This window comes from Ictidomys tridecemlineatus, chromosome 10 (genome assembly GCF_052094955.1).
Source record: "Ictidomys tridecemlineatus isolate mIctTri1 chromosome 10, mIctTri1.hap1, whole genome shotgun sequence".
Classification (NCBI taxonomy): Eukaryota; Metazoa; Chordata; class Mammalia; order Rodentia; family Sciuridae; genus Ictidomys; species Ictidomys tridecemlineatus.
In genome coordinates this window covers 85,341,460-85,629,817 of record NC_135486.1, presented here as the reverse complement: position 1 = coordinate 85,629,817, position 288,358 = coordinate 85,341,460, and the positions used below count along the sequence as shown (strand labels likewise).

The following is a 288,358-nucleotide window of genomic DNA, read 5'->3' as shown; positions in this document are numbered from 1 at the left end:
CTCTTCCTTCATTCCAGAGTTAGCAAACTGTTGTGGTACTTAATTTGAAATGGAAGTAAAACTTCCTTAAGTTACTTCCTACACTACTTCACCAGATTACCTCAATATCAGGATTGTTTTTAATCTTGGACATATGGCCCTGTCTTAATGACTGTTGCCTAAATACTTCTAAACCTCTTCATTTAATATAAGAATGTGTCTACAGATCAATTGGTTTCTTGTTACCGCTCTGTACTAGGAAATACATGGTTGCACTTTAGTGTAATCATGAAATCTTCCCTTACACATAAATTCAAAATATACTTGCCATTCATTTTAATATGCCTTTATTGCTTTTAAGCTTTGCTGCATAGAGTTTTTATGGCATCCTTCAAAAACACAGGTTTTTGAAAAGTTTTCTTTTTGTATGTCATAAATTCCATGGATCGTTATTTTGCCTATAGATGACAGGCATTTTGTACATGTATCGGTCCCTCTATGCTGCAATTCTTACCATGTAGAATCAGTGCGACCTTCCAAAGGGCACAATAAATTATATATGTTTAATAAGATTTTTCTTTGCTGTGATTTATGGGATAATTTAAACTTTTGCATGTAGTATTATATTTGATTTGAGTTTTATTTATTTTTAACAGGTTATCAACGAAACTTCTCAGCATCATGATGACCTTGAATAAAAGCTGTACGTACTCAGTGCAGCAGTATATTACCAGCAAGAATAAAAAAAAAATCCATATCTTAAAGAAACAGCTTTCAAGTGCCTTTCTGCAGTTTTTCAGGAGCGCAAGATAGATTTGGAATAGGAACGAGCTCTAGATCTTAACAACCGACACTCCTAAAAGATTTAGAAAAAAAGTTTACAACATAATCTAGTTTACGAAGAAGTCTTGTGCTAGAATACTTTTTAAAAAGTATTTTTGAATACCATTAAAACTGCTTTTTTTCCAGCAAGTATCTGAGCAACTTGTTTCTGCTTCAATAAATCTTTAGAAAAACTTTTCTACTGTGTTATTTACTGTATAACATTAGAACAATTCTCTCTTTAATCCTGTTTGTTAATTTGCCACTAAAATAATATTTAGGTATTAAGTTAGTAAATTCTATTTCTTTATGCTCACTTCTTTTCAGTTGTTACTATTATCTTTTAAATTTAGGCTGGCAGTGTTCAGTGGTAGGATACATACTTAACATGCATGAGGCCCTAGGTTTAATCCTGTACACCAAAGAAAAAATTTACAATTAGATACGATATAGATATAGATGACCCGCCACTCAGGATGGTTCAATGAAGAATTTTTTTACTTCCTAATGAGCAAAAATCCCTGTGCATTCAGTAGAAATTGTACTTCTGGTCTTTTTCTAGGCTAGTGATATATGGTATGGTACTCTTATATGCAGTGAGCCACAGCTCCCAGTCTACCACACAAAAGAGACACTGCACTATACTGTGTTGCTGAGCTTGTTTGTAGGTTAAGTTTATTAAATGCATTTTCAACTTACAATGTTTTCAATTTCTGATGAGATTATTAGAATAATACCCAGATGTAAGTAGTTTGGAACCTGTGTAAGAAAATGACGTGTGCAAAAATGATAGACCTCTTTATAACATGAGTTCAGCTGGATCCATGTTCATGTGTAATTTCAAGTCCAGAGACTTCATAAAGTTAAAAAATGCAAACTTCTTTTTCTGTATGTGCAACACAAGATTAGTACAAATTCCACTATGGGATTTGAATCATTAAGCAATGACCAAAGTTGCAGGAAATGCAACTTCCACTTGCAGGATGTAGAGAAATGGGGCAAGTTCACCAAGTTTCAAGTTATGAGAAGTAGCGTGCTTTGGTGTATGCGGTTGTATGAGCATAAATAACATGTACACTTGTATTTACATCTATAGATTTAAACTTTTAAAATAGAATTCTTCCCTCAGGCCTGCCCTTTCAACCAGCTGATCTGTCATTAAAAGTGGGCACCTGCAGAGTTAATAGAATAGATATTTTTAATGACCTTTGTGTTTGGAAAATGGTATCAGATACAAAATGAAAATCCCTGCCTTTTCAACTGGGGAGATGAGATTATTACATGTACATCACATGGCCAGACAGTGCTAACTGTAAGTGTAATGAGGTTTTAAAAACTGGAGCAGTGAGAATAAGTAGTATAGCCATAAAAAGCTTCCTATAGACCTGCCATGGGGCAGACCTTAGAAAAGTTCATAGAATTTAGATAAATAGAAGAAGGAAGATATTGTCCAGAGGCAAGAGAGTTGTTATAATGGTTGACAGTGTGTATTTTGGAGTGAAACTCCTTTGGGTACATTCCTGGACTTCTCTAAACCACCATTTACTGTATCTTTATTATTATTATCCCCTCTCCTCCAGAAATAATACAGTAGACATATGTTGTAATTTTTTTCTGTGCTTGCTGTATCCCTCTCTGAAGTTGCTGAGGGGAATAGTAATAGTTCACGGGAAGTCTTGCTTATAGGCAGCTATGTTAGCTGTGATTTTTATCATTTTGTGACAACAGGCACAGCAGAAGTAAAGAAATGATTGGCCACTGAAGTGACTCCTAGCTAGGGTGACTTTGAATCCTGACTTGCCTAGAGTAGTCATAGTTCACACCTGTGTGTCAGCACAATTATTAGAACTGCCCCTTTCAGACTCACAAATGTACCGGTTCAGACAATAGGTTACCCCTGTCATCCTATCCTTAGAATAATCTAGTAAGAAGGCTATTCTGTTCATATTGGGACTTCTTGAGTGTGCTTGACCCCTATTGCAACAACTGCCATGGTATGATCTGCTTCACCAGTGTAAACTAGCAGATATTTAGGCCCTTAACCCATTAAGTCCCAAGTTCTCAATTCTGCAAATATTTTAATGCAGTTGACACAAGTGCATTAAAATAAGTTGGAAGTCATAACCAAGAACCTATATATGATTATTATATCAATATCATATTTAATAATTAAATTCTCATTTTATATTATATAATTATATATCAGATACTATATGTGAATTTTTATAAGTGTTCTACATCTGAGATAATGGGACAAAATGGATCAAGAAACCTTTTCTATTTGATTTTTGGTTTTTGTTCTCAGTCTTCTAGCCATGCTCACCATGTTCCCCCCTCAACATCCTGACCCTATTTCCTTTCTCACTTTTTATATGAATGTCATCCCAGGAAGCCTCAGATTCATGTTGGTTTTCTTCACACAAATGACCCTTTAGTACTTAAAAGGAATTAAGAAGTCAGTCACAATTTGTTTTGTTTTGTTTTAAGGGAAGAGAGAATTCATGACAAGGAGTTCGGCCCATACCCTTCGAGACTACTGGGGTCTCCATCCTTCAAAATTCCTTATAGCTCCTTCAAAAATCACATCCCAGAAATGAAAAACATGAGCTGGCCTCTCTTATCTGTGACTGTCAGAAATTAGACCTTAACGAAAAGCCTCACAGGAGCCCATGTCATAGGAATTAAAATCTCATTAAGTCTTCTTTTATTTTTGTCTTTAATTATGCTGTTAGCATTTTCCTTATCTTCCACTTTGAAAAACTCATAAAAAGAAACCATGTTCTCACCACCTAGGGTGAAGCAGAGATTAGTGCTGGGTTCTTTTATATATAACATTATTCCAAGATTAAAGGAGATAACAGAAAAACGTAGAGGGTGGAGAGAAGGAAATTAAGACATAAAGGATACTTCTGTATAAAGTTACCCAGGGGACTGTTAAATCCTGGAAACGACGTGACTATGAAGTCCAACTCAGTTTGCTCACAACCATGACAAATGGAAGAGACTGCTGGTGTATGAAACAAATGTCTTATTTTACCCTGAAATATAGAATAGTAATCTACCTTTCCACAACCAGACTTTTAACAAAGCCACTCAGAAAACAAAATCTCTTTTCTAAGACTATGAGATTAAGGGAGTAAAGAGGAGAGGAAGAAGGGGAGGGACACCAGCTTCTATTACAGCTATGGTCTGAATGTTTGTGTTCTCCCAAAATGCATATGGTGGAACCAAAGTCCCAATGGATGGTATTCAGAGGTGGGGCCTTTGAGGTACGAGGTCAAGAGGGCAGAGCTCTCATCAGTGAAATCAGTGCCTTATCAAAGAGGCCTGGCAAAGCTTATCTGGTCCTTCCACCAGCAGGACACGGCATGAAAGCACCATGTATGGACTAGGACTCGGGCCCTCACTAGAGGTGGAATTTGTTGGTGCCATGGTCATAGACTTCGCAGCCTCCTGAATCATGAGAATTTAGGTTTCTGTTATTCCTAATACACCAAATATAGGCATTTTGTTACAGCAGCTCAGACTAAGCCCTCATGGGCTTCTTAAAGGAAGCAAGAAAAGCAAACAGTATGTCCAAGAGAATGCTGTCTCTCCAACCTGCCCAGCCTCGACTAAATGAAGGGTCTGAATTGTTCTGCTCATGCTTCCATAATAAAATAGAGCACACATGGTGGTTTAAACAACAGGAGTTTAGTTTTTTATTGTTCTAGAGATCAGGAAGTCTGAGATCCAGGGGCTTGCAGAGAGATATAGAAAACCTGATAGTCTTTTTTGAAAAAAAAAAACAAAACAACAACAGATGGTCTAACACTTGAATTCTGCCAAACACTTAATTTGCAAAATTCAAATCATAAACACTTTCAGATCATAAAAATGAGGGAACATCTTCTAATTCATTATGTGAAGATAGTTGACTTAGTCATTGGTGATACTGCAAGAAAATACCTGAGAATAAATAATTTACCAAGAACATACATTTATTTCTTACTGTTCTTGGAGACTGAGAGTCCAAGATCAAGGATGCAACAGGTTTGGTGTCTGGCGAGAGCCTGGTCTCTGCTTCCAAGGTGCTGCATTTTCATAGCATCCTCTGGAAGAGATGAATGCTGTGTCCTCAAATGATGAAAGGGATAGAAGGGGTGGAAAGGGATGAATTTCTGGCAAGCCCTTTCATAAGGGCATTTAATCTCTTTCATGAGAATAGAGCTCTCATGACTCAGTCACCTCCTAACAGTCACACCATCCCTCCCAATACTTCATATTTCAACGTGAATGTTGGAAGGGACACAATTCCAAAACTAGACAAAGACACCAAAGCTGATAAACACTGGACGTCAACTTTATTCATGGAGACAGATACAAATATTCTCAAGACATATCAGCCAACAAAATTGTGTTGACCCAGGTTCTTTGAAAAAACAAAAGTTGGGACCATATGCAGAAGTGATCTATTTAGAAGGATAAATTGGAAGGAACATCAGTAGATAGGCAAGCCTTCAGGCTGTGACGCAGGCCTGACACTGAGAAAGGATACAGGGAAAGATGGAGCAACTGCAGTAGCCTCAGACTGCAGTGCAGAAAATGTCTCAACCAAGTCAATGAGGGATCCTCAAGTCAGTCTCACATCAGGGGAATCTCAAGGCCCAGAAGGAATGGGTCACTACCATTTTCACCATGTACAGTCCAGAGGAAATGTGTCTTGACCCAAATGTTGTAGCAAATCCAGAGAAGCAGCAGGGGGCGCTGTCAGTTAATTATGCCCCCTGAAGCACAGGATGTTACTGATGTATTTTCCTTGCCGCTACACAAACCTAGCAATATGTTTTTAAAATGTCTGTATGTATTATAAATATATAAAATCATAGATAAATTTGACATAGCTCAGAAATGCAACATTTTTAAATATTCAAAGCGATGAACAGAATTTAACATTTTAATAGATTGAAGAGAAGACCCTATGATCAACTTGATAGATACAGAAAAAAAAATCTATAAAATTCAACATCTAGTTAAATATAAAAATGCAAAGACCTTTTTAAACTTGATGACAGGTAACTATAAAACCAAGTGTATACACAGATACAACTGGAACAAAGAAACTTGCTATCCCCACTCCTACTCAATGTTATACTACAGGAAAAAGTAAAGAATTAAAAGACTAGAAAATAAAGAGGGGAGATTAACAGGCCATAAATTGTAAATGACAAGATTGATTATTTCGAAAACTCAAAACTATTTATAGACAAGTTATGTATGAAGAAAAAGCAAAGGGCCAAGAGAAGATGAGCCACTCCTTGATAAGACAAGAAGTAGAACATCGAGGTAGGAAAATGTCCTGATACACAGTGGTATCTTGTAGCAAAATATAGTGATGTAGATTGATAATAGAATAGACAGAAAGAGAATTTAATGGAGTATGCCAAAATCAGCACATGCATGAAAATTTTATTTATGAGTAAGGATTGTTCTAATAAGTATTAATTGAAAAATCATTTTACTATGGGCTTTTAACAAGGAAATGGCATCATTATATACTAGGTTTTTTCCACTGGCTTTCTGTACTATGGGCCCAATGCTCTCTTTCTGGCCACTTTCATCTTAAACTTGAAGCAAGTGCCTCCTTGGAGAAAAGAAATGATGACTAGGTAGTTTTAATGTCCCTTTCTCACTTTCTAAAGATTATTAAATACACAAATTTTATAACTAATTGTTCACTATGCATATATATGAGTGTATATATATATATAGTCTAAAGTTCACTTTAGGAAGCCAGCCTTATGTTTGACAATTTTTAAAGTCTTTCTTTTCCTGTTCATTGACTCTTTAACCTGTGCACAACACAATTCCAATTAAATACAGGTACTATAAGCTGCAGTTATGTCATGGAACACGTGCAGGGTTGGGAGTATAGTCAGATAATTGAACATTCTCCCCACCACCTCCAAATAAATTCTCTCTCCCTCCGTGATTCATCGATCATAAGTTGGTTTACTGTGAGAGAAAAGAAACGGATAGGTTGAAGCTGTCCCCAGGTGGTAGATAGGATGAACTGCCTATGAAACAATACAATCTGCTCCAGGCAAATTTCATTTCAAAATGTTTCTCCCTGTGGGATCTGACAGCAGCAGGCAGTTTTTGTTCCAATTGCCAGGAGCATTAGCAAATCATTCTGCCTGTTGTGTGTTGTCACCTATCAAGCCTATGAGTTACTGTTTGAGTTTGGTTTTCTTTTTTCTTCTTCTTCAAACCAACAGAGCAAAGTGGAAGCAGAATATGTCATCCACGCAGTTCCAGTCTGTTCTATTCAAGAATTCGACATGCTCAGGCCTATGCTTGGCTTTCAGAACCACATGCCTCCTCTCCAGCCCTCTTTATGTCCAATAGCCCAGTGCATTTATTTTTTACGTCTTTGACTAGCCAGACATTCTGTTGCTCTCAGCCCTGATATTTCTATATAGTTTCTTTTGGGCTACTTCTCCTTTCATGCCAAGTTTATTCATGTATCCTGTCACTGGGACATCTCCCCAACCATCTCCACCATCTTTTAAGACCATTTGTGAATGTGGCAGCAATGGTTGGCAGCAACCATTTCTAAATTTTCATCTTAGACCCACAAATTGAGCCAACCTATCTGTAAACCAAGCTCAAGTTATTTCTCTTTCACTTGGTTGGATGGCACCTCTGCCCAGATGACCACAGATGTGAACTGGGAAGGGAGACTTATGTGTGGAATATGTTGCTCCCATAGCCCAAAGGGATCTAGCCAGTGGTGTGCTGTTCTCTGAAGAAAAGAAACGCAGCTACAGCATTCTTTATCACTCTAGAGAGAATATTCAGGTATATCCCTGACTACTGAGTCTCTAATACTTTATTGAAGGGGCAGGTCCCTGACTCTTCCCAGGACCTTTATCTGACCCTCTGGAGCACATGTTTGTTACCAGGGGACACTAAACTTCACTTCCCGGTCCTGCTCAATCAGCATAGTGGCATTGATGGAGTGGATCAGTGGGATGCTCAGTGGGATGTCTAGATCTCTTTGGATTACATCACAACTGACAACGGAGAGTGAAAAGAAGGCTGAAGCAAAACTGTAAACTAATGTTTCTGTCTATTTTATGGGAATACAGATTGCTCTGAGACCAATAGAGTAAAATAAAAATACAAATGACATTTGCTAATTAATGGAGCACATCCTTTACCTGAGGAATTATTAGTCTGCTCTAACAACACTGCCACGTCCGGCACAGCAGCTGAAATTGGGGCTATTACTTGGCTGAATGTGCAGTAATCTCCACTCATGTTGCTGGATCTAGCCAGCTTCTGCAAGGCTCAGAGAGTCGTGGATTAAATAGATACGACAGAACCCCCCACCCCATCCCCACATTCTTTTGGGTTTTTTAATGGTGGAGTTTATTTTTGCTATTTCCCTGGGATGTGATATTGTGATTTATTATCCTGGATGAAGGGTGAAGAGAGAAAGATTCATAGACTTCTGTTTGGTCTTTCCTACTGTGGTAACTCTTACCTCATAGGCCAATGTCTGTCTCAATGTGGAGGCACCTAAACTTTCAAGTATGTTGCTTCAACAGTACACTCAGGGACTAGAAAAAGGACCAGTGGGCCCACTGTGAACTAGACTTTTTCTAGACTGCTTCCTGACCCCTATAATCCTCCAATTTAACACAGAGTTTGGTGCTCCTTTGGATCTCTGATACCATTGTCAGTTGTGACCATGTGTCTGAAAGTCCTCAAAAGGTCTAGGCATGCCCTCATTCCCCAGTGTGCAGTTACTCCAATAAATGGCTGCAGGACCCTGTCCCTTTGAAGGACTTGGGACATGTTACAGAAGTTACTATTGCAGCACTTGCAGGGTTCTTTCTCTTAAGCTACCCGATATCTCTTCAGTCAATGTGTCTAGATCTGAAAGTTGACTTAAGAAAACCGAGCAAGGGATCAAAACTTTTTTACTGGGTGACTGCCACCTGCCTCCGGCTCCTCCATTCTTTCTTTCCTCTGGTTGTTGAAGTTAAGAAGGCCCGTTGTTGATTAATTCTGTATTTTGCCCTGAAAGAAGCCAGGTTCTATGACCCATCTCCACAATGTCCTGAGAGTCAAGCCCCCTAGAAGGCCCTTTCATCCTTGCCAGTCTTTATCGTCATGGTGGCTCCCTGGCATCTGATAGCTAAGGGATGCCACATGGCCTCATCTTCACACTTATAACCAAGCCCAGCTCTGTGTCTGCCTTGCCTACTGTCAGCCTTGGCCAATGGAACTCATCTTACCATCTGCTTTCTCTGACCACTCCTGGTCCCAACTGTGTCTGTTCAGATCTTCTAAGAAGTAGAAGCCAAGGCAGCATTAGATGGACAAGATGCTTATTAGATGCAATATTTAGGGCAGATAAAAGGGCTTAGGGAAACTGTAGCCAGGGAGAGCCTTTAGAACTCAGTGCAAGTTTGCCCTCTGTGAAGGGTAGGGGGAAGAATGGATTACAGTCTCTTCTTACAGCGTTTCTCTAAGAAAATCGTTGACCAGAACAATGCAGTGGGGACAGGTGGTTTGAGCTAAAGTTGTCCATTAGAGGAATCTTGCCTGAGGCAAATGGTCCTAGTCTAGTAAACCCACCATGATCCGTCACTGGTGCAAACAGCCCAGAGGTAACCGTGGTTCAGAGCAGATGCAGAGGGACATACTGAGGTGACAGTTGGCTGTGTTCTACAGTGCCCTCTCTAGAAAGAGCATCCACAGTTACCTGTTTGTCACTAGAAACAATGATTCTTATTAAAGAAGAATATTTACTTAAATGAAGCATGATCTGTTAATATTCCTCCAATCCGCCATTGAGGGGAAAAATATGACATTGTTAGATAGGACATTGTTCCTTTTCCATCCTCTCATTTTTCAGACTGTGCTTTGGCTCTGTCTGTATTTGCGAACAGAAATCCTGTGTATCCGTTCATCTTCTCAGGGCCTTCTCTAATTATCAAAGGCCTCCTCGCTAAAGTTCTGAAATTATCATTTTCTTTTAATGTCACTTCCTCAAAGTAACTTCCCTTGATCTTTTTCACTTTTTTCCCACTTCATCTACCTTATTTTTCTCCTAAACACTTATTTTTTTTTTCCCTCCAACACACGGATTACTCTCCACCATTATATACTTACTCGTTTGCTTAATTGATGACTTTCTGGGACCCCTTTTAGAATGGAAGTCACATGAGCTCAAGGAGCCTTCTTTGTCTGTTCATTGGTGTTTCTTCACATTCATCAAATACTGCCTGGTATACAGTATGTACATTATAGATGATGGCTGAATAAATAAATCAAATCTAGGAAGGCCAACTTCCCTCTACATGTCTAAAACCAGCCCTTGGGGTGAGAAATGTGGAGAGAGAGAAAAGATGTTCTCCCACTTACATGATGAATACCTCACAATCATCCTATAAACCAAGCATTAAAATCCTCATTTTACCACCACTACCACCCAAACAAAACAAAACAAAACAAAAAAGCCAAAACCCTATTTTACAGCTGAGAAAGCTGAGGTTGATAGAAGTTAAGGAATATTGAAAAGGTCGCCCAGCTAGTAAACTGTAAAGCTGTAAATCCAGTTCCAAAATATGTGCTCTCAACCAATATAAAACACTAAACTCAAAAAAAAAAAATCTAGCTTATAAATACATTAGGTTCTCAGAAACACTAAAACTACTCAATTTTCAAACTTCTTGAACATAATGACTCTTAGCATCAATCTACATAATTGCCAAATTATAAAACAGGCATTGTGAATAATCCTAAAGCACTTTTGAATTTTCCAACCCAAAACTGATTGCTTCCTCTTTTTGCAAAGTGAAGTAAAACTGTTTGCTAATCAGGCCTCCATAGGGTTTAAATGTTCCACATAGAATATTAGAAATCTAGAGAACCATTAAGTCATTACCTAGTGCCAAATTGAGTGCTACAGTGTATTTTTCTGGTATTTTAACCTGTCTAGCATCTAATGATTCAGAAAGTGTTTCTTTTATTTAATCCCTCTCAGGATTTTTTTCACTCACTAGAAGCTACTAATAACCTCCCTTGTCAGGAAAGCAAGTTTCTTCAGATACCTGTAAGTAAGTCTCTTCAAATACCTGTCAAATGATTTCATGTGGTTAATCTAAAGCAAAGTTTCTTTTTTTTTTCAAGGAGCAGAATCATTCTGGAAAGAATACAAGAAGGCACTCAGCTGGGAAGAGTTTAATTATTATTAGCACATCCAGTGCTAGCAGGAGTGTGTCAAAGCCACAAATCAAACACCAGCATCTAAAATCAAATGCATTCCAACTTAAATTCTAGTCTTCAGTTAACCTGATTGCTTATTCAATTTTCTTATTTATTTAATGAAGCTCTGAAACAGGGCCCAGAAAATATTTGCATACAAAATATTATTTGAAAAATAAATAAAGCCTTGGTAGAAAGTTACAATCATACCCAGCTACCTCTGATGTTCCTCAAAGCATGCTGTTTGTCCTGCTGATTGCTGACCTTCTCTTTTCAAAGGATAATTCTTGTGGCTTGGCATTTAGCATGGTAGGATTGCTAAATTACTGAAAGGTGGGGTCTATCTGATTTATCAGCCAGGGATCCTGACAAAAGCTGGTTTTATTGTTCTCACATATCTTTTTTTCAACATCTGCACAGAAATATATTCGTAAGAGAAAATCATCTTTTCAATAAAGATGTGAGACTGGTTTATTTCATTTGATGTGATAATCTCTAGTTCCATCCATCTTCCTGCAAATGACATGATTTTGTTCTTCTTTATGACTGAATAATACTCCATTGTGTATATATACCACACTTGCTTTATCCATACCTCCGCTGACAGGCACTGAGGCTGATTACATAATTTAACCAATGTTAATTATGTCTCTAAACATGGGTAGACAGTTATTGCTATAGTGTGCTGATTTTAATTCCTTCTCATTTGTACTGAGGAGCAGTACAGCTGAATCACATGGTAGTTCCCGAGGACCCTCCACACTAATTTTCATAGCAGCTATACTAATGTACCTTCCCACCATCAGTGTAAAGGGTTCCTCAGAAAGACACATATTGCATTTTCTTTCATACGTAGAATATGGTGGAGGGAACAACATGACAACATGAAAGTAGAAGGGAGACTATTAGAGAAGAAAAAATGGGTGGAAGAAGAATGATGGGGGAGGGTGGATATGATCAAAGCATGTTATGCGCACGAATGAATATGCCACTGTGAAATCCATTATTCTGTGTAATAAATATGCATTAATTTAAAAAAAGTGAGTGTAGAGGTGGGGAGAAAGAGGAGGGAGAGGAAAAAAAAGAAGACAAAAAAAAAAAAAACAAACTGCTTTGGAGGCTGGGGATATAACTCAGTGATAGAGCACATGCTTACCATACACAGGTTTGAGGTCTATCTCCATCCCACCTCCAAAAAAAAAAAAAAAAATCCAAAATGCTTTGGGAGGTCACTAACACCTTTGAAGCTATTCACCTGAGAAGACTGTTTCAACTAAGAGAGAATGTAGAAGAAAGCCCAGGCCTCTTCCTCTTCAGACCCAAGAGCTCTTGTGATGAAGATGGGTAGGAAAAAAACTGCAACTGCTGTGGTGTCCAAAGAAACACCGCCATCTACTGGTGGGTCCAGAAGTCACAGGGCTTTTCCAAAGGCCATATTTATCTTCAGGGAATTGGAAGGATTAAAACGCAAAGGATATTCATCAGTGTTCCTAAAAACCTAATCTAAGTAAAATAATAATAATAATTGTGATTACTATACAATAATATTATTATTAACAATCATAATATTAATATACTTTATTATATTAATATAATATGATTAATATAATAAGTTAATATTATATTATTAATGATTATATATTATTAATAATAATCACAATTATGATTATTTATATAACCCTTAAGACTATCTACTGACTTCTGCATTATTTATTACAGTCCTTTAATTCACCAGGTAGATGGAAGATTATTGATTAAATCCTGTACCTGAAATGTATAGTTGGAGAAGTTCAGTCCAGGAAAGAGTGAAATGAGCAAAATTCTGTTTTTTTTTATGACCTCAGAACACACTGGCTTAGTCAGATTTTTGCCGCTGTGACCAAAAGACCTGAAAAGAACAATTTTAGAGGAGGGTAAGTTTATTTGGGGCCCACGGTTTTAGAGGTCTCAGGCCACAGGTGGCCAACTCCATTGCTCTGAATCCAAGGTGAGGCAAGACAGCATGGTTGGAAGGTGTGGCAGAAGAAAGCAGCCGACAACATGGCTACCAGGAAGCAGAGAGAGACTTCTTTCACCAAGGACAAATATGTACTTGACAGGCACATCCCAAATAACCCACCTACTTCAGTCATACCCTACATGCCCTAGTTACCCCCCAATTAATCCGTACCAGAGGATTAATGCACTGATTAGGTTAAATCTCTCATAACCCAATAATTTCACCTCTAAACCTTCTTATAATTGTCTCATGCACGAGTTTTGGGGGACACCTCATATCTAAACCATAACACATACCTTGTCAAAACAATACTTCAAAAATCAGTAAGAACATTGGGAAATTATACAGCTTCGTCAGAAGATGGACCTGTGTCCAAATTCAGGAACCTCCATTTATTGGCTTTGTCATTATAGCACTACTTAATCTCTCTGAGGCTCAGTCCTCTCAGCTGAAAAAGAGGATTAAAGATAGTTATCCTGACCGACTCTAGCAATAAGAAGACACAATTAACATGAAATGCTTGTTCACACTGAATACTCAGTAATGGGGTTATTACGTTTAATGAGTAGAAATATTCTGGGACCATTTGCTTCTTGCCTGACCCAACTGGGATTTGGAGAGTGCTTGTCCAACTTCAATTTGCACTTGAATCACCAGGGAATCTTGTTACAGTTACCTTCCCTCACCCTTTCCTCCCCTCTTCCTGATCTCCTTCTGTTTCCTCAATAGTATACCTGTTACATCTTTTTTTCTTTTTCTTTCCTAGATTCCACATATGAGGAAAAACATATAATTCTTCTCTTTTTGAGTTTGGCTTATTTTGTTTAATCTGATCTCCAGTGAGGGATTTTTTTTTTAATGAGGTTAAATGACTCTGAAAACTTCAGTCACGTCAAAGCATGGATAAAGAGTGCATAAGAAAGTGGTAGGGGAGATGAATCTGTCAGATGTAGCAAATCTGAAAACTCAATTCCCCTCTCTTTCCAATGGATGGATTCCACTTATCCTGAGAGGGTTGAGACAGACATTTAGGTTCAGACGTTTAGAATCAGAAATGCTTCTGTAAGAGGAGTTTGGTCAATTAAAACTCAGCAATTAATTTGTTCCAACTTTAGACTTTGCAGAATCTGGCCGGCTAGCAATGCAGGTCATGAGCTTTAGAGTCATAAGTGGGTTTGCATCCTAGTTTTGCAAGTCACTATCTGCATGATCATATGCAACTTCCTTAATTTTTTTAGGCCTTAGATTGCTGAGTATATTGTGCAAGTTACAAGAGATAATACCAGTGAGGTGTTAGCACACACACTGCTCAATAAATGATAGTATTATCCCGCTTTTTAAACAACATAACCCAGCTGTAATTTCCTTTATTTTTAAATATAGCACTACAGCTTTGGAGAAGGGGATGGTTAGAATGTTCAGGGGGAACATCAGAAAATGAAGCTGGAGGGAGTAAGCTGTAGTTTAAATCCCAGTTCCCTCACCAGCTGGATGGCTGGGGGCAAAGATATATAATATACGGGGCTTCGGGGTCCATCTGCACAACAGGGAAATTAAACTTCTTTGGGTAGTGTAAGAATTAGAAGACTCTGGCTCCTTATACAAAATCAGCCCACAAAATAAGCTGCTGTTAATATCAAATAGGGGTGTTAATATCAATAGTGTTTTCTGACTCAGGGAACTTAGGGCCTGGAGATCTTCATTCTTCTCTCTTCCTAAATACCCACTTTTCCAGTGAATCAATTAATAGCCTCAGTGTAGCAACCTACAAAATTAAGACAGGAATTGCAGTCCTATCTATTGGTAAGTGTGTGAGTCAGGTTTTAATTATTGTGAGTGGTTAAAGGGTACTTAAAAAGTATTTTTATACATGGTTGGTTTTTATCTGGTATGCAAAAGGTGTGCCTTAGGTATTATTATAATTATTTTGTAAAACAATGACATGAAGTAGGAAAGATAAGTCTATTTCAAGCTTGTAACAGGTAAAGAAAAAAATAGGTAAAGAAACAAAAGTTCAGAGAGATTAAGCAATTTAAGACTGTGGAGTTGGCAAATAATAAGTTGGGGTCTCCTTACTTCTCCAGAATTTAGGACAGAACCATGTGGACAGAAAGCTCTATTTAAGTGAGTGAGCACCAATGCTCTGCCTTTTCACCACTAACATGGCTCCCAGGCATGAGACAGGAGCAGGGCAACCGATTGGAGAAGTTATTGCTTATAGGCTTAGAAGGAAGACATGGGTTCAAGTCATGGTGCTATTTCTATTAGAGTGTTGGGCAACCCATGATTATCCAGAACCTTGCTGTATCTGTAAAAGAAAGACTTTGTTTGAACTAGATCATAGTCAAGATTCCTTTTCCTCCCTTTTAATTGGATGGTGGTCATTGCCAGAGGAAGACAGATAAGATAAAATATAAGAACATGTTCTAACTGGATGCAGTGGTGTATGCCTGTAATTCCAGCGGTTCTGGAGGCTGAGGCAGGAGGATTGTGAGTTCAAAGCCAGCCTCAGCAATTTAGTGAGGCCCTAAGCAACTTAGCGAGACTCTGTCTCTAAATAAAATATAAAAAGGGTTGGGAATGTGGCTTAATGGTTGAGTGCCCTTGGGTTCAATCCCCAGCACAAGAGAGAGAGAGAGAGAGAGAGAGAGAGAGAGAGAGAGAGAGAGAGAGAGAGAGAGAGAGAATATGTTCAATCCCCTGTTTTATTTTTTTTATTTTTAATTTTACCTATTTTAGATAAGCTTTTCCTTGAAAGTGGGTACATATGCTCTCGAAGGCACTGCCCAACATACAAACTAACCTTCCCTTTAGGAGAATCTCCTGTGGTGTGGAAATCTTTCTACAGAAGCCCAAGTAACTAGATCTTGCCTCTCTACCATGATGTAGTCAAGGATGGGGGCTCTTCCCAGACTTGAAATCTTTAGGGAGTGTTAGGAAAGTAAGGGGATGGCTGGAGGATCGTGTTCACGGCCTCATCTCTGATGATTTGTGGACTATACCACAGTGTAGGACTCCTACTGGCCTGCTTTCCCATGCTCCTTGACCATTTTCAGCCTGGTCCCCTGATTCCCATGGCATTCCACTAGAGTCCCTGCATGTGCAAGAGAGCCAGAGTTGGATTCTGCAGTTTGCCATGAAGACCCTAACCAACCAAGCTAGAGATGAGCAGCCCTTTTACATTTCCTTCCTGGCTAAAGCCACTGCCAATCTTCTTTTTAAAAATATTTTAATTTATCTATTTGTTCTAATCAGTTATACATGACAGCATAATGCTCTTTGATTCATTACACACAAATGGAGCACAGTTTTTTACTTCTCTGCTTGTACCCAAAGTAGGGTCACACCATTCATGCAATCATACTTGTACTAGAGTAATGATGTCCATCTCATTTCACCATCTTTCCTACCATCATGCCCCCTCCCCCCTCCCTTTTGCCCCATCCAAACTTCCTCAACTCATCCCATCCCCCCCCCCATCCCCATTATGGATTAGTATCCACTTACCAGAAAAAAAAACAAAACAAAACATTCAGCCTTCGTTTTGGGGGGGGATTGGCTTACTTTGCTTAGCATGATATTCTCTAACTCTATCCATTTACCTGCAAATGTCATAATTTTATTCTCTTTTGTTGCTGAGTAATACTCCATTGTTAATATGTACCACAGTTTCTTTATCCGTTCATCTAATGAGGGGCATCTAGGTTGGTTCCACAGTTGGGCTATGGTGAATTGTGCTGCTATGAACATTGATGTGGCTATGTTACTGTAATATGCTGTTTCTAAGTCCTTTGGGTCAAATGGTGGATCCATTCCAAGTTTTCTAAGGAATCTCCATACTGCTTTCCAGATTGGTTGCACCAATTTGTAGTCCCACCAGCAACGTATGAGTGTGGCTTTCCTCCCACATTCTTGCCAACACTTAGTGTTATTTATATTCTTGATAACTGCCATTCTGACTGGAGTGAGATGAAATCTTAGTTTTGATTTGCATTTCTCGAATAGAGATTTTTTTTCATGTATTTGTTGATCAATTGTATATCTTCTTCTGAGAAGAGTCTTTTCAGCTCCTTAGTCCATTTATTGATTAGGTTGTTTTTTTTTTGTTGTTGTTGTTGTTGTTTTTTGGTGTTAAGTTCTTTATAAACCTGGAGATTAGTGCTCTATCTAACGTGTGTGTGGCAAAAGTTTGCTCCCAAAATGTAGGCTCTCTATTCACCTCATTGTTTCTTTTGCTGAGAAGAAGGTTTTTAGTTTGAATCCATATCATTTATTGATTCTTGATTTTATTTCTTGCACTTTAGGAGTCTTGTTAAGGAAGTCGGGGCCTAATCCCACATGATGAATCTTTGGGCCTACTTTTTTTTCTATTAAGTGTAAAGTCTCTGGTATAATTCCTAGATTTTGATCCACTTTGAGTTGATTTTTGTGCATGTGAGAGATAAGAATTTAGTTTCATTTTGCTGCATATGGATTTCCAGTCCTCCCAGCACCATTTGTTAAAGAGGCTATCTTTCCTACAATGTTTTTTTTTGGCAACTTTGTCTAGTATGAGATAACTGTATTTAGTGGGTTTGTCTGTATTTATGTGGATTTGTCTCTGTGTCTTCTATTCTGTACCATTGGTCTACCAATACCATGCTGTTTTTGTTACTATAGCTTTGTAGTAGAGTTTAACGTCTGGTGTTGTGATGCTTCCTGCTTCACTCTTCTTGCTAAGGATTGCTTTGGCTGTGCTGGGTCTCTTGTTTTTCTAGATGAATTTCATGAATGCTTTTTCTATATCTATAAGGAATGACATTGGGATTTTAATTGGAATTATACTGAATCTCTATAGTGCTTTGGGTAGTATGGTCATTTTGACAATATTAATTTTGCCTATCCAGAAGCATGGGAGATCTTTCCATCTTCTAAGGTTGTCTTCTATTTCTTTCTTTAGTGTTCTGTAGTTTTTATTGTAGAGGTCTTTCACCTCTTTTGTTAAATTGATTCCCAAGTATTTTATTTATTTATTTTTTGAGACTACTTTGAATGGTGTAGTTTTCCAAATTTTTCTTTTAGAGGATTCATCTCTGATGTATAGAAATGCATTTGATTTATGGGTATTGATTTTATATCCTGCTACTTTGTTGAATTCATTTATTAATTCTAGAAGTTTTCTGGTGGACTTTTTTGGATCCTCTAAGTATAGAATCATGTTGTTAGCACGTAATGATAGTTTGAGTTCTTCTTTTCCTATTTGTATCCCTTTAATTTTTTTTTCATCTAATTTCTCTGGCTAGAGTTTCAAGAACTATGTTGAATAGAAGTGGTGAAAGAGGACATTCCTGTCTTGTTCCAGTTTTTAGTGGGAATGCTTCCAATTTTTCTCCATTTCAAATGATGTTGGTCTTGGGTTCAGCATAGATAGCTTTTACAGTGTTAAGGTATGTTCCTACTATCTGTAGTTTTACTAGGGTTTGAACATGAAAGGATGCTATATTTTGTCAAATGCTTTTTCTGCATCAATTGATACAATCATATGATTCTTATCTTGAAGTCTATTGATGTGATGAATTACATTTATTGATTTCTGAACATTGAACCAAACTTGCATCCATAGAATGAGTCCCACTTGATCATGGTGCACTATTTTTTTAAAATATGTTTTTGTATGCAATTTACCAGAATTTTATTGAGAAGTTTTGCATCTATATTCATCAGAAATATTGGTCTCTGTCTGGTTTTGGTATTAGGATGATACTAGCCTCATAAAATGAGTGTGGAAAGGTTCCCGCCTTTTCTATTTCGTGGAATAATTTAAGGAGTGTTGGTATTAATTCTTCTTTGTAGGTCTTGTAGAACTCAGCTGTGAATCTGTCTGGTCCTGGGATTTTTTTTTGGTTGGTAGGCTTTTGATGGCATCTTCTGTTTCCTTGCTTGAAATTGATCTGTTAAAATTGTGTATATCCTCTTGACTCTATTTGGGTTGATCATATGCCTCTAGAAATTTGTTGGTGTCTTCGAGGTTTTCTATTTTACTGGAGCATAAGTTTTCAAAATAGTTTCTAATTGTCTTCTGTATTTCAATAGTGTCTGCTGTGATATTTCCTTTTTTCATCATGAATCTTAGTAATTTGAGTTTTCTCTCTCTTTTCATCGGGGTGGCTAAGGGTTTGTCAATTTTATTTATTTATTTTCAAAGAACTAGCTTTTTTCTTTTGTCAATCTTTTGAATTGTTTCTTTTGTTTTGATTTCATCCCTGATTTTAATTATTTCCTGTCTTCTACTTCTGGTATTGGTTTGTTTTTCTTTTTCTAGGGTTTTGAGCTATAATGTCAGGTCGTTTATTTGTTGACTTTTTTCCTCTTTTAATGAATGAACTCCATGCAATAAACTTTCCTCTTAGCACTGCCTTCATAGTGTCCCAGAGATTTTGATATGTTGTATCAGAGTTCTCATTTACCTCTAATCTCCTCCCTGATGTCTTCTGTTATCCATGCATCATTCAGTAGCATATTATTTAGTCTCCAGGTGTTGGCGTAACTTCTGTTTTTTATTTTATCATTAATATCTAATTTCATTCTGTTATTATCTGATAGAATGCAGGGTAGTATCTCTATTTTTTTTTTGTATTTGCTAAGACTTGCTTTGTGGCATAGCATATGGTCTATTTTGGAGAAAGATCCATGTGTTGCTGAGAAGAAAGTGTATTCGTTTGTTGATGGATAGAATGTTCTATACATGTCTGTTAAGTCTAAATTATTGATTGTTTTATTGTGTTCTATAGTTTTTATGCTTAGCTTTTGTTTGGAAGATCTGTCCATTGGTGAAGGACATGTGTTAAAGTCACCCAGTATTCCTGTGTTGTGGTCTATTTGGTTTTTGTATTTGAAAAGGCTTTGTTTGACATACATAGATGTCCCATTGTTTGGGGAATAAATATTTATGATTTTTATGACTTGTTTTATGATTCCCTTAAGCAGTATGAAATGTCCTTTTTTATCCCTTTTCACTAGCTTTGGTTTGAAGTCCACTTTATCTGATGCTTGTTTACAAGGTCCATGTGAGTGGTATGCTTTTTCCCACCCTTTCACCTTCAGTCTGTGGATGTCTTTTCCTGTGAGATGAGTCTCTTGAAGGCAGCATATTGTTGGACCTTGTTTCTGAGCCAATCTGCTAGTGTATATCTTTTAATTGATGAGTTTAGACCATTTATATTCAGGGCTATTATTGAAATAAGTTTTGTATTCCCAGTCATTTTGGTTTAATTTTGGTTTTTAGTTGACTTGGTTTCTCTTTGATTGGCCTTTCCTTTAGGGTAGCTCCTCCATTTGCAGATTTGCATTGTTGTTTTTCATTTCCTCCTCATGGAATATCTTGCTGAAAATGCTCTGTACTACAAGCTTTCTTGCTGTAAATTCTTTTAACTTTTGTTTATCATGGAAGGTTTTTATTTCATCATCAAATCTGAAGCTTAATTTTGCTGGATGTAAGAATCTTGGCATTCATTTTCTTTCAGAGGTTGGTATTTGTTGTTCCTTGATGTTCTGGTCTTGAGGGTCTGGGGTGAAAAATCTGCTGAGTTCTGAATTGGTCTCCTCCTATATGTAATCTGATTCTTCTATCTTGCAGCGTTTAATACTCTATGCTTTTTCTGTGTGCTAGGCATTTTCATTACAATGTACTTTGGTGTAGACCTGTTGTAATTTTGTATGTTTGGTGTCCTATAAGCCTCTTATATTTGATTTTCCAATTCATTCTTCATGTTTGGGAAATTTTCTGATATTATTTCATTTAAGAGATTGTGCATTCATTTGGTTTGAAGTTCTATGCCTTCCTCTATCCTGATAAATCTTAGATTTGGTCTTTTCAGAATATTATTATTATTATTATTATTTTGGGTGGTGGTGCTGGGGTTTGAACCCATGGCCTTGTGCATGCAAGGCAAATACTCTACCAACTAAGCTAAATCCCCAGCTAGATTTGGTCTTTTGATGTTATCCCATTATTCTTGGATATTCTTTTCATGGTTTCTTACCATCTTTACTGTGTGGTCAACTTTGTTTTCTAGATTGTATATTTTGTCTTTATTGTCTGAGGTTCTGTCTTAGAAGTAATCTAGTCTATTCGTGATGCTTTCTATTTAGTTTTTTATTCGATTTTTTTGTTTTCTTCATTCAAGGATTTCTGTTTGTTTGTTTTCCCACAATTTCTACCTCTTTCTCAAAGCAATCTTTTGCTACCTGTATTTGCTCTTTTATCTCTTTGTTGGAGTGATCAATTTTTGCCTGTATTTGTTCTCTTAGGTCATTCTTTAATTTGTAGATCATTTTAATTATGTATATTCTGATCTCCTTTTCTGACATTTCATCAACTTCACTGTCAATGAATTCTATTTTTATAGATCTTGCTTTGTTTGGGGCATTTTCCTCCCTTGTTTTTTTCATGTTGTCTGTGTGTCTTCCTCTCTTGCAGTGCAGATCTGAGGTATTGAAGTTTCCACCCTATAATCTTGTAGTGTCCCGCAGGTTAGGAATACCTCCTCTTTAAGGGAGAGATCAATGTTTATAGCACCCAATGCAACTAATATGCAGCCATAAATCAATTAGCTTCTATTTAGACACAGTTTTGCTGCTATAAACAGAAATGACAAGTACAGTTATCATCTACCATATAGCCAGTAGGTTTGCATAAGGGATTACAGTTTCTAGTGGTGGACAGAGAGAGGACGGGGGGGTGTAGGTGAGAAGGTAGGATATAAAAATATAGAGATATTAGATTGTAGATTGAATGAAAGGGGAATCAATAGAAGTTGGCCGTTAGCAGGAGTAAGAAGAGAGAGGTGACCCCATGCAAGGCTCCCTGTTGCCTCTGCATCAGGGTGGTGACTATTAGCACACCTAGTAAGAATACTTCTTATGCAACTGGGCTCACAGGGACCTTGGTGACAGTCTTCCAGATACTAGTTGTTGTCCCCATATGGGAGGGGCCACGCCCCTAATTGGTGGCAGCAGCAGCGTCAAGCCTTTAGGTACCTTGCTGTTGGGCTTCCAGGCCTCAGTCAGTAATCCAAGATGGAATCTACCCCAACTAAAGGTGGTGGAGGTGGCAGCAGAGGTAACCAAAAATGGCAGTGGAGGTGTCCCAAGATGGAGGTGATCACTTTCAGAGATGGGGCTGAAAGGATGGGCTGTGCATTGCGTTGGGTGGTCCATTCAGTGATGGCAAATTGTGGCATGCAGTGCCTGCAAGGGGCAGTTGCCTCTTGTCCCTGTCCATTGTCCCACAGTGGAAATTACCACATGGGAAGGGCTATGGAGGTGGCTGCTGGGTCCCAAGATGGTACTGGTTTAGGTGCAGTCACACGTGGGTGGATAGGGAAACGCCTTGCGGTGTTTGTATCCACAAGGGTGCTGTGGTTCCTGGCTCCGTGTGGGTGGCATGTGGTGGGTTCTGGTCCTGCCAATCTTCTTGTTCATTATTGTGTAAGGCCCATGCAACACCAAGAAATACAGCATAAGGGATTAAAAAGTAGTTCTTCCTTTAAAAATTTTAATTTGATTATCATTTTATTCTCTGTGAGTCAGGCAATAATCTTCCTTTTCCAAAAAGCTACCTACAAAAGCCTGTGTGATAAATGTATGCATGTGACTGGCACCTTCCAACACTGTGAGTGTAGTTGAAAAACGCTGTGTGCTTTATAAATTTAGAACTGCATTTCCTAAATGTCAAGTGTTTATTACCTGGAAAAAAGAAAAGAAAAACTACTCTACATTTTAAAAAACGTTCTGCAGCTTCCTTGATGAGACATTTGGAGGATCATTAGTTGTCTAAGTAAAAATTGTAACTTAGAGAGGGGAACAGTATGAAAGATTGTCCTCTAGTTGAAGGTTCTCTCCTTTACCTTGTGACAGAGATGGTGTAAACTCAAGCCGTCATTTGGCACCCTGATTAGTCTAAGTTATCTTATCTTTCTTTGCTCTCCCTCTTTAAGTATCCTTTTCCATCTTATAAACAAATACATTTGAAAGCAACCAGCCTGTTCAAGTGAGGGCTTAATAGATGTTGGTTTGCTTTCCATATTTTTTCCTTAATAGGCAGAGTAAATTCTATGACTATAATTACGGATTTAAAATAATCCCTCTCAGGACTGGGGTTGTGGCTCAGGGATAGAGTGATGGCCTGATATGTGTGAGACCCTGGGTTCGATCCTCAGCACCACATATAAATAAAACAAATAAAGTGAAACATCCATTGGCAATTCAAAAATATTTTTTAAAAACATCCATCACCAGCTGGGGTTGTTGCTCAGTGTTAGAGCACTTGCCTAGCATGTGTGAGACACGGGGTTCGATTCTCAGCACCACATAAATAAAGGACTAAAATAAAGGTCCATCAACAACTAAAAAAAAAAAAAATTAAATTCATCTCTGGATTTCATGAACTTGCTGGATCTTATGTTGTAGTTTCCATATATGTATTTTGTCACAATAGACTTATAATTTTGAAAGAAAATTCTGCTCAAGATTTTCAGAAAATACAATAGTAATAATAATAATTATAGACATGTTTCTGCCTGGCAAAATACCAAAAATATTCTCATCTGCATTTCTTTCCATACCTTCTGCCTTTAACTAGGAGTGTAAAGAATATAAACATCGAATTGTCTGGAGGTCAACCTCAGAGTGTTCAGACCTCAAAGAAGTTGAGTTCAGTTTTATGATATGGCATATGCTATAGGTTATTCAAGGAACTCTTTCCTCCACTGGCTTCTTGTTTTGACTTTTGCTTCATTTTGTAGAGTCTGGGATATAGCTAGGCTCTAAGGTGATATTTCATAGAAATTGATGTCAAGATAGTAATTCTGTGTGATATGCTTTTGGAAGTTAAAAACATCAAGAAGAGTCATTTCTAACGGATGCATGCTTTCTAGGAAAAACACCAGTGGATAAGTAAACAAAATAATTGTTTTGAAAGAAGGAAAAGTCTTTACTGGCTTCTCTTGACCTGAACTTGTGCAGACTGCAGAGCTAATTCCAGAGAGGTCATTTCCCACTATCTTATACTCTATAATTTCATAAGTCAGTGCTTGCCACAGGAGCTGGGAAGTCTTGGGTTAATCATTACTCCCTCAGCCAACATTAATTATGCATCCTTTATGTGAAGAAGAACAGACGAGGGCTAGGTGCTTTACAATAGCAAGACTATTTTTTCTTCAGAAATTCACACTTCAACACAGGAAATGTGTGCATTTCTCACAAAAATATAGGTATTAGGCACTCCTTAAGAAAAGAGGTGCTTTGGTGGAAAGAAACGGGAATCCCTTTTAGAGGATAGGCAAGCACAAAAGGCTCCAGAACTTGATGATCAATGGTAGACAGCTACTACATTCCCAGAAAGGAAATGGTCCACCTCTGCATTGGGAGAAATGCAGACTCAGCAGAAGAATGGAAATCTTGGCAGACCCTGACCTTCAGTGGCACAACATGGTGCTGGGGTCCTCATTAGCTTGACATTTGGCTTGCCAATGTACCAGTTTAATGTGTGTGTGTGTGTGTGTGTGTGTGTGTTGACTGAACCCAGGGCCTTGTGAAGGCTAGGCAAATGCTCTACCACTGAGCTACATCCCAACTCCTATGTGCTAGTTTAAAAGTCAGCAAACTGTGCCATTAACCTTCCACATTAAACTCATCTCTCAAGTGGGTTGTTGGATCACCTTAGTAAGCTTTTCTAGAATTTAGAGTTTTCTGGTGACTCACTATTATGAAGACTTTGAGTTCTAGGGGTACACAGAAAGATGAACTAGAACCCTCCTCTGTGATCAAACAAACCTACTTTAAAGGCAATGATTCTAAGCCGTTAAACTTAAGCCCAACATCTATGATGACTACCACAGATTATCACTGTGGCCTTTCATGGTGGACATCCCAGAAGGTCCACTTGTGGAATGAGATAGCTCTGAAGTCTCAAGGTCAGAAATCTAACATTGGTCCTGGCTCTGCCAGTCATCAACTGTGGGGTCTACATAGATGTCGCTGAACCTCACTGAGTGTGGCTTCTCCTCCTGCACAATGGAGACAGACAACTGGTTAGGCTATGTGGATGATGACATGTGTAAAGTCACTGTGAAAATTACCAAGTTCCACCTGTCTATCAATGCTCATTATTATTGATGACTAATAAACTACAAAGAACAAGACGCTGATTTATAATTCATGGAACAGCAAAACAGAAGGAAATTAATGAGTAATGACAGTTCAAATCATCAAGGATGGTGAGATTTGCCAGCACAGCAAACTTTTATTCCCCTTTCAAGTTCTATGTCACCATGGTATATAAAGCATCCCAGAAATGGGATAAAATTCATTGAGTCAAGGTGACATGCAGGGAGAGCAATTATTTCTTATCAAATGCAAATGACCAAGCTGACCAGTCACATTTCCAATCAGAACACACAGGTGCTGTATCAGCTGGATAATTAAAAGGAATTTTACATGAAAACACTACTAATAAGGGACTAGAATGTAGATCAGTGGCAGATTATTTGCCTAACCTATATGCTTAGGTTTGATCCTCAGCACCAAAAACAAACCAACCAACCCACACAAATAATGTAAAAAAAAAAAAAAATGGAGAATGCATGTTTTACTGTGATGATTCAGGGTTTATAGTATGAGTAAAAGATCAATATGATTAATTTTTCTTTCCTTACAAATAACAATTTCATTTTAACTGGAGAAATAAAACCATGGAACCATGATGTAATCCATCGTTAGCCCATCAAGAACTCCATAAAACTATTTAATATTATCAGAAAGCCTTAAAGCAGCTGCCTAACAGATTGCAATACCAGAAAATTAAATACAAATTATGGCATTATTCAGAAAGAAAGTCATTCAGTCAAAATAGCTATTTGCCAATTCACCCTCAAACTTTCTAATTGCTTTTCCTTAACCTTGAGCGCCATTTCAATTTATAGTGACGTTTAATTTGAAGTTTACATGAAATTATTTCAAAGTTTGAATGAGATAAACTTTGATTCTTTTTATCTCTTCATTTTTTAGACAGCGAAAGCCCAGCATCTCCACAGGGCTCAGTTTCCATTTTATTTTTAATATTCCACAAAGGAATGAGTTGGAGATAATCAAATAGAAAAAAAACTATAAGTAAAATAACAAGATAATCTTGTTTTATTTAAAAGCATAATCATTTTATGACTGCTCCATTAAAGGAGATTAAAATTTTTATTATGTTCCCTAAAATTCATCCTGTGGTCTCTAAGTTAACATTAAAATAATATCAGTCTTAGTTTTGGTTATTTTCTAGTCTGAGATCTTAACCACTCATTGGCTTAAGAGTAAGAAAAATATCATCCAATACTATTCTCCATTCTTTTATGATTCTTGATTCTTCCAGCTATTTTAAACAGTAAATAAGAAAAAAAATCTCAGGTTGAGGTCTATCTGAAATTTCGAGGTACATTAACACTACATATAACTACAAAAGAATTGTCCTTTTGCTTGGTTAACCACAGGGCACAACCTTCCTCCTACAAAACCCTAAAATATCTACACGTGTAGTAGATCAATGTTATAAAACTCATTTTCATTCCTTCAATCACTTCAAATCTTTTAGAAATAACTTTTTTTAAAAAGAGAGAGGTGAGAGAGAGAAAGAGAGAATTTTTGATATTTATTTTTCAGTTTTTTTTTTTTTTTTTTTTTTTTTGCGGACACAACATCTTTGTTTGTATGTGGTGCTGAGGATTAAACCAGGCCACACGCATGCCAGGTGAGCATGCTACCGCTTGAGCCACATCCCCAGTCCCAAGAAATAACTTTTAAAATGTGAAAATTTGTACTATTTCTCTTTCACCAAATGGATAAGGTCATGATGCTCCAAAAATACAAACCTCATCATAGATGGTACTTTTATGTATTTATCTTGTGAAAGAGAGGAAATCGGGGTATAAGGGAAGATTTTAGGAAGCCTGGGAAAATCGTTTTTTTTTTCAATTTATTCATAACTTATATACATGCCCATTCTTTATCCCAGATCCTTGGAGTATGTAACGTGGCACCCCCTTTCTCCACTGAAAAGTCTTAACTGGGCCTCGCCAGAAATCTCCAACATGGCTGATTTTAGGGCTGTCAGCAAAAGAATCTCTGCAAAAGATTTCAATGTAGATAAACTTCCTATTTCATGTCGCCCTGTTTACTTGGCCACTGACCACTGAGATACCAGATTCCAGGTGCTGTACACCCCCTTACTAGATTTTCACAAACATGTCCAGTATAGTACTTTGAAGAAATGTGCAAACAAGGCCTTTGGCCTTGAGCTGGGCTTCACAGAGATGTCTACATTTTTAAGATAAGTTACAAATGGGCTCCATGGTAACGGCTGGTAGGGGGAGGAAAGAAGGGGAGAAGTAGCTCTCCCTTCCTCAGGTGTTGTCCTTGAAGAGTTAACTTGCCCAGAACAGTGAAAGAAAAAGCTGCTTTTATGTGAACTTCTGTAGACTGTGAACTTCTGAGCCCCTCCCCTTACATGCTGGGTATAAAATTCTGAAACTCCCTGAACTTGGGGTTCAGGGGATTGATTGATTACAGCAAAAGCTGTGCCCTCTGAACCTGGCTGCAGCAAAGTAAAAGTGTTTCCTGCTATCTTCGGTGCCTTGCCTCGTTTGTCCCTACAACGTATGGTGGAGTTGACATTGCTTGTTTTCTCCTAAATAAACATTAGCTACCCAAACTCTATGAAAATTAACACTGGAAATGATACCTTTGAATTGATAAAGAAAATGAAAAAAAAATAAATGAAGATATAATAAAGTGAGGGAAGTAAGTGAAAGGTTTATTGAGAAATCAAATAGCTATAAAGTCTTCTTTATTTTTGTTTCATTAGCATCGACAATTAGATAGGAACACGTATTGCTGTCTAGTAAACAGTTCTCTGTGGTGGAAGAAAGGTGTTTGAAAATCCAAATGCTTGACTGAAAAAGTAAAGCTACAGCAATAAGAGAAAAACATCCATCAGAGTAAAATTTAACAAATATTTAACCCCTACTGTGTAGTATTTTAAGTGCTGAGGATTCACAGTGAACAAGACAAAGACTCGGCCATCCAGGGGCTTAGACAGTAAAAACGAAACTTAAAATATGTCTAAACACACACACACACACACACACACACACACACACACACACACAGTGAATTCTTACTTTTTCCTTTGTGAGACAATGAATCTAAGGGGAAATTTGGAACAATACATTTATGTAGTCAGACAACAAAAACTCTTCCAGTTCTCACAAATAAAGTACTAACCTCCCTCCCCTCCAGGAAGGAAATCCCTGCTGTATTTAAACACCTGGATGAACATTGCAAATCCGAGTTAAATGACCATGTGTGAAGCACCTATCATTAATACAATTAACTAATTCATTGAGTGCCATATGAAAGAGGTTGTCAAGTGCTAGAGTGGAGGCATTTAATATAAAATAGAACAGAATCATAGACTCTAAGGCACTTGGAATTTACATCTGTGATGAGAAAAAATAGACTACTATAATCAAGACAAACTCAAGTATCTAAGTCATATAAGAGTGTCTGCTTTGCAAGTAAAGGACCTTGTTGGGTTAGGCCCAAGATGGCTCTAGGTAGGCTCCCTTGCTGAGACTTCTAGTGGGCTATGTTATATTTTTAGTGTGTAGTCAAGGCTGTTATGGTTAGTCAAGGCCAGAAACACTGTGATTCAGTGTACATACTCAAGGTCATAAACATTAACTTGTGAGCATGCGCGCCCCCAACCATGTAACCTGTTGGCAATGTGCCTGCTTTGTTTGGCCTGCATATAAAAAGGGCCTATGGAAAAGATTCAGTGGCAAAAGGGGCTCCTGGGGACAAATGAGGACTAAAATGGAACTGGCTGGGAGCTGAAGCTGAAGCTGGGGGCTAGAGACTGTAGCCACCACTGAATTAAGCATTTCTCCAATCCTCACTGCATCTTGCATCTTCTCCCACCTGCCAAACCCTGAACCTCATTTCCAGAGTCAGAGCTCCTACATGAAAGACCTATTTTGACATAAAGCTTGTGTTTGTCCTATTGGAAGTGAATAGGGCCAGTGGTTTATAAAATTGTTATCTTCAACATTTCTCTCCCTGAATCAGGTCTCTCTGCCTTCAACACTTTGCCATTTCTACCTTGGGAAAATGTCTCGATACTTTACTTTTCAGGTACCCATTAGGCTGATGCTCATTTTACTTCCTCCCACTACCAGACTGGGAAGCATCTAAGTAGAGACTCTGACAGAAATCAAAGTGCTCTAAAGTGTTTGTCTTCCTTGAACCACACATTGTATTTAAATCTCTAATCCTAGGTCCCAAACCCCTACCTTCATGTCCCCACCATACTTTCCACTCTAAAGCCCCAACAAAGAGGAGAGGACAATTTCAGGAGATGAGGACACCTGAATAGGCTTTTTAAACTTAATAGAGGACTGGGGATATGGCTCAAGTGGTAGTGCGCTCACCTGGCATGTGTGCGGCCCGGGTTCGATCCTCAGCACCACATACAAACAAAGATGCTGTGTCCACCGAAAACTGAAAAATAAATATTAAAAAATTCTCTCTCTCTCTCTCTTTAAAAAAATGCCTGTCCAAGCAGCAATTCATATATGCAAGATCTATATTTCCATTTTAAAAAATTAAATAAACTTAATAGAAGGAAAACCTTAATTTGAACTTTTGATGGCTTGTCAGGCAAAAAAGGGAATCCAACAATCTCAGAGTATCCTGTATCTGATCTGAAGGAAAGGAGACTGCTGGAGGCTTAGTCCAGGTTGTATTGCAAAAGGAGAAAGGGCCCCTGGGTCTCTTCATGACTGATACCTTTAAAACACACACACACACACACACACACACACACACACCTTCTCCAAATCCTTAACACAGGCTTCTCTAGGGAAGCAGTTTTCAACTTTGTATTTTTAGCAGCTATTCATGACAAATGTGAGTTCTGTCTATCACCATAACTTGCTCTCAGCGTTACCCAGGAAACATGCAATTTGGTCTGTAATGCTTTCTTTCCCAAAGAGAATATACCTGAGCTGTTCTTAGGGCTAATTCCGAATACACTCTGTTTTACTTCTTGAAATCGTAGAGGCCTTCCCCTCACCAAGAGGTCAGCAAACCTCTTCTGCAAAGGGCCAGATTATAAATATTTCACCTATGTGGGTCATATAGTCTTTGTGGCAAATATTCAGCTCTGCCACGGTTGCAAAAAAGTAGCTATTGATGATAATACTGTCAAGTTTGGCCTATAGCTGCCTCTATATATAATTTAAGTTTGACCTAAATTTTTCTCTTTACATAATGAACTGTAATTTGATGTGTAGAAGACTAACCTAGGGTTGTAGTGAGTTTCTGAGTTTTATCCAATCATAAGCTGCCAATTGTTTAAGATCAAGTAAGACAGACAGAAGCTACAACCAATCAGGCTATCTCTGTGCCTCACCTCTATTTTCCTTATGTCATTTCCTTTTTTCCTGGCCATAAACATAACCTGTGCATGGATGGGGTAGAGTATTGTGGGCCATTTTTGGTCCCAACTTATTTGGAATTCACATGAAAAATTAAGATCTACAAAACTAGATTTTTTAAAATTTTCTTTTATTAGATACCTAAACCAATGAATGTGGCTATATTCCAATAAAACTTTATTCGCAATGATGAATAGACTGGATTAGCATCATGGGCTGTAATTTGCTGACTCTGAACTAACTACCTCTGGCTCCTTCTCAGATTCAAAATCTCCCCAGTTCACCTCTGGTAGTCTCTCTAGAGCAATCCACCATTCTTTCCCCTCTGCAAAAACTCGTTCTTCCCCAAGCACTTGATGTTATTTGACTTCATTTGATGAAGGGCTATTTTCCTTCAATCTGATATCCCAAAATATATTCCTATGCTTCTACCTATTTCTGTTCATGGTAATACAGATTTGATAGAGAAGCGTGTTTGAGAGTGAATTTTCTTCATTAAAAAGAATACTACTGCATATGTACATTTTCTAGTCAGCAGTAATTATTGCTAAATAGAGCAAGGCTTCTAATCAACAAACAAATTCTAAATGGTGTACCAGACTACTTAATTTGATTTGTTGCTTTTTAAATTTCTCAACTGAAAGTCTCAGGCATGGCTATAATTCCCATCAGTTCAGTTCTTTTTTTACCAGCCTAATCTTGGTTGTACTGGAGGTCATGTTATTCCCACTAATTTGTTTGTTTACTTCAGGTAGAGGCTCTTGTAACTTCAGTTGAGGAAAGCAAAATATATCTAACCCAGTTTTACTTTTACCTCCTGGACAATAAAAACAATATCTGACAATGGTTTTGTTTTCAAATCTAGTTCTTTCCCCAATTTTCTTTTTCTTACAATCCGTGCATTTATAACATAATTGGACGCTAAAATTTAAAAAATACAAAAGAGTATTCAATAGCCCAGTTATACTAGGGAAACAATTCTAGGGCTAAAGGGAAGTGTTCAGAGTAAGAATTGGCAAGAGAAAAGGCTGAAGAAGTAAGGGAAGAAGATTTTAGCAAATGATACGCAGAGTGCTTGTTGACTATCATTCCCTTGACTTCACGTTCTGGCTATTTCTCCACAGTCTGGCACCTGCTAGCCTTTAGAAGACTAGGGAATGGACATAAGTGAACCCTCTGGCTAGTCCAATGGGAAGAAGCGTAGGCAGGGGTTTTTCATCTTGATGCCAGAATGACTACATTAAATTCCTATTGCTGCTGTCACAAATAGTCACAAACATAGTGGCTTAAAACAAAATGTATTATCTTATAGTTCTTGAGGCCAGATGTCCAAAATAGGTCTCATCCATAAAGTGGGTGTTAGCAGGACTGAATTCCTTCAGGTGGCTTTAGAGGAAAATCATTTTCTTTACCTTTTCCAAATTCTAGTGGCTTCCTACACTCCTTCAGCTTTGAGCCCTTCCTCCACCTCAAAGCCAGCAGAGCAGCATCTTCAAATGTCTGTAGGACTCTGCATTTCCTGCCTCTGTCACTCACTTGTAAGCCTCCTTGGGTAATCTTCCCATCTCAAGGGCATCTGATTAGCAACTGAATTCCATCCCCCACTTTATTTCCCCTTGTAAGATAACATGAGTTTCTTGAGATTAGAGTATCTTTAGGGGAACATTATTTTACTTGCCATATTATCTGAGTCTAGGATTCAACAATTAAGAGTTCTAGAAGCATCCCTATGCATATCTTGTCAACATTACTGAATTGCAAAATAAATAATATTTTTTTTGGTACTGGGGTTGAACCCAGAGGTGCTTAATCACCAAGCCACATCCTCAGCCCTTTTAAATATTTTATTTAGAGACAAGCTCTCACTAAGTTGCGTAGGGCCTTGCTCAGGCGCAGAGGCTTGCTTTGAACTCCTAATCCTCCTACCTCAGTCTCTTGAGCCTCTGGGATCACAGGCATGCACCACCATGCCCAGCAAATAAATACATTTTTACAACATTCTGGATGGAAAATTTAATTCACAAACACATATCCGACTAGCATTAAATTTAACTATAGGATGAACATGGAAGATGGTAGACTTCTAAAACTAAATTTCAAACAACATGTATTTATCTTTCATTCATTCATCAAGGAAAACAAGAATATTTATTAACATATGAGGATTCCTAAAACATACAGTTCATGAAACTCAATCAAGAAAAAATATTAAAGAAAAATCCTTAAGCCAAATGATAAAATATCCTGAATAGAGACCAGAAGACAGAGAAAAATGAAAATGGTACTCAGTAATGAGCCTTGAAATAGACACACTATTAAATATAAATGAAGAATAGTAGCATATGAAGATTGGTAAATTAGAGATTTAATGCACTGACTTATTTCAGTCATAGAAATCTAATTTACAATTTTATTTGATAAGAAGCCTTATGAGGAAATTAATATTGGCGACCTAGGTCAAGGGCTGTGTTGATGTTGCTTTTCTTAGCAAAAGAAGAAAAAGAAGGGTGAAAAACATTTACAACTTGCACCGCCTAAACAAAGCAACAAAAATATTGCTGGAAACTACCTAGAGGGGTCCATACTCTTTGAGATTAAATCACATACTAACTCAAATAGAGACGTTATCCTTCTATTTACTGATAATTATGAGGAGGGAAAAAGCAAGACTTCCTGAGAAATACAAGTCATACAACCAGGCTGTAAATATAATGGTTTCACCACAACACTTTAAAATGTTTGTTATAGAAAATTGATTTTCTTCACTTCAGCTGTAAATTAACTCATCAGCCATGTGATAAATAACCTACCACTCAGCAGGTGAACTTTCTGGCCCTGCGATAATGAATCCACCACACTGTGCTTATTCTTCTGTTTTTTAGAAAGCTTTTTCCTAGTTCTTTTCCAATAGCTATCGAGGCCATCCAAGCTGCCCCTGTCAGATCTGATCCACCTACAAGACGAAGCCTCTCCACACACTGTGAGTAAAATGTCAATAGTAGTCTTATACTTAAAGTTACAAATTCAGCAAGAACCTAGGACCTGAGTGGGTGAGAGGGAGTTTAGTAAATTAAAAGCATTCTAAATTTATCTCCTTTCTGGTGTAGAGGGAGAGCAGTGGAGAATAGTGTCTGAAATACACAGGAACTGTATTTTGTGCTCACATAATAGTAAAGAAATAGTTTGGGATTTTGAAAGTACTTGCTCACAATGATAGAAAAATTAACACATTTTCAAAAGTCAAGATTTTAAGAAACTGCATTCTCTGATCATAATCCAACAATATTTGATAAAGAAAAAATATGTGGCTCCTTTTGAAAATGAGAAATCTAATTCTAAATAACCAGCAATGACAGGAAGACCATTGTTATCTAGCACCTCTGGGACACAGTGAAAGTTGTACTCAGTGGAAGATTATAGCCTCAAAAAGCTGTGGTTGGAGATCCCTAGGACTGTCTAGGACTAGGACTGTCTGAAGGCTTGACAATTCACTAGAAGGAGCCAGAAAAGCCATTTTACTCACAATTATGGTCTATTGCAAGAAAAGAACATGTATTTAAACCAGTAAAGGTCCACAGGTAAAGTCTAGAAGGAACCAGGTGCAGTCTTTTAGGGGTTCTATGAAGTCACATGGATGCATTTAATACACCCAGGAGTGATATGAGACAACACATTCAAAACATTGTCAACCAGGGAAGCCCACCTGAGCCTTGGCATCCAGGTAACTCATTGGGACCCAGTAACGTAGGCATGCAGTGCCTGCATGGCTGACCTCAGCTACTCAGAGCAATAGCAGACATTCACTATACATCTTGTTAGCATAACTATCTCGTTAAACTGGTGCCATGTAACCCAAGGGTTCAGTCACTGAAGACACTCTAATTGGGCAGAATATTTCAACAACTCAGAGCTTAACTCCCAAGAGTCAGCTAGCGGCCATTCCTGAAGTCAGACCTCCCTTGAAAACAAGCAAGGGTTAGTGGTAGCCAGACCTGCAGAGTTAAAACTTCCGGCTCAAATACCATCATGAAGCCTGAAGAAGAGAGAGAAGGATACACAGTGGCTCATTACTCTAGGTACCAGCTGGTGTGGAGGACAAAGATGATAGCAATATAAATGTTTGGGAGGGAGGGGAAAGAGACAGAGATAAAGAGGGAAAGAAAGTGAGAGAGGAGAGGTCAAAATTAAATAATGTGCATGATATTCCTAATATATATATATATATATATACATATGTATATATATATATATATATAGAGAGAGAGAGAGAGTAAAGATATAAAGAGATAAAGAGATATCTCAAAGGCAGGTCGCCTGTATTATATGGCATAGACTGATGGGATTTGATGAGATGTTGGAGGTGATTTTAACTCTCTGTTCCTTATATTTTTGAGAATTAATGTTTTAATTAACACATGTTAGCTTATGGTTATAATAAAATAAAACTGTGAAGTAAAAGAAAAACAAATACATGTATGTGTATGTTTGTGTGCGTGCATATATGAAATATAGCACATGCAGTAAATTTTACCTTCTCTAAGTCACAATTGGTCAAAGAAGACTAATATTATGAGACAGTTATTAGTATAGATGAATCAAGAACTACTTTCTCTTTGGAACTTTCAGAACCTCCCGTGTGCTAGCGTGCATGGTAAGTATACAGTACGGCACAAAATGCTTCATGATTTTATTTAACCATAGAATTCCTTACCTCCTGTCTCTTTTGGGGATGGGGAGGACTTTGAGATCCAAGTAGTTCTCGGGCCCTTCTCTAGTGGAGGGAAAGTCACTGAAGTTTTTTGAGCGAGTAAATGCTTTAGGAAAATTAATGTGGAAATGAGGTGCTAGACACTAATGGTTTGTCTTCCCACAGGCATGAGTCCCAGCCTGACAGCTGAGTATTTCAAGGCTGAGATCATTAGGGGAGCATTTTTTCTTTACTGTCATTGGTCTGCCCCTAGTGATTTATGCAACTTCACAGCTTTCCAGTTTCCTCATCTACAGAATAAAGAAGGAGAGAAGAGGTTATGTAAACTACCTCACAAAATCCCAGTGATGAATTTGTTATCATTGTGTTCAAACAAATCAAGTATCCCCACGGCTGTCTCGAAGAATGGTATTATGATTCTTTATCATAAACAATTCCATATTTAGTTTTAAATATGTTAAACACTTTGTTTTACAGAGAGAGGCCCATCTCAAATATTCCCTTATTTCAGTCATCTTTCCTAATCCCTACGAATGAAGGAACCCATCACTCTTCTAAATCTTCAAGTTACTTTCGTTTTGAGCAGCAGTTCAGGGTGTCCAGGGAAGAGACATCAAGAAAGAATTAGATTTGTAAGAGATCCAGTAGGGGAATCACCCAGGAAAGGTGTGAGGGCTCAGGAGCCTACAGACCATGATTCAAGTCTGATACTTGTGAGAGGAGACAGGAAGAAGGAGGGGGCTAGATAAAAAAAACCCCGCGTTCTCCAGTGCAACCATGATAGTCTCACCAGGCCCCCAGAGAGCCCTAGAGCAAGATTGCCTGGTACAGTCTAGCACTGGGCAGGAATGGCTGTGCTCTGGTGTGCCTCATTGACCAGGAGCAGCCCAGGGAGGGCATGGCCCAGGTGAAATCTCTGCAGTGGGTCTTGAACTCCATAACTAACTACACCCTTCATATGGGCCTCCTCTAGGAGAAAAAAATTGTAGAAAGATCTGTACAGCACACCATGGCTGTCCCACCTCCTCTCTGACATGCCACGTCTTACTTTCAGGCTTTATTACTATTAGTTATTACATATCATTCTTTGCTAACTAGCTTGTCAGGTTCTTGAGTGCAAGAGCCATGTCTGATTTATTCCTGGAAATGTGCCAAGCTGTGACATATTTAGAGAAACCTGGAGATTTTTAACACAAAACAAATAATCAGAAATCCATTTCTATGGTAATAATCTTTCCTGGGATGCCTCCTGATGTACAATCAAGGGTTTTCTCAGGCTTCTGCCGTTGCCCTTAGCACCCTGCTGAGTGCAGTAGTCGACTGTGCCATGGCCCTCTCGTATTGATTCAGGAAGCAGGTGGACACTTGCTTCCTAAATAATTTGGCTTCCTTGAAAGTGGCATGAGGTTGGGCTAGCCTAGCATCTGTTGAAGTGTGTACTTGCTCTCTATCATGTTTCCCAGTCCTCTTAGTACAACCATGCGAACCAAACCTTAATTTTATACATTTAGCAAAACTGTACCATATACCAAGTAAGGATTCAAGTTACATATATAAGTGACAGGTTACAGAAGGCACTTGACAAATAGTTTCAGTTGGAATAAATCAAATTCAATTTTCCCTTTTACTTACATAATAGATATATAATACAGATACACAAAAACACCCTTTTGCTACTCACACCAGGGCTGGTGCCTATGGTATCCCTTCTTAATGGTCTCATTTTGTAATATTGAGTCAGTATTATAAAAGTTGCTCTTCCAAACTATCGATTAAGAGCAACCACCCTGAAAGTCTCTTGGAGAAAATTAAAGGTAAGATGTCACAATTCTTTTTTTAAAAAAACAATTGGTTTAAATTTTACTCATATTTGTCAAATAGCTACTTGTGGCACTATTATTGCTGCTTTTCTAGTAAACAGATCAGTTAAAGCAAATATACCACATCAATGCAATATGTTAATAGTAGTGTTATGGGCCAAATTACATGTGCCTTGACCAGACAAACTCCATTTTACCCTTAGACTCCATTTCATTTAAGAAATGCTTCTCCTGAGAAAACCCTGCCTCTGCCACCTCCTTCTAAGCATATCCTGTTTGGCAATTCAGGGTGGTTGAAAGTGTTTCTGTTGTTCTTATACAATGTATTATTAAAAAATGCATTTGTAAAATGTTGTCATTTTAATTCCCATTTTTCTTAGGCAGTGTACTGTATCTTGAACTGGGTCATTCTGACCCACTTCCTATATTGCTATGGTTTTGACTTGTAGTTTTGGGCTATAAAAGAGATACCCCACCTCTGGCAAGGGGTTGAAGGTTGCAGAGGCAACTTGCCTACTGCCATTCTGATCCACATCTGTGAATAAAGTCCCATGTCTTGCTTCAAAAAAAAAATCACAGAAGGTGGCTTACATGCATTCAGACCTACATAGATGCATAGAAAGGAAGAGATATTTCCTTGGAACTACTGTATTTCAGAATGCTAGGAACAGTAGAGGATTAATATCTAGCCTAAGAAAGGACTCAAGGAGAACAAACTTTTTCCTGAGCATTATTTTATTTTAAAAGAAACACTATTTTTCCCCCAGTCGCTTGCAACACATTTATGAACATATGAATCAATAAATATTTTCGAGTTCTCATGAAATCATTTAGAACACTGAAAATTCACTTGATAAAAGAGATCTGGGCAAAAATTTTAAAAATTGTCTTTATCAAGATCATGTGGGCTGAAATTAATGAATACCAAAGGCTTTACAAGCTGAATTCTGAGCAAGAGAATTGGAGAATCTTCTCTACTGCACTTTTTTTTTTAAATTTGAGGGTGAAAAATTGTCCCCACACCCAGGAAGTAAGAATTTTATTTTCCTATGAAACAAAAAGAAGAGGAACGTTGACCTTTCAACAACTCATAGCATCCTCAGAAAGTCACAAATAGAACCTTAGTAGAACCTTTGAAAATCACAAGTAGAAGACAACTATTGCCCCAAGTCAAGACTTAATAATCTGGAGAGATTGGTTGAATCCTATTGAATCCTGTGATTGCAATCTATAATTTTGGACACTTCAAAGTTTAGAGCCTGCTTGAAGAAGTTGGTGTATAATCAGGAAGAATCAGTGTATAATAAGTAATGAACATTAAAACGTCCATTAAAACGAACACCTTTCCACTGGGTTGTTACATTGCGTTCTCCTGGGTGTCTCTGTGCCTTACAGTGCCAACGACTCCCACCTCTTTTAAATTGCAGAAAATAGAAGGTACATCAAATTGCTATCCAAGCACCTGCAACTCCATATTTCAGTAAAGAATAGATCTGCTTTTGCCACAGTGCAAGTTATTAGGAGATAGTGGTGATCATGGAACTTCTGTCCTGTGATAGCTACTATCAGCTAAAAAGTAATAATCCTTTAAGAAAATATGACAGTGCTGCCTTTCTTCATCCCTCAAATATTAGTTTTTCAACTAGTGAATGAAGTCAAATAATATGCTGGGGAAAATCTCTTGACGGGAAGATTAAGCTGAAGCGTGCTTGGCTTGAGCATTATGCTTTCATCTCTTGTTTCTGGGTCTGATTGAAATGAGTTTGGGAGATTGCTGTTCAGTCCCTAGAGGGCCCTACAGGACAGTAAATCCACATCAGAAAGGCATTGTATGTACAAATTCGTGCTGATTTTATGTGACAGCCTGTTTCCATTTAGACAGGTTCAAGTGCCACAGAATGGAATCACTTCTCTCCTTATAAGATTAAAACAGGAATAGATTCTTCCACCTGGTATTACTCTTATTATTTTTGTCTTTTTAGAATCATGAAATTTTTGCTCCCAAATGACAGCAAACATTCACCATCCATTCACTTTCACTTCTCCTTGCAGACCAGATGTATCATACCTAGGAAAACAGCTGGGTCAAAGCAGCTTCCTTCATTTGGGTTATATGGGAGAATTACAGAGCTCCCACCATAACCAATAACCACCCTGAGAACTGAGGAGTCACATTAACTCTCAAAGAGTTTCACATGTCTGTTTATCAACAACTTAAACATTTTTTCCCTGTATTAAATTTCTGGGACATCCATGGGATTTACTGGGAAAATAAATCAACTGAAAAGCTTTTAAATCTTACTTATTTCTTCACTGTGTATTAGTGCTGAAGAAATCTTAAAGGAGAAGAACAGTTAACTGAAAATTTATTAAAATCTCAACTTGTTAACAATTATGATGAGAATGGGTTTTCTATTTATTTAGGATTTATACAAACCTAACTGCAGACAGTGAAGACAAAAGACAGTGAGTCAAAGAACTGCTAACACTCCAGTGAGCTGAGTGGCAAAGTTGAAGGATTTGGGCTTTGGATTTACATAGGCGCAGGTTGAAATCCTACAGGGTTCTCCTCTTGTTAGCAGCTGTGTTTAAATCATTTACTTTGTCTCTGTTTCCTTATTTGCTTAAATGGCAGTTGTAGTACAACAGTTTATGACCTCTGCTTAGGCCAGATGGTGTCCCTTCTCTGAGCACAGCCCCCTCTTCTCGCCGGGGTGTTGGCAGCCATGCCTTTTCCCTGCAACTTCATTGAGACAAATAAAAAGTTATTGACTGACAAATCAAAATTACATATATTTCAGGTGTGCAATGTGACATCTTGGTATATGTATACATTATGAAATGATAACCACAATCAAGTGAAGGAGCATATCCATCACCTACACAGTAACCACTTGGTGAACACTTGAGATACATTTTCTTAGCAAACTTCAAGGATATAATACATAATTATAAAGTATGGTATTATGCTGTACATAAGGTCTTCAAATCATAGTTTTCTTAAAATTGAAAATTTTTATCCTCTGATCCACATGTCCCCATTTCCCCACCCTCACCCCTCCCCCCATTCCCAGGCAACCATCACTCTACTCTCCTATGGATTTGATTATTTTTGATTCCACATATAAGTGAGATATTGAGGTATTTACCTTTGTGTGCTTGGCCAGTTTCACTTAACATAATGTTATACAAGTTTCTACTGTGTTGTAGCAAATGGCTGGATTTTCTTCTTTTTAAAGGCTGAATCATATTCCATTGTGTGGCTATGACATGTTTTGAAATCCATTTAGGTTGTTTCCATATCTGTGCTGAGATCAAAATTCCTGATAAGAACCATGTAGAAGAGGAAAAGTTTATTTTGGCTCATGGTTTCCAAGGTTCAGTTTGTGGTCAGCAGACTCTATTGCCCTGGACCGAGATGAGGCAGAACATCATGGTGGAAGGGAGTGGTAGAAGAAAGATGCTCAGCTCCCAGCAGCCAGGAAGCCAAGGAAGGGAGGGCGCAGTGGAGACAGCAGGCACTAGGAACCAGGGATAAAATATAAATGCCAAAGGCACACTTCCAGTAATGTAACCTCCTCTAACCATGCTCCATGTGCCTGCAGTTACCACCTACTTAATCTATTTAATAAATTATTAGCCCATCAAATGTATCAATCCACTAATTAGGTTATAGCTCTCATAATGTAACCATTTCACCTCTTGCATTAGCACAGGAGCTTTGGGGGGACACCTCAAAGCAAATCATAACATTTGTCAGCATTATTTTGCCCTCTGTGACTACTACCTGGAGTCAATGCTTGAATCGAGCCATCAGATTTCCTCTCATGAGAAATGTATTTAAGATTAAGTATTTTATCAAATCTCTCCTTGCAACTGAAGCCAGAGAATGATGGAGTAGTATGTGCAAAGGAAGCAGAGAAAGTCAGACATCAAACAGAAAAGAAACTAGAAGGGAGACATAGAAATAAAAGTCACTATGGCTCTGGAAAGACTAGGCATGACAAAAGAAGAGCTGTCTTGATCTCTGATGCTTCCAGGTCTTGACTTAATTCACACGGGGGACAAATTGGTCTTGAATGAGAGAGTAACTTTCAGTAAAAATTCTTTATGTGAGTGTGTGTGTGTGTGTGTTTATAAAATATTCAAAGTGAATTTTCTGCTAAAATAGTCATGCCTGCTGCAAGGATAATAGTACCTATATGTGAGGGCAATTGTCAAAGTTAAATTATATATCTATATATCTATACATCTCTATCTATATATATTTAGAGAGAGAGATAGCAAGTACATCCAAAAAATAGTAGTTATTGTTATTATGTCCCTTGTTCTATGAAATACACTTGCAATAAAGACAATTATTAGTATTCTAAAACATGTTCAGTTAATAGGCAAATAGTACAATGGCAGAAAATATAATAGTTTGAAGTTATGCTAACATACTTTCTTAAAAAATGCAGATATGAGGGCTGGGGTCATGGCTCAGTGGTAGAGTGCTCACCTAGTGTGTGTGAGGCACTGGGTTTGATTCTCAGCACCACATATAAATAAATTAAATAAAGGTCCAATGACAACTAAAAAAAATATTTAAATAGATTTTTTAAAAATACAGATATGAACTTTCTATAATCTGTTTTTCTCAGTGGCACTTATAATGCGCTATAGGTCTCTTATTTAGGGATGTGTGTGTGTGTGTGTGTGTGTGTGTGTGTGTGTGTGTATCTGCATGTGAATATGTATGTGTAATGGGAGTGTGTGTGTTTCGTAGAAAAAAATAATGCATTTCCATCTTCTATTGAATTCAGCTTATAATTATAATGAGGCAATTGTATAGCATCTAATGAAGATTACATTAGATTTTATTACATGTCTTTTTTCATTTATGCAATTACTAAACAAGCTGGAAATTACTAGATATCTATGAGTGTTAAAAGTTTTAAGTATAATTTTACTACTTAACTACTTAATTTTATAGTTAGCAGCAGCAGAGAATACTTTGAAATAATGATGTTTGGTCAGTGAAAACCTCAGGGGGAAAAATGTTCTAGTCTTATTTTGTGGGGAAAGAGAGTATGTTAGGTGTGGAAGGAAAGCAGAAAAAAAAAAAGATTTTGGATTTCTAGCAACTTCTAGCTATTCACTCAGACCTGCCATTTCCTTCCTAGGCACAGAGGTGACACTTCAGTCATCTGTGCAGCTAGTTCTACCTTCACAACTAGGTCCATGTCGTGTGTGTTGCTGTGCAATCATTCCCATAAAAAACACTCAAACCTGTATCCTTACATGTTTGTTCTTCCACTGGATGGAGGATGAGTAAATTTCAGAATCATGTGCTAAAGACAGCAAAGTCATAAGATGAAGGGACTCAGAGTCCTAGAATTGCTGCTTGGGAGTTAGCAGCTAACCCCTCAGAAACACTATTGTCAAGTTCTCAGAGTTGGTAGTAAACATTATTGGAATCATTATACATCTTGAGATTTGTGGGATATGATGGTTGGCCTGGCTCTAAGTCAAACTTTTAATATTTTTAATTATTTGCCTTCTTAATATAATTATCAAGGTTTTTCGGATAATTTTCTGATTATGCTATATTTCAGAAACGTTCTGAAATGCAAATGGCAAGAGTGAGAATAATTTCACCTCATCATATGTCATTAAATTAAATACCTGGAAAAATCTGTCAGATAAACACTCTATTTTGTTATTTGCATCAGTGAAAGCACAAAAATAGGTCCACCACATCTTTATTATTATGAACATAAATTGTTAAAAACCAATAATAGTTAAATACCAATAATTGGTATAGAGATCTAAGGAAATGACCAATAGTGTCAATGTATCTTTAAACTCTTTCAAGGATTTAAGCACAAGGTTACTACATTTATATATTACATAATATATATTACATAAATGTTATAGTTACTACAATATTTTGGAAACTATAAATACTTGAGTTATACTTTAAAAGCAAACACAAAATCATTAATTTTGCTTCTCTCAAATATTAACTAACATTTAAAAAAAAATCCCTGCATTATATTTTGGAAACCAGTTACTATTAATTTATTTTTTAAAAAAACTTCACTGAATTACAAATTTGTAAAACCTATAGGAAGCTCCATTACACTGGAACAAAAATAAGGCAGGGAAAACTCAAAGTAACAACAAAACTTTCCTCCACTAGGCATCAAAAGAAAATGGTATAGATACTTTGTGATGTGGACTTGATTAATTAAACCATAATTTCAGCTACATTTGCATATCATCAAGTTTAAGATTTTCTCATTGACAAATCTCTAGTCTACATTTTAAGAGTACAAAATAGTGTGTGTGAGATAATAAAAATAAAAGCAACGACTCCATATACTGAGATCTGTATATTCTAGTTTCAATGGCTCATTTAATCCTTCCACACAATGCTACAGCTAGAGACCGTTAATAATAGATGCCTAACTCCAGGGGGCGAGCTCCTATGTATGTTGGTCTGTGTAAATGGTACTTCCCAGAGTTGTGCAAAGCTCAGAGCTTAGCCTATACAGCTGTATGTGGTGGACCTGATTATTGTTATTCTCTCTTGACAGATGAGGAACAGGGTCAAAGAGAAGGGACAAAAAAAGGAACAATTTCAAGTGAAACTTAAGCCAGAGGACATGGAATTAAAATACGTTCATTTTAAAAAGAACAATAACACCTATGATGCTAATATGCATTAAAGTAATGAAACTAAATTTGTTGAGTCTAGAATCCCTGTCTATTCCTGGGTATCTGCCTTACTTATTCATTTTTATTTTTTATATTTTTATCTTGTTGGGTATCTGCCTTTAAATAAGGATGGCACATCTTCCTCTACCTACCAGCAATCAGGCAGAGTTAAGAGCATCTCTTTTGAGTATATATGTATAAATTCTTTAACAAATTAGTCCTATACCTAGAATCTGAGTTTCTCATGAACAAACTGTGTCATGTTTGTAAATCTAGTAACTAGTAATGGGACCTCAGTTTTCATACAAAAGTACATGCTAGATTTAAAAACTGGTTTTCTATAAATTCATATTTGAGAACCTAAACCTCAACATATTTAAGAAGTTGAACTGAACAGAAAATGTTATTTGACAGAAAAATGGCACATTTTACAATAACTTTATTATCATGAACTTCCAGGAGATGAACTATATATGATCATTTGGTGAAAATATCACATATCTCACATTAAGAAAAATGAAATGGTAAAAAAAAAACCCACATTGTGTTTTCTTATTATTGTTATTTCCTCAAATTTGTTTGTTTATTTCCTCAAATTTGGACTAATTAGAGCTTTTAGATTATTTAATGTTGAAGAAAAACTATTTGTTTACAGTTTAGAGCCAATTGCTTCCAAAAGTTTTTAAAGCAATTTAATAAGTATCTGTGGCCAGAATTCTTCCCAAGAGCCATCTGCTTCTAAAATGTCCATTTTTCAAAAATAGACTCTGCTAGTTTTTTGAACTGGAGGAATGAAGAAGAAAACTTCAGAGGTGAGAACAGCAAAACCGGTAAGATCAAGTGTTTCTGTGACCTGAAAGGTTACCAAGCAGGCACATTTGAATGAAGGGCAGGAAGTTAGATTCATCAATTTAAGGATCTGATACATAGCTGAAACTTCAAGAATATGAAAACTTTGGGGTTGGGGATATAGCTCAGTGGTAGAGCACTTGCCTAGCATGTGCAAGGCCCTGGGGTCAATCCCCAGCACCAAAAAAAAAAAAAAATGAATATTGTAGCTTTAAGCTCTAAATCTGTAGGTATATGAAAAACAGAATGAGATCTTTGTCTCCTCTGGAGTCTGCCTTGTATGAAGTGTCTGGGGAAACACAGATGCTATGGTTAGTGTCAGAAGTGCCATTTCAAACTGCTGATTGTGAACCAAGGTGCTTTACAACTTCATGTGTCATAGGTTGGGAAGTCATACCTCCATGTACTCTATATTATAGATCCATATATCTATTTTTACTGTATATTTATTGAGGAAATTGGACTAAAAATCAAATTTGTCCTGTGGGATGCAAAACACAAGGGCTTGACTTATTTTCAGATCTCACCTGGCAACGGTACTAATGATGAGCGTTCATAAAACACTAGTTGGGGTTTAAGCGCTCATAAAACACTAGTAGAGGTGTAACTGGACCAGGAAATGTTATAAAATAATAAAGGCTGGTTCCAACAGATGTTATGGAGAAGAAAGGAAAACATCCTTAAAATATGTGTCACAGGCAGGCTGCCAAGTTCTCTGCCTGAGTGTGAAGCGGGGCTCACCCACACTGCCAGAAGTGGAGTGAAGGCCGAGGAAGCATGGCAGCTAATGGTCTTTAGTAATAACCTCAGAAAGTCCCGTGACAAAAGTGAATGACTCTCACCTCCTCTCCAGGCACACAGAAGAAGTCAGCGGTTTTTGAAGACCCAAGGAGTCTGTGTGGTTGGATTTACTGCAGAAAATTTATTGGATGATAGTGTGGAAGAGGAAATGTGCTGACTCCCACCACAATGGATTTCCTCATTTGCATCCAGAGGCCATATAGGCTGTTTAAAAATTGGCTAAACATGAGTTATAATAAGGAGAATTTTGTGAAGTGTCTTCAGACTGCATTTCCTGACCGCTGAAAATAGCCCCCGATGGTTTGGCTACACATATGCCAAAGCACAGGGAAAACTCTAGAAAAATTAGTCCTAGAATCTGTGACTGAATTGAGGGGTATGTGCGTAAGTAACACTTGTTCCTCATTAGATTGAGGAGTCCATCCAGCCTGTTGGTTCAGAAGGGAGAGTGTTTCCCGAAATTCCTTACTAATTCTGTTGGGGCCCTGTAAGAGAATGACTCCATTCTTAGAAAACACTCGCCCTTTGCAGGTGAAGGATCATGGTCTCATCCACTTCCCTTAAATCAATCAGCGATTCCTTGTGGAGAGGTACATAGGGAATTTATTGTGAAGGGGTACATAGGGAATTTATTAGGTCATCTGGAAAATATATTCTGTAGATAGGAACTATTTCAAAATAAAAATTTTCTGAAATGTCGTTTTTTTACTTACCAACTCTATAATCTGGTTCAAGTCACTTGCTCTTTTGAAGCCTCAAATTCTTCATCTGTATAATGAGGATAAAATATTGGTGACAACTTCAAAGAAGTCAATGAAAATCAATAATTCAAGAGAAGTCAGTACTAGTTTGGGACAAGGCTTAAAAATTATTTTCTACTTATGCCTGATTTTAGTCAACTACAAGCAGCTGATTTTTTCACATGCTATCCCCTATCCTGATACCATCTTTAATCAGTGACTATTAGCACTAATATTCAATTTCTGTAAATGCAAACTTTGTCAGGCAGGTTGTGTTTTGAGAAAACTATTTAATTATAAAACAAATGTGTATACCCAATAATGTTTATTAACTGAAATTGAATGGCTTGAGAATCAATCAAATATTAACATTTATTTAGAAATTGGAGAATGTTTAGCAGCTTTTTTTTTAAAAAAAGGTAAGACAAACAAAAAAACAAGAAAAGAGATATTTCCCTAGACGCAGGTAAAGGTTAAAAATTATTTTTGGCATGAATACATGATGAAGATTCTTAAAATTGTGTCATGAAGCATGGAGAAATATTTTATCTATAGGGAAGTATTGGCACCACTTCTTGAGCAGGCTGACACTCATTAAGACCAGTGCTATTTTTCATGTAATAGTTTATTTTTCTGATACTTATGAGAATTATATTTACTCAAGAAAATTTAATATCTAACTTTATATATGTGTGTGTGTGTGTGTGTGTGTGTGTGTGTGTGTGTATGTATATATATGGTTGTAGTTGAACACAATTCCTTTATTTTTTCTTTATTTTTTTTTTATGTAGTACTGAGGATTGAATCCAGTGCCTTACACATGCTAGGCGAGCGCTCTACCACTGAGCCACAATCCCAGCCCCTTTAATATCTAATTTTAATTCCACCTAGAAATATTTTGACAAACTGACAATAGTTAAATATGTTAAAATAGTTGAATAATAGGTTGCTTTTACCTTTAAAACACTGAAAATATTAATTTATGAAGATCATATGTGGAGCCAGTACCTGCAACCATATTCCTTAGCATAACATAAAGGAAAAGAAGAAAGATAATTAAATATATTTTAAGCCCCCAAAGCAACTTGGTATTTGAGTGGACCAGAAAATTCTCTTGAGGAGATTTACATTCCCATATGACTGAGTAATACTGCCCTTTTGAAACTCAAAGAGGTGGAAATATTACATCTCTGGTCAACAGATTTTACAATCTGAACTTTAAATGTTTGACTAAGTTGTATGGAGCACCCCATTGAATCCTGTTAATAAAATTCGAATTTGAAATTACCTGAGTAACTAAATACATTGTCATTCAAACTGATGAAATAGGTCATTTGGGTAAACCAGGACATGGGATTACCCTCTTCAGAATAAAGTTTCCCTAATCTATTGACTTAGTGATGCAAAATGGAAGAATACATTCTCTTCAGTGATATTTATTACCAGGAGACCAACCACTCCCTAGAATTACAAAGGTGATGGTAATTTAGAACGAATTTCATGATGCTTCAGAGAACAACATGGGTAAATACCTAATAAAAAGGCTACTTTGACCTGTTGGGGCAAAGTTGTTAAAGTACCAAAGGTCAATAGGCCCAGAAAGTCTATCATAAGGTAAAGTCTTAATAGATATTTCTAAGATTTGCACTTGAACTGACATTTCATTTCAAATATTTGATGAAAAATTAGTCAAAGTATTGTCTTATAAGAAAGGCAACTAAGAAGACCAGGTAAGTACACATTTTGATTTAATACATAGGAGGGATCAATACCCCAAAATAATTTTTAAAAGGTACCATTGAAAAAAAAGAATAACTTCTGAAATGAATGTATTCCATATATAGTAACAAATTTTGTGGAAAATACTTTCAATGTTACTTATGGCATATTTTTTCAGTAAACAGTTGGGTGATATACTAAGAAGCTTCAGGGTGTGAAAGAAGGACTGTGAAATTTGAAGTTAGAAACACCTGGTTCAAATTCAGATTTGATCACTTAATAGATGAGAGACACAAAGAGGTTTACTTGTAGCAAATATGGTTAGGTACCCATTTGGCGTCTATTCCTTCCTTCCTCCACCCCATCAGAAACTTAGAAATCTTCAGGTGCACACTTGTCCCCCTGGAAGACCCTGTGTACCTGTGATAGGACACAATACAAAGGTTATATCCATATCCCTTTCTTAACCATTGGTTCAGGAACAGGCACGTGGCTCGTTTCAATAAGTAAAGGTTTCAATAAGTAAAGGTTTGCTGGGCTTTGAGGTAAGTTGTTCTTCCTTCTGGGATGGTCCAGAAGTGGCCCTCTCCTCCTCTCTGGATATATATAGATATACAGATTTGAAGTCAATATGTGTAGAATTTGTTCAATAACTCACTCATGGATGAACTTGACATACTTCATCTAAGTTAGATTGAGATACTCACAGGAAAGGGGAGCCAGGAACAGTTTAAGGCAACGACTAAAATGGCCTGTCTCTGGACCTCTGACTGTGTGCCAATATTTCCAAATAGTTTAAGCCATATACTGAAGGAGCTTTTGGGTATTTATGATTGAAACCACTCTAATAATTCTTAGGTTTTTTTCACCTGTGGCAATAAGATGGATTACTACCTTACAATCTTTTAAGAATTCCTTCTGTTATAAAGTAGTACATATTTTGCTTGGCACAGTATAAATTTTAGTCAATGAAATCAGACATGGGGTGTTGGTTGTCTGCACACTGTGTGCTTGCTATTAACTTTGTTAACAAGGAACACAGGCAAATCTGTAACAATCTGGTATTGTATGTTTTTCTGATGCAGGGGATTAAAACCAGAGCTTGGTGCATGTGAGGTAAGCCTTCTGTCACTGAGCTGTATCCACAATACAAGCCTGGTTTTTGATTGTTTGCATTTCCATGTCAGATGAGACTGATAGTGTTGGTTTTCAAAGATCTCTTTAAGATCTTCAAAAGACAAGGAATAGGATAATAATTCAATGATATTTTACTGGATATCACATACTCCTTCTCATGCACACACACATACAAGTCCAGAAGTCCAGAAGATATATATATATATATATATATATATATCATATTAAATGTTAATTTTAAAGAGAATTCAGAAAGATGAAAAACATTGGATACTTCCAAAACTAAAATGAATCCAGTGAAATACAATAAAAATTTATAGTGTAAACTCAAAATGGTAATTCCTTATCAGCAATCTGGCAATGAAGGAAATGGTAAAGGAACTCCTTCAGAGAAATAATAATGTGAAGAACATTGGAAATGGTACATATGTTGGTAAATACAGTTTTTAAAAAATATTTTAAAAGATAACAGTTTGAACAAAAAAACAATGTTTTGTAAGGATTATAATATATGGAAATAAAACGTATGGTATTAAATATAAATTGTATAAACATACCAAATAAAAGGAAGATTTTCAGATGGCATAAAAACCAAAAATACAACTATATGCTCTCTATAAGAGAACCACATTAAATATAAAGAAGTAACAAAAGTAAAACAATGGGAAAAGAGAAGCAAACACTAATATAAAAAAAAAAAAGTTAGCATGGCTGCAATAAAATTAGACAAAGCAGATTCGGAGATAAAGAATATTACTAGGCAGAGTAGAGCCGCCTCCCGCGCCCGGAACAGGCCCAGTGACCCGCCGGCGTGGTAGTCACGTCACCCCAATTGGAGTAGGGGCAGAGCAGAGCTGCCACCCACATCGAAACAGGCCCAACGAGCCGCTGGCATGGTAGACACGTCACCCCAACTGGAGTAAGGGCAGAGCAGAGCCACCGCCCGCACCTACAAGGTAGGAAGACCTGCGACCGGCCGGCAGAACAGGCCCAGAGGCCCATCAGGGTGGTAGACAGATCACCCCAATTGGAGGAGGAGCACAGCCGCTGCCCACCCCTGCAAGGGAGACTTTTCAACTATACAAGAGCAATATAAATATATAGGGGGAAAATTCAATAACACAACAGTTTCACCAAGCAGAAAGAAACTCGAGCAGTATGAAAAGACAAGGAAAGAAAGGACCACAAGCAATGTAGGTCAACTCAACTTTAGAAGAGGTAATAGCTGCAGCAGACGGAATGTCAGATAAAGAATTCAGGATATACATGCTTCAGATAATCTGGAGTCTCAAGGAAGACATTAGACAGCAAAATCAGACAATGAAAGATCACTTTGACAATGAATTACATAAACAAATCCAAGAAACAAAAGATCAACTATACAGGGAGTTAGAGATTATAAAAAACAAACAAAGAGAAATCCTAGAAATGCAGGAAGCAATAAACCAACTTAAAAACTCAATTGAAAATACTACCAGCAGAATAGAACACTTAGAAGATAGAATATCAGACAATGAAGACAAAGTATTTCAACTTGAAAAGAACATAGACAGCTCAGCAAGTCTGTTAAGAAACCATGAGCAATATCCAAGAAATATGGGATAACATAAAGAGACCAAACTTAAGAGTCATTGGGATACAGGAAGGTATAGAGGTCCAAACTAAAGGAATGAGCAATCTATTTAATGAAATAATACAAGAAAACTTCCCAGACTTGAAGAATGAGACAGAATCCCAAATCCTAGAAGCCTACAGGACACCGAATGTGCAAAATCATAACAGATCCACACCTAGACACATAATAATGAAGATGCCCAACATACAGAATAAGGAGAGAATTTTAAAAGCTATAAGAGAAAAGAAGCAGATTACATTTAGGGGTAAACCAATCAGGATAACAGCTGATCTTACAACACAGAAAGCTAGAAGATCCTGGAATAACATATTTCAAACACTGAAAGAAAATGGGTTCCAACCAAGAATTGTGTATCCATCGAAATTAAGCTTCAGGATGAATGATGAAATTAAAACCTTTCACAATTAACAAAAGTTAAAAGAATTTGCAGTTAGAAAACCATCTCTTCAAAACATCCTGGGCAAAATATTACAGGAAGAGGAAATGGAAAATAACAATGAAAACCAACAGCGAGAGGTAGTACAGTAAAGGGGGGGGGAAATAATCAAAGAGGAAAACAACTCTGTTTAGTAACATAAATAAACAAATATGGCTGGAAGAACAACCCATATCTCAATAATAACCCTAAATGTTAATGGCTTAAACTCACCAATTAAGAGACACAAGCTAGTAGAATGGATCACAAAACAAGACCCAACAATATGCTGCCTACAGGAGACACATTTGATAGGAAAAGACATACATAGACTGAAGGTGAAACGTTGGGAAAAATCATATCACTCATATGGACTTCAGAAACAAGCAGGAGTGTCCATACTCATATCAAATAAAATAGATTTCGAGCCAAAGTTAATCAAAAGGGATAAAGAGGGACACTACAAACTGCTCAAGGGAACCATACACCAATAAGACATAACAATCATAAATATATATGCCCCAAACAATGGTGCAGCTATGTTCATCAAGCAAACTCTTCTCAAGTTCAAGAGTCTAATAAACCACCATACAATAATTATGGGAGACTTCAACACACCTCTTTCACCACTGGAAATATCTTCCAAACAAAAGTTGAATAAGGAAACTATTGAACTCAATAACAGAATTAATAACCTAGACTTAATTGACATATATAGAATATACCACCCAACATCAAGCAGTTACACTTTTTTCTCAGCAGCACATGGATCCTTCTCAAAAATAGATCACATATTATGCCACAGGGCAACTCTTAGACAATATAAAGGAGTAGAGATAATACCATGCATCTTATCTGATCATAATGGAATGAAACTGAAAATCAACAATAAAAGAAGTAAGGAAAAATCATGCATCACTTGGAGAATGAACAATAGGTTACTGAATTATCAATGGGTTATAGAAGACATCAAGGAGGAAATTAAAAAATTCTTAGAGATAAATGAAAACACAGACACAACATATTGGAATCTATGGGACATATTTAAAGCAGTTCTAGGAGCAAAATTCATTGCTTGGAGTTCATCCCTTAAAAAATGAAAAAACCAACAAATAAATGATCTCATACTTCATCTCAAAATCCTAGAAAAAGAAGAGAAAAACAACAGCAAAAGAAGTAGAAGGCAAGAAATAATTAAAATCAGAGCTGAAATTAATGCAATCGAAACAAAAGAAACAATTGAAAAAATTGACAAAACTAAAAGTTGGTTCTTTGAAAAAATAAATAAAATCGACAGTCTCTTAGCCATGCTAACAAAGAGAAGAAGAGAGAGAACTCAAATTACTAGCATACGGGATGAAAAAGGCAATATCACAACAGACACTTCAGAAATACAGAAGATAATCAGAAATTATTTTGAATCCTTATACTCCAATAAAACAGAAGATAGTGAAGGCATCGATAAATTTCTTAAGTCATATGATCTGCCCAGATTGAGTCAGGAGGATATAGACAACCTAAACAGACTAAGATCAATGGAGGAAATAGAAGAAACTATCAAAAGACTACCAACTAAGAAAAGCCCAGGACCGGATGGGTATACAGCAGAGTTTTACAAAACCTTTAAAGAGGAACTAATACCAATACTTTTCAAGCTATTTCAGGAAATAGAAAAAGAGGGAGAACTTCCAAATTCATTCTACAAGGCCAACATAACCCTGATTCCTAAACCAGACAAAGACACTTCAAAGAAAGAAAACTACAGACCAATATCTCTAATAAACCTAGATGCAAAAATCCTCAATAAAATTCTGGCGAATTGGATACAAAAACATATCAAAAAAATTGTGCACCATGATCAAGTAGGATTCATCCCTAGGATGCAAGGCTGGTTCAATATACGGAAATCAATAAATGTTATTCACCACATCAATAGACTTAAAAATAAGAACGATATGATCATCTTGATAGATGCAGAAAAAGCATTCGACAAAGTACAGCATCCCTTTATGTTCAAAACTCTAGAAAACTAGGGATAACAAGAACATACCTCAATATTGTAAAAGCAATCTATGCTAAGCCTCAGGCTAACATCATTCTGAATGAAGAAAAATTGAAGGCATTCCCTCTAAAATCTGGAACAAGACAGGGATGCCCTCTCTCACCACTTCTGTTCAACATAGTTCTTGGAACACTGGCCAGAGCAATTAGACAGACGAAAGAAATTAAAGGCATAAAAATAGGAAAAGAAGAACTCAAATTATCACTATTTGGAGATGACATAATTTTATACCTAGCAGACCCAAAAGGGTATACAAAGAAACTATTAGAGCTAATAAATGAATTCAATAAAGTGGCAGGATATAAAATCAACATACATAAATCAAAGGCATTCCTGTATATCAGCGACAAATTCTCTGAAATGGAAATGAGGACAACCACTCCATTCACAATATCCTCAAAAAAATAAAATACTTGGGAATAAACCTAATAAAAGAGGTGAAAGACTTATACAATGAAAACTACAGAACCCTAAAGAGAGAAATAGAAGAAGATCTAGATGGAAAAATATACCCTGTTCATGGACAGGCAGAACTAACATCATCAAAATGGCAATATTACCAAAAGTTCTCTATAGGTTTAATGCAATGCCAATCAAAATCCCAACGGCATTTCTTGTAGAAATAGAGAAAGCAATCATGAAATTCATATGGAAAAATAAAAGACCCAGAATAGCAAAAACAATGCTAAGCAGGAAGTGTGAATCAGGCAATATAGTGATACCAGACTTCAAACTATACTACAGAGCAATAGTAACAAAAACAGCATGGTACTGGTACCAAAACAGGTGGGTGGACCAATGGTACAGAATAGAGGACACAGAAACCAATCCACAAAACTACAACTATCTTAAGGGGCTAAAAGCATGCAATGGAGGGAGGATAGCATCTTCAACAAATGGTGCTGAGAAAACTGGAAATCCATATGCAACAAAATGAAACTGAATCCCCTTCTCTCGCCATGCACAAAAGTTAACTCAAAATGGATCAAGGAACTTGATATCAAATCAGAGACTCTGCGTCTGATAGAAGAAAAAGTTGGCTAAGATCTATATACTGAGGGGTCGGGCTCCAAATTCCTCAATAGGACATCCATAGCACAATAGTTAATAACTAGAATCAACAAATGGGACTTACTCAAACTAAAATTTTTTTCTCAGCAAAAGAAACAATAAAAGAGGTAAATAGGGAGCCTACATCCTGGGAACATATCTTTACTCCTCACACTTCAGATAGAGCCCTAATATCCAGAGCATACGAAGAACTCAAAAAAGTAGACAATAAGATACCAAATAACCCAATCAACAAATGGGCCAAGGACCTGAACAGACACTTCTCAGAGGAGGACATACAATCAATCTACAAGTACATGAAAAAATGCTCACCATCTCTAGCAGTCAGAGAAATGCAAGTCAAAACCACCCTAAGATACCATCTCACTCCAGTAAGATTAGCAGCCATTAGGAAGTCAAACAACAAGTGTTGGCAAGGATGTGGGGAAAAGGGTACACTTGTACATTGCTGGTGGGACTGCAAATTGGTGCAGCCAATTTGGAAAGCAGTATGGATATTTCTTGGAAAGCTGGGAATGGAACCACCATTTGACCCAGCTATTCCCCTTCTCGGTCTATTCCCTAAAGGCCTAAAAAGAGCATACTACAGGGACACTGCTACATCCATGTTCGTAGCAGCACAATTCACAATAGCAAGACTGTGGAACTAACCTAGATGCCCTTCAATAGAGGAGTGGATAAAAAAAATGTGGCACTTATACACAATGGAGTATTACTCTGCATTAAAAAATGACAAAATCATAGAATTTGCAGGGAAATGGATGGCATTAGAGCAGATTATGCTAAGTGAAGCTAGCCAATCCCTAAAAAACAAATGCCAAATGTCTTCTTTGATATAAGGAGAGTAACTAAGAACAGAGTAGGGATGAAGAGCATGAGAAGAAGATTAACATTAAACAGGGATGAGACACCAATCACATAACATTAACTCCATAGGGCTGGGATTGTGGCTCAGCAGTAGAGCACTCACCTAGTACGGGCACGTCCCGAGTTCTCTCAGCACCACATAAAAATAAAGGCATTGTGTTGTGTCCATCTATAAAAAAGATTCTCTCTCTCTCTCTCTTTAAAAAAATGATCAAGAATACACACAATAAATGCTGGCAAGGTTGGAGAGAAGGTACACTTGTATGTTATTGGTGAGACTTCCAGACTAGAACATCCACTCTAGAAAGCAGAATGGCTTTTCCTCAAAAAACTAGGTATGAAACCACCATATGAATCAGCTATCCCACTTCTTGGTATTTTCCCCAAAGATCTGAAATCAGCATACTACAGTGATACAGCCACTTCAATGTTTATAGCAGCACAATTCACAATAGCTAAATTATAGAGTAAACAAATGATTAGATTAGGAAATTGTGAGATATACACACACACGCACACACACACACAATGGAGATCTATGCAGCCATAAAAAGAATGAAATTATGACATTTTCCAGTAAAATGGAAAGAAATGGAGAATATCATTCTAAGTGAAATAAGTGAAACTCAGAAACTCAAAGGTTAAATGTTTTCTCTCATATGTGAAAACTATAGTAAAATTAAAAAATGGGGGAGGGAAGTATAGGATAACATTAAGATGAAGGTTATATTAACAGTGTAGAAGAAGAAGATCCAGAGGCAGAGTGGAGGGATGGGTAAGGGATGGATATGCAGAATGAATTCTTTAAAAATCATGTTATGTCCATATATAAATATATGACAGAGAACTTCACCTTTATGCATAGGTAGAAAGAACCAATCAAGTACAAATTAATAGACAAGAGAAAGTCAGTCTAGTAGAGTACAGGAAGGAGAATGGGAGAGGGGAAGGAGGATGGAGGGGTTGAGACAGGCATATCATGAACTGAAATTGAATTTTGAGCATGTGTTTGTTGGGATCAACCCAAATTCTATATTTAACTATAAACCTATAATAAAAATTTTTAAATAAATTCAACTTCTAAGAAAAAATGTTCACTGATCACACTGAAACTGTTGAAGTGATCCAGAGTAATGTATCTGGAAAATTTCAGAATCATTTGGAATCAAACAGGCTTCTTAAATGATGCATTATACAAAGGCGATATCAAAAGGCAGAAAGTATTTTGAAGTGTTTTATGAAAATAAAACATGACATCAACATTTGTGAAAAATATATAAAAGAAATTTCCATGATAAAACATCTACAAAAATAAAAGCAAATGAAACTGAAAGAAGAAAAGGAAAAAGAATATATATGAGAGATCCAACTGGAGACACAAAAACTGGTTCCAGGAAGTGGTAAAAATAATCGATATACCTCTAGCCAGATACATAAGGGGGACAAGACACAAATTACCAATGTGAGAAACAATTCTAACACAAGAAACGAAGGGGAGGGTGGATCATAGACGTCGATTAAATCAAAGAAAAAGAAAATGTTGTGAACAACTTTGTGATAATGATTCCCACACCTTAGATGAAGAGAATAAATCCTTGAAAGGACACCAACTACCAAATCTACTCAAGAAGAAATAGTTAACCTGAATGGTATATATTTATTATTAAGAGAATTGCTCAAATTAAAATCTTCTCTTATGAAACACTATAGGTCAGATGACTTTGCTGGTGAATTTTGCCAAATGTGTAAGGGAAAAAATACCCAAATTATACAAACTCCTCCAAAATAACAAAAATAACACACACACACACACACTCACACACAATTTTGAAAAAGAATACTTGTTATAAAGCTACAGTAATCAAAATGATATACTGGCATAAAAATAGACAAATCAATAGAACCAAATGGAGTCTACAAATACATCCAAATATAAATCAATCTTCAACATAGGTGCCAAACAATTCAATGGGGGAAAAATCTCTTCATAAATTCTACTGTCACAATTGGATAGATGTATTAACTATTTAACTCTTATCCCACACCCAAACACACACACACACACACACACACACACACACACACACACACACACACACGTAAAATAATTAACAAAAATCACACATGGAACTAAATGTCAGAGCCAAACTATAAACTGCCAGGAAAAAACATTAAAGCTTAGTGATCTTGAATTTGATAAAGATTTCTTGAACTTGTCACTAAAGGCACAAACTATAAAAATTTTAAAAATCAATAAACTAGACGAATAAAATTTTTTAAAAATTGCTATTCTAAAGACATTATTAAGAAAATGCAAATGCAAACCACAGCCTGGGAGAATCCAGTTGAAAAATTACATCTGATAAAAGACATATCTAGAATCCACGAAGGTTTCTTTTAATTCAATTTTAAGAAGAGAACCCAATTAAAAATGGCCAAAACATTTTAACAGAGCCTTTACCAAAGAAGACCTCTGGAAGGCAAATAAACACATGAAAATATAATCATAAAGGAAATGCAGATTAAAATAACAATGAGATGCAACAATATATTCACTAGAATGTGTAAAATTAAAAATATTGACTGACTGTGGCTGGGCACACACTTATAATTGCAGTGGTTTGGGAGGCTGAGGCAAGAGGATCACAAATTCAAGGCCACTACTGAACTACTTATTGTTCAGTATTTAATCTCCAGTATTATTCAAGCAATTTAGTGAGGTCCTGTTTCAAAATAAAATGTAAAAAGGGCCAGAGATGTGGCTCAGTGGTTAAGTACTTCTGGGTCAAATCCCTGGTATCAAAATAATAATAATAATAAAGAATGAAAGAAAGAATTAAACATTTATTGAAGAAGGTATTCTGTGTGTATGATACTATACAAAGAAAAAAAAAAGATTGTACCAAGTATTGTCAAGAATTCGAGATAACTGCAACTGCCATACACTCCTCATAGGAACATGAACTGTTACCACTGCTTTTGAAAAGTTTGGTAATTTTTTTAAATGTTAGATATTGGCCACGTAACCAAGCCATTCCTATTCTAGATAATACATATTCACACGAAGACTTGTACATGATTGTTCATGATATCTTTATTTATAATAGCCCCAAACTGGAGACAATTAAAATGTACATAAATAATGAATGAATAAAGAAATTGCAGAGCATTCATATAACGGGATTTTAATCAGCAAATAAAGAAATGAACTATTGATACACAAAGGTCATGAATGAATCTCATTATTATGTGGAGTGAAAGAGTAAGACAAAAAATGAATGTACATAGTATAATTTCTTTTATAGAAAAGTCTAAAAAATGTAAACAGTCTGTAGAGTAAAAATGTAAACTAGAAAAGTAGATCAGGGATTTCTTGAGACTAGTGTGGAATGGATAGGAAGGAGCAACAAGGAACAATTTGATTACAAAGTAGCACAAGGAAACATTTGAGGTCAATGGATACACACATCATCTTGATTGTAGAGATGGCTTCATGGATATTACATAGGTCAAAACTTTCCAGATGGTACACTTTGAATATGTGCAGTTGATTATATGGCAGTTATATACAGATATTGCACTTTATCATTACATACTGGAAAAATTTTGGCTTCAGCATCAGATACGTGAGTTTGAATGTAACTCTGCTCTTATGATGCAAACTTACATAAGTTACTTCAGTTTTGAGTGTCAATTTCTGTTTGTTTATGTATTAGTAAAAATAATTCTATGTGAGGATAAGAATATGTCAATGGCTTGTTGTATGACAACGTATATTATATTATTCTTAAACCTACTTCCATTCCTCTATTCTATGGGCACCCTTCTTGTATTTGACATATGCCCTTGAATAGGTACGTATGTATTCATGTATATGCTTTAAGGTAATGAAAGGATGTTGTGTTATAACTCTTATTTTTCTGTTTATTCTAAATGTTAAGGATATATTCTTGTTTATCTATAGATATCCAATAAGCTGTTTCTAACTACTGTGTTATTTTCCACATTATGTATCCACCAAACTTGACTCATCAGTTTCCTAAGAGTTGAACGCTTCTATGTCCAACTGACTGCTTAAAGAATAAAATGAATATCATAGTACTTGTCTCCCTATGAACCTGCCCAAAAAGTTTCCTCGAATGTATATCCAAAGTGAGAGAGTTGGATCATAGGACTGACAGGATTCATATTATTCAGTACATCCAGATTTTTCCCCAAAAGTGTTGAATCAATTTAGTCTTCCACCAGCACTTGAAATTAAAGATGCTACTAATTTTTGCCAATACAATGGATATAGGATCTCACCTGAATTTGCATTTCTTGGGTTACTACTAAGTTTGAGCATCACTTTCTACTCTTACTAACTTCTCAGGTTTTCCCTTTGTAAATTACATTCTTATTGCCTGCTCATTTTTATATTGGGTTCATGTCTTTTACTTTTTGAAGTACCATGAAATGTCTGTTAATGTCATTAATTTTATGCATTGTAAAAGCTACTCCAGTCTGTCACCAGCCTGTAAGCTCTAAAGTGTTATTTACTGACTAGAAATCTTTCATTTTAATATAGACACAGGCACTATTTCTTAGCCCGGAACAGTTCTTTAGAACTTTTTGTATTTTATTTGAGGAAAACGTTTCCTCACCCATACCTCATGCATAACCCTCCTACATTATCTTCTAATAGTTTATGCTTTTGCCTTTTCATCCAACTTTAATCTTTCTGGAGTCCAACTTTTTGGCATTTATTTTTTTCCATACGATGGGACAATGTCTCAATACCATCTGCTAAAGTTTGTTCTGTCTCCGTTATGTAAGTGTTGCCTCTTTACTAAATATCACTCACATTATTTTTATGAAAGAGTAATGCTCCTGGAAGGGTAATGACCCAGACTAATGAGGGTTAAGAGAAATATCCCTGCCCATCCACCCTCAGGAGACCAGTGACACAGCTAATCGTGAGGTCAGCCTTCTGAAGCCACACACAAATAAAAAACCTTACACATACCTAGTGGTTCCAAACGATTTTTTTTTGAATCAACTATAAAGAAAGAAGTAGTCTTATTAGGTTAAGTGCAACAGATACATTAAATAAATTCCTGCAGTGTTTAGTAGCAGTTAATAGTTTCCATGTAATGTTACATAAATAACATGTTATGAGCATCATAATTGCATTACACATCGCAACAAAACTATACTTTAGCAATAGCTATTTAGGATGTGCCAATGATGTCCTTTGGTTCCAAAAGGACCAAAAGGTTTTGGAACCAAAGGACATCATTGACACATCATTTGCACTTCTATACTGTGCAAAAATTATGCAATTGTCCAGGGTGTGGGCCTGTTATCCACAAAGTTTTCCAGCTTTCCCAAAGCCTCCTAAAATTTGTGGAATGGTTTAGGGTACTTGATGTGATATACTTTCTAACTGGAAAATTTTCTGTAAGTAAGGAAAAAATCTAGGCAAAATATTTCTGACTTATGGCTTAATTCAATATTCTATACATAGAAGTCCTAACAACAACAACAAAAAGTCCTTGTCTACCTGCCTGAGTGCACACGGGTTTACTGGTTGGAATTTACACACAGAGGAAAATCTTCTTCCATGAAAGTCATGGTCTATTTTTCTTTGCTTTTTTTTTTTCAGAGGGAAATATACTGGAGGCTTCAAGGACTTCTATACTGTGCAAAACTTATGCAATTGTCCATGGAGTGCTTTTCTGAGACCATAGAGCACTGTGTACTTCAATGAGTATTTCTTCTTACCCTTGTGTTCGACTGGAAGCTACTTTGAAATTTTGTTGTATGGTTACATTGTCCAATGATGCTAAAGATGTACTTGAACTTTAAGAGCAGAAGATCGAATCGAATCCATCTAACAACACTTTCGCAATGCTTGTTACTCAGAGATAATTCTTGAGTGTTACAGTGAAGCTTGGTGGCAGTAAGGTCTCCAAGAAGGAGTTCTCAGTTTTTCTTTGTGTCCTGATCTTGGTGGAAAACTTGCAAAGATTTATCATGATGGAACAGAAAGAATTGCAACTTGTTTTACAATTTATATAGTTGATGTGCTATTTTGCCAAAATTTATGTTCTATCATATTTTAGAAAGTTCTACAAAATGTTCTGTTTTGGAACCAAAGGACATCATTGGCACATCAAAATGGAACACATGCTCTCCCAGGAAGGAAACGTTATGATGTGAAAGAGGCACATATACTTTCCCCTGCTTTTAGTTCTTTTCAACATATATAGACTAAGCTTTAAATAATGGCCAATAACTGAGCCGTGTTGAAATCACAGCTGCAGATTTGGGAAAGAGTTATAAAGGATGCATATGTTGTGTCATATATAGTTGGCGCATGATAACACAACACACAAAATATGATAGAGCACGAATTTTACCATAGAGTACACATCAGATATGTGAATTGCAGAACAGGTAACAGCTGTTTTGATTCTGTAATGGTGAATTACTGCAAGCTTTCACTGATATCGGAACAAAAGAAAACCTATGAACTCCATCTTGCAGACTTGTAGATTAATGACCACTACATCTCAAGATATCTCCTGATGTCTTTTTTGACTAAGGATGTTTGTCTAATGTGAATCTAAACAAAGTGGTAAAATTTCAAACATACTTTTAGGACAGTAACACAAAAGTTAAAAAAGAAATAAACTTCTGATAAGTGAGTGGGGAAAGATCTACATTTTCTCCACACACACAAAAAAATCTACACTTTTTTCCTACTGAACTTTTCCTAGGACATGGCACATGGTTATCATTATGTTCCTTGATCTCATACTTTTTTGAACATTTCCAAAATCCATATCAGTGACATTGGAAATTCCATTTTGACATTCTAGAGAAAATTTCCTAAGTTAAAATAACATATTATATGTGAAGAACTTAAGTAGGCACTACATGTCCAAATCATATGTAATTTTTTTATTAAGTAATATGTAAAGATCCCACATTGTGTATTTAATGATTTACTTCAATATATTCTTTTTTCTCAGCCATTATGTATTTCCAATATCATCAAAAATAGTTTATTTCTACTTGCCATAAAATATTCTGAGAAAAACATTTTACTAACTGTAAAATACTAGAGTGTTCTGATCTATTCTGAATCCATTGCTAGTAGCATGATTGAATCTTTACTGACGCCGCAAACAGGTTACTTAAAACCTGTTAATTAAATCTATTAGGAAAAATAGAAAAAAAAGCCACACGATCACCACAAAAGGAAAGAAACAAAAATAAATTAGAATTTACATAACAAAAAGTATTTTCCATTTGAAAAATATTTATATATGAAATTTTCATCAGTTTTATAAAGGTAACAAATTTTATTTACTATAGAGGGACGAATTTAAATATGAACTCAAAATAACCCAAACCGTCAAGTATAAAGATACAGCACAGTGTTCTTAAAAGTAGGCATTTAACCAAACAGTAATCTGGTTCATTTAATAATTCATAGATTATAATTATTTTGTCATTCTGACCTGGCCTATTTCCAGTCTTCTTGCAGAAGGTACAATGATGAGCAGGAGTGTACGCTTGTGATTCCTTAGTAAGTCAAATAACTTATTCAGTAGATGTAGGGATGACTGAGCTTAGCAGAAATCCTCATAATGGAATGGTGTGAAAATGCAAATATGCGATATCCACTTAAGCTTTATTTTTTTATCAATGGCTAAACTATTAGTCTCATTTCTTATGTAGGTATAACATCTTTCCATGTGAGCATTACAAGTTTTGGGTGTTGTAATCCTTATGCATTCCTGTGAAATTGGTCAGGTCTGACCACATTTTACGGATGTGAGCCCAAGCCATCCCCCTCCTGCACTGTACCTTCTCCTCATTTGGCATTTTTGGGGGAGGCAAAAACTATGATTTACATTCAAATAGTCTCATCATCTCATATTCCCTCTACCTAGAATCTTCTTCATTTGGTAAAAACTTATTCATTTTTACTTTTCATTCTGAAATCAACTCATCTCTGAAATAGATTCTACTGAAATAGATTTAATTATTCCTGACTATGATCCTTCTAGCACTTTACTTATAACTGTTGACATAACATTTATTGTATCAGGTCAGTTGATACACACATCTGCTTCCTCCTACTAGGGCAGACATCTTTATATCCCTCCCACAGATCCTGGTACAGGGCCTGGCATGAAACAGCTGTTTAATATTTTCTTCAAATTGAGTGACCCCCACAGACAACGGTAAGAAAGACTGGGTATTTTGACTATTTGTGTCCTTGAAATAGATCTTGTAGTGGAAGAGAAAAAGGCTTAAGAGTGAAGAAGGATATTAATATAAAATCACAAACAGTGATTAAACATGTCGATAAAGGAGGAAAAGAAAAGGCCCAAATCCAACCCCACCAGCACTGGTGATATCACAGGTGAATTTAATCATAAGCAGGCATACTGCTGGCCATTCAAAGAAAAGAATTTCATTCCTGATTAATGAATGATTTCTTGCTTAACTACATAATTGTGTTGTATGCACGCTTGAAGACAGAAAGAAAAATGGGAAGGATGTTATTAATAAAGAGAAGTCTATCATTAAGAAAGAGAAACCCAATGGATACTGGCAATTCGGCTGTCCTTTTCAGAAAGGACCTCCAAGAGAACATACCTTTCATAATCAGTCTGGTGAGGGGAGAAATGTACAGTAAATACAAACAAGAAAATAGTCCTAGAGTCCCTACCTCACACCAATTTGCCCTGCCGAGAATTTTTGCAGATTCACCCGATTCACTTGCATGAGCCATATACCATGACTCCTAATTAATAGGGAAGGAAATTTAAGATGGGAATGCTTGAATGACTTGTGGAGGTTGCAAAGTTAGTGGGGGAACTTTGGTTAATCCAGGTTTTGGAGATCTTCCTAGGATACTGGATATCGGCCTCCTTTCGCATTTGGAAACAGTTACTCACCTACTGCATTACATAAGAATTATTCTCATTTTAAGAAACTTTGTTTAAGCTAAGTTTCACATTTGCCAAATTGTAGTTTGATGATGCCTTTCATGTGAAGGTGGAGGAAATGGCTATATTCTTTGGGCATCTTATGGAAACCGAGCTTAGGCAACTGATTGTCATAGTAGTGATGGCTGACAGGTGTGTTCTCCACAGTCTTAGAGAAGGGCCAAAACCCATACAACTTCACATTTTCACACATTTCCACAGCGACACTTGCGATCATCAAGCCAGTGGACAAGCGGTATGCATCCACACCTTTAGTTCTCCAGAAAAGGCCAAGCTGTTTCAGGTACTTGGGATGGAAAAAGAGAACCTTCTGTCTTGCTTTGGACTCTCTGAGTGTGTGATACACTTTTAGGGAGGGGCCAGTGTTTGCCCTGTAGGAAAAGGCTGGCAGAAGAAGGAACGCATCTCCGTAGGTCGCAATATCCTGCAGAAATTCTGCTTTCTTCTTTAAGTTCTGGTATCTGCCAAATTTTTTAAAAATCATAGTTGTCAAAGTAATAATAACCAGAGTTAACTAGAGGATGAGTTTACCGGTAGTCAAAAACAGAACCATTTATTACCCCATGTATAAAAGAGCTAAACTATGAACTCTGAAAAATCATGCAAGCATTATGAAGATATCAAGAGTTATATCTCCCTTGGAATATCTAGGTTTTCAAGTTCTACCTTCTTACTGGACCATCCCCTACTGGATAGATATTTCTTGTATTATTTAATATTCCTCCTCAGTCATCTTATTTCTAACATTGCTTTCTGATGCTTTAACATCTTGCAAATGTACAACCACATTTTTTCAAGCATTCGAAAAATTTATTGAGCTATACATTTGTAATTTGTGCACTTATTGTAAATATTTAATTATAAAATAGAAATTTCCTTTAGAAAACCTGAAACACATATGGGCAAATATAAGTAGCCATTTATATTAGGTTAAAATTTTCTGTATGCATTATGCTATCACTATTATATATAATTTAGAGGATACCTTAGTAAGTGTTGCAGTGAAAATGATTTTTGAGTATTTACTAAAGTAAGCTTTTGGAAGGCAGGTACAATATAGTTTTATCTCAAGAGATTCTGGAATTGTTTGGAGGGGCATATTCTATTAATAATGCTCATCAGTCACTTTTGATGAAAACAATAGAGTAAACATATGGTTGGGATTTTTATGAGACAATCAACATTCTGCAGCAGCCACACTGCAGATATGAAACACAGGAATTATTTTTATGTAATTTTTAAAATTTATATATGACAGAAGAATGCATTACAATTCTTATTACATATATAGAGCACAGTTTTTCATATCTCTGGTATATTCACACCAATTTGTGTCTTCATACATGTACTTTGTATAGTAATGATCATCACATTCCACCATCATTAATTACCCCATGCCCCCTCTCTTCCCCTCCAACACCTCTGCCCTATCTAGAGTTCATCTATTCCTCCCATGCTCCCTCTCTCTATCCCATTATGAATCAGCCTCCTTATATCAAAGAAAACATTCGGCATTTGGTTTATTGGGATTGGCTAACTTCACTTAGCATTATCTTCTCTAACTCCATCCATTTACCTGCAAATGCCATGATTTTATTCTCTTTTATTGCTGAGTAATACTCCATTGTGTATATATGCCACATTTTTTTTTATCCATTCACCTATTGAAGGGCATCTAGGTTGGTTCCACAGTTTAGCTATTGTGAATTGTGCTGCTATAAACATTGATGTGGCTGTGTCCCTGTAGTATGCTGTTTTTAAGTCCTTTGGGTATAGACTGAGGAGAGGGACAGCTGGGTCAAATGATGGTTCCATTCCCAATTTTCCAAGGAATCTCCATACTGCTTTCCATATTGGCTGCACCAATTTGCAGTCCCACCAGCAATGTGAGTGTGCCTTTTTCCCCACATCCTCTCCAATCACAGGAATTATTTTGTCAAGATAAACTATTCAATGTGAAAACTGTATTTTGCCAGGCTGTCCTAAGGCTTACCCCCAAATGTCTAAATACAATAAATCTTATGAAGAAAGTGCCACAAAAATAAAAGAGTAATGCTAAAACTCTGAAAGAACATGGAATAAATTAACTTCACTAGTATTGAAAAAGGATGAAGAGATAAATAAGTTCTCGTTTGATCAAAAACATCTAGCTTATGACATTAGGCGCACAACTGAGTCATACCTTTGATGAACCACAACCTCTGTAGGATGTCAAAATTTGCTAATGTATTCTTTTGTATTTTCCCCCAAAACCATTCCAGCTGTATTGCAAGTCATCCTTAGCAAAGAGATTAGCACTTAGACTGAGAAACATGTTAAACAATGAAAAAGTATTCTTGAACAGTTATGTAACTTGGAGATACTTACTTTAGCATTATTATACTGGGATTTATAGTCACAAGATTGGTTTTACTGCCAACATCTTTACTAACATTTCCGTTGGTTGGAGGGATGTTACACCTGAAATATTTAAGAAAAACTATTTTCAAAATATAACTTGTAAGAAACAAGTATATACATATATATATATATCCAAACCTAGGATAAATGTTCCTATGTCAGAGAAAATCATTGCTTTTAAAAAAGAACCTCAGAATCCATTTGATTTCCATTTAAAACTATTTAATAAGTACTTAACTCGTAGCTGACATTTTAATGTATATAAAATAGACAAATTTGATAAGTACTTTCAATATTTTAGTACATTTTATGAGCATCAAAACCAGAAATGACAACTACACCTTGCCTAGCTTTTGAAGGGACTTTAATTCTTTTATTAAAATCATCACTTATATTGATTATATTTCCACAGTGGTATGATAACTAATTTACAGACTTAAAAATAAAATTTGAGGTGCTGCAATCAAGATCAAGCATCTTCCAGAAACAAAGACTATATAAAAACATCAAAATCTCCTAATTTCCATATGGATAGTTTTGCACCAAATTATGGCATTAATAAATAAAGCCTTAATGTTCTCATAGTGACAATGACATACTGATTTTCTCATCTTCCTTTGAGCACTAATTTGTTTTTACATTGAATTCTAATTTAGAGTATATTTTAATAACAAGAAAAGGAGGAAGATGGCTCTGACTCTCTAAATATATTTGAAATTTGAAGTGGCTCATCTCTTTAAAGCTAAGCAGAAAAAGAGAGCACCAAGTGCTTCCTAAGGAAGGCTAAAATAATGTGACTGAGGCTGAAATGTTCTGTTCCATGCCATATGAAACACAGGGAAAAATGAAACAAGCACTTTCCTCTTTGATACAAAAGATACACCAGAAAATAAATATGGCGCCTTGGGGAAGTAAATTAGTGGGCCTCCTGAATCAACCCACAGTCCCATTCTTTTGAAGAATCAAAAATGATCTCCAAGATGGTACCACAGGAAACTCCTAGGGGAAATATACATATTACATATCATATAGATACACAGTCACAATAGTATGGTCGTAGCATAGGAATAGTATAGTTATTGACTAATTTTCATTCCTTACACATTTAAGTTGTAGCTCCATTTTTTTTTGAAATGGAAGAAAAATAAGCAGCTTTCAAATTGTCTTATAAACTATCAACATGCAGAGGCAAAATAATTACTATCTGAAAAAATTAAATAAATTCTAATGACATCCACCACACCTAACCCTCATTTTGCCTTTCAGTTTTACTGCCCAACTTCAAAAGGAACTCTATGTTCAAAAAAACATCTGGCATCAGCAAAAGTAAAATCCAGAAGCAAAGGCATTTATTTTGGAGTTATAAATGAAATAGCTGCTGAGACTGTTTTGTTTGTTTGTGTTTTGAACCCAAATTTGTATTTCCTATACTTGCTATAAAGTAAAATCAATGTTTAGACATAATATTCAACACAGATGTTTGGGGAATTTTAAGTCTGTAAAAAGTCTATTGCAAGAAGAGTTATTTATCTTCATTATGGGTTTTTCCACACTGGGAATTTGACTGAAATGGCTAACTTAACATTGACCATGAAGAACACATTCAATAATTGTTGGTCTGTCATTTTCTTCAATGTAAAATTTTAAAATGAGATTCAAGTGAGGAGGAGCTATTTATTGAAAAAATCATAATCTTGTTTTCAAATGATAAAAGGGGTAATGTTAAAGCGCAAGGGATCAAAAGACCTCTGATATATAAAATCAATACTCGTAAAACTGAAATAACAGGTTTCTACCAACTCTTTAAAAAGGTGCATTTCAATTGAAAACCATCCTCAGATGGATGAATCACCTTTCTGTCATACTTTGAGAGTGGAAATGTTTTGTAGCATGTCTTATTAGTATGAGGCACACATAGAAACCGTTTTTATTTCTATTTTCGTAAACTAGGTAATATCAAGATAAAAATGACTTAAAACTAGAATTGAGGGAACCTGCAAAAAATATACATATTTTTTTAATTTCAAGAGAGAAAACTAAACAATGATGTTCATGGCTTAAAGTGTCAAGATCAGCATTTTTCTTAGCTACTGGAGAACAAAACTTCTGTGACATTCTCTGTAAGAAAAAAAAAAAGGACTTCAAGGTCAGATGAGACTGGGAATTACTCCTCCCTGGAGTCCTTCCCAGGGAGCAATGCTATCCATTTAACTGGTAATGGCCCTGATAAATCCTGTAATCCCAAACCCTCTTTCCCTATGATTTCTTTCTATCAACAGTAGATGAAGATGGCACGTTTTCATCTTTCTGGTATGAACCTTCTGAGGACCTCATGAGCCATGTAACAATTCAGGAAAGCCCACCTGTGGATTTTAGCATGCACAACAACTCAAAAGTCAAAATTGATACAGGGTATATTTTCATTACCCTCTTTATCCAAATGATCTTGGGTTTCCAAGAAAACATTGACAAGTCTTACCTAAAAACAAAGTCGAATTTATCTATTTCAGCTCCGCAGAGAGAATTATTCAGAATCCCCCCATTTCCAACCACGGCACACTGTTTATAAGGATACTCCACAAAGGGCTGGGACTAGAAGAAAATAGTGGAAAACTAGCATGAAATACCATTCATTTCAGAGCCACAAACACCATCAGCTTAATTCCAGTAACTTAACTCTTCATATATGCTAAGCAGAAGGAAAAAAAAACATAGCAAACTGATCAACTTATTATGGCTTCTAATAAAATATCATTACATAAACCTGTTTGATTTCTCTTAAGAGGAAAAGGCACCACAAAATATACAATAAAATGTAAGAGCACAAAGCATAATGTATTTGCATACGAAATATAATATATAGGGTACATCACGTAAGTAATAGAATGGAATGGCAAAATTTCATATCTTTCCAACCAAATGGACATTTTAGCACACAAAAAAGGAAAATATAAAGAAGTTAGAAAGTAGCATTAAATCTTTTATTCTAAGGCATAAAATTAATAGGTAATTTAGCAATAGTTTCCTGTGCATCTTAAATAGAGCTTCAGGCTCAGTAATGGTTTAGATTTATGCTTGCTGGTTCTGCAAATGACCAGCCGGGTGCTTCAGGAGGACCTACTAACTCTGGGCTGACATACTTCACATCAATTTCCGAGGCCTGAGTATTTTTCATTTCCTCCCAGAATCTACCCCGCTTATCCCACAAGGTTTCCCATTTTCCCAGAGTCCTCCACAGTATGAAATATAACTTTTCAATTCAACAGTGCACTTCACCTTTTCTGGTCACTCCCTTAAAGTCATAATGTGTACTTGAGCCTGCAGCAAGAGTGCCAGCTCACACCCCACGGTGATGACGTCCTGGTCCTTCTACTTTGTCTCTAATATTAGAATGTAAGTCTTCAAGGGCAGAGAGGGTGTTCCTTAGCTTTTCATTTCCCTCCAGTTTTCCCTCCATATCTAGCCTTGCACAATGTACACAGTGAGTACATACTTTATGTTTCCCCAGGGCAGACCCAGCGGTGTGCTGGAGCTGCCTCATTCCGATTGTAGGAGCCAACTGAGCAATATTCAAGAACTCCACGAGTTGCCAGCTAAACCACTAGTATCTTGAAATCAGCCATGATGTTGATGTTGAAACCATTGAAAATGGCAAAGGCTATAAAATCTAAGACAAAACCCCTCCCCCAAGCCATTTCACCAACACCACTGTCCACAGCCCAGGGCTGATGTGGTTCTGGGCAGCGCAGAGTGCTGGCAGAGACCCAAGTCACTAGCTACCACCTGCTCCCGATGCTGCATCTGGGAAATGCCCAACCAGCCAAGAGAATTTTGATCCAGTACTTCTCTCTCTGTAAGTTTGTTTGTAAAATTTAAATTAAACTTAACTGCATGAAAGGCACCATTCCAAGTGTATAACTTTTGAGCACATTTAATCCACACAACCATCTCATGAGCACTTCACAGATGGGAAAACAGAGATATGAATTTAAGCAACAGCTACAGAGAAGCATAGCACTCCTTGTATGAATCCAGGGAGTCTGCTCTGGAGAACCTGCTGGTGCAGTTTCTTACTAGTCAGTGAGTACAGGGTTAATATAACTGTGTGACTTATTCCTATTTATATCCACAATGCCTACCAAAGCTCCTGCCTTTTAAATGAATGGTTCTCTGATACCTCAGGCTACTTTATGTTACTGAACTTTCAGCTCAGGATGTCTTCAGACAGTGTTCACTCAATGGTACCACAATAAATTCTGAATTTTATAGATAGGGTAGAACACAAAAATGCAAATCTGCTTTTTATGGTACAATAGAAAAGATTACTGAGGGATATATATCTCAAATTAAGCACTCAAAATAACGACTGTGTTCTATGGTTTCTTGGTCAACTGGGGGAAAACATCCATATGTTTTGGGAATCTCATGTTCAGTAGGAGATGAAATAAATTACAAACCCTAAAATAAACCTCCTAAGAAAATGCAAATTTGCATGGCTCAACAGCCTGCTCATTGCTCACTCTGGTTGAAAATCAACTTTGTTGTTTTCCTTTTCAAGTAGCTTTACCAAGTTTTTGGAGAAAGTGACTTTGCACCATTAATCAAAAGCATTCCTTGCCATCTGCTGTGTGCCCAGCCATTCTACTGGGTTGTGGGTTGTGGAGGGGCAGAGTAGAATAGGGTGGACAAGCAGGCAGCAAGGTAGGAAAGTGGTCAATTACACCATGAGTCCCATCCAAAGAAGTTGAAAGTTGAAGTAACAAGGGGTTGCACTGGTTCTAGAATTCATTTCCCCACTAGTCCAAACTGGGAAAATGGATGCAGTTGTTCATCACATGCAGAATATCAATCTTATGCTTTTTCTTTTAAGATGCCAAGTGAGGGGCTGGGATGTAGTTCAGTTGGTAGAGTGCTTGCCTCGCATGCACAAGGCCCTGGGTTCAATCCCCAGCACCACAAAAAAAAAAAAAAAATAGGGGATCTGAGCACCCTCAGATTTCAGATCTGAAGGGGACTTAATCCCCCATTGATACCAAAGGATGACTGTGTTCAGAAATCACTCTGCAGCTGGGGTTGTGGCTCAGAGGTAGAGTGCTTGCCTAGCATGCATGAGGCACTGGGTTAGATCCTCAGCACCATATAAAATAAAAAATAAAGATATTGTGTCTACCTATAACTAAAAAATAAAAAAAATTATTGAAAAAAAAGATGCCAAGTGAGAGGCAGAAGATCTTGTGCTTCTTGCTGGTCAGCTGAAAGCAAGATAAACACCAGCAGAAGTTGCATGAGTAAAGAGTTGCCCACTGCAGTCCTCTCCAAGGCCTTCCTAATAAGGAACAGAAAATATTCTTTTGTTATTAAATTTTAAATTATAGGCTATTTCATTGCACCATGAGAAAGCTTTATGAGTTTCCTTCTTGAAGAAACATGGTCTGTACAACTATAGACCATGAATTGCATTAATTTTGTTGATTTCAAAAGACTATATTTTATCTTCATAAAAATTTTCTCTACTGCCAACTATTTCTTTATGAGTTAGTTTTTGTCCCCCTTCTTTTCCACAAAGCTTGTGGTATTTTTTTCCTTCGTCATTTTCTATTTATTTTTCATTCATTCTCAGGAAATTATCCTTTCTCTGAATTGTCATACAAAAAAAATCAAAGCAATTTACATGAGCAGCAATAAGTTAGTTAAAAGAAGTCAAAAGTCCAACAGAAGGGAATTAATTATAAGACTCTAATATCCCAAGGTTGGCAAACTGTGATTCCATATTGGACCATGTTGATTTGGCCTCGTAACTTTTATATGGATCATGAAAAGATGCCTGAGAGTATATGTTCGTACACAACCAGATTTTCATGACAAAAATTTCCCCAAATTTGGGTTTGTATTTAGTGATAAGTTTTTCCACATTTGTGTCCAGCAGTAGAAAACCATATCGTTACTAATTTGTTTTCGTAACAAGTATATGTAGTGGGGAATGTTCTAGGAACTTTGGCTACACAGGGCAGACAATAATCTCTATATTATGAATGTTTGTTTATTTTCCAAAAATTCTTATATATTTACTTCCCAAGATAAGCCACATCAACCTACAGTTTCTTTGTGAATGAATTGATGTAGTCACCAACGTTGACAACTAGAAGCATCTTATTCCAGCATTTAAAAAAAAATGTTATCTGCACAAGCCTCAGTAATTACAGTAATTATAATGAAGAAAGCCCAAGTGCCTCATCTCATTGAGAGACAGGAGGAGTCAGTAGATATAAATGACAAATGTCCTTCCCTTCAGAGCCACACCACATTCAGAATTGCCTTTCTGTGGATAGGGATGCAGCTCAGTGTGCACCACTTGACTAGAATACGTGAAGCCCCTGGATTAATCCCCAGCAGCATAAAAAAAAAATGCCATTTAAAAAGGTTTCACTATACATATTTTATACAACATAACAGAAAATGGTAGTATTTTAATCATCCATCCATTCATTCATTACTGTAAGTTACAATTTGAAGTGAGAGAAAATTTATCCACCACAAAATCTTTACTCACCGCAGGAAGCATATGAAAAATGTTCTCTCCGATCGGGATCGTTCTTTTACTTTCCACCTCGTAGCTCATGTTAGTTCCAATAGGAGTGTTATTTTGAGAAACCACGAAGTTTTGAATAGCATCACAACAGGAAGTAAGTTTTGCTCTGCAATGGGTAAGAATGAAAGTGAGCTGAGGAATGAGAAGAGACTAGGAAACCAAAAATAGAGATCACAATGGAGAAGGCGAGAGAGGAGCTCCACCGGCTGACTTTCCAAAGCCACCAAAAGACAGGGTAAAAATGGCAGGGAGCACACTGAAACAGACCCAGTAGGGGGTCTTCTCACCAACATAAAATACTCATGAGAATAACATTTGTAAATATGAAGACATCCTGTAATGATGTTATTATAATATTAGAAAGAAAAAAAATGAAAGAATCCATGAGAGCACTCTCCTTCATCCACAGTTTCAGTTGCCCCATGTCAACTGCAATCCAAGAATATTAATATTTGTCTTGACTCTTCCAAAGGAGAGGGACCCTATTCATATAACTTTCATTATAGTCCATTGTTACAATTGTTCTTTTTGTTATTAGTTATTGTGATTAATCTCTTACTCTTCCTAATTCATAAATTAACCTTTATCTTAGGTGTGTATGCATAAGAAAAGCAAGGTAAGATAGAGTTTTGAGTCATCCACTAGGGGCTTCGTGTGTCCCTTGAGGATAAAGGGGGAAGACTGTATAATTATTTTACAATAATTATAAAAATACAGAAACTAAGAACAGTATTACCATCACTGGAACAACGTACAATCAATTTGTAGGAGACACAGCCGAGGTAAAGAAAAGCCATTAAATATACTGATTTTTAAGTGAAGTGAATGTAAACTTATAATTCCTTCCAGGAAGCCCAGAAACTGTTAATTAGTATCAAGCTGTACTTCAAAATTATTACCGTGGAACGAAACATTATTTTTAGAATATGCAGATCCAGCAAGGTGCTTTCAGGGATCATCTGAGTTAGCCCTCACCCTGTAGCAGGTGAATGTCAAATTGCTCGGGATCTATATTTTGTCTAATTTTTTAATTCTCCAGGGACAGAGATTCCAAAACATCTGGAATAATTGATAAATTATTCCAGGGTTTAATCAACCTCAAAGTCTGGGGATTTTTCCATTTGCAAAACTAAACCAGATCTTAAATCCCTTTTCTCTGATAGTTTATTTCATAGAAGCCTTCTCGCAGGAACACCATGTAACTAAAAACAGTAATCAAACATTTGATTGACCTTTCAATCTTGACAGAATTTCCTCCTTCTCTCAGATTTTTCCTAATAAGAGTAGTTTTCCATTATCTTAGTCACCTTGTTCCTCTTTAAACCCTGACTTATTTCTCCATGTTACTTAAAAAATTATGTATGCAAGCTGGATACACCATGGGAGAACAGAGAGTGGGTCTTCTGCTAGAGCTGACTTTAGTGACATTGATTATAATTGGTCCTTTCCCATTATGCACTTTTATTACTGGTTCTTGGTTCTTCCGAGCATACTATTGTGTACGTCCTACTGAATTTTGTCCTTTTGAAAAAATACAATGCTCTAATTTGTCATGTTCATTTTAAATTCAGTTTTTCTGAATTCTGATAATTCTCATGGGATGAAAGTCAAGGTGGTATTATTTGTACCCCAAGGTCAAGGTTTTCAACAGTGCTTTACATTATCAGTTAACTTATTTCACAAAATGTACATTTTCTCCCTTTTCCCCCCGTATTTTGCATCGACGCATTACAATTATACATAATAGTGGGATTCATTGTGGTATATTCTTCTTAATTGAATTCTGTTACCTGCTTATTCCTTTTTGTGTTTTTGTTCTGAAAGAGAATTCATGGAGATTAACAAAAGAAACAATAAAAATGAAACGATGCATAGTCAACAACATGGTACTCAGTAGTATTTGATTATAAATTTAATTTGGTAGCAATTCATGTGACACATTGCAAACTCAGAAACTTTAATGTGTTTATGATTTTAAGTGTCTCTTTTATCCAGCTTTTTGAGAAACTGAAATGTAATAAATTCTCATTTACCTTTGACAAGTAACTTAATGTCTCTAAGGATATTTTATGCTTATAAGAATATCGCATCACCAAAAACATTAACCAGATTCCCATGGTGCTTTTTTATATTAATAATTTTTTTCTGAAATTATATTTTTAAAAATATATTGATATAAAAATTTCAAACCTACAGGAAAGTTGAAAAAATTGGGAAACCAATTATATTTTATATAAAACCAGCTATATTTTATGATTGACTTTTTATTAATTCCGCCTTATTGTGTATCTATCTTCCAATTTTTGTTGTAGTTATTGCAATTCAAAATAGACTGCTGTCCTCGGTACACTTCACCTCCAAATGCTTCCTACCTCTCTCTACTCCCTTTTCAGTCATAGAGGCAACCATTTTTGTGGTTTCTAACTTTTTTTTTAACCACAGATCAGTTTTGCCTAATTATAAAATATAATAAAGAGAATCATATAGTAAATGTGATTTTGTGTAAGACTTCCCTTATAGCCTAACCGCTTTTGCAATTCATTCGGGTTGCACCTTTTTATTGCTACAATCATATTCCATTTTATGGATGTACCAGAGACAGGTGAGCCAACCTCCTTACACTTTTTAAGAAATCACTAACAAAAAAAAAATTAAATACCTAATTATGCATAATAATCTGCTGGGGAAAATATCAGCATAATAATCTGAAAAACCATTTCTGAAGCCTGCCTTTAGTCACAAACTAATTAAACTTTTTAAGTCTGTGTATTCTGCTACAGAATGATAAATGCATGATGCACTTTGTCACTCCCCAGCTATTACTCTGGCTCAGAGTAACAGCCAGTGGCAACATAAAACCTAGCTGCTTATAATCTCCAAAATAAAACAGATTTAAAAACAAAAAGAAAGATCTCTGTTATTCCATTTCTATCAGCCTAAGAAGAATCAACTCTGATCTTTGGTCACTCCAAAGTGAACTAGATATGTTCACAATAATGAGAATGGCAATTCTTCCCTTCTTGTGAAAAAAAAGGTGGAGACATTATGAAATGGAGGATGCTGTTAGTATTAATTGGAAAATCCCCCATTTCCATGATGGCCAAACTATCTCTAATGTGAAGTTCCACACTCCACAAGAGTTGGTGTCCAGCCAGCTTGACAGGGGCAAGCCAAGCATCCACAAAGCACTGTGTTCTTTCCACCACATTGGCACACTCATGCCCACTTTGATTCCCACTTTGGAGCAGCAGACAATACTGTTATTTTCATTTCACAGATGAGAAAACTGAGGATGAGAGACCGTAAGTGATATGACCAAGGAATTCAGGTTATAAACAACTCAAATCTGCATCTTATGATAATAAGTTCTTGATAGTTTACATGAGTATATTGAAATTGTGAGTAATGCTGTCATTTACTCCTCTTCCTTTGGGATGCTTTCCAAAATGGTACCGTGATATAATAGTCATTCATAAGCAAAGTGATCCAAGCATCACCTGGCTACACAATCTGCCTAGTCACAACCCAAAGGCTACCATATCACTTATACGTACATTAAATGCTTCAAAACTCTATCCAGATATAATTAAACATAAACTCTTGTTTTCCTTATAGGATGCTCAGGGTTCTCTGTGGGACCAGGGATATCAATTGATTGGATCAATGTGCCCTAAACACTTGCTGGATCCCACATGTAGCAACTTCCTTCCCATAACCCAGGTTCAAGAGAGAACACACTGTTCACCACCCCCAGAAAAGAATCAGGATTCCCTGGACTGCACAGAGTTCCAGAATTCAGAAGAATTCGTGTACTTCCCAAAGTGCCTAACTTTCAAGGAGTAGGTTGGTCTGGGTAGAATCCAGCTTCCTATTTTTTAATCTTAATCTATAAATTTGGACTCTGAAAATGTACCAACTCATTTTGTATCCCAGATGGTCTAATAAATACACTTTTAAGAAAAGGATATTTATTAAGTTTATAGAAATTCCTTTTTTCTTTTTCACCACAGGTGCTATTTCCTTTGTTTTTGTTTTTGTTTTTGTTTTGTTTTCTTGTTTCATTCATTTAGAGTCTCAGGTCAAAATTGTCTTTTAGTTCTAAATGGAATGCTACCTGGATTTTCATGAAATGTTAATGACTCCTTAAGGCTTATAGCAGTCAGGACACTATTGGACACACTGAATACTAACGACCTCCCGCTCTGAGCCCATGGTTCCCAGGCATCTCTTCTGTTTATTAAACCCTCTGAGATTCCCTAATGAGATGTGGGCCACTCAGGGAGGGGTGGGGAGACTGCAGGCACCTTCTAACTATTAACAAAGAACTACCCTTCTAGGATTCATTCTTTATGGTTCTAATGAGAGTCCTGGAAAAGGAGCTTCAGCGTAAAAGCACCTGCGGAAATGCGAAGGATATGCTTGCCATTCTAACCGTTTCTAATAAAGCGACCCATTTTTTCCCTTTCAGAAAACCACAGCATACTGAGCAAAGTGATATGCCAATGGTCCCTCTTAAGATTGCCTTCATTTCTTTTAAATTTGTAACAAACAGAAATTTGATGGCCCTTTATTGTTGCCTTTCCTCTGGTCTCTCCCTACATTATACAATTCACAAATTGACCAATAATGTCAATAACAAACACCTAGTGCAGTCTCACTATGTGCTAAATATTTTATCTGGATTATTACATTTAAGCCCTCTGATAATCCAACAAAATAGATACAATCAAAAATTCCCTTTTCACAGATGAGGACCACTTGGGATCACAAAGTTAAGGTCACAAATCACATATTCATTCATTCAATCATATTTGTTTAGCTTCTATTAAATACTGAGCACTATATGAGGGGCTGTCTACACACTGGTGAACAAAATAATCATTTTCTTTGCCTTTATAGTGTTTTTGATCTAGTAGGGAAGGTCAAAAGGATAAATTGTAAGGTAATAAGCAGGATTAAAACTCAGAACTGAAGTCCTTACTCTTTTCCCAGTGAAATTTTCTAGAACACTCAAATTCATAATTAGAAGCACTTAATAAAGAGAGCTGTGTGAGCTCAGAAGGTCTTTCTACTATTATTCACGTCAATCATGTAGTAGACCCCATGCTCACCTCCTCACTGTCATCATGCCCAAGTGACCAAGCAGAATACTATTCTCCACATCTGCAGAGGGACCTGTGTGTGCAGCTCCAGCAGTTGAGGCATGGGGAAAGTGAGAGATAAGAAATAATTCAGCATTGGGAGTTGAGACCAAGTCATGCCTATTTAGGGACCATTTGAAGGATCCTAGATTTGCAACTTTTAATTGTTTAGCTATAACTCAGCAGTGTGCATTGGCTTCCCAAAATTCAAATGTGGCCTGGAATTGTATAATTAAAGGAAGAGTGGCTGGAGAAGAGACAGAGACACATTCCACTCTGATGCTCAAGCCATACTCCGTGTGTTCAGATCTGTTGTTAGAAGCTTTTCTTTTAAAGGCTCATTGACAAACGGGGGCCTGTCTGGATGGAGCAGATCAAAATCCATGACAGATGAAGAACCAATAATATCCAGATAGCATTGGTCTGGACAGCTTCAGGAGATTCAATAGCTGTCTTCAAAACTTAGGACTATACATAATATGAAGGAAGAAATAAGGATTAATGTATGATTTCAAGCACAGAATGAAGAATGTTTGGGTTTCTCAAAATCCATGCACTGAAATATTAATCTTCAATGTGATGGAATTAGGAGGGGAGTCTTTAGGAAGGGATTAGAGGTAGATGAGGTCATGAAAATGAAGCCCTGATGAATATGAAATTAATTACAATGAGAAGTGGGCTATCTGCCACCAAGAGAAGGAATCTCATCTGAACTTATCACAGTCATACTGGCACCCTGATCTTGAACTTCCAGCCTCTAGAACTGGGGAAATAAATGTTGCTCACACCACCCAGTCCATGGTATTTTTTATAGCAGCCTGAGCTAAGACAAGGCTCAATGCATAGAGCAATTCAGCACACATTTACTGGGCAGTCCTAGGTGAGGTTCATGATCCAAGGTCATGGGAATTACGACTTGCAAATTACTCAATGCAAATATAACTAAAATAAGGGTGGGCCCTAACTTCCAGGAGCTTATTCATACTTGGATAAACAGTTATAAGATGTAATTGGTATTGATATCATTTCAATACAATGAGACAAGAAGAGGCTATAAGAGGAACATGAGGGAAGGGCACTTCAGCTAACCTGTGGTTTAGGGAAGATTCTGTAGAGATGGCATTAGCACAGTGCCCAGAGGGTCCTCAATAAATATTTGTTCATTGAATGAATCAACCCATGCTTGGATAATAGAGAGCAAACAGCAGCTGGAGACCAGAGAGAGGAAGTCTGGCTGCAAAGTGGCTGGCAGGCTATCACAAGAGAACTGCCTAATTAAAGACTAGCAAACACAGTGACTCGGGAGGCTAAGGCAATTTCCAGCCTCAGCAATGTAACAAGTTCCTGTTTCAAAATCAGAAATAAAAAGGGCGAGACAATGACCGGGTGATGAGTCGTTCTCTGTGGATTCCCCTGAAGTTCAATATTCCCAGTAGAATTTATTCATTTCACAAATATTTATCAAGAGCATCTTGTGCTCCAGGCATTGTGCTGGACCCAGGTAGAAGCTAAGGGATAATGAGGCACCATCCCTGCACTCATCTTGTATCTAGAACAGCACAATTTAGATAAGTAGAAATTGGGAGATGCTTCAGAGCAATGAAATAATGGTGCTTAACAGTTTGCTACCTACTGTCTAGAGAGAAAGGTCCATCCAGCAGGGATTTTCTTTCTACAGAGTCACTGAACCACAGGAAAGAGAATCAATAGATGGGTGTGCAAGCAGGGAACAATTGACACCCCCCCCCAGAGAGCCATAGAAAACACTGTATTTATAAACTTATACATTTTTGAAAAGGGAAATAGAAAATTCTTTAATGAATTCAGAAAGCAATATTTTAAAAAAAATTTTTAGGGTTTTGTTTTTTTTTCTATTATTATTAACTGCAATACAGAGGTAGAAAAGGAGAAAAAGTACATCAAGAAGAGAGAAACCAAGAAGGAGAAAACAAAACAAAACAAACAAAACAGAGACAACAAACAACACAGTCACAGCGTAAGACGGAAGAAAAAGTCACATAAAAGGGAGAAAGACTTGAGAAAAGCAAAGAGGACAAAAGCTAAAAGATGGTTACACACAAACATCAGGGATGATACGGAAGGTCAGTCCTTGTCCTTGATGCTGATACAACAAGGAGAACAAGGTGGTGAGAAAAAAGGAAACAGAAGTTTTACTGCTTTGCTAGCAAAGGAGAAAGACTATGGACTCAGGACCCAGAGGCTGCCATTCAAACTGCAAAGGGAAACAGAGGGCCTTTAATCACAATGGCTCAGGAGGCTGAGGCAAGAGGATATAAAATTTGAGGCCAGCCTCAGCAATTGGGACCCTGAAAGACTTAGAGAGACCCTGACTCAAATTTAAAAATAAATAAATAAATAAAATGAGTTGGGGATGAGACTCAGTGGAAAAGCACTCCTGGGTTCAATCACCAATACCAAACAAGCAGGGTTAGGGGAGGAAGATGAAGGTTGTTTCCAAGATCATTATCAGTAGATCTAATTACTGTTTAATTTATATCCTTGAAAGAGCTTTTGTTCTAGTTCACAGGTCCAGAGTTTTTTTATTCTTATGGAATAAAAATGCAAGGCAGATAGCTTGACTTAGGACAGAAAGAAGGTTAATCTGACTTCCCCCAAGGTTGAGGAGGGGAAGAAAGAAGAGGAAGGGAAAAGAAAAGGAAAAGAAAAAAAAACCCCTTGCCAGTTTTAAAATAAGCCACACTAGTAGATGAGCAGCAAGATTTCTATTCCAAGCATGAATTGGGCCCCCATTATATGAAAGGAAGCCCTATTATGGATAGACCCCTGAAACATACAGAGAAATGCAAATGTGCACATTACCTGTGAAGAACACAGACAGGACACTCCATAGAAATAAGGGCAGAAATAGACACAATCTATAGGTTCAGAAAAGAACATTAAAAGGAGCAATGTGTAAATTTAAGGTTCATGGACATAGATACCAAAATAATAACAATAAACGCATACATGGTATCCTTCCACAACACTATCCATGTCAGCTTATTTGAACCTTACATTTCTATGAGGGAAGAAAAACTATCACACTCACTACTGATATCCCCAGTTTTCAAATGTTAAATCCCACTCAGAGAAGTGAAGTGAGGTCATACTGCCTGAGGTCATACAGCGCATAAGTGACATGCCAGGGCTTTAAACCCAGACACTTAACACCGCCTGATTCTCCCTCATTTGCACAAATCAATCATAACAGAGAGACAAAGAGAGAAGAAAAGTCAGCTCCTGTTTCAAGTCTTGTGGATTAACTTGAAATATTTTAGGGGGAAATATCTACATCTTCAGATGTTTTGGAAATTGTGATTAAATCTTTTTAAACCGTGCTGAATTTCCACACCTATATGCATAATAAATGGGCGAAAATAGTAACCAAATCCCTTCCTCCTGGGGCCAGGGAAGACCTAGCCAGGTCCAGGTTAAGGGGCTGAAGGTTGGGAACAGAGGTCCATGGAGTCAAGGTTAAGGCCCCAAATTCCTACCTAGGAAATAGATTATTTAGGGTTGGATGAACCAAGGCAAAGAATAGACTAGATTAGTGGGGGAAGGAGGGTCGAGAAAAGTTGGTACATTTGAAACATATTTAGTGTGTGAAACTGCTAATGTTTAGTGATTGACTGGAAATGGGTACTGAAGGAGAAGATGAAGGACAGCAAGGGTCATGCCCAGGTTTCCCATTGAAGTCTCTTGAGGAAGGGTGGTACCTCTAGGGAAGAGCCTAAGCAAGAGTGGAGAGGACAATGGCTGATGGTAATGAAGGTGGTGACCTGTTATAGTTTTAATTCATACTGAGACTCACAGATGGAAAATGGACCCGTAGAACCCCGAAGTGTGATTATGAAAGAGCTGGGTTGTGAGGTCTTTGAACACAGGAGAGAGACGCAACCAACTGGCTGGCTTCAGATGCCTTTTGGAAAGAGCACAAAGCAACTGCAGAACTGATCTCTCCAGAAACCCCCTAAGCGCTCCAGTTGCATGACTGTCCCCTGCCTTTTCAAAACTGTAAAGTGGAAGTCAATTGCAAATTACGTAAGTGTGAAAAAAGCAAGTTCTAAAAATACAAGGTCAACCGCGAAGATGAATGTTAAGATTTCTGAATATATTTTAGTTTTCAGACAAAATCAATCCAGGTCGCTGTCATTATTGTTCAATGTGTGAAAAGCATGTAAAGAAGTCATTTGTATCAAACTTCAGTTGACAGTTTATACTTTTATTTAGTTAGGGAAAATTAAGAAATCTTTTTTAATTTTTTTTTTTGTTATAGATGGATGGAATGCTTTTATTTTATTTGTTTATTTTTAGGTGGTGCTGAGGGATGAACCCAGTGTCTCACACGTGGTAGGCAAGCATTCTACCATTGAGCCACAACCTCAGCCTAAGAAATCTTTTTTTTTTTTTCCCTTTCAGACTTTGGCAATATATTGAGATCCTGGACTAACACTATAATCTCACGAAGACAGTTTTGTGATTATAATGCTGAATCAGTCTTAAGTGTAATTATACCAACTTGCTACTTCTTTTTTCTTTATTGGTGGGGGTGGTACTGGGGATTGAACTCAGGGATATTTGTCCTCTGAGCCACATCCCCAGCCCTATTTTGTATCTTGTTTAGAGACAGGGTCTCACTGAGTTGCTTAGCACCTCACTTTTGCTGAGGCTGGCTTTGAACTCTCCATACTCCTGCCCTAGCCTCCCAAGCTGCTGGGATTACAGGTGTGCACCACTGCACCCAGCTCATGAAGCATTTCTTAAGGGAAATGTTCCCGGTATATTCTGTGTCAATGCCACTTTCTTTTATAAAAGTTCTCATTATTTCCTGAATTTCAACTTACTAGACTTATTCGTAAACATGTGCCCTGGTGAAAAGCACTGCATGTGTATCTCAAGGGGCTTCATCCACACTATGGGGCAGCATCTTGCAGGTGGAGGAACAGGCAGGCAGGTCATCCTCATGGTCATTTGATTAGCCTGGTTCACATACACAAATGCAACCTCAGTGCTCCTAGAAAGCCAGCTCACATTTCAGGCTCTTTTCCAGGACAGCTCCCATGGCTCACAGAATTCATGATCTACTTTTTTGGCTTCAGCCCTAAACTCAGCTTCTGATTTTGCCTGGCCTCTGGGAACCATGCACTTATGTTCCTGCTTTTGGCCTCTGGCTGCTTTCCAGTTCATGACTTTTCATCTCTGCCCTCGGGCTTTGCCTTAACAGAACCTCAAATATGAATTATCCATTCCCTCACTGGGCTAGAGATTCCTTATTCAGTCCCGAGCATGGGCTAAATAATCTGCGGAAAGGCAGGATGTATAATTATTGGCTCTGCCTATAATCAGGCTGATTAATTTTCAGGAAATTCAGAGTCGTTTCTGATTAGACCTCAGAGCATGTGATTTGAGTAGCTATCTTGAAAAGGAGGGACAAGCTATGAAACCCACACAGAAAAGTCCTTTTCTACTGAAAATAATGCACAGGAGGATTGCAACTTAGAAAGTTGAAGCTTCATACTTGTTCCTCTATATGACCTATTTTCCATCATGAAAAGATCAAAGAGAGTTCAAAGAGAACAAATTGAATAGGAAGTGTTGGTCCTTACCAAGTGCATGGCATAATCCAAACAAAAGGTTCAGAAAAGCAAAACCTAGGCATATGTGTGTTTGTACCTCTCCTTCCCTTGGCAGAGGTTTGGAACTGAAACTATTATAGCTTTATTGTTACATCATCGACTTGCTATATTTATTATAGATAGCAAGAGTTTAAACCATATTTAGTAAAACACTAATTGTAAGTTAGTAAAATGATATAAAACTGGTAATACTAATATCTATTGTATACTAAGACTCTGACATATAACAGACTCTGTACTGAATGTTTTACATAGTGATTATTCACAAAAACTCAAGAAGCAAGGATTATCTCCATTTCACCAATAAAGAGACTGGCTACAAGTGACTCAGCTAATAATAACAATGATGATATCAATGACCAATAATCAAATGATGCCTTTAGGACATTCTAAGGGGGAATTCACTCAATCACAGAGAACAAATTTAATATACAGTAGTTCCCCTTGATCTGTGGTTTTGCCTTCTGGGGTTACCAACAGTAAATCTGAAAATATTAAACAGAAAATTCTAGAAATAATAATTTATAAATTTTAAATTGCATGATATTCTCAGTAACATGATGAAATCTCATATTGCCTTATCCAGTGTATCCATTTGGTGTATGCTACCTGTCCCCCACTTAGTAGTCATCTGGGTTATCAGATCTACTATTATGGTATTATAATTCCTGTGTTCAAGTAACCCTGGTTTCACTTGATAATCATCCCCAAGCACAAAAGTAGTGGTGCTGGCAATTTTAATATAATATATGTTTATAATTATTCTATTTATAATTAGCAATTATCATTAATCTCTAACTAAGCCTAATTTACAAATTAAATTAGAAAACCATGATGATGTGCTGGCACTAATTTGAGAATCAACTGGCTTACAATGAAAGCATGCTTCAAAGTAAAGGGAGAGGAGTTTGTGTTATTAAGAGTTTGTGTTTATCATAAGTATGTATGTGTAGGAAATAACAGCATATATAGGGTTCAGGATACCATTTGGAGTTTCAGCATCCACTGCTCCCAAACATAAGAGGGGACCACTTTATAAAATTAAAGACAACAGATAATACAAAGGAAAATCCATAAGACACATAGTGCCAATGTAAAGTTGAGTCTATGCTCCTGAATCCAGAAACCAAATTTTAGGCTCCAACTCCTACTTTCCCTACTCAACTGAGGCCCATACACAGCATGCCCATGGATCATAAATCAACCAGGTCTATAAATTAAATAACCACACACATGCAATGAAAATTTATTCTTGTGACTGAGGTAAATTTAAATGAAGGTAAATTTTAGGATAGCACAGCAACGACTTAATTGAGTTTAGGAAGGGATAAATGAAGGTTAGTATCCTTGAAGAGGAAAGGTGGGGGAGGCAGAAGGGACAGCGTCGTCAAGGCTCAGTGGTTGAAGCAAGTACAGAACATTTGATGAGGTACTGGACCAACACAGGGGAGCAAAAGAGTGGGCAGTGAGGCTGCAGAAGCAGCGTTTCCCAGGTAATGCAGAGTCTCCTGGGATTTTATTTTTTGTCTTGAGTGGGCTGAAAACTGTTTGTGGCAGAGGTAGAAGTTTTGGAAGCAAGTCCTGGCCAAAGTCTGTAGTCCCATTTGCATTAAAAAATACTTCTATTAATTTTATTGAGCCAGGAATGGATGAGAATGACCCAGCATGGTACATAGTGAGCAGGGGGAAAGTCTCAAGATAAGCAGAAGGTAATAGAAGAGGATGTGTAGAGACAACTCCTTCCAGAGTTTGTGTCATGGAGAAGAAAGTGTTTTTTGAGTATGGAAGAAGTAAAATAAAAAAATCATGATGATGTGCTGACACTAATTTGAGAATCAACTGGCTTACAATGGAAGCATGTTTCAAACTAAAGGGAGAGTTTGTGCTATTAAGAATTAACAATGATCTGCAGGGCATGGTGGTGCAAGACTGTAATCCCAATGGCTCAGGAGGCTGAGGCAGGAGGATCACGAGTTCAAAGCCAGCCTTAGCAAGAGAAAGGATCTGGGAGATCCAACATGGTGGCGGGCGTGGAGAGATCAAGTCTCTGACCTCTTCAGCTGCGCGGGCATAGGGAGACTTAAATCATCTAAATGCTGTTTGCTCAGGATCACTAGGCAATGCTGAGCTGACGTGGATCTGGGGCAAACAGTCTGTGCCTCTCAGAACACACACCGAGCCCGGATCAGCTGAATTCAAACTCCCGTTCGCCTGCGGCTCGCAGACAAACTGCTGTGACTCAGCACTAAACCATCCCGCGGAAACAACTGGTCGGCCCTTCTGAACCTGCAGAGGTTAATACCAACCGAGCCTTCATAGGCAGTGGCCACAGGATTGAGACGGGGCTTGGGAGAGCCAGTCAGGACCCACCCATTGCATTGGTCACCCGGCAAAGGGAACGAACTGTCCCCATTGACATGGGATACCACCATGGCAGAGAACTGACGTCACCAGAATGCGGCGGAGGAGATAACTTCATTGAAACCGGCAGTAGCAGGTGTGTAACTCCCTAGCCTTCCTACTCCACACAGCGGGGAAACCTCAAGGGCCCCTCCCAGCTCTCCCGTGAGCGTGATAGTCAGATCGAGGGAATCAGGAGTGGCGCGGGACTCCCGGCTACCGCTCCCACCAGTGCTGACAACTGAGGTCTCTTGCACCAGCTACCGGGGGCGTGGCTACCAGAGGGCAAGCAAAATACTCTGAGGGTTCTCAGCCCCAAGCTCCACAAACTTAGGGTCTGAGGGACTGGAAAACAGGGAGAGTGTGCCCAGTCGTTTAAGAAAATAGGGCTCCCGGGAGCAGCAGACTTGGTGTGTAGCCAGTATTGTGGTGAGCATCACCAGTGAGTGGGGCCTGGCTAGAGGAAAAGTGGGGAAGTGACTAGACACAAGAAAAGGCCCAAGGCACTTAGGATTGGAGAACCGCCCAGTCGAGGAGGAGGAGCTGCTGCACAGTGATTGGTTCCCGCATATTGAGAGGAGAAGCTTGGCCCGGTGGGCACAGCTCCACCTACTGGAAGAGAGGTTAATCAAACTCTAAGACTGCATTTATTAAATTTTTTTTTTACTTGGGTTTTTTTTTCATTTTTATTTTTTTATTTTTAAAATTTTTAAAAATTATTTTATTATTTTTTATTTTTTTATTCTTTTTTTCTTTTCTATTTTTTTCTTTTGTCTTTTCAGTTTCCTTATTCCCCCTTCCTTGAATTCTACCTGTTTACTCTCATTCTCTTTAGTGACTTCTTCCCTTCCCTTCTAATACCTTTCCTCCCAAGAATCAAATCAATTTATAGGAGTAAACAGTAACTCAGCAGTCAAACTGAAAAAGAAGCAAGATGAGCAGCATGAAAAAGCAAGGAAGAAAAGGAGTACAAACAATGCAGGACAGCCTAAATATTCAGGAGGACCTAGAGGCATCATAAAAATGGTGAAATAAAGAACTCAAGGAATACCTTAGACAGATGGAATGGAATCTTAAAGAGGATATGAGACAGCAAATTCAAACAATGAAAGAACACATTAAAAATGAATTACATAAACAGATAAAAGAAGCAAATAAGCATCTTTATAAGGAGATAGAGATTATAAAAAAATCAAACAATAATTCTAGAAATGAAGGAAACTATAAACCAAATTAAAAACTCAAATGAGAGTATCACTAACAGAGTGGAGCAAGTAGAAGCCAGAACGTCAGATAATGAAGACAAAATATATCACCTTGAAAAGAGTCTAGCCAACTCAGAAAGGCTGGTAAATAATCACGAGAAAAACATCCAAGAGATATGAGATAACATAAATAAACCAAACTTAAGAGTCATCGGGATAGAGGAAGGTATAGAGGTTCAAACCAAGGGAATGAGCAACCTGCTGAATGAAATAATTATAGAAAACTTTCCAGAAATAAAAAAAGGAAACGGATGTACAAATTGTAGATGCATACAGGACTCCAAGCATACAAAATCACAGTAGACCAATGCCAAGACACATTGTTATGAAGATACCCAATATACAGAACAAAGAGAAAATATTAAAAGCTACAATAGAAAGGAGGCAGATTATATTCAGGGGTAAACCAATAAGGTTAACAACGGATTTTTCAACACAGACGCTGAAAGCGAGAAGATCCTGAAACAACGTATTTCAAACACTGAAAGACAATGGATGCCAACCAAGAATTTTGTATCCAGTAAATTAACTTCAGGTACAACAATGAAATAAAAATCTTTCATGATAAACAAAAGTTAAAAGAATTTGCAGCCAGAAAACCAGTATTGCAAAGCATCTTGAGCAAAACACTACATGAGGAAGAAATGAAAAGCAATAACCAAAACCAACAGTGGGAAGTACCTCAGTAAAGCTAGAGGGCAGGGGGAAAGCTAATCATGGAGAAACAAACCAAACTAAACAATAAATAAATAAATAAATAATCAAACATGGCTGGAAGTACAAACCGTATATCAATAGTAACTCTAAACGTTAATGGCTTAAACTCTCCAATAAAGCGACAGAGGCTGGTAACATGGATTAAAAAAAGAAATCCAACAATATGCTGCCTCCAGGAGACACATCTGATTGGAAAAGACATACACAGGCGGAAGGTGAAAGGTTGGGAAAAAATATACCACACATACGGTCCTCGTAAGCAAGCAGGGGTGGCCATCCTCATATTGAATAAAATTGACTTCAAGACTAAGTTAATCAAAAGGGATAAGGAAGGACATTATATACTGTTAAAAGGGACCATTCACCAACAAGACATAACAATTATCAATATTTATACACCAAATAAGGGTGCTGTGACATTCATAAAACATACTCTCCTCAAGTTCAAGAATCAAATAGACCACAACACAATAATTATGGGTGACTTCAACACACCTGTCTCACCATTGGACAGATCCTCCAAACAAAAGTTAAATAAAGAAACTATAGAACTCAATATCACAATCAATAACCTAGACTTAACTGACATATATAGAATATATCAACCATCATCAAGTGGAAATACTTTTTTTCTCAGTAGCACATGGATCCTTCTCAAAAATAGACCATATATTATGCCATAGGGCAACCCTCAGTAAATATAAAGGGGTGGAGATAATACCATGCATTTTATCTGATCATAATGGAATGAAACTGGAAACCAATGATAAAAGGAGGAAGGAAAAATCTTACATCACATGGAACATGAACAATATGTTACTGAATGATCAATGGGTTACAGAAAACATAAAGGAGGAAATCAAAAAATTCTTAGAGATAAATGAAAATACAGACACAACATATCAGAATCTATGGGACACAATGAAAGCAGTTTTAAGAGGGAAATTCATCGCCTAGAGGTCATTCCTCAAAAAAAGAAAAAACCAACAAATAAATGAGCTCACACTTCATCGCAAAGCCCTAGAAAAGGAAAAGCAAAACAACAGCAAATGTAGCAGAAGGCAAAAAATAATTAAAATCAGAGTGAAAATCAATAAAATTGAAACAAAAGAAACTATTGAAAAAATTGACAAAACTAAAAGTTGGTTCTTTGAAAAAATAAATAAGATCGACAGACCCTTAGCCATGCTAATGAAGAGAAGAAGAGAGAGAACTCAAATTACTAATGTAAGAGATGAAAAAGGCTATATCACAACAGATGCTACAGAAATACAGAAGACAATTAGAAATTATTGTGAAACCCTATATTCCAATAAAGTAGAAGATAGTGAAGACATCAATAAATTTCTTAAGTCATATGATTTGCCCAGACCGAGTCAGGAAGATACACACAATTTGAACAGACCAATATCAATGGATGAAATAGAAGAAGCAATCAAAAGACTACCAACCAAAAAAGCCCAGGACCAGAGGGGTATACAGCGGAGTTTAACAAAACCTTTAAATAAGAATTAATACCAATACTTTTCAAGTTATTCAGGAAATAGAAAAAGAAGGAGCTCTTCCAAATTCATTCTATGAGGCCAGCATCACCCTGATTCTGAAACCAGACAAAGACACCTCAAAGAAAGAAAACTACAGAACAATATCTCTAATGAACCTAGATGCAAAAATCCTTAATAAAATTCTGACGAATCAGATACAAAAACAAATCAAAAAAAATTGTGCACCATGATCAAGTAGGATTCATCCCTGGGATGCAAGGATGGTTCAATATATGGAAATCAATAAATGGTATTCATCACATCAATAGACTTAAAGATAAGAACCATATGATCATCTTGATAGACGCAGAAAATGCATTTGACAAATTACAGCATCCTTTTATGTTCAAAATATTAGAAAAACTAGGGATAACAGGAACTTATCTCAACATTGTAAAAGCTATCTATGCTAAGCCTTAGGCTAGCATCATTCTGAATGGAGAAAAATTGAAGGCATTCCCTCTAAAATCTGGAACAAGACAGGGATGCCCTCTATCACCACTTCTATTCAATATAGTTCTCGAAACACTGGCCAGAGCAATTAGACAGATGAAAGAAATTAAAGGCATAAAAATAGGAAAAGAAGAACTTAAATTATCACTATTTGTGGATGACATGATTCTATACCTAGAAGACCCAAAAGGGTCTACAAAGAAACTACTAGAACTAATAAATGAATTCAGCAAAGTAGCAGGATATAAAATCAACACACATAAATCAAAGGCATTTCTGTATAACAGCAACAAAACTTCTGAAATGGAAATGAGGAAAAACACTCCATTCACAATATCCTCAAAAAAAAATAAAATACTTGGGAGTCAACCTAACAAAAGAGGTGAAAGGTTTATACAATGAAAATTAGAGAACCCTAAAGAGAGAAACAGAAGAAAATCTTAGAAGATGGAAAAATATACCCTGTTCATGGATAGGCAGAACTAACATCATCAAAATGGCAATATTACCAAAAGTTCTCTATAGGTTTAATGCAATGCCAATCAAAATCCCAATGGAATTTCTTGTAGAAATAGATAAAGCAATCATGAAATTCATATGGAAAAATAAAAGACCCAGAATAGCAAAAGCTATTCTAAGCAGGGAGTGTGAATCAGGCAGCATAGCGATACCAGATTTCAAACTATATTACAGAGCAATAGTAACAAAAACAGCATGGTACTGGTACCAAAACAGGCGGGTGGACCAATGGTACAGAATAGAGGACACAGAGACTAATCCACAAAACTACAACTATCTTATATTTGATAAAGGGGCTAAAAGCATGCAATGGAGGAAGGATAGCATCTTCAACAAATGGTGCTGGGGAAAACTGGAAATCCATATGCAAGAAAATTAAACTGAATCCCCTTCTCTCACCCTGCACAAAAGTTAACTCAAAATGGATCAAGGAGCTTGATATCAAGTCAGAGACTGCATCAGATAGAAGAAAAAGTTGGCTCCGATCTACATATTGTGGGGTCGGGCTCCAAATTCCTTAATAGGACACCCATAGCACAAGAGTTAATAACAAGAATCAACAAATGGGACTTACTTAAACTAAAAAGTTTTTTCTCAGCAAGAGAAACAATAAGAGAGGTAAATAGGGAGCCTACATCCTGGGAACAAATTTTTACTCCTCACACTTCAGATAGAGCCCTAATATCCAGAGTATACAAAGAACTCAAAAAATTAAAACAATAAGGTACCAAATAACCCAATCAACAAATGGGCCAAGGACCTGAACAGACACTTCTCAGAGGAGGACATACAAACAATCAACAAGTACATGAAAAAATGCTCACCATCTCTAGCAGTCAGAGAAATGAAAATCAAAATCACCCTAAGATACCATCTCACTCCAGTAAGATTGGCAGCCATTATGAAGTCAAACAACAAGTGCTGGCAAGGATGTGGAGAAAAGGGTACACTTATACATTGCTGGTGGGACTGCAAATTGGTGCGGCCAATTTGGAAAGCAGTATGGAGATTTCTTGGAAAGCTGGAAATGGAACCACCATTTGACCTAGCTATTGCCCTTCTCGGACTATTCCCTGAATACCTAAAAAGAGCATACTACAGGGACACTGCTACATTGATGTTCATAGCAGCACAATTCACAATAGCTAGACTGTGGAACCAACCTAGATGCCCTTCAATAGATGAATGGATAAAAAAATGTGGCATTTGTACACAATGCAGTATTACTCTGCACTAACAAATGACAAAATCATGGAATTTGCAGGGAAATGGATGGCACTGGAGCAGATTATGCTAAGTGAAGCTAGCCAATCCCTAAAAAACAAATGCCAAATGTCATCTTTGATATAAGGAGAGCAACTAAGAACACAATAGGGAGGAAGAGCATGAGAAGAATATGACCATTAAACAGGGTCGAGAGGGGGGAGTGAAAGAGAGAGAGAAGGGAAATTGTATGGTAAAGGAAGGAGACCCTCATTGTTATACAAAATTACATATAAGAGGAAGTGAGGGGAAAGGGGAAAAAACAAGAGAGAGAAATGAATTACAGTAGATTGGGTAGAGAGGGAAGATGGGAGGAGAGGGGAGGGGAGGGGAGGGGAGGGGGATAGTAGAGGATAGGAAGGGCAGCAGAATACAACAGACACTAGTATGGCAGTATGTAAAAAAGTGGATGTGGAACCAATGTGAATCTGCAATATGTATACAGGGTAAAAATGGGAGTTCATAATCTGCTTGAATCAAATGTATGAAATATGATATGTCAAGAGCTTTGTAATGTTTTGAACAACTAATAATAATAATAATAAAAAACAAAGCCAGCCTTAGCAAAAAGCAAGGCACTAAGTAACTCAGTAAGACCCTGTCCCTAAATAAAATACAAAATAGGGCTGGGGATGTGGCTAAATGGTCAAATGCTCCTGAGTCCAATCCCTGGTACCAAAAAAAAAAAAAAAAAAAATTAACAGTGGTCTAAGAATTAAGCATTCCAACAAGATACTTTTTAGCTACTCTCTATGCCTACATTAAAGTAGAGTGAGTTATCCACAAGACAGAAGTAGCTGCCTAGACCACTTTGAGAATTCCAGCAATCCAGAGGGGATCTGTTGTTAGTTTGTGTGACTATCAGGTGGCACCACACTGACAGGTAGGATAGGGGAATAGTACCCCTGCTTCAGGTTGACTCATGACATTAATCAGCCAGTGACATTTTATTTTCAAATCCCCAACTCACAAAATTAGGAAGGTGGGATACCCTATGCTTTTAGAATTAGAAAGTCAGACACCAGCGGTTATCTGTTAATGAAACTACTTAGACCCAGAACAGAAGACACGACATTCAGAAAAGCCAAGAGTGTTATCAGAATACAGAAGCCACATTCTGTATTGCCTCTTTCCTCTTCCATTGGAATTGCTAAAAGCTCCCTGGAGTTGCCCCACCCCAGCATACTTCTCTTCAAGATTATTCTATTGAATTCCTCATCCACATCTTCATTTTACACCTGTCCTGTGCAGGAGTGGCTACTTATATCAGTTTGCACAAGAAAACTGATTAATCATTTTGACATGTTATCACAGAGTAGACAGTGGATTAAAATGGTCAAATTTCCTCCAAGATCAAAGTACAACATTTTTTTTAGTATTATAACAAGGAAGCTATATTTAACTTTCAGTTATCTTACCAACACTTATAAGATAAAATCCAAATTCCCTGGGCTCCATATAACATTGCATCAGCTGCCTGAAAATTAACTATTCATTCTTCTCCCTGGGATGTAAATGCACTTATACAGATTTATCTCCATCTGTGTTCTTCCTCTCCTCCTGTCTGAATTCTTGGTTTTCTTCAATTGGCTTCCTTCCTCAATAAAACCTTTTCTACAAACCCATGTCTCAGGGATCTGCTCCTCCTCTGAGTATTCACAGTGATCCATGGCTTTGTCCCATTTATCACCTTTCACTGGTAGTTATCTATTCTTGCATATATATCACCATATTGATTAAAGTTTCTGAGAGAATGTTCTGAATCTCATTATCATCAAGAAGAAAATATCAAGTATGTCCAGTCCCAACCAGTGAACTGGATATATATTCCTGTGTATATATTAAATACTTAACAAAAAGCACTCGTTTATTAATTTACCTCATTGCGTATAAGAGGGTGTGTATTTGTATAGATATAGCTCAACTTGGACAACCTCTCCATTGTTCCTAATACCCACTTCTATTGCCACAACCTAAGGGATCCAAGCAAGGGAAAAAGAGTGAGCTTAGAGATGCTTACCTTAAGTCTTGGCTTTACAGAGAGGAAGTAGAAGATTAAAGGCTTCTTCAGAATCACTAGCTAAGACTAGACCCCCAAATGCCCAGTGTTTTGTCTGCTCTATTCCTGAATGTGGGGTCTTAGGAGACTGCACATAATCCTCTATCTTGTTTGCTTTCTTTCAGGCTGCTTCTTCCAATCTTCTCACCACTATAACATCCTTCAGTCTCTCCAGAGAAGTTTCATATTTTCATTTGCATGACAAAATACTCCCATTGGATGATACTGGAGACATGTCAGCATTGATTTAACAATAGATTAGCCTATCTAACCAAGACCACATTGTGTCGGTGGGACTTGCATATGCTGTTAAAGACTTGATGAAAGGATATAAGAACACAGAGGAGGGGCAGGAAGAGAGAAAGTGCCTGGCACAAGGCAGACTGTCAATAAATTAAAGTGTGTAAGGACTGACATGAAGTAGAAAAAATAAGGGAATGGAAAGGAAGAATTGGCCAAATTGAGCAATTTCCCAGAAGGGATTAAAAAAAAAACCAAAACACTGGAAATGTCAAAACTTTTAGAAAACTATGTATACCCTTCCAAACTTGACTGAAAATGGAAGCCATAGAGGAGTCCTCATACTTCCAAATTTCAAACTTGCTATAACTTTCAGTGGTGGCATGAGGATAAATAACTCAGTGGAAATAAGTGGAGACCCCAGAAATAAACCCTCATGTTGATGGCAAATGATTTTTATAGTCCCTACAACAAATGTAACTAGGACAACTGGAGTTGAAGCTAGTTTTCTAGTTCATACCATATACAATAGTTAATTCAAAATGGATCACAGTCCCAGGTGTGAAAGATAAAACTGTAAACTCCTTAAATACAGGCTTAAACCATGATCTTGGGTCAGGGAATGTTTTCTTAGAAATAACACCAATTTCACAAGTAATAAAAGAAAAATAAATTGGATTCTATCAAAATTTTAAAGATTGTGCTTCAAAGAAAAGGATTAAGAAAACTGAAAAGCAACCCACAGAGTGAGAGAAGACACTTGCAAATCATATATATAATGAGGAAGTGTGTACAAAGTAAATATATGAAGAATATTTATAACTCAACAATAAAATGAAAAATAGCCAATCTTAAAAATGAGCAAAAAAGCCAGGTTTGGTGGTACATGCCTGAAAGCCCAACAACTCTGGTGGCTGAGGCAGGAGATTTCAAGTTCAAGACTAACCTCAGCAACTTCATGAGGTCCTAGGGATTTAGGGAGACCCTGTCTCAAAATAAATCATAAAAAAAATGGCTGAGGATGTGGCTCGGTGATTAAGCAAACTTGGGATCAATTCCTGGTACCAAAAAGAAAATAAAAAGTAAAAGATTAGAATAGATATTGCTCTAAAGATACAAAAATGGCCAATAAGCACATGAAAAGATATTCAACATCATTAATGACTAGAGAAATATAAATCAAAAACCACAAGATAACATTTCACACTCATCAGGATGACAAATTTTTAAAAAGGACAATAAGAAAGGTTGTTAATGATGTAGAGAAATTATAACCTTTACATGTTGCTGGTGGGACTGTAAAATCTGCACCTACTTTGGAAAATAGATTGACAATATCTCAAAATGTTAAACCATATAAACTAGAAATGTCACTCCTAGGTGTATAACAAGAGATGAAAACATATGCTCACGGACAGATACAAATGTTCATTTAAAAAAGCATTATTCACAATAACCAAAAGTGGAAACAAGTGTTTCTCAACTAATGAATGGCAAACAAAATACTCATACCACGGAATCTTATTTGATAATATAAAGGAATGAAGTATTAATGTATGTTTCAATGATAAATCTTGAAAACAATGCTAAGAGAAAGAATCCATAATCCTCTATCTTGGCCACATATTATATAATTTCATTTATATGAAATTTCTAGAACGTATCTATACAGATGAAAGTAGATTACTAGTTGCCAAGGGCTACAGGGAGTTGGAATGGGAAGTTACCACTAACAGGAATGAGTTTCTTTGGGGAATAATGAAAATATTCTGCAATTAGTGGCAATGATTGTACAACTCTGAATCTACTACAATATACAACACTTACAATATGCTTTAAAGGTTACACAATGTGCCAAGCATTGCAGCTGCCATGCAGTAGGTATTCAATAACTGTTTATTTGCCTCCTTACTTTTCAGAAACAGTCTATTGGTCACTGACATCTAACACAAGTTACTATACCCCAGAGATCAAGAGAGATCTACCACACAGTAACTGGAATTTTGAGAAAGAATAAGGAAGACAACATTTGGGAACATGGAGTCCTAACATGGCATGGTAGCCCTGAGATTCCAAGGCACTGGATTGGAAGCAACAGAGAACAGGAATTGCTGAGACCATTTTAAAAAGATTTTGAAGAACTGTAATGCATTCTGCTGTCATTTATGTTAAAAAAAATCAATAAAAAAGATTTTGAGAAAAGGGGGAGAAAAGGAAACCTAAAAATCTGATACAGAGAAAATATTTAATACATCTGGAGATGTATATGAAATATAAAACAAACAAATGAATTCTTCACAAACTTTACCATTTTGCTGAGGGTTCATATCCTATCCCTCAACCCAAAGTTCTCCTTCAAAACTTGACAGCCATAAAAAAAAAATAAAAACTTAAGGGGTTGTATGAACTAGTATTCAACATGGCAGCCACACAAGTTTCAGTCTGAGAGAATGAATAAAGACCAAATTCAATCAGCAACTCAGATAACTTCATTTTTTTCCATTCATGGCTAATGTGTGCACGGATATTTTCAAGTTTATGAAAGAGGAGCTAATATATTTGAGTAGAATATAAGAACTAAACCAAAGTAAAATAAAATATAAATGAATATGATTATCAAAGCAAAGAAGATGGAGTCTATTGAAATGTAAACCCAGCAATGAAGTAGTCATGTTGAAACACGGAGAAGGTTTGTCTCCTGGAATTTGTACCAGTGTTTAAACAGTGCAATACATGGATGAAGACATTGCCGGCAATGGTATCAGGTGAGGAAGATTTGAAAGATTTGGAGTAGGCTTATCTGACATGGGCACATGCGGCAATATAGTTAATACTGAATATGACTTGGGAGATAAATTTTGAAATAGAATTTAGAAGACCAGTGAATCCCACGTGAGTTCAATGCATTTTTATGGCCAAGTTTATATTCCGAAGACTAAGGAGAGGAGCTGGTCCCTAATGTCCAAGAGCTCATTTCTACTATTAAATACAGCAGAAGTAATGACATGGTGTGGTTATTGTGGCTTTTCTAAATGCACAGGCACGCTACAAGGCATGCCAAAAAGAAGATGATGTGACAGGATATTAACAGTGAAGAACAGTCTCGATGCAGAGGAAAAGAGAAAAAAAAGGCTTTTTCAATCTGACAACTGACCCAAAACACCTATCATAAACTACACATATCTTCTTAAATATTGAAAAAAAATATTTATTACTTTCAGCTGTCATCATAGTCACCCTGTATGAATTGTAAAAGCAAACATTTAAAAGGAACAGGAAGGAGAAAAACAGTGGCTTTGAAAAATGAACGTGCTCTTCCATAATCAAAAAAAGTCTGAAACAGAGATGATTTTGCTTCTCTCTAAGACTCTGTGCTAGAGGACAAAAATCCTGGAACGCGAATATTGTTCAGGAAGTTTGGGCCAATTTAAAAAAAATCTAGGCTCACAAATAGCTAAAGAAATAAATAGAACTATTACTTTTGTAGAAATATTTCAGAAGACAATTGAAAACTCTTGTTGGTTAAACTAAATTTGGTTTTCCAGATCTATTATTTCTTCTGATATGTTGATTAACTTATCCACCTACTTATTTGAAGGAGTCTATCCTTGCACAACATTAAATCATTAAATGGCATTATTTTAACAATGTAAATGTAGTGTTTAAAAATTAAAATACATGACATGGTAAATTAAAATACATGATGTGGTATATAAGTTTATTTTGTTTAACAGTGTATTTTTTTTTCCCAAGGAGCTCAAATAAAAATGAAAACAACATACAAGAGTGTTATTTTTGGAACATTAATGTATCTACCAAAATAAAATTGAGATCTTTGCTTACAAATTCAACACAAGAAAGAGTAAGGGCTAACTTTTAAGAAATTTTAATTTAATCAATCCTGAGGGGATAATTTGAGATTCACTAAAATTGCTACCATGTAATAGATATCCATAACAAAGTAATTGGGCACCAAATACCTGTTTTACAAGTCATTTGAAAGGTATCTCATTTGCATGAGTCCTAAAGGTGTGCATTTACATAATAGAACTGTTGTCTGCTCTTAAGTTTTCAGTAAATATTTGATTGATCATAATCAGCTTCAGATTCCAACTCACATCTTTGAAACAGGAGGATGTTTAAGGAAATTGAATGGTATCAGAGGGTCCAAAACAAACTATAAAATAATAACAATAGTGTACTTTCTGGGGAAAAAATGAGAAGGTAATATGAAAATTGAGTACCGTTGCTGTGCATTTCTGTAATTAGTTACACAAATGAATACAGTTCTTTTAAGTTACAAAACTATTGAAGAAAGCTAATGTAGTAATTTCCATGCAAGTTACTTAGGGAATCTAAGACTAATTACTAAAGCTCAAAGATCTTCTGCTGGGATAAAATCTGCTTACCAGAAGTTTCCAGAGCTTCACAAAAGAGCTTTCAAGGGTGAAGGAGAGGAATCGGGTAAGAACCAGTAAGAGGTGTTTCATATAACGTCTAATTTCAATTTAAGCATCTCAGATTTCTGAGTGTCATGCTCAAGCAAATACTAAGCCATCAGTTTCTGAAAATTAGAGGGAGAGGCTGTGAAGAGGAATCATTTCTTAGACTGAAATCGAAATAGCTATTCCACAAATGATTCTGTATATTGGCTTGTGGTTCAATAAATGATTTTAAAAGCAGAGGAGGTGATACCTCAACATTCTTGAGTTTGTGAAGGTATATGTAAGTAAAACTAGACACCAAGAGGAAAAGAAGACAACTGGGTAGGATGTTTTCAACTTTTACTTAAAACCCTCTTTAATTAGGTTCAATGGGATCTCACCAACAAAACAAAACAAAACAACAACAACAAAAAAACAACCCCACAAATTCAGAGCCAGAATATCTAAAGGGGAGGGAGGAACAGAAGGTAAATCAATGTCTAGGCTAATGGTAACCATGCCTACTTGGAAGGTGAAATAAGCAATCAAATCTCAAAACTAACAGAACCTCAAATCCAGAAGAATTCCTAGAAATAATTTAGTCATTTGAGGCATCCTAGACTTCTTGAGAAACTGATGAAAATTGTGGATCCTTTTCTCAGGAACATGTTCAAAATTTCTCACACAATTTTGAAGGCTTTATAAAACTGCTAACATGGACTTTGGATTAAGAACCTTGTGCTGGGTATGTTGGGCATATCTATAAAATCCCAGCAACTCAGGAGGCTAAGGCAGGAGGACTGCAAGTTCAACGCCAGCGTCAGCAATTTAGAGAGGCTCTAAGCAACTTAGTGAGACTCTGTCTCAAAAACTTAAAAAGGGTGGGGGGGGGCGGCAGGGCTGGGAATTGGCTTAGAGGTTAAACACCCCTAGGTTCAATCCCCAGTACCAAAAACCAAAAGACTTTCATTTAAACCTCTCATGATTCAGGTAAAGGCAACCAGGTAAGAAGGCAGAAATGCAACCAGGCTTCAAAGTTCTTAGGCACACTACTAGGTAAGTACTGAATGAACTCAGGGATCTATGAAAAGAAGAGGAGCTCCTTTGGCACAAAAGAAACTTGCTGATAAGACAGAGTTCAGTGGCCATATTTGTACATAAGTCAGTTTTAAATTGTGATTCTTTTCTCTTGGGGGAGAGGCAGGTTCTCTTAGCATCCATGTTTTTCCCCAGATCAAGGCAAGGTCTTCTATATCCAGTTGCTTCAACTCAGCTCAGGTATACCCTATCCAGAATGGGCTCATTTTCCCCAAAGCATTTACCCCTTGAAATCTTTCTGTTTGTAACACTGTGATTATACCAATCAACCAGATCCCAAACTTCCCATTTGACTTCATTTACTTATTTTTCCGTGTCTGGTGCTGGGGATTGAACCCAGAGCCTTGTGCATGTGCTATATCACCAGCCCTCACTTTAATTTCTTCTCCTTCAGTTAGAGAACTGAAAGTCAGTAAGTAACCCAGTCTGGCAGCTATTGGTTGGGTACTGCCTATGTGATGGGCACAGGAAATACAAGACAAATAACACAATCGATCCCCAGGGGTCATCGTCATGTGGCTCTTCCTTGATAGTTTCAGAGCTACTACTGATGTTCCAGACTTGTTTTCCTATGATCACTTTTCTGCAACCAGCCCCTAACTGCTCTGACTCCTCCAACCCACTCACACTCCAGTTCACACAATGTTATGTGACCCAATATTTCCCCTGAAACAATAGATTTGTCATGCAGTTTCCTTAGTAGGAGTATCTCTCCTGGGTTCCTGTTATCTACAGAAGGCCTGTGGATTTTATTCTGATAATCAAAGCTCCAGGCATCACCAGGCCATCCCCCATCTATCTACAAGCACCCCGTAGAACAAATTTGTACTCACCCAAGCTGGCCTTGAAACTAACTGGCCACTCTTCCTGGCCCTATCATTTCTAAATTGGTCTCTCTCTCCCTTGCTGTCCCTACTCAGACTTATAGTTCTCTTTTTACAAAATGTTTCCAGAAATGAGAGCTTACACTGATATATCATAGTATACATCATAAAGCATTCATTTTTACATTAAATCAAACATATTTGTATTCTTTTTTTTCCAATCTGACTATAAATTATTTGAGGTCAGTAAAGAAACCTCCTGTTTTCCTTGTTTACTTTCATGTATCCAATTATTTAACAACTATTTCTTGAGGCCATGATTTGTACCCAACATTTTATCAATACTAAAGGGGTCTAGAGTGCTTGATATAGAAAACGCTCAACAAATATTTGCTTGATGAATAAATTTTGCCCCCATTTGCTGGCAAGTAGCATACTTATTTGAGAAAAATAACTTTCAAGCTTTCTTATTTTTAGATCCCTTGACCATAGGAGTCTCATGATTTTCAGAGTCTTCCAGTATCAATTATAGGAAGTTTCAACAATTGTGTTGCAGATGGATTTAGAATATATTCTCTCACTCATATTCTTCAGAATTTAATAGAACTTTTGTAATGGCTGCTACAAGAATATTATTGCCTTTTTAAGGCACATTTTGCTTTCCTTCAATTTGACATAAAATGCTATAAATAAATAAAATGGAAAACTATTTAGCTACTTGACATCTATAATAATAGGGGATGTTTCTACAATGCTGGTTTTATAAATAGGTAGAGACTCAGATTTGGGCAACTATGTTAGGCAAAAATTAAGAGTGGATGGTTTATTGGGATTTGATTTCACAGATTTCTGTTGAGGGCTTATACAATTCAGCTTAAAAATATGTCCATGATGTAAACATTATAATGTAATATATACTCAAGTAAATAAGTAAATGTCACCATAACGTGTTCTCTCGAATGAAAACACACCATAAGTGGTATAGTCCCAGATGTTTACTTAAATTGTCCCTGAAGGGATAGATAGACCATTGGGTAATTGTCATGGTTACTGATGCACTTTTTATACTGAGATGGTACTAAGGAGAAAATGTACCATCAATCACGTAGCTGCAATCTATCATAATTTGCAGCAAGGATGCTCATGCGGTTTTGGATTTAAAGTGACTGCCAGTTTTTGTTTCAAAAGGAAAAAAAATGGAAGGGAAGAAAGAAAAAAGAAAGCTTTAAATCTTTAAAAGGAAAAAAATATTTTTAAAAATTTTAATTGAGCCAGACATTGTGTGAGAAAACTTGCAGAGATAATTTAAAGCTCTGAATAATATTACCTTCTTCCAGAGAGGATTTACTTTTGCTTCTATTTGTTATCTAGGCTAAGGGCAGATCTCCTAAATCCAGCTGAGGATGGAAATGATTTGAATTCAGGCTTCAGTTCTTTGGAGAGCTGGTCTTTTCCAGGGATTTCTGGAAGCTCTGCTCAGCTTCTCAAGCTCTGGTCATTTTACATTCAGCAAGTCCCTTCTGAGAAAAAGCAGCCCCAAATGCCACTCAGCTCCTTTGGATTCCATCTTCCTCTGGCTCTTAGTCCTGTAAATTCCCCCTGGTTCCAGTAGTTTTCTAACACCCTTAAACAGGCATCTGGTGCTCTTTGTTTTGTTTGCACTACCCTCTTGACACTTGGTCTGAACCAACTTGACAGCCAGAAATAGAAGCTTCTTTTTATTTATTTATTTATTTATTTATTTATTTATTTATTGGTTCTAGAGATTGAACTCTAGGCTCTCAACCACTGAGCCACATCCCAGCCCTATTTTATATTTTATTTAGAGACAGGGTCTCACTAAGTTGCTTAACACCTTGCTTTTGCTGAGGCTAGCTCCAAACTCATGATCCTCCTGCCTCAGTCTCCTGAGCCACTGGGATTACAGGTGTCTGCCACTGGCCAGAAGTAGCAGCTTCTTTACCCCTGCTTTCATTATTGCCATCACTACTCATCTAGTTTTCTAGTTAATCATTTAATAATCGAGCTATTGAACCTCAATAGCTCAATAATTGAACCTCAATAGCTCAATAATTCCCTCATCATTTCTTGCCCATTTAGATGTGAGAAAAGGTCTCTGAAAATCAGATTCTGCTGCCACTCTTGGTGCCGTGATTATTTGGGTTATGATTGTCAGCACAGCTTTCTATCAGATCTCTCTGGATCCTCTTCAGGACATTGAAGCCAGTCTTGAATAGGTCTGTGTAACCTAAGGTATCCTGGAGGTGAAAGAGTTTAATAGGAATATCTGTTCTAGCCTCTCACCCTGAAATGACAGGTAAGATGCTTAAGGAATCAATCCTACAGGAAGTCACGACATCCATTTGTCTAATACAGTGGAGGGAAGATATCAAGCCAATCAGGAAGCTACTCTTCAACCCAAAAGGGGCTGACCAGAACCCCTCTTATATTCTCAGGGAAATCAGAGGCCGTTCATCTGAGGGGGCACAAGGAAACAGAAGAGTCGCTGCCTTTTCTAGAAGAGAGGTAGGCAGCAGATATTTCCTAATAAAATTTTAAGAGAAAGCAAAGTCCCATTAATAAGACTTTTTTGGCTTACTGCTTAAATTAAACTTGAAAATGTGAAAAAGTGAAGATAAAGATGAGTCTCTGGCTTGTAATATAACAAAATAATTTAGCACAGATCAAAACCTGAGTGGGATGCATAGAAGAGAACCAGAAAAACAAAATACAATCCAGAATAATTTACACCTGGCTAGCACAGACAACTGACCTGCTCTGTGCTAGGTATGGTTTGGGGAAGAAAGGGTAACAAATAAATATCCGTGCACCCCAACAGCATATCGCTTTCACAAATGGCATTTTTATCTGGGTGCAACTCCAAATTCTCCAAGCATGAATGATAGCTCTTTAATGGCAAAGTGGTAAGCTAGTTTTGCAGTTGATGGTTTCTCTGTAAGTTACAACATACAGCAATTCATGCTCCTAAATGTCACTTGTGTTAAAAAGCTAATAAAAAAAACTGGAGGAGAATATGCATAAAGCAAAACAGCTTTTGTTCTAAATTAAAGGGATCATGGATGATTTTCTTCTCTGTACGTTTGTCGAACATTCCTTAATACCATTATATTTTATTTATAAAATAAACACATACCAAAAAAGGGCACATAGAAGTATCATCTTCTAAAATATAATAAAAGCATTAATAAAAACTTTTTTTAGGACTTGCATTTTTTTGGAATTAATTCCAGTATCTATCAAAATTAAAAACTTTTAAGTAAGCAGTGTGGATAGAAACGCCATGTGCCTCACAAGAGGGCCTTAGAATTCGATCCTCCTGATTACCAGGTGGCCCTTTCTACTGTTTGCTTTAATAACTTGTTGCCTATTTTTCTACAAAGCAAATGAACATTTTTTTCACTCATGTTATTTATAAAAAATCTTTTACCTGAAATTTTCATATTCTTCTGCTTGTCGTTTCCAAGGACAGTTCTGGATATCTGTGATGATCTGAAGGTAATCATCTTCTTTTTGTCTAAAAGTTAAATCAATGTAATTAGAAAATAAAGATCTCACATTGTGCTTTCCTAGAGGACACTTTTATAAAATCTACCCATTGTAGCCCTCCTCTACATCTTTTCTGGAATAAACTAGAAATAATTAAATACTAGACTCACTTAGAAACATTAGAATCATACAACTTACAAATAATTATTATGTTGGTTTAGGAATATATAAATTGCACATCTTGTAAACCAAGTCTAGTTTTAAAAACTGTGGTAGCACAATTTGCACAGGTGTCTTATGGTCATTTCAAAATGGCTTTAAACTCATAGACAAATAAATATATACTTTATAGATTTTTCTCAATAATATGTAATCATTGTTTTTCAGATTCTAAGTTGATAATTGACCTTGGGATATATAGCTAAAACTTTCCCAAAACAACCATATTAAATTTTAACTTTGAATAGCACATAAAAAACATATTAGGCTAAGGGAGGAGACATATATATTGTTATAAAAATCTATAGACACAGGTTGAGCATGGTGGCACACACCTGTAATCCCAGTGGCTCAGGAGGCTGAGACAGGAGGATGGAGGGTTCAAAGTCAGCCTCAGCAAAAGCCAGGCACTAAGCAGCTCAGTGCTGGGGATGTGACTCAGTGGTCAAGTGCCACTGAGTTCAATACCCAGAACTTCCCCCCAACACACACACACACACACACACAAAAAAAAAAAAAAAAAAAACTATAGGCACAGTTCTACAGTTTAAAAGCACAGGACAGGATGTCAGTTTGCAACAGAGCTCCCTCTATCTGAAGTATTAATTCCAAAGCACAGAATAGTGCTTAGTCCTTAAAGGTGCTCATGTGAATGAATAAATCCTTAAGTTTTCTTTCAATTAGTCTTTAGTCATTAGTTGCTAACTATTAGAAACCAAGGCTTCATGACAAGATGGAGAATATGTTGGTGAGCAGGTAGGGAAGGAAAAGATAGCTTTGTCTGAAAAATTCCTTCCTTGCACAAACAAATAAAACAGTGTTTCTCCAAAGTTTATTTCTAAAATAAAATATTTCTCTTATAGTTAGGAAATGCAGTTGACCAAGCAACTCCTTTGTCCCTGAAATTTACCTTTCTCTTGGATTTCTTTTCTTTCAAGGATACTACCAATATGAATAATATATTCTGGTGAACATTGCCTGTCCCCCATGGAGAATGATAGGGACACTTTGCAAGCAACTGTTAAACCCCCCAAAACAAACACATATTCAGCAATCTACCAAAGTTTCCTCAAGTCTGGCTCTTCCAGAAAAGCATAATACTATGACTTCTCCTGTGCCTGGAGAAATCTTGTCTACTACCAAGGCATAGCTTCAAGTCTTTTGGTAATATTGATAAGTCTAAAATCAAAGCACTATGTGTACGAGGGTCCATGATCAAAGGAACAAAAATGATTGTACTAACAACAACAACAACAAAAAACTAAAACACAATTAAAGGGAGGAACCAAATATAAATATCTAACTAAGTTAACAAAAATTGCAATTGTATTTTATGTCATCAAGATAAAGCATAACATGAAAAGTAAAATAAGTGGAAAGCAATCATCTTACCATAGCAATAAATGTGCAAAAGTTTCAAATTTTGTTTAAATGTAATTTATTAAATGAAAAGAAATCAAATTTCTTATAATGTATGGCTAAGACAATAAGATTAATGAACTTGAAGAGTTAATAAGAGAAACTAATGAAAATTAAAAACAAAAAAGAATGAATAAAAAATGGAAAATCAGTCAGCTGTTATACAATTTGAAATGCCTAATATAAGTGTAATTATAATCCTAGAAAAAGAGAGAAAACAAAGAAAATATTTTTTAAAATTATGGTGGAATTTTTTCCCCAAAATTCAATGAAAACTATAAATTCGGAGATCTAAGAAGCCCAACACACCCAAAGAACAATAAATACAAACAACAACAATAAAACAAAGAGTAATAAAATTTTTCAAGCCAGTGATAAAGAGAAGATCTTAAAAGTAATTAGTGTAAAAATATATTCAGTATAAAGAAGCAAAGATAGGAATAACAATGGACATCTTGTTGAAAACAATGCAAACTGGAAGGCAGTAGAACAACAGCATTACAGACTGGGATTTAGGGGAAACTGTCATTCTAGAATTCTTTATTGAGGAAATCTCTTTAAAATGAAGGTAAAGGGGCTGGGGCTGTAGCTCAGTGGTAGAGCCCTTGTCCTTCACATTGAGGCACTGGGTTAGATCTATATAAAAAATAAAGCCCCACATAAAAATAAAGATTATGTTCATTTATAACTAAAACGATATTTTTAAAAAAAAAATGAAGATAAAATAAAGGCTTTGTCAGATATACAAAAGCCAAAATAATTCACAACCAGCAGACCTGCAGTACAAGCAATGTTAAAGGGAGTTCTTTAGACATAAGAGAAATAAAACCAGATTGATATCTGGATAAACAAAGAGTAATAAAGAGCACTGAGAATAAATTATGGAAACATGCATTAAAACTTTTCCTTCTTTTTCCAAGGCTCTTTAAAAGGTAATTGACAAGCTGGGCATGGTGACACACACCTGTAACCCCAGCTGCTCTGGAGGAGGCTGAAGCAGGAGGATCGTGAATTTAAAGCCAGCCTCAGCAAAAGCAAGGTACTAAACAACTCAGTGAGAGCCTGTTTCTAAATAAATACAAAAAAAAGGGCTGTCCCTGGATTGAATCCCTGGTACCCTCCCCCCAAAAAGATAATTGACAGTTTAAAGTAAAAATAATAATAACAACAACAACAACAAATTGGGGGTTATAGTATATATAAAAATACATGATGTCTAGAACAGAGGTCAGAAGACAGAGGATGAGAAGGAATAGAGGGAGTATAAATCACTTGAAAGCAGATTGGAAGAAGAAAATAATATATATTTTATCTAAAGTAACCAGAAAAAAAAACTAAAACTAAAACCATAAAAATGTAATAACAAAAATACTCTATCCAAAGGAAAGCAGAAAAAGGAGAAGAAAGGAATAATAGGCAAACAGAAAACAAATATCAAGATGGTAGATTTAAACCCAACCAAATGAATAACGACATCAAATGTAAATGATGTACACATACTAATTAAAAAGACAGAGATATTAGACTACCAATTGTATGTTGCCTAAAAGAAACTGGCTTCATATAAATAAATAAGTTAGAAGCAAAAAGATGGGAAAGAATGTCCTATAGAAGAATTAATTAAACAAAGTTGGAGTGGCTATATTTATAGTAGATTTTGATCAAGGAATATTGCCATTGAAAATAATATCCCTGAGCAAGAAATATTACCATGAGAAAATAGGACAAGATCAGAAATCAATAAATAATTAAGAATCAATTAAGTCAATAGCTGGTTCATTGAAAATACCAATAAAATTGATAAACCTACTGCTACATTGATCAAGAAAAAAATAAAAGGTACAATGGCCAATGTCAGAAATAAAAGAGGATGCAGTGTAACAGTCCTATATACATAACCATGATATAATAACTTTATGTCAAAAAATGTCATTGACTTAAATGCAATCAACATACTTATTGAAAGAAGCAAACTATAAAGCTCACTCACATATATTGGTAAAATGAATATATGAAGAGACCCATAACTACTATAAAATTGTAATTAAAATTCTTCTCACAAAGAAAACACCAGGCTCAAATGACTTCACTGGAGAATTTTATGAAACATTTAAGGAATATTTATACCAAGTCTACACAAACTCTTCTAGAAAATTGACAGGGTGAGGGAACTTCTCAACAGTGCTATCCTGATACTAAACCCAGAAAAAAAGACATTAAAGGGAAGAAAAACTACAGACAAATATCCCTTACATACATCGATGCAAAATTTCCCAGCAAAATGTTTTTTAATCAAATCCAATAATATAAAAAATTATATATATATATAATTACAATGTTATTAGAATGTTGATATTTTAATTGACACATTAGAGTATCAATGCAATTTACTATATAATATAACAACAAAGAAAAATGACCTAACCCAACAAGAAATATGCCAAAAACTCCTAGAAAATTCAACATAGAAAGGAATTTTCACAACTTAACAAAGGGCATTCTACAGAAGAATTTACAGCTAAAAACACACTTCATGGTAAAAGGCATACTGTTTTCTCTTTAAGATAAGGAACACCAAAGGATTCCACTCTCATCATCTCTATTATACATTGTACTGGAAATCCAATCAAGGCAATAAGACAAGAAAAAGAAATATATCTATCCACACCAAAAAACAAGAAGCCAGTTGTGTTTATTCAGAGATGACATGATTATCTAAAGAATCTACAAAAAAAGCTATAGGAACAAATAATAATTTAGCAAATTTGCAGTATAGAAAGTCAATGCACTAAGGCAATTGTGCACTAGCAAGAAGTAACTAACATTTCCATTTATAACATGAAAATATAAAATACATAGACCAAAATGTACATGGCCTATATACTGAAAAGTATAAAATATTGATAAAAGAAATCAAAGAATTAAACTAGTGGAGCCATATCTCATGTTCACTAGTCAGAAGACTTGAGATTATCAATTTTCCCTAAATATATCTATAGATTTGGTGCAATTTAAATAAAAACTTTAGCAGTACTTTTTTTAGATATTAAGAAGATGATTCTAAAATTCTTATGGAAATTGAAATGCTTAAGAATAGCTGACAGAAAATCAACATCAAAGTTGGAAGAGTTATACTACCTAATTTGAGGTTTTACTATAGCACTATAATAACAGTGTCTTAAAATCAATTATCAAAAGAATAGAAATCTATAAATAAAGCTGTTGAACAAGGTAACTCAGTGGGAAAAATAAACTTTTTAACTAGGATTTCTGGAGAACCTGGATAATTATATGAAAAACAACAGTAAACCCTCAACTCTGACCCCACCCTACTTGCTAATATTAACCTTAAGTGTATCACTGGCCTAAGTTAAGAGTTATAGCTAGAAAAGCTCTAGCAGAAAACAAGACAAACACATATCGACATTGGATTTATATGTATTGTGTACATAGTGTAAAAATAAAATAAGAAATTTATAAAATAAATTCTTATAAAATAAGAAATTCATAAATCAAACATCAAGATTAAGAGATTAATTTTAAAACACTGTAAAGAAAATGAAAATAGGGGCTGGGATTGTGGCTCAGTGGTAGGGTACTTGCCTAGCATCTGTGAGGCACTGGGTTTAATTCTCAAAACCACATATAAATAAATGAATAAAATAAAGATCCATCAATGTCTAAAAAAATTAAACAAAAAAGAAAATGAAAATACATGTCTATAAAAGGAAGAAAATACTTTCATAACACATACATGATGAGGAACTTGTACCAAGAATATATAAAGAAATCTTACAATTCAATGATAAAGCAAACAACTTAGTTAAAAATAATGAGAAACATTTGAATTGACATCTAACCAAATATGATGGGTGGTAAAACCATGAAAAATTGATCAACCACATTAGTTACTAGGGAAATGTAAATTAAAATCATGATATTATACAAGGACACATCCACTAGAATGGGCTACAATAGAAAACAATAGATCACATCATTTGGCATAGGAATAGGGCATCTAGGACTCTCATACTTCTGATGAGAATGCAAAATATACAATTAGTTTAGAAAGTTATCTGGAAGTTCCTTTAAAAATTGCTGTTCTACTCCTAGTTTATTTAATACCCAGGAGAAACAAAAACATATGCCAACACAAAGACTTAAACACTAATATTGAAAACAGCTTCATTTCTAACAGCCCCACACTGAAAACAATACAAATGTCCATAAGGAAGTGAATGGATCAGCAAACCATGGTGTCTATATAGCAGTGGAATAATGATGTTATTGAACTACTGATACCTGAAAAGACATAGATTGATCTCAAAATAATTATGCTGATTGAAAAAAGACAGAAAAAAAGAACACACAATGCAGATTGCAACCAGAAAATGAGAACTAGTCCAGAGTAACAAAGCAAAGAAGGGGATATTGGGTGTGAGGCTTGCATGTGGACAGGAGGAGGCAGTGGAGGAGAGAAATGGATTACAAAAGAACACCAGAAAACTTTTATGGGTGATAGACACGTTCATTCGTTTAACTGTAGCAATGGTGCATATATATGTCAAGACCCATCAAATTGTATATTTAACTAAGATAATAACCTCTGTCTGCTCAACCATAATTCAAATATCTAAAATTTGAAATTCTAGTAACTATGAACCTGGAGTATATTTAAACTGGGGTTCCCTGGATAACACAGTTGCTATTTCCTATGAGCTCTCATAGTCTCATGACCAGTACTTCTACAACAGTCTTTCTTACATTGAATTTAATTGTGAGTTTACATGTTGATTTCCCACTCTGTCCCCTTCGGTTCAGGACTTGAAAGACACCATTTCTAGTCTAGCACAATTCTAAAACATGTTGATTATCTTTGTTAACCTAGGAAAGGCATGTTTAAATAAAAATAGAAAATATAATGAGACCACCAACCTCTGAACAAGCTCAAAGCAACATTCCTTGTTCCATGGATTATGGCTTCTACTTATTAACTTTCCCTATTGCTGACTTCCACTGACTTGTCTTATTTACCAATCACCCTGCATTAACACCTAGCCGTCCTTTGTGTATTGCCTGAGAATTCTCATATTATGGCTTAATAGCTAGTTAGTGTCTGTGTCAGTCCAATAATCCAACTGATTCTTCCTAATTTATTGGCACTAAAGAGGGCATGCATATGTGTATCTTCTGTTACTTTTACCAATTTTCTCACCAGTAACCCTTAAATTGACCACACTCATCTTCCTCTTTGAGCCCCTGCAGTAGTAATCTAGAAATAGAGAAAGGGTTTATCTTGCTATGTAGTAGCAACACAAAAACCTCTGCAACTTGAAAGAGAGAAAACAATTCATCCCTATCTCTTTGGCTGAATCTTGGATTTGAGCATAATCTGCTTTCTCAATCCTCTTTGTTGGGATGGGGGAGGGGCAGCCTTTCCTCCCTTTCTCTGGGATCTCTCCTTGGTGTGCTAGAGCTGGTTCAAAGGAGCTTGTGGGAGCTGACTGTTAAATTTTGGGGAATATTGTAAGCAGGTTGTTAAACCACTGGTAACTTGAAATTGGCCAAGATGGCTGACAACTGTTACCTTGGGAAATTAGACATGATTTTATTTCCACCAAGATTTTATGCAAATGCTCTTGAGTTTTTATATTTTGGCTAATGTGAAAAGCAGAGTTTGTGCCATTTTGAAATCATTCTTGCCTGAATACCAACTTAGTCTGGAACAGTAAAATTGCCATACTTTTCCAATTAGAATAAAGGTGCATTGTGAAGTATGCATAGTCTTTAAAGCAATTTGTTTTAGTGGCATACATTCCTCAGTAAATTGTAGTTGGCTCCAATTTAACTCAATATTAAAAGATGTCAATCACAATGTATCTAATTTTACTGGTGAAGTAGCTGTAGAAAATGGCTCTTGACCTTTAGCCACTGATATTTAAAACCAAGTGAACACATTATAGCAGACACAATATTAGAAGGAAAAAAAATATTTCTGGCCAATTTACAACTGGAAGACAATACTCAAACTACTTAGTCTCTGAGATTGCTGTGTTCAAAGACTTTTTTTCCTTTTTTGAGGTGGGTATTGAGGGTTGAACCAAGGCACTCAACCACTGAGCCACGTCCCCACCCTTTTTTATTTTTTATTTTGAGATAATGTCTCACTAAGTTGCTGAGGCTGGCCTTGAACTTATCGATCTTCCTGCCTCAGCCTCCCCAGCTGCTGGAAATACAGGTGTGCAGTACCACACCTGGCTCAAAAACTCTTTGTAGTTTCAATCCACTAATGAAGCATTATCTCCTGATACAATAAAAGGAAAGAATGTGGACTAGAAAAGGGAGTTTTCTTTTTATAAATCCTTATTCTTTTCTACTGAAAAATAAATCCCCTATTTTAGAAAACTACGTTTGCCACAGTACATCACGATTATAAGCAGGGAGCATGGATGTATTAGAAAATCATACAGGTAGCAGGAAATGCTACCTGTATGCTACAAGTGTGGGTCAATTAATGGGATAAATGTGTCTCTTCAAAAGCCTCCTGTTAAGTAGAATACTCCAAATCACAGCTCACTGTCTGCACATTTACATTTACTGTGGGTTTTCAGTTTACAAAGCACAAACCCTACCCTAAAATCTTGAAAGGCAGTTCCATTTAGGATATTACTTCTATTTTTGTGGATGACAAACTAAAAGTTCTGGGAAGGTAAACAGCTTGCTCAACATTACACTGTAAGTAGATGAGCTAAGAATTAAACTCCTGTCTTCTGATTCAGAGCCTGGCTCTCTCTCCAATATATCATGCTGCATCTCATCTATTTTCATAATGAAACTGAAAATTAATCCCATCAGAAAAATTTTCTGGTCCCAAGATACACAATAAATCACACTAAATAATGCAGCAAGTTATTTTCTAAAGAATAAATAATGCCTATTTAAATCATTATTAATAATACTCAAAATGAGACTCAAATTATGAATAACATTCTAAATTACACTAAATAAATATCAGAGTAAGTGTTTACATAATTTTTCAGAAACGTCTCTATGAAGATAAAGACCCACATATGTGACTAATTTTATCTCAATTCAGATATAAATAGGGCTTTTTAAATACTCTAATCTATAGTTATTTAATTGAAGCATTAAATATTTATTGGGTAGTTATTATGTGCCTGGATGTTATCTTGGGGACTTTCATTTATTATGCCCATTCAAACAGCTGACACACTGATTTAGTTTCCTATAACATCTCTTCATGGTGTAAGCCAAACTCTTCTGCCCATTGAAATAAATGGGGACAACCCAGGAATACAAAGCCAGCAGGATTCTGCATGATCCTCTGTGTAGATCAAAAAGTCTTTTGCAGCTGCTACCACACCTCTTGAAGAAACCCAGCTCCACATGAGAACAAATTCTGCAAATGAATATAATGCTACAAGATTTTCAATCAATATGACCATCTATCATTTCCACTGGGTGACACTTTTTAAAGGAAGGGCTGACGAGTGTACAAAAGCTAAGCAAAGCGACCTGAGGGGAGCCGAGCCATCACGCTGACATCTCATCCCTTCGTGGTACATGATTTCGATATATATGGGTTTTCAACTCTGCATGATAGTAACTTGTGATCAGAATGCTGCGAGTATTGTCATTGGACTTGGGAGAAAGGGATCACAGACTTTTACCCTCTTCATAACTTTAAATGTCCCTCAAAGTTAAATATTACAATGCAGCTTCACAGACTAACTCCTAAGGAGACCAATGTATTTCTTCACAACCCCAGTGAAATCTCTAATGTGCCATACTGCATTGTTCAAAAAGTCAGGCATTGATTTTCCAAAAAAATAAAAATAAATAAGAATAAGAATACTTTCTCTGTTCTATAAAATTAAATTCAGGGGTATTGGTATTGATTATATAAGACACACGCTAAGAAATGCTCCAGGCAGTGACTAACCTTAGCCAACCAACAGTAACTAGTGTATCTTTTTATAAAGGACGGGAGTGGTGTGGGAAAGGCTACACAGATTGGTGAAGTACATTATGTGGAGCTAGTGACAAGATGGAGTGGGAGAGGGTGTCATTCCCGCCTCCCTCAATGGACAGGGACTGTGGGGTATGATAGAAGATGCAGTCAGCCCTAACTCCAGTCCACAGAATGATCCAGGGGGACAGATACTCCAAACTCCTCCCACCTTCTACTCTCCAGCCAGTGATTCTCACAGGCTGACCTTAACCAGAAGACAAAGAGCAAGTAATTAGTCCAAAGAAATCTACCCCAGGAGCAAGAGAGAAAAAAGTAGACTGGGCATCTGGAGGGGTAGCAAAGAATATATATGACAAATGGAAACTTATTGGTGGTGTTATTTCTTGGTATTACTTTGGGGTAATTGAATTTTACTTCAATGGACTAGTTGGATACAAGCAGTACCTCCCAGCAAAACACAAAATATAATTTTCAGTGTCTGTGAGCTCCTTCTCCACAAACATCTGCAACATGCAAACATATTGCCTGGCCACAGTGAATGAATAAACAAAGAATGAACTGTTATTTAAGATTTTCATATTTCTTCTTGTAATGACCAAGATCATATTTTTGAAGATGAAAAAATGATGACCTACTTTTCAAGTTTATAGGAAAAAAATCTCCAGGCATATTGGAGAATATTTGTAGAAGAGAGTAACAACACAGTGATATTATTAGTCAATTTTTACAAATATTTTATATATTGCAAACAATCGCAGAGAACCAATAAAGTTAATATTACTCCATCCATCACTTGAATTATTTTATATAGTTAGAGTAAATCACAATATAGTGAAAGAGATGGCATGGATAAAACAGCTAGTAAGATTGATTGATTGATTCTTGCAGTGCTGGGGATCAAACATATGGCCTTGAACATGGTAGGCAAGCACTCTGCCACTCTAGTACATCCTCAGACCCTATTTTGAAGCCACATATACAAGGCTCTTAGCCCAGTGCCTCTCAAATTCTTCTGATTCACAGAGGCAGAGTCCATTCTTTCTTCCTGTTTCCTTAGCATCCCTGTATATTTATTACATACACCTATAGCACTTATTCTTTTATTTTCATGAATTTATTGAATAAGCATTTATTGGACATCTGCCTATATATGAAATACTGTTATGGGCACCAATAATATGGTTCACTAAATATAAAAATCCATTTTCTTGCCAGGTGTGGTGGCGCATGCCTGTAATCCCAGTGGTTCAGGAGGCTGAGGCAGGAGGATCTCGAGCTGAAAGCCAGCCTCAGCAACTTAGCAAGGCTCTAGTCAACTCAGTGAGGCCCTATCTCTAAATAAAAATACAAAATATGGTTGGGGATGTGGCTCAGTGGTTGAGTGCCCCTGAGTTCAATACCTGGTACAAAAAAAAATCCATTCTCTCATAAAGTTTATATTGTAGTAGTCAATGATGACAGTAAATGAAGACAATACATAAATTAATAGTAGGTTGAAGTAATAGATATTTTATGTGTTGAATAATATGAAGAAAATCAAGCATGGCAATGGGGTAAAAAGGAGGTAGAAACAGCATTGCAATTTATTTAGGGTGGCCAGGGTTAAGGGGTACTAACTGAGCACAGATTTTTGTATGCCAGTTTTGGCTGCATGTATTTTAGAGCTATCATTAGGTGCGTATTTATTTGTAATCGAGAAGTGTTTCTGATAGGTCAATTCTTCAGTCATTCTAAAAATCTCCCTTTATCTCTAAACATATTTTTGTTTTAAAAGTCTATTTTATCTAATGTTGGTGTGGCCACTCCAACTTCCATGGGGTTGCTATCCACATGTTATATCTTCTTCTATCCTTTTTCCTTCAATCTATTGCATTTTATAGTATTACGTGTGTCTTCTGTAGACAGCATAATGTTAAATGTCTTTTAATCTAGTCTGAAAATCCCAGTCTTTAGATTGGGTTATTTAATCCCATTCAAATTTAGTATTGTTATTTTTTTTCTTTTTCCACATTTTTTTCAAATTGGAGCACTATAGTTGTGTGTAATGATGGGGTCTGTTGTCACATATTTGTGCATGCACACAATACAACAGTACAGCACAATACAACGATATCATTTTGCCTACAACACTTTCCAGCTTCCCTCTCCCTCCTTCCTCTCACCCCACCCTTCCTCTACTGATCTCCCTTTGATTTCCATGGGATCCGCCCCCGACCTTTATTTTCCTTTTTCCTTTCTATCTTCCACATATGAGTGTTCTTATTGGTGTAGTTAGATTCATATCTATTTTACTTTTTTGTCTGCTATGTTTCATGTCTTTTATCTTTCCTATTTTTCCCCCTTACAACTTTCTTTTGCCTGAGTGAATCTTTCTGATCTAACATAGCATTCTAATGTCTTTAGTAATTTTTAACTGTTTTAAGTGTTTGCTATATGATTTACTATATACAACTTCACAACAGAATCAGCTTCATAGTTATATTATCTCAATGGCAGTGATACATAGAAACATGCTTCTTGGGTAAGAGTTTCAACCATGCCTACTTTGAAAAAGCTCCCCAGTGAATGAGACCTACTCCTGGTTAAGAACTGAGCACACCTCTCCCTACACAGACACCATAGTGCCTGCTATATATTTTCTGACACTAAAATTTAGTATATGACCGGAATACAAAAGGTTTCAGATATTAATAATGAACTATGACAACCATTAGCCACCAGCCATGACCCTACCAAGAGCAGCCACATGATCTTCCAAATTGCAATTAGGGTAAACACTATGCAAGATAATGCTTATGAAAATATAGCCACATTATAGAAACTTAAAAAAAATAAGCTAACAAAATTGAGAAACGTGTAGTATTTTGGAGATGGATCATTCTGAGTAGCTTCACCATATAAAATCAAATGCCTTTCTCTTTTTAAATAATTGACCTATAAGTGAGCTCTCATTATGAGTGGTACCGCAGAGCTATGAAAAGAGGAGGTCACAAAGTCAAATACTGCTTGGGACTGAAGGATCAGCCACCACACTGCTCACTCCCATGACTGACCACAGTTCCTTGTCATGTGGACCACTGTAAGTGGCGTGGCACCTAGTTATGACCACAGCAAACAATCCTAGAGACAGCAAATCAGATTCTTGTATGACTTAGCCTTGAAAGTCACACATCCTTAGTTCTGCAATATCAGAACTCTGAGTGGCAGGGACTTCAGAACTATGAAAGATGACCTTTGGGACCATCTTGGAGGTCTGGCTAACCACAAATAGTAAATAAATGATAACTTTAACATTGCCTGGTATACTTGAAGATTTTGGAAACAGTTACAGAGCAGCTTTCTTTTCTATGTACCACCTTCTAAAACTGAAAATAATTCCAATGATTTCTCATGACTATAAGTAAGTGTGGTTATTTTTATTGTCATAATCTTTCCATTAAAGAGTTCTTTCAAAGACCAGTTATTTAAGGAAGCATGAGGAAGCCTTCTGATGTAAATATGTAATCAACTTTGGAGTCTAACTATGAAGCTGATATTTCAATTTTCTTCTAAAAGAAAATTCAATTTTATTTCCAAGAAAAAAAAATGATTAAAGTAAAATCTTACACTATTTCAATCTCCAGCACTGTAAAATTTATAGTAAGTAACCTCTGATCAACTATTAAGGAATTGGGATTAGGATTCTGCCGGTTGTTCTTCAATATCAACAGACATACACATACACACACACACATACACACACACACACACATACACACACACACACACACACACACACACACCCAAGAAAAAAAATTTTTTCATTTTTTACCCTTCAGGTTACCTGACTTGGAACAAGTCATAATCTTTAAACTAAGGCAATTAGATGTCTTTGAAAATATAAAATCCATACACATTCACAGTAAAAACAAAAAAATATATATACAGATTACAAGAATTGAATAACTATTCCTTTGGGTTCTCATGTACTCTTTAAGGTAAAGATGACTGCTAAATGACTTTTTAACAAATTTAGCGTGACTTTTGTTTGGTGTAAATGCAAAAAGATTTCAGAAACTGCTATAATGGTCTCCACACTAGCTCATGTGCCTCCCAAATTAAAATTTTATATCAGCAAACACAGCCCTGATTTGATTACCAAGAGAAATCTAAGATGTGAAGAATCCTCCACGTTGGTAGATGGGCTATTTGGTGTTCACTTCTTATTTTCTGGCCTGTTTCTGTCCACTAATTTTTTTTTTTTAAGCAAGGGGTGCTAAATTTTGGAGCATTTAAAAGCTGACCAGAAAAGACAAGTTAAAAGGTCAGAGGTAAGCAGACAGACAAAAGTATGTAAATATATCACTTTAAAAAGCCTTAATTAAGGCTCAGTGCATTGAAAGCTGAAGAGAATCAAGCCATCTCTCATTTTAGGCCCCCAAAGATCTTTTCTTTGACCAAAAATCCTTCTTCCTGGCAGACAACTTGAAATATAGGAACACTTGCTTTGTTAGCAGGCTGTCAAGTGATATGCTCACACTCAGGCTTTTTGAAGTCTGATCTGCCATAATTTACGCCTCTTCTTTCTGTGCAGTAATTCGGGTCATGTTGTTCTCTCCAGGATAATGAAGAATAAAGAATATTTAGGGCCCGTCTTCAACTCACTTCACGTTTCACCCTACATCACAGCACCTTCCCACCAGCCTCTATACACCACGCCATGAAAACAACTGCTCTCAGAAAATTCTACCGTTTTCAGTCATTTAAAATGTAACTGCATGAAAGCAGCTCATCAAATTTATATATCACCAGGGAGCCTGTGGTTCAAGCCACACCTAGGCAGTGCAAGGCCAGTGTTCCAAATCTTCATTCTGAGTGTGGTTTACCCCCACAAAAGCTATCTGAATTCAAGTGGGCCTTTTCATGCCTTAGCAACTTTGCATAAAGTGGCTTACCCTCTGTTCTGGAGAAGACCTCTGAATCTTTTCACTAGAGACATTATTTAAATTGCTCAAGGTTTCAAAAGATATACTGGGTTGCTGTTGTTAAAAAAAAAAAAAAACTCCTTCTTTGGATGATCAGAATGATCCTGCTATTTAATATATACATGTCTGACTGCCCACCACTCATTGGTGCTCCTTCTCTATTGCATAAAGTTGTTTCTAAAAGTAGCTGCCCAGCTAAGCACCACACTCCCCAAAACCAACCTCATGTAAACTCCACTCACATGCTACTGGCCAAAACCAGTCACATGAGCCCAACATCTAGATGGACCAGACCTAGCCCACAGAATGTGGGTGGTGACTAAGTTATTTAATTCCCCTCCAAGCTGTGTGGAGGATAGGCTTTCATGTTATCTTCCCTTTGCCACAAGTCTGGGCACCACTTGTTGAAGATGGCTGCACTGGAACAGCTTCAAGAGGAGCCAGAACCCCTAAGTCAGAGTATGGGGGAAGAACCACCTAAGAAGAATTGCTAGATCAAGAAGGATACTGAACCCTGGGTAGCAGAAAAACATTTGTGTTAAGACATTACATTTTGCGAGGTTTTGCTAGAGTAGTTCACCTACTCTGACTAAATGGTAAAATCTAAACAGATGCAACTGTACATTTGCTTGAGAGCTCAGATTCTTAGAATAATAATGGCAGAGGGCCACCAGGCCAAGAAGGCTCAGCATAGTTTGGACCTTAAACTGCCCCCCAAAAGGCCCATGTGTTAAAGAGCTGTTCCAGCTTGACATGATTGAGAGGTGGGAAATTCTTAAGGAGTGGGATCTAGTGTAAAGTTTTAGGTCATTGGGGACATGCCCTCATAGAGGACTGTGGGAACCAGGTCTCTGCTCTTCTGTATTGCGGTCATGAGTGGAGTGGCTTTGTTCCACATGCTCCCCCTGTGATATGCTGTACCCCCACCAGAGGTCTAAATTATAATGTGTCTGTTCAACTATGGCCAGGAACTTCCAAAACTGTGAGCCAAAATAAATCTCATTTTTTTTTTACAAGTTGATTTATCTCAGGAATTTGTTACAGTAATGGAAAGCTGATCAACACAGCAAGAGAGGCAGAAAAACCCAAGAAGGGGAATTGAGTTCATTTCCTGGGTCAGCATCTCTGAAGTGTCTGCTCTTAAAAAAATCACTTCATTTTTCTGAAGCAATAAGGAATAAGATAGACAGCTTGAACATCCATAGAGCCATTTTTTTTAAAAAAAAAGTCATAAGCAATAAAAATTGCAAACAATAAGTTTGCCATACTGAAAAATGAGCAAACTAGCAATGATAAGATGGCTACATAGCACTCTTAATACAGTGTAATATTTCATCTGGGAGATAACCTAGTGAAAAGAATTGCAATGACAAAAACCCATAGAAATATCCAGCTTTTAGGGGAAAAGGAGAAGGTAAAAAAAAAAAATCAGAAAACAGAAACAAAGTAAGAGAAGGAGTCAAAGAAGGTAAAACTGATTTCCAAAAGGAGTTGAAGGTTGTGGATTTATACATAGTTTTTAACACCTAGAAGTTAGAGATGGCACAGAAAATGTTTTGATGACCTAAGAAATTCATTCATTCCTTTGTTCATTCAACACGTTTCCTGAGCAACTAATTGGTGCTCAGGCCCATGATGAGCACCAGGGATAGAACGGTGAATGAGACAGTGTTCTTTCTATCTTGGAGCTCGCTGTCCTAAAAAGAGAATAAATAATCACAATCCATAACATCATATCGCACTGGATGTCCTAATGGCAGAAGCTTAATTTTCTTTTATTCAAAAATGCACCAAGACTAGCAGAGGAAAGAAAAAAAAAACATTTCCCTCCCACTATAACTGTCTTTCTAAATTCTATTTTAGCAACCTGAAAGGGACAAATTGGCTGAAGAAAGAGAAAATTCTAAGTCTTTACCAGACCGTGACAAAAATAGGGCTAAATAATTATTTCTAAGAAAATGAAATTACTTTTTTATCACCATCCACTGAATGGCTTTCCCAATTGTCCCCTGTAAGTCCATAATGGCGCTCGTTGCAGAACGCACCATTCCTGACAATAGACGATACAACTGAAAAAAAATTAGTCTCCTGTGTGCAAAATAACACTTTCACAACAATGGGCAATTCAAGCCTGCTCTCTCTAGACCTTTGCCGCAAAGAATACCAGCGAGGGCTAATTATATGAGCTAGCTGAAAATTGTGTGCATAATGGAAAGGCAACCCCCTAAAGAGTAGCTGAGAAAAGGTCTTCCCATCAAATTCAAAACAACGGGGAAAAGAAAAACCCAAAGAGCAAACAGGACAGCATGTGCCTGGTCATTCTCATTAGCATACTGCCCTTAGCTGCTGCTCTTGATGCACACAAAGGAGTGGTAAATTCCCTGCCTTGAAAAAGAGGCCATCCGTGATAAGAGAAGTCACCCCGAGGATGACTCAGTGCTTTGCCACATGGGCACACGTGGATCATTCTAACGTTGAAGACCATTGTCACTTTGTGGAGCAAACATGGTTCATGTCAATGAAAGAAATGAACAGAATCAAAGGCAAGTGTCAGGCTGATGTGCACGCTGGGCAAGCACTGACCGGGGGTCCACAGGGGTATGCTGGAGCAAACCCCAACTCTTCCCAGTTGTACTTTTCAAGCCTCCTTCACATCACATCTGATGGGTGAAAGGTAGTGCAAGATATTTGGGAGAAGAGTCACTTAGGAAAAGTTTGACTGGGTCCTGTAACACCCACACACCCAACAAACAACAGGTCCAATACAATCAAAACAGACATAAAGCACCATCCACAAAGCATGAGCTGCAGACAGTCTATAGGAACCCGGAGTCTGGGCAGGATCCACAGCCAGCTCAAACCATGGAATTTTTTTTTTTTTATTTTAGATTTATAAGACAGTAGAGTGTTTTTTGACATATTATACTTACATGGAGTACAATCCATTTCAATTAGGATCCCATTCTTGTAGTTATACATGATTTGGAGTTACACTGGTCGTGTGTTTGTGTATGAACATAGGAAAGTTATGTCTTTCCTATTTCCATCCCCATTCCCTTCCCTTTATTCCCATTTGTCTAATCCAATGAACTTCTCTTTTTCTCCTCCCTACCTTCCCTTCAGCCTTTGGTTTGGGGGATTGGCTTATTTCACTTAGCATGATGGTCTCCAGTTTCATCCATTTACCGGCATATGCCATAATTTCATTCTTCTTTGTGGCTGAGTAATAGTCTACTGTGTATATGTACCATGTTTTCTTTATCCATTCATTTGTCAAAGGGCACTAGAATCCTTCAAACTGTCAAATTTAAGAAGGCCTTAATGAAGGGACTGTTCCCAAAGGTTTTGGGCAGGATGAAGGACTATTAATAACTAATCCCTAAATTGGAGAGAGAGAAAAAAAGAGAATGAAAGTAAGGGGCAATAAGAGAACAGGAGAGGGAGAAAGAGATTGAATAAAAGTCGTGACCTTTTTTTTCCCATAACTTCATCGAGGATATGGTTAACCTGCAATAATGACAGCAGGAGAGAGCTGTTTTACCTTCTCACCTCTCTCTAATCTCTTTCTCATGAACCAACTTGGTCAAATCCAAAGATAAAATGATGTCAAAAGAGCCCAGATTGGAGCTGGGGTTGTGTCTCAGAGACAGCATGTGTGAAGCACTGGGTTTGATTCTCAGCACCCGATATAAATAAATAAAAAAAGGCCCATTGACAAATAAAAAAATATTTTAAAAAAAGAGCCCAGAGCATACCGATGAAGTCCACTTAGGCCAACGTTTCTGGGCAGAGACAAAGACTAACCCACAGGGAAGCAGGGTAGGGCATTCGGTGGGGTTAACGGAAGGGACTCGTCACAATGGGTTCTTTTATCAAGCTTAGAGCTCATACAAAAATGCTAACAGGTCTCCCCTTCCATAATAAATGGAGCCAATTTACAGGACTGTATTGTTGAACTGCACTAATTCAGCTCAGAGCTCAAACCTAGAATGAAGCATTTTAATAAATGCAAGAGTCTAGGTAGTCAAGAGGTTCAGACAGAGAGGGACACCAAGGGTGGCCATTCCTGTCCTGTCTTCCCACACTGGGCCTGACCCAGAACAGTAGGTGGTATCTCTGAGTGAGGTTCAGGGTATTCTTCACACAGCAGAATTTAAATTATGAAACACCTGTTTCTTGTACCCAAGGAGTTTCATAGCCCATGTGCCATTCTCCAAGGGCACCTGCCTCCTGGGTCACAGGTTCCATTTACTATAAAGGTTACCTTAGCCAAAGGTCAGGCTTCTAAGGACAGTTGAAGAATAAGGCGTCTTCCTTCAGGCAAATGTTCTAAATCTACTTTCCTAGAGTTTCCGTTGAAAAGCAGGTTAGATGAGGTTACTTACTTTGGTTTCATTTCCTCTGGTATCAGCCTCCCATATCCCCAGGGAAGGAAGTGAACAGATTACAGGGGACTGCTTCAACTCCTTCCTCCCACAAGCACTAAAGCACTATTTTTTAAATTAGAAAAGGAAGTGTGTGTGTGTGTGTGTGTGTGTGTGTGTGTGTGTGTGTGTGTGTGAAGAGAGAGAGAGAGAAATATGGAGGAGGAAGGACCCCTGGATGATGAAATCAACGATACCTTTTAGCTAAACAAGCTTCTAAATTTGTCAAACAAGCATACAGCAAACTGAAGCTCAGGTTACTTTTTTCAACCATTTACTGGCAAATTAAAGGCATAACCACACGCCCAGCACCAAATGCACATCCATTGTCCAACATTGTTAGACCCTGCTCTTTCCAGTTACCATCAAAACACAGCAGATTCTCAAGCCCACAGTGGCTCTCCCTATGTGTGAAGCAAGGAGCTGGATTCATTTGCCCTCAGGTTGAAGAAGATACAGTGGGCTCTCTCATGCAGATTGTAAACCAAAGCAGGGAAGTCGGGGAGGGCTGTGGCTGGGGATGTACCACTAACCTGAAATTGTAACCAAAATTCATACAAGGAGGCATTTTTCTAGGATAGCGTCCAGGATGAATATCATATTTTAAAAAGGGTTGGGTGCCTTTAAAAACACTACACAGTATTTCTTATTTAGTGAAGATTTAGGGACAGATAAGTTGAGGTCCATCTCCAGGGTGTGACCCAGCTCTGGGCCATTTGGTCCCTGGTCCATCCTTGTCACCAACAGGAGCTACTCAGAGCCCAATGTCAAGCCTGAACATGAACAGAGTCTTATTTTCTAAATGATTTCAGAGATGTTTAGGGACACATATTTAAAATTAAATTAAATATGTGAAAAGTAGAACTTACCTTTTCGTTCTGTTAAATAAAGAATTGAGGTCAGATTGCAGATTTTTGCATTTCTCTGTCAGTTGGAGTGACTTCTCATCCAGATATGTGCTGTTTCATGAAAGAGATTAAAAGAAAAGATTGATTTAAAATGAAAGTGTATAAGATATTGTTAGACAAAATCAGATTTAATTGATAAAGGGCATCCAAATGAAGTCTGACTTTCATTCCATTATTGAATTTCTCCAGGGAAAAGGAAATTGATATTTTCACCTCTGAGGAGTCTAAATTAAAAAAAAAAAAAAAAAGAAAAGAAAACAGTTTACACTATGAAGTAAAGCTGCAAAAAAAAAAACTTTGTTGAAGATGTCATATTTCCAGGTTTTCATATTTTGAGGTTAATATTTATAATGAACAGGTTACTACTGAACAGATTTAATTACCACCTATGTAAATAGTGTTTTTATTTTAAAAAGATGTTGTCTCAGGTAGGAAGCATGCAGATCCAAGAGAGTAATAGTTCTTGACTAAAGAGCATGGGTAAAGCTAACCTTATAGCTGTGACATAGGACCTGGTGCTCTTACTTTTTGAACTTGGAAAATTAAGGTAGAACAAAACCAAACCCAAAAGCAAACTAAGGACATGGGTTTTGGAGCCTTGGACACAGTGAGGCGCTTGGACATGGGCATGTCATTTAACTGCCCCAAGAATAGGCTTCTGCATCTCTAGTGCAAAGATAATGGTCCTCACTTCATAGTGTTATCACCATGATGTATACATCCCACACAAAGCATTGTAAAGCACCTGACACCAGGCCTCGGACAAGCAGGAGCTCAGAAAACACAGTATCACTTTCTTTAGATGTTAAAAATATGCACACAACTATGAGTTACTGTTAATGCCTTTACTGAGTTATACTGAAATAACGTCTTAAGCATCTACTATGAGCCGGGGGTCTAGGGTTCGGATGCTTAGGACACAGAGGTGGGGGAAAACAGATATGGTCCCTTTTCCTAGTGGAGCCTGCGGTTTGATTGAGGAGAAAGGTATTTATTAAACAAATAACCAAACAAATGAATATAGGAATATCAGATGTGATTAGTAAAGTTGAAACAGAGTGGGTGGTGTGGAACAGAGGAACATGGAGACTTATTCATTATTCACACTGAGGGGTCAGAGGATGCCTCTGACAGGGTGTCATTGGGATGGAAATTCCAAGGACGATCCAAATGAGCTAGGTGAAATTTGAGAAGTCGGTGGAAGTGGTGAGAATGTTTCAGAGGCAAAAGCATATGCAAAAGGAAAAGCCTAGAATGTTTGGGGAAAGGAAAGAAGGACATTGAGACTAAAGGAGAAAGAGCTATGGAATGTTTGGAAAGATAAGCTAGGGCCAGACCCTGTAGGCCTAGGAAACTAAATTGAAGAGCTTAGAATTTATCCTAATAACAAAAGGGGAGCAATGGAATTTTTTTTTTTTTTTGGACAGGGAAGTGGTGTGACTTAATGTATATTTTAAAAGATTTACTGTGACTACTTTGCAGAGAAATGAGTGGTAATAGGACTGGAAGGGAAATGGAAAAGTTAAGAAGTTAGGGCAGGATTTCAGGAGAATGGTGATGGCAGTGAGCCTTCCTACTCAGGATAGAGTAATGCTTTTCTATAATGTAATAACAAACAACACCAATCTCTCAGTTGCTTTGTAAAGCAAAGGGTTTTTTCCTCTCTCATAAAATGCTCACTGCATGTATGGGTAGCCTTGGGGGCTGCTGTGTCCCATGCACTTAGAGATTGTGATGGTTAATTTTTTGTGCACTTGATTGGATTCAGGAGTGTCCAGATAGTTGGTTAAACATGGTTTCTGAGTGTCCCTAGAGAGTATTTCTGGAATAAATTAGCATTTGAGTTGGTAGCCTGAGTAAAGAGCATCCACCTTCACCAATGCAGGTGGGCATCACCCCAGTCCATTGAGAGCCAGAATAGAACAAGAGAAAAGGAAGGATAAATTCACTCTCTTTTCTGGAGCTGGGACATTCAACTTCTCTTGTCCTCCAATATCAGTGCTTCTGGTTCTCAGGCTGTGAGATCTAGACTGGGACTTATGCCAGATGATTCTTGGGTCTTTGGAGCCAGAATGGAATTTCCACCAAATTGTTCATAGGGATTTGGCCTGAACTACACCATCAGCCTTCCAGGGTCTCTGACTTGCATACAGCTCATCATGGAACTTCTTTGCCTCCATAATCAGAGCCAATTCTTCATCATAAATCATTCTATATAGCTATATGTGTCCTATTGGCTCTAGCACATGGACTCAAATTATTTCAGTCTTGCTATATCTTTGTTTTAACAATATGCTTCAATAATTGCTGTGGAAGGACAAAGTACTAGAAGGTCTGACCCTGCATCTGAATGTTTGGGCCCAGAGGTAAGATGTATCATTGGCCAGAACTAATGCCCCATATGATGGCAAGGTGAGAAACAGAAAAAAGCAATTATTCTGTGTGCCCAGAAAAGAAAACCTGATAGGGGTGTGCACTGGAGACTGCACCACACCTGTGTTCATCAGAAAGAAGAGAAGTAGACAAACTTGAGATCTATTCTGGAGGTAAGACAGGCAAGATCTCATAGTATATTGCACATGGGAGGTGAAGGAGAGAAAGGTATAAAGATATAAACAAGACAGGTTCATAATTAATTCTCCAATATTTCTCAGAAATGTTTTCTAAAAGTACTGGGTCAGTGTACATATGGGCTCACAAAATCCCTCTTAATCCTGTTATGATTTCTTTCCCTACCACTTTCTTTCCCTCTCTCTCTCTCCTTCTGACTATATGCCTCACCTTTTGTGCTTTCTGGATATATTATAATACTTTCCAAGGATTTGTTTATTTCTAATTTGCTCTATGTTTTATTCAGGCAGCATCATTAATGAAGTGAATTACCAAGCTAGCAGTGCTTTGAATTATGATGGCTTTGTAATATTAAATTGTGAAGCTGTGACAACCAGCTTCACAATGTAATTGTGTCTCCCATATCTTTCCTTAAATTGGAGAGTATCTTTCTTAATAAAAACTCAAAATAGGTTTTCCCAACTTAAAAAAAAAAAAAAACGGAGAGGATACATGGAAAGCAAATAAGAGTACCTGGGGTAAACGTGGAGATGACAGGATGCAGTCATGGGGAGAAGACAACTCCCTCGGTGGGGCCAGCCTTGCATCTGGGTTCCACTCTGACCTTATTAGCCTTTCAGCTTAATGGTTGCCTTTTTAAAATTCCTCCTCCGTAAAGCAGAGATTAAATAGGAGGTGTGTAAAAAAACAACTGACATACAGAAATCGATCAAAAAATTTTGTGTTCTCATTCTTCTAAATTCATTATCGTGTTCTTCCCTTGAGTCAATCATTGTTAGTACCCCTGAGTTTGGAAACTGCTCATATCTATAGGAAGTCATTTTATAATGTGAGGAACACACAGGGAAGCCCTTTATAGTTTATTTGCTTTCTGTGCCTCTCTTGTCTCCTTTTCTTTCCAAATCTTCAGAGTTTTCTTCCTTTTCATCTGAAGTCATTCAAACGTGCTCAAGAAAAAGAAAACAAGAAACCTACTCAGTTCTGAGCTGGGAAAAGACAGGACCTGTGGGCGGATGGATGCCATTTGAGAGGTTGGCACACACTGCAGAGGAAGACATTAGGGTAAATTCCCTTTAATTTCTGTTTGGGGAATGTCTCTCAGTCAAATCAAAGGCCACAGAAAGAAGTTGATTGACATGAAAGTAGGAACTCCAAAGACTCAGAATCAGAGTTGTACAGAGGTTGCCACAGGACAAGAGTGGGCTGATCAGTAAACCCAGGAGGGTTACCAGAGACCAGGTCAGAATGGCCCATCCAAAAGGGCTGGACATCAGAAAGAACTCTGTAATGGTTACTTTGAATTGTCAACTTGATTGGATTAAGAGATGCCAAGGACTGAGAAGCTTATGTGTGTGTCAATGAGGATATGTTTAGGAATGATTGGCATGTGGGATAGCCAATTAAAATGGAGACCCTTCCAAAATGTGGGCAGCACTGTCCAAAAGGATGATGGCTTGAATGGAATAAAAGTTGGAAGAAGAAAGAAGGAAGCGGCAGCAGATGCAAGCTCCATTCTTCTTGAACGGGTTCTGGATTGCTGGTACAATCATCTGAGGATATCACACTCTAGCTTTTTCACTCTTCCAAAGCTGACTCTAACAGTGATTCTCCAGAAGCCTTTGGTCTTGAGCTAGGGTAGCACCATTGATCCCTCTTGTTTGGGGGCTTCAGCCTCTTGGACTATGCAGCTACTGGTTCGTCCAGCTCTCCAGCCCACAGACAGCCATTGTGGACTACCCAGCTTCTAGTCACATAAGCCAACCTAAGAAGCCCCCTTTTTATGACTATACTTCCTGTGGATTCTGTTCCTCTAAAGAATGCTGACTAAACAAACTCGAAAGAGTCTAAGATGCTTTCACAGAGGTGGAGCCCATCACAGACTGCTGCCAGAAAGCTCTTTTCAGATAGAAGTCCAAGATATGAATGGAGATGGATCCTCTTCACCTCCCCCTGCTTAAACTAGCTCAAGTCAGTGGTCTGAGCAGTTGAGTGCTGGGAGAGAAACTAGAACAGGACTCAGGAGTGCTACCAGGTACACTCTAACCAACCAAAACCCTGGGACTGTACGAAGTAGGCTGAAAGTAAGACATTTTTCTTTTCTTTTAAATTTTCTGCTTCATTCCAATTTTCTGGTTAAAAAAAAAAAACCTTCTTAAAACTTGCCAAATTAGGTAAGCCAGAGAAAAATATCAGCTCATATATGCACTGCCAAATCCTACAGTGAGAGTACCTCTCAAAAGGACAGGTCATGGAAGGGACAGTGGTCCTCCTGCTGGAGATATTCTAGGTAGATAGAGCAGGTTAGCACCTGAAGCCTCGCAGAGCATCTATAACTGTTCGATCGTTGCTTCCATAGTTGTTCCACTATGGGATCCTGATCTCTGCCACGTGTCACTGTGCAAACTTCCCTGCCTGCCCATGTGTAGCATTCCCTGCATCTTACTGAACTCTCAACCCCCAGTCCATTGACATCCTCTCACATCCACCTTGCAAATATGCAGTCATGGTACAAGATGGCTGCTGGCATAAAATATTTCCATGCCTGACCCTGACAGCTCCTAGGAAAATATCAGACAGTTGGATGGGCTGGTGTCTTGATAAAAGGTGTCCAAATTGTTAGGCCTTTTGTTTACATTAAACAATGATTCCAAATCCCAGTTCTCTCAATGGCTACCCGATACATTCATAGTCCTACTGCGTTTGCCCATTCTCTGCTCTCCCAACTTCTCATTTAATCATACTTCTTGTTTCAGAGAAACATGACGCTTCTGGCTGTGAATGAATCTTCAGCAGTCAGTCATCCTGAAATTCCATCTCAGAGAAAGAAGTGTCTCCCCTGGCAAATAAGGATAATCTACCTGCCACCCATCCTCTGTCTGCACGGAGGTCAGGCCCTTCTCTGAACTGGACCTTTATCCTTTCCCTACCCATGTCTTCTTCTTCTGCTCAATTTTCTACCATTTCAAAATCCAAGGCAAGATAATTCCATAATGGCTTTGCTCATGTGTTGAAAGCATGATCCCCAATGCAGCAAGGGTCAGAAGTAGGGCTTTTAAGCCATGATTAGGGCTCTGACCTCATCAGTAGAGTAATCTATTTATTGGATTAATTCACTGAAAGCTGAATGGTAGTGCATGATGACTACAGCCATGTAGAGCATGGATGGAGGAAGTAGGTCACTGGGGGCATGCCCTTGGAAACTATATCTTGTCCCTGGCTCACTCGCGCTTGAGCTCACGCTCTCCCCCCTTGTTCCCTCTTCTTCTCCCTCTCTCTCCCCTCCCCACCTCTCTCTCTCTCTCTCTCTCTCTCTCTCTCTCTCTCTCTCTCTCTCTCTCTCTCCTTCCAGGTTGCCACAACCTAAGTAGCTTTTTCCTCTGCAAGCTCTTCCACTATTATGTTCTGCCTTATCTCAGGCCCAGAGTAATGGAGTTGGCTGGCCATGGACTGAGACCTCTGAAACTGTGAGCCCCAAATAAACGTTTTCCTTTTCTAAATGGTTCTTATCAAGTATTTTGGTCCCAGTGACAAAAAGCTGATTAACACAAATTCACTCTGCTAATCTATCTCCTGCCTTCCCTCTCATTCACAATGCAACCTACCTCTTTTTCCTTCATTTCTATCCTCAATGCCCCAAGGTGAGTGTCTCTGGTGCCTGTTTGATCATGTCATTTCCCTTCCCCAAGGCCCCCCACAGTCCCCATCACTCTTGCAACCATGCTCTCCATTCCTTAGTAGGACAGGCAAAGCCATCCACCATCTGTCCCCTGACTGAGTTCACTGACAGTTTTCTAACCATTAAATGGTACAAATTCCTCTTTGCCCATTCCCTGCAAGTCTTATATTATGGATTCTGACTTCTTTTATTATTTAATTATAGAATTTATTTGTTTGGTGCTGGCAACCAAGCCTTCAGGCACATTTTCATCACTTCAGTATGTCAGGGGGAAAAGAAATCTTTAGTAAGATTGGGAGGAAAAGATACACAAAAACAAGCTTTTCTGCTATCACTGTGATCTGTGTGGATGCTGTGGTTTTAAAAGAATTCTATCTTTATAAGTCATTCTTCAGTTGAAAGCCATCACTTCACAATACCAGCTGGCAAGATTTCACAGGAAAGCAAGATGCTTAGAGGCGACATTGGCCATGGCAAAATAATAAAAATTAAGACTCTGGTAACACAAAGAATCTCTCTCAAAGGAAACAAGTTATTCAATCTCTATAAAATAATGCCATCAGTACTTAGTGATCATCCACAAAGACCTCTGAAACAGAATTAATGTCACCTTCTGAGTATGACCTGTAATCATGCAGCCCTGCAATCAGTCCCCTGGCCAAGCAAAACATCTCAAAGAAAAATCTGCATACAAGTGACTAAAGAGTTTCAAGAACATCCAAATTCTATTTCTGGTGACCATAATAGGGACAAAACTGGATTGTGAATCTCAATGTAAAGCTTAAAGTCGAATCAGTCTTACTCTCTGAAGAGTAATGCATTAATAGACAAAGCATATTTCCTAAATACAGAAAGTCTAAAGAAAAAATTTTTTTTCATATACTTCTCAGACTCCTTCTTCATTCCAGAAAAGCATCTGAACAGCCAGCAAAGCATCCAGACCACCAACAGAAACCCTGCCCCCACCTCATCCCCAAAGAGGCATGTGGCAGGCTGAGGTGTCCCTGGGACAGAGGCCATAGTGATTACCCCTGTACTGATTCCAAGCTCAGCAAACAAACTTCTCCTTGTAGTGTAGCTCCCAATGAAGTTTTCCGAAGAGAGAAAGGCAAGCAGACCAGACCACTGTCTAGTTTGATTACTCTCTTTAATCAACAAAGTAATATTCTAGTTTCTAAATCATCCTCACAGTTAGCCTTTGAAATAACCATTAAACCCAGAAACTGACAAAATCAGATCTTGGCACCTACAAAGACAAGGGGTAGACCCTATATTGCTTCTTTATTTAGTTACTCGTGTGCCAGAGAGAAGGGAAGATACTAGAGAGAGAGTCGTGTGCAAGACCAGGTCACTGTGGCCTTGGAGCAAAGAGCCAGCCACGGAGGACAGACAAGTGAACATACAGGTACGATCTGAGTGTGCAGAAGGAAAGCAAGCTATTTTCCGTAATCATTAATTTCAAGAAACCGTGAATCTGTGTTTTGGTGTCTTGTCATTTAATTGACGATATGGGACTTGCTTTTAAAATGACCATATAGAACTTCAATTCTTTTACATGGGAACATTGCTAGCAACTTAAATTGTAAAATATTCTTCAGATAATCTCTGCTTACTTGGCTTTTACTGGTGTTTTTTTTTTTTTTCCAGTTACCCTTGATGAAGATTAATGAATTAGCTCTCTACTATTAAATCAGTTACCATAAGGCATCCTTGCCCCCTACTATTGTGGAAAGAGTTTTTAAAAATGTAAAATAGTAACTCTCATACAGATATAAAATGAATATGTATTAAGAATTTTACTTTGCTCATAATAAGGGAACTAGTAAAAAGAAAAATCTAAAGCTCCAACACATTTATAAATCAGTAATATTGAGATAAATGTGCAAATGGAGGCAAAACTGGCTTTTGCCTCCCCTGATCTGTTTTGGCCCTCTACCAGATATAGCATCATTTGCATAATTACAGACAAGAATTATTTTGCATTGCTATCAGTTAAACACAACTTAGAGTTGTCAAATAGCTCCCATAGGATCCGAGTCAGATAACTCAAAGAGGTATGTGATCTAAACAAAGCAAACTCACTGGATGAAGCACAGAATGTTCTCTCACATCTTTAACCCTATCAATGCCCATCTCTGTAACATTAAAGGAAGGATTTATAGTAACAGACCTAACAGAGCAGAACCTCTTGGGAATTTCAGTCCTCTTCCACCCCACAGCTTGCCCCAAAGAGAAGCAGAGGGACCTGGCCTAGGTGTGAGCCCTTTGGGGCAGTCAGCAAATGCCAAGTTACCCAAGGAGGCCTAAGAGGTTACCAAAAGGACAAGGTTTTTTGTTGTTGTTGTTTAAATATTTTTTAGTTGTTGATGTACCTTTTTTAATTATTATTTCTTTTTATGTGGTGCTGAGGATTGAACCTGGTGCCTCACACATGCCAGGCAAGTGCTCTACCACTGAGCCACAACCACAGCCCCAGGACAAATTTTGATATGGGGATGTATGGAAACTTCAAATCTAGATGAGCAAGAGTGAGATCCTAAATAGGAAATCATCTTTAGCAAAGTAGAGAGAAAATAAAATCGGAGCAGACTGGGAACAAGAGACAAATCTTGGAGCAGCCATGTCTCACTGGTCCAGAGTGGGAGCTCCTTGGGTGCTTGAGGCAGACTTAGAAGGGCAGAATCAAGGTGGAATGCATCTCCAGTATGATAAACCTTCCTTCCTTCCTCCTTCCCTGCATCCCAGCTGCTGGGATTATAAGCCTGTACCATCACACCTGAACCTCAGTGTAATGTCTCTAAGGCTCTTTCTGTGATTTTTTTCTTTTCTTCTTCTTTACCTTCCCACCACACCAGAACTCACTGTAATTTTAGAGCTAACATATTAAGTCTTTTTTAAAACAATTATTTTTCTTACTCTCTACAGCCAAGATTGGTTAATCTTTCTTTAGTGTATTTATGTTTGGAAATCATTGACATACTGTGTATATTTTTAATAATAATATCCACAGTCTCTGGTGCAAAAATTCTCTTATGGTTCAGAATGAAGGTCATAATAACTACATATATGGGATGGTTGCAGGTACCACATACTGGGCTAAGCACTTTATAAATATAACATCTCATTTACTCTTCACAATGAACATACAAGTTAGGTGCTAGGTCCATTTTATAGATGAGGAAAATAAGTTACCAGAAGATTAAAAGACATCCCCAAAGTCACTCTCCTAATTAGACATGGAGTGGTTTTGAAGCCATATACAATGGTTCTGTGTTCTTAACCACTGTGATATTCTGCCTCCTCTTACAGAGAAAACTTGTCCTTGGGTGGAGAACTAATTCATTGTCTACAGTACCACCCCTCTTCCTGATTCTACAGGAAGCTGATTCTCTCCTGGACCAAACTCAACTCAGGCTTTTCAGCTAGTTCCTAAAATTGGGTATGTCCTCAAGAACCCAATTTTATCAGTTCCCCTGCTAAGCCACTTTAGTTAGAATCCCTACCTTTGCTATCTGATAATCCTATTATCCAATCAAAATCTTCATGGACCACCTCCCCAGGTAACCTCTGATCACTACAATCACCACAGGCTGCCTTCAGAAAAAAAAAAAAAATCCTATCATGTCAGTTTAGACAGAATCCCCCCTCACCCTTGAAGTTTCCTCTTAGTAATTTTCCATCCATTGAACCTCCCACCCCCACCCCGTGCTCCTTAGCTCTAAATGTCTACTTTAGCTTATATTTGGAGTTGAGCCTACTCTCATCTTCTGCAAAAACCCATTTCAGTAATACCTGTCTCAACAGTCCTGAATAAAATCTGCCTTACCATTTTAACAAGGGTCATGAATAATTTTTTTCCTTAACAGAGCAATTTTTCAGTTCTGTACATTGTAGATAACAATAGCAATGCAAAATAATTCTTTTTTATAGGCATGCAAATGAATTATGTCCAGTGGCAAGACATCTCATACATATGCGCACGCGCGCGACACACACACACACACACACACACACACACACCAAGAAAAAAAATGTGTTTTACCTCCTTTTGCACATTTGTCAAAATACTCTTGATCTACAAATGTGTCTGTTCTGTAGATCGTCCCTCAAACTGGTGATAACACCTACCAATTTCCTCATTGATAAGTCACATCAAATCTTTTTAAAGTATTCATTTTCACATCTACATGAGAGACTTGGTTTTACCTTTTTACAGAAATTATCTTTTGCCATCCTAAATGAGAAGGCTGAAAACATTTTTTTTTTAATCCAGTAAACAGAGGACACTGGTCAGGAAGATAAACTTTAGTGGCAAAAAGGCAATAATTCAAATCTCTACTTCACTACACACTAGATGATTAACCTTAGAAATATTATTTAACCTTTCTAGGCTTTCAGCATCCTCATGTGCAAAATGAGGATAATGCCAGCTCTTGGATGGATGTGATGTAAGATGTGAAAAGATAATGCATAGAATGTTCTGCACAGAGACTGGAATGGAGAGTCCACTTCATATGCGGTATTCAGAAGCAGAAGTCCCTGCAGTGGGGGTAATTATTGATTTGGCATGCCTGTTGAAGCAGCTCCAACTGCCACATGCCTGAGAATCTCCTGGAAAATTTATTAAAATACAGATTGTGGTTCAGTAGTGCTGGGGTGAGGCCTAATATGTTGCATTTCTAACAAGCTCAGGTGGTGTCAGTCCACTGGGCTAAGGGTTACACTTTGAGTAACAAGGTCTTTAAAGTGTCATGGATGGAGTCCCTGATTGTCTTTTTCATAATCATTTGTAGTAAGACTTCGTAAACCAGAAATGTGAGAAGCTGTTCTAGCGAGAAGTGAAGTGTGAGTATAAAAAGCAATGAAATACTTGGAAAATTACAAGAGTAAAATGAGCTCCGTCGCATCAGTAAGTGTTGTTGTGTGTGTTTTTTTTTTCTCAGATAAAAAGCTCAACAAAAGAAATAATATAAGAGGAGTCTTATGTACTGAGAACACTTAACATAATTGCTTTCCTAACTCAATGCACAGCTCAGACTCCCAAAAGCTCTGCTATGGGGAACATAAAGCAGCCTCCATCAAGGCTAAAATCTTTAGTCAGGTGCAGCACTGGGTCCAGCCCAGTAAATGCAGCCCTGGAGTGAACAAACTCCATGACAGACAGCCAGAGGATGTTGGTTGCTTCTGCAAAACATCAAAGGGTGCAGATTCTGGAAAAGTCTTTCAATGTCGGTTATATCAGTGTCTAAGTGTTCCTATTAAACATGTCATCACACTCAGTAACTTCACGACCAAACAGATGAATTTTTTTTTTCTGACAACTAAATATTTCTTCACTCCCACAGAAGTGCATTTTGAGATAGAAATTTTCTTTTTCCTTTTAATTTTTAATTTTCTTTTTTAGTTTGAATAGTAGAATCCGTTTTGACATATTATACAAGCATGGAGTATACCTGATTCTAATTAGGACCCAATTCTTGTGGATGTACACAATGGTGGAATTCACTGTGATGTTTTTATATATGGACATACTGCTTTATAGAAAGATTGCACCAATTTGCAGTCCCACCAACAAAGTATGAGCATTCTCCACATCCTCACCAATATTTATTGTTACATATATTCTTTCTTTTAAATATTTTTTTAGTTGTAATTGGACACAATACCTTTATTTTATTTATTTGTTTTTATATGGTGCTCACCTTGCACATGCTAGGCGAGCACTCTACTGCTGAGCCACAACCCCAGCCCGGTTACTTGTGTTCTTGATAATTGCCATTCTGAGTGAGATGAACTCTCCGTGTAGTTTTAATTTTCATTTCTATAATTGCTAGAGATGTTGAACATTTTTTCTTATGTTTGTTGATCATTTGTATTTCTTTTTCTATAAAGTGCTTGTTCAGCTCCTTTGCCTATTTATTGATTGGGTTATTTGCATTTTTAGTGTTAAGTTTTTTGAGTTCTTTGTATATCCTGGAAATTAGCATCCTAACTGAGGTACAAGTGGCAAAGATTTACTCTCCTTCTGTAGGCTCTCTTTTCTAGCTTTTAATTGTTCTCTTTCTTATAAAGAGGCTTTTTAGTTTGATGCCATCCGATTGATTATTGATTTTTTATTTTATTTCTACAGCTTTAAGAATCTTGTTAAAGAAATGGGTTCCTGATGTTAAAGCATTGGGCCCACATTCTCCTTTAGTGTGTGCAGGGTTTCTGGTCTAATTCCTAGGTCTTTGATCCACTTTTGAGTTTTGTGCAGGGTGAGAGATAGGAGTTAAATTTCATTCTATTATGTTTGGATTTTCAGTTTTCCCCAAAAAGCTTGTTGAAGAGGTTCTTTACTCCAATGTATGTTTTGGGGACCTGTGTCTAGTATGTGGTAACTGTATTCATGTGAGGTTTGTCTCTAGGTCTTCTATTCTGTTCCATTGCTCTTCTTGCCTGTTTTTGGTGCAAGTACCAAGCTGGTTTTGTTACTACAGCTCTGTAGTATAATTTAAGATTTTGTATTGTGACACCTCCTGCTTCCCTTTTCTCAGTAAGGATTGCTTTGGCTCTTATGAGCCTCTTATTTTTCCAAATGAATTTCATTAGTCCATTTTCTATTTCTATGAAGAACGTCATTGGAACTTGTATGGGAGTTGCACTTGAATCTGTATAGTGCTTTTGATGGCATAGCCATTTTGACACTATTAATTCTGCTTATCCAAGAACATGGGAGGTCTCTCCATCTTCTAAGATCTTCCTGAATGTCTTTCTTTAGTATTTATATTGGAATTTTAATGAGATGATACCTTTTACCCATATCAAATGTTATATTACTGTGGAGAGAGCCCTACAGCCACTTTAACACTCAAGAATTTAAATACTTAGCCAGCTGCAGTGGTGCACACCTGTAATCCCAGTGGCTGAAAGGCTGAGGCAGGAGAATTCTAAGTACAGGGCCAGCCTCAGCAACTTAGCAAGGACCTAAACAACTTCACAAGGCCTTACCACAAAATAAAAATAAATAAATAAAGGATAAGAAGGGCTGAGCATGTAGCTCCATGTAAAGCATCCCTGGGTTCAATCTCTAGTATCAAAAAAAAAAAAAGTGTTTTTTCTTGCTTTTTTTTAAACAAATGCTTGAAGTTTTGACCAATAACTATTAGTTATTAAATAAGTGTAATCATTTCAGAGTGAAAACTCTCTCATAATCTGTAAGTCTATAGCTTAACTTTATACATTCACGTTTATATTCATTTTCAGAAAATCATTATGTTAAAAAACTGGGAACTTCCTATAAAGGATTTTATGGAAACTTCTTTGAAAAACAAAACAATGAATAAAAAAGTTTAATAGGATGGTGTGTCCATTTCTGGCCAGGAAAGCAGGGAAAAGTGAACCAATTAAAACAATCCAAGGCTGACAGCCAATTTGGGGAGGTGGCCTAAATCAGCGTGGAGGCTCCTGGGAAATTTTACATCACAAAAATCTAAATACTACAAAAATGGGCTGCCCAGCATACCAGAGCAGTGAACAAAATCCTAACTCGTCCTTTTAACATTCAGAACCAGTAAATGTCTTCATATCTTTTAAAGGCTCTTTGGGGCTTCTTTGTGGAGATCAGATTAGCCTCATCAGAACAAAGAGCAGGGCAGAAAAAGTCTCTCAGGAGTTACGTCCAAACATTTAAGGGCACCTTAAATCTGAAATAAAACGGCAAGAAGGGAATGTCACAAAATAAATAAATAAATAAATAGCCAGGGGATAACTTGTCTTACGGTGGCAATTTTATAAACATGAAATGAGGCCAAAGGTTCTGTCAAACAAGAATGATTTTTAAATTCTGGAATGCCAAGAGGGAAGCAAGCTACTTCATGTGGTTTATAGGAAGTCCACCAGAATCTTCCTGTCAATCAACTTCTTTTTCCCTATGACCTACATTTTATAAGACAATAATAAAAACTAAAAAAAATAAATAAAAACTATTACCTAGCATTTTTTTTAAACCAACTTCTGGGGTTTGCCCTTGGTTCACTAGTTTATTGTTTCCATATCTGACTCTGGAATGAATTTCTTCCTTATCTGTTAGTTCCCTTCTAATAAATTCAAACAAATGAATGGAAAAATAAATGGCAAACTAAACCTGAGGTCTGCAATATCGAAAATCATCCAGGGAAAAGTAAATTCTGAAGGGGGTCAGACTGAAAAATAAAATATAACATCTTAGAAAAGAAAGTCAACAAGAAGAATGAGAAGCAAAAGAATTCTCCCATTAACCCACAGCTAATTATAAGATTCAGTTAATGAGATAAATGCAATATCTGTTCATTTTATTTAATTGAGATTTTACTGTATTTTAAATGATGTTATTCAAATATCCCTATTAATATTTGATGAATATATAAGAGAACTGCCTAACTAAATTTATTGTGCTTAGGTAAACTATAATTAGGAAAGGTTAGGAGAGCATCCCATGAGACCTATCAATCACATTATGAAGCAATATAATTACAGATGAAATTCAACAAGGAAATAGCACAAAGTAATAATCTTTGAAAAGAGAGAATAAAATTACTTGAATGTGGTGTTAGGTTCTGAGAAGTACAGTCAATCAAGTGTCATTTCAGGCGACTCAGGAGCAATAAACCTACTCAACAAAATTGAACTCTTGATTACATTAAAGTGTATTAATCTCTTTTCTACTTATTCACAATTTCCCAGATGATAAAATGTCCTGCTGTTATTTCACTTACAATTTGGAATTATCTGAATCTAGTTAAATCGGAGCTGTTTTGTCTTGTTATGAATATTTTTGTTCAAGTTCTTCCTTTTTTGCTTTGCTCTCTCTCCCATTTTAACTTGGCCGAGAACAGGAGCTGTCTCCATTCACCTGATGGAGCCCTTTTCCAAGACCTCTCAGGTTTTCTTCTAAAGCACCTACCACCGGGAAGGTATCTATCTGTTCTTGCCCTTTAACCAATTCAGAGTCCCATTTCTTATTTATTTGAAAGACTAGCCTTTGTAAGCAGGATCATGCATGGCACTGAGCTGAAATGAGCTTTTAATGTATCACACCTCACAATGAACATATTTGCATTTCAAAAATGCTTTTAAGGAATGTTTTTTTTTTTCCTGCCCCCACTCCCAACCCTGTTGCCTTTAAGCAAAACCAAAAAAGAGACACAGCTTGCCTGTTTAGAGTAATGCAACCATTTAAGCTCTCTCTGCAGTGGTTCTTCTTGCCTCCCCAACCTGCCCATGCCTACCCAAGTCTCAACTTCTGGCCCCACTCTTGCAGAATAGATTTGCCTTCTCAGTTTTCACCTCTGAAGATGTCTATTGGCCAAGATTAGCAATCACTGTGACCACCCTCACATGACCAGTATTTGGGGTTTTATGGCCCTAGAAAACATCTGCTCTCCCCACCCCATGACTGGCCTCCCAGAGCCTCATCCTGTCCCATTCACCCACCAACTAGCTAAGCCAATCCCTCTCCCCGTTGATTGGGGCTCAAAAAAAAATTATTAACTCAATCAAAGGCTCTAAAGTAGAGCTAATTATGAAGCAGGTCCCAAAGAGGGGCTCCTCAAAATGAGATACAGGAATTTGGAGAAACAAGAAAAATACACTGCATCTCAAAAGGAAAGTGCCTGCCGACAGTTGGAATGCAGGAGATGCCCACGAACAGCTGGAATGTGAAATGAGCAAATGCTGACAACCCAGCCTGCATCATTACAGCCACGTTCTTGCCTGTAGGAAGTAGCATGGTGTGAGGACACTGCCCAAGCACAAGGTAAATTGGCACAAAATTGTATAATCCTGCCCTGACTCCACCTCTAGTTCAGCCCCTAGTGTCCCTCTATAAATGTTAAAACCTTAGGCCAAGGCCTTGCTTCTTACTCTCAAGATAGCCCCCACACTCTCTCTTTCCTTTCCAGTGTGTAAGCCTTGTTTTCCTAAATAAGCCTATGCCTGTGCCTCCATCTAGCATGTGCTCAAATTCTTTTCTGCAACATTTGCCACTCATTTTGAGTTGAGGTTCCCATCTCTAGGACCTCCTTGAACCTTCCTCTGGTGACAAAAACCATACCATTCTTCAATTATCAAGAATATAAGTGACAATAAATGTTGGCAGGGATGTGGAGGAAAAGATTGACTCCTACATTGCTGATGAGACTGCAAATTGGTGCAACCATTATAAAAAGCAGTATAGAGATTCCTTGGAAAACTTGGAATGGAACCACTATTTGACCCAGCTATCCCACTCCTTGGTCTATACTCAAAAGACTTAAAATCAGCATATTACAGTGACACAGCCACATCAACGTTTATAGTAGCTCAATTCACAATTACTAAACTGTGGAACCAACCTAGACACCCATCAATAGATGAATGGATAAAGAAACTGTGGAATATATATATATATATATATATATATATATATATATATATATTCAATGGAATATTACTTGGCTTGAAAGAAGAATGAAATTATGACATTTGCTGGTAAATGGATAAAATTGGAGTCTATCATGCTAAGTGAAATAAGCCAATCCCCAAAAAAACAAAGACCAAGTGTTCTCTTTGTTCTCTCTGATATGTGGATGCTAACTCACATAGATTGGGGGCAGGGAGGTTCACAGAATTGGACAGGGTCGGGGGGAATGGGAATAGAAAGACAGTAGAATGAATTAGACATAACTTTCCTATGTCGGGGCTGGGGATGTGGCTCAAGTGGTAGCGCGCTCGCCTGGCATGCGTGCGACCCGGGTTCGATCCTCAGCACCATATACCAACAAAGATGTGTCCGCGAGAACTAAAAAATAAATATTAAAAATTCTCCTCTCTCTCTCTCTCTCTCTCTCTCTCTCTCTCTCTCTCTCTCTCTCTCTCCTCTCTCACTCTCTCTTTAAAAAAAAAAAAAAACTTTCCTATGTTCATATATGAATAAATGACCACTGTAACTCCACATCATGTACAACCACAAGAATGGGACGTTATATTCATGTGTATGTATGATATGACAAAACACATTCTACTGTCATGTGTAACTAAAAAGAACATAAACAAAAAATAAACAAAACAAAACAAAAACATACCATTCTTGCAATCAAGTATTGGCCAATAGGTGAGGGAGATAGTGCAAACTAACAAGTCTGAGCCCTGGGATTGGCTTCAGGAAGGACTCATTGACTATCCCCTGAAAGTAAAGGCCTCTCTGAGCCTTGGGGAACCCAGTCACCACTCCATCAAAATGGCTGCATGAAGGTGTTCCCGTTGTGTCTGAACCTGTGTTTTCCTGATACACAGGCCTCTTACAGAGGCTTACAGAATGGGCCAACAGTTAATATGAGGGCATGTTCATATAAGAGAATTTGAGATAAGCAAATAGAATGTTAGCACTCTGGTATCTAAGGCAGCACTTTTTCCACCTCTATCAAAGACAGAATAAATTTTTTAATTCAAGAAATGGAATATTCAGAATGATAATTTTTATTGCAGCTGTGAAGTTTTTTCCCCCTTAGGCACTGAATACATTGAATACTTCTGTCTAGTTCAACTACTTATTATCTTTTTGTCCGTAACTCTCTACTTTTCTCCCAGAAGTAATATATATTTTCTCAACTTTTTAACATCTCTTGATTAGATACAATTGAATGTAATTAAGAATTTACAAGTCTTATCACATTCTCATTCTGCCTGAGCAATTCTGGATATAAAAGTACAGACAGTCCACATTTTTCTTCAGATTTCCTGTAACTCTTTACTTAGGATTTCTGAAATTAAAATAATGGTTCTAACTCAATTCAAAGTAGATCAAAGACTTAGGCACTAGAACAGAAGACCTTGCACCTAACAGAAGAAAAAGTAGGCCCAAATCTTCACAATGTGGGATTAGAACTTGACTTCCTTAAAAAGACTCTTCAAGTACAAGAAGTAGAACCAAGAATCAATAAGTAGGGTAGATTCAAACTAAAAAGCTTCTTCTCAACAAAGGAAACAATAATGTGAAGAGAGAGCCTACAGAATGGGAGAAAATCTTTACCACACACACCTCGGATAGAGCACTTATCTCCAGTATATATAAAGAACTCAAAAAACTTAATACCAAATAAGCAAATAAATAAATAGGCTAAGGAACTGAACAGATACTTCCCAGAAGAAGAAATACAATCAATCAACAAATAAATGAAAAAAATGTTCAACATCTCTAGCAATGAGAGAAATGCAAATCAAAACTAAGATTCTATCTCACTCCTGTCAGAAGGACAATTATCAAGAATAACAAGCAACAATAAATGTTAGTGATGATGTGGGGGAAAAGGCACACTCATATATTGCTGGTTGGACTGCAAATTGGTACAATCACTCTGAAAAGCAGTCTGGAGATTCCTCAGAAAATTTGAATAGAACCACCATTTGACCCAGCATATACACAAAGGACTTAAAATCAGCTTACTACAGTGATGCAGCCACATCAATGTTTTTCAGCAGCTCAATTCACAATAGCTAAACTATGGAACCAACCTAGGTGCCCTTCAACAGATGAATGGATAAAGAAAAGGTGGTACATATACAGAGTGGAGTATAATTCAGTCTTAAAGAAGAATGAAATTATGGCATTTTCAGGGAAATGGATGGAGCTGGAGAATAGTATGCTAAGCAAAATAAGCCAATCTCCCCAAAAAACAAAGGTCAAATGTTTTCTCTGATATGCAGATGGTGTTTCATAAAGGTAGGTGCTAGGGAAGAATGGAAGAACTTTTGATTGGGCAGAGGTGAGTGAGGGGAGGGAAGGGGTGTGAGAGTGGGAAGGAAGGTGGAATAAGTCAGACATTATTACCCTATGTACACGTATGATTGCATACTGGTGTGATTCTGCATCGTGTACAGCCAGAAGAATGAGAAGTTGTGCTCCATTTATGGACAATATGTCAAAATGCATTCTGCTGGCATGTAAAACGAATTAGAACAAAATTTTAAAAGTATAATAAAATGATAGTTCGTTGATGTCTTTTCCATCAAATTATTGTTGGTATTTGGAAAACATCAAATACCCTCCTTACACAGTGTTACACTCTGAAATTTCTCACTTAAGCATTGTCCGACATGGAATCACTGACCATTTTACCAAGATAGTTGGCCACAGAGTTGGCCAGGTGCTAAAATAAGCAGAATCAACCATTTTCGATGCACATCATTTGCCAGCTACAAATCCAGCTAGGGTGTCATCTTACATGTATTGGTTCATGAGTGTGACAGCTATGGTAGAATGCATTAAGAAAATCAAGACATGTGCTGCACTACTGCACTTACCAGGCTGATAACTCGCCTGGATAGTGTACCAAGTATTTTCATCAATCTTTGGAATAATCCCATGAAGGGAGGATTTTTATCACCAGTTTCATATAATAAGTGTAATTTACTAACTGTGTTAACTGTTAACACTGATACATACTATTTGTCAAGTTCACTTATTTTCATATCCTCTCTGCAATAATTCTTTAGTCTCCCGGGAACCCCACACCCAATTGTACCTCTGACTTTCATTTCCCTTCTTTCTCATCTTGTGCCCTTAAAAATGTCCTTGACTCTCTTCCTTCTCTTTCAGTTACCCTTAACTGGCAAATTTTGAGCCCTGGATATATCCCATTTTATGCCATCTGGCCAACCCCTGAGTAACCAAATATTGCTAGAGGAAAAAAAAAAAAAAGTCAAATTCTCCCAAATGATTCACTATAAATTCAGCACTATGAATTTCAAATGGGCTTTAATGACACCTAGCAACCCTACTATGTTTCCTGAATAGATCCCATACTCCCACCATTCCACACTAACTCTCAGCTGATGACCTTATCTTATATAATGGAGAAAATAGAAGCTCACAGAGGGTGACACTTCCATGATCCTTCCCCTCTGTCTAAAATCCTCCTTGGCTTCCGTGCCTCAGTTGGTTGGCTGGGGCTGCCATATTATCTATCACAGGATGGATGACTTAGGAAACTGAAACGTATTTTCTCTCACCGTTCTAGAGACTAAGAGTCCAAGATCAAGGTGACATGGGGGTTGGGTTCTGGTGAGGCCATCTCTTGCAGATGGGCACCTCCTCTCAGGGTCCTCACATGGCCTTTTCCTTATGCATGAACAAGGGAGAAATTTCTGGTGCCTTCCTCTTCTTCCAATGATATCAGCTTTATTGGATCAAGACCTTTTATGACCTCCTTCAAATTTAACTAATTCCCTAAAGACTCCATCTCCAAAATATAGTTACTTTGGAGATTATGGTCTCCATATGAGTTTGGAGGATACCAATTCAGTCCATAATTGTGCCTGTATTCTTCACCATTTCATAAGTTACAACGGAAAAAAAAATGTCCCTGCTCCCATCAAAAAATCAGTTAACCCTAGTGTTCTAGGGACCCTGGCCCTTCTCACCTTCTTAACATCACAGACCTTCCCATCTCTCTTCTCTACCTATCATCAACCTCCCTCTCCCCAGAATCATTCTCCCGAGCTATAAACATGCTCTGTAAGCAAGAATAACCAACATGGTTTCAGCATCATTATGAAAACACAAATAACCGGGAGGGAAGCAGACCTCACAGGGATCAGCAAGCTTTCCTTTCTTCTGCAGTGGAGTCAATCAATCAGGCCCTGGAGGGGCTCACTTTCTGAGTAGAAAACGGCCGCCAGTTACAAAAGGACTCTGAGTTTTATAGGTTACAATGAGAGTGAATTAATCACTGGAGACTCAAGCAGAATATGTCGGTTTGGGAAGCCAGGGAAAAAAAAGTTGTAAAAAGTCCAAAACTTATTGTTACTGGGAAGGGATGAAAGCTCAGAACTCGGCCTGAGCTCACTGTGTATCTTCTTCCTCTGGGACCCACTGTTACCTAGAGCTTTACTACTTGCTTTTCTCCTTCTGGGACTCATCATCAGCAATGGGAAAGGGTAAAAGTCCAAGGACCAGCATTTTAGTATTGCCTCCTCCTTCATGACCCATTACTGTTGGGAAGGGATGAATCTTTGCTTTTGGTGGAGATGCTGGGATCAAACCAGGAAAGGGATGGAAGTTTGCTATTTTCCCCTTGAGGTCTATTGTTACAGGGAGAGAATGAACGATTGCCTTCCTTCTCCCTCTTCCTCCATGTCAGACAGTTTGGGGTGGTTGTCATTTCCCTGTGCTGGGGGCTGTCCTTTTTTAATATCCTTCACACTCCTGTTTTGAATCCATAATCCCTCCCCATCCCCCAACTCATCTTTCTTTCTTGCTTTGAAACGCCAGTTCTCTAAAAAAGAATCATCTGAAATCAGTGCCTCCCCTTCCTCAACAATTTATGCACACATGAGAACACTAGAATCTGGCTAAAACTGCTTGCCTCAAATTCATCAGCAGCCCCCCGCCCCCGCCCCAATGCTCCAAGTTCAAAGATACTTCTCTCTTGTCATCTTTCTCCATATTTCCACAAAAGTTGATCCAGATGATCACTGTTCCCTGAAAACCCTCCTCTTACTGGATGCAACAGAGCACCCTCTCCTGGCTTTCACTAGTTACTCCTTCTCCCTCTCCTTTGCCAGCTCCTGCGCCTCTTTCCAAACCTCTAAGTCTTGGACAACCCAACAACTTGTTGCTGGACCCTCTTCTCCAGCTATTTCTAGTGCTAAGTGAGCTCATCCTATTTCCTGGCTTTGAAAACTCTCCTCTGGTGATGACACCCAAATTTATCTGTGCAGCTCTAACCTCTCCCTTGACCTCCAGATCCATTTATACACTCCAGATGCCTCCCTGACATTTCCAGTTGGGTGTCTAAGAGTCTTGTCAAATGTAGCCAACCCAAACATAACCCTTGACTTCCTTCTCCCTTTTCCACCCTTCCCCATCTCCATGGATGACAAGGAACTGCTCAACCCAAAAATTTATTATCCTTGACTATCCGCCGCCCTCCCCTCCCCTCCCCCCAAATCCAGGCTTGTGGCTATTCTGCCTCCAATCCATCTACTTCTTTTTTATCTCTACTCTGTCGCCCTGGTCCAAGGCACGTCAGCCCTTGTCTGGAGAGTAGCCACAAGTGTCCTAACTAGTTTTTCTGCTTACATTCTTGCCTTACTGCTATGCATTCCTGTGCAGAGAATCACAGTCATCTTTTCAACACTTGAATCATTTTGGTGCTTCCCTTGTTCAAAACCCACCAGCAATTTCACTGGAATATTATTGGAATAAAACTCAAAAGTCCTCAGCAAGGCTCACAACCTATCTCACAATCTGACTTGCTGGGTCACTTTTACTCTTTTTCTCTTTGCTCTCTAGGCCCTCTTTTTTCTGCTTTTCAAACATTTCAAGCTCAGGGTCTTATGTCCTGGCTGTTCCCTCCACCTGGAACATTCCTTTTTGTCCTTCAGATCTTAACTCAAAGGTCAGCCCCTGAAAGTGGCTTTTCCTCCACCCCATCTAAGGCTGACCCTCCCCCCATACACCCTCATCTGCCCTCAGCATTTTCTTTCTGCTTCTTTCATACTAATCACAATGAACTCCAGAGGGCAGGGCTTTGTCTGTTGGGTTCCTGCTGGGTTTCTCCACCAGGCACATACCTGGATGCTCACTGCAGGAATGAAATGGATCTCAGCTTCTCCCCCCTCCTCTGGGCTGCCAGAAGAAGCCCATAATTGCCTTCCTCCAATTCTCCATTTGTTCCCACCTCACTTATCTCCCAAGGAGAGAGGGCTCAGCCAGACTGGACCTGGGCTCTTTGTACATGGAGGGAATTGACAGAGAATTAATAGAAAAAGATAGAACCTGAAAGGCTTAGGAGGGGACAGACTTGGAAAAAAAATTGGTTGTCCGTCAAAAATAATAAAGAACACAGGTGTGAGTGAGTAGTTAACGGAAGGGAACTGGGGATGGGGTGGGGGGGTTGGAGGGTTGCACTAGACAGTTCAGATGTAAGCCAGAGAATTCTTTCAGCATTTGTCAAATCTGAGTACCTGGAAGGTGTGGGAATGTAAAAACTAAAAAGAGTAAATGGGATTATAAACAGCGTAACTGACAATTCTGAATTGGATCACTCTGGTAAGAGGTTATTTGACACCATCATAATCATTCCGTAAATGTAGCAAAATAAGAGTTCAAACCTAAGGCATCTTATTGTTTTCCCTCCTAATTGTTCCTAGTGATTGAAGTCAAGCACACCAATTTGTGATTTCAGAATACATCTTCATCCTCCCTCTCACTGTCAAAAATAACATTTGTCCCTCTCGTTAAGTGTCAATGTAACATCTGTTCCTTTTTTTAGTTTTCTATCGCCTCTCCTCTGTCTGTGATTCCTTAAAGACCACCAGTAGTGAGTATCCAATTCTACTTGTAAAGAATAGTCGGTACCTGGCAGATAATTTGTCTCCATCTGAAGCAACAAAATTACATAAAGTGGAGTGACTCTAACTAGCTCTTTTTTTACTGTCTAGGATTTCTATTCCCTCTTCTGTGCTAAGTTTCCTTGAAGATCAATGTCTTCGAAAAGCAAGTTTGAAACAGAAGAGAACAGACAGTTCTCATTTTCCCACCAGCAGGGAAGAATACCCAATCTGCCCCAAGCAATGAGCATATCCCTCTCCTGTTTTTGCTTAAAATCTGGCTATCTAAAAACATCAGGCCAGGCACAGTGGCGCTCGCCTGTAATCCCAGCAAGTTGGAGGCTGAGGCAGATGGATCGCAAGTTCAAGGCCAGCCTCAGCCACTTAGAGAGACCCTGTCTTGGAATAAAAAATAAAAAGAGCTAGGGATATAGCTTAGTGGTAAAGCACTTCTGGGTCCCATCACCAATACCAAAAAGAAAATAAATAAATAAACAAAAAGAAAAAAAAATCAAAGGTTCACTGTATTCCTGAGCTTTTTTTCAGTCTTACAATGTTGGGCCACTGTTTTGTACCCATCCTTCTTATACACTCTTGCTTTATCTGTCCATCTACTCTATCCGAATCTGAGATCCTGCAGCCACGCTAACCTAAAAGCTGTTTCCCTGTATTTTCATTTGCATTTATGTCATCAGAATTTCATGTGGTTAAGAGTTTTTCCACCTGGCAAGTTTTAAACACATAGATTTGTCCAATCAGATAAGAATGAGGTATTAAGATGATAACCATAATAGTTACATTTTTTTAAAACTATAACTTCGAAGACTGAAAACCCTGAAATGCTTTATGAGAGAGAAAGTACGCTTTTCTATTTTGGTGAATATGTGAAAATATTTGTATTGCTTATGATCATTCCCCAGAAACTCCCTGTAGGCGTCATCCAGGGAATCCATCCTTATAGACAGATACTTCCTGGAGCCAATTTAGGTGCCACGAAGTTTGAGATGACAGGAGTAGAGACTGCCGTGGGCATGCCACACAGACCCCTCCTTCAGGACTGGGACATTCATTCTTCCAGCTGCTGGGAGTTTGTACAACAATAGCTCACACTAGGTTCTTCCCCAGCAGCTGTCCTCCATGGAAGGAGCTGCCCCTTCCAAGGTGACACTGTCTGCTAGGAAGCTGCAGGCCATGCCTGATCAATGCCAGACCTTTACCACAACTCAGCACAAGGGCCATTTCAACTTCAGAGCTCTCCGAGGAACCGACAGTGTCCCCTGTTGCAACTATACTACTGTCCACTTTCCCCCTGTAAATCCTGCTTCCCTCACGTGCATGGTTGTTGAAGGTACTTCCTACTGAGATAGATCTCCATCCCAGAGTCCATATTCCAGGGGACCTGGAGATATAACAATAAAGTACAAACTACCCTATGTAGTTTAATTGACCTGAGTTTCTACTGGGTATACAAAAAAAAAATGTGTATATAAATTGTCCAATTATCTCAGCCCTGAATGAGTGAGATCTTAGAAATAAAAGGATACCTACAGAGTTAGAACAAGTCTTAAAATTCATTTTATTGCCTTTAAAGAATGAACATTTTCCATTGGTACATAGTCTTCAAAGTAAGTGGAGACTTTAAAGGCTCTGCAAAAATTTGCTTGAAACACTCCTTTTCAGATTTATTACAGGATATGTTACAGAGTTTCTTATTTATTATGATAGTCTAGAATTTATAATTCCATGCATATAGATCATTTCAATCTTAAATGTGCTTACATAAAGTAGAGCGCCTATGGTACCACGCCCTCATCTCACTTTTAATCAACAGAAGCTAACAGAAATAGTATTCAATCATGCTGCAAGAGGAAAAACTTGATGTATTTAAAAAAAAGTTAAAATATCTGCAGGGGGAAAGCTCACGTTTGAAAGTCAACTATTCTAAAACTTTTATGAGATGCCATTTTTATTCCTCTAATTAATGAATTTATGCTCTGGGCTAGCATTTTGCCTAAAGCACCTTCCCATAAGTAATTAAGAATTGGTTTATAGGTCAGGATTGAGCAAGTCAGATCCAATTACTTTGAGTCAGAAAGACAACATTTGCAAATTCCTTTCAGTCCCATAATCCTGATCTGCTCCTTACCCCATAGCAGCCAACAGCTCCTTTAATTATGAACCTGATAATGTACTACTCCATGGCAAAGAGTGCCTTAAATAATTCCACTCCTCTCTTACCGCTGTCCCTGTACAGAACAGCGAAAATACATCGACATTGTCATGGTTCATGACACATTGATTAATCAGGTAATACACAGTCTAAACACTTAGTGAAATGGACTGTAAAAAAACCTCTTTTACTGACTCTTAGGGGCAACAATTTATCTTCTACTTTAATGATGATGATGTGTCTATGTCTTTACGGTCAACGGTACTTAAAAATCGTCTGAAACGCCTGGCTTTCATTGATCCAATACCACTTAAAGTCAACTGAATTATGCTAAAATTTCCAAAAAGAACTAAACAGGAAATCCTGAACAATATTCAGCAAGGTAAGAGCGAGAGAATGATAGAAAATAGAGGAATTGTTTAACAATACATATTAGACAGGGATGATGGACAGTGGCAATTTCACTTTGAATAAAACCAACTGGGAAATGATGAAAATCTCATCACAACAGAAAATAAATGTGCACGGGAGCATTTTTAAATAGAATATCGGTGCCATTCATTCGGCAGCACCAGAGCCAAGGAGATACTCAGGGAATGCTGGGGAACAGAAAATATGTGTCTGATATATTATGAAGCCAAATTAGCAAGTAATTAGACAGAAATATTGAAACGGCACCAGAAGCAGCAGCCATCCCACAAATTCCAACCACATACAACAAATAAATGGGAAGATGAGAAATATCACCATATTTATAACTGGTAGCTCCTGTGGTCCCCATTCTAGTAATTTCCTCAGGGAAATCTCGAATCCCCTTCTTATATGTTCTCACAGAGTCCTATGTACATAACTGAACATTCCTGGGAATTAGTAATTAGTTATTTCCCTAAACTAGAATAATTAATGTTTTACAACTAGATTGGCAGCTGAATGAGACCAGGGACCTTGCATCTGCTGGTTTCCGCACACCTCCTACTGTACGAGACACATTACAGGTGCCCCAGATATATTTTTTAAATGAATGAGTGATCTTTTCAATAGTAGTCTTCTCTATTTGTTTCAATCTCTTTTTGGTGGTTGCGTGCATTGTCTCTAGACACTTTTACTTTCCTCTTCTGCTACCACTCTGATGAGACTACAATAGAAGACAGCACCCCTAGAGCAATGTGACATTTACAGAAAAGGGGCAGTTCCTCCCACCCTTTGTGCTAGGCACACCAAAATAGATCACTTGTTCCTGTGCATTCAGGCATCCGTGATGGGTCCTGAAATACATAGGCAATAATCTTCAAGGGAATCTTAAGTCTCTCTCTGAAATCATCTTCAGAACAATATGTGTTCTACCAAGCCCTTTGTAGATAAGTAAAGTGAAGCAGAGATCACAAGTATTGACTGACCTATCATGTGCCAGTTATTATAAAATTCCCCAATATCAGAAATACAACAGTGGTTAGACTTCTACTTTCTAACTTCTTGCCTTGAAGCAATGTTCTCCCCCATCACCCTCACCTCCTGCTTTTCACTGAGATCTTAACCAGGGTGAGATGCTGTTTTAGTCAGCTTTTGCATCACCGTGACCAAAATATCTGATAAGAACAACTCAGAGGATATTCACTCTGCTTCCAAGCACAACCTCCATGTGACCCCAAGTGACATGCAGTGTCCTCCTCCCCTGTACTATGAGTATATGAGAATAATAAATGGCCATTAATCACATCTCTCCAGTGTGGACGTCCCTGTAATCCCTGGGGGGAGGGAAATCCTTCCCACACTAAAAGGGAGAACAGGAGGCAATTAAAAGAGATACAGAAGGAAATGCATGTAATAAAATGTGCACTGTCGAGTGAGTTACTACTGTGGCTCACTGAGCAACTGGAGTTAAAGCCATCTGGAGAGTTCTGGGAGCCAGTCAGAAAAAACCTCAGAGACCCCTCTCCAAAGTGGTAAAAGAGTTGGGCTTTTTTTCCCACTTTTTTGCAGTACTGGGGACTGAACCCAGGGGTATATTTTCACAGAGCTAATCCCTTTTTACAGGGTCTTGTTAAATTGCTGAGGCCAGTCTTCAAGTTGCGATCCTCCTATTTTGGCCTCCCGAGTTGCTGGCATTACTGGTGGGCACCACTGTGGCCTGAGTTAAGAGCCAGGGCTTTTAAAAGCCAATTCTTGTTGGTCACTATTGAAGGAGCCATGGAGCAGAGGGACCTGGGATCCACAGTTGGCAGCTGGTCCACAACACTCTCCCTGTAAGACCTGAGGGGATACAGACAGGGCCAGGCTGCTACAGTATGAAAGAGCTGTGGTCCCTTATGCCAAAATCTTATTTGATCCTGATTTTTTTTCCACAAACTTCACTAATCCACATATAGAACAATTCTCATCAGACAGACGAAGTTCCATGCACAAAAAGGGAATAAAGTTAAAAAGGCTAGAGTGTCACAGCTTGATGAAGTTTGGTGCCAGTCCATCTCTCTCATTTCTAGTGCTTGGCAATGGGGTGGTCTCAGCCTTTGGCATGCATCAAAACCATCTGGAAGGTGAGGATGTCCATCCAAAGGCTCTCAAGAAGTCATCTGGGGTGAGGCCTGGGAACTGAATTTCTACCTATTTCCCCTATGATGCTGACACTGCCAGTCTAGAGGCCATGCTTGGCCCAAGGCCAAGACTCTGCAACCGAAAATCTTCAAACACAGAGTTGTGGAGACCTGTGCTGAGTGATAAGGACATGACACAGTCAAAACAGCATCAGAGCAGGCCTACTTCAATGGTGAGATGGACCAGCAAAGCATGAGGAAAGTCACAGAAGAAAATTCAGCATCTTTGTCTTGGCTATTTTGGAGATGATAATGAGCTTTTCTGTACAAAGATCAGGGTCAAGGACAACGTTTGAGTAAAGAGAAGTGCAATCATGAGCCTCAGAACGAAATTTCAGTCACAACAGACCACATACACAGTGCCGATCCCATGAACTTACAACTCAGATGAAAAATCCCCATTGCCTAGTGACATTGTAGCCATTGTAATGTTATAGTGCAATGTATCACACACGTTTGTGGTGATACTGGTGTAAACGAACCTATTGTGCTGCTAGTCAAATAAAAGCAAAGCACATACAACTATGGATAATATATATGCTTTTTTTTTTTTTTTGGTACCAGAGACTGAACCCAGGGGTGCTTACCCACTGAGCCACATCCCCAGCTCTTTTTATATTTTTATTTAGAGACAGGGTCTCGCAGAGTTGCTAAGTACCTCACTAAGTTGCTGAAGCTACTTTTGAACCTGTGATCCTCTGACCTCAGCCTCTCGAGTCGCTGGGATTATAGGCATGGGTCGACTGCACTCAACTATAACATTTGATAATGATAATAAATGACTATGCTAGTAGTTAATCATTTACTATACAATACTTTTTATTGTATTTTTAAACTGTACTCCTTCTCCTTATTAAAAAAAATGTTTATTACAAAACAGTACGTAATGCTATGGCGGCAGATGCCTCATGGATCTCTCCCTCGTATCAGAGGCCAAGTCCTTCGAGTGACCTGGACCTCCTTGTGTAAACACACTCTGTGATTTCACAAGATAACAGAATTACCTAACAGCATGTTTCTCTGTAGGTACCCTCCCCATCATGTGATACACAGTTAAACTTAAGGACAGCACCTGAACACGAGACCAGTCAAAGTCTTAATGTATGAGGTCATTCTCCTCTGTGGACAGTGTGTAGCAAGGTCTCCACAGGAGATCATAATGAGAGCTGGAGTTGAGGTCACTCTTGTGCCAAAAACAAGCAGTTACTTATCTGTGGTCAAGGGGATCCCCGACTTCCATATTCTGCTCCTGAAGGGGCAGAGGCAGGCGTCTGTTGAGAATAGCCTGGTACCTTGGTGTCATGGAATTGAACTTGCTCAGGAAATGAGGACAACCCTCACTAGTACTTTATCTTTTTTCCTCTGAATTCAAGTAGGCAAGAAGTACTCTAAGAGTCCTTCTACTTGTGTGAAGAAAAGAAACAAGATCATTGTGTTGACTGTCAGTGTTCTGAGACATTGTTTTGACTTCATTTTAAGCCTTATTAACTTTTAGTATTATTCCTAGCAGTTTTTCTCACTTACTGGCTGAGTGACTAAATCCCTCTTGATGTCCATTTCTTTAAATACTATAACATAAGTACGATCACATGTATCCCAGGGGTTGCCGAGATGATAAAGTAACACAATTCACACTCCTCGCTGGGGTCTCCATTCAAGCCCCACCCCCACACTCTGTTCACCTCCTCAGTTATCTTAGTGATTTTCCTTTATAGAATTAGATACACTGTAAATCCTAATGCTTTCATTCATTCACTGAGTTAACAAATTATTTGTTACAGGACATTCAATAAATGCGGGAGATACAAAAACGATGGGCAGTCCCTACTGTTACACAGCTCTCAGGCTCCCCAAGAGGGGTAAATGAAGAGTCCATTTACTCTAGTGAGATAATGAGCTCACTCAAGAAACACACAGGGAGAAAGTCAGAGAAAGGAAGAAAAAGTGGCTGTAAGATTTCCTCAGGGAAAGGACAGGTTAGAGAAGCAGAAGCCCAGCTACCACCTAGCAGCATGGTAGTCCAAGATTGAAAAGAAAGGATCATCCAATCCAACCAAAGAAGTAGCAGAGAGATTAGCAAGTGTCCATTGGCTGCGTTGCTGATAATCATAGAAGAAAGACTGTCAGAACATTGGGTAGGTGCAGAAGCCAGTCTGGTGATATTTTGAAGAATGAGTGGGAGTTGAACGTAAATGTACTACGTGCTTTTTGTGGCCCCTCCTGTTATGTTAGGGGGTTCCTGATTATACCAGTAGTGTATACAGTAAACACAGGTGCGCTGTTGTTGGCTTGTATCTGGTATCTTCAAAGATTTCTCTCTTTTTTTTTTTTTTTTTTTTTTTTTTTAATTTTTTATTTTTTTATTGGTTGTTCACAACATTACAAAGCTCTTGACAAATCATATTTCATACATTAGATTGAAGTGGGTTATGAACTCCCAATTTTACCCCAAATGCAGATTGCAGAATCACGTCGGTTACACATCCACAATTTTACATAATGCCCAATTAGTAATTGTTGTATTCTGCTACCTTTCCTATCCCCTACTATCCCCCCTCCCCTCCCCTCCCATCTTCTCTCTCTACCCCATCTACTGTAATTCATTTCTCTCCTTGTTTATTTTCCCATTCCCCTCACAACCTCTTATATGTAATTTTGTATAGCAATGAGGGTCTCCCTTAATTACCATGCAATTTCCCTTTACTCTTCCTTTCCCTCCCATCTCATGACTCTGTTTAATGTTAGTCTCTTCTTCCTGCTCTTCCTCCTTGCTCTGTTCATAGTTGCTCTCATTATATCAAAGAAGACATTTGGTATTTGTTTTTTAGGGATTGACTAGCTTCACTAAGCATAATCTGCTCTAGTGCCATCCATTTCCCTGCAAATTCTATGATTTTGTCATTTTTTATTGCTGCATAGTACTCCATTGTGTATAGATGCCACATTTTTTTTATCCATTCATCTATTGAAGGGCATCTGGGTTGGTTCCACAGTCTAGCTATTGTGAATTGTGCTGCTATGAACATCGATGTGGCAGCATCCCTGTAGCATGCTCTTTTAAGGTCTTCAGGGAATAGCCCGAGAAGGGCAATAGCAGGGTCAAATGGTGGTTCCATTCCCAGCTTTCCCAGGAATCTCCAAACTGCTTTCCAAATTGGCTGCACCAATTTGCAGTCCCACCAGCAATGTACAAGAGTACCCTTTTCTCCACATCCTCGCCAGCACTTGTTGTTGTTTGACTTCATAGTGGCTGCCAATCTTACTGGAGTGAGATGGTATCTTAGGGTGGTTTTGATTTGCATTTCTCTGACTGCTAGAGATGGTGAGCATTTTTTCATGTACTTGTTGATTGATTGTATGGCCTCCTCTGAGAAGTGTCTGTTCAGATCCTTGGCCCACTTGTTGATTGGGTTATTTGTTATCTTATTGTCTAATTTTTTGAGTTCTTTGTATACTCTGGATATTAGGGCTCTATCTGAAGTGTGAGGAGTAAAAATTTGTTCCCAGGATGTAGGCTCCCTATTTACCTCTCTTATTGTTTCTCTTGCTGAGAAAAAACTTTTTAGTTTAAGTAAGTCCCATTTGTTGATTCTTGTTATTAACTCTTGTGCTATGGGTGTCCTATTAAGGAATTTGGAGCCCGATCCCACAATATGTAGATCGGAGCCAACTTTTTCTTCTATCAGACGCAGAGTCTCTGATTTGATATCAAGCTCCTTGATCCATTTAGAGTTAACTTTTGTGCATGGCGAGAGGAAGGGATTCAGTTTCATTTTTTTGCATATGGATTTCCAGTTTTCCCAACACCATTTGTTGAAGATGCTATCCTTCCTCCATTGCATGCTTTTAGCCCCTTTATCAAATATAAGATAGTTGTAACTTTGTGGATTAGTCTCTGTGTCCTCTATTCTATACCATTTGTCCACTCGCCTGTTTTGGTACCAGTACCATGCTGTTTTTGTCACTATTGCTCTGTAATATAGTTTGAAATCTGGTATCGCTATACCGCCTGATTCACACTTCCTGCTTAAAATTGCTTTTGCTATTCTGGGTCTTTTATTTTTCCATATGAATTTCATGATTGCTTTATCTATTTCTACAAGAAATGCCATTGGGATTTTGATTGGCATTGCATTAAACCTATAGAGAACTTTTGGTAATATCGCCATTTTGATAATGTTAGTTCTGCCTATCCATGAACAGGGTATATTTTTCCATCTTCTAAGATCTTCTTCTACTTCTCTTTTTAGGGTTCTGTAGTTTTCATTGTATAAATCTTTCACGTCTTTTGTTAGGTTGATTCCCAAGTATTTTATTTTTTTGGAGGATATTGTGAATGGAGTGTTTTTCCTCATTTCCGTTTCAGAAGTTTTGTCACTGATATACAGAAATGCCTTTGATTTATGCGTGTTGATTTTATATCCTGCCACTTTGCTGAATTCATTTATTAGTTCTAGTAGTTTCTTTGTAGACCCTTTTGGGTCTTCTAAGTATAGAATCATGTCATCTGCAAATAGTGATAATTTAAGTTCTTCTTTTCCTATTTTTATGCCTTTAATTTCTTTTGTCTGTCTAATTGCTCTGGCCAGTGTTTCGAGAACTATATTGAATAGAAGTGGTGATAGAGGGCAACCCTGTCTTGTTCCAGATTTTAGAGGGAATGCCTTCAACTTTTGTCCATTCAGAATGATGCTAGCCTGGGGCTTAGCATAGATAGCTTTTACAATGTCAAGGTACGTTCCTGTTATCCCTAGTTTTTCAAGTGTTTTGAACATAAAGGGATGCTGTACTTTGTCGAATGCTTTCTCTGCGTCTATTGAGATGATCATATGGTTCTTATCTTTAAGTCTATTGATGTGGTGAATAACATTTATTGATTTCCGTATATTGAACCAGCCTTGCATACCAGGGATGAATCCTACTTGATCATGGTGCACAATTTTTTTGATGTGTTTTTGTATTCGATTCGCCAGAATTTTATTGAGGATTTTTGCATCCAGGTTCATTAGAGATATTGGTCTGTAGTTTTCTTTCTTTGAGGTGTCTTTGTCTGGTTTCGGAATCAGGGTGATGTTGGCCTCATAGAATGAATTTGGAAGAGCTCCCTCTTTTTCTATTTCCTGAAATAACTTGAAAAGTATTGGTATTAATTCTTCTTTAAAGGTTTTGTAAAACTCCGCTGTATACCCATCCGGTCCTGGGCTTTTCTTGGTTGGTAGTCTTTTGATGGCTTCTTCAATTTCATCCATTGATATTGGTCTGTTCAAATTGTGTGTATCCTCCTGACTCAGTCTGGGCAAATCATATGACTTAAGAAATTTATCGATGTCTTCACTATCTTCTATTTTATTGGAATATAGGTTTTCAAAATAATTTCTAATTGTCTTCTGTATTTCTGTAGCATCTGTTGTGATGTTGCCTTTTTCATCCCGTATGTTAGTAATTTGAGTTCTCTCTCTTCTTCTCTTTGTTAGCATGGCTAAAGGTCTGTCGATCTTATTTATTTTTTCAAAGAACCAACTTTTAGTTTTGTTAATTTTTTCAATAGTTTCTTTTGTTTCAATTTCATTAATTTCCGCTCTGATTTTAATTATTTCTTGCCTTCTGCTACATTTGCTGTTGTTTTGCTCTTCCTTTTCTAGGGCTTTGAGATGAAGTGTGAGCTCATTTATTTGTTGGTTTTTTCTTTTTTTGAGGAATGACCACCAGGCGATGAATTTTCCTCTTAAAACTGCTTTCATTGTGTCCCATAGATTCCGATATGTTGTGTCTGTATTCTCATTTATCTCTAAGAATTTTTTGATTTCCTCCTTTATGTCTTCTGTAACCCATTGATCATTCAGTAACATATTGTTCATTTTCCATGTGATGTAGGATTTTTCCTTCCTTCTTTTATCATTGATTTCCAGTTTCATTCCATTATGATCAGATAAAATGCATGGTATTATCTCCACCCCTTTATATTTACTGAGGGTTGCCCTGTGGCATAATATATGGTCTATTTTTGAGAAGGATCCATGTGCTGCTGAGAAAAAAGTATATCCATTTGATGATGGTTGATATATTCTATATATGTCAGTTAAGTCTAGGTTATTGATTGTGGTATTGAGTTCTATAGTTTCCTTATTCAACTTTTGTTTGGAGGATCTGTCCAATGGTGAGAGAGGTGTGTTGAAGTCACCCATAATTATTGTGTTGTGGTCTATTTGATTCTTGAACTTGAGGAGAATTTGTTTTATGAATGTCGCAGCGCCATTATTTGGTGCATAAATATTGATAATTGTTATGTCTTGTTGGTGAATGGTTCCTTTCAACAGTATATAATGTCCTTCTTTATCCCTTTTGATTAACTTAGTCTTGAAGTCGATTTTATTCGATATGAGGATGGCCACCCCTGCTTGCTTACGAGGACCGTGTGCGTGGTATATTTTTTCCCATCCTTTCACCTTCAGCCTGTGTATGTCTTTTCCAATCAGATGTGTCTCCTGGATGCAGCATATTGTTGGATTTGTTTTTTTAATCCATGATATCAGCCTATGTCGCTTTATTGGAGAGTTTAAGCCATTAACATTCAGAGTTACTATTGATATATGGTTTGTACTTCCATCCATGTTTGATTAATTATCCTCTTTTTTAAAAAAAAATTTAGTTTGTTTCTCCATGATTATTTTTCCCCTCGCCCTCTGTCTTTACCGAGGCACTTCCCTCTGATGGTTTTGGTTATTGTTTTTCATTTCTTCCTCGTGTAGTGTTTTGCTCAAAATGCTTTGCAATGCTGGTTTTCTGGCAGCAAATTCTTTTAACTTTTGTTTATCATGAAAGATTTTTATTTCGTTGTCATACCTGAAGCTTAATTTTGCTGGATACAGAATTCTTGGTTGGCATCCATTGTCTTTCAGTGTTTGAAATACATTGTTCCATGACCTTCTTGCTTTCAGTGTCTGTGATGAAAAATCCGTTGTTAACCTTATTGGTTTACCCCTGAATGTAATCTGTCTCCTTTCTCTTGTAGCTTTTAATATTTTCTCTTTGTTCTGTATATTGGATATCTTCATAACAATGTGTCTTGGCGTTGGTCTACTGTGATTTTGTGTGCTCGGTGTCCTGTATGCATCTTCAATTTGTATATCTGTTTCCTCTTTTATTTCTGGAAAGTTTTCTGTAATTATTTCATTCAGCAGGTTACTCATTCCCTTGGTTTGAATCTCTGTACCTTCTTCTATCCCAATGACTCGTAAGTTTGGTTTTTTTATGTTATCCCATAACTCTTGGATGTTTTTCTCATGATTTTTTACCAGCCTTTCTGAGTTGGCTAGACTCTTTTCAAGATGAAATATTTTGTCTTCATTATCTGACGTTCTGGCTTCTACTTGCTCCACTCTGTTAGTGATACTCTCAATTGAGTTTTTAATTTGGTTTATGGTTTCCTTCATTTCTAAGATTATGGTTTGATTCTTTTTTATAATCTCTATCTCCTGATAAAGGTGCTTAACTTCTTCTTTTATCTGTTTGTGTAATACATTCTCAATGTGTTCTTTCGCTGCTTGAATTTGCTGTCTCGTATCCTCTTTAAGGTTCCATTCCATCTGTCTAAGGTGTTCCTTGAGTTCTTTATATGACCATTTTTCTGATGACTCTAGGTCCTCCTGAATATTTAGGCTGTCCTGCATTGTTTGTACTCCTTTTCTTCCTTGCTTTTTGAAGCTGCTCATGTTACTTCTTCTTCTGTTTGACTGCTGAGTTACTGTTTACTCCTATAAATTTATTTGATGCTTGGGAGGAAAGGTATTAGAAGGGAAGGGAAAAAGTCACTAAATAGAATGAGAGTAAGCAGGTAGAATTCAAGGAAGGGGGGGTAAGATAATTGAAAAGAAATGAAAAGACAAAAGAAGAAAAAAATAGGAAATAAAAAAAAATTTAAATAATAAGAAAAAAATTAAAATTAAAATTGGAAGAAAAAATATGTAAAAAAAAATTTAATAAAACAAGAAAGAAAAATGAAAATGAAAAAAAAACCCGAAATCAAAATTAAAAAAAAAAAAGAAAAAAAGAAAAAAAAACCAAAAAACTAATAAATGCAGTCTTAGAGTTTGATTAACTTCTCTTCCAGTAGGTGGCGCTGTGACCACCAGGCCAAGTTTCTCCTATCAATACGCGGAAACCAATCACTGTGCAGCAGCTCCTCCTCCCAGACTGGGCGAGTCTCCAATCCTGGGTGCCTAGGGCGTCCTCTTGTGTCTAGTCACTTCCCCACTTTTCCTCTAGCCAGGCCCCTCTCACGGGTGCCGCTCACCACAATACTGGGTACACGCCAGGTCTGCTGCTCCCGGGAGCCCTGTTGTCATGAATGACTGGGCACACTCTTCCAGTTTGCCAATCCCTCAGACCCTAAGTTTGTAGAGCTTGGGGCTGAGAATCCTCAGCGAATTTTACTGCCCCTCCGGTAGCCACACCCCGGGTAGCTGGTGCAAGAGACCTCAGCTGTCAGCACTGGTTGGAGCGGTAGTCCCGCGCCGTGGGTCCCGCGCCACCTCTAATTCCCTCGGTCTGGCTACCGTGCTCACGGGAGAGCTGGGAGGGGCCCTTACAGGAGAGCTGAGATTGGCCCTTAAGGTTTCCCCGATGTGTGGAGAGGGAAGGCTAGGGAATTACACACCTGTAGCCGCAGGTTTCAATGAAGTAATCTCCTCCGCCGCAGTCTGATGACGTCAGTTGTCTGCCATGGTGGTGTCTCTTGCAAATGGCGACAGTTCGTTTCCCTTTGCCGGGTGACCAATGCAACGGGTGGGTCCTTACTGTCTCTCCCAAGCCCCGTTTCAAACCTGTGGCCACTACCTATGAAGGCTCGGTTGGCATTTACCTCCGTAGGATCAGAAGGGCTGACCAGTTGTTTCAGCCGGATGGATTAGTGCTGAGTCACAGCTGTTTGTCTGCGGGAAGCAGGCGAACGGGAGCTTGAATTCAGCCGATCCGGGTTCAGTGTGTGTTCTGAGAGGCCCAGACTGCTCGTCCCAGATCCATGTCAGCTCAGCATTGCCTAGTGATCCTGAGCAAACAGAATTAGGCTGTTTACGACTCCCTATGCCTGCACAGCTGAAGAGGTCAGAGACTTGATCTCTCCGCGCCCGCCGCCATGTTGGAATCCTCCAAAGATTTCTCTCTTGACAGTCATATTTCATATGAATAAATTTATCATACAGTACATATTTTCACTGCTAGTTTTTCTCTTTGGGGTATATAATACACCATTAGTACCACCATCCCCACTACCAATAACCCCCCAATTCCTGTGTACTTTTTAACTCTTATTTGTATGTCACTTCTTGTGATTTGAGGCTTCGTTCTGCAACGTGTTCTTGGTTCTGTAGTCCCACTCCTCTTCCAAGTGTCTATATTCTTCATAATAGGGTTTCCTGAAGGCACTTGCTCGGTGTACTCAGGGTTTCCCCCTGGTGGCAGACCATGGATCCACAGCCCCAAAGCCATTCACCAATCGCTTTCTTTTGCCTTCCTCTGGTAACACAGGCTACAAAAGCTAGAACATTTCTCTTTCTAGTCTTCCTTGCAACCTGGCCTGGATGTGCAGCAATTATAGCCAAAAAGATTTAGGCAGAAATCTTTGGATTGGAATTTTCTTTCCAACTATAAAGACAGAGCCTCATTAGGAAAAAGCCCTTTGTTCCTACCCTTTCCTTTCCTCCCAGCTGTGATGCAGATCTTCTAAGTAGAAACTACCCTTGTATGATGGGGGAATGAGAAGCACCCTCTGAGGCTGACAGAAGGCATTTGGGATTCTGACAATAATCACAGCTGCCATACTGCCCTGGACTCCTAGCTCAAGACTTCTTGCTAGGTAAGAATCCTAAATCCCCGTTACTCATTGCCGGAGACAGTCTTAGGTGGAGCATGCTCCTGGAAGCATCCCAAGCTGGCACTTGGTTGGTGCTCATTGCTCTTTATGGCCCCTTGCAGCTCAGGAGCCCTCTGACCTCCATGCTTCCCTCTAATGATCCACTGCTAGGCTGCTCCAAGTTTATGCAAAGCAAACTATCCCTTATTGCAACGCTGCCTTTTGCCCAACATAGATTCCTGCTGGAAAGATCTCTAATCAGATGACCCTGAGGTTTGGTTTTACAGATTTCCTGATCCTCTTGACTCTTGGACCAAAAGCAACACACTGAAGGACCTAAAAACTTGCCTGGGCAAGAAATGACAAAGTTGCACATGCCACACAAATAAAAGTGGATGTGTCACCCCCCATTCCCAGTATACAAAATTATTGAAACAGAAGAGAAATGGGGAAGGAGGAAAAGAAGATCTAACAGTGGACAATGAAGAGCAAACAGGGTCCCTAGCCTTTGATGAAAGGGGAGAATCACAAGGGCGCAATAACAACAGTGTGTATCTCAGGGACTTGCAAGGGCAGATGAAATAGGACATGACATTTCAAAATTCAGATTCCTGGGACCTGGCTCTAGGCATTCTGACATCACAGGTCTGAAGTGGGGTCCAGGAATTTTCATTTTTCATGAGTACCCCAGGCGATCATTATGCAAGTGGCAGCTCTAAAACTCTGCTGAAGGCTGTGAACCATGTACGTGAGGGAAGTCTGGACTGAGCAGTGGAGGAAACTGCAAAATAAGTAGCTTCTGTGGAAATTACAGAATAAATAGCTCAGCAGCAAACAACCAAATGCATACTTCTCAAATGTTTTCTGCAGAACCTTTTTTAAAACAACTGATATTTAATGTAAATTTGATCAGTTGTACCAAATTGATGAGAGATGCAACTCTGAATGAAGCAGAATCCAAGGGCTATCTGGCCCCCTTGCTTTATCATCTTCCTCTGAGAAAGTCTGATGTTATTGACACCAAGAGGCCAGGTGGCATCCTGATTCCATTCCGACTAAGACGATACTACTTGAACAGAATGGCAGATAAATTAGGGGAAATCCTTGTGGTCCTTACCTAGATGGGCAGGTAGATTCTGTCCTGAGACAGAGAATAGAGGCAAGAAAGTCAGGGCATTTATTTTAGCTCACATTTGTTATCTTTATTTAAAAGAAATTTCTTCACAGTGCTATATTTTTTAAATTATTAATTTTTTTAGTTAGAGATGTACACAATATCTTTGTTTATTTATTTTCATGTGGTGCTGAGGATGGAACCCAGGGCCTCACATGTGTGAGGCAAGCACTTTGCCACTGAGCCACAACCCCAGCCCCACAGTGCTGTTTTAAAGGTATTTTAAGCATGTCACTTCAAGGTATGACCAGAATAAGGATATACCAATTTGAAAGCAGTCACTGAGTGAACAACAACAACAAAATTATTTTAAAGGTGTGGGGGGGGGACAGATGATTGTAATATAGAGATTTATTTGGATTTTAAAAATATAGACTGTCCAGGCTACAGTTAAAAAAAAATAAACCAACCATTAACTAGAAGAACAACAACGAAGAACCTACCGTAAAAACAAAATGGAATTCAGAAAGCCAGTGTTGAGAATCTTAGTACCCTAAAAACAGCACGGGAAGGCAACCCAGGTTCAAGTCCCAAGTCAAGACCCACCACCTGTGTGCTGTCAGGGAAATCATTAAGTTTTTCTGTGCCTCTTTATCATCTTTCCTGGTATTATTCCAAGCACAGCTGCTAACAAGCAAAACTCCATGCCCACATGGAGCTCTCTGCCCAGAGGGAGGAGACAGACCACAACCCATGTGCAATACAGCCTGTATCACATGGTGGAAAACAGAATAGGGAAAAATGAAGCCAGTGAAAGGTGCCCAGGGAGAGGGATTCGTAGTGGAGACTACATGGACAGAGGGGAGAAGCAGGAGGCTGACGACTTGGAGAAAGACCTCAATGTATGAGGGGGCCAGCTTGTGGGGAGCATTGGGGAGCACTGGTCTAAGCAGGGAAGAGTCAGAGAAAAGGCACCTGAGCATAGAATTCTAGAAATAGCTAGGAGTTCCATGTGGCCATAGCACAGCAAGCAAGGAGAATTGAAAGGAATAAAGTCAAGACAGGCAGTGAGAACAGATTTTATGACTCACAGGCCATTGAAAGGACTTGTGTTTTTACTCTGAGTGAATTGAGGAGTCACTGGAGGAGGATGACAGGAGGGAGTTTATATTTAAAAGGACCACTGATCCTGGGGTTGTGAGAAGAGGTACTGAAGGGCAGGAGTTCTGAGGCAATCCACAATCCAATCAGACGGGTGGATGGATACAGGCCTGTTCTGCTCCACCAATTAGCCATGATGTCATTCACATGAACATAAGTTACAAGACACTTTATGCATTTAAGATGCATTATTATTGCCAGATTATGATCTTTATGCTAAAAACATGCTAGTAGGAAAAAATATAGCCAACAAACATGGTTTCATATTATGAGCTCACAGACAATGATAAAGATGTACTTTTCAGTTTTTCAGACAACCGACTCTAAGTTGGTGTCATATTTAGAGCCTGCTTAATGATCTAAGGAAACAGATGAGTCCGGTCACATACAAGTCACACCCTAAATTCTCTGGAGTCTTTATGTGACTCAAGAAACTAATGAGCATTCCATATCTAGAGGAAAAAGAAAAAAAAAAACCTGTACATTTCCCCAACAGTTCCAGAACATTTCTGCATCAACTTGTTTAAGTGCATATAACATATCTACATCAAGTTGTCACACACACACACACACATGCACGCACGCACTTACACACACATATACACAATATTGCTGTTATGATTCAGATATGAGGTGTCCTCCAAAGGTTCATGAGTGACACAATGCAAGAACATTCAGAGGTGAAATGATTAGGAAAGTTATAACCTTAATAGTGGATGGATACACCCAGAGGTATCAACTGGGTGGTAACTAGGCAAGTAAGATGTGGCTAGCAGAGATAGATAGTTCACGGGGGGCATGACTTTAGAGCCAAAAAGCTGACTAAAACACTTGCTTTTAAAAATTGTTTAACACTGATGGGAAAAAAAATAACAGGGCATCGTTCATTTATTTTTAAGGCTGAAGCTCTGAGATATAGCTTTAATATTCCACTTATTAGGAGTGAAAGAAATTAAAATTAAAACATACCATTTTTTACTCATCAATCTAACAAATACAAAAACATAATTAATACCTAGTGTAGGCAAATGTTTAATGAAATAGCAATTCTTATATCATAGTGATGAGTTTTAAATTGGTATAATCTTTCAAAAGCAGAAAATGTCAATATATAGTGCAATAGTTTGGACCTAGAATGCCCCTAAAGTCCCACGTGTTAAAGTCTCGATACCCAGCTTGGTGCTGTTTGGGAGGTGGTACAATAGGAGGCAGGGCCATGCCTTCGAAGGGGTAGCAGGATTTCATCCCTTCCTCTTTCTTTTTAAATCTTTCTTCCCTACCCAGTAGTTTTGTTCTGCACATGTCCCATTCACGATGCATTGCCTTACCACAGGCCTCAAAGTCATGAGGCCAATTAGTCATAGACTGCAACCTGCAAAACTGTGAGCTAAAATAAACCTTTCCTCTTTATAAGTTGGTATAAAAGTATTTGTTATAGTGATGGAAAGCTAACTAACACATGTATCAAAGATTTAAAATTTTTCAATATCTGCTGCTGATAATGATCCTTCTAAAGTCTATTCTAAAGATTCCATAAAGTGAAAAAATTATAGGCATAAATATGCACTCAGCAAACACTTATTGAATATCACTCAGTAAACACTTATTGATTATTACCAATAATATCCATATACTGATCTGGGCCCCTGACTAGGGGTGGGACAGTGTAAGAAATAAAACTTAAAAATCTTAGGGTGAGATAAACAATCAATCAATTAAACAAACCCATATATATCATTTGTTAGTAAGTATTATGAAAATGGAATGCGGAAGGTAGATGGTATTAACATAGTGAAAAATAGAAATAGAAGAAAGTATGAGTAAATCATGAAAGTCACATTCAAGAGTAATTTAAAATATGCATTTATAAAGAATTTTTAAGTGCCTAATTAAGTAAAACAGAGATGATACAAATTTGTGTTTAAATATATGTAAGTGCAGGTGTATATACATATATATTTGTACACATATATATAATGTTACATATGTTAATGTACACACAAAAAATTATTCTGGATGATAATATTCCCATATCATAAAGAGTAATAGGTGTCTTTCAAGGTAGTTTTTATTTCCTTTTTTTATAGTTTTTCTAAATGAAATGGTTATATATTTTTAACAACAACAACAAAACCCTGGCAACTTTTCAAGATACAACCTTGAGGTCACTTTGAAGTGGTTTACAAAGACGAGTTAAAGAGAAGCAAAAAAAATCCAAGAAATTGTTTGGTTCACAGAAGCTGGGTCCCACACCTCTGCGATATCTAAGCCCTTAGAGGAACATGCTTGGGGCACATGAAAGCTGAAGACTAACTAGAATGATTTTGGGGTCCTCCAGACAAAGAGTTCTCAATAGATCATGGGAGGGCACAGTGGCAAATGCCTGTAATCTCAAAGGCAACTGCAGGAGGATTGTGAGTTCAAAGCCAATCTAAGCAACTTAGCAAGACCTTAATCAACTCAGCAAGACCCTGTCTCTACATGAAATATCAAAAAAGAACTGGGGATGTGGCTCAGTGATTAAGCACTCCTGGGTTCAATCTCTGGTACCAAGAGAGAAAAAAAAAAAAAGATCATGGAGGAACAAGGAACATCTCATCAGAATTATCTGACTTGCTTGCTACGTGCATGTTGCTGATCTCCACCCACTGAGTCATAGCCTGTAGGAAGTGCCCCAGGCTGCATTAGATCCAAAAGACTCCACCCACAAGATTCCCCTGTTGATGTCTGCTTTAGTGCCCTGGGTGAGCCCCGACTGATATCACAGGGAGATATCCTTAGAGGAAGAGAATGGTTTATTCTGTTTGTCTGGTTTTTTATTTTTATTTTTATGATGGAGTCCCCAGTATGTTCTTTGCCGTCACCATCCTTTGATTTAAATAGCATGTGTGTGAATGAAAAGACAATTTCAACTTCAGCAGCTAGTATCATTTTGGACCTTATTCTGTAACAACAGACTAGCAATCATAATCTCACATACTAAAAAAGAGTCATTTTAGCCTTAGATGCTACATTAATATAAAAACATCTATGTCATGGATTGAATGTTTGTGTCTCAAAATTCACACCTTGAAATATTAACCAGCAAGGTGGATGCTTCAGGAGGTGATTAGGTCAAGAGAGTGGGGCCTTTATAAGTAGGATTAATGCCCTGGTAAAAGAGAGCCCCCCTAACCCTGCACCTGAGAGTGCACCATCCCTTTGTATACCAAGTGAGAATACAAGGGAAACTGTCCTCCTGCAACCTGGAAGAGGGTCCTCACCAGAACCCAACCATGTTGGCACCATGACCTAGGTCTTCCAGCCTCCCAAACGGTGAGAAATGAATTCCTGTTGTTGATAAGCTACCCAGAGATATAGTGTTTTCTTACAGAAGTCTGAAAGACGAGCTGTTTTTTGAATTACTACAACAACTTCTAAAGCAGTCAAAGAAAACATTTTAAGCACAAGTTCTAATATAATACATGCTTCTCCATATTTTGGGCAAGTCCTCTAGGATGGAGAAACTAAGTCTTACGTTGAAAATATATACCTTATCTTATTCCTCTCAAGAAAACTATAATAATGACAATGCTGGGACAATTTGAGGGTATCTCTTTACTAAGTAACTAATTAATTAATATATAAAATATTATACTATATCCTATAAACTTGAAATGACCCCATGGTCCTTTTTGAAATTAAAATAAATATGTTAACACGAAAGTGCATGTTCATTTAGTTTAAATTTTTGGAAAAATGTCACAATTTCAGAGGAGGAACATGACAGAATAAATGTTTTTGTCTCCTAAATTCTCACTACAGTGAGAAAAATAGAGAAGTACCAATGATACAAATCCATCAAGAGAAAAAGAGAAAGTGTACAAATGAAAGCTTTAGGCAATTTCTGGAAGATAGAAAGTAGATAGATGAGTAATTACTGACTTAATGAGGAAAAGAAAGCTCCAGCCTGTGTGCTTGCAGAGGGACTCATGTCACCGGTAGGTACGCTGCTCAGAACCATACAGCCTCAGAAAGGCACAGGAATCAGAGATTTCAGAAAGCTGGGGTAGGGAGCTATGCACCAGGGGATCAGTTAGCACAAAGGATCCCTAACTCCTCTCTAGCCATCCCATCTGGAGGAATGGAACCAGAAAAACCACACACAGTCATCAATGACAGAGGAGGGTGGGGATAGCTCAGTGAAAATGTATGTATAGATGGCAAATGGGAAACCCCAACTCCTTCTCCCACGGGACCCCCAGAATGGTAACAGTCAAGCTTATACTCCCAGAACCATGGTGTCCTCTGGAGAGAAAACAAGTAAGTAAGTAAGTAAGAATAAATAAATAATTGGCCACCTTCTAAAGATCAGAAGGTAAGCTCTGTGAAGCAGAAAGCTTTATCTATTATGTTCTGGGTGCCCCAAACCTCAAAGGTAGTCTGGCACATAATAGGTGAAGAAACAGTTCCCTAGATATTTGCTGAATAAATAAATGAATGGATACATGAATCAATGAGCAGTCAGAAGGGCACTGGATTCCACCACCTATGATGAACAGACCCTCACCAGACTCCAAACCTGTTGGCATCTTGATCATGAACTTCCCAGGCTCCAAAGCTGTGAGAAATTAACTTCCAAAAGCTGGAAGACAAGAGATGCATAGTTTCCAACCTGGAATTCCAGACTTAACTGTCATGAAGGGGTAAGGTAGAATAAAGTAGTTTGGGGACATTAAAAAAGCACAGGGAATTTAACTTTCATGTGTCCTTACTGAGGAAGCTGTTGGGGAATGCATCCATCCAAACAAAGGAGCATAGGGGGAAAAAAATAAGTTTGAGATTTGGGAAACCGGGGTCTCGATTTAAGAAAGAGACAAACTCCAGAATGATCCTAAAATAAAAGTCTAGCAGCACAATGAAATAGCAGAGAGAGCAGCCAGTCCTGACAGGGGGCAGGACAACAGATGGGCTCTAAGGAAGGTGTTTTCTAAAAAAGAAATTGCACTCATAGATTATCTGATTGTTAGACCCAGAGAGTAGGATTTTATAGCTCCTTCAGAGAATTTGGGGTGAAATTTTTGATAGCTATTCACAAAACCAAGCAAACAAAACATAAGAAGAAGAAAAAGAGAGAGAGAACAAAAAAGATATAATCACAGGCCAGTATATGATTCAGCTGTGAATAATATTTACAAATTCATACTAATGCAACTTAATAAAGAATTAATTGAAAATCCGCAAATAGTATTAGGAGAGTAGAGAGAAAGGTGTGTGAGTGTGTGTGTGTGTGTGTTTTTGTGTGTGTGTCTGTCTTCTGATGGTGAGATGAAGAATAAAAGAACTAAATCTATTTCTGCTCGCAACCAGCACTAGCACAAACCATATATATATTTCTAGGAAAAAAATTAATTGTACTCTTGGGCTTTTTAACTATTTAATGGACTACTTAGCAAAAATTAACATACGAATAGGGCATAGTAGCTTATATCACAAACTATGTAATTAAGTGCACAGGATTCAGGTGTTTCTAATATAAAGTTCAGTTCTTATTAGAGCACATTAATAATCTGAACACCATGGACAGAGGCAGAAAATAATGAGACAGAATTTGCTTTGGATGTTCTACTGAGTCACAAAAGAGAACTCTTATTGATGGAACTAACATTTCTTGTATTCCAGGCTCCGTGTGTCCACCATTATCAATTTTTCCCACCTTGGGAGATGAAGAAAGGATGTTCATGAAAAGGTGGGTCAATTTCCTAAAGTCCCACAGTTAAGATGATGCTAGGGAATGAATGTTTACATCCCCCTATAATTCACATGTTGAAACTTAATAACCAATAGAATTAATAGGTGGGGCCTTCAGGAAGTGACTAGTCCATAAGGCAGAACCCTCCTGAATGGAATTATTGCATATAAAGGAGTCCTGAGTGAGCTTGTTCACTCCCACTACCATGAGGGGGATGCAGCAAGAAGCTACCATGTATGATGAATCAGCTCTCACCAGACACCAACCTTGCTGGCACCTTGATCATGAACTTTCCAGCCTCCAGAGCTTTGAGAAATTAACTTCTGTTGTTTATAAATGACTCAGTCTAAGGCATTTGGTTATAGCAGCCCAACTGGACTAAGATGGTTAAGTAAATTTCCTAAGGTTGCACAGGATGGTGTTATGAACTGAATGCTTGTGTTTCCCCCAAAGTCCATATCCTGAAGTCTCGCCTCTCCCTGTCACATGATGCTATTTGGAGACAGGGACTTTAGAAGTGATTAGATTTAGATGAAGCCATGAAGGTGGGCCCCTCATTGCATGAGATTAGTACCCCCAACAAGAAGAGACATCAGGGAAACTCTATTTGTCTCTTTCTCTTCATCATATGAACACACATGGAAAAGGCAGCCATCTGCAAGCCAGGAGGATAGCCCTCACCAGAAACCAACCACAGAGGCACCCTGATCTTTAATTTTAACCTCTGGAACTGCAATGAAATATATTTCTATTGTTGATGCTACCTAGGCTCTGGTATTTTCTTATGACAGCCTGACCAGATTAAGACTGACAGGCTAAAATGATAATCTAGGCCCATCTGACTCTATCCATCACATACAGGCACATGCAACTGCATACTCTCACATGCAAAGGGGCACACACACACACACACACACACACACACACACACACACACACCACTCAGTTCTAGGCTACTGGACTGTGTATACTCCTGAAATATACTTACCCCCACAGACACTCAGGTCATCTCTGCTAAACACAGTCATGGAAAGCAAAGGAACAGCACTCACCTTGAGAAAAATCTGAATTTCCCAAACCAGGTTATGGTATGCTGCCTCAACTTAGGTCCTTCCATGAAAGTCTTTGTATGTAAGTTTCCCTTCCACTGCACAAATAGCACATCAACTCTGGTCACTGGAAGTACAGGCAAGCCTATTATGATTCCTCAGGATGAATGATTTAACGGAGCTCATTGATACCATTTTACATCTCCACGTTATGGTCTAAATCATGCCCCACCCCCTGTCCAAGATTTATTTGTCAATATCCTAACCCCTACTACTTCAGAATATGACTGCATTTGGAGGCTGAGCCTTTAAAAAGGTCATTAAGGTAAAATGAGATCACAGGTCACATGACTGGTATTCTCAGAAGAAGAGGAAAATCTGGACCCAGACACAGAGGAAAGATAATATGAAGACAAGGGGAAAGATGGCCATCTACCAGCCAAGGAGAGAGGCCTAGAAAATATCCTTCCAACACAGCCCTCAGAAGGAACCAAGTCCTTAGATTTTCAATCTCCAGACTGTGACTCAGTTTCTGTTGTTTAAGCTACGCAACCTGAAGCATTTTGCCTGAACAAACTAATGCCATCTGTAACTGCATGTGCCATTGACCTTGCTCAGGTGCCTTTTGACACCCCAATTCCATTCAGTCACCAAAACTTGAGGATTCAGACCTCTCATATGTGTCTTTCAATTCCCCTCCATTCCCCACATATGGGTGTAAACTCAGACTCATCCTAATTTTTGGCTATGATAATCCTAATTATTGGTTTCTCTGCCTTCAGTTCCTTCTCCTTTTTGCCCAACATCTGCAGAGTGAAAGATGTTCAAAGGAGACCACAACCAATTCTAAACAGATGCAGGGCCAAGGTGTCAGGCCATAGTGCAGTCACCTACTCAGCCAGGCACCCACCTCTGGTGCCTTTGGGAGCAGGGCAGCAGGTGAGGTAGAGTACCTAGGACTCAGACCTGCACTTCTCCCAGCCTTTAGGAACTGGCACAGCTATCCCAACTCACTAGCCCAAATCATCTCTCTATATTACAGACTCTCTCACTTCCCTCTTTCTGGAAATCCTTCCCTGGGTATCCACAACCTACAAGGTAGTTTCTGAGCTATTTAGCAAGGGGTTTTCCTTTGTTTTCAACCCATCTGCTTTTCAGTCTCAGGCTCATCACCCCGCAACTGACATCCTGGGGTGCAGCCATCCTGAAAGATTTTTCAACTTCATAAACCATCATTGTCCTTATATCTCCAAGACTTTTCACATCCTGAGAATGTCTGGGCCCCACCCTTGTCTGCTCATGGAACTACTTCTTAAAATTTTGAGACTCCACACAGGTACCCTTACTTGTCTAGCTTCCCTCCTCCAGGCCTCCCCTTCTCTATGTCCTGGCACATTTCCAGGACAGAGCTTGCACTGGGTAGTCATTACATATGCTGCCTCTTGCTCTCTGGATGAGGGACTCCTCAAAACCAGGGAGGGAATGCTTCTTCAGGATTACGTCCACATATCTGCTCCTCTGGCTGACCAAGTTGGAAGCACAGAAAATCTCTGGAGATTAGATGATTGATGTGGTTTGCCACAAATGCTGCTGAGCTGAACTTGGTGACGGCCTCCCTAAGGAAAGAAGGATGTTTTTCCCAAAATCAAATTAGGTCCCACCTGCATATCCACCTTTCTGGCGCCCAGGCTCTGAGATAAGAGCACGGGTCTCCTGCAGCATAAAGATCCGCTGAACGGATGAATGAAGTCATTAATAACCTTTGACTGTGTGCTGGAGTCAGTGCAGTGCTGGGAAGGATATTTTCAAAAGAAAAACATCACCTTTTTTACTAAGGATAGAATTGCTTGGTTACGAATCATTCTTTTCTTAGGGAACTTGCTCTTAATGAAAGTCACAGTGAATGGGGCGGATGTGCTTGCTCCTTGGACCTTTCCGAAAGAACAGTACGATCCTACTAACAAAGCCTAGACTTGATAGGAATAAAGAGTGAGCCTGTGTCTGCATGGAGGAAACACACACACACACACACACACACACACACACACACAGAGAGAGAGAGAGAGAGAGAGAGAGAGAGAGAGAGAGAGAGAGAAATTAGATAAAGCTGGGAAGAGAGAAGCTGCCTGAGTTGGTTGACTTCAGATTGGGTGAACAAAAAATAGGGTCTCAGTTAAACCTGACACAGTTAAGATTTCACTTTTAACATGAGAAGGCCACTTTCTGCAGGTGGACACCAAAAGACACAACTTTGGCCTTTAAAGCTTAGTGCAAGCTCTCTGAACCATCCCCCCCACCACCTCCAACACACACACACACACACACACACACACACACACACACACACCATGCAGGTTAGGGTGTCTCTAATCTTCCAGATTCATCAAGGACTCCCATGCTGAGATCAGTTCTCTGGGGCTCTTTTAAAGAATGACCTGGATTACACCCAGGAGGATATGGATAGCCTGCTGGCATGCCCCTGTCCATGCAGCTTATTCTGCAGTCCTTGTCACTCCTGCACAACTGCTTCAGTAAGCCTGACTTCACAGACTGAAGGAAACCAGAGATCTCTGGTTGGTCCACTGTGCCAGCATGAGTGCTGTCATCCCCGCATCTTGCTGAGGCCCTCTGTGTCTGCAAGGCTAAGTCATTAGTGATCACTTACCATCTTCCTCTCCCAAGACCCCCTGAATGTCTGGAAAAATCACCCGACATTTTCCATGGGACACACCACAACTGAACCCTGTTCATCTACCTGCAGTCTCTAAGAACATAAGGAGCACAGATTCCAAAGTCAGAACCCCATTCAGCTACCTGGCCTAACTGTAGCCTGTGTCTTAGTTTCTTTTACGAAAGGTAATATACATAATCCTACATAATAACATTGTTGCAAGAATTAAATGAAGTCATATACATAAAGCTACTAAAACCCAGCACATAGTAACACTCAATAATTACTAAACCTCCTTGAAGCTGTAGATGTGATACAATTCCCTCTGTGCCATCCAATGTATTCACACCTGGGTGACTTGTCTCTACCTTAAACAGCAAGTCAAACCTGACACAAACTGCCTAGAAAACCAGGGTGAAATGTTAAGAAATCTGAATTTAAAGAGAGAACTCTGCACATTCTGTGTCTTACCTTTGGAGCTCATTGAAGATTACCCCAAAGAAACATCTTCAAAATTTGGAGCTCTTAAAAAATATTTAAATGCTCTTCATATCCCAGTCACACAGTCCTATTTCCATAGATCAGTTATATTTGTTCACATGCACACATCTTCTATGGTAAAATGTCTCTTCAAATCTTCTGCCCATTTTTCAACTGGGTTGTTGGTTTTCCTATTATGGACTTGAAAGATTTCTTCATATATTCCAGATACAAGTCTTTTATCAGATATACAGTTTACAAATGTTTTCCTCCCAGCCTATGATGACTTTTTATATTCTTGTTGGTGTATATAGAAGCAAAGAAATGTTTAATTGAAATAAATGTATCCATTTTTTTTCTTGTATCATTTATGCTTTTGGTGTTAATCTAAGAACTCTAGTTGATCCAGTTATAATAATTTTCTCCTGCTTTCTTTTTTAGAAGTTTTATGGTTTTAACACTGAGATTTATTTATTTATTTATTTATTTAGGTATATGGTGTGAGGTAAGGGTCTACACTCATTATTATGGTTTGCATATGTTCCCCCAAATTTGTATGTTGGGAACATAATCCTCAACACAAGAATATTGGGAAGTGAGTCCTAATAGATGATTGGATCATGAGGTCAGAGCCCTCATGACTGGATTACTGCTGTTATCAGGGATTGGGCCAGTTATCATAAAAGCTGTTATAAAACAAGTCTGTTCCTCATGCTTTTTCTTTTACATATACAAGCTTATCCTCTCCTGTTTCCAACCTTCATATAAAATAGCAAGAAACTCTCACCACATGCTACCACCATGCCCTTAGACTTCTCTACTTCCAGAGTCCTGAGCCAAATTATACCCCTGTTCTTTGTCAATGCCCAAGTATATGGTGTTCTAACACAGCAGCAGAAAACAGGTTAAGATACTTTTTGCATATAGAGATCCAACTGTGCCAACATCTTTTACTGAAAAGGCTATCTTCACTCCACCATCTGGAAATCTCACCTCGAAAAGTGTTAATGAATTTAATTAATTTCATTTGAAAGACTCTGTCACACTCAATAAAATCATGATTATATATAAGAAAAAAACATTTGAAATTATGTCCAAACAGCAGCTCTGTTCTGACTTTTATTGTTTTCAGAACAAAGATAACATAAAACAATCTCTTAAATGTGATACATGTTATAGTCTCTTCAAAAAACACACGGAGAAATGGGGAAAACCTCATACAATGTTTAAAATTTTGTAAAATAGCAAGATTTTTCAGGTTGTCATAGCTTTCTTTAAGAGACCAGCCTAAAGCTCTCATGCATGAGTAGTAATATATTATAAAATAAAATTAAAATATGTAGAGAATTGTTAGCTTAGAACATGTCATTTTTGTTTACAAGAATCTTCTTGCAGCAGCCCAGCAGAAATCCAACACTAATTTTTTTCTGCTTTGAAAATGCATTTTTAATCATTGTTTATCAAAAGTTACATTTTTATTAAAAGCTTATTAGGCCGGTGGCACACAGTCTGTAATCTCAGCGGCTTGGGAGGCTGAAGCAGGAGGATCACAAGTTCAAAACCAGCCTCAGCAACTTAACAAAGCTCTAAGCAACTTAGTGAGATCTGTCTCAAAATTTTTAAAAATAAAAAACACTGGAGATGTGGGCTCAGTGATCCCGGGCACCCAAAACAAAACAAAACAATTTCCAATCAACAAATCGGAGGCTTTTCAAAGAGTGTTCCAAAACCTCACAGAAACAGGAATGTTAACATTGACTGAACACATATACCATCACTCATCTCTGAACCGTTGATCTAAAGAATAATTCCCCTGGTAGGAATTTCACAACACTTTCACATCTATTTATTCAAATTCTTTGTTAATCTACATTTGTTCTGCCTTTAAGAAACCATTGTAGATAAGAGTTTTCAACCTTCCAGGCTGAATTCATTCTCTTCCCACTGGAACTTTTTATTTCATATACTCATACCCCGGCACACAGCTATAAACTCTGGTTTTGTTATCACTAGTATTTTATCCTGTAAATCTTACTGTCTATCATACATTGAAAAATGATAGAGTGTACTTCAATAACCTAGAACCATTATAAAGACAAGGCAACAGGATGCAAATGTCCACATGCTGAATGGAGTTATGGAATATATAGTAGGGGCAGAGTGATGAAAGAGATAGACAAGGGCCTTCAGTATTACAGCCCTTGGCCTAATATCCCTCAGACAGAAACAGCGCAAGTACTTGGTGTCCACAAACAGAACAGAAGTGTTGAATGAATTCTCAAGTTTAAATCACAAAAATATTCCAAGTGTGGTGGTGCATGCCTATAGTCCCAGGAGCTCGGGGAAGCTGAGGCAGGAGAACTGCAAGTTCAAAGCTAGCCTCAGCAACTTGATGAGGTCCGAAGCAACTTAGCAAGACCCTGTCTCAAAATAAAAGTACAAAAAGGGCTGGGAATGTGTGTGGCTTGGTGGTTAAGCACCAAGTTCAATCCCCAGTACAAAAAAAAATATATGTCCATAAACTGAACATGCAAGTAATAATGTTATGTTGACAAATATAAACATTTAGAATATAGGACTCCTTCTAAAGTTATGAAGTATCAGGGATATTAAAAATGCCTACTGCAGCATTAAAAATACGTTTCAAATATCAAGTAAGGAAATAATGGAATGGACTCTCAAAAGAGAATATCTGGAATATGGATTTGTCCTTTCAAGACAGCATATCAGGGACCACTTGATTTCCAACTAAGGTTCCAGCAACCATGGGAGATATTTATCATTTGCAAAGTTAATGATCCCTTTACAACCTCAATTTCTTTGGATGCAACTGTTTAAAAAATTACATGTTAAAGAATTTCAATGTACTCGACAATAACAACAATAACTAACTAGATAATGGAAATTATTTTATAATCACTGCAAAATAACAGGTTGTGCCTTATGAAATTATCTTTAGAAATAATTGTAGTCATGGATATAAATGTTCCCAAGAATTACTATCTACAGCAGGTACAATCCTTCTCAGTACTGGGTGAAACATTTTTTTTTTTTTTTTGGAATCTAAAAGTATAAAAAAGATGAACTTAACCACTCTGGACAAGTTAACATCCCAAGTATGTACAGATAACTATATTTAATAATCATCTTAATGACAAAAGCATCCACAAAATAAGGCATCTAGAAATAAAAGCACTTTTTTCAAGTTTTTCCCTAAAGCCTCAATGGCTCTTTAGAAGCCTTCTCTCTCTGCCCCCAAACAAGAGCTTATAGAATCCTTGCACCCTTAAACCACATGCAGCTGAGGACCAGTGACTAGAAATATTGTAGCTGGCAGAGGAGGACACACATTCACTTCCTCTTCCCCTCATATTCTTTCTTCTCTACTCAAACCACTGTCTCATCATTTCTGCTGTTAGAATGTTTGGATGCAACTGTTTAAAAATTACATGTTAAAGAATTTCAATGTACTCGACAATAACAACAATAACTAGATAATGGAAATTATTATATAATCACTGCAAAATAACAATTTCCCAGTCCCTGTGTGCTTTTCTCCACTCCTGCCTTATCAGATCTCTACCGCCCCTCCCAGAGACAGCCAGGGTTTTTTCTTCTTTCAAATTCATCTGAATGCCTGATGGCTCAAGAAAATATCTATCCAAGGAACAGTGAACTCACACACAGCCACACCACATGAAGACCACCTGAATTGATATTGAAATAAAACCACCTTTGCTCTGACATATGCCTGGAACAGTACTGTTTACTGAGATGTTACCCCTCAGTTGCGTAAAGAGGCATCTTGGCCTCTTTGCTCAGAGACATGCATTCAAGTCAGGATATGGCCCTCACCCTTGGGCAGGTCCTGTATCTGCAGATCCATCTAACTGTGGGGGGTGGAAAAACTGTGTCTGTGCTGAACACCATATTTTTCTTTCCTTGTAATTATTCCTTATGCAATATCATCTAACCACTACATACATAGCATTTACTTTATATTATGTATTGCAAGTAATGGGTAGATGACAAAGAAAAGGGAGGCTGTGTGCACATTATTTGGAAATATTACACCTTTTTACATAAGGGACTTGAGCATTGGTGCATATGGTATTCACGGGGTTCTGAGAACACATACCCCATGGATTCCAAGGGACATTACACAGACTGTGTTCTGTGAGTCTGGTGGAAAATGAAATTCCACCTCCAACAACCTCTGAAGTAACAGGTGAGTCATTCAGAGTCCATTTCTTATAAACTCCTATCCTACTCATCCATCCACAAAGTAAAGGGAATAGGAGGACATTTCTCCATGTCCTTCAAGCTCTCCTGACTCTTCTACCCACATGCCAATGATTTTTGTAGAAGCCCCAGCAGTGACTAGCCCATGCTTTGAAGCCCTCTCTCTCTCTCTGCATACACTGCCCAGAGCTGGGTAGCCAAACAGGAGACAGTGAAAAATGCCAATCAGGGAGACCACAATGAACCCACATCCAAACCACAGAGAAAGCCAGGAGAAAAGCAAAAATGTGCTGTCAGGAGAGAATGGAGGAGAATCCCCTCTACTCCTTAAAAGGGAAGGGTTGCAACTAAAACGGAGAATTAGGAAGTAGAAAAAAAGAATGCAAGATTCCAAGCCTCATTTCAAAGTGTTTCAGGAACCAGACTCAAGGCAACCCTAAAGCATTCTGAATTTTAAAAATCAGGACGCCATTAGTATCGTTACTTCTAAAAGCAAAAAAGAAAAAACGTGCGAGTGAAAAAGCTTTTACTGCTCTCAGAAGTAAAATTCAATAATCTTCATATATGTGTGAGGTGGGGTAGAGAGGAAAGGGGAAGAGGGTAAAAGTGAGCTGCTTTGGAGTGATGTTTAGTTATACGGTCCTTTTTTTTTTTTTTTTTTTCAAGTTCTAGTTCATGCTCATCTTAAATTTTCTGAAGCCTGCAGTTATGATCCCAGTGTGAACATATACAACAGAAAAATGTCAAATAAAACATGATTACAACTTGCAGGGTATGACAGTGGAGAGTAGACAGGGCCCGATCTTCCCTCTCCCAGACTATTTACATTCTTATCAATGTACACAAGTCTACACAAAATGACAAGCATATATTTGGATGGCAACAGATCAGCTGCTTCTGAAATTTGCCTAGTTCAGGAAAGAGATATGCACAAGAACAGAGGTGTAATAAGCACAGTGTTTGGAATTACCAGGGGCAGATGCAAATTTTCACCTCAGAAACAAAGCAGGTCCAAGAAGGGAAAATGAGAAAGGTTGTGATTCTTCTCCCACTGTCTGTCTGCCTCTCTTTACCTGAGGAAAAGAGTTTGCCTAGACCGAAAAAAAAAAAAAAATAGATGGCTTCTTCCACACAGGAGAGATCTGCTTCCCGTGGCAGGAAGGGCCGTTTGGGTGTTGCTGAGCTCTTTTCCATTGCTCTTTCTACTTCCTCTTGAGATTGTGCCTATGTTATATAATATTGTATTATATTAGATTATTATATTGCATTGCATTACATAGCAACACTAAAGGAATAGAAGGAAATGAGAAAGGGAACCAATTAGTCATCACACTCTAGGACATGAAGTAGCTGGCAGATACTCAGGGAGCCTCAGGGGTTTTGAGTGACATTTGTCATTCATAGTACTGGGCAGCAGCAGAAGTCCAGGGTGGTGAAGATCACCCAGGTATAACTTGAAGTTTCTGACAGGCATGAGTTCAAGATGTAAGAGCAACAGACAGCTTTTGGGTCTGGTACCTAAAAACTCAAATTGGTATAAAGTTTATGTTATATGTATTTTATCACAATTAAAAACAAACTCAAAACTTAAGGGCTCTGTGACTTAGCCTTTCCTTTGACATATGCTCAGACAAAGAGGTTCTTCCAGGCTCTGGAGTGGCCAGCTAGGAATCCCAAGGGCTCCAATTTGACAAACACTTCCAGAAAGAAGCCTCCTCCTTGGGGGTCACCTAAATTAAACAAAAATCTGTAAAACTTATGAAAAGATGCTGTCCTATAGGAGGAGGATAGAACCTTTCAAATGCACAGAAAAGTGTGTTGGAAAAATATTTATTACAAGAAACAAAAGAAACCTTTACAAGGAATATTCCCAGGAAATACAAGAAAACAAAAAATAAGGGAGGGAAAAAAAGTGAGACTTAAAAAGTTACTCAGGTACTTCCTGAGATGTAAACTGATAGGATATGGTACAGCCTGAAAGAAAAAAATTCTTAAGAGAATAAAAATAAAAATCAATGTGCTATCATAGGGCAAAACTAAGAATGGATACTATGGAAACAATAAACTACAGTAACAGAGAGGACACATTTGAGAAGCCATCCCAGGGGACAGAGGTAAAGGACAAAGAAAACAGAAATAGGAAGGTGAAATAGAGTTGTTGACATGGAGAAGGAGGAAGAGAAGAGTTAAAGAGATCAGAGATAGAACATGAAGATATGCTTCACAGAGTACTGCCCAAACATGCGGAACACTCAAGTCACCCAACATAGGACAAGCTTTTTTTTTTTTTTTTTCCTTCCTGAATTTAAAACTCACTGAGTCAGGTGATTAAAAAGACAGACAAAATTAGTCAGAAGAGACCCCTGTGTAGACACATTCATGTGACTTTTACATTAAATCCAGTAAAAAAAAAAAAAAAAAACAATTACAAGAAATAAAAATTAGATTGCCCCTATTTCTCTTTCAGAACCCCTAAATACCAGAAATTAGGGGACACTGTCCACAAATGTTTTAAGAAAAAAAAAACAATGAAGTTGTTTCATTACTCAGTACTAACTCAGTATTCAGGTATGAAAAATATCTGAAGTTCGGGCTCGGATTGTGGCTTCAGGGCAGACCACTTGCCTCGAATGTATGAGGCCCTGGGTTCAATCCTCAGCACCACATAAAAATAAATAAATAAAATAAAGGTATTAGGTCCATCTATAACTTAAAAAAATTTTTTTTTTAAATCTGAAGTTTCAGAAAGAGTATCATCCACATTTTAATGCTAAAAATGTTGGAAAATTTATGCCAACTGACCCATAAAGGGAAAAGATTAAAAAAAAAAAAAAAGAGGAAATGGGAAGAGGATCATTAAAATGGCAAATTTCAAGCACTGAAAAGAGAATCTAAATAGTACTTCTAAATTTTTAAGCAATAACTTGACTTAAATTTAAAAATAATTCTCAAGTAATAATTTATTGATAATTTTATTTAAAATAAAATATTATTTTATTTAATAAAATAGTAAAAAGTCCATCCCATGCCAGGTGTGATGGCCCATTTCTGTAATCCTAACAACTCATGAGGCTTGAGACAAGAGGATCACAAATTTGAGGCTAACCTCAGCAATATAGCAAGGCTCTAAGCAACTTAGGAAGATTCTGCCTCAAAACAAAAATTAAAAGGGTTGGGGATATAGCTCAGTGGTAAAATCATTGCTGGGGTCAATCCCTGGTAAACCCCCCCAAAAAATCCTTTTTTCTACATGCCAAAATAAATTCTCAATAGAAAATAAATTGATTTAAATACTCAGAATAAATATTTTTAAATGAGGGTGGGCAAAGGACTTAAAATCAGTATACTATAGTAATGCAGCCACATCAATGTTTATAGCAGCTCAATTCACAATAGCTAAACTATGAAACCAGCCTAGATGCCCTTCAACAGATGAATGGATAAAGAAACTATGGTATATATACACAATGGAACATTACTCAGCCTTAAATAAGAATGAAATTATGCCATTTGCTGGTAAATAGATGGAACTGGAGAATATCATGCTAAGTGAAATAAGCCAATCCCAAAGAACCAAAGGCCAAATGTTTTCTCTGATATGTGGATGCTAATTCATAATAAGGGGAGGGGGATAAAAGAGGTATTTTGAACTAGACAGAGGGGAATAAAGGGAGGGGAGGGGGATTGGGGGTAGGAATGAAAGTAGAATAAATTGGACATTATTGCCCTATGTGCACATATGATTTTGAAACTGGTGTAATTCTACATCATGTACAACCAGATGAATGAGAAGTTATACTCCATTTATGTATGATATGTCAAAATGTGTTCCTCTGTCATGTATAACTAATTAGAACAAATAAAAACTTCAAAAATAAATAAATAAAATGAGGGTTGGGTTGGGTTTTAACAATGACAGAGCACTTGCCTAGCATATGCAAGGCCCTGGGTTTAATTTACAACATCACACACACACACACACACACACACACACACACACACACACACAAATGTATACATTTAAAAGTTGAATTGATAAAAGTAAATATCAGGGATATGACAACAGGAAGATTGAAAACTTCAGAATAAATAATCACAATTAAATGTTAACTAAACTATAAGATAATTGAAGCATGTGGTAAATAAAAGTCAACTGTTATACTTTTAGTCTACACATGAAATATCTATATATAGCTTGAAATTTATATATATATACGTATATATATAATTAATAAGAAAATAGAGTATCTTAGAGGAAAGATATGCAAGGATATGAAAAAAAATCAATTTAGGGGAAAAATATGAATGGCCAGCAAATATCTTGAAAATTAAGCACCATGAGCCACAGGTACAAACCTGTAATTCTGACTATTTGGGAGGCTGAGGCAGGAGGATAACAAGTTCATAACCAGCCTGGGCAACTTGTAGAGACCTTGTCTCAAAATGAAATATAAAAAGGTCTGGGTTATAGTTCAGTGCTACAGCTTACCCAGCATATGCCAAGTCCTAGTAACACCAAAAAAGAAAAAGAAAAAAATGGTAAACAAAAATTTAAGACATAAATTTTCATCTTGAAAATAGTTAGAAAAAATGGAAAAAAAAGTCCAATACACAGTAGTGAAAAGAGTTAGGGTCAACAGTCACTCTCACTCACATACTTCTGAAAGTGGGATAATTTGGAACAATCAACAACCATTTGTGAAAATTATTGGAAAAATCATGGCAACATTTGAAAATTTCATATATTCTATGATGCAGCCCCTTCATTTTTAAGAAGAACTTGTCCAAACAACTAAAGTGTGTGCATGAGCTGAAGTCATTCATATTAGAATATAAATCAAAATCGAAGATAATAAATAACCCAAGTGTACAAAAGGAAAGAATACATTAATTAAGATACATCTATACATTCTATAACCATGCTTTAATTTATGTTGAAGAAGAATACTAATGACGTGGGAAAAAGTTCAGATGTTGTTTTTAAGGAAGTTCCTAACCTGTATCAAAATATCCATAACAATGTGATGGGCATTATTCTTCAAAGTACATGTATGAAGACAAAAAAAATATTCATAGCACAATTATTAGATTAATGCTTATAAAATATAACAAAATATAAAATGCCATTTTTTAAGATATTGAAATGACAGGCAATCTTCCTTTTCTCTGTGTTCATCTAAAAACTTACAATGAAATCTCTACAATGACACACCTTACAATAATGGGACTTGGAACATAACAGTTGCTGTCTGCTCTCTGCCTCGCCCCAGTTCTCAAACAGGGACAAGTCCAAGTTCCTCTTCAGGAAAGAAGAATTACTGGAAGGGAGGGCAGGGTTACTAAGGGAAACAGCAGGCAAACCTCTTTGGGAAAACATATGTGGTATTGGGGAGTGGGGGTAATTGTCCAAACATCCCAGATAAGTCAAAACAGGCATCAACTAACCAACACTTCACGGAATAGCTATTGCTGTCCAGAAAGTTCTAGCCAGCTACAGGATCTTAAATCCTCATCCATGATGTTTAAGTCAGAATGAACAACTGCCATGAAAAGGTACGGAACCATAGCCAGGACCTGGATAGATCCCACAGTGAGACCCTTCAGCTCCAGGTTAGCTAGTTACACAGGCTTGTGCTAACCATTTCATTAGTCTCACAATAATTCAGCTCCTCATTTCTAATAATTGGATATTTGGGAACTCACTTATAATATCATAGCAGCATTTTATTGGATTTCTTTCATAATAAAAAATCAAACTAATATTATTTTTAAAAACTATTCGATTAATTCTTAAGAAAAAATCCACTAAAAAGAAATTTTTAAATCATCCTCAAAATAATAATGGAGATAAAATAAAAAATTAAAATGTAATCAAATAACATGGAATACATATATTTTTTAAAAAAATATGGAAACCATGTATTCAAACTTAAGAAATTAGTCTAGGGCTGCTTGCCTAGAATGCAGGAGACCCCAAGTTCAACTCCTAGTACAAATAAATAAATGAATGAATAAATGGAACTGGACATGGTGGCACATGCCTGTAATCCCAGGAGTTTGAGAGGATGAGGTAAGAGGATTAAAAGTTCAAGGCCAGCCTCAGCAACTTAGCAGGATCCTAAGCAAGTTAGTGAGACCCCGTATCAAAATAAAAAGTAAAAATGGGAGTTCATAACCCACTTGAATCAAAGTGTGAAATATGATATATCAAGAACTATGTAATGTTTTGAACAAGCAACAATAAAAAACAATGATAAAATAAATAAATAAATATTTTTTAAAAACCTGAAAAAAAAAAAAGGGATAGAAACGGAGCTCAGTGTAAAGCGCCACTGGGTTCAATCCCTAGTACCTAAAAATAAATAAATATCCAAAGCTTTATTCAAAGGAAAATTCATAGTATTAAATATTCTTTTACAAATCCTTTTGTAAAAAGATTTTGTAAATATCCTTTTACAAAAAGGAGGAAATTACATAAATAAGTCAAACAGGCTCTACAAGACATTACACTGGGGAAAAATGATATTTTAAAATAAAAAAGTAACATAAAGGAAATATGGAGATACAAGAGCTAAGATCTAAATCCAAAAGCTCCTTGTTTGACAATGACAGATTTTTGGCAATTTATCTGGAAGAGAAAAAAATCCACTGTAATGAGATAATATTTTTTAAATCATTAACATATTCTCTCTTTTGTCATTTTTTTTGAGGGGAGAAGGGGTACAGAGACTAAACTCAGGGGCGCTCGACCACTTAGCCATGTCCCCAGCCCTGTTTTGTATTTTATTTAGAGACAGGGTCTCACTGAGGTGCTTAGTACCGGGCTTTTGCTAAGGCTGGCTTTGAACTCACAATCCTCCTGGCTCAGCCTCTGAAGCTGCTGGGCTCTTCTGTCTTTCTTAATACGTGAGTCTTCTAGAAGCATTTAGAAACATCTTTGGGGGTTGGTGGAGAAAAATAAGACTTTTTAATACAGAAAGAATGCAAAGAGAAAGTATAAGGTAATATTCTACTCTAGACAAAATAGAATTTGCTTCAGCTCCAAGAGATTTCTCTTATTCCCCTCCTTTAATACACTAACCACATGACCTAGAAGAAGACATTGTTCCCAGAGTTTTCCCAGTTCCTTTCCCCTGACCCCCCACAATTTGGCATTAAAGCTTGTATTTGAGTCATGACAAAATATGAAGCAGAGGGGAATCGGCACATTCCTATCATGAAGTACAGGTGAGAGGAAGAGACAAAAAGGTAGAAGAGAGTTTGGGTTTGGAGAGAAACAGGTGGGGGCCATAACACGATAACATCAAGGACAATAACAGAGGGAAAGGAGGTTTTTGCATCCTCCTATTAAGATTCTGGAAACAGATCACCTCTTGAGCAGTCCCTTACTTTGAAATCAACTTTGAGTGGGGTCCCATCTTGGTGGATCACAAGGGAGGGAGACCCTGATATTAAGTTTCCTGAACCAACAATGGTTAGGTTAGATGGTTCCCCTAAAAGGCTAAGAGACTGTGGAACTAGCTAGCTAGAGCTGAGAAAGATAGTATTGTAGCAAAAGTCAAAAAGTGACAATCTAGAAAAGGATCCAAAGAAACCCTTCACCAGATTCCTTATAGCATCAATGGGCACTCAGATAACTAGGAAGTACTAACAGGTGTAATGCCTGACCAAAAAAGAATGAACTCCAAGCAGCAGGATCTCATACCTGGCTATTGAAAGGGGGCCTGTCTACCAAATAGAAAAGATGTAACATCACTCTGGAGACCAGAGGAGTTAACGTGTACCATGATCTTGAACCATAGGCTCTACCACTGAGCTCCATCCCCAGTCCTTTTTATTTTTCATTCAGAGACAGGAACTCGCTAAATTGCTGAAGCTGTCCTAAAATTTTGGATCCTCTTGCCTCAGCTTCCTGAGTCACTGAGATTATGGGTGAGTGCCACCACACCCACCTAGATGTCATTTTTAAGTGAAAGATATGTTGGGAGCAATCTGAGATATGAATAATTTGTTAACAGAGTAAATATTACCAGAAAGAGTTTTAAGGATACGTACGTACACCAACTGGCCCTGCACCAATAAAATGCTGCACTGCAGAGAGATTAGGTGTGGGATTCTGGGTCCATGGATTTGATTCCTAGTAGCACAGTTTGGAAATCTATAACTTAGGGTAATTTACTTAATTTCTCAATGTTTCAGTTTCCTCACCTATTAAATGATACAGGTTTTTCTTACTATTTCTAAGGATTAAAAGAGTTAATAAAGGATATAGATAAGTGTCTGGCCCATAAGAAGAGTTCATTCATTTGGGGCTCCTCTTATTGGTATCATTAATGAGGAAGATCAGACCAGCTACAGAATAAGAAATTGCAATTTCTCTATACAACCAAGTAGTATGGTGATCTAAAGTTTGTTCCCCTGATACATAAGTAATCGAAATTAAAAGTGATAAAGGGGATATAAAGCAGATCAAAGGGCAAAGAGATTTCTACTAACACAGCACTATGGTATAAATGAAAAATTTAACCACACTAAAAAAATATGAATTAATTACCTAGAAGTATGCCAAATGGAAAAGAAGTGTGCCAAAATAAATTGTAAAATTCATCAAAAATTACCATACACACACACACACACACACACACACACACACACACACACACACACACACTTGCTGTCCTGGGATCAGATCATTTAATGAGTACATGCTTTCAAACTTTCCCAAAGCAGAAACCTCAGGATGTATAATAGTCAAAAGACTTGGAAGAAAATGAAATGCCCCCAGTTCATTGAGAAAGCTACCCATCTGCGCACACAAAACTGCATAAAATAAAACTATAGGCCAATATTTTTCTCACAAGCTTTTGTTAATTCAGAATTTGTTAATGCCTCTAGTATAATATGACATTCAACAGGGGACTGAGTCTGGCAGTGCTGTTCCTCACTCTGGAGTCTCTTCCAGGTACTTCTGGACTTTCATAGTGCCAAACCAGAGCCACAAAGGAGGGAACCTCCAGTTATGCAATCAGAAGATTAAGGTGATCCAAGAGCCAAGAGGAAGATAAATAGAGGGAAAGAAGAAGTGAAACAGTAAAAGATTGCAAGAATAATAATAGCAATGCTGAGGAACAAAGCAGTACATTCTGTTAGTGAAAGCATAAATGGATTGGATCCTTCTAGTAAGCAATTGGAAATGTGATTTAGAACCTTAAATGCACATACTCTTTGACTTAATAATCCAACTTCTATCAGTTCATTCTGGGGAATTAATTTGAAACAAAGATAAAGATATACAAACAAGGATGGATTTAATAGAATTTTGAAAGCAACCCCCCACACACCAAAAAAAAAAAAAACACCCAGGAAACAACCTTAATGTCTAAAAATGAAGACAGTTATATAAATTAGGGACTATTCATATAATGGGTTATACAATAATCAAAAGCAATGTTTTAGGACAAAATTAATAAAACGTACAAAGGTCTACAATGTTTAGGGAGAAAGATGGAACACAAAGTACAAAATACAATCTAAACTGTATTTTAAAAATATGTATATATGGCAAAGACCACTAGAAGAAAATAGGACAATATGAATACAGTCTCTGGATGCTGGGACTTAGTGAATTATTTTCTTTTATATATTTTTCCTGTTGTATTTCCTGAGTTGTATTAGTTTTATGATCAGAAAAAAAAATAGAAAACCCAAATCATTATTGTCTGTGTTTAAATATTCATATGAATGATAAAGGAAAAAATTTAAGTCTTCATTCACCAAGGAGAAAAACGTTTACAGCACACCCAAGAATTCAAATCCTCCAAACCTGAATCTTAATAATGATACACTTTAAACCATAGAAGGAAAAAAAAAACCTAATCCCTCCAAAAGGAGAAGCGACTTCTCTAGGGGGAGGGGGTTTCCAAACACCACTCAACACTCACATAGAGGGGCAGACTTTCAAAGGTTAAGTGAGCATCAAGAGTTTCTCAGAGTAATACACACACACACACACACACACACACACACACACACACACACACACACACTCAATCCTGTCATCCCAAGCTGACAGCTCAAACTAGTTGGTCCGGCCCAGGAGTCCCCCCGCCAGTCCCTTCGCGCCGCGGGCGTACCTGTTGTACCTGTTCGTGGTGGGAGGTATCGGGGGCGCGGGGCTCCTAAGTATTCTCAACGCTGGGGAAGTGCCTTGGGGATCCTCCTCGCTTTCATCCACCAAGAGCCTGCACCACCAAGGGAAAAAAATAAGTTGTTACACCTCGCGGGGAGCTGTTGGCTGGCAGGTTGTGCGTTGCGCTCCAAGCCTAGCCATGGCATCTTTGCGCACCCCGGCTCCGGGGACAGTTCCCCAAGCACAGTTGGAAATGCCTTAAGAAGGGTAGGAAAGGACAGCAAAGACCAGAATGGAGAGCCCCGGGAGGATGGTAGAGAACCCGACGGCAGGTCCTGCTCCGAAGCTCTCTCACCCACAGCGACGCACACTGGAGCCCCCACCACCCTGACAGGTCCCTCACCATCCATGGCGATGCCTACCGATCCAAGAGTCACCCCCATGCCCCACCCCTTCCTCAGGCAGCTGCTACCCCTCAGCTTGTTCCCCTAGCTACCAAAAGTCTGTGCGCCCAAGGCAAGCCGATCTGCGCCCAGAGCTCCCGAGGCGCACGGCGGGGCGCACGGCAAGGATGCGCGGGACCCGCAGGTCGATCTGCGGGGGCCCGGGATTACCTGGAGCGGGCGGGCGCGTCGGTGGGGCACCAGAGCAGGCGCAGCAGCAGCAGTAGTAGCAGGCTGGAGAGCAGGGAGAGCAGCGCGCACCCTGGCCGTACCCTGAGCCATGGGCGCCGCCGCCGCCGCTGATGCCCGGGCGAAGCGTAGCCGGGGCGGCCCCGACTCGCTACTCCCGCCGCTGCCGCCGCCGCCGCCACCACGGCCGTAGCCACGCACACCCCCAGTGTTCAAAGGCGGCGGCGAGGGGCGACAACAGAGCGCAGCGAGGGCCCGCACACTCTGGGCGCCCTGAGCCCAGCCTGCACAGTCTTGGCGGGGAGAGAAAAGAAGCTGTGTCCTGGCTCTTTCTTCTCTCACCCAGCCACGGCCCGCCGAAGCTCGGCGCTCCGCTGGCAGATGACGATTCACCGAGCTCGCCGCCTGTCCTCCCGGAGGCGCTCCTAGCTGCTGTGGGCTCTGGTCGCTGCAGCCGCCGCTGCCTCTGCCGCCACCGCGCGGGGTCACCTGAAGGTTGGGGCGCGGAGCTCAACTCCATGCTGATTGGGCTTCAACTTTTCCGCGCCCTCACCTTCTTCTGAGTGCCCGCATGGCTCCTCTGGAGCCCACGCAGCCCACCCAATCACACCACAACTGGGTCTGTGTCGCAGCGGTGGAGAGGAAGGACTTGGAGGAGCGAAAGAGGAAAGAAAAAAGGGCCCACTTCAGAAACTTCGAAAACTGTGGAGTCGCTCTACTGGATCCTCCCACACATTAAAGGCTGCCAGGACTTGGAGGTTGGATAGAACACAGCAGTGCATGGAAACAGTAACTTCCCCTTCTTAAACGCAGACTCATTGATACCAGAATCTAGGAAATCTTTTGGGGTGGGCGAGGACTAAATCCACCCCTGCCTGTTTTTGTAAATAGTTTTATTAGAACACTTACCTCCATGTCCACTACTTTACGCTACTCTGTAGTACCCATGATCATATAAGACTGTGGGATTTATGGTTGCTTTTGTACTACAAGAGCAGAACTGAGGAGAAGTGACAGAGATCCTATAACTCTCAAAGCCCATATCCTATCTGACAAGTTCCAGAAAAAGTTGGCCTTCTGCTGTTAAAGAGCTCATTAGCCTGAGGCTCTCTCTGTACTTTTAGCGCCTACCTAACAAGGAATCTGATTTACGAATATAAAGACCTCTTTAAGTTTCAGCCAGTCACAAGCAACCAGGTTTTAGCCAATCATAGACAGCCAACTCATCACATCACATCCAAATAAAGCAGCCACCTAGATATAGCCAGTCAACCAGGTGATTTCTCTACTAAGCCTCTGTGTTTCCCCAGTAAAAGCTTGATGCTCACTCACACTGCTAGCTTGAGCTCACTCAATCACTTCTGATTCTAAGTGATGCCTGGTTTATGTATAGTCTTTGCTCAAATAAACTGCTAAATTTGTCTACAAAGTTTTTCTTTTATTGCTGCTATGGGTCGAATCCTGGTATCCCTCCGAAATTCATGTGTTGAAACCTTAATCCTCAATGTGATGGGTTGGGTCATAGGGCCTTTGGGAGGTCATAAGGGTGGATTTCTCACAATGAGTGACAACCCTTAAAAGATGAGGCAGGAAAGGATTTGTTGTCTCCCCCACACCCCACTCACACTAACCTCCATCCTCTCTCTCTCTCTCTGTCCTCTCTGTCCTCTCTGCACCGTGGGGTAAGCCACACCTGTAATCCCAGCCGATCAAGAGGCTGAGACAAGAGGATCACAAATTAAAAGCCATCCTCAGTAAACTAATGAGGCCCTGAGTAACTTAGTGAACCTGTCTCAAAAAAAAAAAAAAAAAAAAAAAACCAGACTGGGGCTGAGGCTAGGGTTGGGGCTCAGTGGTTAAGTGCCTGTGGGTTCAATCTCCAGTAGAGGCCTGCTATCAGCCAACCAAGAAGTGTTCTTTCACTAGAACCTGGCCATGGTAATATCCTGATCTGTAACTTTGAAAAATTAATCTCTGTTGTGTCAGCCACTTAGTTCATGATATTTTTTTGTTATAGCAGCAGGATCTAAGACACAAATTCCCACTTTACATCATCTTGGCTTAGTCCATGTCATTTATTGAAATGGTTAGTTTCTCATTTATTGCTGGACAGTGATCCAGTGATGATTGGATCTAGTCAGGTTCTTGAATTATTTAATTAGAAATGGGTCTCAGCTCTTTCAGCCCTAAGCTAGCTCAACTACATGTGGCCCCTGGGCTGCCCAACCCCCCCATCTCCACCCAAGCAACCTTCCTATGCTTTAGACCTAACTATGTTTGGGAAACATCAACTAATCACAGACCTCATAGTGGTTACATGAAGGCACACAAGATTGTTCTACTTTAGTATAGATTTGAGATTTTTTTCCAACCCTTGGACTTCACCATCTTGTGAGCAGCTTTATAAAAGCATTATGAGAAAGCTAAAACTTTTAAAAAACTTTAATGAGTTAACATTAATGAATTACTTATACAAAGTAACAAAAATATTTAGGTTTCTACTGGAGTTTCTTAAAGGCATAAGGTCTTAACCTGAAAGAGACCAATGTAAAGAAACTTTGGGGAGCAAGTAGACTAGAGAACCAAATAAAGCTGACACCAGAGAGTTTGTCACAAGAAAAATAACATGTCAAGAAGTGAAGTACAAGATTGCCTAGTCCCTTTCTGTTAATTTTGCAAACACTCTAAAAATATTTGGTTGAAAACAAACTAGAACTTTGCACATAGTAGCTGACCAATACATGTTGATCATTGAGGGCTGGGTTTTTGGCTCAGTGGTACAGCACTTGCCTAGCATGTGTAGGGCACAGGGTTTGATCCTTATCACCACATAAAAAAAAAACTAATAAAGTTTTTTTAAAACTGTTTGATCAATGAGCAAAAACACTTTATAACTAATGCTATTCTTCAGAGGAAAAAAAAAAGCCAAAAATGAATGTGGTTAATGTTAGTTGCAAAATAGGCTGAACAAATGTTAGCTGCAGGGTGGGCTGAACACTTGACCCTCATCCTTACCCATCTGGTTCCTTATCACTAGTTTGCTTCAAGTCTGAACTCTAAACCCCACTCAAGGCTGAACACTTGACTTTCACCGGTCTAGTGCAATGGAAATCCATATCTGACCCCTGCCTCATCTGCCTGGAGGCAGAAGATGACACCCTTAGCAACTACAGAGTGATCCAATCACTGTACGCCACAGGGCAGCTTGCAGACCCAGAGACCCCATTAGATTTGGGCTATAAAAACTCTCTTCTGCTGGCCCCTGTCTCTTGCTCTCTGTGTCCCTCACTTTGACCCCTCTCCCTCTCTCTCCCTCTCTCTTCCCCCCCCCTCTCTCTTTTCCTCTCTCTTTTCTCTTCCTTCCCTGTTAATCAGACACCACCACAATAAAGATCTCTTAGTCGCTCTGAGTGTCATGGTCACTTTCCTTCCGGTTAAACTAAGATTTCCTTTTATAGATCACCACTGTAGTTAAATATATACTAATCAAGAAAGAAAAGGCTTCTACTTTTACATAAGACTGACATTTTTAGGGATCTCATTGCTTATCTGAATTTGATATAATAAAGTAATGCTATATCCAAATAGGGCTAAAATTAGATAGTAATAGAATTATACATATTTGAAAGTTTAAGCCCTCTGTTAAATAAGTAGTTGTGGCACAATCATCATGCAAATGGAAGAGTTGTCTGGATTTGGAAGATATTCTGAATTTTCTCTCAGTGCAGAAAAGTAGTACAGACAGCTCATACCAAAGATGGTTTGTAGAAAAAGAAAAGGGCATCATTATATCAGCCAGGAAGCTGCAATTTCATCTAATTTACTAAAGTCTAATATTTCAGCACAGCTGGGCTCAAAGCAACTGCAGAAGACTCAACCTTGCACTGGGTTCCTCAGACCAGGATGCAAATGAAGTTGCTTTTTATCAAGCCATTGGCTATCAGCAGGAGACTCAGAAAAGCCTATTTTAATTGGAAAACCAAGTGTAAATTTGCAATGGGAATTCTGAGCCCAGTGTTAAAATTTGACGGTAGGGAACTTTACCACAAACTTAGTAGTTGAAGATTTGGATTGGAAAGACATGAGTTATCTTCCTTATCCTTGAGAGAGAAAGGAATGGGATAAAAACACAAGCTTTAAATATTATCAGCCATAGAACCAATACCAAGTATACATTTGACAACTTAATATTCGCAGGTTTGACCATCGACCCCAAAGTAATAATTGCCACTGCAGTAATTTGAGATTCTGTAGAGGCCATGAACAGAAACAGAATAAGATGAAAAAGCTGCTACCTGTTTTAGGTAAGGGAGCAGACCTTACCCAACACATGGGGCCAGCATTTGCCTCTCATTTGGCCTTTATTATTAGTCATTGGTCATCATGGATGCCATTACTTTCACAAACTGACTTTTCAAAAGGTGACTGGGAAGTTTAATATGTAAACAATGTCCCATTTATTGAAAATCTTTCTGGAAATTGAGGCTATTTCTAGTATTTGATGTCAGGCTGTGTATAGTGGAGATATGTGATTTTTCGCAACAACAAAAAAGATGATTCAAGAGAAAGCTAGAAAAATATAAAATTTCCATAGGCATGGATATTTGGGGGTTCATAAAGATGGAATCCAAATATCAAGTGTCCTATATACACACATATATAAATATATATATTTATATATGTGTATTTTCATATATACATATATGGCACACTATAAAAATATATGTGTGGGGGCTGGGATTGTGACTCAGGGGTAGAGCTCTCGCCTAGCACCGGTGGGACCCGGGTTCGATTCTCAGCACCACATAAAAATAAAGGCATTGTGTTGGGTCCATCTACAAAAAAAAAAAAATAATAATTCTCTCTCTCTCTCTCTCAAAAAAAAATATATATATATATATATGTGTGTGTGTGTGTGTACACATAGTTTATGTATATGCAAGTATAGATATACTCATAATTATATATATATATACATATATATATATATATCTCACATACATATATCTCACTGGAATATGTGAATAAGAATCCTCAATATAAAAAAGGAAGGAATGCTGTGGGAAATACAGAAAATTGATACACAAAATTATCTTCTCCTTCATCTGGTGACATTTTTACCTCTTGGTCTAGAAAGTATAATATCTAATATTTCCATACTGCCTCATTGGTTTTTGTAATATTAAACATTTGAGAAGACTGCAAGACAACAGCACATTCATAACATTAAACTACTCCTTGGAGAGAATATTCATAAGAATAGTATAACCAAGTCGCCATGCTTTCAATACACAGTAGGATGTAAATAAAAGTAACAATAACTTGAATAAATCAATGACCTGGTATGAGGGACATCTCTTCAAATGTCTTATTGCAGATTTTTGCCCACTTCTATTTGAATGCAAAAAAAAAAAAAATAAGGAAATTCCATGGATAAAGTGGTTTTAATTTTAATGATTGTATAACGAAATTACAGAAAAACGAAGGGTTATTATTCATTTTGCAAAATAGAATTTTTTAATGTATAATACATTAAAACTTCTCAAACTCCTGTCTCTGAAATCTACTTAAAAGATCATAAGGGACCAAAAAGAGAAATGGAAACTATTTATCCTGAAACTATAAAATGAATGTCTGCCAAAGATAAACCACTTGGATGAGAATTCAAAGTTCAAGACATATCTCCCCTACTTATGACCTTAGATTTGTGGGAAAGAAGTAGAAAAGTTTTCAAGACTCTAATACTCAATTTGGAAGGGCAAAGGCCAGGGGAAGCCACAGAAAAATAAGAAGAAGTCAATGTGAATGGCCAGAGCTGCAAAGCCAAAAATGAAATGGTGGCCAATATTTCTGCTTTCAGCCAACAGAGTTGTTTCCCTCCCCCCTCCCAAAGTAATGATGATCCAAAATTAGTGCTAATTTTTGGGAGAGATTCCATGAAAAAATGTTGTAACTACTAACGAGAATCAATTTGCCATAAGAAAATACTCACCTATCCTACCTACCCAAATAAACAAAAGGCCTTGGATCCATTGGTTTTTAAATGGATCAGACTTCTTCCCAGGTATCCTGCCTATTTACAGATCTCCAGTTTCTTTAACAGATTGAGGAGTAGAGGTAGTGTGCAGACATAATATACGAAATATGCCGTATTTTCTCAGGTTTTCTTTCCCACTTCCATACAATCTAAATTATAAGCAGATACATAACTAAACAAAAAATATCCAACTAAGTTTCAACACATGTACAAGTAAAAAGGAAGGATGGCCAAGTATCTTTTATTCATAGTATTACTGGCAAGTAGCAGGAAGAAATAGACATGACTTCTTTTAAAGATGCATAAACAAAAAAAATACAAAAGTTCTGCAAAATACATGCCAAAAGCCAAGGAGTAAAAATAGTAAAAAGCAAAAGAAAAATATATGTTAGAACGTGACTCCAGGAAACAGCGGAAAACAAGCAACAGCTACTTTTTGTTCTCCAGGAAATTAAATATAGTATAAACTATCATGATAGTAGGAGAACCCAAAGAAATAAGAACAGAGAGAATAGATAATAAAGCAATAGAATATGATGAAAACTGAGCCAACAAAACAAAAACAAAACCAGAACAACCATCATTGGAGAACTGATCTCTTAGAAGTATATGAAGTAGAACTTCCATGGCAAAAAACCTGATCCAGTATCAGAGATTAGAATGATCAAAATTACAAAAACAAAACAAACAAACAAACAAACAAAACAAAGAAAAGAAACAAGAAAAAGACATTGGTTAAAAGAAAAAAATATATATATCCAGATATCATATATGCATTCATAGAGGCATTAACTTTTCTTTTTTAAAATATTAAAACTATATAAAAATATAATAGAAGAAAAATTTTCTTCTATTATATTTTTAATAGAGAAATATGTGAATTTTTGATGTTTCATGTCTAAATTTGCTATGTGAATTAATAGCATTTCAAAGAAATTTAATAGAGAACAACAAATATGTTGACTTATTTTGTTACAGAATTTGTTAGAAGACATAGAAAGTATCCTAAAGGTATCTAGAGAGAATAAACAGTTAAAAATGAATCTAGTATGACCAATGTGATTCTGCAACCTGTATACTCAGAAAAATGAGATATTATATCCCATCTGATTCAAATGTATGATATGTCAAGATCATTGTACTCGCATGTTGTAACTAATTAAAACAAATTAAAAACAAAAACAAAAAAAATGAACCTAACTTCTAACTTCACCTTGGTGATATTAGGGAAAAAATTATATTTACTGAGTTCTTAAGCAGAAAACATTTGACTCAATGATTCTACACCCAATCAAAATAATGTTCTCTTAACATATGAAGTTTTCAAATATTTAGGAACTCAGGATTCATAACATTTATGTATGTCTCCTGGAAAATAAAATCAACTTATAATCCAACCATAACATGGATCAAAATTACTCCAGTCATGCATCATATAATTAGACTTACTTCAGTTAATAATAGATCACATATGCAAATATGGTCCCACAAGATTATAATGAAACTGAAAATTTACCATCATCTAGCCTTTTTACTGTAACTTTTCTATGTTTAGATATGTTTAAGTATACAAAAACTTACCATTATGCTACAATTATTTACAGGTTTGTAGCCTAGGATCAAGAGGTTATAGGCTGGGGTTATGGCTCAGTGGTAGAGAACTTACCTAGCAAGAGTGAGGCACTGGGTTGAATACACAGTACCACATTAATAAATAAATAAATAGAGGTTTTGTGTCTATCTACAAATATATATTTGTAGAAAGAGAAAGAGAGAGAGAGAGAGAGAGAGAGAGAGAGAGAGAGAGAGAGAGAGAGAGATTATACCATATAGCTTAGGAGTGTTGTAGACTAAATCATTTGGTTTGTGTCAATACATTCTATTACATTTGCACAATAACAAAATTGCTCAATGACATGTTTCTCAGAACAAACCACATTATCAAGCAGAGCATAATTGTAATTTACAATGAAGAATTCTTTTTTAATTTTTTATTTGTTATTTTTAGATGTACATGAAAGTAGAATGTATTTTAACATATTATACATACATGGTATATAACTTCCCATTCTTGTGGTTGTACATGATGTGGAGTTACACTGGTCATGTATTCATATATGGACATAGGAAAGTAATGTCTGATTAATTCTATTGTCCTTCTTATTCCCATCTCCCTTTGTCTAATCTTCCCTTCGTTCCCTTTTGTCTAATCCACTGAACTTCTATTCTTTCATCCCCTCCCTCCAACTTATTGTGTATTAGCATCCACATACCAAAAAGAACATTCAGTCTGTTTTTCGGGATGGAATTATTTCACTTAGCACGATAGTCTCCAGTTCCATTCATTTACTGGCAAATACCATAATTTTACAATGAAGAACTCTTGGTCATGAACCCAGATGAGAAGGAGATAATTTTTAAAAGTAAGTATTTAAATAGAATAATTAGTATTTAAATAGAATTCCACAGTATATTAAATCTTCTTTAAAAATAGCTAACAAATATAAACTAATTAATTGATGCAATAAATCTGGAAGGAAAACTTCAGTTCACGCAAATAATGAAAGGGATAAAATTAAAAAGAAATATGATGGATGTAATAAAGCACATTGCTTTCTTATTTTATCAACAAAGGAGGGGAATAAAAGAAACTATATATATATATATATATATATATATATATATATATATACACTTAGAAATGTTTTATAAAATGCAGCAACAAAAATTAATGCATGGCTGCACTCTTAGTAAAAATCCCCAGGTACCTGAATTGAGTAATAATCTGGGAATAAATGCAGTAAGTGTGAGCTGCTGACATAGCAGGTCATCTGGGGTGCAGGATCTGATAATCTAGAGGTCTGGTTTTAACATTTATGCAGAGAGTGAAAAAAGAAGACCAGTTTCCCAGGGGACACAGATAGAATTCCAATTCTTGCCCAAAGTTTTGTTATTGTTAAAAAACCAAAATGTTGGAACCAGAAAAACAAATTCACACACCTGCACAATGACAGTTATTTGTCTCTGCCTGAGCTCTGGGTGAAATAATTTTACTTTAAAACCTTCGTCTTGTTTGGATTTGTTGCCCAATTTTATACCACTCAAATGGTCCTGCAAATAACAACAGCATCAACAACAATAACTGGTCCCTCTCTAGCTAATGAAGCACTGGAGTACATGCCAGAAAAATACTAACTATTCTGGTTCCATAATATCTTGAGGAAAAGGAATTTCATGAAAAATGAGCTTAAAACCAAAAATCATAAAAGAATGAATTCACCATGAATGGCTTAATAATTAAAACTAATGGAAGGATGACAGTGTCCCAAACCAGACACTTGAGCAATAATCAGAAAAAGAACATAAAATAAGTTTGAAATAATTAAGGACATGAGAGTAAATCAATATGAGAAAACTTACAAAAGGAGCAAATTTTTTTTCTAAAGAGCTTATGCAACTATGAGAAATAAAAAATACAGTTATCAATATAAAAATATCCAATGGATGGGTCAAGTGACGATTATACATGACCAATAACACAATCAATAACCTAGAATATCAATCTGAAAAGTTGCCCATTGAAAGATTTAGAAATGGAAAATATGAAAGAGAGGCTAAAGGACCTGTAGAAAAAAATAAGAAGACCTATATTCCTATTACCTATTGCTGAATAATAAACCATTTCAACATCCATTGGTTTAAAACAATAACCATTTTATTATAGCTAAAGATTTCATAGGTTAGAAATTTGGGTATCCCTCAACTCGGCAGTACTCTTTCACATGGTGTCACAAGTGTCTGCAGACTTCCATAATGTTTTACTCACATGTCTTGCCCTTTGGTGCAGATGGCTAAAAGGACAGGAACTGTCAACTGAAGGATCTACACATGACCTCTCCAGCATAGTGAACTCAGGTAGCCAGACTCCTTACTCACAGGTTCACAGTTCCCACCAAAAATGCCCTAGGAGGACCACAAGATCCTTATAATCTACCCAGAAAGTGCCAGCACCTCACTTCTGCTGTGTTCTATCAATCATACAAGTTCCTAAGAATAGTACACATTCAAAGAGGGAGGAATTAGACTCTATCTTTAGAAAAACAGCAAATAATTTGTGACTGTCTTTAATCTACCATAATCCCATGCTTGTATAATAGGAATTCCAGAAAGAGAAAACAGAGAGAATGGGAACATGGTAATATTTAAAGAGATAATGTCTGTAAACTTTGCAGAATTAAGGATTTGAAACCTCAGATTTAAGTCACAGGTCCTGACCAGGATGAACAAAAATACATCTAAACCCAGACACTGTAATAAAGCTTCAGAATTCCAAAGAGAAATTCTAGCACAATCAAAGAAGAAAGAAATATAACTTAAAAATAAATGATAATTGCTTGCAGGCGCATTTCTCATGAGCAAAAACAAAACCCTACAGTTACCTGAATCTTTAATGTGCCAAGAGAAATAATTATCATTCTTAAGTTTTATATCTAGCTAAACTATCATGAGAAGGTAAGGTTAAAAGAAAAATGTTTACATGGGTAGAAAAAGTCTACCACTAAGGAACCCTGATTGGAAAGAAAAACTATAAATAAAAAACTATAAATGGTACATTCCAGGAGAAAAGAAATGAAGAAGAAAGGTGTGAGATGGTTGAGGAAAAGTGAAGAAGGAAAATGGTAAACCAGCTTTGACTATATAAAAAAAAAAAACTAATGACCAGTCTGCAGGGGGAATTACAAAAAAAGATTAAAGTAAAACAATGATGGCTATAATATGAAAGATGATCAGGAGGAATCAGAGTAAAAGCAAATTAAACTCCTTGTGTTATGCCAGAGGTGGGTAGAGATAGCAGTCACCTGTCGACACCTTTTTAAATGTTAAGACATACACTAAAAAAGTTAATATATGACAACTCATAATCCAAGGACAGAGATAAAGGAATAAAGAAAATCAGTTCATTTAATAGAAGACAGAAAAGGGAAGGGAAATATGGGGGAAAGAAAAGTAAAATAATAAAGGACAAACTGTGGTGGTATTAATTTAAATATATCAGTTATCATAGTGAATCTAAGTAAACTAGATTTATCAGTTAAAAATAGAGAAATTCAAAAATTCGATTACAGCACATTTCTCATAAGCAAAAAGATGACAATAACAGTTTGTAAAATAATATGCAACGAAAATGCTAGCCAAAAGAAAGCTAAAATATAGACAAAACTGACATGGAGGTTGAGAATATTGTCAGAAATAAACAGGGACAGAGCTGGGGTATAACTCAATAGTAGGTAGAATGCTTGCCCAGCATGCATAAGGCCTTAGAGTTTGATCCTTTGCATTGAAACAAAAAGGAAAGAAAAGAAAAGAGAGAAAGAAAAAAAATAAAGATTCTTTTCATAATAGCAAAAAGCACAGCTCACTAAGTAGTGATAAAAATGATGAATCTCTATGCAACAACCAACAACATAATCTGAAATTGCACAAAATGAATTTGATAGATTCAACATTACTCTCTTCCAAGTAGACAAAAAAAATATTAGAAAAGCATGAATTAAACAAAATCTGAAAGAACACATTCTTGTCAAGTTAATCTGGAATGTCTCTGGAAACTAGCCATATTTCAGGCCATAATGCAATCACCTCAAATCCCACATAACTATAGGGATAATATTCTCTGATCAGAAATCAATAAACTTATGAACTTATTTTTAGAAGATTCATAACACCATACCTGTATATATTTACTTTTATGTAAATATAGGTCAAAGAATTAATCTAATTAAGTTGTGAATATATTTAACAAAATAATGAAAAAAATACAAAATTATGAGCTGTAGGGAAAGCAGAAAAATGTATAATTTGAATGCATCTATTAAAAATTAAACCTTGAAAAATCAATGACTTTGGCATCCAATGTATGCTCAGATAAAACAGCAAAATGAACCCAAAGAGTGTGAAATGTGGTCCCCAAAATTAGCATAGAAAGATAAGAAAATTAGGAGATCCAGCCAAGGAAAGTGTCATCCAAACAAACTATCTTAGCTTAGATCTTCCCTTCATCTCCAAAAGCAAACTGAGTCAAGAACTTTTGTGCAGGTAGTTTATTTGAAAATGAGTCCCTGGGAGGAAGAGTGAACAACTAGAGAGAAGAAAGCAAGTCAGTGTAAAAGTACATCATCGAATTGGACACTCCTGTGAGTAATACATGCCAGAGATTGTCTGATGAACCTCATAGAATGTGCGTCGGGATCATCTGCCTGAGGGAAGGTTGGCATTTCTCCACTTGCTCCTATTGCGTTTTGCATTTTCAGGTTACACAAGAATGAATGACAGGCATCCTGCAGAATACCAAGTCCCCATATCAGACTAATTCACGGATGAATTTTCTTCCTATATTAATAAAATCTTCCCTCTTCAAGCTTACATGATGCCTGTCTACTCCAGTACCTTTAAGAACCAAACCCAGGGCTGAGGATGTGGCTCAAGCGGTAGCGAGCTCGCCTGACGTGCGTGCGGCCCGGGTTTGATCCTCAGCACCACATACAAACAAAGATGTTGTGTCCGCCGAAAACTAAAAAATAAATATTAAAAAAATTCTCTCTCTCTCACTCTCTCTTTAAAAAAAAACAAACCAAACCCAAATGTGCTCCCTTGCTTTTTTACAGTAGGTACTGCAATTCTTTTAGCTATATGTTTTTTCCTAAAGACTATTTTCTTGAATAAGCCAGACTGTCACCTAACCATCCTTATCAATCTGGAGGCAATGAGGGAGGTGGGGATAGATCTTGAGGAGGATGTCAAAATAAGAGGTGTCTGCATTGATGGAGTCTTGGCTGGGTATCTAGATAAAGTAAAGCTGCTCTCTTATCAAAGGGGAGTGACTGCCTTCTCCAAAAGTTTCAGATTCTCAGCTAATCCTCCTAAATATCCCCAGACAGGTTTCAAAGTTCCAGTTATTTCCTATAATAACCTAGGTGTTTGCATGGATATTTGTCAAGCCTATAGATTAAATCCCCCCCCTTTTTTTTTCTCTGCATCCCAAGAGATTAAATCCTAAGCCAAAAGGTTCTGTGGCTGCAAGTGATGCTACCATTTTGAAATGCTACCACAGAGGTCTTCCATCATTCAAAGCCTGTCTTGAGTTGATATTTAGTACTTTCTTAAAGGTTCAAAAGTATTAATCAAAACCATTCAGTCCATGACCCTTTTTAGTACCATGAGCCCATATTATTCAAAGGCTTTACCTATCTCCGAACTGAATGTTTCATCTTCACCTACCCCCCCCACACACACACACACCAAACCACTCCAAGGAGTCTCAGTGCTTCTAATGTCAAGGGTTCTCACTGTTCCACTCACCACTAATCCTTCATTGCTGCATGTCTGCTGAGTGATTCAGCTCCAGAGGCCCATCCTGAGGGTCTGCTTTCTAGTTCCACTCTGAAGCCAATTTTACCTCCCTCAACCCAAGAAATCCTGAAGCAAAGGTTTTCAAATGAGGTAGCTTATTTGAGAATAGGCCCTCAGAGGCAGAAATGAGGGATGGAATGAGAGGAAACATGACTTAGTTGCTCCATTCTATGAAAAAAAAATGAAGCCCAATCCCATTTGGCACCCTCTAAGGAACCACCTAGAATACATCTCAGAGTGTTCACCCAAAGATCAGACAAGGGGAGCCTTTATCTATGAACTGTCTCCTCATCTGTCAAGGGCTACATCCTAAGTTATAAACTTCCTCTCTCTTAGGTAGCCCATGAGTAAGGGGTGGGTTCCTGCAGAAATCTGCCCATCACATTTGGCATCAGAGAATTCCCAGGAAGAGGTGATATGCTGGGCAGTGGGACTTTACACCTGCAGTAATATGGAAAGCTAAGCGGATAAAACACAGGTCACATACAGAGATCAGGAATTCAAATGTCAAGACTGGAATACAATCTAGTGAATGAGAAGGAACTCTCACGATAGACTACTGATGTTCATATCTGGTCATTCTATTTACCTGCTATAGAATTTTGGGCAAAGATACTTCGATATATAGATTTACATATAAATACCTACATAGATAATTGGTATAATAATAATAGCATTCACTTCATAATGCTGTTGTAAAAATGAAATGAGTTATTACATATAAAGAGGTTAGGAGAGTGCCAGGCATGTAACAAATATGTAAGTGAGTAACTGTTACATTCTAATCAGCAACACTGAATGCTAGAACACAATAGAATGCCACCTTCAAATGGCTAAGGTGAAATTATTTCCAACCTAGAATTTATACCAAGACAATAAGTAGAAATGACCAAATTGCTCCTCAGGGGTGAATGATGAATATTTTTCTGCTCATTCATTAAGAAACTGAAATGAATATACAAAGTCTACATCCTATAAATCCCCCAAATTAGTAAACAAGAACCATTAGCATTCATTCTCGTGATGCAAAGATGGTTCAACATGAGAAAGTCTAATTGTATTTGCTACATTATTTGGTCATTGCAGGAAAACCATGATCATCTTAGCAAAGGACAAATTTAGCAAACCTTGCCTGAATTTTTTTTAAAAATCTAGTAAAATAATGTGGACTTAACAGCAACTTTTAATAAGATGATAAAATAAACATCATGAACTGAAAGGCAGTTTCATGCTTAATCACTTAATAAAAACAATTTATTTCCAATGAGAAATGAAACCGGGTCTTTAAAAACATTTGTTGAGTGAAATATATTCCGGATCCTTTGTAGTTTCTTGACCAACCATTTGACTGCATAACATGCTAAAAATAAGTTTCTTAATACCATCAAAAGTTTAAGCCTAAATGAGACCATCTAAAATATTCAAAACCTTTATTCATAGTCTAAGAATCAGTGTTATTGAAAATTATCAATTGTTCCATTCCTATATTAAGGATTCAAAATTAGAATTGATGTTACAGCTATCTCCAAAAATAGAGAAGAGAAATCTATTAGAAAATGTCTAACCTTATAGTCAGTGGCAATTAATGAGAATGATATTCCTCACTGACTCGTTTATCTGACCAGTTGGGTCCCCACTTGCACTCATGGAAAGTTTAGACTCAGCAGAATGTTCTAACTCTGTTGATAACAAGTCATTCAACTTTTAATCTTCTCTCCAGATCTGTCTTCCAGACATCCCTCTAGGACATGATCTTCTCTTTCAAGATGGTTGAAAAATGCTTATAAATATTTGGAAACCAGGTATAAATCTCAGGTAATTTTCTTCTTGTCTTCTAACACTCATAACACTTTTCCAACATTGTGATGAAAGGAATGTATGAAGCCCTTGTGAAACAAGAGGTCATCGTGATTTTTGCCACAGTGCATTTCCAGTTGGCATTACATCTGCCACAAAAGCTGTTGGAGCTTACTCCCTCTCCTTTAGTCTGATCAAACATTACCTTAACAAAATAAGAACTACCCCTCAATCCATCATGCCCAGCATCTCCGTCTTCTTTACTTGCTTTACGTTTTCCATAGCACTTAATCACCACCAAGTACATTTTTGTATTTGTTTGCATATTGTCAATATCTTCCAATTACATAGTCACTTCACAAAGGCACAGTGTCTATTTTGCTCTGTTTCTGCATTTCAAGTGCCTACAAGTAGAAGGCACAAAATATGTACATATTATATAAAGAAAAGAATGTAACTTCTTAAGCGTTTATGATATAAAACTGACATTTTGCAGCCAGCCTAACCACTGCTTTTCTTCTGAAAATTTCAATGGCCTTTAGAAATGCTGGACACAGTATCAGCAATGATTCAAGAGTAAATATAAAAGAAAAACACGTTAGTCACTAAACACTGCAGAATACAGTATTATAAAAAGATGGGGGTGGGGGTGGGGGATGATTTAGCCACAGACTGCAAAGTTTGATCAAGTTGTTTTCCTGTAAAGATATTTCTTTCCATTAAAAATTTAAAGAGGACATATTTCTTTGGAAAAGATGACGTGTGAAAAGGCAGCACTGAGATTTTAATAGAATCCTCCACAGTCTTCCTATTGCAATACTCAGAGCAACTTGATATAAGATAAAGAACATGAAAGTTTTATCCCAACAGGTCTGATGCATACCTTGGCTTGGCATATGACTCTGAGCAAGATGTTTAACCTCTCTTGAGTTTTTTCATTTGTGAAACAGGAATAAGTGAACATTCTAGATACTACATCACCCCTCTGAGTTCTCTAAATGTAGAGGACTGTGGACCAAAAAGATGCCTAGCCCAGAAACTGACATCTGTCACACCTTGCTCTTCTTTAGGGAGCCCCCACACCTGCCCCCCCATCCTCATATCCAACTCATCAATAAACCATTTAAGTCTACATTTTTTAACCATCTCTCTCCATCCCCACAGTCCTTTTCATGATCCAGAACACCATTGTCTTGTCTGGATTACTGCAAGAACCTCTTAGCTAATTTAATTGCAGCCATTTTTTTTCTACCACCACTTTCCCTCCGTTCCCCAAACAGCAGAAAGAACGATCCCTCTAAAATATAAAAGCAGGGATCTATTGCACACCATAGTAGCTATACTTAATAACAACATGTTGCAAATTGCAAAACAGTTAAAAGAATGGATTTTAAGTCTTCTCAGCACAAAGAAATGATAAGTATATGAGGTGACAGGTTAGTTAACCTGATCTGATCATTCCACCGTATTTACGTTTATCAAAACATCACATTGGACCCCCATAAATATACATAATTATAAAAATACTAATATAAATTAAAATGATCCACATAATAAAACAATATAAATAATACAAATACAACTTCAAATAATTAGAATTTAAAACACCTAAGATGAACATTAGTGTAAGAAGCAGATGTTTGCCTCTTTTCCCTGCTGCCTGCTACTCTAGCACTTCTTTCCTTTCTGCTTCCTTGTGTGGGAGAATTCCACACTTTGTGAGCTTGAGTGGTAGGGAAGGGGCAAGCCTTCCTGACAGACGTCTTCTGAAAGCAGACATTTTTACCTCCAAGTCCTCTGGCAGCTAAATGATGGCCTGTGACCCAGGTGTGGCAAATCAAACACATGCCTCCAACAAATTTTGAATATTGAGGAAGTGCCAGCCATGTGCAGGGACAGTAGGGGCGTCCCTGAGAACTGTGTGCTATGTGTCCACACACAGTGTACCATTTCCTTTGCCTGACCTCCCCAGGATCACCTCCACGTTTCAAGCATTGTTCTCTAGCCCGCCTGATATCTCCAGAACTAGCTAATAAATATTCTTCCCTTAAATTCCACTTCCGCTCATGTCAATTATTCATGCCTCTAATCAAGAGCACTGTGTTAGTCAGCTTCTCATCACTGTGACCAAAATACCCAACAGGAACAACGTAGACGGGGAAATGTTTATTTTCACTCGCATTTTCTGAGGTTTTGGCCATGGTCAGCTGAGTCTACTGCTTTGGGCCCATTGTGAGGCAGAACATCATACAGAAGAGCCTGGTGCCTGAGTGCTGCACGCTGCACTGTTCACAGTGTCCAGGAAGTGGGGGGATGGGTAAAGGGCAGGTGCACCCTTCCACGCACACCCCCAGGGACCCACCTCATCCAGCCACAGGCACCTGGCTGCAGTCACCACCCAGTCTCTCCATTCAAACTGGGGGATAGACTGATCAGGTTACAGCTCTCTCAATGCAATTTCTTAGACTCTGAACATTTCTGCATTAATACAGGAGTTGTGGGGGACACCATGCCCATCAACTCCTACCAACCTACCTTCCACTTATGGTTCACTTCCTGTGAACCCCACAGTCCCTAGCATTGCTTGGGGATTTGAGTACCACTCACCTCCCAGCCTCCTCTTCTTACTCCAGTCACAGTTACACTCGTGCAGACCTGCAGACCTCAGCTTTGAATTCCTCAGAAAGTCTTTCTTGGACACTTCACAGGTGAACCTCCTTCTCTGTTGCAAAAGTCTCTCTTCCCCTAACTGGGCACGCAGTCATAGGCAGCACCCCATATCTTTAGAGCTCCACCCAGAGATCACTGTCACACCATCTTTAGTCAGAAAACGCAGGACCTAGTTTGGGTCATGAGCTCTGTCTTTCTAGTCAGCTGGATAAGGAAGGAGCTGTCATTATCCAATTGAGGTCACATGCCCACTTTGTGGCTAGGGGCAGAGTTCTTCAACTGTCCTCCCCCTGTGTGCTTGTGGGGTACTTCCCCAAGATAGATTGATTATTTCCAAAGAGTGGTTATTTCCAAAGAGTGAGACTTATATTCCACTTTTTGTTCCTTTGTTCTTTTCAAATGAAATGCTAGGTACGTGTTTTAACTATTTGAATGAATTCGTTGCCAAAAATGTTTATGTCTCAAAGTTGTTGCAGAAAACCCAGCATATAATAGATTTCCAATCAAATACTGGCACCCCACCCCTCTGCAAGTGGATATAAATCACCCACCTGGATTAGCATATGAAAGGGAAGGACCTCCTGGTATAAACCTTATCTGTCTGTGTAGGAGATGCATGCTTTAGAATGAATGCATGTATGTTTGAGTGTAGATGAATCCTCATGAGTGTGTAAATAGGACTCATATAACTTTACCTTATATAATGTGAGACTGTTATACCTTATTGAAGTATTAAGGTGCTCAGGTGTGTATCTCAATCTATAGGAGTTTGCTTAATTTTTAATAAGTACAAAAATAGAAAGCAAACATTGAACCAGTGACCTCAGTCCTTCCATTTCTGAACATTGAGCTACCAGGTGAGGATGGTCCAATCAGATCTAATAGTTCTGAGGATGGGAAGAATTTTTTTTGAGTACTTCCAAAATAAACCATCATTTTCACACATTAGGAAAGAGCCACCTGTAGCTGGTTTTCTAACTCACTAACCATCACCTGCTGATGGTCTGCCAATTATTCCCCACATTTAGCCTCCACAAGCTATTCATCAAACCAATCTCTAAATCAATATAATGTTTGCCAACCTGTTCATTTTTTTTCAAAAATAGAAAAGAAATGAACATTAAGTAGAAAAGAAAAATATACTGAGCTAAAATAACTAGTATAATGTGAACACCACTATGACTTACAAACTGCTCTGCTTAGTAGAAGCAAACATAAAATATATTGTGCATCTAAGTTTATAACACAAATTGTGCAGAGTTATTCCAGAGTAATGGTGCAGGAACCTATGAAGTATGTTGTTTTTCTAAATATTGTCCACATTTCACTTACTATCAAATATATAAAATATTTACTTTTTCTGAAAAAGATACTTTAAATTATTCAAAACGCAGTACATTTCACCATTTCTTTTCACAGGTAAAACATGTTTCTTGGATCAGTAGCAAAGATTTTTAAAAGCAATACTGAGAGTGCAGAAAAGCACAATTCAAGAAAATCAAACACGCACAAAGAAGACTTTGTTGTTCCAAAAGCTAAATATGGAAAATTGGATGTCCAAATAGAAAATCACAGGTAGGCATTTGGGGATTAACAAATAGTGCCATTATGATTGGAAAATAGCACTGAAATCAAATATCCTTTCTTCTGTACCACACAGGGGTAGGAGATGAGAAATCAAGGTTTGGGAGCATTTTTGGTCTAGAGTCACATGAATAATACTGGAATTTTTATTTATGCCCAAACCATTCTGATAATTAAGAAAATTCTTGATGAATGAATACATTATTTCAGACTCCTTTTTTAATTGTCATTTTTCCTATTCTGTTATATATGGACATGTAAATGACATTACCTTAGTAAAACTATTAATAAGGAGAACCCTATTTAGTATTTCACGTAGTATTCACCATGCATTCAGAGAGCATTTTATGCTCTCACCTTCATTGAATTTCTTAGGATGGCTCCATACCAAATACATTGATCTTTGCAATGTTCCAATGCATTTATGTTATAAACTAGAATTCTCATTCTCTTGAAGTCTTCCTTGCTATATAAAGTGGTAATTTCACATTTAAGTTGTGAGATAACCCATATGTTTACTTAGTTTAATTAATTTTCCCTTGGAAAATGTTCCTTTAATTATGTTTTGCATATTTGAATGATTCTCATTTTCCACCTGTGTTCAAAGTCACCTACCTGATTTTAATGGAGTCTCTAGGTTAGAGAGAGGATACCATTACACTCAGTCTACTTTGATAATGGACCTTGTATGTTTGACTTAGATGTCATTTTTGGCCTTATTTTATCACCTCATTAACTCTATTAAGACATTTCAATGATATTTAACATCTCACTGCTATGTAATTAAAATATAAATTTAATCAAATTTATATTATACCTGAAATTATAGAACCAAGGCAGCTTGGCATTCTCTTCGTGCTTTCTCTGAGAAACTTAAACTTTGACCTTTCCTCAGCCAATTATCTTCACTGTTTTTTTTCCACAGGCACTTTTCCTTGTTTTGCTTTTGCAATTTTCTTTGAGCAGCACCGCTTTATCTGCATTGATCAAGATTCCAACATGCACAGAAACGAAGAATTTGAAGGAGTTTTTCCAGATCATTTGAACCAATATCATATTTCATGTTTGGATTATTGGAATTGGGTGAGCAGAGCTAGAATTGTCTTTCCTGTCTTAACCAAACAACAGTCTAATTACCCCTTCTATTCCAGCTGTGAAAGTCCAGCCAGTGTGAAGGGAGATGATTTTTTCCCCTCAGTCCCAAAGCAAGTTATTAGCAGTTATGGACTCAGGAATCTATACTGTCTCCATGGGTACCCATCAGACATTACCCCATGCTTCCCCTGAATTGGAAGAAGACACTTTTTCATTCTTTCTGAGAACAATTGCACATTATTGTTGTTACTGATCTTATCCCACCTTAAAATTGCTCCTGTCTTAATCATTTTAAATATATCCTGGAAAATAGCTTAAGTGCAATAGTATTGGTAGCATTATCGAGACTCACATTTTCCGTTCAAATGTTCTAAAAATTAAAAGACTTTTACTTGGATTTTTTAAAAATACATAGTTAAAATTAGAGGAAATTCTCAGTGATAGAGGGATAGTGAGAAATAGGCTAGTGCTTCCAAAAACTGTTTAGAGATTTAATTAAAAGCAAGGGCAGCTGGAGAATTAAAATTTAATACCAAAGATAGCAAAATCTAAAATTATAGACTGAGAATGAGTTACCATTTTAAGAACTCACCTTTTTATAGAGTCGGTCATCAGGTTTAAGCAGAGCTGAACGGGTGGAGGCCATCTAACATAGGTAAGGAAGATTGTTCTGCTTTGGAACAAACATTAACCAGATGTCTGAGGAGAAAAAAAAATTCTCAATCTTTTTCATCACCAGCTCATTCTTTTAAAAGTACATTTTTATCATTTATAATATTTCAATACAGATATCAGAATAATATGACTAATTTTTAGCCCCACACATAATCATAAACCCTAACCCAAATCCCCTAATTGGGTTATTTCTTGCAGCCATAGGAAATCAGTTCAATTTGACCTCCATCCTTGACCATCAGCTATAGAAGGACCTATACCAGTTTCAGCTCGATGATACTCAAGCACAATGGTAGCAGCAGGGGTTTTTCTTCTCATCTGCTTTTACCCTCTAGTAGAAAACAACATTATTCAAACACTCTATGTTTAGGTGCTCTTGCCACCTCGTTCACAGCCATTTGTGCCTTAAATGACTTAAAAATGGATTAAAAAATGACTTTAAAAAAATTGTTGCATTTTCCACCTCAAGTCAACTTTCACTAGTAGTCACTATTGAAATTAACCAACCACACATGGCGTTTCTCCATATCTATATATGTGCATTATTTAAAGCTATACTATTTAGATGGTCAGGATCGATTATTCATAACCTAAGTGACAAACAAGATATCCAAAAAATGGAAGGCCTATTCCAAGTCATACCATTCACTGCATTTTCACTTATTATGGGTAGCCTGGCTTTTACAGGAATACCCTTTCTTACAGGCCTCTGCTCCAAAGACTTAATCATCAAATCATCAAACCTGTCATATACTGAGACCTGAGTCCTATTAACTACACTCATTTCCCCTTCCCTTACAGTACATGCCTTGGTTTCTTTGCCCTACTAAGACAACCATGACTTTTTTTTTCTCTATTTACTTTTCTTTTTTTATATTAGAGCATTACTGTTATACAAAGTAGCTGGGTTCATCCCCACAAAATCATACATACATGGGACAACCATGATTTTTAGCATTAGTTTGTATGAATGAAAATAACCATTTCTTAATGAATTCAATTAAACTTCACACAATGGCAGTGTTTTTGCTGAGTTCTTCATCTCCAGTAACATCAGTCTCACAACACCCCACTTAGAACTATGCCACTGTACTTAAAACCAGTAACCCTAATAGTTACTATCATAGGTTTTGCTATTGCAATAGAACTCAACCTGCTAACCTTTAACCTCAAAACCAAACACTCCAATGCCTCTGAATTTTTAAATCTTCTAGGATTCTTAAAACAATTATTCACCCTCTATTACACACCTAAATCTATCTTTAAATAAAAAATCAGTATCTACCCTGTTAGAAGAAATTTGACTAGGGGGCTGGGGATGTGGCTCAAGCGATAGCACGCTTGCCTGGCATGCGTGCGGCCCAGGTTCGATCCTCAGCATCACATACCAATAACGATGTTGGTCCGCCAAAAACTAAAATATAAAATAAAATAAAATAAAATAAAAATTTAAAAATATTTAAAAAAAGAAATTTGACTAGGAAAAAAAAGCCCCAAATTCATTTTCATATTCAAATAATAGCTTCAATTACCACCTCTAATCAAAAAGTACTAATCAAATTCTAATTCCTGTCCCTTCTTCTATCTATAATTTTAATATTACCCTTTGCTGTTTTATTTCCATAAGCAATTTCAGTAACAATGAAAATACTGACAAAGACCAACCAGCTACATCTATCAATCAACTTTTATAACTATGCAATACAGGAACACCTATTAAATCAGGAATCAAAACAAGTTCCTCACACTCAAACATAACCCGATCCTCTAAATTCCTAAATTTGATAACAATTTCCATGTCATCATAAATAACCATGAATATAATTATTAATAATTCCACTTAAAAAAAAAGTAGCAGAGAGTTCTCCTATACTATGTATTTTTTTTTCAGGAATAGCCAAACAAACTTTGTTTGTTTAATTCATTTATCTATTTAAGAAATTTAAAGTTTTCTTTTTAAATTATTTTCCTTTTCTTATTATTTTTTTATTTATATATGACAGCAGAATGCATTACAATTCATATTACACATATAAAGCACAAATTTTTCATATCTCTGATTGTATACAAAGTATATTCATACCAATTCGTGTCTTCATACATGTACTTTGGATAAAGATGTCCATCACATTCCAACATCATTCTATTCTCATAGGCCCTCCCTCCTCCTCCCACCTCTCTGCCCTATCTAGAGTTCACCTATTCCTCCCATGTTCCCTCTTCCTACCCCACTATGAATCAGCCTCCTTATATCAGAGAAAACATTCTTCATTTGGTTTGGGGGGATTACCTAACTTCACTTAGCATTGTCTTCTCCAACTTCCACCCACTTACCTGCAGATACCAGGATTTTATTCTCTTTTAATGCTGAGTATATTTCCATTGTGTATATATGCCATATTTTTTAATCCATTCATCTACTGAAGGGCATCTAGGTTGGTTCCACAGTTTAGCTATTGTGAATTGTGCTGCTATAAACCTTGATGTGGCTGTGTCCCTCTAGTATGCTGTTTTTAAGTCTTTTGGGTATAGACCAAGGAGTGGGATAGCTGGGTCAAATGGTGGTTCCATTCCCAATTTTCCATGAAATCTCCATACTGCTTTCCATGTTGACTGCACAAATTTGCAATCCCACCAGCAGTGTATGAGTGTAACTTTTCCCCCACATCCTCACCAACACTTACTGTTGTTTGTCTTCATGATAGCTGTCATTCTGACTGGAGTGAGATGATATCTTAGAGTACTTTTGATTTGCATTTCTCTAATTGCTAACAATGATGAACATTTTTCATATATTTGTTAATTGATTGTATATCCTCTTTTAAGAAGTGTTTGTTCAGTTCCTTGGCCCATTTATTAATTGGGTTATTTGTTTTTTTGGTGTTTAGCTTTTTGAGTTCTTTATATACCCTAGAGATTAGTGCTGTATCTGATATGTGATATGTAAAAATTTTCTCCCAAGATGTAGGCTCTCTTTTCTTTTACTGAGAAGAAAATTTTTAATTTGAATCCATCCCATTTATTGATTCTTGCTTGTAATTCTTGTGCTATAGGAGTCTTATTAAGGAAGTGGGGGCCTAATCCCACATGATAGAGATTAGGGCCTATTTTTTCTTCTATTAGATGCAGGGTCTCTGGTTTTATTCCTAGGTCCTTGATCCACTTTGAGTTGAGTTTTGTGCATGGTGATATATAGGGGTTTAATTTCATTTAGTTATATATGAATTTCCAGTTTTCCCAGCACCATTTGTTGAAGATGATATCTTTTCTCCAATGCATGTTTTTAGTACCTTTGTCTAATATAAGATAATTGTACTTCTGTGGGTTAGTCTCTGTATTCTCTATTCTGTACCATTAGTCTACCAGTCTGTTTTGGTGCCAATACCATGCTCTTTTTGTTACTATTTCTCTGTAGTATAGTTTAAGGTCTTGTATAGCGATGCCACCTGCTTCACTCTTCCTGCTAAGGATTGCTTTAGCTATTCTGGATCTCTTATTTTTCCAGATGAATTTCATGATTGCTTTTTCTAATTCTATGAGGAATGCCATTGAGATTTTGCTTGGAATTGCATTAAATCTGTATAGTGCTTTTGATAGTATGCTCGTTTTGATAATGTTAATTTTGCCTATTCAAGAGCAAGGTAGATCTTTCCATCTTCTAAGGTCTTTTTTGATTTCTTTCTTTAGGGCTCTATAGTTTTCATCATACAGATCTTTCACTTCTTTTATTAAGTTGATTCCCAAGGTTTTTTTTGAGGCTATGGTAAATGGGGTAGTTTTCCTCATTTCCTTTTCTGAGGATTTGTCATTGATATACAGAAGTGCATTTGATTAATGGGTGTTAATTTTATATCCTGATACTTTGCTGAATTCATTTACTAATTCTAGAAGTAATCTAGTGGAACCTTTTGGGTCTTCTAGATACAGATAATATCATCAGCAAATAGTGCTAATTTGAGTTCTTCTTTTCCTATCTGTATCCCTTTAATTTCTTTTCTCTATCTAATTGCCCTGGCCAGTATTTCAAGAACTATGTTAAATAGAAGTGGTGAAAGAGGGCATCCCTGTCTTGTTCCAGTTTTTAGAGGGCATGCCTTTAATTTTTCTTCTTGGCCTGGGGCTTAGCATAGATAGCCTTTATGATGTTGAGATGTGTTCCTGTTATACCTAATTTTTCTAGTGTTTTGAACATAAAGGGATGCTGAATTTTTTTCAAATGCTTTTTCTGTGTCTATCGAGATGATCATATGATTCTTATCTTTAAGTCTACTGATATGATGGATTACATTTATTGATTTCTGTATGTTGAACAAACCTTGCATCCCTGGGATGAATCCCACTTGATCATGGTGCACTATCTTTTTTATATATTTTTGTAATTGATTTGCCAGAATTTTATTGAGGATTTTTGCATCAATGTTCATTAGAGATATTGGTCTAAATTTTTCTTTCCTTGATGTGTCTTTGCCTGGTTTTGGAATCAGGGTGATATTGGCCTCATAGAATGAGTTTGTAAGTGCTGCCTCTTTTTCTACTTCCTGAAATAAATTGAACAGTATTGGTATTAGTTTTTCTTTAAAGGTCTTGTAGAACTCTACTGTGTATTCATCCCGTCCTGGGCTTTTCTTGGTTGTAGACTTCTGATGGTGTCTTTTATTTCATTGTTTGAATTGATCTGTTTAAATTGTGTATATCATCCTGATTCAATTTGAGCAAATCATATGACTCTAGAATAATTTATTGATGCCTTCAATGTTTTCTATTTTATTGGAGTAAAATTTTCAAAATAATTTCTAATTATCTTCTGTATTTCTGTAGTGTCAGTTATGATATTACCTTTTTCATCCTGTATCTTAGTAATTTGAGTTTTCTCCTCCTTCTCTTCAAAGAGTTTGTCAATTTTATTTATTTTTTCAAAGAACCAACTTTTTGTTCTGTCAATTTTTTCAATTGTTTCTTTTGTTTTGATTTCATTGATTTCAGCTCTGATTTTAATTATTTCCTGTCTTCTATTTCTTTTGGTGTAGATTTCTTCTTCCTTTTCTAGGGCTTTGAGCTGTAATATTAAGTCACTTATTTGTTGACTTTTTCTTCTTTTAAGGAATGAACTCCATTCAATAAACTTTCCTCTTAGAACTTCCTTCATAGTGTCCCAGAGATTTTGATAAGTTGTATTTGTATTCTCATTCACCTCTAAATTTTTTTTAATCTCCTCCTTGATGTCTTCTGCAACTCATTGTTCATTCAGTAGCATATTATTTAGTCTCCAGGTGTTGGAGTAGCTTTTATTTCTTATTTTATCATTGATTTCTAATTTCATTCCATTATGATCCAATAGAATACAGGGTAGTATCTCTACTTTTTATATTTGCTAAGAGTTGCTTTGTGCATAGTATATGGTTTATTTTAGACAAGGATCCATGTGCTGCTGAGAAGAAAGTGTATTCACTCATTGACAAATGAAATATTATATATATATATGTCAGTTAAACATAAGTTATTGATTGTTTTGTTGAGTTCTACAGTTTCCTTGTTCAGTTTTTGTTTGGAAGATCTATACAGTGGTGAAAAAGTGTGTTAAAGTCACCCAGAATTATTGTGTTGTGGTCTATTTAACTCTTGAACTTGAGAAGAGTTTGTTTGATGAACATAGATGATCCATTGTTTGGGACACATATATTTACAATTGTTAAGTCTTGTTGGTGTATGCTTCCCTTGAGCAGTATGTAGTGTCCTTCTTTATCCCTTTTAATTAACTTTATCTTGAAGTCTACTTTATTTGATATGAGGATAGAAGTGCTTACTTGCTGCTGAAGTTCATGTGAGTGGTATGATTTTTCCCAAACCTTCACCTTCAGTCTGTGGATGTCTTTTCCTATGAGATGAGTCTCTTGGAGGTGGCATATTTAAAATTTCCCTTTTTAAATTTTCCTTCCCTTTATTTCCTTTTCTTCCTTCTTTCTTTTCTTTTCTTTTCCTTCCTTCCTCCCTCCCCTCCTTCCTTCCTTCCTTTTACTAGGAATCTAACCCAGGACCCCACACAAGTTAGACAACAGCTTTTTCACTGAGCTACGGCCCTTAACCACTCTTACTTTCTTCTCATTATCCATTTCACTTACTGTTACTTAAGTAGATGATACTAAATGATTGCAGAATGAGTAGATAAATGTCATAGGGTGATATCTTATATATATAAATAAATTTTATATTATCTAGAGATTTTCAAAAATACAAATGACTTCTTGAATTTGAAAATGACAGATCTGTGGAATTCATTAGAGTGGTAAATGCACAGAGCATAAAATTTTGTTCCGAAACTACTGGGAGGCTAGGCAAAAATGTTTCTATTTTTACTGCAGAAAAGAGACAAGTTCTGTTTTAGGAGTGGTGATACCAATACCTGAAGCATTCTTTCAGAAACAGGAAAAACAGAGAGTATAAAACATAGCTTGTTGATGAAAATCCACAGTTATAAGAAGGGGAACACTTTTCTGGTTGTATCCACACCTCACCCCCTTCACCATAGAAGTGAGTGGTGGAAGCAGAGAGAACCATTCTTTTATAGAAAGAGTCTTCATTATCAAAATCGAAGAGTAGTCATCATAGCAACTCTGGTTATGCCTCTTTATCTTACACTGACATGAGTCACAAAATAATCTATTAAAGAGCGTGTTGGTGATATGAATATATTGTATGCCCCAAGATTTGAGAAGGGAAGAAAGGCCCCAAAACATTGAAAATTGTAGGCATTTTCCCTTAGGCCTGGTCCTCAGTCCTACCCATGTACTCTGATGCTCAAGGAACATTTCATAGGTCTGAACTGGATCCTTTTCTCTTTAACTGGAGGACATTTAAAGTTGGATTACCATTTTGTCTTCTATAGTGAATAGAAAACTCTTATTTCTGGCCTCCTGGATAGCTCTACCTTATTTATTTATTTTACTAGTCCCTCACTTAAATTTCCAAGATTAACTGCTCTTCTTCCCCCACACTAAACCTTCCTCACAGCCTGTTTCCTATGAAGGCAGTATGGAGCTACAGTCACACCTCTCAAACTAGACTGCCCAGATTGATATTTCATTTTTCCCCCTTTGCCCTGACTATAATACAACCCCCCTATCACCACTCTTCTCTCATTGGAGCATCAATACCGGTCCCTTGACTTCATTTACATCCTCTTCTTATCCATCTTACACGATACTACCAAAATACAGTTTCCTTGGAGTTGCCCTACAAAAGTCATGCTGTGTTGCTGTCCCCAAATTGATTCTTCAGTGTCTCTCAGTTGCCTCTTAATTGAGACAAAACTCTGCAATAAACACCCAGACTTCATTTCCTTGTTTTTATCAGGACCCAGACATCTAAGTTCAACATCCTGGGTTTGCCACTTACTACCTGGGTGAGCTCAGATGTCAGCCTCAAGGTATTGGTTTCTTCACTTGAAAAGTTTCCTCTTGGAGTTGTATAAAAATCAAGTGAGTCAATATATGGATGTGAGGCATTTAGAACAGTGCCAAGTAATTATTAGTACATGTTACATAGTGTTTCTGGTTATGGGCAGACTTATAACCTGACAAACAGGACCAGTCACGATTTCCTAAATATGTGTTCCGCTTTGGTCATTTCAGAACTTTCTTTCTTTTTCTTTTTTCATTCATTATTTCTTTTCTCTTTTTCTTTTCTTTCTTTTTTTTTTTTTTTGGTTCTTTTCAGTTACACATGACAGTAGAATGTACTGTGACATAATTATAAAATCATGGACTATAATTTTTTTTTTTAATTCAGGTCCCAGTATTTCCCTTTCCCCTCCCTTCCTCCTACCCCTGTTTTCACTTCCCTCTGCTCTACTGATCTTTCTAGTCACTTATTTTTTAAGTGTCTTGTGGATGTACATGATGGTGAAATTCACTGTGTTATATTCATATATTTACATAGAAAAGTTAGGTTATTAAAATCAGCATACAACAAATTAAAAATAAAATAAAGTCAGCATACTATAGTAACACAGCCACATCGATGTTTATAGCAGCTCAGTTTCAATAGCTAAGCTATAGAGCTAACCTAGGTGCCCTTCAAATGGATAAACAAAATAGGCTATATATACACAAGGAAGTATTACTCAGCCATAAAGAATGAGAGTGCCAGGTATGGTGGCACATGCCTGTAATCCCAGTGGCTCGAGAGGTTGAGGCAGGAGGATTGGGAGTTTAAACCCAGTCTCAGCAACTTAGTGAGGGCCTAAGCAACTCAGTGAGACCTGTCTCTAATAAAATTTTTTAAAAAGGGCTGGGGATGTGGCTCTGTGTTTAAGCTACATCTGGGTTCAGTCCCTGGTACAAAAATAAAAAACAAGAATGAAGAATGAAGTGATAGCCTTTGCCAATAACTGGATAGAACAGGAGACTATCATGCTAAGTGCAATAAGCCAGTCCCCAAAAGTTGAAGGTCAAATTTTTTTTCTGATATGCAGAAACTAATCCACTATAACATGGAGGGGATAAAAAATTAGAAAAATATCAGAATTTAGACAAAGGGGAATGAAAGAAAGGGAAGAGGAATAGGATAAGGAAAGTCAGTGGAATGTATCAGAACTTTCTTCCAAATTGGTCCCCTTTTTTTGCCAAAATACCCATTTTTTGAAATCCACCTCTAATAACAACCCTTCCCTTGAAACTTTCACTTAAAAGATGTGTCATTTTTTTGAACTCAAGATAATGCATCTTTCCTACCTTTATTTATTTATGAGTGAAATAATATACATTTAGCATTTGTTTTTGTTTTTTTATTTTTGCCGTGCCGGGAATTGAACCAGGGCCTCATACATGCTAGGCAAACACTCTACTACTGAGCCACATCCCCAGCCCCATTATAGCATTTTGAGGCCTCCACAGAAGACAATATTCTATAAAGCTGTTCTGTTCTTTGGTTGACCTTCTTCTTCTTGCTGCCACATGCCAATAATTTTTATGATGTTACTTTCCTTCATTTGTTTGTAACTCTAAATTCAAGGTTGTTTTCAATAGCAAAATCAGAAATGAAATCACAGCTTAAGGAAGAAATATATTAAAGCCTTCTAAAAATGTAATTAACTTTAGGATTTAGGAAGATCTTTAAGAGAAGATTAAACATTTTTTTAAAGTAGAAACTTATAAAACATTTCTGAGGCATCTGAAGAAACAAATATTACAGTGTACCATTAAATATGCCATGAGAGAGGATATAAAAATTTGTATGACTTTTTTCTCTTTCTTCTTCCTTTTTTTTTTTTAAGTTTCTGGCTATATTTGATGCCTTGAAAGGTTTTAAAGGTTGGTCTCTTGTGGAGACAAATTACACCTGGGGAAATTAGTCCAGGTGCAGCCAATTAATTGTGGAGTCAAAAACTCCCCAGTGAAGTAGGACTGAGCTTTCCCAGGGCTTCGGTACTCTAGGCCTCTTAGATGATGGATCTCCAATCTTAATGAGGGAAAAGTGCCCCCATGTGGTTTGTACTTGGCTTTGATTTTTTTTTTTTGTATGTGTGTGTGTGTGTGTGTGTGTGTGTGTGTGTGTGTGTGTGTTTTCTTTGATCTAAAGATCACAGTTTGCTTGGGACAAGCAGGAAGAAGGCAGCACATAGTGCAGTGCAGCTTCCAGTTTCCTCCTCGTTGGAATTCTTGTCTATGGAATTCTTGTCTGTGGCAGGTCATCTTTCAGGCTGTCCCTTCACCATCCACTGGTCTCAAATTAATGTCTTCACACTATCCCCCATCCATCCTCGCCTGTGTTCCTTCTGGGGTAGGATCCCTTGATGGACCAATTCATCCCAACACTTTGATGAAACAAAAAGAAATCCTTCCAGAATGATCTGTGCTGAGTTCTCCCTCTTTCATCTGTTTATTATTCTCTTTGCCTCACTTTCCCCACTCTCATTCCTCTATCCCCACCCCACCACCCTTTCTGATTTCTTTGATGAAGAGTCTCTTATCTGTATTTTTTCTTATACAATATTTATTTTGGTGTTTGCATGCATTTCTTACAAGCTTTAAAGATCTCATTCTTTCTTACAGTAATAATCAGTACTCTGTCTTTAAGAACTGTAGGTGCTGGGCGTGGTAGCACATGCCTATAATCCCAGTGACTCAGTGAGTAATCCCAGTGAGTAGCACAAGTTTGAGGCCAGCCTTAGCAACATAGTGACACCCTGTCTCAAAATTTTAACAAGTAAAATAAAAAGGACTAGGTATGTTGCTTAGTGGTAAAGTGTCCCCTGGGTTCAATCCCCAGTACTGGTGGGTGGAGAGATGGGGCTGTTGGCATTGCTTGTGCACATACAGTGCATTGCTCCTGGCTGCTACCCTACCCAGAGATGGACACCCAGATTGTCTCCAACTCCCACAAACTATGCTATGATGAACATCCACAAATACATTCTGTTGTGGGGTCATGCATGAATCCCTTTGGAAAATAACAAGGAGCAGCATTCCTGGACCTTAGAATACATGTAAAATTAATTTGATCCTTTGCTTCCAGAATGCCCTCCAGGATGACTATACCAATTCACAATCACACCAGCCATGAGTGAGGGCAGATCTCCACACCCCTATTGTTTTTTCCAGGCTGTTGTGTATGAAATATTTCATTGCAATGTTAACTGACAATTCTGATGAATAATGAATTTGAGCAACTTTCTGGGGCTATTAACCTTTGGGGCTTTCCCATCTATAAATTGCTCATTCATATTCCTAGCCTGTTTTTCTATAAATGTTCCTATGTTCTCCTGTTTGATTTGCAAAAAATTTCCAGTTTTTTTAATATAATCTTGGTTTTGGTCTCTTGTTGGTTTGAGGCATTGTCAAATAATTTCCAAATACCTTTCACTTCAAGGTTAGTTCATAGCATCTTTCACTTAATGAAATCCTTAGTTTTTCCTTATGATATATGGTTGTGAAGGCATACGAAGCCCTTTTGTAACCTTAGGTAAGGACATATTCTCATCTCACTTCTGTTAAATTTGAATAAATACTTTTCACATTCACTTCTTTCATCTATTCTGAATCCACTTTCGGGTATGGTGTTAGGTAGGAATCAGTTTCATTTTTCTTTGTGTGGAATCAGTTTTACCAGCATCATACATACACTAATGTGAGCATGCTTAGATTAATTGATAGTGCCATATTTATCATATATTAAATTACTGAGTTGTCTATTCTATTCCATTGGTCTATTTGACTATTCTTTTGCCAATATCGCCTGTTTCTATTACTGTAAGACTTGATAGTATATTTTAATATCTGATAAGACAAAACCTCCCTCATTTCTCTATTTTCAGAAGCTATTCATGAGCATTTATTCTTTCACATAAATTTTATAGTATATTTAATGAGGAATTTGATTGAGATTTCTCTGAATATAGAGATTAATTTGGTAAAAATTGACATCTTTAGAATATTAACATCAACCCAGAGTCTCTGAAAGTATTTAGATTGATTTTTATGTCCTTTGTTCAGTTTGAATTTTTTTCTAAAAAAGGTTTTATGTATTTTTGTTAATTCCTAAGTATGCTTAGCTTTTATTGGAACTGTGAATTATATTTTACTGCATTTTTAGATAATTAATGCCAGCATAAAAATCATTGATTTTTGTAAGTTGATCATGTATCCAGCAACCTTGCTAAATTCTCTTCATTGTTTTAGCAGCTTGTATATTGATTTTGTTGCTTTTCTTCAAGGTAAATTATATCATCTTTAATAATGAAAGTTCCATCTGTCTCTTGACTAAGCATTATACATAATTTCTCTCCTTTTTTTCCTCGAAGCATCAACTAGAAGTATGTTTCAGGAGAGTGATGCTAGACTATATCCTTATATTTTTCTCTATACTAAAGAATAGTTGGGATTTGAAATATATAACAGTGATCAAGCGCCCCCCGCCTCTTTCACCTCATTTTGTTACAGAACCTCTGAGTTTTAACTGGACTTAAATTCATTCAGAATGATGGCTGCCTTTTTGCTCTCTCTCTTGTAGCTAGTTATGACCTTGTGACTAACTTCTGGTGAATGGAATATGAGCACAAGTGATGCACTCATTTTTCATCTACAACTTTAAAAAGGGAAAGGGTATAGCTTCTCAGTCCTCATTTCTAATGGCTGCAATATGCATATAATGATGAGAGCCAGAATAGCCACCATAGATCCATAGATCATAGATGAGGTCAATACTCTGTGGTTGACACATCAACATGATTGAAGGAACCTGGGACCCAAAACTATAAAACTGCAGTGTTAGTCCTGAACTGCTATTAGACAAACAACACACGTGGAGAAAGTACATATACTTTTATTTATATCCTCATGATTAAATGCCAGTATTGTAGATATAAATATTGGCTGTTTCATTTCTCTTCAATACTTTTAAAATACTAAGCCATTGTTTTCTTGTATCAAGTGTTGTGTTAAATTTTTTTTATTTTTGTGGCTAAATCATATTCTATTACATATATACCACATTTTCTTTGTCTGTTCATCTGTTGAAGGGTGCCTACTTTGGTTCCCTTATCTTGGCTATTGTGGATTGAGCTGCTATAAATATTGATGTGGCTGGGTCACTGTAGTATGCTGATTTTAAGTCCTTTGGGTATAGACTGAGAAGTGGGATAGCTGGGTCAAATGGTGGTTCCTTTCCGAATTTTCTAAGGAATCTCCATACTGCTTTCCAGAGTGGTTGCACCAATTTTCAGTCACACCAGGAACATATGAGTACTCTCTACATCCTCGCCAATATTGATTGTTACATGTATTCTTGACAATTGCCATTCTGAGTGAGATGAAATCACAGTATAGTTTTAAATTGCATTTCTTTAATTGCTAGAGATGTTGAACAGTTTTTCATATATTTTTAACCATTCATATTTCTTCTTCTGTGAAGTGATTGTTCAGTTCCTTTGCCCATTTATTGATTGGGTTATTTGTTTTTTTGGTATTAAGTTTTTTGAGTTCTTTGTATAATCTGGAGATTAATGCTCTATCTGAGGTACAGGTGGTAAAGGTTTTCTCCCAATCTGTAGGCTCTCTATTCTAGTTCTTGATTGTTTCCTTTGAAGCAAAGAAGCTTTTTAGTTTGACACAATCCCATTTATTGATTCTTGATTTTACTTATTGTGCTTTAGGAGTCATATTGAGGAAGTCGATTCCTAAGCCGACATAATGAAAAGTTGGATCTCCTTTTTCTTCTAGTAAGCACAGGGTCTCTGGTCTAATGTTTAGGTCTTTGATCTACTTTGAGTTGAGTTTTATGCAGAGCGAGAGATAGGGGTTCATTTTCATTCTACTACATGTGGATTTCCAGTTTTCCTAGCACCGTTTGTTGAAGAGGCTATCTTTTCTCCCATGTAGGTTTATGGCGCCTTTATCTAGTGTGAGATAACTATTTGTGTGGCCTTGTCTTTGTGTCTTCTGTTCCATGGGTCCTCCTGTCTGTTTTGGCAATACTATGCTGTTTTTGTTACTATAACTTTCCTATCCTTGTATTTGAATCCATGAGCAGGGTAACTCCATATCATTGTGCAATCCCAAGAATACGATCCTAATTAGAACAAGTTATACTCACATATGAATAATATGGCAAAATATATTCTACTGTCATGTATGTCTTAAACAAATAAAAAATGAATCAATAAATAAACAAAAAATGATTTATTTTCTTTGTAGGTCACCTGCCATTTATCTCTAGGAACTTCTATCATTCTCCATTCTTGATGTTCTTATATTTTCCTAAGTATCTAGGTGTTAGGGATATTGTTGTTGTTGTTTTAATACATATACATTGTGCTTGGCATTTTATGAGCCCCTGTCCTGCTCAGAGAATCATCTTTAAACTCCTCAAAAGAACAAGCATTTTCAGCTGGAAGTCCCCCTCACTTACTATCTACTTGCCTGAGGGGTTTGGCAGCACACAGTGCAGCAGGTCACTTCTCATCTATTTTCACCAATTTCTCACACCTGTAAGGATTTCTACAGTAAAGGAAGTAGCAACAATGACCCATGGCCAGGTAAGGAGGAAGCAATACAGACCTTATAAGTTCCACATCTGCCCTGTCACTGTGTCTACAGTGCCCTTCTCCTCCAGCTGTCCCTCTGCCCGCCCCCCACCTGTCCTCCCTCTCACCCCTACTCACAGATGATTTCACCACAGCCGTTGAGATTCTCCAGGAGGCCCATCTCTGTTACTGTCTCAGACCTATGCTTCCTCTCACTTCTAGTTTCTCCACAGTTGATTTTGGGAGAGAAAGCCAGCAACCCATCCCAGTTCACCATCCTAACAGGAAGCCAAAATCAGAAGAATTTTTAGCGGGCCTCATGGAAATATTAGCGTACAGTAGTGCACCCTAATTTATAATTTGTTTCCAGCAGTTTTAGTTATCCTCAGGAAAAAAAGAAGAAGAGTGAAAACCATATAAGGACATATTTTGAAAGAGAGAGAGAGAGACAACCACAGTTGATGTAGGACAGAAGAGGCTGGACACCCAAGAAATTTTCAGGAAGTAGGTTTATTTTAAGCTGCAGTGGTCTAGAGGGGCTTATCACTGGACCATGAGTCTAGAAATTCTTTGAACTTTACACCTAGAGGGAGGAAAAGAGAGGTTTGAAGGTTTAAACATGACAAGTACTTTTTGTTCCATTTTTTTTAGACTAGACAGAGGTTTTACAAGTTTTTCGTTTGTTTGTATGTTTGTTTGTTTGCAAACCTGGCATTTACAAACATTTACAAGCTACAGACCACAATGCCCTCTGCAGAAATTTTTGCTGATATTCTGTGTAAAAATCTTTCTGACAAGAAGAGAAGCTCAATTGTGTCCAAGGTTTTTTGCATGGGGGTACCTGGTCTGCTTCATGGTTACATAATTTTATTACAGTATATATTTCTATTTTATTATTTCTTATTATTGATTATCTCTTGCTATGCCTAATTTATAACTTTTTCTTGGGGGTTTTAGAACTATCTCCCCCCCCCAAGGATTGTATTCATAGTGAAAATATTAGGCCTACAAGGAAGAGAAGGTATGAGGCTGGAGAAAAAGATACATTCATCCAAATGGGACGTTACTGGACTACTTTCTTCCCACCTTGTAGGTGGCTATACTCAACTCATCCGTGATAACATCTCTGAACACGAATAATATTTGGAATTCCCTAGAGGACCATCTAATCCAGTATCACCTTGCCCAATTCTGAAGGTGAACAGAATGCAAAGCAGTTTTAAGAGGGAAATTCATCACCTGGGGGTCATTCCTCAAAAAAAGGAAAAACCAACAAATAAATGAGCTCACACTTCATCTCAAAGCCCTAGAAAAGGAAGAGCAAAACAACAGCAAATGTAGCAGAAGGCAAGAAATAATTAAAATCAGAGCAGAAATCAATGAAATTGAAACAAAAGAAACTATTGAAAAAATTAACAAAACTAAAAGTTGGTTCTTCGAAAAAATAAATAAGATCCACAGACCTTTAGCCATGCTAATGAAGAGAAGAAGAGAGAGAACTCAAATTACTAACATACGGGATGAAAAAGGCAATATAACAACAGATGCTACAGAAATACAGAAGACAATTAGAAATTATTTTGAAAACCTATATTCCAATAAAATAGAAGATAGTGAAGACATCTATAAATTTCTTAAGTCATATGATTTGCCCAGACTGAGGCAGGAGGATACACACAATTTGAACAGACCAATATCAATGGATGAAATTGAAGAAGCAATCAAAAGACTACCAACCAAGAAAAGCCCAGGACCAGAAGGGTATACAGCGGAGTTTTACAAAACCTTTAAAGAAGAATTAATACCAATACTTTTCAAGTTATTTCAGGAAATAGAAAAAGAGGGAGCTCTTCCAAATTCATTCTATGAGGCCAACATCACCCTGATTCCGAAACCAGACAAAGACACCTCAAAGAAAGAAAACTACAGACCAATATCTCTAATGAACATAGATGAAAAAATCCTCAATAAAATTCTGGCGAATCGAATACAAAGACACATCAAAAAAATTGTGCACCATGATCAAGTAGGATTCATCCCTGGGATGCAAAGCTGGTTCAATATAGGGAAATCAATAAATGTTATTCACCACATCAATAGACTTAAAGATAAGAACCATATGATCATCTAGATAGACGCAGAGAAAGCATTCGACAAAGTACAGCATCCCTTTATGTTCAAAACATTAGAAAAACTAGGGATAAGAGGAACTTACCTTGACATTGTAAAAGCTATCTATGCTAAGCCTCAGGCTAGCATCATTCTGAATGAAGAAAAGTTGAAGGCATTCCCTCTAAAATCTGGAACAAGACAGGGATGCCCTCTCTCACCACTTCTATTTAATTTAGTCCTTGAAATACTAGCCAGAGCAATTAGATAGACAAAAGAAATTAAAGGCATAAAAATAGGAAAAGAAGAACTTAAATTATCACTGTTTGCGGTTGACATGTTTCTATACCTAGAAGACCCAAAAGGGTCTACAAAGAAACTACTAGAACTAATAAATGAATTCAGCAAAGTAGCAGGATATAAAATCAACACACATAAATCAAAGGCATTTCTGTATATCAGCGACAAAACTTCTGAAATGGAAATGAGGAAAAATACTCCATTCACAATATCCTCAAAAAAAATAAAATACTTGGGAATCAACCTAACAAAAGAGGTGAAAGATTTATACAATGAAAACTACAGAACCCTAAAGAGAGAAGTAGAAGATCTTAGAAGATGGAAAAATATACCCTGTTCATGGATAAGCAGAACTAACATTATCAAAATGGCGATATTACCAAAAGTTCTCTATAGGTTTAATGCAATGCCAATCAAAATCCCAACGGCATTTCCTGTAGAAATAGATAAAGCAATCATGAAATTTATATGGAAAAATAAAAGACCCAGAATAGCAAAAGCAATTCTAAGCAGGAAGATCGAATCAGGCAGTATAGCGATACCAGATTTCAAACTATATTACAGAGCAATAGTGACAAAAACAGCATGGTACTGGCACCAAAACAGGCGGGTGGACCAATGGTATAGAATAGAGGACACAGAGACTAATCCACAAAGTTACAACTATCTTATATTTGATAAAGGGGCTAAAAGCATGCAATGGAGGAAGGATAGCATCTTCAACAAATGGTGTTGGGAAAACTGGAAATCCATATGCAACAAAATGAAACTGAATCCCTTTCTCTCGCCATGCACAAAAGTTAACTCAAAATGGATCAAGGAGCTTGATATCAAATCAGAGACTCTGCATCTGATAGAAGAAAAAGTTGGCTCCAATCTACATATTGTAGGGTCGGGCTCCAAATTCCTTAATAGGACACCCATAGCACAAGAGTTAATAACAAGAATCAACAAATGGGACTTACTTAAACTAAAAAGTTTTTTCTCAGCAAGAGAAACAATAAGAGAGGTAAATAGGGAGCCTACATCCTGGGAACAAATTTTTACTCCTCACACTTCAGATAGAGCCCTAATATCCAGAGTAAACAAAGAACTCAAAAAATTAGACAATAAGATAACAAATAACCCAATCAACAATTGGGCCAAGGACCTGAACAGACACTTCTCAGAGGAGGACATACAATCAATCAACAAGTACATGAAAAAATGCTCACCATCTCTAGCAGTCAGAGAAATGCAAATCAAAACCACCCTAAGATACCATCTCACTCCAGTAAGATTGGCAGCCACTATGAAGTCAAACAACAACAAGTGCTTGCAAGGATGTGGAGAAAAGGGTACACTTGTACATTGCTGGTGGGACTGCAAATTGGTGCGGCCAATTTGGAAAGCAGTATGGAGATTCCTGGGAAAGCTGGGAATGGAACCACCATTTGACCCTGCTATTGCCCTTCTCGGACTATTCCCTGAAGACCTTAAAAGAGCATGCTACAGGGATACTGCCACATCGATGTTCATAGCAGCACAATTCACAATAGCAAGACTGTGGAACCAACCCAGATGCCCTTCAATAGATAAATGAATAAAAAAAATGTGGGATTTATACACCATGGAATATTACGGAGCACTAAAAAAATGACAAAATCATGGAATTTGCAGGGAAATGGATGGCATTAGAGCAGATTATGCTTAATGAAGCTAGCCAATCCTTAAAAAATAAATACCAAATGTCTTCTTTGATATAATGAGAGCAACTATGAACAGAGCAGGGAGGAAGAGCAGGAAGAAAAGATTAACATTAAACAGAGACATGAGAGGGAGGGAAAGGGAGAGAAAAGGGAAATTGCATGGAAATGAAGGGAGACCCTCATTGCTAAAAAAAAAAATTACATATAAGAGGTTGTGAGGGGAATGGGAAAATAAACAAGGAGAGAAATGAATTACAGTAGATGGGGTAGAGAGAGAAGATGTGAGGGAAGGGGAGGGGGGATAGTAGGGGATAGGAAAGGTAGCAGAATACAACAATTACTAATAGGGCATTATGTAAAATTGTGGATGTGTAACCGACGTGATTCTGCAATCTGAATTTGGGGTAAAATTGGGAGTTCATAACCCACTTCAATCTAATGTATAAAATATGATATGTCAAGAGCTTTGTAATGTTGTGAACAACCAATAAAAAAAAAGAAGATTATCAGAACTTTTAACAGCAAAAAAGTAAGAGTGTTCTGGGTGAGCTGTGGGTGTTTTCTGAAACCTGCCTGGGTTGCTCGTTATCTAAATGGAGATTGCCTTAAGGACTTTAGGGAAGGTCATCACTTAGGCTGCCTGTTAACAGGCCAAAGTGGAGGGTGAAATAGTCAAAGGGCTGTTAATGCCTGCCTTGCTCCATACTGCTGAGTCAACTTGACTTTGATTGAGCCCAGGAACCATTTAGAAATCACAGCCTCTGGGCAATGTCATAGCCCAACGTCCCAAAGAAACTGGGACAGCAATTAAACTGATGGGCATCAGGAATGGGAGCAAAAATGCCAACACCTTCCCTGAAAAACTTGATGGGCCTAAGGGTGTTCACCCACCTTTTCCAAAGAAAAAGTGGAGATGTCTAGGTTTATAAAATGAGCACTTGAAAATCCCAAATCTAAACAACAGAAGAGCCATTCTTTAGAAGAAACTGGAAAAAAAATATCAACAGAGGATACTACTGTTAGGAATCAAACCAGATTGATCTGGAAATAATACTTGAACATACTACCTTTATTATCTGCTTCTCAGACTTCACTCTGTCTATCACATCATCTCCCTCTAGAGACAGCGTTGCCTATTAGTATTAATTAAATGTGAATGTGAACATGTAGGAAGATTTATAACTTCCTTGGCCTGACAGCTGCGCTGTAACCGAAATGCATCAAAGTGGATGAACGGCCCCGTCTGCCACACGTGAATTATGATCCACTTCTCCAAATTGGCTAGAGCACTTTTAAAAGTATTTTGGGGAACTTGCCAAACAAATCTTTTTCTTCCCACCTCCTCATTTCTTTCTCACTACTGACACCATTATGAACAGACCACATCTATTGAGACAGTGGTTAAAATCGGGGCCCAAGCTTAAAAAGGGGGGGAAAAAACATCCAGACTTTGTGATCAAGTGAAGAACTACAAGTTTGGGAAGCAAAAGATATTTTGGCCTGGATTCTTCCTTATTTGAACCATGACCAACTTGGGCAAATAGAATGATAGTTTTTAAAATAATTTATCTATAGATTTAAGATGGATCCAAAATAAAATTATTGTCCTGTTTTAGATTAGAGAGCCAGATGACAAAAAATAAATGGATGTCAAAATATCTCTTAAGGGCTGGGGCTGTAGCTCAGTGGTATAGTGCCTGCCTACCATGTGTGAGGCACTGGATTCAATTCTCAGCACCACATTAAAAAAATATATATATATATATATATATATATATATATATATATATATATATATATATATTGTGTACATCTACCATCACAACTAAAGAAACATTTTTTTAAAAAAAAATCTATTATATTTCAGAACAGAAAATAGAGAAAACAAATTTGAAGCTGACAATCTCTTAACAATCATGGCATGGATACACTTTCTAAACCCAACTTTTCTAAAATTTAAAAAATGTATCCCATAGTATGTTTTACAGGAATTACATGAAGATTTGGAAACCCTGATTTTACTATGTATTCAACTCATCTACATAATCTGTGTGTCTACATGGACATGACTTAATTATCCTATTGTCTTTATAGCTTTATTAGCATAAATTTACAATTTACAGCGTAGCTTTACTCTTCTAGGACACTGCTTGCCCTGGAAATGATTTGATTGTTCACTAATGGAAATTCCTAAAAGACTCATCAACCCTCCATGTGGAAGCACCAACAACAGATTGGTTTATGATTCCTTAAGACATTTGTATCCCTTATGTCAATTTGGGTTTTTTGATGGTGGGTACTAGGAATTGAATGCAGGGACACTCACCCACTGAGTCACATCCCGAGCCCTATTTTGTATTTTATTTAGAGACAGGATCTGACTGAGTTGCTTAGGGCCTTGCTAAATTGCTGAAGCTGGCTTTGAACTTGAAATCCTCCTGCCTCAGCCTCCCAAGCCATTGGGATTACGGGCATGTGCCACCATGCCGGCTACCTCCATTTTTTTGCTATGGTATTTCCTTAATGTTAAACACGATCCTTTTCTTACCCTAACCAAGTATCTGCTTTGAAATATCACCTTAAACCAGGCTTCTTATTCTTAGTAAAACCTGACCTTGCCAGAAACAGTGTCAAAGAAGCACCCAGCTTTGACAATTGGCAGGCTGCTTGGCTGAGATTTGGGAAGCATTCACCAGCACATAACACAATATCCCATGGATTCAGTACAAGCACTTAGAATTTACAGGAAAAAAAAAGAGTAATATAAATGAGACATTTTCACATTCAAGATGTGTGTGGAAGAGAAACTGATAGAGAGATTTTTAAGTTGTAATTAGTAAATGCATGGGTCATGTGCTTCATGTATTTATTTATTTTTTTTAATTGGTTGTTCAAAACCTTACAAAGCTCTTGACATATCACATTTCATGCATTAGCTTCAAGTGAGTTTTGAACTCCCATTTTTCTGCTTCATGTATTTACAGGTATTGTTTCTCCTATCCTCCTCTCCCTGTTCCCCAGATCTCGCTGCCTTTAGGGTGTGGGGTGGGGCAGGTCAGAAGGTGGCTTTAGCGCTTATCTGACATACTGAATACATTTTCAAATTTGCATATGTGTTTATTGTCTGTTTCTGTTACCAGTAATTCTGGTTTCCCCCTTAGAGGAGAGTTCCCAAAGTGGGTTTCGTTTTCGGTCTGAGTTTGCAAAACCAGAAACAAAAACAAAACACTGAGTTTCTTGACTGCATAAGTTGATTCAGTGGCCAAAGAATGGGGAAGCTGGAGCTCTGCTCACTAATCCTTTCTCAGCCCCAGGAAAGGTGAGTAGTCACAGAATCAAGGGAAGAGACATAAGGTGACCTACGAGCCAAAAAAGGGGAAGAATATTCACATTACCTTTTCTTGAAGTAAGAGGAGATGTTCAAGGAACTCAGTGGCCACCTCCTTTCACTCCCCTCTCTAACTCTTCCAGCCATTGTAATGGCCCTTGTCAGCTGTCATATGGCTGGATGGTGTGTTATTTGGCATGCAGATAGGATTATAATGAGGTTTAGGGCAGCCATCTTGGTTTTTTCAGCCTTAAAGCAGGGGAAGAGACTAGCCAAGTTGAGGTCAAATTAACCCTGCCTCACAGTTCCAGCCAAAACAGCTCAGATGATCAGCATGTCTACATATGGAGCTGAGAAGAATCTGACTCACAGGTTGTGGGTAGCAAAGGAGACAGACACAACATGAAGGCAGAGAGGACAAGCCTCTTCATTCCATTCCAGTCCCCACTGGACATCAGCAGGCCCAAGTGAAGAGTCAATGCTTTGGGCAAAAATGGCCTTCGAACCCTGAAAAGTAACCTAGGTGACCATTACCATCATAACCCACGTGTCAGAGGTATTATCTATAGCAAAGCTAGACTAATAATGTATTGCCCAGCTGTGTGACTCTCCAAATGAGTGAGTTTTAAGTCAGATAAGAGCAAGTGTAGCCAGAGGATTTATTCAAATTTTTCTGTGGTAACATTTCTATACACACAATTCTAACACAAACCTCAATTCATGAGGACAGAGACTTGTTCTATTCCCCCATGTATTCTCACTCCTAGAACACTGCCACATTTACAGTAAATATTTTAGAAAGGAGGGAAGAAAGAAAGAAGAGAGGGGGGGTGGAAAGACAAACAGAAGAGGAGAAGCCTGACAGGCTAAATTAAATAAGGAAAATGTTTCATGGCCAATGCCCAGACTTGGAAGTCAAATCTAAATTCAGATTTGTTGACCAATTTACTAGTTATATGGCTTTGAACAAAACAACTACAGCCTCGAGTGTTCTACCTATAAAACGAAGATAATATGTACATTGCAAAATTGTGAAAATAGGTAATACATTAAATCATTTAAAAAGTGTTGAATCTAGTGATTTGCTAGCTGTAAAGAGAAGAAAAATCAGTTTTTAGGGGACAATTATAGCTAAACTTTGCTTTTTGAAAAAGGGAGAGCATCTTATTTGTGTTAATGGGAAACAGGATTTAAGTTGGAAAAAAGAAACACTTTGAGAACAATTTTGGCTAGAAATTAGGCATGTTGTAGAGAAGAGAGATTGGGCAAAAGTATTTCATTATTTTGCATAATTAAGGGGCAAGAATAGAAACTTGGTATTTTTTGGTGAGAACTCGGGACATGGGAGTATAGTGTTGGGGCTGGATTCCTGCAAATTAGATTGACAAAACAAGCAAGTTTATTAACACATGCATCCTGGATACACACAGGGAACTCATAGACAAATAACTCAAAGGGTGAGATAGGACTTGGACTTATGTAACGCTCTAACAAAGAACAATAATTTTGTAGGGAAGTGAAAGGAAAGAAAAAGAGCTTTAAGCTTTTAGAAGCAAAAAAAAAAACTGTGGCAAAGTAAATATATGGGGAAAACTAGTGAAAGATAAGGATATTTTGGAAGGCTTGTAACCATTTTTCTAGTGTCATCTCCTGCACTGAGAAGAGTCTAGCATTGTCTCTAACCTTGCCATTCTGGGTAAATGAGGGGTTCTGGTTTGGATCTGAAATGTCCCCCTGAGGCCATATGCTAAAGGCCCAGCCTGCAGCACTATTTGGAGGTGACACAATTTTTAAGAGGTGGGGCCAAGTGGAAGGAAATGAGGTCACTGGGGGTGTGCCCCGAAAAGGATATTGGGACCCTGGACCCTCTTTCCTTTCCCTTTCTACTTCCCAGCCACCACGAGATGAGAAACTCTGCTCCATGACCTCCCCACTATGATGTTCTGCACAAAGCAATGGGGCCAAGTGACAATGAACTGAGGCTGCTGAAACTGTGAGCTAAAATAAAGCTTTCCTCCTTATAATAAGTTGGTTATCTCAGGTACTTTATTACAGCAACAGAAAGGCAATGGTGGGGAGAGGGAATGGGGTGCAAATAGTTTTTCTTAGCTAGAATTTTTTATTTTTTATTATTTTTTTGTACCAGAGATTGAACCCATGAGCACTTAACCACCGAGCAACATCCCCACCCCGTTTTTATATTTTATTTAGAGACAGGGTCTTGCTGAGTGGCTTAGGGCCTCACCAAATTCCTGACATTGACCTTGAACTCACAATCCTGCTGCCTCAGGCTCCAGAGCTGGGATTATAGGCATGTGCCACTGTGCCTGGCACAGAGTTTTTCTTAGTCTGCTTTTTCCAGCTGCTTTCAGTTCAAAGTAATCCACCCACCAGACTGGCATACTTTAGGGTGGCATACTCCAAAGTCCTTCAGCAGTGCCCTGAATGGGGATAAGAGGGTTAGAAAGAAAGAAGTCCCTAGCAAGGTGGCAGGAGCAGAGCCCTGGAGAAAAATGTAGCCAGCAAGAAATTTCCCAGGGTGGGTGTCGTGACATCTGTTACTCAGTTTTCACATTTTATGTGCATGTGCTATCCTCATCCATTACTTTAAACTCTCTATAAAAGTTGACTATGTGTGGGCTGGGGTTATGGCTCAGCGGTAGAGCGCTCACCTCGAACGTGTGAGACCCTAGGTTCCATCCTCAGCACCACATAAAAATAAATAAACAAAATAAAATTGTTCCCATGTATAACTAAAAATAGATATATTTAAAGAAAAAGTTGACCATGTACATTTTTCTTGTGTTAGTGAAACCTTGGGGGGATTAAGGCATGAAATGAGCAATGAAAGGAAGGCTGCTGTCCTGGTCCTCCAGGTTTGGATGTGAGAGTGGCATTCTAGATAGCAGCCGATGAACTGGCTTCAGTCAATATTGATGTAAAGCCAGATTCGTGAGACCCCAATAGAACCTCCAGGAGCTGAATCCGATGCAATCACCCAAGAGTCTTTATTGCAAGCTCGAGCCTGGACTCACAACCGTTTCTGATGCAGCAGTCCCAGGGAGTGAGCCCCAGTCCTTTGTTCAATGAGATTTTTATAGGTTTTGGGGGGATACTCTTTGCGTCATAACATCACACAGCAAATCATTCAATACCGTGGGAAAATCAAACAACAACTCTTAACATTGATTAGCACATTCACTGGCAGGAACAAGTTGGGTAGGGGTGATTGGTTGTACAAGAGGGGGATTCCTTTGAACTGACTGATTTAGGCAGTCTTAAAAGACATAGTGGCATCGCCTAGATAAAAAAGGAGGTAAGGAGGAGATGAGTATTCTAGAAAGAGAGAATAGCATGCAGAAAAACCTAGAAGCAAGAGAGCTTGTCCCATGCAGCCAGCAAAGAAAGGTCAGCATATGTGAGGGATAAAGAATGTTGAGCCAGGCATGGAGGACAGAGTGAAGGACTTTGAAAGTCACACGAAGGATTCAAGATTTTATCCACAGAGCAATGCAAAGACTTTAAAAGAGTTTTAAGTAGAGTGATGACACAGTAAGATTCGTGCTTTGAAAAGTCAAAAATTTGAAGATGATAGGGGAGGAGAAAAAAGGTCTGCATTACAAACAACCCAGGCAAGAGAGATGGTGTCCAGGGCTAAGGTAGTGACGGAGGGATAGAGAGCAGTAGAAAAATTTTAGAGACATTTATAGATGGAATGATCAGAAATTTTGTATTTATCGGAGCACATTTATTGGAGTAGTGAGGTAGAAGAAGGAGTTAAATATGATACCTGAGTTCTGGGGCTTGGAGAACTGAGTGGCTGTTGGAGTCATTTCCTGGAGCTCAGGCATATTAATTAAGGTAGGACTAGCTGTGTCCACAATAGAACTTGACAGCTGAAATGATTTTGTATGCTGCATATTGTATTTCATTACTCCCCCAAACAAATCAGATCCTTTTGAGACAAAGAAAGTTTTTTAAAAAAATAACAAAAATCAATTACATAAGTTTATTGTTTATACCATGTAATCAGAAATTATAAGTTGTCATTCATTGTTTTGAATAGAAAAAATTATGTAAGATGTTGGCAGTTGTTATTGTATAGTAACAAACTAATAATAGGCAGGTCTTGAAAGTGTAGTTCATTTTCTTTTCATTCATCGGGTTTGTTTCTTGGCTTATTTTCCATACATTCTGTAAGCCTGAATTTCTGGAAGGCTTATCATAGGGAAAAAGGTCATAATTCTCAGTATTTATTTTGAAGGCAGTTGGAATGATTCATTCTCAATGATACAAACACAGATAAAAAAGGCCCTTTCTCCTGAGATCCTTGAGATTTTCCAAATCCTGTTCAGTGGTTTTCATTGTAATTTCAAGCAGATTCATGTTCATGGCCTGATAACATTTATGGGGGAGGGGTACCGACAATGAAATTATAAAAGCAAATAAAAATCACACCTCAGGTTTTTACATGCTTAAAAATGTCCATAATGCCACAGTGGCTCCAAAATTATCCATTGGCAAAAAGATAGAAGCAGCAGCCATAGTAGCCATCTTTTAACCTTCTCCAAATCCCTCCCAACAAAAATAGATGGAATAATTTATAGAACAAAACAAAACAAAACCAGGGGTAACATGGATTCCAAAGGGAAATGTCCACTCTCAGTCCATCAGCAAATTGGGTAGGATCCAACTAGGGAGGGTCTTTGTAGGCTCTGGACCTCCTGCAAGCACTTAGATTGCTCAGATAAAAATGAGTCTATAAATGTAAAAATCTTCACAGTTCTTAAAACTGAGATTCACAATAAAGATGCAATAGTTAATATTTACGGAACCTAATCATGCCACTTTCATAAAGCAGGACAAATTCCCATACTTAGGAGAAACTGCTGGTCATTGGATATAAACAGAACAGAAGAAGGATACCAAAGACAGAAGAGAGAAGCTCAGAGCACAGTGGAAGGAACCTGTCACAGAAAGGGTAAGTCCACAGATCCTAATACTCCACAATAGCAACAGAAAGTAAAGCCATAGAGCACTAAAGCTAAGAAGATATTTGAGTTCCTCCTCTCTAGGAGCACAGGACCAGGAGCAGGAGCAATAGCCAGTTGAATGCCATAGCACATTGTCTTAAGAAAAAAGACAATATTGGACAGACAACAAAAGCATGCCATAAAGAGATGCCTACATAACGATAATAATTATTGTTAGCCTTATATTTCCAAGTGAGCTTAGAGAATTGGACAAAATGATAGAAGCTACATAAGAATGCCATAATTCAGAATTAGAAAATGAGCTGGTTGGACAAAAGAAAAATTTGGAAAGTGAGCTGAGAGAATTTGAAGAATTTAAAGAAAAACAATTTTAAAAAAAATGCTGAAGTAAGACAAAGGCGAGAACAAATAGCATCATCAAGAGAAAAACTGAAAATAGATTAGAAGAAAATAAGGTGAAACTAAACTTGTTAAAGGATTTAATGAAAAAAACACATTATTATTGTTCTGTTTGAACGTCCCCTCCAAAAGTCATGTTGAAATTTCATTGCCATTCTAACAGTATTAAGGAGAGGAAGGACCTTTAAAATGAGGTCCCAAAGACACTGCCCTCATGAATGGATTAAGCCATTATTGTAAAAGTGGGTTAGTTATCCATAGAATGGGCTTCTAATAAAAGGATGAATCCAGCTTGATTTGTTTGTGTTTCACGAGCATTCTTGCTTACCCTTCCACCATGTTATGGATGCAGCAAGAAGACCCTTGGCAGATGTCTATGCCATGTTCTGAAAATTCCCAGACTCCCAAACCCTGAGCCAAATAACCTTGTATTCTTTACAGATTACTTAGTCTCTTTCATCTCACTCCAGTCAAAATGGCAGCTATTAAGAATACAAACAACAATAAGTGTTGGCAAAGATGTAGGGGAAAGGCACACTCACACATTACTAAAGGGACTGCAAATTTGTTTGACGAATCTGAAAAACAGTAATGGAGATTCCTTAGAAAACTTGGAATGGAACCACCATTTGACCCAGCTATCTCACTCCTCGATCTATATCCAAAGGACTTAAAAACAGCATACTACAGGGACACAGCCACATCAATGTTTATAGCAACATGATTCACAATGGTTAAATTGTGAAACCAACCTAGATGCCCATCAGTAGATGAATGGATAAAGAAATTGTAGCATATATACACAATGGAATATTACTCAGTATTAAAAGAGAATGTTAAAATCATGGCATTTGCAGGTAAATGGATGGAGTTGGAGAATATCATGGTAAGTGAAGTAAGCCAATCTCAAAAAACGAAAGACCAAATGTTTTCTCTGATATGTGGATACTGATCCATAATGGCGGGGTGGTGGGGAATATGGGAGGAGTGGAGGAACTTTGGATAGGGCAAAGGGGAAGAAGGAAAAGGGAGAGGCCATTGGGGTAGTAAAGATGGTGGAATGAGATGGATATCATTACCCTAAGTATGTATATAGTGTGACTCTACTTTGTGTACCAGAGAAATGAAAAATTGTGTTCTATATGTGTACTATGAATTGAAATGCATTCTGCTGTCATGTATAACAAGTTAGAAAAATAAATAATTTTAAATAAATAAATATCATTCTTCTTACTTAAAAAATTTGCTTAGTCTCGAGTGTTCTGTTACAGCAACACAAAACTAATATATATATATATTATATATATATATATAATATATATATATATAATATGTATGATAGAAATTCCCAAAGCAAGGAAAACAAGTACAAACTGAAGCTCTAGTTCAGGAAGTTGTTCTTGATGAAAGAACATCTGAATCTACATATTGAAAGGCATGCAAATTACCTTGGAAAATCAACCCAGAGTGACCAAAATGAGACATGATTGAGTAAATCCACTGAACTTAAAGAAACGGGGAAAAACAAAATAAAACCATGCCACTCGAAGAAAGAGAAAATAAGCCTGACATTTAGACTTTCCAATGGCGACATGTTATGACATAGGATAATGGAGTGATATTTCTGTATAGAATCAACTGCAAAGTCATACACAAATTGATATGATTATGCAAGAACTCAGGGAGTCCTATTCTTGTGTGTCCTTTCTGAGGAAGCTGCTAGCAAATGACACAGACCCCAAATGACTGTGGAGGAATTGGCATAGGATTGGTGATGAGCATTGAGCAAATATAGTCACATGTAGAACTAATACCACGTGATGGATTTGAAGGTTGCAGTATAGAATATAGTTGTTATTTGGTGTAGTATAATGCTAAATAACTATAAAATAATAATTTTTAAGCATAGAAATGGGAATTATTTCAAGTAACTTTAAAATATAGTAATCTGACACATCTCTGTGTTACATACCCTAAAAACATAAAACCCAAAACTGTTTTTCATAATCAAATTTTTAGTAAGAATACTGTTATTGCTTCTGAAACTACCTATTATATAAAAAATATCAAAAAAGTAATTCCATGAATATTGTCAGGTACTAAGATGTTCTGGCACAAGAAACAAAAGATAAAACTCAAGGAAACAACTTAAAGCCCTAAAATATTACAATTCAGTTGGAAATGTAAACCTCAACTAATAACATTTTTGAAAAATATCTACTCATGCACATATATGTCACAGTTCTATCCATTAAAAGGGCTTAATAATAGTAACTCAAGTAGCAATAAGCACCCCTAGCATTCCGTGTTGTAGGATACAAATTCTCTTTTATCCTACAATTTCTTGAACAAATGGCTGCTTTCAGGTCCAGGGCGGGGGGAAATGTATAAGATGAGCCTAAAATATTTTTATGACAAAAATAAGTCTAAAACATTGTGTCAAAAGGACTCTTGTTAAATTGAAGCATCTATAACTGGCCAAAGATGAGATAATTCAAACATCAAAGGAATAACTATAATTAAAGGACACACAAGAATCAAACATGTTTCAATCCATTAGACAATGATGATTAAAAAAAAATCCACTGGTCACATTTGGAAGATCATCTCTGCTGATATCACCGAGAGCCCAGCATATAGCCAGCACCCCATGGAAGTACTACCACCAAAACGTTGAAGCTAATGTTGGAGTCCTTTGTTCTCACTACCCAGTTCACAGGAAGTGCAAGAGGGAGAAGCATGTTATGCCATAAATTGCAGGAAAAATTTCAGAGTTTGGGACACTCAACAGACAACTGTCCTGGTATCCTTAGGAATAAATTATAATGAAGGAAAAAAGAGAGGGAGAGATGAGAAATCTATAAATAAAAAGAATTTTTAAGAGATATGAACAAATTGAGATGTACAATTCTTACCTGGACAAATCAATTGTTTAAAAATGAGACGATCAGACAAATCTGAATACTAATTGAATGGTCTATAATATTAAGAAATTATTATTAATGTGTTGAAGTTTATTTTTTATTTTTTATTTTTCTAAATTTTTAGTTGTAGTAGGACACGATACCTTTATTTATTTATTTTTATGTGTTGCTGACGACCGAACCCAGGGTTTTGCACGTGCTAGGCGAGTGCTCTACCGCTGAGTCACAACTGCAAGCCCCATTTGTTGAAGTTTAATAATGATGCCTTGGTTATATTTTGAAAGAGTTCACCCTAGGGATACACACTCATATGCTTTGGGATCAAAGAATATCATAAGATTTGCTTCAGTAAAACATAAAGTCGCCTCAAAATAATCTGGTTAAAGAAAGGAGCTTAAAGAAGCCAAAAGTGGCTTTGAGTTGGCAATTATAAAAAGTAAGTCATAAAATCTGGGTTTGTTATACTGTCCTCTGTACTTTTATAGATCCTTGTAATTGTCCATTAGGAGGAGTTTTTAAAACACACATAATCATGTCTTTTTTAATTTTCCTATTTCAAATTTATTTCAATCAATCCAGCCACAATGAGTATGTTAGGTTAACTATCCGGGTTCTCAAACAGGTTGAAAACAGGCCCTAAATTGAAAGAATAAATCATACTATAAGTGTGACATATTTCCTTTGAATATGTTGTATATCATTTATCAACGAATTTTAATAAACACTAGGTGGCATAGTGATTGCTTTATACCAAAAAGGCAAAAGAGAAAATGGATTATCCCACTGCCATGAATACCATCACCTCTCAGTACTGAGGTGTGGCGTCATCATTTCTGAAATAATCTCATTTCTTAGTAAATGAAAATAGCCTTCTTTCATTTAAAAACAGTAATGCTGCCTCTGCTTTATAGGGTCACCTAAACATAATTTATTGAAACCTCTATTTATATAATGATTTTTCATTTTTACATTTTTTTCTCCTTACAATTTATTTAACATAGCTGCACCCTGAAAGGAAGAAGCTGAAATTGAATTCTGCGTATCTAAGTGCAAGGGAGAATTTTGTGTTCTTCAAACTGGGTTGACATGAAATAGTCCATATGCTGCAAAAATTAATATGAAGTAGCCCTGAGCCTTTTCTCTAATATCTGAATGTTGCTTTTAGCTTTTCACTCTCATGTCACTAATTGGTCCCAAATCTTATTTTAGCTATTTCAATGTTCCTCTCAGCTAATTTTTTTTTCTTAACCAAAATAATATATCATTCTATTTTTATAGTGCATGACTAATTTAAGGAATCACTGAGGTTTTAATTAATGGATTATGATTAAAGTATTTAAATCCAAAAATTCATTATTTTATTTTATTTTATTTTTCATTTTTTTATTGATTGTTCAAAACATTACAGAGTTCACGATATATCATCTTTCATACATTTGACTCAATTGGGTTTTGAACTCCCCAAATACATATTGCAGACTCACTTCTTTACATACTCACATTTTTACATAATGGCATATTAGTGACTGTTGTATTCTGCTACCTTTCCTATCCCCTACTATCCCCCCTCCCCTCCCCTCCCCTCCCATCTTCCCTCTCTACCTCCTCTGCTGTTATTCAATTCTCTCCCTTTTTTCCCCTCCCCCTTGCCCCTCATAACCTCTTATAATTTTGTGTATCACTGAAGGTCTCCTACCATTTCCATATGCTTTCCCTTCTCTCTCCCTTTCTCTTCCCCCATTCGTCTTAGTTTACTGTTAGTCTTTTCCTCATGCTCTTCCTTCCTGTTCTATTCTTAGTGGCTCTCTTTATATCAAAGAAGACATTTGACATTTGTTTTTTAGGGCTTGGCTAGCTTCACTTAGCATAATCTGCTCTAATGCCATCCATTTCCCTGCAAATTCTATGATTTTGTCATTTCTTAGTGCTTCATAATACTCCATTGTGTATAGCTGCCACAATTTTTTTATCCACTCATCTATTGAAGGGCATCTAGGTTGGTTCCACAGTCTAGCTATTGTGAATTGTGCTGCTATAATCATTGATGTGGCCGTATCCTTATAGTGCGCTCTTTTAAAGTCCTCAGGGAATAGTCCGAGAAGGGTGATAGCTGGGTCAAATGGTGGATCCATTCCTAGCTTTCCCAGGAGTGTCCATACTGCTTTCCAAATTGGCCTCACCATTTTGCAGTCCCACCAGCAGTGTACAAGTGTGCCCTTTTCCCCACATCCTCGCCAACACTTATTGTTGTTTGACTTCATAATGGCTGCCAATCTTACTGGAGTGAAATGGTATCTTAGGGTGGTTTTGATTTGCATTTCTCTGATTGCTAGAGATGGTGAGCATTTTCTCATGTGCTTGTGGATTGATTGTAGGTCCTCCTCTGAGAAGTGTCTGTTCAGGTCCTTGGCCAATTTGTTGATTGGGTTATTTGTTATCTTATTGTTTAATTTTTTGAGTTCTTTGTACATTCTGGATATTAGGGCTCTATATGAGGTGTGAAGGGTAAAAATTTGTTCCCAGGATGTAGGCTCTCTATTTACCTCTTTTACTGTTTCTCTTGTTGAGAAAAAACTTTTTAGTTTAAGTAGGTCTCATTTGTTTATTCTTGTTATTAACTCTTGGGCTACGGGCGTTCTATTAAGGAATTTGGAGCCCGACCCTACAATATGTAGATTGGAGCCAACTTTTCCTTCTATCAGACGCAGTGTCTCTGTTTTGATATCTAGATCCTTGATCCATTTTGAGTTAACTTTTTTGGCTGGCGAGAGAAAGGGATTCAATTTCATTTTGTTGCATATGGATTTCCAATTTTCCCAACACCATTTGTTGAAGATGCTATCCTTCCTCCATTGCATGTTTTTAGCCCCTTTATCAAATATAAGATAGTTGTAACTTTGTGGATTAGTCTCTGTGTCCTCTATTCTGTACCATTGGTCCACCCGCCTGTTTTGGTACCAGTACCATGCTGTTTTTGTTACTATTGCTTTGTAATACAGTTTGAGCTCTGGTATCGCTATACCTCCAGATTCACACTTCCTGCTTAGAATTGCTTTTGCTATTCTGGGTCTTTTGTTTTTCCATATGAATTTCATGATTGCTTTATCTATTTCTACAAGAAATGCCTTTGGGATTCTGATTGGCATCGCATTAAACCTGTATAGAACTTTGGGTAATATCGCCATTTTGATGATATTAGTTCTGCCTATCCATGAACAGGGTACATTTTTCCATCTTCTGAGATCTTCTTTTATCTCTCTCTTTAGGGTTCTGTAGTTTTCTTTGTATAAATCTTTCACCTCTTTTGTTAGGTTGATTCCCAAGTCATCTTATTTTCTTTGAGGATATTGTGAATGGAGTGGTTTTCCTTATTTCCATTTCAGAGGGTTTGTTGCTGATATACAGGAATGCCTTTGATTTATGCGTGTTGATTTTATATCCTGCCACTTTGCTGAATTCATTTATTAACTCTAGCAGCTTCTTTGTAGATCCTTTTGGGTCTGTTAAGTATATTATCATGTCATCCGCAAATAGCGATAATTTAATTTCTTCTTTTCCTATTTTTATGCCTTTAATTTCTTTTGTCTGTCTAATTGCTCTGATTAGTACTTCGAGAACTAAATTGAATAGAAGTGGTGATAGAGAGCATCCCTGTCTTGTTCCAGATTTTAGAGGGAATGCCTTCAGTTTTTCTCCGTTTAGGATGATGCTAGCCTGAGGTTTAGCATATATAGCTTTTACAATGTTGAGGTAAGTTCCTGTTATCCCTAGTTTTTCTAGTGTTTTGAACATAAAGGGATGCTGTACTTTGTCAAATGCTTTTTCTGCATCTATAGAGATGATCATATGGTTCTTGTCTTTAAGCCTATTGATGTGGTGAATAGCATTTATTGATTTCCGTATATTGAACCAGCCTTGCATCCCAGGGATGAATCCTACTTGATCATGGTGCACAAGTTTTCTGATATGTTTTTGTATTCGATTCGCCAAAATTTTATTGAGAATTTTTGCATCCAAGTTCATTAGAGATATTGGTCTGTAGTTTTCTTTCTTTGAAGTGTCTTTGTCTGGTTTGGGGATCAGAGTGATGTTGGCCTCATAGAATGAATTTGGAAGAGCTCCTTCTTTTTCTATTTCTTGAAATAACTTGAAAAGTATTAGTATTAATTCTTCTTTGAAGGTTTTGTAGAACTCCGCTGTATACCCATCCGGTCCAGGGCTTTTCTTGGTTGGTAGTCTTTTGATGGCTTCTTCTATTTCTTCCTTTGTTATTGGTCTGTTTAAATTGTGTGTGTCTTCCTGTCTCAATATGGGCAAATCATATGCCTTAAGAAATTTATCGATATCTTCGCTATCTTCTATTTTATTAGAATATAGGGTTTCAAAATACTTTCTAATTATCTTCTGTATTTCTGTAGTGTCTGTTGTGATATTGCCTTTTTCATCCCGTATATTAGTAATTTGAGTTCTCTCTCTTCTTCTTTTCGTTAGCATGGCTAAGGGCTTGTCTATCTTATTTATTTTTTCAAAGAACCAACTTTTAGTTTTATCAATTTTTTCAATGGTTTTTTTTGTTTCAATTTCATTTATTTCTGCTCTAATTTTAATTATTTCTTGTCTTCTACTACATTTGCTGCTGTTTTGTTCTTCCTTTTCTAGGTTTTTGAGGTGTAGTGTGAGTTCATTTATTTGTTGGTTTTTTTCTTTTTTTGATGAAAGAACTCCAGGAAATGAATTTCCCTCTTAAAACTGCTTTCATTGTGTCCCATAGATTCTGGTATGTTGTGTCTGTATTATCATTTGACTCTAAGAATTTTTTTATCTCTTCCTTTATGTCTTCTGTAACCCATTGATCATTCAATAACATATTGTTCATTTTCCATGTGGTGTAGGATTTTTCCTTCCTTTTTTTATCATTGATTTCCAATTTCATTCCATTATGGTCAGATATGGTGCATGGTATTATCTCCATGCCTTTATATTTACTAAGAGTTGCCTTATGGCATAATATATGGTCTATCTTTGAGTAGGATCCATGTGCTGCTGAGAAGAACGTGTATCCACTTGATGATGGTTGGTATATTCTATATATGTCAGTTAGGTCTAGGTTATTGATTGTGCTGCTGAGTTCTATAATTTCTTTACTCAGTTTTTGTCTAGAGGATCTGTCTAATGGCGAGAGCGGTGTCTTGAAGTCACCCGTAATTATTGTGTTATGGTCTATTTGACTCTTGAACTTGAGGAGCGTTTGTTTTATGTAAGTTGCAGCTCCATTGTTTGGTGCATACAAATTGATAATTGTTATGTCTTGTTGGTGGATGGTCCCTTTTAACAGTATATAGTGTCCTTCTTTATCCTTCTTAATTAACTTAGGTTTGAAGTTGATTTTATTTAATATGACTATGGCCACTCCTGCTTGTTTCCGAGGGCCATGTGAGTGGTATGATTTTTCCCAACCTTTTACCTTCAGCCTGTGTATGTCTTTTCCTATCATATGAGTCTCCTGAAGGCAGCATATTGTTGGATTTGTTTTTTTGATCCAGGTTACTAGCCTATGTCTCTTGATTGGTGAGTTTAGGCCATTAACATTTAAGGTTACAGTTGAGATATGATTTGTACTTCCAGTTATGCTTCTTTATTTATTTATTTTAGTTTGGCTAGTTTTACTTTTTGGTTATTTTCCTCCTCCTTTACTGAGATACCTCTTGTTGTTAGTTTTGGGCACTATTTTTCAATTCCTCTTCTTGTAGTATTTTGCTCAGAATGCTTTGCAGTGCTGGTTTTCTTGCTGCGAATTCTTTTAGCTTTTGTTTATCGTGAAAGATTTTAATTTCGTTGTCAAATCTGAAGCTCAATTTTGCTGGATACAGTATTCTTGGTTGAAATCCATTATTTTTCAGCGTTTGAAATACATTGTTCCAGGATCTTCTCGCTTTCAAAGTCTGTGCTGAGAAATCAGTCGTTAACCTAATTGGTTTACCCCTGAATGTAATCTGCCTCTTTTCTCTCATAGCTTTTAATATTCTCTCCTTGTCCTGTATGTTGGCTATCTTCATAATTATGTGTCTTGGAGTTGGTCTATTATAGTTTTGAATGTTTGGGGTCCTGTAGGCTTCCAGGATTTGGCAATCCATTCCATCTTTTATCTCTGTGAAGTTTTCTACAATTATTTCATTTAATATGTTGTCCATTCCTTTGGTTTGAATCTCTGTGCCTTCTTCTATCCCGATGACTCTCAAATTTGGTTTTTTAATGACATCCCATATCTCTTGAATAGATTGCTCATGGGATTTAAGCATCTTTTCTGTGTTGACTATACTCTTTTCAAGTTGATAAACCTTGTCTTCATTATCTGATGTTCTGACTTCTACTTGATCAAGTCTATTTGTAATATTCTCGTTTGAGTTTTTAATTTGGTTTATAGTTTCCTGCAATTCTAGGATTATTGTTTGATTCTTTTTTAAGATCTCTATCTCCTGGTAGAACTCGTTCTTTGCCATTTGAATTTGTTTGTTTACTTCATTTTCAAAATATATTTTTATTGCTTGGACTTGCTGTCTCATGTCTTCTCTAATATTCCTTTCCATTCGAGTTAGGTATGCCTTGAGTTCTTTCCCTATCCCTGCTTCTGATGTTTCTATGTCCTCTTGTAGAATTAAGTTGTCTTGCATTGTTTGTACTCCTTTTTTCCCTTGTTTTCTCATGTTGTACCCATTGCTTTCCAGCTCTATTTGATTGTCATGTTTCTGCTCTCTTCTATAGATTTGTTTTGGTTCCGTATTACTCTGATTTCTCTCCTTTGTGTTGTTAAATTATGCCTGCTAACGTGGATTCCACTGTGAAGGAAGTTCCAAGGTCTGAGCTCCAGTGACGACACTACTTTGCTATGACGGGCCCCAGTTCCTTGCCGGGGTGTCCTGATGAGGGGGTGTGACTGGACTGTCTCTGTTTGGTTTCAGCTCCCGGTCGCGGCAGGCGGGTGGTCTCCAGCCGCCCAGTATCACAGGCCACGGGCGGGTGATCGGTCACCTGCGGGCGGGTGTTCTCCTACCGCCCAGCTACGCGGGCAGTGGGTGAACTGTCGACAGCGGGCCTGCGGTTTCCAGCTGCCCAGTCTCGGGGGCCTTGCCTCTAGCCTCCTGGTTTCTCCTGCTAGTCTTGGTTTCTCCTGCTAGACCAGATTTCCCCTGAGTGATGGTTCTCGGCAGTTCAAACTGTACTCTGGGCCTGCCGTTTGTTGGGTGTGGAGGGTGACTATCGGGAACCCCGGCACTCTATTGTTTTGTTTCCGTTGTGGGTGATAGAACTGTACCGCTTCCTTCCTTTTTGCAGGCTCACTCTGATACTCCCTCCCACGACTTCTGTAGCCGCAGGGAAGGCCATGCGAATCAGTTGCCTGGATCTCCGGGGTCCCACAGTTGGCAATTGGGATCCCAGGCACTCTGTCCTTTTGATTTTTCCTGCTTGCCCCTCCCCCAGCGCTAGCTAGACAGGTTTCGTTTTGGCTGCAGATGGGGAGGGGGGGTTGCAGGTCAGGTGCCTCTAGTTCCCCGCTAGTCTTTATGCAGGCTCACTCTGATACTCCCTCCCCCGGAAAGCCTAGGAGAGATTTTATGCGATTTCCCGATGTATGGGGGATGGTCTAAGTGCCACACACCTGTTTTGTTGTTTGCAGTCTGTTTGAGAGTGGCGGTGGATACTTCAGCTTTTCAAGATGCTGGCTGCTGATTGCCTTGGTGGAGTGTCTGCTGTGGGGGATGGGACTATACTGCTTCCTTCCCCGTCTAAAATCCCGTACTCAGCCCGGGGGTCAGTGTGGGCTTGGCTAGCGGGATTCCACCTGATCACAGCCACCAAAATTCATTATTTTAGAGAAAAAAAATAAACTTAACACCCAGAGACATAATAGAAAGAATAGTGGATCTGGGTGCCTAGAGATCCTTATGACATTGGTCCATTCGATTCATTTTTCTGGGTCTAATATCTTTCATTCTATTCTTCATTGAATAAATATTTACATACCTACTAAGTGCCCAGATTTGTGGTAAAGCCATTAAGAGACAGAGGTAAGTGCAATATCATATCGGGGTTTGAGTTGACACTGGAAAGCTGTTTAAGAGTTATCAGGATGAAGAGTGAGGAACAGGAATGTTTGGGTGATAAACTGAATAGTGCTGAGGAAAGGAAACAGTACATGATGGGAGATGCATTATTAGAATGAAGGAGGAAAATAAGAAAGTAGAGAGGCATACTTATTAGATGGTAGAATTGAACAAAATGACCCACTAGATTCTTCCAGTTCTAAATGCTCACATAATTATGCAGTAGTGTCTGAATCACAAAATCCTAGCTTTACCATTTGTTATTGCTATGATTATTTGCAAATTCCTAGCCTCTCTACACCTGTGTTCTTTTCTGTAGAATGGTGAGGATGCTTACAAGGTTCTTGTGGTGCTTAAGTAAAACAATACATTTAAAGTCTGCACCGGGTATATACTATATGGACCAGGTAATTAGTGGTGGTTATTGTTAGCTTATACTTTGCCCTACTCAAAGAAACTCCTGCATGCATTATTTTATTTTAACCCGACAAAAGTCCTTGGAGTGATTCACGAGATCTATGGCAATCCTTATTGTTCCTGTTTTCCAAATGAGAAAACTTGAACTCAGAGAGGAAGCCTGGCACATGAATGGCAGGACTTGGTCTCCTGGGTTCCTGTTCAGTTCTGTTCTGACCATCATACGGTATTCTGTTTTAGCATTGCTTTGAACAAACAAGGAATTTCAGCACAGACTTGAAATTTGTACAGATTTGTTTATCTTACAGCTCAAGATGTCAGGTTTCCCTTTGGGGTTTTCCTATTATGCCAACAGATCGATCTTATCCAGAAGCAGCTTCTCTCATGCTAAGCCTTCTTTGGGGGGGGTTTAAGGTTACAAATGTTCTGCTGGTCGATGACCTGTTAAAATGAAGATGAGTGAGTGTTTTTAATCGTTTTTATGTGCACCGGATTCTCTTCTCTGTTGTTCTTCCATTACTTTGGACTTGTGAGCTAAACCTTTCTTTACGAGCTATTTCTCAAGAAATCAGCAGAGTTTCACTAGAAATTGCCTCAGTGGGATGACAGACCTCAAAATAAAAAGCCACACCGTGTTAGATGGTGAGCTCATCTCATCTTGAAAATTCGGTAGAAGTAGGGTCATTCCTAGCCTGGTTTTTACTTGAACTGCAGATAATCAAAAGAAAACCAAAATCTTCACAACTTTGGAAGTAGAAGAAAGCAGGGTGATAGGCCCTAAGGGACATGTTTTGCTGAACAGTCTTCCTCACATTTAGACATTTTAGAACTGACCTCTCTCCTATTTAAAAATGATGAAATAGAAGTTCCTGTCTTGAGCTGCTTGTGGTTAGGTATGTGGAGACAATGAGTCCAATTTAATTCTCTTCCAGGAGAAGAGAAAGGGTGTTTTCACAGCGCCTGGAAGCGTCCCTTCCATTGATGGGTCTCCATAACTATTATTTATGCAGATATTTATTTTGCTATACATCTAAAATTCAGCAGGGTGTTAAATTCATATCTGTTAAAATTTGTGGGATAGCTAAAGGTGTTTCCTAAATATCAGCTATCTGTTTTGAATGTGGTATATGTCCTTCAATTCTACTTAAGTTGTTTCCATATATCAAACTCCCTACCACCCCTATAATTTTTTTTCTTGACCCCCTCCTCCCTAGTCAGATGGGACCAGGCCTAGTGCTTACAATTCTGCCTCTGCTCATGGGTATTGGTAACTACTTTGAGTTGTGGGCTGCATTTCTTAAACTATACCCCCCTACAGTACTTACCCATGGCTTACTCCCTGCACATGGTAGATAGGAATTGAGGAAACACAAATGGAATTGAATTCTCCTACTTCAAACTGAGAGTACTTTATGTACCAGAAAGATGAGGCTTAGGAGGAAAAAAAAATGCATTCCTTTGAAGCCTTTGAAAAAAAGATATTAACAATGATACAGTATGCCTCAAATTGTGGGTCTCAGACTCCTAAGCTTTTAATACAAGTCATAAATTTAGGCATCAAATTGTTCTTGCTACAAAAGGAAAGAGTGAGTGACATTTTTGGTTATATGCTGAGAATTTGGGTTGTTTTTGTGATGGGAGAAAACTGTCTATCAAGAGACTGTATGCTGCCGAGTCATTACCACTCAGCACAGGCTGTCAAAGGTCTGGCTTTAAGTGTGTTTCCCTGAAAACTATCCCTGCCCATTTGCCTTGAATTGTTATATTTCAAAAATAAAATCTTTAATGAAAAGAAAGCAACAGAGAGAGGAAATGAATATTGATGCAAGACAAAGATTCATAGACTAGACACAGTAGCAAAACACTTGGATTTGTAGATTTCCTGACTTTTCATGGACCTTGGAATGATTTCTGCTAAAAAGCCAAATTTCACATCATCTGTAGTGGTATTTTTTTTTTTTTGCTACAAGCCAGTTAAACCAGTTCAGCTTTTAATATCTTAGACCTCATATGTTAAATATATATATAATAAAGGACCATTTTGTAAATTCCCATGAAGTACCAACTAAAATATTTAAAAACTGGCAATATATATGTATTTTCTATACTTTCTGTGGAGGTACAGACTAAGAGTGAGACCCCATTTTATCTAGTGTGGCATCCCCCTGAGACCTGGCTGTGACCTGCCTTGACAGATTCGTTCTCTAGTCCCTACCTTTGTATCTCAGTTGTTTGATCCTCCTCATGCTGCCTGAAGCCAAAATACTGTCTCTACTTTTCTCAGTTTATCAAAACCTATACTGATATGCCTCTTCCATTACTAAGATCAGAACCAAATAACTAATTGCATTTAATTTACATGTAATAACTGCCTTCAAATTCATGAACGCCAGACCCTCTGTTTCTCCATAGGAAATTATGTGTCTTTTGTCTCATGGATGATATGAATTTTGTAGCAGTTCATGTTTTCCTTTTTACTTTGGCTTTTTGAACACTCAGCATCAAAGTTACAGCCAAATCTCATAAATTCAAAGGGTTTTATGCCTCACATTGCTTCATAATATGCTCTTGTTGGTTTTATGCTGCTAATGAACTTGTATTTTCTCCTGTATTGACCTTTTTTCATTACTGTCGCACTATATATTGCTTTTAAACTGTATCAGAATCTTTGCAGAATAAAGAAGGGTATAAATGTATAAATAATTGAATCAGTTATAGAATGCAGTTCAGAGTCAGAGCTTATTTTCCTTAGGAGGGTAAAACTGAGACAAAAGATTAATGCCTCTTTAGAAAAATGTATCTGAAGTAAAGTTGCATCATGCCTAATAATTATCCTCTAGTTATTTGCCTGCAGTCTTACCACACTCTAATCCATCCATCATCTTGAAATTAATTATCTGTCTTAAACACAGATTAGATCACATTACTTATATCATTTATATAATCATATTACTTATATAATTATCTGTCTTAAAGATGAGATCATTATCTTTCCTACTTAGAAATCTTAGAGGCACTATTGCAGCATGAAGTCCAAGTTCCTAGGTGTAGCATTCAGTCTTCACAACAAGTCACTACTCTACTTATCAGGCCTTAACTCCTGCCACCCTCCCCTCCCCCCGTCCCTCCCACCCCTCCAAACCCCCACATCTTTCTCCTAAGCAAACTTGTACTATCTGCTTCTGGACAAGCCCTGCCTTTCCTTTCCCACCTTCAAGACTTTTCTCCCTCCCCTCATTCCAAAGCATTCAGAAAATCATTCTTCTTATCCTTATTTCTGGCCTGATAAAGTTCCCAGCCTGAGCTAATTTTAAGAAAGTCAGTTCATTAATGAGCATAAACATTTTATTTTGTAATGACAAAACAAATTTTTCTTCTGATCTCTATTAGCATCAAAAATTCTTGTTTCACTACTTCTTCCCAAATTCAATTTAAGAGCTGTGTCTTTTAGCCCCAAATGGTCTGCCTCCTCTGATTAATCTTTACTTCCTAGAATATTTGGGAACATACCTTATTATGGAGAGGTTTGACTCGACCCACTTACTTAACTTCATCATTAAAATAAGGTAATACTTGAGGCTTTAAAATGTGTCTACAATTCCTTGACCATTCTCCTATGAAGTGCTAGCGTATATGTATCCTCCTTTTGAAACTAGGTATGTTTGCAACTTATTTGTAACTAACAGAATTCAAGAGAAATAATACTTCATAACTTCTGAGACTATATCAAAGAAAGTTATGCAATTTCTGCCTTATGCACTGAGATAGTTGCTTTTGGAGCCTTCAGCAAGAATTTAAGAAGACCAAATACTCTCAGGCCACCATGCTGTAAGAATGGTCACATGAAAAGTCCTTATGAGGTCTCAGCCAATAGACAATATCAGCTGCAAGATGTGGATGAAGACACCTCCAGGTGCTTACATCCTCAACTGTGAAGTCCCCATCTGCTAACTACTTTGGGCAAAAGGCCTCCCCAGTTGATGACCCAGATATCAGGGAGCAGAGACAAGCCATTTCTACTTTGCCCTGTCCAAACTCTTGAGCCCAAGATAAGTCCCTAAGAAAATGGTTGCTTTAAGGTACTACTTTGGGGGGGGGAGTAAATTTCTATGTGGCAATAAAAATTAGAGCAGGAATGTGGTACCTAGAAATGATACTATATAGAATACCTAAAGCATAAGTATTGGCATTGGGTTCACTGTCTGGCAACAGCTGAATGAATCCTGAAGAGATAAAGGTGAGAGCCTGATAATGTTGGGGAGGTTATTGGTGAGGGATTTTTTAAAAAGCAAAGGAAATGCTCTACAAAGCTAAAGGAAAGCAAAATCTTATTACCCAGTGGTAGAGAGTTTGACTATCCTGTCCCTTGGGTTAATATGAAAAAAAATGGGAAATATACTTAAGAAATTGATGACCTAGTTAAGCAGATTTTCCTGTGAAATATTTAAAAAGCCACCTGGCTTATTCTTGCTGCCTCTGATAAAATATAAGAGAAGAGAGCTGAGCTAAAATGTAAACTGTTTAGTTTGCAAGCAAAATCTTGAAGAAATACAGAGCTGGGAGTCGTTATGTTCAAAAGTAAAAATGTTTTCAATTCCTGACATTTACAAATGGCAAATGATTTCCAAGTTAAGAAGAAGAGGGTATAGAGCAAAGATTAAACCTAGTAGAGAAGCTATAAGGTCATTTTTTAAAACCTCATGAATTTCCAGATATACAAACTTACCTCCAAGGATCTTAAAAACATGTCTAATAGAAACTTCCTCTTAAAGGAATTCCAATAATCTTAAAGGTCTTGTCATTTACAACTTCTTAGGGACCCCACATTAAAGCAGAGCTTGTCTTAAGAGAACTGTAGTTGTGGCATCTAAATAAGATTTAGAGGAAGCCCACAAAGTTTCAAGGGAATTGCATTGATGGCAACATGACAGCTTTTAGTTAGAGAAACAGAAATAGGACAAGAGAAAGGAAGACATTTGTATTGGACTCCAACTACTTTGGGCAAAAGGCAGGATCAGAACTTAATTCAATTGCAAACATGGGTTAATTCTTATGGGAAAGTAAAAGTGGTTCAAAGGTAGAATCAAGAGTTCAGAGGGCTCAGCTGAGAACTACAGAAGCAAACTACTTAAAAGTAGAACATAACTGTGATCAAGGATCTCACAACATGTGTCTGAATAGATTTCAGAATTGTTATGAGCTAGTGACTGCTGTGAGTCTCTCTTTGCTATCTTTCTGAGTCAGAGTATAGATAGCTGTTCATCTGTGCCTCTCTCATCATTGGGTGGGTAGTAAGTTGGATGTGAGTGTGGAAGGTAAATAATTTATTTCTTTAGCTCACAGGTCTTCAGACAAACAAGAATTATACCTGAAGGGCCTTACCTGAAATTGTACCTGAGGAATCATCACTCCAGATGGACTTGCTTTTGATGTTGATATATTAGACCTCAAACCACAACCAGATGGCATTATTGATGTTACTTTTAGGACACCCCAGGAAGAAGCAAGTATGTTTTGCATGAGGATAGATTTTGGATGTTTCAAAACATGACTACAAATTCTTTGACATTCTCCCTTCAAGAGGTGGGGTGTATGTATCCTCTTTATGAATTTGGCTTAGACTTATTACTCACTTGTAACTAATAGAATGCATAGCAAATAGTGCTACAAGATATCTGGGTTTCCTTTTCTTGCAAGTGGCCTAAGGTGATCTGTGAAAATGGTCTGCTACTCTCTTGACCCTAAAACCCCACAAAATCATGCAAATCAAGAAGTTTAAATCTTTGTGTTCACTTTAAGAACACCCATGAATCTGTGCAGGCTATCAAGGGTATGCATATATGAAAAGCTACCAAGTACCTGAAAGGTGTCACTTTAAAGAAGCAAAGTGTACCATTCCAGCATTACAATGGTGAAGTTGGGAGTTTTGCCCAAGCCAAACAGTAGGGCTGGGCACAGGAACGGTGACCCAAAAAGAGTGCTGAATTTTTGCTGCACATGCTTAAAAAATGCAGACAGTAATGCTGAACTTAAGGGTTTAGATGTAGATTCTCTAGTCATTGAACATATCCAGGTGAACAAAGCACCCCAGATGCATCGCTGTATTTACAAAGCTCATGGTCAGATAAACCCATACATGAGTTCCCCCTGCTGCATTGAGATGATCCTCACTGAAAAGGAACAAATTGTTCCTAAACCAGAAGAGGAGGTTGTACAGAAGAAAAAGATACCCCAGAAGAAACTAAAAAAACAAAACTTATGGTACAGGAATAAATTCAGCATAAAATAAATGCAAATAAAAGGTGAAAATAAAAGGACATCTGGGGCTATTCATAAAAGTCAGTGCATTTTCCTTCTGTTAGCTAAAACACTTGCTTTTGGAGGTCAGACTACCATATTACAAGGAAATTCAGGTCACCTACAGGGATCAAGTACAGGTGTTCCAGTCAACAGTCCTAGCCAACAGTTATCAGGTGCCAGTAGCGTGAGTAAGGACACCTCCTGGTGATTCAAGCCCTCCAGCTCTCAGGTTGTCACAGCTGAGACCTTAATTCATGACTCATGCACAAACCATTTCCTCTGTAGTCTGTCCAAATTTTTGATGCACATAAGCTGTGAGCATAATAAAATGGTCATTTTAAGCTGCCAAGTTTAGGAGCTCTATGTTGTATAGCAATAGTAACTGGACCCACACCGTTGTGAGAATTCAGCAACATCTACACATATATAAAGCAAAGAGCATGGTGTTTGGCAAAATAAAGCCTCAATGAATGGGCCATATCAAGAGCTAGCTCTTATTTAGTTTTGCTCAATGTATTTAGCATGCTTCTTGGGTATGCCAGAGATGCTTAATATACACTTGGTGACTTGAAAAGTGATTATACACATAAGGACAGAAAAGATGAGTTTCCAGAGAAATTACAATGTCATTTTTCTGAACTTAAGAGATTTTTAATACTAATAGAAGTAGAATTCTTCCTGTTAGAGTCTATCAAATTCTAAAATTTATCTTGGGGAGAAGTGAGATTGGGTCATTTATTTAATTTTTGCCATCTGAGCTAAGTCTAGGGTAATGAAATTGCAAATGCTTGGATTTAGTGAATAATTTTTTGGGAAATGAGGGATCTTGCTTACCAACTGTGGAATATAGATATTTCCATGGTCCACATCTCTCCTACATTCCACAGCAACTCAAGTGAGATTTTCTCCTCCCTCATCAACTACTCCATACCCACCAACCCTCTCCACAATCTAACCTCATCACTGTCTTCCTCTATCAATTACTATAACTAATTTTATCTAATCCTGTAAAGTCAAATGCCACAAGGAATTTTCAAAACTTACAGCATTTAAACATTTTTTTCTGGAAAAAAAATTCACCTAAAATTTCGGGATATGTAGATCACAAGTGATATGCTTTGAATCAGACAATCATATTGGATTAAAACTATCCCTGACTTCTCCCATACTTTGTTAAGAGGTAAGGCAAAGTGACCAATGAGCCTTGCTGGTTTCTACCTATGAAGTCTTTTCATCTCAGGAATGAGGTCAAGTGATTGTTCTGCAGACACCTTAGTTAGAAGGCATTTGAAGAGCCCAAGCTCAACTAGTAACCATACATTTCAATACCTTTGCTTCTTTTCTGATAAGTGGTCTTTACTTTGTTTCCCAATTGGAAAGCCTGCCTAGTATCTTAATCCCTTTATGAACATGCTCCCAGTGACCTAATTTCCACCAGGTCCCATCTAATAAAGGTTTCTTTACCTCTCAGCAATGCCACAAGGTGAGGACTAATCCCTCAACACCTGGACCTTTGGGAAAAATTCAAGATCCAAATTATAGTACCCTCTTAAATCCCTGTAGAGTGGTTAGAGGCTGTGCTAGCCAGGACTGGTTTCTCTACCTGTAAAAGTCCACAACAAGGGCTCCAAAAATTACTTGTCCTTGCAAAGTGACCAATGAGCTCACCAAGGTTGGTCTTTTGGGGAACTCTAACACTTTTGCCAAGACCCTCGTCCCAACTATTACCTCACCTGCTGCCTGGCTGAGTTGTCCTCTGCATGCTCTCTTCTGCCTCTGCCTAGAAGTTTCCCCACATGCAGTCTAGGTTTGTTCTGTTTGAGCAAGTCATTTGAAATAATAGTGACACCAGGTTGAAAACTCTTCAGTTCCTTAGATGGTTCTACTTCATACTTACAACCTGACAAATTAAATATGCAAATTTCTTTGCTCCTTGAACTGCTCCTTCAGAGAGGCAGAAAGAGGTTCCAAAACATCTATAAATTGAGGTGAGAGGAGAGAGCTTTCAGTCATCTGAATAATGATTTCCCTGCTGAGAAAAGGGCAAACAGTAAATAATTTCATTTTGCTTAATACTGAAGATACAGAAAATGGGACTTTTAGATTTATCTCTAAACCACTGTCCAAAAATTCTCTTGGCAGTAGAGAAAATCTTTTAATAGAACCAAAATATAACAAAAAGGGGGAGGGGGTAATAAAAAAGGAAGAAACACTCCCACCCAAAGACTGATTTTATACTTGTTTTTAATTCAAGAAGAACTCTCTCTAAAGATGGGGTGGAGGAAGGGAGGGTAAATGTTAAAGTCCATGGACCTTTTCCATTGGGAAAAACTCTGGGAGATAATGAGACAGAAATGCTTGACAGGTCTCCCCAAGGACGAGGCCAACAAGCTGCTTCAATGGCAGAAGCACAACTGCAAATTTCTTAGCTTTCTCACCCATTAAAATTCCAAGCAAAGGAACGTAATTTTGTAAGTAGACAATTCTGATTTCCTGTTATATATCTTTTATAAAATGACAAGAAGACAATTGTATGACACAAACATTTGAATAGCTATAGTAATGTTTCCCATAAAGACTTGGTAGACAGACTTTACCTGAGATATCTTCAATGTTTTGTTTTTAATAAGTTAACTAGACTTTTAAGCACAAAGGTTCTATGGAAATAGTTATCAAGGATGCTGCTGATGCAGTTATACAGGTGAGATTGCTGCTATTGTACTCAGTGTGCTTCTAAGCTGTATGGAATATGTATAGGAGAGGCTTGGTACTGATAGATTGAATACCAGTGAAAATAGAAAGAAAGTCTTTAACCAAGGTAGCCACATAATTAAGACAGGAGCAAAAACAAGGTGTTGACCACCAATGAAAATGATTGATAAAGCAGACCATTTCCAAAGGTGGCAACCAACAATTCCCCCTACACCTGTATGTGCCTTACACTCCTTCCATCAACAGGCAGAATCTACTTCATCCCATAGATTTTTTTACATGTTGTCACCACATGTTATTAGATGTATTTTCTAAGCATCTTGCTTTGAAGTTTTATCCCTCTTTGGTGTTAAGATTTCGAATTCCCTTTCACAGATTTTTAAGTTTCCGTAATAGTGTAAGCTATTTAAAAAATTTTAAATGTGCTTCATTAATTTAAATGTAATTTGTCTTTGCCTTTCTAAAGAGATCATTGTCTATTATGAAGTTTTATTAGAATAGTTCAATCTCAGAGTGTATGTTTGTGTGTGAGATTGATGATATAGATTGAGGAATTTTCATCAGGTATGTGTACATGTGTGTGCAAAGACAGAGAAAGTGATCTTGCATTTTCAGGAGGACATTCAGGCAAAAGAAAAAGAGTACTGCTCATTTGAATATTCATTGAAATAGAAAATTAAAATTATGATACTTTAAAAAAAACAGGGGGGGATTAGAATCTTTCTCTTCCTAGATTCTGGGCTGGCTAATAAATTGCTTTGATCAAGCAAAAGAAAAGAGAAAAGAAATAGGTTTTCACTTCACTGGAACATCTGAGCTACAGCCTTAAAATGCCTATAGCTTCCATTTTCAATTGCTTAACAGCCAAACACACAGAGAAGCTTGGGCTAGAATTGTAGCACCCTGAGAGGGCCAGTCCATCACCATCTGAGGTTCTAGGTTGTGAAAGAAGCTTTCTGGTATGTTGTAGCCCCAGCAGAACTCCCAACAGAATGCAGTCATTCAAGTGATATCAGTGGAGCAAAAGTCCATATCACTGCGTGTAGAGAACCATCAGAAATCATAGGTGGTTGTTGCTTTAAAATGAATTTTGAGAAATAGCTAGATAACTAAGTAGGTTCTATGTCCCCAGTGACAATGCAGAGGTAGTGTGACAACATAAGGGCCTTGAATGGGGGGGTGGACAGACTTCTAGGTAAACCAGTGGCTTCCTGGGGGTAGGCGGGAAAGAGGTTAACAAGCCAGGCAGTCAGAACACTGTTGCCAGCTTTGATAAGATGAAGAAATGGAAGACAAACTGGGACTGAGTTGTAGGGTTTTCCAGATAATTCCAAACTCAGACCTTGTGGTGGGATTCCAGAAAACTATACAATGCAGAGAAACAATTGCTTCTGAGGTCTCTCCTTCCAGGGACAAAATGGCGGTTAATTGGGAGGTCAAAAGAATACAGATAGGCAAAGGGGAAAACTGATACAGAGGAGTGAAGATCACTAAAGTTATTAAGCCAAGTTACCAGAGGTGGTAATAGAGACAAACTCTGAGATATTTCTGGAAGTACACCTTGGAATGATCCAGGCTACATTGAAAGAAAGCTGGAATGAGCCAACAGGCTCTTGCCCAAATATATACATGTAAACATACAGACATTGATGATTTTCCAGTAGTGCCGGGAAAGAAGGGGAATGGGCTTCTTGATATATTCTAGAAAACTAACTTCTGGAGGAAGGCAAAGTAACAACTGCATTGATTAAGAGTGACATGAGATCTAGACCTTCTTAGTGAGATAGAACCCACAGCCGTGATCTTTGCCAAGTGCACAGCTAGCTAAGCTACGCAGCTACCTTATCTCAAAACCAAAGAGAATTCCTCAACAGAAAAGATGAGCACGAGACTAAGGTATCAGAAGCTTTCCACTGAGAAAGACACATCTTCTCCCATCTGTATGTCATAGTGCTCTCTCGGCACTCAAGTGACAAGCTAATTAACGCATCAAAGTCCCTGGGAAACTGCTAGGACAATAAAAATTGTATTTCAAAAGGACATAAATTGTATTTAGTAATAAGATAAAATATAATAATGGAGAAATACTGCTATTTCAAAACATCTGACAAATGAATTATTGTTTTCATGACCAAAAGCTTCATGGTAACAAAAAGGAAATTGTACATTAAGCTACTTTAGTAAAATATTCTGCACAAAATGAAAAAAAAAGTTTGTATCTAGATCAGCTTCTTGATAAACCAAATGAATTATTTATGGACTTGATATTCACTAAAAGTGTAAATTTCAAAATATTACCCTATTAAATTTTTTAATTTTTAGACATTTACACTGTCATTCTGTCAAAAACACATGCTTAACTTCTAATAATTCTTTAGGGGAGGGTTCCATAATTTTACTTTTCCTTCTAGTTTTGTGTACTAGTAAATGAATTCTTTAGATAGAAATGCTACTTTATAAAGAGATTCAAGTACATGTTATAATTGATTGAAAATAAACAATGATACTTCTTAATTCTTTATTTTTCATTCTTAGTGGGTCTAAGGTATGACTATGCTAATAACAGTATCTTGCTTTAAAGAAATAAAACAGCAAACATCATTTTGTGATAAATAAGATCTGAGTTTTTAAGACAACTCAAAAAATTATTACAGATAAAACAACATCCTGTGTTTGGTAAATCTATAGTTAGAGACTGATAAGGAAATCAACAAAACTATATACAAAATATTTAAAGACCTTTCTTCTGTTAGTGAAATTAATTTACAAAATATTGATAGCTATCTTTTATAGAGTACTGCTATCTACAAATCTTGTAATCATTATTTTATTCATCCAGTAACTCTTATTTTATAGGCAGCAAATAAGAGAGATCGAGAAACCAGTCTATGATCTCATAGCCAACAATGAATCAAGACTCCAAAGCTTGGTCTCACAATTTCAAGTCAAAACACAAGAATTCTGGCGACCTTTGTAACAACAGACAGTTTCCTGTTGCCATCGGGCACTGTGGCTTGGGAGACTAAGATAGGAGGATCAAAAGTTCAAAGCCAGCCTTAGCAAAAGCAAAGCTCTAAGTAACTCAGTGAGACCCTGTCTCTAAACAAAATACAAAATAGGACTGGGGATGTGGTTCAGTTGTCGAGTGCCCCTGAGTTCAATCCCCAGTACCCCACCCCCCAAAAATATCCTATTCTCTATTCTATAACATCAAAGTGATGGTGTTGACAAGAATTTGGGAACAAGATTACTCTTCTACTCCAGTTTTAAAATAAAATGGAAAAATCAGAGTTAGCAAAATAATTTCTTAAATTTGTTATGCCAACATTTCAGTAATTCTTTAATTCATTTATCCCATTATTCCATTACTTCAGATGTGGAATAACTATAAAATCTTAAATATAGTATATAACATATAACTATCTTATAATATTATAAATAATATAATTGTTTTAATATAATTATAATAATGTTAATTAATATAATATATATAAGCTCCAGATTATAATCTCCAACCTATTTTAATGCACTGTGTCAATTTCATTGAAGTATTCACAGAATGAAAAACTTGGAACTTTTGTCTTGAGAAAAGTACTAATAGTGCAAGTTCCTTATTAAATAATTGCACTTAACAATAAATGTTCAGTGTGTAATATTAAAAACACAGAAGATAATTTTAAAAGATGATCTTCTTTGTACCCATGAACCTAGCACAAAATTTTAACCACTGTACATAGGAATAGCTTAGGAAACTTAGAAATTGTTTGGTCCATAAATAGCTAAGGCATTGTTTATCCAGTAAGGTCAAATGTCTTTCCTGGATCACATAGTCACTAAGTGGTAGATGAAAGACAAGAACCTCAGTCTCTGCTTCTCCTACTGTTCCTTTCTCCACTTGATGCCACCCTCTTGGAATAGCAAGAGGATCCAGACTGAGAGAGCAAATGCTCATGAAAAACCATTGCTCACCAACCAGCTGACCAAACCAGAAATAGAAGTCCCAAAAAGAATGCTCACAACTTACAGACTAGCCAAAAATATAGAACTTTTATCATAGGCATTAAAATAAATTTGAAAATCGAGAATGCTCTTTTAGAGGACAAGCTTCAACTTGATCAAAGCCACAGCCCATCAGATGGATGACTGTGAGTTATCTCAGCTTACCTTCCCAATTGTCACACCTCTGAAATAACTCACTGTCACTTTGGAAATTATCTATTATGGTTTGAATCTGTGTCTGTTTCTGGAAGTTGGAAGGGAGAATTTGAACTATATGGGGATTATCAATAAGATTGAAGAGGACTGGAAAATGGTTCATAGTTTTTTCATAATATTTTTAATACCTTTGTTAAATTTATTTTTTTTATGGTGCTGAGAATTGAACCCAGTGCCTTTCATGTGCTAGATGAGCGCTCCACCACTGAGCCACAACCCCAGCCCTTGTAGTATTTTAAAATGAGGGCTAATATAAAATTATTTGTAAGAAAATTCTCAGGTATGTTTTAAATCCTAGATTGGCTTTTTCCGTTATTCCTCAACCCCAGAATGCTTTCCAAGTCTACACACACAATTACAGAATTTAAACAATTATTAAAATATTTTAAAAATTAATATCCACTAAAGAACATATTTTAAAATATGGCTATAGCCATCTTCAGAAGCAAATAAGAATTAATGTTCAAATTAGTTATTTAAATACCTGCTTGCCCAGTATTGTCTAAGAATTCTGGAAATTTCTTCAATTTGAAATGACCAATCTGGCTTTTCAAGAGTAGGTACAGAAAATTCAATAAACTGGATCAATATTACTTTCATTGCAATTATTTGTGTTGCTGCCAGGGAGTTTTAGAAGGCCACATGTCATTGTCTACTGATTGAGTAATTCCACTGCTGAGGCCATAAAGGTTCTTAAAGATCTCTCTGGATGGTGCTTCATGACAGAGGTGTTTGGACCACAGTTCTTTTGTTTGCATTCATCTGCTCAGTCTTGGTGCCCTAGGCTCACCTAGACCCGCAGAGGTAAAAGAAATTTCCAGCCTTATCTAAAAGTTGCACTGGAACCAACAAGCAAGGTCCTACTTTGATCCATGACCACAAGTCCAGACATCTCCTTTCTGACATGAGCTCCAACTTGGAAACCCTTGGTAACCTTGCAAGCTGGCCAGACATCAGTCAGCACCACCTCAGTCCTCAAAGGTGTTCAAATAGATGGACCCCCACACACACTCCAAAGATCTATATTTTAAAATCTGAAATGAATTTTAACAGGTAGAATTTCAGACAAAATAGAAGTTATGTTGTAGGTAGACATAGGAGATGGGGGTGAACTCTCCAGGTAGCTCAGATTAAGAACGTATACATGTAGCTCCTTTGATTCATTTCTGCTTTCCAGGGCTTTCTTCCTTTATCCAATACCCAACCTAGAAACTTTTAAAAAAACATCAATAATTGTGGAGATCCCTTCTCCCTCATTTACCTGATGAGACAGATGTTTTGGGAGGCAGGAAGTATCACATCAGAGAGAAAACAGTACACCAGGATTTAACAGTACAACTAAAAGGCTTACTGGTCCTTCTTCCTGACAAGGAGGGTGTAAGCCATCTGAGAAATTAAAGTCTAGAATAATTAGTAAAGAACATAAGACAAAGTCGGAAAGATATTTTCAAAAGGGGAGCTCCTGATAGGTTCAGCCCACATGGAGGCTGGAGCTGAACAACTTGAAAATGGCTCCTGTGTTTTAATTAAGTGGGGTACATCAAAGGCAGGGGTAAGATTTCAAGGGTAGAATCTTGCTTTGTGATGTCTTGCAGTCAGCAGGTTGATTGGCATCTTGGCAGATCACACCCATCTCAGAGGGGCTGTGTGGCTACAGCAGGTCACCCCATCTCCAGTATTATGTGGGACATGGCAGAGAGGAATAGGAATTCACAATGTCTCTGGGCAGTCTTACAGAGAAGAAATGTCCACTAGAAATTCCTACACACCAGATAATCCTACTCACTCGGCTGCAATGTGCAACACAGTCCACACATAGCCTATGGACGGCTCTCAACATAGTGAGTTATCATGTTATTAAAAATATTTGATAAAATTGTTGAGGAGGGCAGTCCTGGGGATTGAACCTCCTGCATGTTAGGCGAGTACTGTACCACTGAGCTGCATCCCCAGCCCTATGATAATTCTTGTATGAAACTGAATGGACTAAAGCTTGACAACTCCTTTAAGAGACCAGAATAAAACTGTAGTGGCTGGCTAAATTCCACTCATTTTTTTTTTATTCTCTTTAATTTTTTTCTCCTGATCTTCTGTTATTCTTTCTACATGTTGCTTTTTTGCTTAGGTCTTGTTTCTGCCTGTGAATCCTTCTATAAATTGTACTGAAAGTGTCATGGGAGATATTTTTCTTTTTTCTTTGGCTTAAGAGCTTTTGGCATTTTCATAGATAATTTATAAAGGTCATCTGATGCCAGGTGTGTCCTCCTCACAACCAAATCCAAAAAAGGTTCCCCTCTCTTCCAATTCAATTTGTGGTGTTCTGCAACCAGATTTCTTCAACAGCAACTTACAGTTTTGAAAGTAAATCTTTCTGTTCAGTACAGTGAAGTGTAGAACATACGCTAATGCAGCCAGGAGAATATTTGATACTGTGGGCCTCTGAAAAAGACAATAAAAAGACTTTTTAGTCTTCTGTAGTCTTAAGTTGTATCCAAAGCATCACCAGCAAATATTAACATGGGTTTTGTTTACCCTCAGGACATCTTTGAGAGACACAAACTTCTTAATACCTCTTTCAATCATATTCAGCACATGGTAGTCATACATGTGACCTATTCCTAGATTATTTGGCCGCTTCTTGTTATGGGAGCCAAACATGAATAAAGAACAATCTGACTTCTTTGAAAAGAATTCTAGTGATGTCTGATCCTCAAATGATCTGGTAATGTTTTTCCACATTTTTAAGTACTTGAATCACTGTTGCATTTGTATTTCCCCCTTTAATCAGCAGGACATTTTTAGTATTTTCACTGAGGCTTGGTTCTCTCTTCTTCAGGAATCTCTTGGCCATTTTTGTTTGGAGTTTTATAACTTGATCCAAGGCATCCATGGCAACCACAGCCCCAGACTGGTGAAAGGTAGCAAACCACGCAGTTACACCACATAGGTGCCTACATTGATGTTTGATAATAGAAATGACAATAAAATAATATTTAAGGATATATTCTAACTACTCTATTTAATCCTCATAGTAATCTTTTGAAATAAATACTAATTTTTATCCCATATTTCTGGTGAAGGAGTAGAGACACAGAGAGGTAAGTTTCACTAGTAACAGGCAAGGAGAGATTTGAACCTCCAAAGGCTGACTCCAAAACCACATCTCCCTTAAACCCAAAGGGAAGAGATTGAAGTCTCTTTGCTTCCTGGAAGTTCCCCAAGTCACTCCACACCCCAATTCCTACAAGATTATAAAGCTGAGACTTTGTCAAACAATAAAAGATACTGAGTGGTCTATTCCACAGAGCAAGTAGGCACCTAGGTGTCAGGGCAGATAAAGGCCACCCAAATGATCCTTTCAAAGGTAAAAAATAAAACTCACTTTCAGCAGTGATCTGTATATTCCACCTGGAATGAGAACTATCTGGAAAATTTTTTAAACAATCATTTTTCATATGGCATTCACAAAACTCACAGCAAAAAGAGCTCATCTTAATTTGCACTATCCTTTAACTGAAACCTAGCATTTTCTTCAGTTACAAATGTTGGTGGCAAACTGCAACAGTAGTAGCAATTCCTGTGACTTTGTAACCAATTGAAATTACACCTATTTTTTATTGTGACATTTTGCAGACATCAAAAAGCTCCCTTACACTAGTCACTGCTTGGAAATTCCATTAGTTGCAAGACATACTGCTAAATCTTGTTTAGATATTAATAAAGAAATGCCTGCATTGATAAGTCAGGAACATATTTTTCAATAGTATTATAATGATGTTTTAATATATTCAATGCATTTAAAAGCATCATTCTAATAAGACATCTTTAAGCACAGAGAGGTTCAGATTGGATCTTTCCAATCTGAATGGATTCATGAGCAAGAGTCCAGTCACTCCCTTCCTGGGAGTCCTTCAAATGGATTGCTCTCCGCTGTTTCATAACCTTGACCCCTTTAGATTTCTGGCACCCCTTAGGCATTGGTCTTATCCATTCAGCACAATGGTTCCTAAAATCCATTTTTAAGGTCAGCTGTAGACCTTCCCAGAGGATTCCAAAAGAGTACAGCAAATTTAAAGTCTTCCCCCAAAAGCTTCAGAACTCAGGCTTATTATATTCTGAAATTAACTCAGAATATATCTTGTTGTGAGAAGATAGGAGGAGAAAAGAATAGACCAGGGGTAAGATGCTGCTTCTAGATCCTTCCTTCCTTTGGTCTGTCCTTCCTTCTCCCCCTCCTTTCCTCCTCTCCTCCTTTTACAGGTATCAGACCAATTGCTTTTGTTTCCTCCCCTTTATTCACAGAACCTTACCCCATAAATCTCTTGCAAATCTAAGCTCATCTAGGATCTTCTGGATGAATAAACTGGGGAAATACTCTTCTAAATTCACAATTCTTGCTGGTGTGTTAGAATCTTGGAGACATAGTAAAAAAATATTTTTTTAAACATTTTTTACTACTCAAGTGTTTTCCCAGGCTTATATGACCATAAAATATTTTTTTACCCTGAATTCACAAAACTATCAAGAGAATCGCTGCCAAGATCGAATTCTCCCTACTTGCAGCTACCCTTCAAAACAGCTCAGAAATGTCAGGAGGTTGAGAGTGCAGCAGCTTGTTCGCTCAGAGGTGCTGGCTTGATGCATGAAACAACTGGGCCCCAGTCTGTTCTGGCTCCTGATTCACCTCTGAGTGCAATTCACATTAGCAACTGTGATCCACAAAGCCATTTTGGCCCTTGGTTAAGTGAAGTCATTTGGATCTAAATGTTGCTTTTAATGGCTTCTAATTTTACTCATAAAATTTTTCAATCATAAAAATCTTCATTTTTAGTACCAAATTGGGAATTTTGTCAGCAAATCACTTGATCTACAGTCACTAAGGTGATTTCAAAGAGGCCCTTCCATCTGGCCAGTTTTCCTGCTCCCAGTCCTGCCAAGACCAGACCATAAACTCAGCTTTTCAATTTGGAATACAGGAGTTTGCAGCTTCTGTATTTAGTGCACATTCAGCTCATTCAACCTCTTGGTTCCCCTTTGATGTTAGGTACATGTGTGGCTCTCCTGTCTCACTAGATGGACATCCTTAAAAGGTAATGTCATGAAAGTTTATGCCCGAAATTCATATGTTGAAACCTGAACTTTAAAGTAGTAGTATATTAACAGATGGGGCCTTTGGGGAAATAAGTCCCTCCCTTTTGAGAAGTGATTAAGTCTGCACTCATAAATAGAATTTGTGCCTTCATAGAAGAGACTTCCCAGAGCTGCCTGGCCTTCTTTCCCTTTCATCTGCCATATAAGAACACAGCATTCATCCCTTTTTGGTCTTCCATCCTCTTCTTCTCCTCCTCCTCTCTCTCCTCCTCCTCCTTCTTTTTGTACTGTGTCTTGAACCCAGGGTTGCTTAATCACTGAGCCACATCCCCATCTTTCTTTATGTTTTTATTTTGAGACAGGGTCTCAGTCAGTTGCTTAGGGCCTCGCTGCATTGCTGAGACTGGCCTCAAACTTACGCTCCTCCTACCTCAGCCTCCTGAGTTTCTGGGATTAGAAAGATGTGCTACCATGCCCGGCTCATCCTTTCCACCATCTGAGAACACAGCATTTGGCTCCTCTGGAAGACGCAGCAACAAGGCGCCATCTTGGAAGCTGAGAGCAGCCCTTATTAGACACCAAATCTGTTGGCACCTTGAAACTAGATTTTCTAGCCTCCACAACTGAGAGAAACAAATCTCTATTATTTATGAATTATCAAATCTAAGATATTTTGTTATTGCAGCAGAAATTAACTAAGATGCTAAGTATTGTGGCAAAGTGCTTTGTGCCTAGTGCTTAGTTAAATGAAAGGAAGAAAGGGAGAGAGGAAAGGAAAGGGAGGGGAAGAGAGAAAAAGAAGGGAAGGAAGGAAGGTAGAAAAAAGCAAGGAGGGGAGGTAAAGATTATTCTGGCACAAATAAAAACTAAAAGATGGCCCTATGTTTATACTTAATATTTGGTCAAATAGTATTTTTGTTTTTTCATAATACAATGAAAATTTATTTTTTCAAGTGTTCATAAGGCAAGGAGCTCAGGGAAACCTGGAAAATTAATAAAGTATAAGGGTCTGCTGCATTTTCATTAAGGAAACCCTGATTCAATTCATTTCTGTTGTGTTGTCTTTTGCAATCTCCCAACTTAGTGGGTTGGAGAGTAATTAATTATGAATTAGACTGACAGCTATATTGACTTCTTGATGTGCAAGAAGGAACATGTACCTAAATAATAATTTTTTTAAAAAATCCCTAGGTAAGGATAATGATCCATTAAAATATAAATTTAGAAAGCTAAAAAATTGAGTTCTTATCATCACTTTCAATTTTCTGCCTTTCAAAATTTGTGAAAATGGTTTAAAATATAATATTATTTTTCATACCTTTGTGATCACATTTTAATGAAAATGCTACAATTAAGATATTGATAATACAGTTAGTCACACTCAATTATGCAATATTTTTTAAGCAAATCAGAAAGCAAGAAGTTTAGTCCCTGATTTACAATGGTGTCTGTCTGGCAACCTCTGGTCCTACTTTCTAAACTTCTCTTAAAAACATGTTATGCAATAACAGAAAAAAATAAAAACCAATCACATCTAAAAATCTAGTGTGAGGGATGATTTCAACTTAATATAAGTCCAATGGAATTGCAAACTAATTGGCTCCAACTGAAGAGAATAAGGACAGTGTCATTCCCCATGTTCAGTACATGAGCATGCACCATGGAGTCGTGTGGGCAGCTGCTACTTTGGAGACCCTCAGGATGCTATTGGTCTCTCCTTACCTTCATTGTACTCTGTCCCCCAATATCATCAGGTCCTCCCATCCAAAGTCCAATTGGAGGCTACAATCACCATATAATCAACTGGGCAGAAGAGCAGACAGAGGGCTAGTAGAGGCAGGTGCACCCTTCCAGGCACGGCCCCCATAACCCACCTCTTCAAGCCACCTGCCTACAGTTGCCACCCTGTCTGTCCATTCAAACCAGAATGGACCAAGTAGGTTACAGTTCTCATAACCTAATCACTTTACTCCTGAATACTCCCGCATTTGCAGGAGTTTTGGGGGCACACCTCACATCTCAACCACACAGATGGTTAAGTTTCTGTGTCACAGAACATCAGACATTTGATCAATCATTACCATGGGTGTGTCTGTGAAGGGGTTTCTGGACAAGATGGACATTGAAATAGGTAGATTGAGTGAAGCAGATTGCCTTCCCTAATGTGGGGAAAGAGAACTCATCAATAGATTGCAGGTCTGAACAGAAGAGGAAGACAGACCCTCCTGTGAGTGAGAGAGAATGTCTTCCACCTGAATGCCTCGGCTGGGACATGGGTCATTCCTGCCTTTGGACTTGAACAGAAGCATCAGCTCTTCTTGGGTCTTGAGGCTGCCAGCCTTCAGAATGGAATTTATGCCACTTGCTGTCCTGGATCTCAGGTCTTTGGAGGCAGATTGGAACTATACCACCAGCACTCCTGGGTCTCTAGCTTGCTGACTGCAGATCTTGGGACTTGTCAGCCTCCATCATCAAATGAGCCAATTCCTTATAAATCTCTCTTACCTATTATATAGACGTGTGTGCAGCGAGCACGAGCACGTGCAGCGCACCCTATCGGTTCTGTTTATCTGGAGCACTCTGACTACTAAAAGTAGCCTCTTAATCCCCCCTAGCCCACTGCTGTCCCTCCTTATTTCATTTTCCACAGAGCTTCCAGAATGTTCTCAGACTACACATCCAATCACGGTGCCACCCTATCTCGAATACTCGAAAAGCTTTCCCATCCATCTGGGGAAGACACCCACATCCCCAAGAGGGCTGCAGGGTCTGCACAGAACCCCTGTGCCTGGCTTGAGCCACCCTAGGCTTCTTTTTTATCTGAATGCTCCAAGTTTTTTTCTAGCCTTGGAGGTTTGCACATTCCATTTTCTCTGCCTGAAATAGTGTTTCTTCCAACCAATACGACGCTAATTCGAATTCATCCTTCATTGTCTTGGCTTGGAGAAATTTCCAACATTTTCCCAACACAATTGCAGGACAAAGTTCCCATTATACATGGCCTCCTGCATTTTCCTCTTTGAGCGAGCATACCATGAGACTAAAGGTTACCTGTGCAATGATTTGCTTGCTGTCTACTCTGCTGTCCCATTCCTGTCATAAGGGGGTATCTTCAGTGCTTCTGGGGAGTGCATATAGGAAGCCTCTCAGCAAATACTCCTTAACAAAAATTCATGAATATTCTATTTTTAACAAACCTATATAAATAAAGTAATGCAGCTAAATATAAGAGAATATGCAAACACAACACTTTTTGCTAAAAATAAAAAGGAAATAATTTAAGTACTGCAATGCCTCTCCCTTAGTATTAGATTTAATTACTGCATTTACGTTTAGTTTTTGAAAGCATAATATTTTTATTCTAATAACCTGAATTAGCATCTTAATACATAAAAACCTGTGATCTCTAATAATTAGATTGCAGTGTAAAAACTATTTAATTTCTTCATATAATACGATGGGTGCCAGTGGGATTGGATAAGGGGCATGCAGGTACCAGTGGCACCAGAAAGGGAAGAGAGATAATAATGAAGGGAAATATTAGTGAAGCCGTGAAATTCTATCCTCAAGTGCTTCCAGGGAGTACAGAGGACACGCCAACCTGGGTTCCTAGAGCTGACTAGGAAGGTTTTAAAGAGGGCTGGACTGCAATATGCAGCTTCGAGACACATATTACTGAAATAAGATTTTTAATGTCACTAAAGTTGTACTTAGACTCCTGGGGAAATTTAGGTTCTCTACATAAAGCACCTACAGCATCACAGTTGAGTAAATTTTAGTTTTATCGCTTCCGAATGACCTTAATGTTTCCACAATTTTCACTGGAAAAGGCTAACAAGCCAGATACCTGGACCAAAGTTCCACTTCATCTTAGCTTCCACCCAGATCACATTTTTCCAATTTTATTACAAGAAACAGCTAAGCAAGTTGTAAAAATTGCTAATTCCTGGGTCCACCCTCCAGAGACTTCAATTCAAAGGGCCTGAGGTAGATTTTCTGAGAATTTGCATGTCAACAAACTGAGGAAGCATCTGAGGCAGTTGTCCTGTGATCTAATATAGAACCTCTAAATAGACTTGTGATACCCATGCTTTAAAACGACCACACGTGAGATATTATGGTACAAAACTGAATAAATTAAGCATCAATTAAACCCACAAAACACTCAGTGATGGGATTCTTAGTCATCTTAATTTTATCTAGTGGTTTTTTTTCATATTTCCTGAGTTTTATGTCAGGATACAGACTTTTAAAACCTGAAAACAATGTTTTAAAAATGATCAGTCTGTGCTACCTAATTTTTAGTATATAGTCTACTTGTAACTAAACAACATGGAAAATAGTCCAAGGGAATACATTAAAATATTAGATATGGTCATATTCTTTGATGAAGAAAGAGATTTTTTTTTCTTCGTTTGCTGTTTTATGACTTTAACCATTTTTTAAGGAAGAACGTTAACTTTATTTTTAAAAATAAAGATTGTTTTCTACCCAAAGAGTTATCTTTCCTTCTCAAACCATTTCATAAAAGTACCTGACAGTTTTGACAGAAGTAATACCAAGTCCCCATTACAATTCCTGCTCAGGCACTGAAAATAAACCAAAGCAAAACTGTGAAGGCTGTGACATGGTTTTTATTTATGTGTGTCTCCATCCTCCTCCTTGTGCTATATTCTCCCTCTTGCGCTAGCACACATTCCTCCATCTTATCCCATCCATCTTCTCAGGCATAGTGTTCTCCTACTTTTAAATCTCTTGTCCCTTTCCAAACAGACACCAAGTATTATCTCATTTAAATCTTGAAACTACTCTAACTCTTGAGAAAACCCACCTGCCTCAATCGAGCCCTCACCTCCACATTTCCTTTGGCAGAAACACTGAGGGGCTCAGAGCTTCATCTCCTAACGCCAACACTCACTGCCTGGCTACCACTATTGGCTTTGATGCCTCAGGACTAATCCCATACCACCCCTTTTCTCTTGTTTGGTCCACAAGCAGCCCCCAACTCCCAGGTCACACATTATATGGTGTGTCCCTGTAATCCTACAGTTATGCCTTTTCTGACTTCCCTCCTGTTCTTTCTCTCCTAAAATCCCACCATTCATCATGGCTCATTTCTCAGCACTAGCTTCTAGATCTGAACCTCTCTCTCTAAATTTCAGTCAGTTCCCCTATAATGCAACATAGGTGTCACCAAAAATCATCATGCTATTCAAAACTACCCTGTACATGTTTATGGGGGAAATAACATCAGAGTACAACACTCAAAAAATTGGTTAGTGACACCTTTAAGAAAAAAAAAAGATAGTAAACTGATGAAAAAAACAGTAGCACAGTTTAATACATGTGAAATAAGTAAGAATTGTATCACGACACCAGACATCTATCTGCTATCTTAGAGCTGTTTCTGCACCAACCGTGGCCACCTTTGGAGCTCAGCACCAAAGCTAAGATGCCCGTTTGGGGTCTGGGCAACTGGAAGTCTCCCTCAGGCAAACTCAAAGAACGGATGAAGGTGGCCACTAATGCAGATCTTGCACATAGACTGTGCCTACATCTATCAGAATGAGAATGAGGTGGGAGAAGCCATGCAAGAGAAGATCCAAGAGAAGGTGGTGAAGTGGGAGGACCTCTTTATTGTTAGCAAGTTGTGGTGCACCTTCTTTTAGAGAAACCTTCTGACGGAAGCTTGTTAGAGGACCTTCGAGGATCTGAAACTGGACTATCTGGATGTCTATCTTTTTTATTGGACTCAGGATTTCATTCTTGCAAGGACTTATTCCCCAAAGAGGATAAAGGCCACAGCTTTATCAGTAAACTCATATTCTTGGATGCCTGGAAGGTCATAGAGGAGCTGAGGATGAGGGATTGGTGAAAGCCATTGGTGTCTACAACTTCAACCACTTCCATATTGAAAGGATCTTGAACAAATCTAGACTCAAATATAAACCAGTGACTAATCAGGTGGAGTGTCACCCATACCTCACGCAGGAGAAACTGATTCAGTACTGCCCCTCCAAGGGCGTCACTGTCACAGCCTACAGCCTTCTGGGCTCTCCAGACAGACCTTGGGCCAAACCAGAGGACCCTTCAGTACTAGAGGACCTCAAGATTAAGGAGATTGCTACATGAATAAAATCCTCAGCCCAGGTTCCAATCTGCTTCTAGATCCAGAGGAATGTGGTGGTGATCCTCAAGTCTGTGACACCAGAAGACATTGTCAAGAACTTTCAGGTCTTTGACTTCAGATTGAGTGGTAAGGGCATGGCGATAATATTCAGCTTCGACAGAAACCAGAGGGCCTGTGTCCTGGCTAACTAGGCTCATTTGGTAGAATATTCCTTCAATGCTAATTACTGAAGCTGAATCTCCTGATGAGGCACTGGTGGATTCTTTCTCTTCACTGAAGTGGAACTCGCTTCCCCTGAGGTCTATATTAGCCAAGTTTATGTAAAATCATACTATGCCTGACCATGTTGTAAGGCAATGTTTAAAAAACATTTTTGATGGGGGAGTATCAGGGATTGAACTCAGGGGCACTCAACCACTGAGCTACATCCTCAACCCTACTTTGTATTTTATTTAGAGACAGGGTCTCGCTGAGTTGCTTAGGGCAGGGACTTGCTAACTTGCTAAGGCTGGGCTTTGAACTCTCAATTCTCTTGCCTCAGCCTGCCGAGCTGCTGGGATTACAGGCATGCACCACCGTGCCTTCTCTAAAATATTTTTTGTTGGTGCATTTATAATTATAAATAGTGGGATTCATTGTGCCCTCATTGTACATGCATGCAACATTAGTTGCTCAATATCCTTCCCAGAACCTTCCTTTCCTTTCTCTCCTCCCTCCCACAAACAACTTTTTTTTTAGATCCATGTGATGAACCAGGAAAAGCCTGATCACAGGAAAGTATGATTCAGATGAACAAGTGGCTACTTCTGACTAAATGTTTGTTAAATAAAAGGATCTCTGCTAACATTGCGGATGCAAAACTGAGAAAAATAAAAAATAATTAAAGTTTTTTTGAAAAAGGAGCGTATTATAAGAATTATTGCACTCTGCCTTGAAAAGGGCCTTAACTGCCTGTAGAGTGGACAACAAGAAAGGCAAACCAGAACTCAGTAACAATAAAGTGACTAGAAAACTCTCGAGATGACGGAATATGATGTGGCATGTTTCTTAGCAAGCTAGGGATCAAAGAAGAAATCAAAATGGAAATTAGAAAATGTCTTGAACTAAATAACAATAAAAATATTCCAGCCAAAGCAGTCCTTAGTTACATAACTTTAGGCACACAGTCATGCACCACATAGCAATGTGGTCAATAACAGGCTACATATATCATGGCATATTGGGGACCACAAATCAAGTCAAGATGGCACTGGCAGTTTTCCAGGAGGAGTGGTTTGTGAGGCAATGCCACCAGGCCATTAAGATGGTGGAGATTCCTTATTGACTGATTGCTGTATCTGGATGATGCTAATTGAGTCAAGCTGTGTGTAATCAGTTAGGTATATATACCTCTGCTGTCCCGCAATAAAGCAGCTCCTGCTACCTTCGGTGCCTGCTACCTTGAGTTCCCCAGTTCCCACTGAGTTTCCCCGCAATAAAGCAGTTCCTGTTTCAACTTTCAAGTCGCTTGTCACCTCCCGGTTATTTGTGCCCAGCTGGACTGCGGCAATGGCGAATCCATAAGATCCCATCACTTAGGGACTTTGCAGCTGTCAAGTTTGAAGTTTGTATAAGGTCACTCCACGATGGTCACCCAATGATGAAATCACCTAACAGTGTGCTGCTTAGAATGCATCCTGGTGGTTAAGCGACACGTGACTATATTAGAACCGAAATATTCAAAGTTCAGTATGGGAAGCTTTTTCCCCCAAGAAGCTAAAATCACAATATTAGAGCAAACCACAGAAACTCAAAGAGGGAAACCACAGATGAAAGCAAAAACTCATGAAATAGGAAGAAGACAAATGACAGGAAAAAAAATCCAAAGATTTTTGAATTGTTTTAAAATTACTAACATCAATAAGCCTTAGAAAGAAAAAAAAAGTAAAATCAGCCATAGATAATTTTGGGAATGAATAAAAGGCTTCCAGTCTACATCCTATGATATGGAATAAATACTAAAGGCACGATGACATGAAAAACTTTTTATCCACTCATTTGAGAAATTTCTTAGAAGTGGACAAATTCCTTCAAAAACATGATTTTGCAAAAGGGGCAAAGAAGGAGTAAAAATTCTTATTTGTTAATAGAAATTGAATGCTTACTTTAAAGAGAATTCTACAACCCAAATTCATGGATGAATTCTACTAAACTTTTAAGGAAGTAGTAATTGCAATAGTGTACAAACTCTTTTGGGTATAAAGGGAGAGACAGTATTTCCTAATTTAGTTTATAAATCCAATATAACATTGAGAAAATGACATTACAAGAAAACCACAGACTAATATTCCTCATAAAAAGAAACACAAAATCTTTAATAAAGTATAAGAAAACCAATTCAGCAACATACAGAAAGGATAAAACTTCAATACAAAGTGGGATTTATTCTAGGAATGCAAAATTGGTTTAACATTAAAAAGCAAACAATGTCTATTATAATGTGAATGTGTTCACTCCAAAATTTATGAGTCGGAAACTTCATCCCCAGTGCAACAGGTAGGCTTCCTGGGAGATGCTTATCGTCACCAGGGTTCCACCTTCATGAATTGATTAATGCTACTATAAAATGAGCTTGTAGAAATTGGGTTCTACCTCCCTTACCTTTACCTTCTGCCCTGTGAGGATGCATAAGGAAGCCTGTGCCAGAAGCTAGCAACTTGATCTTGGATTTCTAGACCTCTAGAACTGTGAGAATAAAATTCTGTTCTTTATAACTCTGGTGTGTATGGGGGGCATTCTGCTACAACAGCAAAAAGAGACTAAGACAATGTCATTTACCACATTAACAAAATAAGGGAGCAAAATACACAATTAACTTAGTAAATAAAGGAAAAGTCTTTAATGAAAGTCAATAGAGGTTCACAGACAAAAACTAGTAATAGAAGCCAATAATAAAAGTGAATTTTCCTAACTGGATAAAACATTCTACAAAGAACTGGCAGTTACTATTATTCCTAGTGATGGACTATTGGATGTTCTCTAGTTATTATATCCTCCTAAATCGAGAATATAATAATTATATCCACTCTTAACCATGTTCATTCAATATTAGACTACTGGGTCTAGCCAGTACAAGAAGACAACAACAAAAAAATAGAGGTAAAAGTTATAATACTTGGAAAGAAAAAAAATGAAACTTTTATTTACAGATAGCATGGTTTTATACATAGAAATCCAAAGGAATAAAAAAACAATATGAATTTATTATATTGAGTTTAATATGACTGCAGAATACAAGGTCAAATCAATTGTATTTCTGTATGCCAGGATACACAAAAATCAACTGTAATTCTATATACAAGCAACAAACAATTGCAAATTAAATTTTAGAAAGCTACCATTTATAACAGCATCAATAACATTAAACACGTTTGAATAAATTTAATAAAAATCATGGAAAGTCTTCAAAACTAAAAATAATGCTGAGATAAAGGAGGTATAATAAATGCAGAGATACACAATTTTTATGAAATGCAAACCTCAGTAGCATTAAGATTCAATTCTCCCTAAATTGATCTTTAGATTCAGTGCAAGTTCAACAGATGTTATGGGGGTTGGGGCGGGGTTATTAGTCAACTTTTCATTACTACAATACCTAAGACAATCAACTATAAAGAAAAATGATTTATTTTGGCTAAGAGTTTTGGAGGTTCAGTCCATGATAGACTGGTTCTGTTTCTTGGAGACTGTGGTGAGGCAGCACGTTATGGTAGCAGCGTGTGGCAAAGCAAAACTCAGCTAGTGGCCAGGGAGCAAAAGGAGGCTACGGTCGCCTTCAAGGGCATGCCCTCAATGACCTGAAGGTCTCCCGTGAGGCTGCACCTCTTAAAGTCTCATCCACCTTCCAACAGTGCTACCCCAGGGATCAAGCCTTTAACACAGGCGCCTCTGGGGGATAATTAAAATGCAAACTAAAGCAGGGAGAGAGTGGGATCATATTGCTGATGGGAATGTAAAATGGTACAATCTCTTTGAAAAATCTATTTGGCTATTTCTAATAATGCTAAGTATAGAGTTGCCTATGATTCAGGAATTCTAGTCCTACTCAAAAGAAGCAAGTAAGTATATCCTTGAAAAGACTCCTCAAGGATCCTCATTAAAGCTTTATTCATAACAGATCAAAACTGAGACAACTACTTGTCCATCAACCAAAAGAATAGAAAAACCAATTAGAGTATATTCACAGGGTAGAACACTACTCAGTGATTAAAAAAAAGAACGAATGACTAATACGTGTTACAATACAAATGAATCTCAAAAACATTATTTATGGTGATTTGAAAAAAAGTCAGATACAAAAAGTACACACTGTAATATTTCATTTATATGGAGCTCAAGAAAAAGCAACACTATATAGATAGATTAAATAACAGGGACCAAAGAACAGTTAGATAGGAGGAATTGGTTCTAGTGATCTATAGTAGTAGAGAACCAATAGTCAAAAACAACTGATTACATATTTTGAAATGCTAGAAAAGATTCCAAAGTTTCCCAACACCCAGAAATGGTAAATGTTTCAGGAGATAGAAATGTTAATTACCCTGATTTGGTCAGGACACATTTTATACATGTATCAAAATATCATATTGTACTCCCATAAATATGTACAAATATTATGGTTAATTAGAAGAATTTTAAAGAATAAGCAACATTTATCTGTGCTTCTATAAATCAGAACAATAGTTGCATCTGGCAGGTGGACACTTATTAAAAAGAGCCAGGTACGAGGTATACATCTGATTCCCAGTGGCAGGGGAGGCTAAGGCAGGAGGATTGCAGATTTGCGGACAGTCTCAGCAATTTAGTGAGGCTCTCAGAAACTTAATGAGACTCCCCCACCTCAAAATAAAAAATAAAAAGGGCTAGAGATATAGTTCAGTGGTAAAGCACCCCTGAGTTCAATTCCCAGTAACAAATAATAAAATAAATAATAAAGAGACACAAGAGAATTTTCTGGAATAATGACCCTGTCTTATATCTGACTTAAATGGAGGTCACATGTATCACGCAAGCTCAATGAAGGCAAGGCTTTTCTTCATTCATTGCTGGATCCCGCTGCTGAGATTGTTAGCATATAACAGGCAGTCAAAAATATCTGTGGAAGGAATGACATTATCTATACTTTTGTGCCTGAAAGTTCTAAATATGGATTAAAAGCTTCCCTTCCAATTAAAGAAATGGCACCTGGGTGACAACCAACAGGACGAGTAGCCCCAGTAGCATCTCAAATCAGACCAGTCCTGAAAGTAGACCTCTTATTCAGGTAGGCACACACTCTCTCAACAAAGTGAATGAGAAGTGACGCTGTCCTCTTCAGATTTTTTCTTTTCTGTAGCACTTGATCTTCTTTTGTCACTGTGTCACCAAACTTTCATTCTCTGGGTCTATTAGCAGTGGCATACCTAAGTTAGTTGACACCAAGAGCACATCATTTTTTAATTCACATCATTTTAAACACACTCTATGCCAAAATCATTGTCAATAGCACAAAACGAGATGAATCATACTAATGACCAGGGAAAATTTATTTCTGCTCCATTTATGTGATCATGGCAGAAAAATATTGTCAAAAAAAATAATTTAAATACATCTTAAAATACAAAAAAGGAAAAGAATAAGGGATTGCTTCTTTTTAATTAATTCATTAATTATAAAATTAATTTTAATTAGGCTTACATTTTTGTCTTAACAACAGAGAAAAATATGTTTATATACCATTTATTATAAATATGTCATTTACTCTCAGTAAGAAACAATATTTTTTTCATTTTAAGAGATTAAATTTAATCATCAAAAAATATTTTTTCAGGGGCTGGGGTTGTGGCTCAGTGGCAAGGCACTTGCCTTGCATGTGTGAGGCACTGGGTTCAATCCTCAGCAGCACATAAAAAAATAAATAAATAAAATAAAGTTATAAAAATTTTTTTTTCAGAATATTTTTGTAATAGACAGCCAGGTCTGTCAATCTATATATGTTCACAGGAGATCAAAGCCCATCTTGTTAATGTTGGTTTTGAAAGTTTATTTCACATAAAGTGACAGGTGCACAATAGTTTGTAAAAATCATAAAGACAAAGGTATGTTTGGCAGAGATTTTAAAAGTTCCTTTAACAAAAAAAAATCCAGATATCACAATAATGTCTGTGCATTCATTTTTTCAGAATAGGGTGCAGCAGATTGGTGTCAAATATGCCTGCAACCAAGAGATTTTAAACCAAATTAATCTCAAGTGATCATATAGAAAGAAAGGACAAAGTGATTCCTTTCCATTTGTCTCACAATTACTGTGCCTTTCTATTTTTTAATCCACTGGTTAAACCCGGGCATATGTAGAATCACAGGATTTGGAGGCTTAAACTGCAACCCTAACAATTCTAAGCTAGGACAAACTCACACTTAAACATGTGACCCGATGTGAGGGTGGACCCCTGTAATCCAGGCTGCTGGGGAAACTGAGGCAGGAAGGTTGCAAGCTCAAGGTCAGCCTGAGCAATTTAGCGAGACTCTGTCTCAACATAAAAAATAAAAAAGGGCTCGGTGGTAAAGTGCCTCTGGATTAAATCCTCAGTATGTGGCAAGAAACAAACAACAACAATGACAGCAAAAACAAACAAACAAAAAAACATGTGAGGTCAGGATGTAGCTTACTGGTAAGAGGACTTGCCTAGCATGCAGAAGGCCCTGGATTTGATCCCAGCACTCAAAACAAAACAAAACAAAAAGTCTGAGTCCATGCATAATTCTAGAATCAAACATTCTCCAAACTAACTTCTACATAGAATTCAATGTACATTAAAAAATATATTAAGCTTTTCTTATTTGAAGCCTGTGGTTATAGCATTAAATCACCAGTTATTTAGAACCTAATCCAGTGTGAGATATTTTTCTTAAAGGAAAGGGATATTTTATCAATGACTTTGTGGAGCATCACTGTCCACAGTGATAATAAAAAGCTGAACTTCTTTTAGACATTTTGATATTACTCTACACTTTTCTACAGACAATGCATCTTCCGTGGCCTGTTCCTGGAGTTGATTGCTCCCACTGCCCTGCCCTGGGCATGCCACTGAACATCAGAGAAAATTTTACTGTGCCCTTTCTGTCCTTTGACACTCACCCCATCCACCTGGGTATGTCAAGAGCAAAATCAAAGCCTATTGGCAGTTTCCCTGCCCAGATCACTTGGTTCAGTGAATAGGCAGCATCTAGGAAAGAGGACGGGATTGCAAAGAAAAAGTAGAGTTACCTCCAGGCCTTGGGTGAGCATGCAGGGAAGATGTTCCAAGAACTCTGGACCATTGCCTTGAGAGGCAGTCTGTCTGATGATTCGGATAGAAAAGGGAAAGGAAATAGCAATTTCCATTCTGATTACAGAGGAGAACTCAGAAAATGAAAGGAGGAAAACAAGGGCTTAAAATGGCCCATTGTGCAAATAATACCAATTACAGTCATTCATGTGAACTAATAGCCGGTTTCCCTAATCACCATGCAGCCTATTAACAAGAATTCGAACTACCATGTGTGTGTCACATTAACCAAGTTTAATTGGACAAAGTGTACTTTATCATCACGGTTTATAGCTTGGGTGGCCTAACCTAGTCTAGCTGCCCGCAGGGTTAAAGAATTTCAGAGAACATTAGTTCCATGTTTTTGTTTTGGTTTTTTTGTTGTTGTTGTTGTTTTTGTTGTTTTTTCCTCCAGTTAAATCTGAATGCTAAGAAGTTCTGGGCTTTCCACAGTTGAGACAGTAATCAGTGTTTGCTTTTGTTTACAAGTCTCTCTCCATGACCCATCCATTACGACCGCTGCTGGGCTTCCATCTGTTGGGACTCAGACTAACTTCAAGAGACAAAATGGAAACTTCTAGAGTTTCCACAAGAAACTGTTTGGCATCATAATTAATCAAGAAGGCAAAACCCAGCTCTGCCCTCTGCAACGCTTACATCATTCTCTACCAATCAAGGCAATTAGAAAACTATCACCGGCTGAGTCAGATGTATGACAACAATAAGGGCCAGATTTCCCTAAAAAGCCCAGATTTCAAATATTTTACAACTTTCGGTTCAGAAAATATGGTTTTTATGACTAGCCTGCTGCATGTTACCCAAATAATAAAACCTGAGAAAACAATGACGAGTTTTCACAGTGACACAGCCAAGTGCTCTTTCAGAGTTAAGCTTTCTTTGCAGAAGAGAAGGGGGCGGTAGTGTCAGTGGACACAGCCCAGGCCCACCTTCACAAGGCCATGACACAGACTTGCGGTTCTCCTGTTTATCCGCCTGAGACATATGTGCTCCATGGGAACGTCTTGACCTTTTCTGCTCTGGTGGACTTCCTGATAAGGGAAGTTTCCGGTATCTAACAATGGCAGATGTCGCAACCGAATTTCTCCTCTCTCCCTCCCTCTTTTGAGTAACTTTCCACTTCTGCTGCTTGGGGTATAAAAGGAGATGATGTGAGTAATAAAGTGGTGACTCCTGGGGGGTGACTCCTGGATGAAGAACCTTGGTGTCCTGTGTACTTCTTAACCCCGCCGTCCCTCGCCAGACTTGGCCCCTGTGGCCGGACGCGGCACCACCTGGTGGCTGACGTTATGGAAGCTGGCCACACTCTGTAATCATAGATCAAACCTCTACTCACACAGATCTACTGCCTTGATTCAGTTGCTGTTTCAGAACATTTTCCCTTTCTAAACATTTGGTTTGGGAAATTATAGTCCATTATGACAAAAGGCAAAAAAAATAATAATAATTTTTAAATGCTAATTTAATTCCCTTACTATTGCTACTATAGCAAATGACCACAGATTTTTGGCTTAAAACAATACAAATTTATTATCTTTAATTCTGTAGGTCAGAAGTCCAAAACTGGTCCGTAGGGCTGTGTTCCTTCTAGAAGCTGTAGGACTTAATCCTTGTCGTTTCCAGTTTTCAGATGTTGCCTCGGATCCTCGGCCCTTGGTGGTTGCGTCCCTCTGACCTCTGCCTCTATTGTCACATCTCCTTAGAGTCTTCTGCCTCCTCCTTTCCCTTGTAAGGATCTTTTAAATTACAAGCCCATTCAGAAAATCCAGAATAATCTCTCCATCTCAGGATGCCTGCTAGAGTTTGGGTCTTTAATGTCCCTCCAAAGTCCATGTGGTGAAGGCTTGGTCCCAGAGTGGCTCCATGGGGAAATGGTGGAATCAGTGTGAGGTGGAGGTTAATGGAGGTTTCCAGGACCCTGGAGGTATGCCTTTGAAGACTATAGTAGGACCCTGGCCTCCTTGCTCTCCTTTGCTACCTGGCCACAAGGTGAGTGGTTCAGGTCTACCTCACACCTCTGCCATATTGTGCTCCCTCTTTACGGGTTCGAAAGGAAGAGGGCCAACTGTCCATGGACTGATATCTGTATAAACTGTGAGTCAAAATAACACTTTTCTCTTTGTCAGTTCATTATCTAAACTACTTGTTATGGTCATGGAAATCTGACTAACATAAATGCCTAATCGAACCACATTTGCAAAAAATCTTTATTTGCCATATAAGGTAATGTATTCACAGGTTCCAGGACGAGGATGCGAACATCTCGTGGGTGGAAGATGATTATTCTGCCTGCCATGATGATTATGAAATTTAGGCCAAAGCAAGGGGGAAAAAAAAAGCATTCCTGATACAATGTGAACTAAAATAAAAGACACAACTGGAATTATATGGCATAGGAAAAGGTACACACAGAATGACAAACCAAGGTTAAATGTAGAAAAGTTTCTGTAAAAAAAAAAAAATAGCAGTATGTGGATGCTTTCCCCCATCCCCCTTCTCTGGAGACTCTATCTTCTTCTTTAATAGTATATTCTGAAAGGAAAAAATATTTGAAAGGCAGTAATTAAAATTGAAAAATAGTAAAGCCTGTCTCCTTTATCTCAACAAATAATTAAAGTTCCATTTTCCTTCCTAATTTGAAAGAAAATGGGAAATGAATGATGAAAACAAAATTGATATTTGCTTGTCAGATGGAAGAGTAATTATCACTTTAATTTTTCTTTCAAGGATTGAGTCAAGTAAACAAAGGTAGCACAGTGATTCACAATATTTAGTGATAAAGAAAAGGCAATATGTGAATCAAAAAGCTTCTCTGCACTGATTCTCTAGAAATTCTGTGTATACAGTCTGAATTTAATTGTTATCAACTTTCCTAACAGCTTTCTTGGAATATAATTCCCATACCATAAAATTCACACTTATAAAATGTTCAATTCCTGGTTTTGAGGATATTTATAGTGTTCAAGCATTACCACTATTTAATTTTAGAATATTTTTATTAACCCATACTCCTTAGCAATTGCCCCTCATTTTCTCCTCTCCCAATCCTTAGAAGGTACTACTTTATTTTTGTCTCTATGAACTAACCTATTCTGGACATTTCACATAAATGGAACCACAAAATATGTAAGTCTTGTGATTGGTTTTTATTACTCAGCATCACATTTTCAAAGTTCATCCATGTTGTAACATGGGCCCATATTTCATTCCTTTTTAGGGCCTAATAATATTCCATTGTGTGGCTCTACCTTCTTTTTATATATCCATTTACCCATTGATGGATATTTAAGGTGTTTCCATTTGAGGGCTCTTAAGAAATGGTGCTATGAATATTTATATATAGTTTTCATTTCTCTTGGGCATATATCTAGGAATGGAATTGTTGGATCATATAGTAACTTTAAATTTAACATTTTGAAGAACTGCTAAACTTTTTTCCAAAGTGTTATTGTCTTTTTAAATCATACCTGTCCTAGTGGGTGTGAAAAAACTGGTATCTCCCTATATTTTTATTTGCATTCCTCAAATTATATTGATGCTGAGCCTCTTTTCATGTGGCTATCGGTCATTCATGGATCTAATTTGCAGAATTATACATTTAGAGATTTGAATCCTCTGCACATTTTTTGAATTCTGTTTCTTCTTATTGGTGAAGTCTTTATATATTCCAAATACAAGCCTTTGATCAGATATAAGATTTGCAAATATTTTCTCATTCTATGGGCATGTTATTTGATTTTTTAAACCACACTTCGAGTGTGCTTGTTCAAGATTGTAGCAAGACCAGAAAGCTTACTCTCAGAGATCATACCTTTCGCTCTTGAATTTTTCTCTGCGTTTCTTTCTTTCCTATTTATGAAGTTCGACATTGTCATTCTAAATTATTTAACATTGTGATTGTCAAAGACAGACATTGACACTGACATTGAATACATAGCAAACTCCTGTCTATAAGCACTTGCTCTCTTTATCTTGCACTGCAGTTTCATTTCTTTATATCAGTGACTGACCAAAAGAGCAAGGGGATGGGGAATTTCTAATGAATGCTCTCATCTCTTTCCTCTGACTCATAAAATATCAAGGATAAATACTCTATCTTGTAGCCCTGGGTAGTCCCTACAGATTGCTTCTGTCAAATTCAGAACAACTAAGAATGAACTGGATGCCCTACTTGTTAAGGGGCTGTTTATTTCTTCTTTCCTGCCCTCAGTACTTGCTGCTGTGCTTTTCAAACATGAAAATCTTTTTAGGAGCCATAATCCTTAATTGTGCATGGGATAATCTCTGCCTAGGATGTCTCAGAATTTTAATGACCCACAAATTTATAGTGAAGCGAACAGCAACCAAAATAATTGCCCCAGAATAATAAAACAGACATTGCTGTCCTATGACTATGATTATCAGTACCAGTATCATTAATGGTACTGTCTGTCCATCCATCCTTCTTTATTTCCTTCCTTTTTTTATTCCTTCCTTCCCTCCCTCCAACTTCCTTTTCTTTTTCTTCCGTTTTCTGTCTCTTTCTCTCCCCTTTCAGCTCTGGCCATCATTCCACTCTGTTTTCGGAGACTCACTGATATGCTACCAACTCCCATCCCTTATTCCTTTCACTACCTGTTCCTACAAGGAGATAGCCTTAACCTGACCTGAGCTTTTCATTCTGTTTTCAATGCTTTTTTCTTCCTGTGCCTTTCTTAAAACCTAAACTATTAGCACTCAATGTTTCCTCCCAACCTTTTAAGGAGACCATTATGGCCGGGATCCGGAAATGTCATCTAATAAAAGTTCATGTGTTGAAAATATGGTACCCAAGGCAACAAGGTTGTTGTTGGTAGTGGGGAGGGTGCTTTGGGAGAGTAATTGGATCATGAGGTTTCTTTATTTTAAAATTTGTTTATTTATTTATTTTTATATGATGCTGAGGCTCTGAACTCAGTGCCTCCCATGGTCTAGGCAAGTACTCTACCACTGATGTATAACCCCAGAATCATGAGGTTTCTGACCTCATCCATCATTCACTTAATAGATTAATAATTTAAATGGACCACTGGGAGGTGGTACCTGTAGGCAGATGAGGCATGGTTGAAGGAAGTAGGTCATTGGGGTCATGACTTTAGGGACTATTATGTCCCCATTCCTCCCTCACTGCTTCTTGGCTGCCATGAACTGAGCATCCTTCCTCCACCAACCATCCCCTTCCACCAGTAGCTTCTGCCTTGGAGCCTGCTGACCATGGACTGAATTGCTGAAACCAAGAGCCAAAATAAAACTTTCCTCCTCTAAGTTGTTCTTGTCAGGTATTTTGGTCACAGAAAAAGCTAACACAGAAGCATTTGGATAAAATGGTTTTCAGAGTAAATCACATTTTTTTCTATGAACTGCAAGTTCTGTGCTTTCTTTGGCAATCATGAAGCATGAGGTTGTATTATTAGGTGAGACTAAGTAAAAGTCTTCTCTTTGTAAACTGCTTAGATAAAGCTTCTCGATTGTTATGAAGAATTTTAAGGGGTTGGGATTGTGGCTTAGTGGCAGAGCATTTGCCTTGTGTGTGTGAGGCACTGGGTTCAATTTTCAGCAGCGCATATAAATAAATGAATAAATAAAAGTCACATTAGTCAGAAACTAATAACTTTTTTTAAAAAAAAGAATTTTAAGGACATTTCCTTTTTAGGGGTAAAAACACTATGAAAACCTACTCAATTGTTCTGTCTACTTACTCATATTCATATAAAAATTATCAGGAAGTTCAACTGTGGCTTGTGAATTTGATTAGTTAAATTTTCAATAACAAAGTGGATGCTTGGATATCCACAGAGGGGTATGTGACATCTCCAGTAAATTATAAGAACCAATAATAATACGAAGTAATGCTCAAGTTAAGTGAGAAAGCAGGATGTACAACTGTCAGTTCAGCATAAATGCAACTACATAAATAAATAAACATACAAATAAATATATAAATTAAATCTCTTAAAGACGAAGGAAATACAGTGAACTACAAATGTAGCTGAAAGCGCACATTGTTTTCTGTTTTCAGTAATTTTCAAGTGCTCTGCAAATGCATATGTCATTGATTTTAAGATGTACTCTGAGGTTCCAGCTTGACATGATGACAGCCATCTTGTTTGTAACTGCTGTGTTGCCCACCAAATGACTCTGGCACCATCTCGAGTCCTGTAGGGCAAAGCAGTAATCAAAGAAGTATGTGGTGCCACCATTGATACCTAGACCATTTATTATCCAATGTTAGACATTCTAATCGTTTTTTGGGAAAGGCCAGGTACATTCTGGTTAGTTGTAGCCCCTTGCCTGACTGAGCATACAAAACCCGATTTCTTCTGCCAAGAGGTGTGTGGATCCACCTGTCTCACAAATACCCAAGACATGCTTCTGTCCAATAGCTGTCAATAAAATTACACTTTGTATTAGCCTGGATCTGTCTGCCTTTGTCTTTGGTCTCATGGTCTCTTTTGCCTTGGGCAGCTGGTACTCGTACATCAGGACTATGATTTTCTGAAACATGCTTTGTCATATTTTAACATCTCTGTAATTGGTACACACCTTGCGGTTGCTCTGAGCCAGCCAACTTGTAACAAACCTATTGTGACATGTTTGTGAACAAGCATCAAAATTGCAGACCAGGTGCCAGGAGCTGTAAGAATGTCTCAGTGTCACGAAAGGAGCATTCATTTAACACATGCTGCATCTAACCTTGAGGGTTTTATGTCAAAAATCATTGAGAGGAATTGGACTACAAGCTAAAGAAGCTTTCAAAATACTCTAACCCATTTTTTTCTTACATTTCTTTGTATATTCTTATTTATACACAAGAGTGATATATAATTTTTTAAAACTTCAGAAAAATTGTTTACATTTTCTACTTTAAAAAGCCATTTTTTAAAACAGAACTTTAAAGTGACACAAAAGCATTGGGGAATAGGCTATTTTGAATGAATAGTTTCTTCCTTGCTGGTATATAAACTAATGGTGCATATAATGTAGGGCATCTCAGATTTTGCTGTGTGTAACAGACACTTTTAAGTGCAATTGAAAATTACGTCTCTCCCCCTTGATTATCTGTAGTTAGTGGTCTGGGGCTGGTATGGTGATTGCTCAACAGCCACTTAAGGATTTGGACTTTTTTAATCTTATCCCTCAGCTATTCCAAACCTGTGTTTCAAGTGGCAGGAAAAAGGAAGGACCATGCACTCTGTCCCTTAAGGATATGCTCCCAATGCTACACACATCACTTTTCTATAAGGCACATTGGCCTGACCCTAGGTGCATGGATCCACCTAGCTAGCTGCCAGGAAGGCCGGAAAATGACTCTATTCTAGATTAGGGGTCTTCAAACATTTTCTGTAAAAGGCCAGCTAATAAATATTTTAAGTTTTCTGGGCCATATAATATCTCCATTAAATTTTTTTAACAACCTCTTAGAAATATGAAAACATTCTTGGCTTGCTGGCCATACAAAAAAGA

General features: G+C 37.6%; 2 protein-coding genes, 1 non-coding gene and 2 pseudogenes across 3 annotated transcripts in view; 3 read left to right on the top strand and 2 right to left on the bottom strand.

Moving 5' to 3' along the window:
- The window catches only part of Vim (vimentin), a 7,589-nt gene extending 6,590 nt beyond the window's left edge, over window positions 1-999 (top strand). Inside the window, exon 9 of the mRNA XM_078023354.1 lies at window positions 636-999. Coding sequence (XP_077879480.1) covers window positions 636-677 — 42 coding nt within the window. The 3' untranslated portion in view covers window positions 678-999. The remainder of the gene's footprint in view (window positions 1-635) is intronic.
- Window positions 1,000-60,112: 59,113 nt separating this feature from the next.
- Window positions 60,113-189,745, bottom strand: St8sia6 (ST8 alpha-N-acetyl-neuraminide alpha-2,8-sialyltransferase 6). The gene is made up of 8 exons (XM_021726680.3): window positions 189,522-189,745; window positions 188,912-189,019; window positions 124,103-124,192; window positions 104,156-104,242; window positions 73,065-73,209; window positions 68,994-69,106; window positions 66,482-66,574; window positions 60,113-64,575 (listed from the first exon to the last, which is right to left on the bottom strand). The coding sequence occupies exons 5-8, from the start codon at window positions 73,131-73,133 to the stop codon at window positions 64,113-64,115; spliced, it is 738 nt and encodes a 245-aa protein (XP_021582355.2). The 5' UTR covers window positions 73,134-73,209; window positions 104,156-104,242; window positions 124,103-124,192; window positions 188,912-189,019; window positions 189,522-189,745; the 3' UTR covers window positions 60,113-64,112.
- Window positions 71,401-71,473, top strand: Trnaa-cgc (transfer RNA alanine (anticodon CGC)). Its single transcript has one exon. It is a non-coding gene; the product is annotated as a tRNA-Ala (tRNA).
- A 74,635-nt stretch (window positions 189,746-264,380) lies between the features above and the next one.
- Window positions 264,381-265,202, bottom strand: LOC101973240 (ribosome production factor 2 homolog pseudogene; annotated as a pseudogene).
- Window positions 265,203-269,485: 4,283 nt separating this feature from the next.
- LOC101972952 (aldo-keto reductase family 1 member B10 pseudogene) lies at window positions 269,486-273,724 on the top strand (annotated as a pseudogene).
- The last annotated feature ends 14,634 nt before the right edge of the window (window positions 273,725-288,358 follow it).

What these genes read in the sequence shown, in the direction of transcription:
- St8sia6 (XM_021726680.3), bottom strand. Translation starts at nt 73,133, where the DNA reads ATGAGCTACGAGGTGGAAAGTAAAAGAACGATCCCGATCGGAGAGAAC. An exon ending in TTTTTCATATGCTTCCTGCG is followed by an intron (nt 69,107 to 73,064) that starts GTGAGTAAAGAT and finishes ATTTTCTTCTAG; the next exon opens with TCCCAGCCCTTTGTGGAGTA. An exon ending in AAATTCGACTTTGTTTTTAG is followed by an intron (nt 66,575 to 68,993) that starts GTAAGACTTGTC and finishes TAAATATTTCAG; the next exon opens with GTGTAACATCCCTCCAACCA.